This window comes from Mustela lutreola, chromosome 4 (genome assembly GCF_030435805.1).
Source record: "Mustela lutreola isolate mMusLut2 chromosome 4, mMusLut2.pri, whole genome shotgun sequence".
Taxonomy (NCBI): Eukaryota; Metazoa; Chordata; class Mammalia; order Carnivora; family Mustelidae; genus Mustela; species Mustela lutreola.
The window spans coordinates 57759963-58016034 of NC_081293.1; the positions used below are offsets into that span (position 1 = coordinate 57759963).

The 256072-nt window shown below is 37.2% G+C and overlaps 3 protein-coding genes, 1 long non-coding RNA gene and 1 pseudogene across 11 annotated transcripts; 4 read left to right on the forward strand and 1 right to left on the reverse strand.

Annotated features, from left to right (window-relative positions):
- Window positions 1-12336: 12336 nt before the first annotated feature.
- On the forward strand, window positions 12337-133846 carry HERC4 (HECT and RLD domain containing E3 ubiquitin protein ligase 4). Of its 5 annotated transcripts, none has more exons than XM_059170114.1 (25): window positions 12349-12744; window positions 14587-14892; window positions 39874-40033; window positions 46833-46909; window positions 50586-50807; window positions 51896-51987; window positions 61650-61780; window positions 67365-67525; window positions 82559-82635; window positions 82906-83030; window positions 84230-84289; window positions 84424-84535; window positions 85037-85226; window positions 86664-86836; window positions 95917-96036; window positions 103471-103494; window positions 105684-105782; window positions 107310-107477; window positions 107707-107850; window positions 118197-118363; window positions 118999-119065; window positions 121572-121654; window positions 126569-126752; window positions 131214-131316; window positions 133182-133846. In XM_059170114.1, the coding sequence occupies exons 2-25, from the start codon at window positions 14667-14669 to the stop codon at window positions 133388-133390; spliced, it is 3174 nt and encodes a 1057-aa protein (XP_059026097.1). In that variant the 5' UTR covers window positions 12349-12744; window positions 14587-14666; the 3' UTR covers window positions 133391-133846. The 5 variants fall into 5 exon arrangements, 4 of the variants coding, with proteins under 4 accessions (XP_059026097.1, XP_059026098.1, XP_059026099.1 ...); XM_059170116.1 differs by lacking the exon at window positions 12349-12744 and adding an exon at window positions 19328-19460 and having other exon boundaries at window positions 14754-14892; XM_059170118.1 differs by lacking the exons at window positions 12349-12744; window positions 14587-14892 and adding exons at window positions 19207-19223; window positions 19328-19460.
- Window positions 83869-83988, forward strand: LOC131830826 (5S ribosomal RNA; annotated as a pseudogene).
- A 10520-nt stretch (window positions 133847-144366) lies between the features above and the next one.
- On the reverse strand, window positions 144367-170617 carry SIRT1 (sirtuin 1). Of its 3 annotated transcripts, XM_059170119.1 has the most exons (9): window positions 170095-170617; window positions 168211-168327; window positions 165581-165822; window positions 164030-164182; window positions 155243-155390; window positions 154216-154295; window positions 152988-153174; window positions 150207-150770; window positions 144367-146471 (listed from the first exon to the last, which is right to left on the reverse strand). In XM_059170119.1, the coding sequence occupies exons 1-9, from the start codon at window positions 170516-170518 to the stop codon at window positions 146143-146145; spliced, it is 2244 nt and encodes a 747-aa protein (XP_059026102.1). In that variant the 5' UTR covers window positions 170519-170617; the 3' UTR covers window positions 144367-146142. The 3 variants fall into 3 exon arrangements, with proteins under 3 accessions (XP_059026102.1, XP_059026104.1, XP_059026103.1); XM_059170121.1 differs by lacking the exons at window positions 165581-165822; window positions 168211-168327; window positions 170095-170617 and adding an exon at window positions 155917-156038 and having other exon boundaries at window positions 164030-164166; XM_059170120.1 differs by lacking the exons at window positions 165581-165822; window positions 168211-168327; window positions 170095-170617 and adding an exon at window positions 155917-156041 and having other exon boundaries at window positions 164030-164164.
- A 35903-nt stretch (window positions 170618-206520) lies between these two features.
- LOC131830327 (uncharacterized) lies at window positions 206521-210896 on the forward strand. Its single transcript, XR_009353109.1, has 3 exons — window positions 206521-206599; window positions 207520-207568; window positions 210796-210896. It is a non-coding gene; the product is annotated as an uncharacterized LOC131830327 (long non-coding RNA).
- Window positions 210897-211687: 791 nt separating this feature from the next.
- Window positions 211688-247596, forward strand: DNAJC12 (DnaJ heat shock protein family (Hsp40) member C12). Of its 2 annotated transcripts, XM_059170122.1 has the most exons (5): window positions 211694-211944; window positions 223137-223215; window positions 234502-234641; window positions 238831-239035; window positions 247054-247596. In XM_059170122.1, the coding sequence occupies exons 1-5, from the start codon at window positions 211867-211869 to the stop codon at window positions 247146-247148; spliced, it is 597 nt and encodes a 198-aa protein (XP_059026105.1). In that variant the 5' UTR covers window positions 211694-211866; the 3' UTR covers window positions 247149-247596. The 2 variants fall into 2 exon arrangements, with proteins under 2 accessions (XP_059026106.1, XP_059026105.1); XM_059170123.1 differs by lacking the exon at window positions 238831-239035 and having other exon boundaries at window positions 211688-211944.
- Window positions 247597-256072: the final 8476 nt, after the last annotated feature.

Sequence of the window (256072 nt, forward strand, 5' to 3'; positions counted from 1 at the left end):
GGCAGAGAGGCAGGCAGAGAGAAAGGAGGAAGCAGGCTCCCCACTGAGCAGAGCACCCGATGCGGGGCTCAATCCCAGGACCCTGGGATCATGACCTGAGCTGAAGGCAGAGGCTTTAAGCCACTGAGCCACCCAGGCGCCCCTGTGAGACACCTCTTAATAGCACTGGAGGTTTTTTTTGTTGTTGTTGTTGTTGTTTTTTACCATTAATGAGTTGTAACTTCAAAAAGCAATAGATAATAAATCTACAGATAATACGAAATCTACAGAAACCAGGAACTTACAAAAACTGTGAAGAGTGACAGATGAATACCTTTACCGGGAATAACATATGTGCATCATAAAATAAGTCACTGACCTCTTGTTATGAAATAACAACACTGAGTTAATCCTGGCCCCCTCCAGAACTCTGTTGTCCTCAGCCAGCTCAACTACTCTGTATTTCATCTGTGAAAATGCACACTGTTGCCCACTGAATCCTATTTGTGTTATCTCTAACCTTTCTTTTTTGGCTCTACAGTATCACACCCTTTTTTTTTTTTTTTTTTTTAGAGGTTTCCTCTTCCACGTGGGTTTACAAAATTTTTAGGACAACCTCCTTCCTTTACTCCAATACTTAAACAACAACAACAACAATAACAACAACAAAAACCTGGCATCTACGTACACCAGAGAACCTCAATTCAACAAGTAAAAAGGGGTAGTTCACTTGTATACCTTATGTGAAGATGGGTATAACGAATACTTTTATTGCTGTCTTAATTATTAGATTCCTAGAGGCACCTCATTACTAAGCAATGGGAAATCTTTCATTTGTCTGGACATCCCCATAAGAAATCTCTTGCCTCATCTCCCAAGGTGAGTTCCAAGGGAGGGCCTTACCTGGCACGAAGTGCAGTGGAGCTCCACAGGCTAAGAGGCTTCCCCCAGGGCTCGGAGCCCTTCACCTCACTTATTAAGGGCAGGGAAAATTGCTTCGGCTTTCCCTTCCTGGGCTTGCCCATTCTGCTAATTTTAGGCTGCTTCCTCATGCGGCTGCCATGGGTATCAGAGCATGTGGCTCCCCTCCGGGGAGCTATTTTCTCCTTCTGAGTCTCACTTGTTTGTTTCCAACTTCTCTCCCTTCTCCACCTCCCCACCTCTGTAGGGTTGAGCTATTTCATAGTAAGAAGTAAAATATCTTTCAGAATTATGCTTATTCTAATCTGAATTTATTCCTGGACTCAAGGGAACATGGAAAACTTTTTTTAAAAGATTTTATTTGAGAGAGAGAGAGAGAGCAGGAGCAGGGGGAGAGGCAAGGGAAAAGCAGATTCCCCACTGAGCCATGGCTGAGGATCCCAGGATCCTAGGATAATGACCTGAGCCAAAGGCAGACGCTTAACTGACTGAGCCACCCAGGAGCCCTGAAAACTTTTTTTTTTTTTTTTTTAGATTTTATTTATTTGTCAGAGAGAGAGAGAGGGAGAGAGCGAGCACAAGCAGACAGAATGGCAGGCAGAGACAGAGGGAGAAGCAGGCTCCCTGCCGAGCAAGGAGCCCGATGTGGGACTCGATCCCAGGACGCTGGGATCATGACCTGAGCCGAAGGCAGCTGCTTAACCAACTGAGCCACCCAGGCGTCCCCTGAAAACTTTTTTATGTTAGATTTTAATTGTACCTTCCAATAGCCAGATTCCAAACATATTTATCTAAATAATATTTACTGGGTTTTTACTGTGGATAAGATGTTGCTTTAGGGATGGGTTGAAATAGATGAAGGTGATTAAGAGTACACTTACCTTGAGGAGCACAGAGTAATATATAGAATTATTATACACTATATTGTAATAATATGCTGCATGTTATTCTGGAATTAAAATTTTAAAAATAAAATTATTTAGAAAGAGATGTTGCCTTAGGTCACGGGGATACAATAATTAAGCAGATGTGTATTTCACTAATGTAATCTTGATAACAGGTTTATCAAACTTCTATTACATTCTGTGCTCTTGCTTAAGACCTAGGAGCATAGAAATCAATAAAGTAGAGCCCCTGTCTTCAAAGAACTTACAAGGTATTTCAATAGGCACAGAGATTCAAAGGGGCAGGGCTTACAAATTCCTGTTGAGATTTAGTTTGTTGTAACGAATGGATTCACTCATTTGGTTAACCAGTAAAAACAGATTTCAAATTATTCTATGTACATAGTACTCTGCCAGACAATGGAAGAAATAATAATAAAAAAAAAGAGCATACAACAGATTTCTCCCTTAGAGAGACTATAATCTAAACAAAGAACTGTTCAATTAACAAATATTTAATGTATATTAATTATATACATATTTTATTCTCTCCGTTGAGGCCTTCTTAATTATTGTTTTCCCCTGGAGACACTGTTTTGAAAGATTTTGTATAATAAATAACATTTTCTAACCATTTATTTCTCATGTTTTATTATTCAAAGATAAAAATTGTGCCTCCTAAAGCTTTTAATATGGAACATTTGTATTCATTGTTTTTAGGAATACAAGGGTGAAAAGATCCAAGTTCCTCACCTTGAGCCAGCAGTCTAGTGAGGGAGAAGATAGACAGTTGACTATGTTATAAGGTGTCAAGTTCTATGACAGAGGGTGGGGTTTTCCCAATCGTGATAGAGAGGGACAGTCTTCACAAGGAGAGTACCGCTTGAGCTGAATCTTGAAAAATGATAATTTTACTAGGTTAAAGAAACAACATGAAAATGTGGGAAGGTATGAGAGAGAATTTTTCATAGCTCAAAATATAAAGATAAGGTATGATTTAGAGGATGTGGTAGGGATAAGGTTGTAGAAGGGGTGAAGACTTGATTATAGAGGATACTAAATGTCTAGATGACAAAAAATTTTAAGGAGATATGATCAAATCTGCATTTTAGAAATATTACCCCAGTGGTTGGGGACCAAAGAACCAAGATGATAGGTACTCCACAAGCTATGGCAGAAGTCCGGGCTGGATAATTGGAACCAAGGTTGTGGTAGGAGGGGTAAAGGTTGAATAATTATGGCCACAGAGCAAAGCAACTACGTCTTCATATGTTATTGGTATAATCAAACACATTGCTTATCAACTTAAAGGATAGAAATATGTAAGTATAGTTGACAGGATGAATATAGGCTAAGTAGCATCTCAAGGCTCTCCTTTATATTCCCATAAACATTTTGCTATTCTATGGAGCCAGACTGGTTGAAGAACCTGAAGAAGCCAATTCTAGGTTATGAAAACACAGATGGTGACTATCAGTGCCACAAGACACATCTGGATATATTCAAGTTAATAAGATTTTCTTGATGTAAAGGAGGCATTAATTTTATTGTGGTAAGAATTTCATAATACATATGTATATCAAATCACTACATTGTACACCTTAAACTTACACAATGTTATATGCCAATTCTATTTCAATAACACTGGAAGAAAAGATTTTTTTCAACTTAAATAAAAGAATACTGAACATATCTATTATTTATTTATATCTGTAGATAACTGGCCCTGTAGTTTCATGGTCTGAGCATGTCTTCTACATGAACTTTAAGTCCCTCAACACTTGGAAAAAGGTCCTTAACACCCTATTGAATAAAAAGTAGGTTACAAAGCTCCAAGATCCGCTAGGGAAACTTACATTGACCTCTATGGATCTACAACATACTTTGGAGTAGGGAAAAAATATCATAATAAAGTTCAATAAAATGTTAGCCATGTGTATCTCCTAAGGTGGTATTTCTGATGGTTATTTTCTTCGTTCTTACTAAATTATTCGAATTATTAACAATAAGCATTAATATTTTAAAATAAAACCCATTTTAATTTTTAAATGAGAATTTCCCATACTAAACAAATTTAAATTTTAAACAGAAGAGCTTTTACATTAAATAAACCATCTTACCGAGTCTACTTGTAACCAAGTTAGAAAAGGATATTTTACCTTACCATAGATTTAGTGTGTAATTAGATTCTCTGATCATGCAGTACCTTAAGTTTTAAAAAGATGGTTTCCACACAAGAACAAGTTTAACATTCACCATTCCACAGGATTCCTATTTTATTGTCAACACTATCAGAACTTGCCAGTGGGAACAGTTGATTGAAACTGATTGAACAGATGAGGTTATTGTTTGCTGAAAGTGAACAGCACAACACTTCCACTTTTCAAATCCCTATGTTTACAAAGAGTAATTTCTCTCTCCCTTTTTAAAAAATAAAACAGAGGCTTGAACTGCATGACATTCTTCTTGGACAAACATTTCTGTCATTTTAATGTGGTTAAACTGTATTTAGGCAATGTGGAGGTGGCAACTATAATTTGTCTTCTAGGAACACTCTGTCCTTCCTAGTCACTAGGCTCAACTGTTCCTTCAGGCTATAAGATTTTACATTGAGACTATAAGAATACATTTTTAAACTCTATTGAAAAAAATCTGTCCATAAAAATGTCTGTTTTATTTATTTTTGGATCCCAGTTATTATATCTTTTTAATTTTCAAAAAAAAGATCCGTGAGTAGCAGTACACATTTTTTAAAAATTTGTAGTCAATAAGCATAAAATTTATCTGTATGCTGAAGGCAACTAATAGTTTGTTCTAGAGTACATGAGTTGTTATGCATGTGTTGAGGGGGAGTTTATTTATTTATTTATTTATTTATGTTTTTTTTGAGGGAGAGTTTAAAAAGCTTTTCTATCTCTTTAATTGTGCAGTCTTCTGTGCTGCCTTCATAAGATTTCTTTTTTTTAAAAGTATACCAAAGTGTGTGATTTTTTTTTTTTAATTTTATTTATTTGACGGAGAGGGATCACAAGTAGGCAGAAAGTCAGGCAGGTGGTGGGGGGGGGTGGGGAGCAGGCTCCCCACTGAGCAGAGAGCCCGATGCAGGGCTTGATCCCAGGATCCTGGGATCATGACCTGAGCCAAAGGCAGAGGTTTTAACCCGCTGAGCCACCCAGGCGCCCCCATAAGATTTTTTAATACTTATGTAAGAATCTGAGCTATGTTGTCAGTTCCCCTTGTAAAAAGTGTAATTGATTAGGATACACAGCAAGGCTATTTCTTTTATACCATTATTTTGGAAGTTATTAATACAGGATTCAATAGATGGAAGATATTCATGCTGTAGCTAATTTCTGTTCAAAGAAGTAGTACTGTTAATTTGACAGAGAACTGTAGTTATAGTTTTAGTCCTGATCCTGTTTGAGAGCAGTGAGACATGTCACTTAAAAATTTACACTTATTAAAAATATGTATGTATGGGGTGCCTGGGTGGCTCAGTGGCTTAAAGCCTCTGCCTTCAGCTCAGGTCATGATCCTAGAGTCCTGGGATGGAGCCCCATGTCAGGTGCTCTGCTCAGCAGGGGGCCTGCTTCCTCCTCTCTCTCTGCCTGCCTCTCTGCCTACTTGTGATCTCTGTCTGTCGAATAAATAAATAAAATCTTTAAAAAAAGAAAAAAATCTATATGCATGTATGTGCATACATATGTGTGTGTTTCTGTAAACATATATACAATCTCATTATTTGACTTAGTGATTATATTAATGATTTAGCTTGGTGTGGGAGCTGGGACAAGAGACAAAATAAACCAAATTTCCCAGATTACATATTTCTAAGAGCTAAATTGGAAATTTCCAACCTCAAACATCTTTATAAGACTATGAAATCAGTAGCAACAAAATACTTCAATTTGCTACCTAAAAGTTTGATTGTTAAGCTCTAACAGGAGATTCTTCCTCTTTATTGCTATTTTAATAGTTTTTTTAAAAATGAAAACACACACTTAAAAGATTCATAGAAGTACAGATCCTTTACTTCACACTTTGCTTTGTGTGAATAATGTTCATTATTAACTAGACTCACAGAATCCTCATCTTATGATTAATTTAAAATTAATTTTAAAGTAGTTTATCACACAGTTATGACTTTGTTTAACAATTTTTATTCTTTGCTGCCACAGACACTCAAAAAAAACTCGAGTGTTTTGAGAACTTTGTTTAGACAGTATAGTAACTAGAGTAATTGCACTGTAATTTCAAAGGCATGGACACATCCCCACATACTGGTCAAGGACCACATTACATGTGATTTTTCAGGCTTATGCCTATTTGAATGCCTGTTGAATTCCTGTAATTAGGGGATGAAAAGCAAATACAAAGAAATTATGGAGAGTTATAAAAAGAGAGCATTTAAAAATGTTTCGGGTATTCATAATAGGAAGATTGACTACTGTTTCACACTAGCATACTGAGGAAGAAATTGAAGCCAGAATGTACACTTGGAGCAGTAAAGGAGGTTAGCATAATTGCAAGAATGGCGCTGAGAAAGATTCTATAATAAAGATTCAGAATTATTACTCTTTATGTTGAGATTAAAAGGCATATATTGTAACATAATATTATTAATAAAATTGTTTTGCTTGCATCTATTAAAAATAAGGGACAACATTTTCTTCTGTGATTTTTCATTTATGTGGCAACAGAGAGTTTTTCTCCCATTTCACCCACTTTGGCTAGGTCCACACGCACCTAGAATAAGAGAAGAAAGACTTTTTATAATGCAATTCAAAAGAAAAAAAACTGTTATGGGCTGGTGTCCTCATTCATATGCTGAAGTACTAACCCCTAGTACCTCAGAATATGACCATATTTGGAGATAGGGCTTTAAAGAAGTAATTAAAGTAAACTGAGGGTAAATGGGTAAGCACCAACCCAATATGACCAGTGTCTTTATAAGGAGATTAGGACACAGAGAACACATGGCCCGAGGAATGGCCATGTAATCACCCAGGGAGAAGGAGGCCATCTGCAAACCATGGAGAGGCCTCAGAAGAAACCAAACTTGCCAACACCTTGATGTCTGACTTCTAGCCTCCAGAATTTAGAGAAAATAATTCTCTGTGGTTTATGCCACTAGTCTGTGATATTTTGTTATGGCTGCCCTACAAAATGAATACAGAAACACATACTTGATTTTTCAAACTTAAGGTTAAAACAAAACACAATTGCTCCTCGTGAAAATGTGTCATCCCTCTTCCCTCATCAGCCATCTTCAACCTTGTAAATGTCCTCAAGTCAGAAAACTACCAGTGATCACCTAGCATCCTCCCATTCTCTTATCCCCAACACACCAACCATCACACCTCTGTTAGTCCTATCCCAAAGTATATTTTGAATCTATCTACTTCACTTTACATCCCATCATAATCAACTTAGTCCCCACCACTATTAATCCACTTGGGTTATTGCAAAAGCCTCTTCAATAACTTTCTCCATTTTACCCGCCTTTACTTCAGCATCTTATTTAGTTCAGCAGCAAAAGTAATCTTTTTAATACTTATAACTGTTGCCCCCTCTCCTTGCTTAAACCCCTTGAGGAGTAATTGCAATAAAATCCCTTAATATGACCTATTTGCTCTAGCCTCTGGCCATCTACCACCAAACATATCTAGTGCCCCTAAACTCCATCTACACTAATTTTCTTTCCATTCCTGGAAAATGCCAAGCTCTTTCTTGGCTCAAAGGCTTCACTTTGCTTCCTTCACCTGGAAGATTTCTCATACCTCTCTTCCTACAGCTTGACCCTTCCCTTTGTTTTCAGTTTTAATAGCAAGTCCTCCATTGAGGCCTTCACTGTCCGTCTATTTCAAAGACTGACTCTTTTCTCCATTTCCACCTCTTCTTTATTTCCTTAGTATTTATTACAGTATGAAGTACTCTTATTTGAAGCCTACTTATTATTTTTATATAGATATATAGATATATGTATACATATAGGTATTATTAGAAGTGAGAAGACAGCGTTGAGTGGGTGTTCAGTAAAGATTTATTAAGGAATCTTATAGAAGATCTGCTTGGGACCCTGGGTGGCTCAGTCTATTAAGGATCTGCCTTTGGTTCAGGTCATGATCCCAGGGTCCTGGGATTGAGCCCCACATTGAGTTCCCAGTTCAGCGGGGAGCCTTCTTCTCCCTCTCCCTCTGCTGCTCCTCCTGCTTGTTCTCTCTTTCTCTCACTCTCTCTGTCAATACATAAATAAATAAAATCATAAAAAAAAGATCTGCCTGCCTTATGTTCATTTCAAGCTAAAGCTGTAATGCTAGGTCAAAGACCAAGGAGACGAGATAACCATTGGGCCTATAAGGCTGGATGAAAAGAGCAGAACTCTCCAGATGGAGGGACTCACTGAGGGACTGAAGTAAATGTGGGCCATGTACCTGCTTGACTGAAGACTCTAAGCTTGGAAAGCAGGAGTGGGGAAAAGAACTACAGGAGGCTTTTCCAGTTGTCCCCTTGAGGTAGAACCTATGATTTGGTGGCAGTTGGTGACAAATTCTATCAAAGTTAACAATAAAAAGATTAATCTTTCCATGTATTGGAATTTAGGTTGTTTTTAATTTTTGCTATTAGAAATCATATTACAATAAAATTCTTTGTTCATGATTTTATTTGATGCCTCTTTATTTTTTATCTATTTCTCCTATTATAATTGGGACCATGGCACAAAGTAGGTGCTCAAAATAAAGACTTGTCCACTGCATCTTGTATTTTCTTAGGACAGAGTTCAGGTGTGATATAATACAGGTAAATAGGTTAGTATGATGTCTCATAAGGAGGGGCACCTGGGTGGCTCAGTGGGTTAAGCCTCTGCCTTTGGGGGGCACCGGGGTGGCTCAGTGGGTTAAAGCCTCTGCCTTCGGCTCCGGTCATGATCCCAAGGTCCTGGGATTGAGCCCCACATCGGGCTGTCTGCTCAGCAGGGAGCCTGCTTCCTCCTCTCTCTCTCTGCCTGCCTCTCAGCCTACTTGTGATCTCTATCTGTCAAATAAATAAATAAAATCTTAAAAAAAAAAAAAAAGCCTCTGCCTTTGGCTCAGGTTGCGATCTCAGGGTCCTGGGATGGAACCCCACATCGGGTTCTTTGCTCGTGGGGAGGCTGCTTCCTTCTCTCTCTCTGTCTGCCTCTCTGCCTACTTGTGATCTCTCTCTGTCAAATAAATAGATAAATAAATCTTAAAAAAAAGAAATTATAAAAAACAATGTGTCATAAGGAATATTAACTATTGCTGACTGAAATGTATTGGCTCTTGAAACATGACAGCCAAGTTTGTTTATAAAAAGGTTGTGATAATTTACAATGCTGCCAGCACTATTAATAAATTAATTCAATAATTTTTTTGAGCACATGCTATAGGCCAAGAACTGTTCAAGATATATGGGATAGAGCACTGAGTAGAACAGACAAAACTTCTTCCTTTATGGAGTTTTCGTTGTAGTAGAGAAGACAAAAGTTATGTATCTATCCATATAATACAGCTGACACTTGAACAATGCAGGGATTGGGGGCTGATCACCTGCAGAGTTGAAAATCCATGTATAACTTTTGACTCCCCAAAAACTTAATTACTAATAGCCTACTGTTGACCAGAAGCCTTACCAATAACATCAACAGTTAACACATATTTTGTATCTTATATGTTTTATATACTGTATTTTTACAATAAAGTAAGCTAGTGAAAAGAAAATGCTATGTAAAAAGTCATAAGGAAAATATATTTACAGTACTTTACTATAAAAAATTCATATAAGTGGACCCATGGACCTGCTCTGTTCAAGGTCAGCTGTACATATAGATTGTAAAAGTTGTTGTAAAAGTTATTTTAAGAGTTATCAATATATGACATGCAATATAATAGTATCCATTTGTGTATTATACAATAAAATATCAGGTAGTGATAATGGATATGAAAGAAAATAAAGCATGGTAAGATTCTAGAGGCAGGGTAGTATTATGGACAGGGTGGTCAAGGAAGACTGGAAGGGTAAGAGATAGAGACACAAAGGAAGGAGGTGAGGTGAGATCCAGCACAAGCAGTATGGCTGGATGGAAAGTAGCAAGGGGTAGAGTGGGACAGGATGAATACCTATTTTAGTGGTCTTTCAACAGTGTGGGCACTATTTTTTTCTTTTAATGAAAATAACCCCATAGGTAAAAGTTATTTTATATATCTTCTAATTTAAAATTGTATAATTATTGATGAGATGAAGTGCTTTCCCAAATGTTTTATACTTTGTAGTTCAGGATAATATTAATAATAATAAAAGCTAGTATTTTCTAAATACTTGCCAGGTACAAGGTACTCTACGTGTTACCTTATTAAATCCTCACAACCCAGTGAAATAGGGATTATTAACATTCCCCATCTATAGAAATTATGATTGAGAAGTAATTTTCTGTAAAACAGACCATTAATAAATGTCTGTAGGTGTCTTTGGGAGTATAGAAGGACAGAAGTCTGAAATGGTCTATAGCCTCAGGCTCTGAATCCAGAGAAATGAGCACTAGAGACCACACACATCCATCTAATGCTGCTTTTATACAACAAATTTACATTATCCCAATAGCCTTCTGCATCTATACTTGTCTTAAAGATAATCACAGGTTATTTTCTAAGATCTCACAGTTTCATAGATTTATAAGGTTAAAACAAACATCTAGAAATGTTCTTTCCACTTTTTAATAAGCCTTAAAAATATTCCAGATAGCAATGCATTCATGTGGCAGAGATAGCTGTCCACTAATTCATGCTTTCTCTTCCATAGAGAAGTACCTGGAAACTCAGACAGGTAGTATGTTTCCCAGTCCCCCTGCACCTAAGTAGGTAGTTCTAGCGATTGTTATTGGTGTCAAGGTGTTATGTGGCACCTCCCTAACAAGGGTTTTAAGAGGCTCCCTTTGCCTCCATCACACAAGGTTCCTGGAAATCAGTTTCATCACTTAGTGGGGACACTCAATTGTGCTGTTAAAATATAAAAGAAAATATACTGTCATTATGTTAAGTAACTCAAATTTTAGTATTTATTTGTTGCAGTATCATGTATGTATCTTAAAGATCCCAGATCCCATAACTTCCCCTTTAATGATGCATTGAAACATCAAGTCCTTAAGGTTAAAAGACAACAAAAGTCCAGCGCAAGGAAGCGATCAAAATACGAATAAGGTCTGTTTTGTTAGTATCCCCACCACTCCCAAAATTGAAACTGTGCTTTCATTGCTTAAGTATCTTATCATTTTTATGCTTGTTTCTGTAACACACTGCTGTGAGTTGAACTGGATCTCCCAAAGAAATATGCCTAACTCTAAATTGTAGTACCTGAAAATGTGACCTTATTTGGAAAGCGGGTCTTTGCAGATATAACTCAGTTAAAAACAGGTCATAATGGATCAGGGTGGGCCTTAACCCAATGAATGGTGTCCTTATAAGAGGCAAATGTGGACACACACACACAGGAAGAACACAATATAGAGATGGAGGCAGAGATTACAGTGATGCATCTACAAACCAAGAAATATCAAGGATTGTCAGCAAACCCCAGACGTTAAACGTATGGAGGAGATTCTCTTTTGAGACCTCAAGAGAGAACCAATCCTGCTGCCACACTGATTTCCAATTTCTGGCCTCCATAACTGTGAGACAATAAATTTGTTTTAAGTTATCCAATTAATGACATTTTGTTATGGCAGCCCTAAGAAAATAATACACGTACGTATTTTAGCACAGGTATTTCCTAATCTGAGACAGATTTTTCAATGAGATAAAGAAACTTGGCTTATGTAGGAATTCTTCCTGAGTTCTCAATATTCACTCTGGAGTCACAGGTTCTAGCAAAGTCTAGCAAAATTTCAAGAGTGCCTCATTTCAAGTTTTCCTCCTCCTAAAGAGACTGCTATCAAGATTAATCTAGGAAAGCCAGATTTCGTTTTTGTGAAGCGGGGACTCCAGTCATATGCACTGCTTAATTTCCCTGAATGAAGGATGCCCTACACTAAATTTATCTTTCAGGCAGAGCGCAATGTGACGGCCGCCATCACGACAGGAGCCTTAACTGGTAGTGCTGATATATTTCATGCCAGTAGGTTCAGTCATTGCTATGAACGTACACCCTCAGTTTAGCTCCAGTTGAGGCTAAGGGTAAAATAAAAGACTTCACCCGTCTTTATATTCGTATTTTAATGTTTATCTGCCACTTCAAATTCTCCTCGGAAAAAGGCAGAAGGAAATAAGAGAGACTGAAACCTATGAGCAGAAAGACAACCAAACCAGAAAACGAAGGAGTCTTTTTCACTAAAATGCCAATCAGCGCGCCGAAACTTTGTTGCAAGACACGCCGAACACCTCTACTTGGCTTTCGCAAACTTCTGCATTTGACGTTTTCCTCTCAAAGCAACGCAAAGCCGACACTGCGCACGCGCGCCAGTCGAGGTGCCCTGGGAGGATTCCGGCGCAGGCGCGCGGGCCGGGAAGTGGGCGGGCTCGCGCGCGTGCTCTGTGGTTCACTTCCGGCCTGCCCCTCCCCCTCCCCGCGTAGCTACCTTCCCCCTTCTCCCTTCTCCTCCCCAGTCTCTTCCCCAACTCTCCCCACCCCTCGCGTTCTCCGCCCCGCTTGCCTCCAGTCCTTCCCCGCCCGCTCCATCCGGGTCGCTGACGGCTGTCTCTAGACTGGACAGCGGTGGCTGCTGTTCTTCTCTGGGTACCCGGTAAAGTTTCACAGGAGCCGGGGAAGGGAGCTGCGGAGCAGCGGAGCAGCGGCACCGACGCCGGAGGAGCCCTGGTGTTCGCCGCCACTGGCTGAAGAAGGAGGGTCCAGGAGCTGGAGACCTGCCTCAGCTGCCGCGCTGCCTCGTTCTCTGGGGAGGCGCCGCCCCCCGTCGCCCTGGGCTTCTCCTGCCTTGAGGGGCTGGGTGAGTCGTTGCCCCGGTGGGTTCGGGTGCGTGTGACGGCGTTAGGGAGGGGGCAGGCCGGGCTGGGCGGATTCAGGCCGGCCTGGCGCTGGGTGCTTTCTCAGCGCTTCCTCGGGGTGGGGGGCTGGGGACGAGGACTTTGTCGCTGCTCTCTGGCCGGGGGGCTGAAATGTCGCACGTCCTTGGGGAAGGGCCTCCCTGGGACTGAGGCGCGCCGAAGTGAGGACTCTTGTCGCCTGGCCTCTTCGGCTGCTGCGAGCGGGCGGCTGCCGTAGTTGAGTGATCGGCCCGCGGGGTTGGGTGTGTGCAGACGATTTCACTCCCCTGGTTCCCCTGGGCTGATCTGAGTGCACGTTCTGGGGATGATGGGAATAAAGTGCTTCTCATTCCCCTACCTGTTGCTGGTGAGAGGACGCCTTTCTCATACCTCTGACTTTTTTAAAGAAAAGGATGATAAACGATGGTTAAACCTTATGCGCTGAAATCAGGGGTATTTTTCAGTCCTCTATTCTTAAAAAAAAAAAAAAAATTACGGCTAGACAATGTAGAACTCTCGGGAACCATCGAGTTCCACTGTCCCAAAGAATAAAATCAAACTTCTCTGAATGGATAGGTCATGGAATGGACAGCTTTGGTAATTGCTAGCCCGAACGTAGGAAAGTTGGATTTTGAAACTTCGCAGGTTCTGTGTAAGGAATGTGGGTGACTGCAACGGGAATAAGGCTGACTTCCTGTAATTGTTATTTAGTAACGTGATGTGTTTAAAAGTCTGTGTGGGTTTACAAAAAGAGGACTCTTTGATAAGTGTCTTTACAAGGGAAGAAATAATGTACTGGAAAGTTCTACAGATTTCGCCACCAGACTATCAATGTCCCATCCCCCATTCCTGTTCTTGAAAAATCGGCAGCGCTAGGGTTGTTTGCAGTTTTTTCCCATTTTCAAATACTTGTTATAGAGGTATAGAGAGATATAGATTGCCCAGGGGAACTATTTTTCTGTCACGGTAGCCATTCGTAATAGAAAATGTTGAATTTGGGGGAACGTCTTGATGCTGAAACTCCATATTTTGTTTTGTGAGTATGTAATTATGTACATTGACTTAGTTTTAAAATTAAATAAGTGGTGAGGTCGGAGTGTTACTGTTTTGATATATAAAATACATTTTTATAAATAAAAATATTTATAAAAATAAATAATTTTTTATAAATAAAAATGTATTTTATAAAAAAATACATTAGACGAGTGTCTTAAGATTTGGCGAGAACTATACTTTTCTTTACGGCCTATTAGTGTGAATAATTGGAAGATCATTTAAATTGTGGGAAATTTAAAGTTTCCATTATTAGTTTTATTTCTCTTACGAATAAGAACTTCAGTTTGCTGATACAGAGGTAGGTATTAAAAGGTTTAATTATGTTGTGACTTGAAGATTGCAAGGTTTTATGTTTGTGTAGTTGGCAAAATTTTTCATTATGTGTATACTTGATTTTGGGGTTAGTGGATGTTTTATTTCTTGCTCAATAAAATGATTTAAAGTGAAGCAAAAATTAATTTCATCAAAGTACTTACTATTTCCATTAGTCACAAGATAGCAAAAAGTCAAAACTGGTCAATATGTTGTAAATTTTCCAGAGAATTACAGAGTGACATTTTCTGTAAATGTTTCTGTATATTTTTAAAAATTCCACTGCTTGGTTTTTGAAACTGGGTGATAGTTATGTGGCATATTATAAAATAGATTTCATGTTTACTCTGTAGTAATTATTGTAGCATAGCACTTGAAAGAACAATTATACATCATGTTTCCTTTGAAGTCATATTAACCTTTTTGTATCTCCTCAGACATAGGTATACCTCCAACTTTCCAGTGTTTCAGAAGGAAGTTTTTTTATTGAAACTGGAAGACCAAAAGAATTACAAACATGTTGTGCTGGGGAAATGCATCTTTTGGACAGCTAGGTTTGGGTGGAATTGATGAAGAAATTGTGCTAGAGCCCCGAAAAAGTGACTTTTTTATAAATAAAAAGGTCCGAGATGTGGGATGTGGACTCAGACATACTGTATTTGTTCTGGATGATGGAACAGTGTACACATGTGGATGTAATGATCTAGGACAGCTAGGTCATGAAAAATCCAGAAAGAAACCAGGTAAGTTGAAAATTTTTTTGTCTGCTCTTTCTAATATATCATGTAAGTTTGAAATGTCAAGTAATTTTCTCTATTCCTAAACTCATATTTTTTTTTTATCAAGCTTTAAAAGCAACTAGGAGTTAAATACATCCTTTACATTTGCATGTTTCTAAATACTTCATTATCTTGTGGTTTTATTATTTTAAACTACTGTTGTTATAAACCCTTATTGTATGAAGCTTTGGTTTCAGAATATAATTATGGGTGATGTAAAGCAATAGAGAAAACCAGCATGCCATGTGGATACCTTTTCTCTTGGACAGAGTATATAGGTATAGAGCATATAGAATGTAGGTCCTATGTAATAAGTACTAGTCAGCTACTTTGGCAGATTTTAAATGCATAACTTATTGTATTGTTTTCCATACATCAGAAAGAAAAGTAAATAAGATGGAAGCTTGCCTAAAATTTATTCTAATTTTTCTGTTGTTCTCCCTATGGTGTATGAAATACATTTTATTTGGTTTAGTTTGAAGTATCTTTTGTTCCCCTAATTTCCAACTTTCAGGTAGCAGCACTAGCTATTAAAAGTTTTGTGACTGTGATTATGTACTGATTTTGTAGTAGCGGTATAAGCCAAATGTAAATTTTAGTGTAATGAGAATTTTGAGGAATTTTTTCACGTGTCATGTTCTCTTTTCCTATATATAGACTTTAAAATATTATGACACTTAGAAATATTGTTATGTGACTTTTACTCTCAATTATGAATATTAAAAGTTAATTCTTAAGATGGTAAATTCAGATAAGACCATAGCTGTACTGATTTATAGTTTCTTCTTTTAACTAACAATAATGGCACTTAAATATTTTCTATGGGATTATTTTTCTTTACCACTTTATTATTTAAGTGGTTTAGGTTGTTAATCTACTTTTGAGAGAATAATGGAGATATAAAATAGTAAGATATTAAAGCATGTTATTCATCTTTCATATCATCTCACCACCATGCCAAACCTCACCTTTCTAACTTGTAAAAACTGTGTAGTTTTCATCCTTTCTTTGTTGTTAGGGTCTTAATCTTTTTCCTTCTGCTTTAATTTGTAATTTAAGTGTTTTGGATGAATGGTAGCAATCCTTAATACAATAGGTTTAATTATTGCAGAACTCAAGGTAAAGGGGCAGCTGTCTTGTACTCTACCTCACTAAGAATATTTTATGGAATCTTAACCGGAATTTCATAATCTCAGTGATTGAGGTTGTCATGTGTAGACACGAATCGTAATTTATTGATATGTATTTACTGTCACTGCTTCAGAGGCAGATATATCCTTTACCTTTATCGCTTAGCTTTTTGAATGCTACCTTATGTTGAAATTTTCATGGTTTTGCGGCTTTTTTTTTTTTTAAATACTTAACATGCACCACAGCAATAATTGAACAGATCTGTGTTTTGCTTTAGCAGTTTCTGAGAGGCTACAGGACAAATAAAAAGTACGAAGCCAGCGTGTATAAATTGCCAGTATAGTTTCTGAAATTTACTAAAGTTTAAATCTTTTACATCTTACCAAGTATCTGTTTTGTGTCCAGGACAAGGAAGAAATTGTGCATTAATAGTATGTGTGTTTAACAGCTTTTAATTTAGCGGGTAAGATTCTGAGAAACTTAACTAGCCATGAGAGGTTTTTTTGTGGTCATGTTGACATTGTGATGATTGCATTGTGACATTTATATCACTGTATTGATTCATCTTGGAAGCATTATTCGGTAATACAAAGTTGGAAGGGTGGGTTTACCTAATTTACAATACTTCTTCAGGATTGCCTTATTGTTCAGGATAAACTTACAGACTAGAAAAATGAAAAAGGCATGAACTTTGTCTTTGAAAAATTTGGAGCCTGGGTTGGGAGTTGAGGCATACATAAATGAAAATACCTAGAGAGGATTGAAGGTTGACATGACATGATCCATCCTTTGACACTGGGAAATTTAAATGATGGGAGGTGTCATTGTGGAGTAAATTAAAGATTTCTGGGAGAAAACGAAGTCTTAATTTTAACTCAACCCTTCATCACATAAATAGCCAGAAAATAAATCTGGAGCTGAAATAGTTTAGTTTTAAAGGAGAAGAGCCTGATCTTGAGAAAAGCTTTCTACTGGAAGTCCAGGTTCAATGACACATTGAAGTCTATCTGAGAGGTAGGAGAAAGTAAAAGTTCGAAAGGAGGTAGTTGCTCTGATAGGGACTTTTCTTTTAAACTCAGTTTTGATTTAAGGTTTTTGAGTGGATACTTTTAATGTTTTTAGCTAAAATTATTTCCTTTGGGAAGAATTCTTCAATGATTTAAATGTATTCCTTCCTCAACTGTTTTTTTAATTTGTGAGTTTGAGGACTGAATTAGAAGGTAAGGAGTTCTTATTTAATTGGTTTTAACGTTTTCTGTTCATTGAATGAATGAATGAATTGAATTGAATTTCTAAGACTGTAATAAACATAATTCATTTTATCAGGTTTTAAACTGACAGCATACAGAAAGGAGGGAGCTAGGAATTATTTCCTTGTAGATAATGGCTTTATAAGCATACTAAATATTCTATAATGAGGAGTAGAAGAGAAACAGGTGGCTTCATTCATTAAGGATAAGCTATTCTTCAGAGTTATCATAATGTACTGGAGGACTCAGGCTTACCGTGTAGTAAATAGATTCAGCCTATGGCCTATTGGGAGAGGTTTCCATTCTGAAAATTTTAGGAACCACATGGGAAAGATTCACTGATACCCTTTATTATATGCCAAGAGTACAGATTGTGTCCATGTTCATCTCCGTTCTCGTGTATATGTATGCCCCTTGATATCACTTCTAGCTCTTTCTGATTATTTCTAGAGGAGTGAACATCTGTTTCACTTCCATGTATGTATTTTTCCTTCATAAGAGTTTTTCAAAACATTTTTAGCTAGTGACTCTTAGTTTTCTTAATTCGTAGCTAAAGGTAAATATATTTGATCTTTAATATGCTAGACCAGTCCATCTAAATAGTTTTATTTTTGTATTTTCTTCCAAATTCACTTCTGAATTTTAAGATAATGTATAGGTGGTGTAGGTGGTGTACTTTTTTTTTTTTAAACAAGATCATTTATTCACTATATATTCAGTCATAGATATTACTTGATAACCATGGTCCTAATGTTTTGCACATCTACTTCCACTTATTTCATGTTAGAAATACTACTAAATATTTTATGACCATAAATTTGTAAAATAATGTGATATAGTCCTCTTAAAAATGATTGTTTTGATGGTCTTTTTGGTTTACAGAGTTCTTTCAGTTAGATTATCTCATTTAATCCTCACAAGTTCTGTGCGGTAGCTAGAGCAGGTGTTATAGTCCCCATTTTATAAATGAGGAAAACTGAAGTAAAGTAAGATTAAAACACTAACAATTAGTAGGCTAGCAAATGTTAAGGGAGCACTGTATATCCTGTGGCTTTACCTTTATCCCATGAAGGTTTTCCCATGCCATATTTAGTAGAGAATAGAATATTTATTCACCTAGAAGGAAATTAGTTTCCATCAGTATTTTAATGTACTTCCAAGGGTTAAAAAAAACTCTTAAAATTTTACTCTTTTATAACTGTTATACAAGGAGGATGTATTTTCTTATCTCTTTTGATGTATAAATTCAGAAGGAAATCATTTTAGGAACTGTATAAGAAGGTTGAGAGTTCTATTTTCAAGATGTAATATGCCAACATAATCTAAAAATTCAAATATATGTATTTCATTCCTGAACTGAAGACTAACTTGATTAGCAAAGTCAGCAGCAAAAAACGTTTTAAATGTATGATAAAATTAGTTATAGCTTATGCTCAACTCTTCTACAGAAGTTGTAAAAATCATGAGCATTGATTTTTTTTTTTTTTTTCCTGTATCCCAAAGTCGTGATTTCTACTGTTGGGTCAATCTAATGAAAGCACTTTGGTCACATAGCAGTAATTACTTGCTTGCCTTTTTGCTACATTATTTTCTGACTTGCTCTCTCTGTTCATAAAACACAAATCTATAAATGAACTTAAAATATAGTTGAAATTAAAAAATAATATAGGAAAATAAATGTATAAATACGTGAAATAAAATTGTTCATATAGATTAAAATTACCAAATTATCCCACATGTTTTCTTACTGAACCAAAGCATATAATACCAAAGAAGCTTATTATGTTTTATAACCCCCTAGTTTTCATAATACTTTCTAAGGATGAGAAAGATGTGGATGATACGAAGACTTGAAAAAAGTAATTACTTGGGTCAGGAGTGGAGACTTGCTTTGGACACTTTACTTTGAGGAAGGTTAGTGCCCAAGAATCACAGTGTCGAGGGTAGGGAAAAAAAATCATAATGCAAACAGATGACTACTGTTAGAGAGATGTATAATAATACTTTACTTTGTGTAGGACCCTACATCTGAGGAATTTCAAGAGCATTACACAATAACTCATGGTTCCTTTCAAAATGCTTGTGACACAATTTGCAAGAATTATCCTCATCTTAGGGGATAAATTTACGGAGAAATGGCAGCACAAGTTGGTAAGTAACTTGTCAAAACAGCAGGTGACTGGTGAACATCTATAAATTGAATCTGAAAATATAAGTCTACCAGTCTCCTACCGTATTCACTAAATTGTTCGTATGTTTAGAATTATTTAGAGTAATATCTTCTGTTTGAGGCAGATCAAATACTAATTTGTTTCTTTGCCATTTTATGTGATGGCCTGTTGAAATAAATCATTATTTTACCAAGATGCTTGCTTGTGTTACCACTTTGGTGTACTTCATTGTAACCTTGTGTGGTATGAGGAATACTTAAACAACTATGGTAACACCCAGTCTTTTCTCTTTCTTCTGTTATATATCATATTCTACTTCCCTTTGTTGTCTAATGCTTTGCTGTGCTGCTATCCAAGATCCATAGTAACTACCAGATGCGATTGATTTGGTGTCAGCATTGGAACTTGGATTAGTTGTATTAAGTGCCATGTAGCTCTTTGTAGGATGCATTGGTTTGATTAATGCTTTATAAAACCTTTAATCCACAAAGAAGACAATGAAAGAAGTAGATGTCTAACCTGAGCAGTTTGACAAATAGAGGCTTCTTTAGGAGATTTAGAACCAATGATTTTTTGGTTTGTGTTTGGTATATTGGTGGGGTTTTTTTTGTTTTTTGTTTTTTTTGATCTGCTTCCTAATGAACCCCTTTCCTTGAAAGGATAGGAGTATGGTATATTTCAGTTTCCCCGTTTGGGGAGTTACAGGGAATCCTTGTTGCAGGTGAAAGCTTAGGTGGTCTGGTTTCCATCATCTCCTTAGTAAGTGTTCTTGGGGTTCTGTGTTCCCAATATGTTATCCAAATGTGTAGTATTATTAAAGCTCATTTCTTACAGACCCCATGTACTTTTAAAATTGCTTTGAAGAAGTAAGTCTCAACTTCATAGATACTTAGTTTTCCTAGGATTCTAGAAAGCATATCGGGTACTTGGGTATTTATCAGGTACAGGTACATACATATTAAAGAAAACCTAATAGAGGACATGTATTCATGTATTGTTGCAAGGGCTTTTTGTGCTAGGATTGTGTTGGTGAAGAAGCACTAATGAAGTTAGTGGGAAGCATTAATGAAGACACCATATTAAAGGGCCCATGATTTATCCCCATTCAGCTTCTATGGATCTTTTTCATGCTGATGGAATTAAGAAGACAGTAGTTATAAAGATATATTATTATCTTAGTGAATTCTGATAGTTACTTTACATGCAGGAAAAACCTGTGCTGTGTATAAATGTGTTTTTGGAATTACTATTAATAAGGGAATTTTCTTAAATATTGGTGGCACAGTCTTCAAACTATAATATTTGCATGGAATTATGCTTTTTTCTTCAGTTCTGGGATGGCAGAAGTTTAGTTGAGCTTTCGTTGGCCTTATAGAAAATGTTCTAGAGTCCTTTTATGTGTTTTTGACATTATTTTAAAATATCCTAATTATTTTTTTATTAATATCCAAATTTAGTTTCATTTTCTTTCTTTTGCTAGGTGTCCTGCTATTCTGAAATAACACATTTTTAGTTGTTCATAGTTTTTTCTAATTGTAAAAGTATTATCATGTTCTTGGTAGAGAATTTGAAAAATACAGACAAGAAAAAAATCAACCATAATACCATCATATATGGAGAAATGCTATTGTTATTTAACACTTTTTCTGTACTCATACATGTTTGTGATCACAGACTGAGAGTATATTTTTATATCTCAATTTTTTGTTTCAGTAATAATTAAATAAATATTTCCTGATTGTTTAGGGATATTGTTAATGATAGTTTAGCACTTCATTTTAACATTTTAGAATTTACATTCTCCTGTTTTTTGGAATTTATTTCTAGATTTTTGCTATAAATTATGTTACCATGTGTTTATTTCAGTTCAGTCTTTATTTGCTTCTCTATTAATTTCTTTAGGAAAAAGAGTATCTTTAATTTTAACAAATCTAGAAGAAACTAACTGAATTTATTTAAGCAAAATTAAGCATAGTTGTGCCTCACCCTGCAAAGTTGATAAAGCTAAGAAGATATTTGTAAATGAAAATTTTAAAAATGTATTCATTTGGCAGGCTTTTGAGTATAATGTGATGAATATCATTTAAAGTACCAGAAAGGAAGATGAAACAAGTGCAGAAATAAATAGAAATGCATATAAAATGTGCTAAGTGTTATAAGATACGTAAACAGATTATTGTGTATAGAAGAATATTATATCCATTTGGAATGGAGTGGGTTGTCTATAGAGAAGATAGTATAGGAACTAGAAGGATACATAGTATTTCAAGGAGGAAAGAATGAAGAGCAGTACTTTATAGATAAAGCAGCTCAAATGACAGTTCGCAAATTGGAGGCCTATTAAGGGATGAGTAGTCCAGTTAACTAAAATGTCTGAGAATGTGAGCAAGAAGGTTAGAAAGGTAAAATTGAGCTCAGATTATAGAATTAATCAAATTAGAGAGCTTGAGTTTAATTTGGTGGATATCCACTGATAGTTTCTAATGAGAATGAACAGGTTTTATAAAGGAGGGGGAGAGAATTTAGAGGTAAAGAAATCAGGCTGTTAATGATGGCCCTTTAATACAAGGGAGCAGTTATATCAAGGAGAGATTAGGGAGGCAGAAAGAACTGACAGGCTTGGTAACCACTTACTTTGGTAATAGTAAGATAAAGGGGGAGCCAGGTGTGATCCAAGGTTGAATTAGTAATAAATATAAATGTGGATTCCAAGAAGAGAAGGAATGTTAGAGAAAAAATACAATGAGGTGAATTTTGTTTTAAACTTGGTAACAGTATTCAGTGATCAACAAATTCAGTACTGTAAGTTGGAGAAAGATCAGCGCTGAAGGCATGAGAGGTTTTATTTCCAGTTTTTTTTTTCTTCTCTTCAGTACAAAGTAGGCTAGCATCTCAACTCTAAATTTCTCCCTGATTCCAGCCCATTTACTTGAGTAATTAACAGTCTGTCAACAGTACTTAATTTTGTGTTTTGTGGGGACTATTTAAATCACCTGATGTAACGCCTTTGTAAGATTGAAATATTTATTTGCCAGGTACCATCTGATAGCTCACTCATTTGAATTTTATTGAGAGGTTCATTGCTTATTTTTGCTTAACTGACACAGACTTGCTAATTAATTATGCGTGACTTGTGTCCTTCCAGGTTTTACTGGAAACAAGTTTTTTTTTTTTTTTAAATCACAGGATCGCTACAAGTTATTTTTGATTCCAAGGAGAGCTGAAATAATTGTTAATATATATTGTATATGCACTGGCATGTAGGCAAGAGCTGCTAGGAAATGTGTCCTCAGATATGCTGTTGCGTCTGTGAAAGGGATAAGAGAATGGGGAAGGAACAGCATAAGGCTATAAGAGGAGCAGAATTAGGAACATCTGAAAATAATTGCATGAAAGTTTAGCTGCTTTACCTGTTTTGAAGAAGCTTGTGATTTTTTTAAAGTATGGCATGATGAAAGTAGAGCTTAGATTGCTTCCCATAGTTGGTCCCAAGTATTTATTAATTAATTAGCGCATGTATACTTTCTTATTTTTGATCCAGGTATTGCCTACCTATAGATTTTATAGCTAGGCATTCTAACAGAAACAGACATAATAGACCTAAACTTATCTTCTGGAGAGCAGTTAGTTAAAAGCCGGACAGGTTGGTGTTACCAACACCAACATAGTTTAGTGAACATAGGTCTGTTTCTACACTGAGTTGGGGAGTTGAGTAAGCCTTTGCTACTGGAAATATAGAGGAAAGGAGGGAACACATTAGAAGTTAGTATGACAGTGTAAAGGGAGAGGAAAGATAACAAACCTCATTAACTAGAGAGAAATTTAACAAATATTTTTGGAATATATTATTTAGATAAAGGAATGCTGATATTTAAAAATAATAATGGCAACCATCATTATGTGCCAGGCACTGAGCTAAATCCTTCGTACATTATCCCAGAATCACAAAATCACCCTGCAAAGTACATATTAGCTCAATCTTGCTAGTGAGGGAAATAAAACTTTAAGAGGCTAAAAATTTGCCCCAAATCAAAATTTAAATGTAATGAAAACAAGAACCAACTAGATGTTACCACCGAAAGAAAAGACACCATTTATCATAGCAAGAGAAAGATAAAATGACCCTGGAGTAACCTAAGAAGTGTGCAAGACCTGTATGAAGAAGACTTGAAAGCATTTCTGAGGGACACAGAAATGTTAGACAAATGGGAACCATGATTGTTAAGTAGGTATGCTAATCTAAGTAAATCTGTCGACATTTTCTCTAAAATTTATTTGTCATATTAAGGTGATCCTAATAAAAATACCAACATGGTTTTTTTTGTTTGTTTGTTTGTTTTTGAAGGCCCTAGTTCGAAATATGTAACATATGTAACATACTTTATTTCATTTATTTATTTGAGAGAGATGAGTAAGAGAGAGCACGAGTATGGTAAAGGGCAGAGGGAGAACCAGACTCCCCACTGAGCAGAGAGCCCAATGCAGGGCTTGATCCTGGGACTCTAGGATCATGACTTGAGCCAAAAAGATAGGCACTTAACTGACTAAGGCACCCAAGTGCCCCAATATATAAAATATTTTAGTCTTAATAGTTAAAACTGCCTCACAAATAGATGTATTAAACAGAATGTAAAGCCCGGACGTAGACCTAAATCACCTCAAATTAGTGGAGAAGAATTCAGTGGGGCTGTTAATAAATGATCTTGGATAAAAGTAGGAGCATCATCTAGGGAACAAAGAAAATTTGGATTATTCCCTCATGCCATGCATATATTTGGATAAATTCCAGATGAATCAAATACTTAAATGTAAAGACTAATCATAAATCTGCTCAAAGAAAACATGGACAAACTTGTTCATTAACTTGGAGTCAGGAAAGCCTTTCTGACAGTTGTGAAGAGGCATATCAAAGCAAATTACATGAAAAAAGTTGGTTAGGTAGAAACCACTGTAAAGTTAAAAGACAAATGGGAAAATATTTGATTCAATCAAAATGCTGATTTCTTGTATAGAAAGCACTCTTAGAGATTGACAAGATGAAAAGAAAATAGTCTAGGGGTGTCTGGGTGGCTCAGTGGGTTAAGCCGCTGTCTTTGACTCAGGTCATGGCCTCAGGGTCCTGGAATCAAGCCCTATATTGGGCTCTCTGCTCAGCACAGAGTCTGCTTCCCCCTCTCTCTCTGCCAGCTGCTCTGCCTACTTGTGATCTCTCTCTCTCTCTCTCTGTCAAATAAATAAAATCTTTAAAGAAAAGAAGTAAAGAAAATAGTCCAATAGCAACATGGTCACAGGATATGAACAGGCAGTTCACAAAAAGGGAAATATAAATGACTCTTAAATGAACACTCTTCAGCTTCATTCATATTAAGAGAAGACTACACTGAGGTACCTTTTTTTTTTTTTTTTTTACCTAACAGGTTAGCAAAAATCTTTAACTTTGATAATAGAATAGCTCCTTCAGCCCCAAACCAAGGTTTTAGTTTTTGAGGTTTTATTACTAATGGTCATCTGCAGGTCCAGGAGCAGATGGCCCTCCTGATATTGTCAGGAGGTCAGCAGTCATCTAATGTTACGTTACAGTGCCTACATCATTCACCTCACTTCATTTCATTGGTAGGCATTTTATCATCCTACATCCTCACAGAAGGGTGAGTACATTACAATAAGATGTTTTGAGAGAGTATGAGACCCTATAACTTTTATGACATTATGTTATAATTGTTCTATTTTATTATTGTTAGTCTCTTACTGTGCCTAATTTATAAATTAAATATTATGTATGTATAGAGAAAGCAGTATATACAGTATTGATTACTGTCCATGGTTTTAAAACGGAACCCACTGGGCCTCAGGATATGTCCCCTGGGAATAAGGGGAGGGGACTGCAATATCCTCTGTGGTGAGGCTGTCAGTGAAGAAGTGTTCATAGATTGTTAGTGTAAATTGATAAACACTAGAATGGTATTTTGCAAACATATGTTAGGATTAAAATGCACATGCCCTTTCTTCAAGAAGCACAAGAATATGGCTCTTGCTCTGATGGCTCCATTTGTACTTGTACAGGATGGCTCATTGACATATTAAACTGCAACATTGTTTATAATTGCAAAACAATAGAATCAACCTTGTGATTGTCTGTTGGGAACTGGTGAAATTGTCATTTCTTCAGTCAGTGTGATGTAATGCTATGACTGAGAAAAGAATAAAGGAGTTCTTTGTGTACTAATATGTGAAGATCTCTAAGATATATCATTAAAAAGAGCGAGGTATATAACATTTTATAGAAAACAATGTCTTAAATAAAATATGAAAAAAATATTTTTATTTGCCTATACATGCATTTAAAACACCTTGGAGGAATACATATATCTAATAATAGTGCTTACCTTGGTATAGAGGTAAGATAAGGGATGAGAACTAAGTTGAAAGAGGATGATGATTGGTAGACCTAGATTTTCACTGCATACCTTTTTTTAATTTTAATAATGTAAATATGCTATCATTATTTTTAAATAGGCTCTGGAATTAGAGTGCTTAGATACAGACTGACTTCTTAGCTGCGTTTTCTTGGGCACATTGTTTAGCCTGTTTGTGCCTAACTATTTATTTCTGTTAGGATAATCATGCCACATTCTTAGAATGGTTGTAACGATTAAGTAAGATAACACAGTGAAAAGAATAGTGCCTGGCATGTGGTGAGTGTTCTCAGTGTTTCTTAAAAGAAAACTGCCATTATGCCTGGGTGGCTCAGTTTGTTAATGACTGTCTTTAGCTCTGGTCATGATCCTGGAATCCCAGGATCCAGTCCCACATCAGGCTCACCACTCAGTGGGGAGTCTGCTTCTCCCTCTGACGCTCCACCTTCTCATGCTATCTCTCTCGCTTTTTCTCTCTCAAATATATAAAATCTTAAAAAAAAAAAATGCCATTAATATTAGAGTGGAAATTTAATTTTAAGTCTGCCTTACACTAAAAGTGGGCTATATGCTATTTCTGTTTTTGCCTTTAGATAGACAATGCACATCTTTTATTTTACAACTGAACTTAAGGCATTTATTCCACAAACATGTCTTCCTTCTGTGCCCCAAATATTGCATTGAGCATGAAAATACTTCTGTCTTCTGTTACCTTGTTGGAGCTCATACTATGATAAATTTTCAAAAGTATGCCAGAGGTTTTTAAAAAATTATGTTTGTGATGTTTAGAAGAAATGCTGTATGGGAACAAGATAGAAAATGAATTGGATTCCTTTACCATCAGACTTTAGAGATATAATGGATACAGAAAAATAAAAGAAGTAAAGATCCTTTTTTATTTCCTGTAAGACGCACATAAATGTTAGAAGTTAGATTTATCATTATTTTCAAAAGTTTATTCAGTGATGAATAATTAGAAGCTATCTTAGTTCATTCAGACTGCTGTAAATTAGTATGGTCTGGGTGGCTTAAATAGCAGATGTACATGTCTCATGGTTCTTCAGGCTGGGGAGTCCAAGATCAGGGTGCTAGCAGATCAGGTGTCTGGTAAAGCCCTGCTTCTTGGTTCATAGAGGGCCACTCTCTCCCTGTATCTTCACATGGCATGAGTGAGCTCTCTGGGAAAGGGTGCTAATCTCATTCATGAGGGTACCACCTTCATGCCTAATGACCTACCAAAATCCCTACCTCCTAATACCATGGCATTGTGGGTTAGGCTTTCAGTATATGAAGTTTGGGGAGATGCAAACGTTCAGTGTATAACAGAAAGTGTAGTTTGTGTACTTACATTTTGAGGAACATAGACACTTGAATAAATTCTGCATATTCACACTTTTAAATTCTGCTCCTCCTAGAATGATAAGCTGTTTAAAGTAAATGCATTTGGTTACACCTTTCTATTCTTACTTTGCATTTATAGTTACAACACCATTGTGCCTAAATAGGGTATCCATAGTTTATATGGTGACTGACTATAGGAAGGAGAAAATCAGGAAAGACAAATATACATATTTATGAAATTACAAAACTCATAAAAATGTGGAGAAAAAGGAACATTTTAAATGGAAATGGTTATACTGTAAGTTAACTATGTCTGTCTCTCCAAAACAAACTACAAAACAACTCTTCCTTGTTTATTAATGTTTCTTGAACTCACTTAGGTTCAAACCTGAGATTCACCTTAGGGTCTGCTTCCTAACCCATAACACCGACATTGACTGAGTTGTCAAATCTTACTGATTGTTTTTTAAATAACTCTCCCGTCTTTTCATTTTTTTGGTAACTGGCTAAATATTTGATGTTGAGCTAGTTATTTTAAACTCTCAGGCCCTTAGATTCCTCTTTTCTCAAGCTAAAATTCTTTTGTTTTCATTCTAGTTAGACTGTTACTGTCTATGCAGACTGTGGCAACAGCTTTCCTACTGATGTCCCTGCTCTAGTTCATCTTTGTAATTCTGGATGATTATTTCTATGGCATATTCTATTTCTGTCTCTTGAATATTGCCCAGCTGAAGAACTATCCTACATCTTTATGATCACTCTTATAAGGACTCAAGTCAAATATTTTGTGTGGTATCAAGCACAGTTACCTAGCATTCAGTAAATTAATAAGTTGCATTTCTGTCTTCCTATTGTATGGAATTATTTGGGTAAAGATCTTCTCTACGATGTCAATTCCTGAAGGATAGAAGCCTTTATATATCTTCATTACTATATTGACAACACTGGTACATACAGAAGGGACCCAGGAGTTTGTTGAATAAACACATGATCAGTGTATTTTATTGGATGTACCATAGGAAGAGAAGAAAACTATAGATTTTTTTTTTTTTTTTTAGGATTTTATTTATATATTTGACAGAGAAAGCACAAGCAGGGGAGCGGCAGAGGGAAAGAGAGAAGCAGGCTCTCCACCGAGCAGGGAGCCTGATGCAGGGCTTGATCTCAGGACCCTGGGATCATGATCTGAGCTGAAGGCTTAACCACCTGAGCCACCCAAGCACCCCGAAAATTATAGACTCTTAATGAACTTGAGGGCCATCAGTGATGTTATAACCAAAATTGTAAAATTTTAAATTTTAAGAATGTACATGTTGGGTATAATATGGTTAAAGTCAGTGTGGGCATAAGAGGAAACAAGAATGAAGTTGGAAGAAGTTTATTATATTCAGATCCAAGAGAAGGGGAGTCACATGCTGCACAGCCATAGGGGAAAACACTAGGGTAGTTAAGAGGCAGAAGACAAGAGCTCAGGGGAGATCTTAGATCATGGTCTTCATTGGGATTCCTCCCAGTTTGGTGAATTCCTCCAGGTTTGGGCTGTAGGGTTGGTTTTTAGTTTCCCGCTACCTGGCCCTGGGGTGATTTAGGGTAAAGGAAATATTGGCTTCGTGTGTGAGAGTTAGATAAGGAGATAGGGACTGGTTGGTATGCATATAAAAGGCATGCTTGTGGGCCAGTTGTTATCTTTAGGAATTAGCTAGCCTTGGGGAGGACCATTTCTTTTGAGGTCTCTAAGCCTCCTGCTCCCCAAATGTCAGCCTCAGGAATACAGAAAACAAGAAAATATAGTTAATGTGATTGGCCCTTTGATGAATGGATGTCAGATATACAAGAATCTAAAAAAATAGTAAAAAACTCTGATAGTATATTCTGAGGGTTCATTCTTGCTGGTCTTGAAAGCAAAGCAGCTATTTGATTGATACTATATTTATATTGGGGTCTTTATATATGAACTTCTTTTCTCCTCAAAGCAGTTAATTTCAGTGGTTGCCAGACATCCAGAAAGGACTTTTAATTTTTTTTTTTAAAGATTTTATTTATTTATTTGACAGACAGAGATCACAGGTAGGCAGAGAGGCAGGCAGAGAAGCAGGCTCCCTGCTGAGCAGAGAGCCCAAGGCGAGGCTCGATCCCAGGACCCTTTAACCCACTGAGCCACCCAGGTGCTCCCATAAAGATCCTGTTCATTTATTTATTTGAGGTAGGGGTGGAGAGCATAGAGGGAGAAGCCAACTCTCCACTGAGCAGGGAGCTCGATGTGAGACTCGATCCCAGGACCCTGAGATCCAGACCTGAGCTGAAGGCAAATGCTTAACTGCCTGAGCCACCCCGGTGTCAGGACTTTTAATTTTTTAAAGATTTTATTTATTTATTTTTTTAGTTATTTAGTTAGTTAGTGCAGGGTGGGGAGGGAAGGTCAGAGGGAAAGGGGGAGAGAGAATCTCAAGCACTCTCTACGCTGAGCATGAGCCTGTCGGGGGGACCCTGAAACCATGATCTGAGCCAGAATCAAGAGTTGGGCATTCAGCTGGCTGATCCACCCAGGTGCCCCCAGAAAGTACTTTTCTAAAGAAAAAAATGTTCAAAAAAAACCCTAGATACAAAATTTTAAGTATATTTTGAAAATAAATTCTTGAAACACGACCTTGTTATTTAATATTTAAATATTAACAAAGGGATGATAGCAGTTCAGTAAATAGGGAAATGTTTATATCTTACTGCTTTTATCTGTGAAGTAGGGATGATGATACACCTGTCTTACGGTATTATGAGGATTAAATGAGAGTAAATAAAGTGCTTAACACATTGCCAGGCACATAATAAACTATGTATGCTATCTGTACACCTGTATGTAATAGAATGTATAAAAGGGGTACAAATTTGTGAATATCTGTTAAAATGGATTTTATAATTTAATTAGTTCTGTCTCCATAAGAACATTATTTTATTGTGAGCTGTCAAATAAGGCATGTAAATTACTTTATGTTAACTTTAGCTTTTATCAGGGAGCTCGTTAAGATGTTTTGGTGACTGTGGGTTCTACCATTCCAGATTCCTATTGGTGGTGATTTTAGAGAAAAAACATTTTCATGTAATTTTTATTTTTGTTTTTATTTAGTTTAGATGTTTAGTTTTATTAATTTATCTTATTATCATTATATGCATTGTATTATAGTTCCTTTAAAAAGTGTCAATGAATGGTTATTTCACTGTAGGAGTAGAGTAGTACATGCCTTGAGTGAAGTAGCCTTTTGGTTATTATCTCTGTAATAAAAATTAGCACTATGGTTATTTAAAGGGGGAAAAAACACTCTAAATTATTTATCGGTGTCATTCCCTAATTCCAAGTAATTAATGTCTTCGTCTTTAAAAAGTCAAATCATAAAATGCATCAACTACACATATGGTTCTTTAAACAATTAAAGAATGGAAGAAGAAAAAGCCACTTGTAGATAACCAGTATTGACAATTTAGTATTTATTTTTTCAGTATTTTCTCTGCATATATATTGGGGCTGTGTGTGACATTTTTAAAAATAAGAATGAGGTTATACAAATTTCATACTAATGGTATTGCATAAACTTTAAATTTTTAGAGGTGGGTTTTAAGTGTACTTTCCATTGCTCTAGTTAAGAGTTTTGAGAAATTTGGAGAGAAGGGAAAGGAAACCCGTATTTATAGCAACTAATGAGGATTATTAGGACAAAATTTTGAAATTTAAGCTCTGGCAGAATTAAACTTTTAGTAAGAAGTTGAAATGGTGTTTTTTTTAAATTAGCTATTTAATAAAGTTTATTCCTTGAGACCTCAGTTTTTAGTTGTTACCGAATTACCATGCTTGTTGCTACCCATAACAGTATTGTTTTTTATTTTATTTCTTTTAAAATATTTTATTTATTCATTTGAGAGAGAGAGAGAGCACAAGCAGGGGGAGAGGCAGAGCGAGAGGGAAAAGCAGACTCTGAGCTGAGCAGGGAGCCAGAAGCAGGGTTTGATGCCAGGATCCTCAGCCTGAGCCAAAGGCAGACACTTAACCATCTGAGCCACCCAGGCGCTCCTAACAGTATTGTTTTTAGACACTGATAAACTTGAACAACATCAGCAAAGATTTTTGTTCTCTGTATAAAACACTGATAGTTATTCAGCCTTTGTTGGAATCAGTTTTTTTTTTTAAATTAAAAATATGTGTAGAACTTCATTAAACTTGTTGACAACATTAAGAATTAAGGTTAACTGTGGCCTGGGATCTTGGTTGGTAATTATACTTTCATACCAACTAGTCCCTGATATATGAATGAATTATGTAGGGCCCTCTCCTAGCTTTTGATGGTTTGCTGTCAGTCTTACGATTTCTTCATATGGTATTCTTCCTGTGTGACTATGACCAGAATTCCTCTTTTGAGGATTAGAGAGGCCTACCCTATTCCCATATGACCTAATCTTAACTAATTATATCCTCAGTGACCTTGTTTCCGAGAAAGGTTGCATTCTTATGTACTGAGGGTTAGGACTTAAACATACACATTTTGAGAGAACACATACCCTATAGCAAGATTTTGAGATCTGTAGGTGAAAGAGGATACAGAGTAACATGATAGTGTTCAAATTTTCTTCAAAGCTGTTTTAGGATTTTGAATAAGCAGCATTTAAGAGATGATAGTTATGAATGTTACTAATGTTGTTGATGTAGTATGTAGTACCTTGGGATCCAGGAGGCAATACATTTCCTTTTTGTTTTTTGAGAAGACAGTGCATTCTTTACTATTAGTATTTTTTGTTTATAAGATTCTCAGAGCATATTATTGGTTATATCTTTTTTTTTTTTTTAAACATTCATTTATTTGAGAGAGAAAGCTTGCACATGCAAGTGGGGTGGGGGCAGAGGGAGAGAATCTTCAACCTGACTTCCCGCTGAGCATGGACCTCATCCCTCAGGGCTTGATCTCAAGATCCTTGAGATCATGACTTGAGCTGAAACCAAGAGTCAGATGCTTAATGGACTGAGCCACCCTGGAACCCCTTGCTGGTTATATCCTTGTATCAGGTTTAAACACTGGTTAGCAAAAAGACTGCTAATAGACCATCTTGTGTATTTTGTGATTGGTTGTCTAAGGTGAAGTGTGTATGTTTACTGTTACTAAACCAGCCTTGGTCAGTCAGTAAATATTCACAGGGATTTTATGGTCATTCCTGGACACACATATATGCTGAACTGCGTAATAATTGAGTCTCCTGCTGTCCACACTCCCAGCTGAGGTTCAGCAAAACGGTGCTCTGCTTTCTGGTTTCAGCTCTCATAAACAAGTATCCTTTTTGCAGTATATTTAGTCCCACATATTTTACATTTTTATACTTTTTTGGTGATTTCACTGTTTAAAATGACCTCTTGAGTGTAGTACTGAAGCTCTATCTGGCGTTCTAAGCCCAAGAAGGCTGTGATATGCCCTACTAGATAAATACATTGAAGCATAAGTTATAGTGCTATTGGCTGTGAATTTAATGTTAGTGAATCAATATGTATTAATTATAAGATGTCTTTAAGCAGAAACACATATTAAACAGGTTGTGTGTTGATCAGTTCATGAAAATGTGATCAGAGGCTTGCAGGAGCCTAACCCTGTATTTTCCCTGGGGGTAGTGTTTCAGTATTTGGAAAATAAGTATTTGTGGTGAGTTTACAAACATAACTTTTGCCCTATAATGAGAATTGATTATATTCTCAGGTAGACTAAAATAAACAGACTAAAATTGTAAGTGGAACAGTGATGGGGTTTCCTAGAAGGATGGTGCCATGAAATAAATCATCAACATTTAACACTGTTTTTTCTTCATACATTGCGCAGAGTTTTTACTAGCTTTTAAGAAAATGAAAGGAGTCTCAAGTCACTGTCTTTGTAGCTTTTATTCCTCTTTTTTTATAGCTTTCATTGAGTACAAATGCAAAATTGAGAATGCAAGATTTTTTATTTCTGTTCATAATGACAAAATTGACAGAGGAAAATGTTTCACAATTACTGGACAAATCACAAGGTGAATGTAGACCATCACTGTATGATAATATGAAATTGATCATTTAAGTGTACTCTTAAACAGTGAGTCTGGAGATAGTATGCTACATGAACTCTTTTCACAAATTCAAGAATTGATGAATATATTTCTTAGGTCCTAAAGGAAATAGGATGTTTTTATCCTGTTAGTTATTCAGTAGGAAGGATTTTTATCATGTAACATTTTGCAACAAGAACCTAGATCTATCCTGTATTGCTAAAAGGATATGCAGCGGTATTCTTCTTTTACAGTATTTGTGCCACAAAATTTATTTGACACAATTTGTTTATGAACAAATGCTGAAGTCAGATATATTTCCAGAGGTAATTGGGAGGAAATAGATGATGTTGAAAAACGGTCATTAGGTTGAACATTTTAATTGGTTTTTAAGTCTAAAAGTGGCTGTATTTACATTTATGTAGTAAAGATGATGGTTTTTTCCTCCTTACTAAAATGATGTACCATTAGTTTTCCAGAAATACTGCATTTTTAAAGTGTAAGTATAAGGACAACCAGAAGTAATGATGACCTAGGACTTATTAGAGATGTATTTAGAATATATGTGCTATCAGTATTTACAAGGTAGATATGTTACATCTCTCTTGTTCTTTATATTTTGTTTTTGCTCCTGTCTCTGAATAACATATTTTTTCTTTTTCAAGGTACTCTCTACCACTTGTTTTCTTTGCCCTTTAGTGCCTCCCCAAACTAAATGTTCTTTGAGCCATAAATACTCATATGAATACAGTGTTACTCTTCTCAAACTTTATATGAGCATTTGAAGCAAGCATAAAAAAGGTGGAAAGAATAACACAATGACTAAGTTAACACTTACCACATATTTTATCTGTTTTATATTTTTTAGAGGGATAACTTCTTTTCTGAACTATAGTTGACTACAATAATTATGTGCCATTATTAAAACTTTAGCATGAATTTTAGCATCATACGTTCATAATTCCAACATTTTCTTGTAGCCTCTCTTTATCAAGGGAATCAGCTGTTTAATGGGCTTGCTTGGCAAGTTTTTCTTTTGCTTTCTGTCCTATAACTTACATATTCATACTAATTCTAATTGAAGTGAGTTTAATTCCCACTTACTTCTACTTTTTCTCTATTATTTGCTTTGAGAGTCAAATGTAGCTTAATGATTAAAATTTGGTAGCATAGTACCTGGTACATAGCAAATAATAAATGTTAGCTTATTGGGTTTGGTATGAATTCTGTTTTCTTTCTCAGAGATGGCATCACTGAGTTGGGCTTAGTGAATTTTTTTGTTTGTTTTACTGGGTTCTTTTATTCTGCCTTTATTCTTGCTTATTGTTGACTCTCTTTTCAGGCAATCTTGTTTTAAGCATTCAGCTATGTAGTTTCATTAGGTTTGAAGTGTCTTAGTATACCACTGATCTGACTTTCTAGTATACTAGTAATGGGGATATTGAGGATATTCGTTTTGATAAGCCATTGGGAAAAACAAGAGTTTTAAAGATTTGTACAGGGATGTTTTGAGTTTTGTTTGTTTGTTGTCTGAGAAGCCTATATTAAGTGCTATTTCTGGGACATACAACTGTTATTATGTTTCTTTAATCGTGTGTTTCTGAAGTAGCTATCCATTCTCAGAATAGGTATCTCAGTAATTTGATGGGACAAAAATTCTGAAAGAACCAAGACTATGTGTCTTGAATTTTTAGTACATAGAAAATAATTAGAGTTCATGTTGGTCTCAAAATGAAAACATTGGTTTTAGTACATGGCTTTAACTATTTTCTCTAATGTTGTATTTAATTAAGTTTTATTTTTTGTTTGGAATAGACACATATGTACATGGTTTAAAAATCAGGGTAATATAAATAAACATTGGGAAGTTTTGCTCTTACATTTACTACTGTATTTCCCCCTCTACCTGCATTACCTGTAAATATGTTTATTAGTTTTTTTGTACATCTTTTCAAAAGTTCTTTATGTAGATATAAGTAAGTATAAATATACTTATTCTTACCTCTTACACAAAAAGTAGCAAATCATTTAGTATTCCACATGTTGATATTTTTTTCTCTTTGCTTATATACTCTTGAGGTCTTTCTGTATCCATATGTAGAGCTTCCTTATTATTATATTATCTTGTTTGTGGAGCATAGTATTCTGGTGGGTAATTGGAATCATTTACTAATGGATATTTGGAATATTTCGAGTCTTTTTTTATTATATACAGTGCTGCAAATATAATACACATTTTCACACATGCAAACAGAAACACATGCACACATGTGTATTTGTACTCTACCTTTCTGGGTTCTCTAGCTGGGCCCTGTCTAGACAAAAGGCAGATTAACAAGAGAAAAGTAAACAAGTTTATTAACACATGCGTTGAACTTACACATGGGATCTCAACACATGTGTTAATAAACTTGTGACGAGTAACTCAAGTGATAGAGCATGGGCTTACACAGAACAAAAGAACAGGAAATTTTTAGAGAAGTAACAGCAAAAAGGATTGAGTTTCCGGTGGCAATTGTGGGAAGGTAAATAGGTGGGGAAACTAAGATAAGCGCTAGTTAGGAAAGTTTGCAATGTAGGTTTTCCTGGTGCTATTTGTGAGCTGATAAGAGTTTGGAGTTGTCTCTGGTGATTAACTTCTGTTCTTTCTAGTAGAGTGGTAGATACCTTCACATATTTATGTCATGCTTTTAGGCAGTAAGGAGAAGGCAGAGAGCTTTTCTTATATCTATTTATACTTAATGTCTTTGAGCTCAGAATGATCCTATGCCAACGTGGCATATTCTGCTGCCCTTTAGTACTTAGGTATATCTGTAGGATATTTTCGTGGAAATGGAATTTGTAGGTCCAGAAGGTAAATTGATATGTTTTGTTAGGTATTGCCACATTCCTTTCCATAAAGATTGTTCTGTTTCATACTTCTGTTATCAGTATATAAGCATGCTTTTTTCTCCAACAGGTTGTTAACAGGCTTTGGAATTTTTATGAAAAATAGTATCTTGGTGTGATTTTTATTATAATCATAAACTTTGTAAATTAATAAACTATTTTTTAGAGTGGTTTTAGGTTCACAGCAAAATTAAGCAGAAAATAGAGTTCCCATATACCCCATCCCCATATATACACAATCTCCCCCACTGTCCACAGCCTATCCACAGTGGTACATTACCACCATTAACAGACCTACATTGACATCATCCAAAGTCCATGGGTTCCTTAGGGTTCATTCTTTTCTTTGTGTTGTACAATCTATGGGTTTTGTCAAATGCATAATAACGTAGTATTATACAGAATAGTATTGGTATCATACAGAATAGTTTTTATTTACTACCCTAAAAAATACTCTGTGTTTTGTTCATCCCTCTCTTTCCCCTAACTTCTAGCAAACATTAAACTTTTTATTGTCTTCAAAGTTTTGCTTTTTCCAGAATGTCATGTATTGGAATCATACAGAATGTAGCCTTTTCAGATTGGCTTCTTTTACTTAGGAATGTGCATTTAAGTGTTCTCTGTGTCTCTTTTCATGGCTTGATATCCTATTCCTTCTTATTGCTGAATAATGCTCTATCATCTTGATGTACCATAGTTTATTCACTATTAAAGGATATCTTGGTTGCTTCCAAGTTTGAGCAATTATGAATAAAGTTGCTGCAAATGTCTTTGTGTAGATTTTTGTGTTGACATAAGTTTTCAGCTCTTTTTGGGTGACCATCAAGGAATGATTGCTTGATCATAAGGTCAGAGTATGTTTAGTTTTGTAAGAAACTACCACCCTGTCTTCAAAAGTGGCTGTACCCTTTTGCATGCTCACCAGCAGCGAATAAGAGTTTCTGTTGCTCTCTATCCTTTCCAGCAATTTGAGCCATTTTAATAAGGTGTATAGTGGTATCTCATTTTAATTTGAAATTCCCTGATATATAATGTAGGACATCCTTTCACAGGCTTACTTGTCATCTGTGTATCTTCCTTGGTGAGGTGTCTGCTCAGTTCTTTCGCCTATTTTTTCATTTGGCTTTTTATTTTTTTATTGAGTTTTTAGTTTTTGTATATTTTTGAATAATAGTCCTTTATTAGATCTATCTTTTACAGATATTTTATCCAATTTGGTGGCTTTTCTTCGCATTCTCCTGATAAATGTAAACGTTGATGCTTAAAGGTTAACCCATGTGGAAAAGTATAAACATTATAAAGTATAAAATTGTGAAGTTTTGTAAAATTGTAAAATTTTGTAAATTGTAAGTTTTATAAATTTTCTTTTTTTTTTTTTTAAAGATTTTATTTATTTATTTGACAGAGAGAGATCACAAGTAGGCAGAGAGGTAGGCAGAGAGAGAGAGAGGAGGAAGCAGGCTCCCTGCTGAGCAGAGAGCCCGATGCGGGGCTCGGTCCCAGGACCCCAAGATCATGACCTGAGCCAAAGGCAGTGGCTTAACCCACTGAGCCACCCAGGCGCCCGTGGTTTTATAAATTTTCTAAGTCAACATATTGGCTTCTAAATGTAGTTTGGATTTGCAGTTTTCTCATCAATGAGGTTGAGCATCTTTTCATATGATTAAGGGCCATTTCTGTTTCTTCTTCTCTGAACTATCAGTTGACATCTTTTGTCCATTTTTCATTGAATTAATGGTCTTTTTTTTCCAACTATGTAAAAATTGGGAAGATTATTTCTTCAAGGTATGAATAACATTTTTCCCCCTGTTTTTCTGTTAGTCTTTTCACTTTGTTTTTAGTTTGTTTTGCTATAAGAATTTTCTCAAATGGCTACATGGAATCTCTTCCTCTTTCCTTAGCTCAGGATTTAGTGTTAAGTGTTACTGTCTTCCAGAATTCTTGTATTTAACGTTTTAGTAAGTATCTCATGTTCCCTTGAGGCCTTTTGTGTATCTTTATCTTAGCATTTAATCACAGTTCTTACCTCACCTGTTTTTCTGTAGACTGAAAACTCTTTGAGGACTAGAAATGGTTTATTCTCTTTGTGTCTCCAGTGTTTGGAGCGTAAGGGTATACAGTAAATACTAGTGTTTGGTATGAATGATTATTGTTTCTTTGTTTCTTGGATTTTGGTGCCTTTGATTGTATAGCCATAGCTATCTAATTTAAGTACTCTTCATTTGCTGTTGAACTGACTGACCAGTCTTATTCATTTTCTTGTCATCTTGTCATTTTCTGCTCTTTACTGTATTTCCTTTGAGGATAGTCTTGGAGATACTATTGATTTAGTTCTGGGGCCTCTGTGAAAGAGAACAGATCTTTTGAGTGTTTTACTTCTTTCTTCAAAATTAAGATTTTTGGTACTGTTTTGATGTTAATAAATGATGTTATACTTTCAAATCCTTTTTCCTGATTTTTTTTTGTGGGGGGAGACTATGTGTTATATCTTGTTCTCTTTGCGTGTTTTGTATGTTCCTACAATATAATTTCATTAAAAAACATATGTACAAAATATCTACAAATAGTAAATGATTAGTATAATGAACTTCCACATACTGTTCACCAGCTTCATGAGTTAGTAACTCATAGTACTTTAAGGTGAGTACTTCAAATAATATCATTGAAGTTGTATAGATTCTTAGAGGCTATCTAGGGCTAACCTCCCACCCCAAAAGGCAGGGCAATAATCCAGATAGAATGGGAGTTTCTCTAACCGTAGGGATTTAAACTTTTCTGATGCAGTTGGTTTCTTTACTGAACAGCTGCATTTTTCTACATTGAGCTTAAGTGTGCTTCAGAAGAAATCCTGATTGATTTCAGTTTAACAACTCTTTAGCATGAGGATTTTATTGAAGACAGAAATTACAGTTTTCTTAGGCTGAAAAAAAAAGGTCCATTTTAAATGAAATGTTAAAGTAGTAGTAGTAGTACTAAAAAACTGATAGACATTACACATCTTAAGGAGACTAAGGAAACAATTTCACTTTCTTTTTTGGTTTGTCAGTAGCTACTGATAGTCTTATGAAGGACCAGTATTTTAAATTATTTTCTGATTTAAAACTTGAATATATTTTAACTACATATGGGGTTTTTATTTCTTTCATGTTAAAATGGCAGTTCATAAACTAAAACCTGTTTGTTATGGTTACATTGCCTTTCAGTTCCCTCAGCATATCTAGTAGATGCTTTATTTATGAGATCTATAAAGAATTTGCTTTTTTATCAGAAATTGCTAATTGAGATTATTTCATTAATTTCAGAATCACTCCATAGTAGTATATGTCAGTTATTTCATTATTAAATAATTTGGCCCAGGATATTTAAATGATTCCCTTTTCAGCTGGATTCTTCTGTTACTGGTTATGGCTTTGAATGAAGAGCCTTTCTGAGAGCAGCTTTATAAACCTTTAACTTCTTCCCCAAAATGTTCAAGTCTCTTAATACTTCGAGTTGCTTATGGCCTGGGATGTATATCGTATTTACCACAATGAGAATTTTATGGCACATACTTGTTGAATTTTTCACAGTAACTACTGTTATACTTAGTCTGTATTTTATCATTTTCTTAAGCTTTTTTTTTTTGTACAAGATGAAGACTTTTATTCTCATTGGTAGTTCAAAACTAGAATATAATGTCTCTCTTCTTGATTTCTGTAGAGCAGGTTGTTGCCCTGGATGCCCAAAATATCGTAGCTGTTTCATGTGGAGAAGCTCATACATTAGCACTAAATGACAAGGGCCAGGTGTATGCGTGGGGTCTCGATTCTGATGGACAGCTTGGCCTGCTAGGATCAGAGGAATGTATCAGAGTACCCAGGTAACAAAGGTGACCAAAAAGAGGTCTTTAACAGTCTTTTATAATAAATTTGTTATCTAAATTATTCTGCTTACTGTGGGCAAGTAAGAGTTGACATCTAATTACTTCTCCCTTTTGAGTTCTTAAGGAATTACTAGGTAGGTTCTGGCCTTTAATTTGGGCTGAGTGCTCTTTTTTAATGTATTACGTATTTTCCCCTAAATTGTTTATGTTTGTAAAGAAATGGGACGGGGAATATATACTTTACTATAACTATTTCATTACTAAAATTTTTAAGCGGTTTAGGCTAATTTAAACTACTGGTTCTATCTTGAGTACCCCAGCTGTTAAAATATTTATTAAATATTGGTTGGTTGCATATTTCTCTATCTTGTTTTGTATTGTTTTTATTGAATATAGAAGTCCCACATGCTTAATGTAAAAAGAATTCAGTCACTTTCCAAATTTTTAAAAAGCAATGGCCACAATTTAATTTGTTACTAATTCATCATAGAATTATTTCAAAATTAAATAAATGCCTAGTCAATGTTGCATAGTCTTAGAGATATACATAGGGCATAACCATTGTTTTAATGCTGAAAATTTTAAGAGCGTGAACATGTTTAGGTAAAAATACACAGATTTAAAGAAAATTATCCAATTTGTTTTAAATACATAAATAATACAGTAACTCACGCTTTGTTTTTTAAATTATACAAATTCTTGCTTCCTTAAACTCTTGTTCTTTCTTCCTAGTAATAGTTATAGGGACAAAAGAAAACTCTCCAGGGAAACAAAGGTATTAAACTAATTTTAGATATAAATCTCTAGGTAGCATTATTTTTACACACATTTAGATATTTTGTTTTTAACTTAACATTGATGAATGTTTGTTTTGGTTTAAGAAATAGGATGTAACTTACTAGGATAAGGAAGCGGAACTCAGGAACTAATAATATTTCAGAACAGAAACTCTTATTGTTAGAAATGAGTCTTTTTAAAACTAGGAAGGGTAGCTAGCTAGTTCCTTTAGTAAGCCTATGACTTTCCTTGTATATGTTTATTGAGAACTTAAAAGTATTTGTTTAAGTATTTGCTTTGTTTTAATTTATGAAAAGTTTTTTGGTCTTTAACATTTTATATTTGTTTTAGTAAAAATTGTTAGTTGGACTTCTGGCTATATCATACTCACATGTTTCCTTGATTGATCTTATAATTAAATTCCACAAAACTCCCCAAATTTCTTCCCCTTAATTTCTTTTGTTTATAACAATTTAATAACAAACACAACTCCCATTATGCTTTTAGTATCGCTTAATGATGGTGTTCTTGGGAGAAAATATTTTTTCCTTAAGCTAAGTAAATTGAATTTTTTAGTCATTTCAGTTTTGATTTATTTCAGAAAATGGTAATTTGCAACCATATAGCTATTGGTAGGTAATAATACAAAGCATTCATAGAAACATAGTGACCTCACATTTGTCATATCTTCTGCTGCTTTTATTTTGTCCCACAAATAGCTATTGTAGAATGGGATTTTTTAATACAAAATTCTTAAAATTTTATGTTTTTACAATTGAGAAGGGACCTTCCTATGAGATTTTTAAATCCCCAGTTCAGAACCATGATTTATGTCAAAACTTTCTAATTTCTTTTATATTTATTCCATTGATTTCCTAAAATCATACTGACATTTTTGTTGCTCTTCTGACATTTTGTTGCTCCTTATACTTCTAGTATAAGGGATTTCAGTCAGTAACCCATAGATATTTAGTAAATGGAAAGAAAGGTAGCTATAAGAGAATTTTACTATATGACAGTTTATTTGAACAATGCCCTTTAATAAATTATGCATTTGTGACTTTGCTGTTCATAAACCTGAAAAGAGATCTTATTTGAGTCACTCGGTTTAAACTTGGAAGGTTTTTATTTGCTAAATGTGTATTAACTTTTAAGCTCTGTGTTAAGGCATTTCTCCTGTTCAACCTACTCAATTTTCAGTGGACTGATCTGATTTGTTATGACATATACATAGTTTTTACTGATACTTTCATGTGTTAAAGGGCAATTTAGTATTTCAGTATATTTTGTTTGGGGCAAATCATGCTCAGAGACTGAGTTTGTCTTTGACCTCTGTTTAACACAGGTTTACTGAAGGGATTTCACAAGGCAGTAACATATGAGATAAATAACATACTTCAAACAAGTGATAGATAAATCGTACTGTTGTTTCAAGCAAGAGGTGATAGTAATAAAAATCAAATTTAGTTTAGGTATACCATTATATGACTTGATACTAGGGAGAAATGGCTTAGCCAACTGAGAACTGATTTTTTCCTGCCAGCACAAAAGTAAAAGTCCCCTGTTCTAGAGCATGTTGCTAAGGAAAGATAGATCTAGCAAGTATTGATGGGCAAGAGGATCTTTTCCCTAGGACTGCTGCTCAGTTTTTACCCCTGAAGGTTAAAGTCTCCTCTACTGTGGCGGGCACTGATTACCCTGTCTTTGGAGAGCTATTTAGATTAGCTAAGACCTAAGAGTCTGGGATAGTCCTCACAAACCCTCAGTATTCATAATCTAAATGTCCTCTAGCTAGAGTTTTTCTAAATGTGTTTTTATTGGTGAGACCCCAGTAGAGCCCCACAACAGCTGAGCCACTGAGTACATCCAACACATGACATTATGACATCCCGACACAACTTATATCCAAACAGTTTAACTCTTAAGAACAGTTCCATTTTGTCATAAACAAGTGTGTTTGAAATCAAATTGATACACGACATAGAAATACATTTTTATGAAACACTGCCAGTGATTTTTTTCTTTTTAAATTGTAGTACCAAACTATTTTTATTTTTATTTTATTTTATTTTTTAAGATTTTATTTATTTGACAGGGAGAGATCACAAGTAGGCAGAGAAGCAGGCGGGGTGTGGGGAGCAGGCTCCCTGCTGAGCAGAGAGCCCAATGCAGGGCTCGATCCTAGGACCCAAAGGCAAAGGCGCCCCCAAACTATTTTTAGATGCAAGGCTTTTTCTATATGCTTAGAGATGTGAGCCAGCTTTGAAATTTTTGCATTCATTTTGAATAAACCATGTAGAAGACAGGAGGAAGCTCAACTATATGGAAATAGATTTTTAAAAAATTAGTGTTTATGGGCGCCTGGGTGGCTCCTGGTTGGTTAAGCAACTGCCTTTGGGTCAGGTCATGATCCTGGAGACCTGGGATCGAGTCCTGCATCCGGCTTCCAGCTCCACAGGGAGTCTGCTTCTCCTTCTGACCTTCTCTCCTCTCAAGCTCTCTCTCTCTCTCAAATAAATCTTAAAAAAAAAAATTAGTGTTTATAGTTTTTGTAAGAATGATCAGAAAACTGAAGAGTCACGTTAGGCTTTACTTTTCTGGAAAACAAAATTCATTTTTATGCCAGTAGATAAGGGTATTGAAATTAAGTAACACTTGAAAATGAGAGAAGAATGTAAAATTAATAATAGGTTATATTTGAAACTGTTACTACTTTGTTAATCTTTTAAGTGGAAATACATACTTTCCCATGCAAACTTTAGATAACCAGTTATTGGTAATAAAGTTGTAGTTTTTTTTTTTTTAAAGAAATTCTGTTTCTTGGACCTGTGCAATAAAAACTATGAGAGGGTTGTATAACATTATCCTTGTGAGGACAGCTATTTCTTGATTATAGAAACTAATTATGTTTGACTTGTCAGCTTGGTCAAAAGTAAAATTTATTTTCTTGACTTCCTCAATTTTGAACATGTATTAAAATTTTAGATTAAAAAGAAAATGTATTTCTTAATGGTAGTGACTAGATTGTTAGCGTAAATCTTTCAAAATTAAAAGAAGAGTTGGTGCTAAGACTTTTTAGATCACTAAGGAAGTTGTGGCTTCACTGGGAAATAGAAAATTGTTAATTATGTTTAATTGGTAAAATATATTTTAAAACCACTTTATTGAGGTATAATTGACACACAGAAAGCTGTACTTAATGTAAATGCCGTGTTGGGTTTGAATTTCGCAAAATATTTAATGTTTTAGTTCTGAAATTTTTTATTATGTAGGGTAAACTTTTTACTAGTCTTTGTTAGCAGTTGTTGGAATTTTACCTTCACAAACAACTGTAAGTGCCTCGTTTATGCCTTTAATGCCCCTGTACGTTAAATTGTAAAGTATAACAGTACAGTAGCACACATATTCAACAATATATTTTGGCAGACTTCCCAGCGGAGGGGAGTACAAATCTTATTTCCAAGTTTATTAATACTGTTTTCTTACAGATTTCAAACATCTTTCAAAATGCAGTAAGGAAATGATTCAGTTCTTTACAGTGATTCATTTAATGATGTCATAGCCATTTAAAATGTTTGACATACTTTAAACTTTAGCAAGTTGTTTCAGATTTATAAGCAGTTAGAAAATGTTGACCCTAGATGTCTGAATTCTGATTTTCTCTTCATAGTTTTCATTAATTAGGAATCCTCATGTTGTGTATATGCATAAGTATGTATTTTTATTTACAAAATTTATTCTGGCTTATTTTTACTTCTTGACTGCATTTGAATCATTTAAAAAATTAGAGAATAATTAAATATTTACATTAGCTTTTTTACTTAAAAAGAATTATTTTTGATGAATTAAAAAAATTCTGTTTCATTAAGAATTTTCTAATTTGTTGTCCTTTAAGAAAAATGGAACATGGGCAACTAATATGGTAACTTATTACCGTTCAGTATTTTTCTTTATTTTATTCCTGAAAGCTAAAAAAAAAAAAAAAAAAAAGGAGAAAAACATATCCTCCTTCATCTCCCCAAATCTTCTGTACATTAATTTACATGGAGATGAAAGGAGATTTTTTTTTTTAAACAGTAATGCCATAGAAGAATACATTTCCATGTCACTGTAGCAGACATGGCTAAAGAAAGTAGTATTTATGTTGTATTCCAAGCCTTATGATAATTTTGGAAATGTGGAAGTCACCAAATATAAATTGCTATGCAAATTTAGAAGTTTTAGGGACAGATTTTATGAACAGTTTAATATTAAAGCTTTAAAGACTTTATAAACTCATCCTTTAACAGTGTATTTATTACATATTTTTTTACCAGGCACTGTGGTAAGTGCTGGGGAGCCTGTGAATATAAGACATGTAGTCTGCATTTATAGAGCTTATTGTTGAGCAGAGTACACTAGTAGTTAACAGTGATAAATCTATGAAGGAAAAAAATATAAGGTGCTATGAGAGTTTAGTATTTGAAATCTCTTATTTGGACTTGATACCTGGAACAAGTTTTAAAAAATAGTTAATATAGGGGCACCTGGGTGGCTCAGTGGGTTAAAGCCTCTGCCTTCGGCTCAGGTCATGATCCCAGGGTTCTGGGATCGAGCCCCGCATCAGGCTCTCTGCTCAGCAGGAAGCCTGCTTCCTCCTCTCTCTTCCCTGCCTACTTGTGATCTCTGTCTGTCAAATAAATAAATAAAATCTTTAAAAAAAATAGTTAATATAGTTAAAAAAATATTTAACATAATTCCGTAGTCAGTGTGTCATGTGCCTAATATGCATAAACAGTAACAGTGAATGTTCAGTAACTTCAGCACAGTTGCATATATCCATGTATTTTTTTATTCCCATTTTTGCATTGCTAGAGTTTGATTTTGCTAATTACAGAAAAAATGGCATTTTGCTACATTTGAAAATCTGAAGGTGCATTGGATCCTGTTAACTGGTTGGATTCTACGAAATTATAGCAGTGCAACTCTCAGGTTTTGTAGTTATAAACATAAATCCACTAAATAAAAATATTTTTAATACAACAATATGGAATTAGAGTAACTCTCCTTTCTCCTACTCAAAATTTGATTTGCTGAAGCTGCCTCCCGAAAATCATGGGTATCGACACTCTGGTCAGAACTTGCTCCGGACTCTCATATGGCAGAATCAGGTCAGGTGGCAGTATCAGGTAAAGGGAAATAAGAAACATATGTTTCCTCCCCCCTTCTTACCTTGAAAACACTCATTCAGGAAAAACAAAATGACCAGGAGAAGGGGAACTGCATAAGAAACACTTGGGATGATTGATGCAGAAAGATACTTGATTTTTGTAATGTTTTAAAAATTAGCTTTCAGAATTGTTTTACAGTTAAGGAAAAATCAGAAAGGGGGGAAGAAACTATAAAAATATAAGGAAAAAAATGCAAAGGGGCAGAAATATGACTGACTATATCAGGGATCATAATACATATGAATTGATTAAATTTCTCTAGCGAAGAATTAAGTTTAATATCACTGATTTAGATTTAAAGGAAAAGGAGAACTCAGAAGGAATAGGTTTCATAATGTGAATTGGGAGCACCATGTGGTAAGAATCCTTATTGGTTCTTAAGGAACCGGATAGAGAGCATGTATTAAACTAGGCCAAACGCCAATTTTAGACAAATTAGATCATGTACATTTTTTTTTTACAAATATATTGCCAGGTTTCACACTTTGAGCTAAAGATTTCTTTTGAAAAAAATATCTGAATTATAAAAGCACTGTGAGGAATACTTGAGGTGTGAACATAGTTTGCTTAAATTCTTTATTCAGAGTACTTTCTCATTACACCTCTTAATTTTTTTCACATTCAATTTTGTTTACTGATGTTAGCATAAATAGTTGGGTAAAATGGGCTTATATAAAAAAGCATGTACTGCTAGGTCAGTAGGAACCTATTTGCACATAATAGGTAGTCAGTAAATGGCATTAATAAATATTCAGGATCCGTTTATTAAATGGAATTAACTGATTTTGATTTCTTTTCTTATTTTCTAGAAATATTAAAAGTTTATCAGATATCCAGGTAGTACAGGTTGCTTGCGGTTACTATCATTCACTTGCACTTTCTAAAGGTAAGCATTATTTTTATTTTCTTACCCTTTTCAGTTTTATTGCTGGATACTTGAACAGAAAGTCCTCTAACTTTGTTCTTGAAATTCAAGATTGTCCTGGTTCCTTTTGATCCTTTTCATATTCACATACATTTTAGAATTAGCTTGTCAGTCTTCACAGACCCACAGACTACTGAGATTTTGATTGGGATTACATTGTTTCTATAAATCAATTTTAGGAAAATCTTTACAGTATTGATTCTTTCAATTCTTGAACATGTTATATCTATTTTAATCTCCATTTAATTTTTCTCAATAGTATTTTGTTGTTTTCTGTGGAGAGGTCTTATACATCTTTTATTAGATTTTCCCCTAGATATGAAATGATGTTTTTATTATTGAACCATTTCAAAGTTATTGCTAGTATATAGAGGTGGAATTGATTTTTGTGTGTCATTGTTCTATAGGGGGAAAGTTACAACTTGTCTGATCTCATTTGATCTCAGACTTTTTATGAATAAAAAAAAGTCTAAGCATCCTATTAGTTTTGTTTGTTGGGGATTTTTTGTTTTTTTTTTTTTAAAGATTTTTATTATTCATTAGAGAGAGCCAGAGGGACAGAGAGCACAGCAGGGGAGAGGGAGAAGCAGACTCCCTGCTGAGCTGAGAGCCCGATATGGGGCTCTATCTGAGAACCTGGAGATCATGACTTGAGTCGAAGGCAGATGCTTAACCATCTGAGCCACCCAGGTGCCCCTGTTTGCTTTTGTTTCTTTTGTTTCTTTTTTTTCTTTTTAAAGATTTTATTTATTTATTTGACACAGAGTGAGAGAGATCACAAGTAGGCAGAGAGGCAGGCAGAGAGAGAGAGAGGAGGAAGCAGGCTCCCCGTGGAGCAGAGAGCCCAATGTGGGGTTCAATCCCAGAATCCTGAGATCATGACCAGAGCCAAAAGCAGAGGCTTTAACCCACTGAACCATCCAGGCGCCCTCTTTTGTTTCTTACTCAGCTTCTTCACCTGCCTGCTGAGGATTGTAGCATGGGTTAGTTACTATGTTGGTTTTTACCATATAAAAAAAATAAGCTCCAGGAGCGCCTGGGTGGGTCAGTTGTTAATCGTCTACCTTCAGCTCAGGTCATGATCCCAGAGTCCTGGGATGGAGCCCTGGCTTGGGCTTCCCTGCTCAGTGGGAAGCCTGCTTCTCCCTCTCCCACTCTCTCTGCTTGTATTCCCTCTCTTGCTGTCTCTATCAAATAAATAAATAAAATCTTAAAAAATAATAATAAAAAATAAGCTCCAGAGGCGTCTGGGTGGCTCAGCTGGTCAAGTGTCTGCCTTCGGCTTAGTCATGGTGGGGGGGGGGGTCCTGGGATCAAGTCCCGGATCGGGCTCTCTGCTCAGCAGGGAGCCTGTTTCTCCCTCTCCCTCTGCCTGCTGCTCTGCCTACTTGTGATCTCACTGTGTCAAATAAATAAAATCTTTTTAAAAATAAATAAATAAAAAATAAGCTCCAGTGGCTTCATTATTACTATTATTTAATTCATTAAATGTCTAGGCCTCCTGTGAATACAGCACTAGGGTCTAGCTGTAGGGAAATACAGGTAAGATGATAGAATAATTTTAGGGCCTATAGCATCTGGGGGGGGGGCAGATACACAAATAACTGGTTTGAGACAAAAATACTGTTTTGGTCAAGGTCAAAGTGAAGTGCTACATGAATGAAGGAAAAAAGTGTAATTAGTTCAAATCAATAAAATTATTAATAATAAAGAGGGACTTGGTATTTAATGCAGTTTTAAAAGATGAATAAGGTATATTCAGAGTTAGAGAAATGTTGAGAAATAACTAGAAGTGTTGAAGATTGGCTAAGGTGATAGTACTAGTAAAGTCGTAGAATTAGGAAAGTATTTTGTGTATTTGAATGTTAGCATGTAGTTTTATGTAGGTATTGTGAGCGTGGGAGACCTAGTGATACTTCAGTTGAGGTAATATGTTACAAAGGCCTTAAATGCCTTATTAAGGCATTTGAATTTCTGTAGGCACTGGGGAGGCTGGCATCCCTGTATTCTTTGTTGTTACTTTGTCAGCTCTTCTTTTGATATTTGGTAGGTAGATCTAAGATCAGATTAAACCCAGATGTTTTACTGATGAGGAGGGCAATTTTCTGTCTGGACTTAGAGGGATTTTTTTGCCTTGTTTGGCATCATTCACATAATATATAGTGGTAAGCTGTATGCTGCTAGCCCTTATGTTATAGTCATATTCACACAAATAACAATATAATTACATAATATGAAAAAGGACTGTAAAGAAAAAATTAGGATATTTGGAATATATAACGGGGGACTGGACTTAAACGAGACCACCAGGGCAAGCTTGCTGCTGGGAAAGAGTAGAAATGAACTAGACAAAGATGGGGGGAAAGTCTGCACAAAAGGAATTGCAAGTGTGTGAGAAATGGACATTGGAGAATGTAAAGGAGGACAAGTATCAATAGAGTAAGGGAAGAGACGGGTATAAAATGAGCTTGGAAACATTATGTTTCCATAATGTAGAACGTTAACAGTCTTTGTTAAAAGTGCTTATCCCAATGTCAGTGGGAAGGCTCTGATATCTTTTTTCAGGTGAGTCACATTATCCAATCTGCATTTTAATAATATCTCTCTATATGTACAGATGTCTGCTAGTATATGCATAAAATATTTTTGGGAGTACATACCAGTAATTGGTAAGAGTGGTTGTCTCTTGGGAGAGGACCCAACATCTAATTTTAGAGGGAAACTTACTTTTAAGTGTGTACTATTTTATACTATGAATTTTAAAAACAATTATTAGTGTGTCAGTTGTTAGTGCCATTTAATAAAATAAAAAGATGTCTAAAGTTGCAAGACATGGTGATAGTTGAGGGAGCAAAAGTGACAAGCAGAAATGGTGAAGAGTGCATCTATTTGCCATATTTTTCTTTAGAAGCAAAACTGTATATTATGTGTTGATATAGAATAGAGTGATACCAGTCTGTGTATAAGGTGAAAGAAGAGAGAAGAGTATGTCTTCTTTAAGCATGTCTCTTTATGTTTATGGCTTGTGCTACTGAGTCAGTTACAGAATCATTTATTGAGATGGAGAACACTGAGCACAGGTCCAGATATGGGAGGTGAAGTTGGGGGTCATAAATTGTTTGAAACACACTGAGCTCGAGAGGTACCTTTGTAATTATCCACGTGTCGAGGTCAGGTAAACAATTAGATACATGGGATTATTGCTAATAAGAGAGGTCTGGTCTAGTGATAAAATTTTGAATGTGATCAATATATAATAACTGAGGTCTTGAGCCTGGTTGAGTGCCTTTTGAGATAAATCACAGAATGAAAGTGAGGCTTGAGGAATAGTTCTTTCTTAAGAAACATAAGGAAATGAGTTATGTGCCTTACCCATTCATTAGTAAAGTGAGTCAAACTTATTCTGTACTAATTAGTAAAGTGAGTAAAACTTATTCTGTACTAATACAAAATGTTGTTCTTGATGTTTCTTTGAATGTTCTTCTATTATGTTTCCAGATAAGAAATAAACTTAATAAAGGTGAATATGTACTTCCATTTGATGAGACGAAGAATGTCCCCAAGTAACTGATGATCTTCAAATGAAATTTTTGGGTGTGTAAGGAAAATAGTTAATTTTATAATTTTTCTTTTACAGCAAGTGAAGTCTTCAGTTGGGGACAAAATAAATATGGCCAGTTGGGTTTAGGCATTGACTGTAAAAAGCAAGCTTCGCCACAGCTGATTAAGTCTTTGCTTGGAATCCCTTTCATGCAAGTTGCAGCAGGAGGAGCCCATAGTTTTGTACTCACCCTTTCTGGAGCTATTTTTGGATGGGGACGCAACAAATTTGGTCAACTAGGTCTTAATGATGAAAATGGTAGGTTCTCATTATTTATAGATAAATGTACATTAAAAGAAATGATCTTTTGAGATGGATCAGTGATTCTTAATGTCAGAAAGAAATGTACCCAAGTCTTCCCTGATACGGAGAAGGGGATGAGAAGTTTATTTAAAAATTCCATTTAATAATATTTTGAAGGGATGGTGGGAGTGCCAATGAATACCATTTTATCACAAAATAAACTCTAGAAAGTATATCTGGAAAAATCTTTATTGTTAGATATTCATTAAAAGAAAGTTGTGAAAAACATTACTTCAATTGGTAATCACATTATTGGCTACCATTGGTGGAAAGAGGTGGTAAAATTATTGTGGAAAGTAACATGAAGCGTTAATGTATTTGAGTTTTTCAGGGAACTATTAAAATAATCAGAGTCATTAAAACTTTATTTTGAAGTTTCACTTTTAACATTGATTCTAGAGTTGAAAATAAACAATTTGAATTTTAAGCATTATAATTACTTGAAACAAGTCAGGATCTTGGAACTGATTTTTCATAACCACATTAATTCAGATGCCAGTATCTGAAATACAGGAACTAATTTCATAAAATTCAACATAATTGTCATGACTTAAGTAGACAAAAGTGAGTTGTTGGTCTAGTAACAACTGGTAATGATAAAGAAATAATACTCAGAACTTTAAAATATTTTGTTTTGCATAGAGAAAAATGTCAGATTAGGACATACTTCTTTTCTGCTACAAAATAGAAAGTATAATTTTCAAGTATTTAAATAGAATCCTGTGAGCTTAATTATCATGAGGTGAATATAAAGAATGATATTAGAAGCAAATAGCTTTGAAATTCCTTGATTTCTAGTTCTGTAAAGATCGGCGTTAAGGGAGTTTAACACTTAAATTACTATTTAAAACCCTCCTTTCTTATAGCAGCATGAATAGAAAGATCTGGGAACCCAATTAAGTAGGTTTGTACTAGTAAATCATTGAATCACAGTTAAAATTATTTATCACTGTCTACTGAGCTTGGGAAGCTGTAGAGGAAACACATTTTAGAAGAGTTTTAACTTAAAAAATACCGTTAACGTCTCTTGTTGGAATTTTCAGATAGGTATGTTCCTAATTTACTAAAGTCACTAAGAACTCAGAAAATAGTTTATGTTTGTTGTGGAGAAGATCATACTGCTGCACTAACCAAGGTATTGTATTCCTATAAAACTTCTTTATTATTACTCATGGTAGTAATTTATAATTATTGAATGTTTTCATGATATTTACATTAAAATTCGAGTGTTATTGATGTCTAAAAAGTAATTTCTTGAAGACAAGAACTAGATTATTATTGTCAAAAACAATTTACCTTAATTTTCAATTTTTATTGTTATGAAATGTGAGTTATGATCTATTAAATGTGATAATATGTATTAATGAATTTCTCAGCTTTATGTGAAATACTGTTTAATATTTTGAATGAAAAAATTCCTTTTTAGTTTGTCAGACTTGCCATCCTCTGTGTATCAATCCCATTTATATTGCGTAACTGCCTGATTTTAACTCCTGTTTGGCTTATAAATACTGTACAACAAGTAATGGAGGAGAATGAATCTGCCTGTTAACCACAGGCTAAGTATTACGCAAGTAGTTATAATGAGCTTTCATCACAGTCTTGTTAATGGTTTTAACTCTGTCCTGTAACTTTCTTGGGTATGTCCCATTTCATTACCAGGACTGTGTAGTCCTCTAGTGATTAGAAGTAGAATGAAAATAATCACGTTAAACTAACCTTTGCCAGGAATATTATTTATAGTCATGTTAAAGGAACTGACACATTTTTTATTAGCTGAATTAGAAATGAAATTTTTTGCTGCTTTATCTTTCTTCATTCTGCATAGTAGATAATATTAGCAAGAAAAAATTAACTTCTAATCAGACTTCTGCATACATAAAATTGTACACACTCCCACATTGGAAATTTTTTAATAAGAATTATTCTTAGTCCTTATCAAGTATAATGTTCTCAGAGTACTTTTAAAAATATGACTAATTATAAAAGTTGTTTTTTAAAAATTTATATTACTTGCCTTTTAGTAAGAAAGTTTTATCTGCTTATCTTTATTTTATTGATTTTTATCATTCAAATTACAAATTAGTCACTATAGTTTTAATAACTTATGTTGGCAAGTTAAAAATCGTCATTCTCTTCTGTCATGGGTGGTTAGAAGAAATAAGGCTATATTGAAATAATAGTAAAAAATATTTTACATATTATCCCTTAGGGCTATAATATATAATATTATATATTATTCCTTAGCTTTGTGGTAGAAAGACTTATAGTGTTAATGCTTATCAAATTCAGCCCTTCAAATAACCACTCAATCTTATTTTCCCAGGATATGTAACTGCTTACATCTGTTGATTTTTTTTTTTTAATTTTAATATTCTGTATTCCTCTTAAGATAGTAGCCGGTGGTACTTGTTCACTGGCATTTTTGGTATATATTATTTCTAGTATATGTGCTGCCGAAGCGAGCACTGGTATATATTATTTCTAACAAAATAAGATAGTTTTAAATATCCTAATAGAAAAATTGGGGCGCCTGGGTGGCTCAGTGGATTAAGCCGCTGCCTTCGGCTCAGGTCATGATCTCGGAGTCCTGGGATCGAGCCCCACATCGGGCTCTCTGCTCAGCAGGGAGCCTGCTTCCCCCTCTGTCTCTGCCTGCCTCTCTGCCTACTTGTGATCTCTCTGTCAAATAAAATAAATAAAATCTTTAAAAAAAAAAAAAAAAAAAAAAAAAAAAAAAAAAAAAGAAAAATATTTTATTTTCCCTTGATTTAAGTTAGAATACAGTTCTGTATCCATATATCTTTTGTTTTTCTGGAAGAACTTTTTGCAAATAAATTAGGATTGCTTTATGAAGCAGTTTCCTTATGCAAAACCTATCTTAGCAATTTAAAAACAGACTTTAAAAAAACAATAAATGTAAAGACATACATGTTAATGGGTGTGAACACACTATCATAAAGATGTCAGATTTTTTTCAAGTTCATTTACAAATTCATTATGCATATCACATATATTTTATATATTTTAATTATATTTTTATAATATATATTTTAACTTAGCATATATTTTATATATAATATATATTTATATATTTTATATATTTATTTTTACTTATATATATTATATATATTTACTTAGCACATATATATTTTATATATTATTTTATATATATTTTAACTTAGCATATATATTTTATGTTTTTTTTTACTTAGCATATATATATGCTATATATATTTTTTATATTTTAACTTAGCATATATATTTTTTTTAACTTATATATTTTAACTTAGCAACCCTACTTTTAAGAATCTGTCCCAAAGATAGGAAGTTGTATGTGCACAAAGCAGTTTAATTGCAGCATTATTTTAATAGCAAACGAATGAAAGAATGCAGATGTCTTTTCTGTAGGACTCTAGTTAAATAAACTGTAGTAACCACCCAGAACTTGTAAAACAGTATTTACAAGTCTTGTAAAATAGAATGAAGTAGATCTCTATATTATGCTGTGGAATATCTTTAGGATATATATTGTTAAGTAAAAAGGTACAGAATAGTTGACTTTTGTATAAGCAGGGATAAAAGGTGAACATGTTACATGGTATTTGTATTTTAAAAAATTTAATAGATGTACTTTGGTTTACAGTTTTGTTTTTAGAACCTAGAAACTATTACACATAATTAAAAAGCAAACATACTTTTTTTTTTTTTTAAGATTTTATTTATTTGACAGATAGAGATCACAAGTAGGCAGAGAGGCAGGCAGAGAGAGACAGGAGGAAGCAGGCTCCCTGCTGAGCAGAGAGTGCAGTGTGGGTCTCAATCCCAGGACCTGGGGAACATGACCTGAGCTGAAGGCAGAGGCTTTAATCCACTGAGCCACCCAGGCGCCCCTAACATAGATGTTTTTAAGTACTTGTTAAAAAGTACTTAAAAATAAAATATACTAGTGGCACAACTACAGAAGGAGAATTCTTTTAATCAAGTCCTTTTAAAATATAGTATTTTGTTGTATATCACTAGTAGGAAGTAGCCTAAACATAAACTGAATTTACCCCAAAATTTTAAACTGCCCTCTGTAGTCTTAATTGTTAGTAGTAAAATTGATACTTACTCTCAATATATTACGTACAGGATAGGATAAAGCAAATAAATACTTTACTATCATTAGAAACTATGACCTTCAGCTTAAAAGAGATAGAAAACAATAGGAATTAAATTAAGATCCTGTGATCTTTTAATCACCTCTAAGAGTATCATTACGAACTCTTATTGTTTTCCTTCTAAAAATTTTTTTGCCGTGATCACTGAATGGTCCTGGAAGTAATTAGCCATGTACAATCTGGAAACAGTGGGCATCCCATGATTATTGTAGACTCTATATGAACAATAACCAGGGCTTTTTGGAGAAGAGCCTGATTTCATATCTGGAGGTGGGGGAGGTGGGACATCTCAGAATAGCCTTGGCTATTAGGTGTTATAAGGTCATGTCAGAGGGACAGCATCCAGGAGTTTTCACAAAAAGAAATAATAATGGCAATAAATGGAAATACACCAAACATATAAAAACCCATGATTTCATTATGATATTTTTCATCCTCAAGTCAATACAAAGCAAACTTAATTGCTTATAACAGTATTATATTTTGAAGTTGCTAGGACAGCTCATGTTTTAAAAAATTAGTAAATAAGAAAGATGCATTTCCCCTGCCTCCTATTTGCAGATTGTATTTCAGAGTAATTTTAGTAGTTGATGAGTTAAGTTTTTTGTAGAATTCCAACTAATAAACCTAGAAGAAATAATAAGATTAGAAAAATCTCTAATCTAATCTAATCTCCCTAATAGTGGATAAAGACAAGGATTGAAACATTAAGCTTAATGTGGATAGATTAAGCTGTGAAACTTGTTAACCTACTTATTTTTTTTTTAAAGATTTTATTTATTTATTTCACAGAGAGAGATCACAAGTAGGCAGAGAGGCAGGCAGAGAGAGAGGAAGAAGCAGGCTTCCTGCTGAGCAGAGAGCCCAGTGTGGGGCTTGATCCCAGGACCCTGGGATCATGACCTGAGCCTAAGGCAGAGGCATTAAACCACTGAGCCGCCCAGGCGCCCCAACCTACTTATTATTTTTATTTTTTTTTGATGATTTTATTTATTTATTTGAGAGAGAGACAGAGAGAGAGCATGAGCAAGGAGAAGGTCAGAGGGAGAAGCAGACTCCCCATGGAGCCGGGAGCCTGATGTGGGACTCGATCCCGGGACTCAGGGATCATGACCTAAGCCGAAGGCAGTCGTCCAACCAACTGAGCCACCCAGGCGTCCCTACTTATTTTTAACATTACCAAGGAGACATGTACTTTGGTGTGATTTAATAAAGTAATCAGGAAAATTTTTAACATGGCCTCAGTATCCGATATTAAGATATTAAAATTAAAGGGGTCAGTTCATGAAGAGAATATAACAACTATACTTATATATGCACTCAACACGAGAGCATCTAAGTTTTATTAAACAAACAGTAACAGAGCTGGAGACACAGCAGTAATAGTAGGAGACTCCAATACCCCCACTTTAAACAACAGATAGGTCATCCATGTGGAAAGTCTATAAGGAAATAAAGGACTTGAACTACTTTATATCAAATGGACTTAACAGATACACAGAGCACTCCATCCAACAGCAGCACATACACATTCTCCTCAAGGACAAAACAGAATATTCTGCAGGAGAGATTATATGTTAGGTCATAAAACAAGTCTTAACAAATTTAAGAAGATTGAAATCGTATCAGGTATCTTTTCCAGTGACAGTGGTATAAATCAATAATAGGAGAGGCAGAAAATTTGCAGATATGTGGATATTTAAAAGCACCCTCCTGAACAATCAGTGGGTCAAGAAATAAGTAAAAGAGAAATTAAATATATTGAGACAAGTGAAAATGGAAACACACATACCGAAACTTACGGGATGCCACAAAAACAACTCTAAGAGGGATAGATAGTGATAATACTGTCACTGCATATCCAGTAAAGTATCTGTAGCAATAAATAGCTACATTAAGAAAGAAGAAAAAGCAAGCTCTCAAAGAGACAGTCTTTATACTTCCAGGAACTAGGGAAAAAGAAAACCAAACTGAGCCCAGAGTTAGCAGAAGGAAGAATATTAAAAAGGTCAGAGTAAAAATAGACAAAAAGTACATTACAAAAGATGACAAAACCAAGAACTGTTTTCCTGAAAAGAGGGGGGAAAAATCGACAGATCTTTAGGGAAACTAAAAAAAAAAAAAAAAAGACTCAAAGTCAAAAATGGAGAAGGGATATTACAACTGATACTGTACAAATAAAAGATTTTAAGAACCTATTGTGAACAATTACATGCCAACAAATTGGATAACGTAGATGAAATGGATAAATTCCTAGAAACATCCAAGCTACAAAGAGTGAATCATGAAGAAATAGCAAATCTAAACAGAGCTTTAATTAGTAAGGAAATTGAATCTGGGGAGAGAAACCCCAGGACCAGATGGCTTCACTGGTGAATTCTCCCATTTAATAATAATGCCAGTCCATCTCAAACTTTTCAAAAAAAATAGGAGGAAACACTTTCAAATGAGGCCACCATTATGCTCATACCAAAGCCAAACAAAGATAGTACAGAAAAAATAAAATTACAGGCCAATATCCTTGATGGGCATTGATGCAAAACTCCTTAAAAAATACCAGCAAACCAAATTTAATCACATACCATAATCAAGTGAGATTTATCCCTGGGAGGTAAGAATGGTTCAACATCTGCAAACCAGTCAATACACATTAGTTGTCATAAAAATCATATGATCATCCTAGTAGATGGAGGAAAAGCATTTGGTGAAATTCAACATCCTTTCATGATAAAAATTCTCAGTAAAGTATAGGAGGAATATGTAACATTGGCCATAAATGATAGGCCCACAGCTAATATATTTAGTGGTGAAAAGCTGAACGTTCTTCCTGTAAGATCAAAAATAAGATGAAGATGCCCACCCTCATCACCTCTGTTCAGTGTAGTACTGAATGTCTTAGCCAGAGTTATTTTAGTAGAGAAAAAGAAGTAAAAGGCATCCAAATTAGAAAGAAAAAAACTAAAGTTGTCTGTTTGCAGATGACATAATATTATATATACAAAACCCTATATACAGGACTCACCCAAAACTCTGTTTGAACCAAAAATTGAATTCAGTAAAGTTGCAGGATACAAAGTCAACATACAAAAATCAGTTGTATCTCTATACACTAAGCAAACTCTGAAAGAGAAATTAATAAAGTAGTCCGTCCCATCTACAGTATCATCAAAAACAATAAACTACTGAGGAATGAATTTTAACTAAGGAGTGAAAGACCTCTGCGCTGAAAACTATGTAAGGCATCAGTGAGAAAAATTGAAGATACAAATAAATCTAAAGATAGTACATGTTCTTGGATTAGAAGAATTGATTTTGTTAATATGTCTGTACTACTGAAAGTGATCCACAGATTCAGTGTAGCCCCTATCAAAATTCCAGTGGCATTTTTCACAGAAATAGAAAATCCTGAAATTCATATGGAACCACAAAAGACCAGGAATAACCAAGCAATCTTGAGAAAGAACAGCAAAGCTGGAGCATCAAGCTCCTGATTTCAAGCTAGATTACAAAGCTCTAGTAATCAGAACAGTATAGTACTGGCATAAACAGACACATAAACCAGTCAAACCATGGATAGCCCAGAAATAAACCCACATCTATACAGTTAACTAATCAGTGGTAAGGCACCAACAACACACAGTGGGAAAGTTTGGTCTCTTCAATAACCGGTGTGGGGAAAACTGGATGTCTATATGCAGAAGAAAGAAATTGAACCCCTGTTTTTGCCGTTAACAAAATGTAACTCAAAATGAACTAAAGACCTAATGTAAGGCTTGAAACTAAAACTCCTAGATGAAAACATGGGGTGAAAAACATTGGTCTTGGTCATCATTTTTGGATATGACACTAAAAGCACAAGTAACAAGAGCAAAAATAAATTAAGAACTACAAATGAAGATTTTGCACAGCAGAGGACACAGTCAGTGAAATGAAAAGGCAGCCCTATGGAATGAGAAAATATTAGCAGACCGTTTATCTGGTAAGGGCTTAATATTCAAAATATAAAAGGAACTCCTATAACTCAGTGGCTAAAAAAAATGAAGAATTTAGTTTAAAAATGGGCAAAGGACCTTGAATAGATGCTTTTCCAAAGAATATAACAAATGGCCAACAGGTTCGTGAAAAGGTGCTTAATGTTAACCTCACAGTCATCAGGGAAACACACATCAAAGACACAGTGAGATAACACCCTCCATCTGTTAGGATGATTATTACCAAAAAAAAAAAAAAGGACAGATACTGGTGAGGAAGTGAAGAAAAGGGGAATCCTTGTTCCCACTGCTGGTGGAAATGTAAACTGGTGCAAATAGAAAACAATATGGAGGGAGGTTCCTCAAAAAATTACAAATGGAGCTATATGGCCCAGCAAATTCCACTTCTGAGTATATACCTGAAGGAAACAACAGGTTGTTGAAGAGTTAACTGCACTCCCATGTTCATTGTAGCTTTTTTTTTTTTTTTTTTTTTAAGATTTTATTTATTTGACAGGGACAGCGAGAGAGGAACACAAGTAGGGGGAATGGGAGGGGGAGAAGCAGGCTTCCCACCAAGTAGGGAGCCCGATATGGGGTTGGATCCCAGGGGACCCTGGGATCATGACCTGAGCTGAAGGCAGATGCCCAACGACAGCCACCCAGGTGACCCTGTAGCATTTTTAACAATAGCCAAGAAAAAACCTAAGTGTCCATTACCAGATGAGAATATGTGTGATGTATATGTATATGCACACATACACACACACACACACGGAAGAACAATATTAAACCACAAAAAAGAGGGAAATACTTGCATTTGCAACAACATGGATGAACCTGGCGGAGGACATTATTCTAAGTGAAATAAGCCAGAGAAAGAGAAATACCATTATCATGTTATTTATGTGGGGAATCTTAAGAAAAGTCAAATTTGTAGAAATGGAGGATAGAATGTTCTTTCCTGGGGTCTCGAGTTGGGGTAGTGGAAATGGGGGGAAATTGGTCAGGGGTACAAACTTTCTGTTATAAGATGTACAGCATAGTGACTAGTTAACAATACTGTATTCTATGCCTGAAATTTGCCAGGAGAGTAGATCTGAAGCATTCTTAAAAAAAAAAAAAAAAAAAACAACATGTGAGACAATGGGTGTGTTTAACAACTTCTTTGTGGTCATTATTTCACAGTGTATTCGTATGCGAAATCACATTGTATACTTCAAATATATACAGTTTTATTCATCAATTCATCATACCTAAATAAAACTGGGAAAAAAAGATACCAGTTACAAAAACCATAAATAAAAAAATAAACACTTTGCCATTTCTGTCAAAAAAAGGAAATTAATATTAATTTTGTAAATATATTATTACTGTGTTTTGTATTTATATATGTGCAAAGTTTATGTCATTAAAGATATATACACATTCATAGGTGAAAGGATTTGATGTCCACCGTTTGCTTTAAAGTACTCTAGTACTTCTTTTTTCTTTTTTGCTTAAAAGCACCCTGAAGAAGAAAAATGGGAGGGGCATTGACGAAACAAGGTTATTTAACTTTTGCTCCTTGTTAAAGCCAAGTGATGGTTATATGATAGTGTGTGTATGTATATATATTTTTATTTATATATACATGTGTTTACTTTTGTGTAGTTTGGAATTTTCATGATAAAATGTTTTAAAAAGAAAAATCAATTTCCTTACATAGTCATATATACACTTACACTACTAAATGTTAAAAGCAGAATATAAAATTGTATATACAGCTATAATTCTGAAGAAAAGTAGTTAAACTGAAAAACCAATTGTGTTTGTGTTAAGCTGTTATGACAAATTACTTTTTTATATATTTAACCTAACCCAGTTTTATATTTTACCATAAATTTTTTAAAGACTATATATAGTTGACCCTTGAATAACACAGGTTTGAACTGAATGGGTCCACTTATACACAGATCTTTTAAAACAAATATATTGGTAAAGATTTTAGAGATTGCAACAATTTGAAAAAACTTATAGGTAAACTGTGTAGCCTAGAAATACCAAAAAAGTTAAGTTAGGTATTGTTTATGTAAACAGTAAGGTTTTTAGGCAGGAGTGTAGGCTTTAGTAAAGTTTGGCAGAGGCAAAAGTTGTATGTGGATTTTTGACTGCACAAGGGTTTGATGCCCCAACCCCTGCATTGTAGCAACTGTGTGTTAAAAAGAACTATATTTGTGCATTCTGGTTTAATTGCACTCTTTCTGCAGAGCTTTGTATAAAAGCATAACTAGTTTGAAAACTGAAGACGATAACCAGTTTTAGGTTTTGTGATACATTACAGGTTATGTACTTGGGATTCAATAAGATCATGAATATAATGACCATGAAAGGCAGTGCAGAAAATGATTAGTGTCTCTTTAATGATGGCTTCAACTAAATATAATGATAAGAACATAAGTGCTTTTAAAATATGTGAAAATAGCCTGCACTTCTCTTAGGTTTAAGGGATTCTACCCTGAAAAGTCAGCTGTTGTCTGTTAAATTGCAGAGACAATAGAAGAGAAAAATTGACTGCATATATTAAGATTAACCTGTTTTCTTAAAGATTATTTTCTTTGATAAGGCCTTCTAATGATAAAGGGTTTTGTCTTTTCTCTCTCTCTCTCTTTTTTTTTTTTTAGGAAGGTGGAGTGTTTACTTTTGGAGCTGGAGGGTATGGTCAATTGGGTCATAACTCTACCAGTCATGAAATAAACCCAAGGAAAGTTTTTGAACTTATGGGAAGCATTGTCACTCAGATTGCTTGTGGAAGGTAAACTGTTATATAAGAGAGTATCTTAGTCTCCATAACACAATTATTTAGGATTTTTTTTTTTTTAACAGTCCAGAGGTCTTTTATTTATTTTTTTTTTTTTACACTTACCTGGTCATAAATTTATAGGGAGCAGGTTCTAGTTTGGTTCTCACAAAGTGTACTTCTTTGGGTGGAGCAGGCTGGTACTTCAGTTGAATTTAGGTACTTTTTTCTTTGGCTTCCTTTTTGTCTGATCGTTTGCCTTTACATGTTTCAGGAAGCTCTGTCTTGGCTCTCAGAGCGTTTAATGTTTTCAGCATGCACAGAAATTTTCTTTTTTTTTTTTTTTTAAAGATTTTATTTATTTATTTGACAGACAGAGACCACAAGTAAGCAGAGAGGCAGGCAGAGAGAGAGGAGGAAGCAGGCTCCCCGCTGAGCAGAAAGCCCGACGTGGGGCTCGATCCCAGGACGCTGGGATCATGACCCGAGCCGAAGGCAGAGGCCCTAACCCACTGAGCCACCCAGGCGCCCCAGAAATTTTCTAGACAAAAAGAATCTTGCCTTAGTTTATTTACAGCAATGCCAGCAGCATGCTTGGTAACATTGTAGACTTCATTTTGCCATGGTAACAATTGCGGGGCATTCCTATTTGAATAGGGCCTGTCCCCTTGATGTCTACAGTTTAACCTTTCTTGTGGATTTGCATAAATATGGCCAAAGGAATAATTCCTTGTTTCCAGAAAGCCTGAAGAACATAATAGGGTGTCTTTCCTTTTTCCCTTTCTGTCGGTCATTTTTCAGATTACTGGAAGATAACTAGTTCCTAGCTGGAAGTAGGGATTTTTTTTTAATTGTTAGCAATTAAGGAATCTAAGATACAAACTTTCTTCTCTAAATGCCTAATTTGCTCCTGAGGAGTAATAGTTAACAAGAGAAATACCTTTTCTACTGATTATTTTACTTTTCTATATTTGAAACAAATTTAACTGGGTGGGGCAAGATATTAATAATGAATATATAGTAGTACATTGTATATAGCATCACACTTGAAGAGCAAGTACAGATCATCTTTTTTTTCTTTTTCTTTTTCTTTTCCATTTCTTTTTTTTTTTAAGATTTTCATTTATTTGACAGAGTGAGAGAGACAGCCAGAGAGGGAGCACGAGCAGGGGGAGTGGGAGACGGAGAAGTAGGCTTCCCGCAGAGCAGGGAGCCCAGTAGGGCTCGATCCTCAGGATCATGACCTGAGCTGAAGGCAGACGCTTAATCACTGAGCCACCCAGGTGTTCCATCCACCTATTTTTAGTGTAAAGAATGAGAAAATTGAGCAGTTAATTATTTAACACATAAAATTAGTTATTGGTAAAAATTGAATTGGAATACTGGTTCCCAGTTCTTGAGAGTAAATAGGAGTCACAATGTTGAAATTGAGCTTCACCTTTGGTGGACTAAATTAGATAGACTTCCAAAAAACAAAATGTACTTTGACTAAGTTTTGACCACTTAGCTTAGTTTTTTTTTTTTTCCATAGGAAAAAAATATTTTATTTTTTTAAGAACATATTCAGTTTGAAACAGACATGGAATGTGACCTCACGGGTTTCATTTCTGGGGGCTTAGTTTTTTCTATGTAGTAGATATCCCTATATAATATGCCCCCCCCAAAATTGTATGTATGTATGTGTGTGTGTGTGTGTATGTGTATGTGTATGTGTATATATATATATATATATATATGGTTCAGTTTTGCCAGCTGTTAACTTCAGATACTTGAAATCATACTGTAGGTAGTCTTCGGTGACTTTCTTATAACATGTTAACTTGTTTGATTGATTATCTGTATCTGTGAAGCTGTGGTTTGCCTTCATTAGATCTCATTGCTGTGTTTTATTCAGTTATGTGCATATATAATTATTTAACTCATCCTGTTACTGCCAGGTTTTTGGGTACTGATCTCCTGGGTAAATAGTGTTACTTAATCATGATTTGAATTTGTTTACATGATTTGAGACAGATTGAATTAAATCTGTAGATCACTTTGGGAAGTATTGACATCTTAACAATATTAAGTCTTCCAAGCCATAGAATAGGAGCTATCTTTTCATTTGTCTTTAATTTGTTTCAGTAATTTTTTTGTAGTTTTCATCATGTCTTTTAAATTTCTTTTTGGATTATTCATTATTAGTATATAGATAACCAACTCCCTTAGCTTTTGTTTATATATAAATCTTAATTATAAGTCTTAATTATAATAAAATCTTAATTCCTCCCTCACTTTGAAAGGATAGTTTGCCAGACATTCGATTCTTGGTTGATAGTTTATTTCTTTAAGCACTTTGATTGTGTTAGTCTAGTCCATTCTGACCTCCAGAGTTTCTGGTGAGAAATCTCATAATCTTATTAAGGATCCTTTAGGTGTGTGACAAGTCACTTCTCCCTTGATGCTATCAGATTTCTTTCTTTATCTTTGGACAGAGTGTAATATATCTAGGTGCAGGTCTCTTTAGTTCATCCTGTTGAAATTCATTGAGTTTCTTGGATGCTTATGTCTTTCTTCAAATTTGGGGGAAGTTTGGGGCCATTATATCTTTGATCTTTCCCTTTATTTTTTTTTTACATTTTGGCATTCCCACGGTACCTACCTGTATTGGTCCATTTGATATCCTGTAGGTCCCTTAGGTTCTCTTCAACTTTTCTTCAATCTTTTTTCTTTCTGAGACTTCTAATTCCCTCATTTCTTTTTCTGCCTGCTCAGATCTGCTTTTGAATCTCTCTAGTGAGTTTTTCATTTTAATTACTGTACTTTTCATCTCCACAGTTTCTCTTTGATTTGTTTTTAGGCTTTCTGTTCCTTTATTGATATTTCCGTTTTGTTTATATATTGTTTTCTTGACTTTCTTGTCTTCCTTTAGTTATTTGAACATTTTTAAGATAATTATTTTAGTTTTTACCTGTTAAGATTTTCCCTCTGGTCTTTCTTGGGGATAGTTTCTGTTGGTTTTTTGTTTTCGTTTTTCAAAGATTTTATTTATTTGAGAGAGAGAGTGGGAGCAGGGGCAGAGGGAGAAAGAGAATGTTAAGCAGACTCTGAGCTGAGCATAGAGCCCAACATGGCATTGATCTCACGACCCTGAGACCATAGCCTGAGCTAAAACCAAGAGTTGGATGCTTAACCGGTTGAGCCACCCAGGTGCCCAGTTTGGGTTTTTTTTTTTTAATAGACTTTATTTTTTATGGAAGTTTTAGGTTCACAGCAAAATTAAGTAGAAGATACAGAGATTTCCATTGTACTTGCACCTACATATGCATAGGCTCTTCTATTATCAACATTCTCCACCAAAGTGGTGTATTTGTTCCAGTTAATGAATTTACATTGTCAAATCATTATCAGATAAACATAGTTTACATTAGGGTTCACTCTTGGTGTTGTACATTCTGTGGGTTCAGAGAAATGTATAATGACATGTATCTACCATCATAGTATTACATAGAGTAATTTCATTGCTATAAAATTCCTCTGTGATCCTCCTGTTCATCCTTTCCACCTACCTAACCTATGGCTATCACTGATCTTTATACTCTTAGTTTTGCCTTCTCCAGAATACTATAAAGTTGGAATATCATAAAGTATGTAGCCTTTGCCGATTGGCTTCTTTTGCTTGGTAATTTGCACTTGTGGTCCCTTCATTTTTGATGGCTTAATCACTGATTTCTTTTTAGCACCGAATAGTATTTTATTGTCTGGATGAAAGCATTTCCCTTCTGAAGAATATGTTGTTTGTTTCCTAGGCTTGGCAATTATGAATAAAACAACTAAAAATGTCTGTGTGCAGTTTTTCGTGGGTCACAACTTTTTGACTTTTTGGATAAATAACAAGGAGCATGATTTGCAGATCTTATTGTAGGAGTATGTTTAGTTTTGTAAGAAACCATCAAATTGCCTTTTAAAGTGGCTGTATCATTTGTTTACCTGTGTTGGTTAATTTTGTTTTCCTTTAAATAAGCCAGACATCCCAATTTCTTTGTAAGTCCTATGATTTTTTTTTCTTTTAAACTGGACATTTGACTCTAATAATGTATAGCTCTGGACATCAGATACTTTTTCCAGGGTTGCTGATTTTCTTTTCCTGATTGTCATAGGTTATCTCTGTGGCAGGGACACATAAGCCTTTGAGGTGTAAACATAAGGTCTTCTTGGGTCTTTTCTTTTCTTTCTTTCTTTTTTTTTTTTTTAAGATTATTTATTTGATAAGGAGAAAGAGAGCATGCACAAGCAAGGGGAGCAGGAAAGGGAGAAGCAGGCTCCCTGCTGAGCAGGGAGCCCAATGAGGAGCTTGATTCCAGAGCCAAAGGCAAGACACTTAAACAACTAAGCCACCTAGGCACCTATCTTTTCTGAGCCCGCACCTCTTCTTGGGCATGCACAGTGACTTTTTAAATTCCTTTGTATATAGAATTACTTTTGAATATTCTAGATCTTAAATTTCTGACTCTCAGAAGGGGAAAAAAGACATTAAAAGGGGAAAAAGCATCAGCCCTTTAACCTCTGGAAATCTCTTTAGAGGGGACTTGGGACAGTTCTTAGATTCTACTTAGATTTTCAGTAACATGGCAGACTAGATAACTTAAAGACCCCTTTGACTCAAAACCCCTTTTAAATAACAGGTTAGTTTGCCAGGAACTGAAGGGAATGCCACAGGGAAAAGCAAAGAAATCTGAAAACTATTTGTTTTCAAAACTATTTGTATTTGTTTGAACTGACTTTGAAGGTGCCCTGAAAGAATTTGCCAGTGTAGGTAATACATTATCAAACCACCCTAAAACTTAGTGGCTTTAAACAGTTCCTTTAGAAAAAGGAAACACTGGGGACGCCTGGGTGGCTCAGTTGGTTAAGCGGCTGCCTTAGGCTCAGGTCATGATCCCGGCGTCCTGGGATCGAGTCCCACATCGGGCTCCTTGCTTGGCAGGGAGCCTGCTTCTCCTTCTGCCTCTGCCTGCCACTCTGTCTGCCTGTGCTTGCTCTCGCTTCTCTCTCTATGACAAATAAATAAATAAAATCTTTAAAAAAAAAAAGAAAAGAAAAGAAAAAGGAAACATTGTTTTATTTTATATATTTATGCATTGTTTTATTATATACACACACACCCCCCTCAGTCTTCTGATTGGTACTGGATTACTTGCCCACTTCTTACTATAAAACTTATGATTGGTGTCCAGAGGTGGATCCTTATAGATGCTTTAAGCTAGAATTTTATAGGGAAGGAAAGGGGAGAACTTGGACAATATAGTTAGATGCTACCCCTTGTACTGAATTATCTCTTATTAGGAATTCCACTATAGGTCTGAGCCTTTTTAAATTTGAACAGTTGTAGAAAATTTTGGGGTCATGCTTATGCAGCCTGCCTTTGTAGTAGAAAATTTATTCAGTGTAGAGTAAGACTTTTAATAACTAGTTTATACAGAAAATTTTAGAACTGTAAAGGTTTTGTTAATGTATTTTTGAAGAGAAAAAATTACATCAGTTAATTATTGTATGCTTTTCTAAATGTAAATTGTTTGGAAGGTAACATTAAGTCAGATTTTCTATCATTTTACTCTAGGCAGCACACTTCTGCTTTTGTTCCTTCATCAGGACGAATTTATTCTTTTGGACTTGGTGGTAATGGGCAGCTAGGAACTGGTTCAACAAGCAACAGGAAAAGTCCTTTCACTGTGAAAGGAAATTGGTTCCCTTATAATGGGCAGTGTCCACCAGATACTGGTAAGTTTTGTTATATTAAAGCTTTGCTGTACAAGTTAAAGTTAGTAAAATGTTGCTCTTAAATGATGAAGTTTTCTGTGTTTGACAGGAAACAGTTCCAAACTACATTGTTTAATGAAAATACCAAGATACAGAATAGTGTATGCATTTGCTTCATTTGTCTATACTTGCTTATTTATGCATAAGAAAACTCATGATAAAGTAGTAAAATTGGTTTCAGAGGGCTGGGCACATGGGAACTGGACTGTGGCTAGATGCCATTGGGCAGAAGTATTTTTGTCTTGTGTAGGATACACATAACATAAAATTTATGAACTTAACCATTTAAGGTGTATAGTTCAGTAGTGTTCAGAACATTCACATTGTTGAACAACCCTAGTCTCCAGAACTCTTTTCTTTTTTTTTTTTTTTTTTTTTTTTAAAGATTTTATTTATTTGACAGACAGAGATCACAAGTAGGCAGAGAGGCAGGCAGATAGAGAGTGAGAGAAGGAAGCAGGCTCCCTGCTGAGCAGAGAGCCCGATGTGGGACTCGATCCCAGGACCCTGAGATCATGACCTGAGCCGAAGGCAGCGGCTTAACCCACTGAGCCACCCAGGCGCCCCAGAACTCTTTTCATCTTACAAAACTAGAACTTTGTATTCATTAAACAGCAACTCTGCATTCACTCCTCCCACTGGCAGGCAAATACCATTCTACATTTGGTGTCTATGTATTTGACTTGGCTCTAGGTACCTCATGTAAGTGGAATCATACAGTATTTGTCTTTTTGTGACTGACTTCATAAATTTAGCATAATGTCCTTTCGGTTTATCCATTCTGTAGCATGTGTCAGGATTTCCTTTCTCTTTAAAAAAGGCTACATAACATTTTATTGTACTTATATACCATATTTTGTTTGTCTCCTAACTTCTTGTGGACATTGGATTGTTTTCACCTTTTGTGACTGTTGTGAATCATGTAAACATGGGCGTACAGATATCCCTTGAAGACCCTGCTTTCAATTTATTTGAGTATATACAGGACTTTAAGATACATGACAGTTTTTTTTTTTTTTTTTTTTTGAAATTTGAATCATGTGAATATATTCCCTACTTAAGGTATGAAATTTTTAAAATTTGTTTTCCTATCCCTACTGCTTTAGCCCCATCTGTGATTTATTTATTTTTATTTTCTATTATTTTCAGTAGATCTGGTTATTTTTTCATTGGTATTAATTTCCTAAAGAGTTTGAAACATTTGAATGTGGTTTTCTCATTTACTTTTTTAACAGGCTGCAATATAAGGGGGTAAGGGTGCCTGGGTGGCTTGGTCAGTTAAATGTCTGCCTTTGGCTCAGATCAGGATCCTGGAGTCCCAGGATTGAGCCCTGCAATGAGCTCCCTGCTTAGCAGAGAGCCTGCTTCTCCTTCTGCCCCTCACCCCGCTCGTGCTCTCTTTCACTGTCTCTCAAATAAGTAAAATATTTTTTAAAAAGATAAAATATGCTTTTAAGGGGCACCTGGGTGGCTCAGTGGGTTAAGCTGCTGCCTTCGGCTCAGGTCATGATCTCGGGGTCCTGGGATCGAGTCCCGCATCGGGCTCTCTGCTCAGCAGGGAGCCTGCTTCCCTCTCTCTCTCTGCCTGCCTCTCCATCTACTTGTGATTTCTCTCTGTCAAATAAATAAATAAAATCTTTAAAAAAAAAAAATATGCTTTTAAAAATACATATATTTCCAAATATGTATATTTCCTTTATCATCCTAAACTAATTCTCAGAATTTTCTTCCTGTTCATTTTACTATGTCTGATTTCCTTAGAGATTTTTCTTTGAATTGTGTATTCTGTCAAGATTTTATTTAGTGATAAGCATACAGTGAAGATTGATATTTGAAAAGATCCATAACTTTTTATGAATGACCTTGAAGATTTTTTTTTTTTTTTGTAACTAAAAGGCTATTTCAGTTCTGCTTTTATATAGCAAAGGTCAGCCTGTGATACTATTTTGTCTTGCTTTTGTTTCATTTTGTATTTAGTATATGCCTTCATTTTCTTCCAGTCACTCTTAACTTTAGAACATGCATTTATTTTAGTAATACTGTTCTTGTGTCCTTAGTGGCATGTTGGTGATTTATTATATTAGTTTCTTTCATATAGTTTCTTAAAGGAGCATGAATATTGTAGGGAATCATGTATTTTTGTTTGTGAAGTTTAGTCAGTTAGGGGTGCATTTTGTTACCCTTGAAACTGTACCTTGAGATTATTTGCATTCAAATGAGAAAGGAAATGGAATTTTTAAATTAACATATAGTGTGTTATTTGTTTCAGGAGTATAGGTCTGTGATTCAAAAGTCTTACACAGTATACAGTGTACACAACATACACCCTCCCCAGTGTTCATCACCCAGCTGCCCCATCCATCCCACCCTCCTCCACTCCAGGAACCCTCAGTTTGTTTCCTGACATTATTCCTCTCTTACGGTTTGTCTCCCTCTCTGGTTTCCTCTTGTTTCATTTAGGAAATGGAATTTTAAAATTAGTTGTGTTGCTGAAGTTTAGTTTCATCAGAAATTTGTAGATTCACAGTAGCCAAAAGTGTGAACAACTCAAGTGTCCATCAGCAGATGAGTAGATGGAAAAAAAATGTGGTATGTGCATGTAGTTGAAAATTAGCCATAAAAAGGAGTAAAATTTTGATATGTGATACAACATGGATGAACCTTGCAAATAATATGGTAAGTCAAAAGAGCTACTCACAAAAGGATAATATATCATATGACTGGTCTTATGTGAGGTACCTGGAACAGTCAAATGTATAGAGACAGAAAGTAGAATAGTGGTTACCAGGGCCTTGGCAGCGGAGGGGAGAACAGAGGGATTGTTTAATGGGAACAGAATTTCTGATTGCATCTTTAGGTCTAAAATGAGACTCTTATAGGCAGCATATAGATGGGTATTGGTTTTTTTAATGCATTCTGATACCCTGTGTCTTCTGATTAGAGCATTTAGTTATTTACATTCAGAGTCATTATTAAAAAATACAAATTTTGTGTCATTGTGTTACCTGTAATGTTGGTGTTTCTGATGATGATCTGTATTCCTTTCTTTTTTGTTGATTTTGGTGGTTTTTTTCCCCTGGAGAGTCCCCCTTAATATTTCTTTCTTTCTTTCTTTTTTTTTAAGATTTTTATTTATTTATTTGACAGACAGATCACAAGTAGGCAGAGAGGCAGGCAGAGAGAGAGAGGAGGAAGCAGGCTCCCCACTGAGCAGAGAGCTCGACGTGGGGCTTGATCCTAGGACCCTGGGATCATGACCTGAGCCGAAGGCAGAGGCTTTAACCCACTGAGCCAACCAGGCCTCCACCCCCACCTTAATATTCTTGCATGGTTAGTTAAGTGGTCATGAATTCCTTTAGTTTTTGTTTGTCTGGGAAACTCTTCATCTTTCATTCTTTTCTGAATGATATAACCTTTCAGGATAAAATATTCTTGGCTGCACTTTTTTTCCCTTTCAACACTTTAAATATATCCTGTTGGCTGCCTGCGTGGCTTATTTGTTGAGCCTTTGCCTTTGGCTCAGGTCATGATCCCAGGGTCCCAGTATGGAGTCCCACATGGGGCTCCCTGCTCAGTAGGGAGTCTGCTTCTCCCTCTCACCCTCTCCCCTCTCACGTTCTCTCTCACTCACTCTCTCTCTCAAATAAATAAATAAAAATTTAAAAATAAATAAATAAATAAATGAATAAATCCTGGCATTCTCTTCCGGCCTGCCAAGTTACTATGACAGATCTGTGATCCTGATCTGTCTTCCCTTGTAGCTTAAGGACTTTCTTTTCCCCCTAGCTGCTTTCAGAATTCTTTCCTTGTTTGTGTATTTTGTGAGTTTGATTATGGTACCCCTGGCGATGGCTGGCTTTTGTTGAATTTAATGGGATTTCTCCATGCTTCTTGGATTTTGAGGTCTGTGTCCTTCACCAGATTACTTAAGGGGAAGTGTTCAGCTGTAATTTGCTCAAATAAACTTTCTGCCCCTTCTATCTTTTCATCATTCTGGGACTCCTATGATATGAATGTTAACTATGTTTTAATAAGTCAGAGTTCCCTAAGTCTACCTTTGTGATCCATCATCTTTGTTTTTCCTCCTCAGCTTCATTGTTTTCTGTAATTTTATCTTCAGCATCACTGATTCATTCCTTTGCTTTATATATCTTCATTGTTATGGCATCCATTTGGGTTTGCTGTCAGCTATAGCATTTTTAATTTCAGCTTGACTAGGTTTTAGCTTTTTTATCTCTGTAGTAAGGGATTGTCTAGTGTCTTCTATGCTTTTTTCAAGTCCAGCTAGTATCCTTATAATTGTTTTAAATTCTGGTTCAGACATCTTACTTCTCTCTGTATTGCTTAAATCCCTGGCCATCACTTCTTCCTGTTTGTTCTTTTGGGATAAATAAATAAAATAAATAAAAATAGGGGCACCTGGGTGGCTCAGTGGGTTGGGCCCCTGCCTTCAGCTCAGGTCATGATCTCAGGGTCCTGGATCGGGCCCTGCATCAGGCGCTCTGCTAGGTAGGGAGCTGCTTCCCCCTTTCTCTCTGCCTGCCTCTCTGCCTACTTGTGATCTCTCTCTCTCTGTCAAATAGATAAATAAAATCTTTAAAAATAATAATAATAAATAAATAAATATAAATAAAGCAAAATAAGATAAAATTTTTTTAATTTAAAAAATAAAGGAAGGGGCACCTGGGTGGCTCAGTGGGTTAAAGCCTGTGCCTTCAGCTCAGGTTATGATCCCGGGGTCTTGGGATCGAGCCCCGCACTGGGCTCTCAGCTCGGCGTGGAGCCTGCTTCCTCCTCTCTCTCTGCCTGCTTCTCTGCCTACTTGTGATTTCTGCCAAATAAATAAATCTTTTAAAAAAAACAAAAACAACTGGCAGTATTGAAACTCTTTCCTTTTTTCCAGTCAGTGGTTTTGGGGAACAGTTTTCTTGTACAGTCCTATGTGTGTGTGTTCACTGCTCCCTCCCCCCCACCAACAAACTCTTTCCCTCTCCCCTTTTCTCTTACTACCCACTCCACCACTAGGGCTCCCTCCCCTGTGCAGTGCTGGTGCCTTTTTTCTCCCATGAATCAGCTCTCCACAGTTCTACCTTCCATTGGTCATTTTTTCTGTTTATAGATGTGCAGCTTTGTTCTCTAAGGCTTCTCATTGATTTCTTGGGTGTACGGAATGATTTGTACTTATCTAGCTGTATTTGAGGAAGGAGACAAACTTACCATCACCCTACCCCTCCACCATCTTAACCCCTCCCCAGAGTTTCTGATTGTGTCAATGAAAACTTTCTGGAGATGAATAATTGATAGATGGACATTTTGAATGTACTTAATGCCACTGAATTATACAATTTAAATGGTTAAAATGGGAAATTTTGTGTTTATTTTACCACAAATTACATATATGTGTATCATATATATAAGGGTTGATAATTATTTTGCACTATACTAAGGCTGTGTAGATTAAAAACTAGCTAAATGTGAATATATATATTTTTAAGATTTATTTCAGAGAGAGAGAGTGAGTGAGTGAGGTAGGAGGCAAAGGGAAAGAGTCTTCAAGCAGACTCCCCACTGAGGACAGAGCCTGACATGGGGCTTGATCTTGTAACTCATGAGATCATGACCTGAGCTGAAACCTAGAGAGTCATATGTTCAGCTGACTGAACCACCCAGGCAGCCCATTAAATATGAATTTCCTTGGTTCCTTCAGAGGTGAAGTCCATGGCCCCCACCATAAATCACATTGTTAGCATAATCTGTCTGTTGTGGCCTCAAGATCACAGGTGAACAAAAACATTCTTATTCCAGACTTTGGAATTATGCCCTTGGAGCTTGGCACAGAGCAGACCTTTCTTTAGAAGGTATAATGTTTGGACAGCTGTGTTAGTGTTCTAGGACAGCTGTAACAAAATACCACAGACTGGGTAACTTGAACAACACAAATTTATTGACTCAGTTCTGGAGGCTAGAAATCCAAGAAAAAGCAGGGCTGCTTCTTCTTTCTCTTTTTAATGATTTTATATACTTATTTGAGATAAAGCACGCAGGAGCACAGTTGGCGGGGGGTTGCATAGAGGGAGAGAGAGAAGCAGAGAGCCTGACATGAGATCATGATCTGAGCCAAAAACACTTAGGCACCTGAGCCATCCAGGCATCCCAGGGTTACTTTGTTGTGAGGGGTATAAGGGATCCTCTGTTCCATGTGTCTCTCCTAGCCTCTGGTGGTTTGCTGGCAGTCTTTGGCATTTCCTGGCAAGTAGATCACTGCCTTCATCTTCACATGGCATTCTCTTTCTGTGTGGATCTGTGTCCAGATGTATACCTTTTGACCCCCTACACCCATCTTGTCTACCCTACCACAAGCCTTACCTCTGGCAACCACTGATTTGTTCCCTATATCTATGAGCTTTTTTCACCCTTAAGATTCCACATAGAAGTAAATGAGATCATACAGTATTTGCCTATCTCTGAGTTATTTCACTTAAGCTAATACCCTCAAGGCTCATACATATTGTAACAAGTAGCAAGATTTCATTCTTTTTTATGACTAAATAATATTCCTGTGTGTGTGTGTGTGTGTGTGTGTGTGTGTGTGTGTGTCACATTTTCTTTAACCATTCATCTATCAGTGGATACTTAGGTTGCTTCCATGTCTTGGGTATTGGAAATAATGCTGCAAGAAATGTAGGGGTGCATATAGTCTCAAGTTTTTTTGTTTTGTTTTTCATTTTCTTTGGATAAATACACAGAAGTAGAATTGCTAGATCACATGGTAATTCTATTTTTAACTTTTTAAGGAATCTCCATCATATCATTTTCTGTAGTTGGCTATACTAATTTACATTCTCACCAACAGTGCACAAAGGTTCCCTTTACTCCACATTTTCACCAGCGCTTGTTATTTCTTGTGTTTTTAAGAGTAGCCAGTCTTACAGGTGATATCTCTGTGTGGTTTTGATTTGCTTTTCTCTAATGATGAGTGACTTTGAGCACGTTTTCATATTCCTGTTGGTCATCTGTATATCTTCCTTGGAGAAATGTTTATTCAGATTTTCTGTCCATTTTTAATCAGATTGCTTTTATGCATTCTGTATTTATTTTGGATATTTAACCCCTTATCACATACATTATTTGTAAATACTTTCTTCCATCCCTCAGGTTGCCTTTTCATTTTGTTGATGGTATCCTTTGCTATGCAGAAGAGTTTTAGTTTTTCTTGTCTTTCCTTTTGGTGTCAAACCCAAAAAATCATCTCTAAGACTGATGTCAACTACTGCTTTTGTTTTCTTCCAGGAGTTTTATGATTGAGGTCTTAATGTTCGAGTCTTTAATCCGTTTTGAGTTCGTTTGTGTTTATGGGGTAAGATAGTTGTCCAGTTTCATTCTTTCGCATGTGGCCTTCCAGTTTTCCAACACCATCTATTAAGAGATTGTCCTTTTCCCATTATATATTTGTGGCTCCTTTGTTATAAATTGGCCATGTATTTGTGGGTTTATTTCTGGTTTCTCTATTCTGTTTCATTGATCTAAGTGTCTGTTTTTATGCCAATACTATACTGTTTTGATTATTATAGCTTTGTAATATAGTTTAACTGCCCTAGGTTTTGGTTATTTCTCAAACCTTTGTGATTGTCCAAGAAGTCTTTTATTTTTTGTGGCTCCCAGTAATTGAGGGTGTGCCAAGGCCTATGGGAGTCCCAAATGGGAGGATCTCAGACAGCACTTAGATTCAGGTTGATTGGAAGCCAGACACTCAGGTAGCAGCTTTTAAGGTATGCAAATATATACAGTACTGTAGGACCACAAGTGAAAGTCCCACTAGCCACCAGAGAGCCTAGAGGGGTCCCCTGGGTGGTAGTCATGAAAATCAGGACATCAAATAATGGTCCAAGCTCCATTCCAGGAGATAGCAGTGACTTGTAGTAATGCAGAGGGACAGGGCAAAGATGACATCTGTTTGCCTTAGTCCCCAGAGATCACCTTAGTAAGTCGATAGATGTATGCTAAACCAGAATCCTGCCCCTAAGGTTGAAGCTCCAGGACATGCAAGTAGACCTTTTTCACAGAAAGAATGGGGGTATAATTCAGTCTCCTGTTTGTGCTGTGACTGGGGGGTGGTAGCCAGCCAAGAACTCTCTTGAATTGTTACAACCCATGAGACCCCTGTCCCAGGAATGCAAATCCTGCAGTCCATCAGAACCGGGCACTCAAGGGGTATCCACTGCTTGGCAGCCACAAAAACCAGGACACCAGAAGTGTATACGGTTCCTCTCTGGGAGGTAATTGTGCTCTAGATTGTGGCAGAGGGAAAGCACAGAGATAAGGCCCTCCCTCTGAGGTCTCTGGGGAGGATTACAGTAGGCCCTTAGCCCTGTGTTCAATTAGAAGCCTGCTTCGCAGACCAGAGCTACGGAACTAAGCTAATGGGACTTTTACAGAAAGATTGGACATCTTTATCGGTTGTCTCTTGCTATACCCTAGGGGTGGTAGCTGTTTAAGAACTCTTTCTGTTGAATAAAGTTCTGTGAGACCTGTGAGCATAAACCCCACTGGGTCCCAGAGCCAGGTGACCTTAGAGGGTGACCTAGAGGTGTTCCTAGGCAGCAGCCACAGAAACTGGGATGCCAGACCGGGATACAAACTCCTCTCCAGGAGATACTGACAAGCTGAAGTGAGGCAGAATATCAAGTAAAGAGATTTCACCTGACAAAAAAATCAGTATTTTTTATGACTTCATAGTAAGTCTGAAATACATCCCATTTGCAACCAAGAAGATACTAGATATGAATTAAAGCAGTAAGAATATACCATAAAACGTTTAAAATAACAGTTAATAACTGAAATTAGAACCAATTAGACTTTGATAAGTATAGGAAAATAAAAACAATTTCATAAGAGTATTGAATAGTGCTTTACTTCACATTTAAAAATATGAAAAACAAGGATATTGACAAATCTCCAGGGACTTATCATAAGACAGACAATTTTTGAAATGTTTGTATTAATTACATTTCACCATATACATTTAACTTAGGGAAGATTAAGTGTCTCTTCTGATTTGACAATTCTTCCCATGCAACTCTTGAAATAGTAACACATCAAACAAAGCTAATTATTCCTAGCATCTCTTCTTACATATTAAAAGAATAACTTTTATAATTATCCAAGCCTCTCTGGAAAATATCAAAGATATTTTCACAGATGCGTAAAAGGCATTTTAGAATTTTCGTTTTCCTATATTTAGGATATGATTTTGCGAATCATGTTGTTCATTTGCTAGAGCTGCCATAAAAAAATACCACAGACTGACTGCCTTTATACAACAGAAATTTATTTTCTCACCGTTCTAGAGGCTAGAAGTCCATGATAAAGGTGTCATGTTAGGAGTTTTGGTTTCTTCTGAGGCCTCTCTTTGGCTTGCGATGGTTGCCTTTTTCTGTGTTCTCACATGGCTTTTTCTTTGTGTGTTTGCATTGCTGATGTCTCTTCCTCTTATAATAAGGACACCACCAAGTACCCTAACAAGTTCATTCTACCTTCATCTCCTCTTTAAAGCCTGTCTCTAAATACAGTTATATTCTAAGTTATTGGGGATTAAGACTTCAACATGTGAATTTTGGGGAAACAATTGAAACCCATAATAGGAAGGCAAAAATCAAAGAAATCATGAGAGGAGATTTGAGCACTTTATTAAGATAAAACTATTGATGTTAGAAACAATACTTGGTTACTTATTTTACCAAAGTGACAGTGAAAGATTGCAGAATAAATGTGGAGGGTAGTAAGATTGAAAAGAACTTTTAGTTCTTCCAAAACTGAGGACCATTTGTTTTTTTTTTTTCCCTCCTTAAATAATGAAAACAAAGTCAACATAAAACATCAAAGATTATTCTAATAAGACACAGAATATTCTCTATCAGATTACATAAAAAAGTAAAGAATAATATTTTATCATAGGTGAAGGCATTAATCATTAAACCATGGAAGCACACTCTTCAAAATTGAATGACTTTGCTAAGATGTTAACACATTTTATAGCTTCTTTCAGAACAAAATATAAACCAAGACAAATAAAATTCACTTGCTACATTGTCTTCATTTATATTCTTTCATGTTCTAAAACAAACAGACTTCCATCAGGATAGTGGTGTTGTCTCAGAGGGTCCATGAAATCAAAATGACTTTCGTATTATTATGTTCTCTTTGTTAACATGTATTATGTTCATTATTGCTCATTTTTAAATTGAATCAGTATTTTAAATTTTTGAAAAAAAATTTTTTTAATTTTCGTAGTTTTAGAGGTGCTGGGTGGCTCAGTTGATCAAGTATCCAACTCTTGATTTTGGCTCAAGTCATGATCTCAGGGTCCTGGAATTGAGCCCTGCAATGGGTTCCATGCTTTAGAGGGGAATCTGCTTGAAGATTCACTCCTCTGCATCTCCCCCAGCTCTGTGTGCTTCCTCTCTCTCTAAAATAAATCTTTTTTAAAAGTGCGGGGGTGGGGAGTGGGGGTGGGGGGTGGGAACACCTGGGTGGCTCAGTTGGTTAAGTGTCTCCCTTCAGCTCAGGTCATGATCCCAGGGTTCTGGGATCAAGTCTCACATCAGGCTCCTTGCTCAGCAGAGAGCCTGCTTTTCCCTCTGACTGCTGCTACCCCTGCTTGCGTGCCCATAGTCTCTCTCGGCAGATAAAATCTTTAAAAAGATAAAAGAAAGCTTTTTTTTTTTTCCTTAACTTTAAATTCTAATATAGTATTGGTGCTTTTTAACCTCTTAAACTCTGTTTAAGAAGCTGTTTGGGGTCCTGAATGTCCTAAAAGTATAAAAGAATTCAGAGACCATCAAAAAGTACTCCTTTTTCCTTGTAAATCAAAAGCACATTCATGGGCACTTGGGTGGCTTAGTTGATTAAGTGTCTGCTTTCTGAGCCCATCATGATCTCAGGGTCCTGGGATTGAATGTATGTTGGGCTTCCTGCTCAGTGGGGAGCCTGCCTCCCTCTGCCATTCCCCCTGCTTGTATTCATGCTTTCTCTCAGGTAAGTAAATAAAATCTTAAAAAAAGAAAAGCACGTATATAGTTGTATCTTTCTGTTAGTACTGCTCCTAAATAGAAGTACAATTTACAGAATAGTAAATAGCTCAGTAATACCTTTCAGGTGGAGAGATTCCTAAAGGGTCCTCAGGGCTTAGTATTGGTGGGCAGGGAGACCTGTTTCAAAGTCTTAACAATTTTTTCTGACAATGTAAAAAGTATTTTGTAAAGAGCAAAGAAGAGTGTGAAATAGCCCTTCTAGATAGGACAGTATATACTACATAAAACTAAAAAATCAGATAATTGGTATATACATAGATATTCAGATCATTTGAATTTAATGGAAAGTCCAGGGAGAGGGGAATTCCATGTAGGTATTGTATGTAAGTTTTATTTCAAGTACAAACTCTAGTTGGTTGGTAATGGTTCTTGGAGATATATATTGAGAAGGACCTTGAGAGAACACTTTGTTGGAGAAGAGTGTCGGATTTTTAGCATTGTGGTTATGGGTGGAAGAGGTAGTGCCTTTTCATAACTTTTTAAAACAAGGCATCACTAATCTGAGAAGGGAGGAGAATTACTCAACACATGAAAATTGGGGAGAAAAGGTCAGTTTAAATGGTAACCTAATAGTGTATACTAAGTTATAAAGGGATTAAAGAATTAAATGTTAAAAAGTTCTGGGGCACCTGGGTGGCTCAGTCGTTAAGCATCTGCCTTGGGCTCACCTCTTGATCTCTGGGTCCTGGGATCCAGCCCTACATTAGGCTCCTTGCTTGGCAGGAAGCCTGCCTCTCTTTTTCCTCCTGCTTGTGTTCCCTCTCTTTCTGTGTCTCCTCTGTCAAATAAATAAATAAATAAATAAAATCTTAAAAAAAAAAAAATGTTAGAAAGTTCTTAAAATAATTCTCTGATTCAAACATAGGAAAAGCCTTGGGGTTCATCGCTGCCCCAGTCAAAAGAGTATGGGACTCTTGATATCAGGGCTGTGAATTGGAGCCCCATGTTGGGTGTATTGATTACTTAAAAACAAAAACACATGAAATGGGAAAGCCTTTCTCAGCATTATGGCAATGAAATACGTTTGATTAAATGGAGAAACAAATCTTGTGTGAATCAAAATTAAGTTATTATTTAAGAAAAATGGTTGTAGAGGTGACTGGGTGGCTAAGTGGGTTAAAGCATCTGCCTTTGGCTCAGGTCATGATCCCTGGGTCCTGGGATCAAGTGCTGCATCAGGCTTGCTTGGCAGGGAGCCTGCTTCTCTTCCTCTCTCTCTGCCTGCCTCTCTGCCTACTTGTGATCTCTGTCAAATAAATAAATAAAATCTTAAAGAAAAAAGAAAAATGGTTGTAGCAAATACAGCCTAAGATTAATTAGCCAGAATATCCAAAGTGCTCATACATATTGGTGAGGAAAACAGTGAGACACTTAATAAGTAAATAAATAAGACAAACATTAACACTCAATAGATAAAGGAAATTAATGGAAATGCCCAAAGAGGAAATTCTTGTTACTAAAACCCATGCAAAAATTATTACCCTCTTGGAGTGCCTGGGTGGCTCAGTCAGTTTAGTCTTGATTTTGGCTCAGGTCATGGTCTCAGGGTTGTGAGATCCCTCCACGCTCAGCAGGCAGTCTGCTCATGTACTCTTCTCTAAAATAAAGAAATCTTCAAGAAAAATTATTATCAGGGTGCCTGGGTGGCTCAGTGGGTTAAGTGTCTGCCTTTGGCTCAGGTTACGATCCAGGGTCCTGGGATTGAGCTCTGCATGGGGCTCCCTGCTCAGCGGAGAGCCTGCTTTTCCCTCTCCCTCTGCCTCCCACTTTGCCTACTTGTGCTCTCTCTGTCAAATAAATAAATAAAATCCTTAAAAAAAAAAAAGTTACCCTCCTTATTAGTAAAGAAATACAAGTTTAAAAAGCAAGAGATGAAAAAATAAATGGAAAAGATCAAGTTAACTTTTTTCTATTACAGGGTAACAACAAACTATGTAGGTAAGGAAGCTAATGGGCCAGTTACAAGAGGAGGAAGTAATGTTAGCATACCATCATTTTTCAAAACACAGTGAATTAATGGTCTAAGCATGGAGCATCATTGGCTCCTAACATTGCAGAAAGGAACCCAGCCACGTGTGCTTCCTGATGGAAGAACAGCTCCTGCTACCACCTTACAGTAGTTTTGTTGAAACATTCAGACTTTAATTAAAGCCTTTTTAGATCCAACCACCAATTTACAGGAGGTACAGAAGACCAAGAGAAATGTGAGGGGAAACCTTGAGGATACAGTTAGCAAAATTCAGTCTGTAAGAAGCTGTATAAGACAGATGACTAGATTTTATAAACTTTTTGGAGGAGTGATTACAAGGAAATTAAGAAAAATAATTTTTGGTACCTCCCTCATATCCCCAAGAAACTTATTCATGTTCTGTACTCATCTTTCTACTTGATTATAGAGAGCAGAATCACATTTTAGGGATAAATGAATAACATCCTGCTAAATATTTTAAGGAAGCTAACAGTTCCAAGTAGATTTGTGAAAATATGTAGAGAAAAGATTTTAAGTTGAATCATTGGTTTATTTAATATTTTAGATTTACCCTTTTAATCTGTTCTTAGAAGTTATTTTTGCCATAGAGCATTCTTGGTACTTGTGGAAAATTTAGTCATGTTGATGTTTTGAACTCAAGTTCTCAGTATGTTCTGAGCTAGGTAAATATTTCTTTGTATTATATATTAATGTTAACAAATATTTAGTGAGTTCTTTTGCAAATCAAACATTGTGCTTGATAGTAGGGAATAATCAAGGAAATTAAGATGTGGTCCTTAAGAATTTATAATTCTGTAGCAGCCATGGTTACAAATAATACAATGTAAAGAACTAGCAAACTAAAGGGTTAGTGGGGGTCAGGAGTAGGATGACAGAAATGTATTATATTTGGAAATAATGAGACTTAATTAGCCTAGTATCGGGCTTGATGTTTTGGTATGTGATACCGCTAAGTGCTAGCCCAGCAGTCCTTTTTTTTTTCTTCCCCCACAGTACTTTTGATAATAGATGCTCTTTCCATTTTGAGAAGCAAAAGAGAAGAAAGGATGAGGCATTAAATATCTTTTTGAAAAAGAACTTTATTGTCTTAATTTTACTGCTACTAAATTTGCTTATTAATTATTTTGGACTAGATTTGGTTTGTTGGGTTTTTTGTTTTAAGATATATATATATATATATATATATTTATATATATATATATTTTTTTTTTTTTTTTTTTTTTTTTTTTTTTGAGAGAGAGAGAGACTGCAGGTGAGGGAGGTGCAGAAGGGGGAGTCTTAAGGAGACTCCCACTGAGAGCAGCACGCAGCCTGGTAGGGCTGGATCTCAAAGCCCTGAGATCTCAACCTGAATGGAAACAAAGAGAGCTTAATCGACTGCCACCCAGGTGGTTGATTTGGGTTTTATTGATAAAAGGTTGCCAATGAAGAGCTGTGTGTGTCATCTTACTTTTATACAGCTATAGTAAAAGAAAATTTTGCATTATCAAGTATTTTACTCAAGAAGTTTTAACATTTACTTGTTTGTTGTCATTCTTTTTTAAAAATTAATATTTTTATTTTCTTCTGAGCTTTTACACCCTTCGTTCAATTTTTACATCATCTTCAGTTTAAACTAAAATATATTGAGATAAAAAAGGCATTGACTAGAAACACTGCTTTATTGTACAAGCTGGAAGAAAGACTTGCAGACTTACCAAGTGCTCGTTATACTTGTAGAATCATTCAGTGTGTGTCACTCGGTCAGTCTCTTTTCTACAATAATAAAAATATTTCAAGTCATTTTATACTGTTGAATGCTGAATAGGATGTCTAAATGAGTTAGATTATTAAGGGAAGAATCCGATAGCATATTTGATAGCCTGAAAATGTCATATAAATCTTGAATTTCTTTACATCTTATTTTTATTACAGATTCTGAAGAATATTTCTGTGTAAAAAGAATTTTCTCAGGGGGCGATCAAAGCTTTTCACATTACTCTAACCGCCAGGTAATAGTAGTCATACAATTATTGAACTCAGATAATTTTGAATAATTTTTAAAGCCCATATTAATGTTCTTTGTATGTTACAAAGTAGTTGCCTTAAACTTTTTTGCCCCCAAGTCTGTAGAATTTTTCTGATCCAGTTGATAAGTACTGTTTCTGGTATTTAGTAGAGATATACTCGGTTAAAAAAAATGAAATACATAGTGGAAACTAGTCTTGGTTTAAGTTATATATATATCTGCTCTCTGGCTAATCTACTTACTTTAAATTTAGAACTGTGGGCCACCAGATGACTTTAGATGTCCTGATCCTTCAAAACAAATCTGGACTGTGAATGAAGCTCTTATTCAAAAATGGCTGAGCTACCCCTCTGGAAGGTTGCCTGTGGAGATAGCCAAGTAAGAAAAACATTTTGCCCACCTAACACAAACACCTCTTACCTCCATGGTAGAAGAAGTTAGAAGTTTTGTACTTAGAAGTTTTTGTTTAGATAAGTATTTTATTAATATCACTCCCTAAAAAAAAATCGTTCACCAAATAGTTCACATAAGTTTAAATGTCTGGAATTTCTATAATATATTTTAAGAGCTCTCATTTGAATATATTTATATGTTTTAATTCTTTCATATATATATAATATTAAACGATAACTTGAAATATTAAACACAACCACTAGGATTGGATTTGAAATAATGTTACTTCTAGCTTCTTATTGTTCACTGTCTTAACTTTTATGCTTCTTAAAAGATTTAAGTATTAAATCTTTCTTGAATAGTCTTCTTATAGATGAACTTGTTTAGAGTTTTCTGTTGTTGCCGGTGTTGTTGGTTTTGGGGATGAGAGACTATATCTGATAAGCTGTTTTTATTTATTTATTTATTATTTATTTAAAGATTTTATTTATTCATAAGAGACAGAGGGAAAGAGAGAGGGGCAGAGGAAGAAGCAGGCTCCCCAGTGAGCAGGGAGCCTGATGGGGGACTCATTCCCAGGACCCCAGGATCATGACCTGAGCCGAAGGCAGATGCTTAACCATCTGAGCCACCCAGGAGCCCCGATAAGCTGTTTTAAATTATAGATTGTTTTCCTAAATTAAAATTTTTCTTAAAAGCCCCAAAAAGTGGATTTCAGAAAAAATAGTAACATCTGATATTAGAGTTACCATCCAGTATAATTAAGAAAATTAAATGTATATGTTTATGTAAAAAAAATATTTTTCTTCACAACATCGATTGTGTCTGTGATCATACCACCCTGAATGCACCTAATCTCATTTGATTTTGGAAGCTAAGCAGGATTGGGCCTGGTTAGTACTTGGATGGGAGACTGCCTTGGGAGTAGTGGGTGCTGTAGGCTTTAAAAAGAAAGAAAGAAAGAAATATCAGATCAGTTTGATGCATTTTAGAAAGTCTAGGATAAGCGGTATTACGTTAACCTTTAGTAATTTAGCAGTTTGTAAAATTCTGATTTATACTACTTGAATATTGGTTAGAGGAGTGCTCTGTGGCATTAAACGGTATATTAAATATTTTGATTAAAAAATGTGGACACTGGATTTCTCATTTTGTGATTTGGGGATTTTTTAACTTTCTTTTAGTGAAATAGATGGAACATTTTCTTCCTCTGGTTGTCTAAATGGAAGTTTTCTAGCTGTTAGGTAAGTGGTAATTCTTTGGTATGCACAATTTTTAAAATTTATTGTATTAAGTAATATATTAAATAAACGAAATAACTTTAAGGGTGTATTATTTTTTTCTCTCCCTCTCTTTTTTTTTTGTTTCTCTTTTGTAGCAATGATGATCACTATAGAACAGGCACCAAATTTTCAGGGGTTGATATGAATGCTGCTAGGCTTTTATTCCACAAACTTATACAACCTGATCATCCTCAGATATCTCAGCAGGTTTGTTCTTGAAGTATTTTACATTTTGTGATGTAGCCTGTTGAACTTTTTTTATTATTTTGTAAATTTATAGCCTAACCAACATTGTAGTTTTAGAGACTTCATTGTGATGTGCTGTTTATGATTGTATTATATAAGCCAATATAAGAATTAAATAAGGTTTTATTTTAAAGCATTTACAGCTTAGCTATCAAATATCTGTAAATCTCTCCAGATGTTTAAGTAGACCTTTAATACTTAACATTACCATGTTAAGTTTCTATATAGTTATAGCTATAGAGAGTTTAAATTGAAATTTACACACCAGAGTTTTAAAATGCTCTTAGTAATGCTTAGGCATTAATTTTCCCTGTGTTTCAAAGTACATTCAGTGATTCATTGTAAGATACATTTTTTTTTTTTTTACCATTTTATATTTGCTGTGTTTATGATTTTTCTCCTTCTTTTTGGAAAGTACATTCATTTTAAATAAAGTAGGTTTCACTTTTTGTCAAAATACAGGTGGCAGCTAGTTTGGAAAAGAATCTTATTCCTAAACTGACTAGCTCCTTACCTGATGTTGAAGCATTGAGGTTTTATCTTACACTACCAGAATGCCCCCTGATGAGTGATTCCAACAATTTTACAACAATAGCAATTCCCTTTGGTACAGCTCTTGTGAACCTAGAAAAGGCACCACTGAAAGTACTTGGTAAGAATTTTTTTCTTTTGTAATTTTTTCTCTTTAAAGGTGCTAATAAGTTTTTAATTTTTTTTGCTGTCTGAAATTTTGCTACCCTGCTTATTTGACACTGTCTTACATAAAAATAAACCTGTTTTTCCTTTCATTGCTTTTTTCTAGTCATGCTGGTTATTAGAGGCAAAGTATGTTAAATATTAAAATTTTAATCAAACAACAGCAGAGACAGTATCAGGGAAGAGAACCAACTATTTTCTGTATTTCCTCTCCCTTGTCCCTCTTGGTCTTGCTATTAAAGAAGTAAAAGTGGAGGAACAATTAAAACTGAACAAAGATGGGTATTAAATCCTTCTTGAACTCTGTTACAAACTCTTTGCCTTGTATATCTCTTACCTGCTAATTTCCCCATAGTTGATTTTATTTCTCTGTCTACTACTAATCTGATCTTGTTGTTCTGTCTCTATCTACTGTAAGTTTTTGCCTAAACTTTTCTCAACTTAATTTCTCAATTTGTGTAGATTTCCATCTGTCTCCTGGCCATTATAGTTTGCTTGCTACATTTAACCTAGTACTTCCTTTGCTGATAAAATTTATTGATTTATGAAGCTAAGATATATAGAAGTCATAAAATCAGTACAGAAAGTTTTAGGCTGAGAGTGAGCAGAGGAAGTAGTTAAGCAAAGTGTAGAATCCTCAGTAAGTGAAGCAAGGACTCACAAGAGTATTTCCTTCCATGTTGTCAAAAGTTTTTGTATTTCTGTCTGCCTCATAAGATTATGGTGTTTGTAATTAACAACTATAAACAAGTATGTGGGGAAGAACAAACATGTTAATACTTTACATAGTTCTCAGTATCCAATTTTCAGGATTACCTTGCATTTTAAAGGTGTGGTGCTTCACAATATTTCAACTTTATGTTAGGTTGAAAGATAAAACTTGAAAAGATCCCTAAATATTGGGTCTTTAGCATCTGATTTTCAAAGCACTTTTTTTTAAAGGTGTGGTGTGGGTTTTTTTTTAAGTTTATTATTTTTAGTGATCTGTACATCCAAAATGGGTCTCAAACTCCTGACCCTGAGATCAAGAGTCCCGTGCTCCTCCTGTTGAGCTAGCCAGGTACCCACCCTGAAAGCACTTTTTAATAACTGATTTTAATATTAGGTATAGTATTGAGTTTTTAATATAATTTAGGAAGCCACGAAATGAATTCAGAAGACATTTCATACTTTTTTTTGCTTCTGAGAGCTTTCAGAACAGTATTCTTTGAGAGTAGGATGATGTCTGTAAACTCTAGAAATGTTACATAAAATACTGTATTATATGGATCTTTCTGGGATTTTGAGAGGGTTAAGAGTACTGCTTTTAGAAGAAAAGTCTTGTATGATTTTGAAAATTGTGATTCTTTTTTAAAAAATTCATTTTCTTTGTATGTTCATCCTTTAATAACAGAAAACTGGTGGTCAGTACTTGAACCTCCGCTATTCCTCAAGATTGTAGAACTTTTTAAGGAAGTCGTGGTACATCTTTTGAAACTCTACAAGATCGGCATCCCCCCTTCTGAAAGAAGAATTTTCAACAATTTTCTTCATACTGCATTAAAGGTTTTAGAAATACTGCATAGGGTATGTCCAGTAGTTCTTTTATTTTCCTCTTTCCTCACTGCTGCCTAATAGATTGATGATGTTTATTTTAACATTAATATTATAGATTTAGGTTAGCTTAAGAGATATAGATTACAGATATTTAGAAAAGTTAACTAAGTTTTTCTTTAAAAAAATAATACATACTTTGGAGCTTTGGTCTTACTTGACTTTGTTAGGCATTTGTAGATAACTTCTCTGTAGTTGGGCAGAACAATAGCATACTAATGAATTAGAAATCTCCTTACACTTCTTTGTGAAGAACATAATTAGTTTAAATATGATTTTTGTCATTTATAAGTGGTTATTATATGAGAGATCGCATCCTGGTTGTGATTATGAATATTTAAACTCAAGTTCTTTTGTTATTGGGTACTAATGGTTTCAATCAAAGTAGAATATTCCATTTGAAACAAATGACTAACTTGAAATTGGAACCATATATAATTCATTAATTTGCCTATTGTTCTTTCCTGCCCTTCTTCCCAGTGTAAGAAATAGTACTCTTTACACTTGTAGCAGTTCAAAGTTACATGAAGAAGTAGAGTCTCAGCTGTTTGATTAAAGATGGATTTGAGACATCCCTGACAGCTGGTAGGTATATCTCTGTTATGCCATTTGGTATTCTTGAGAAGCTGTTTTGGGAGACATGACCTAAGGGAGAGAAGCATATGTTTCTTACCTCTAGAATGACTAAAAAACCCACTGGAACCTTTAATCTTTAGTTCCCTCTCCTTAATAGCTTCTTTAGCATTTTCAAACCCTTCTTGCCTAGTGTGAAGGTAAATATTAAGGGATAAAAGAGATAGTCCTTCTTACTCTTTTAGTGAAGTTCCTGGGTATTTCCTCAGTTAAACTTCTTGAATTCACTTTTTTCTTTGGTATTGAATATGTTCAGGATTCCTAGTAATTCTCTTACTATAACTGAAGAGATGATTGCCACTTCTTTCCATGGGAAAACAAGTCATTCTTTCTTTTGCGTTTCCCAGAATAAGGCTTTCTTGCAGCATTTTAGGGTTAATTGAATTCTGTCTTCATTGAATGAGTTTCTACTTTACTGTGTGCCTTTTGTCTAGGATTCAAGAGATTAATTAGATTTTTTTTTTCCTTTCCTCTGGACTCTGTTTTACTGTTAACTTCAGTGAATCATCCTTTGTCAGCTGGACCCTATTGCCAAATAATTATTCACTCTCTTCTTTATCTGTTTATTAATTACTCCTTTAAAAAAAAAAATGGCTTCCTTAGCTGTTTCCTTACCACAAGTTAAAGGGAAGGTGGGAGAAGGAGAAGAGCTTGAACTTTTTTTTTAATAATTGAGGACTTAACTTGAGCAAGTAACTTAAGTTCTTTGCCTAGTTTAGAAGCCTCAGCTTGTACTGAGGTAGAAGAACCCTATGGGACTCCATCTCCAGAGACTTTTTTGATGGAGCCATGCTAGAAACTAGGATCCTATGTTCTTGCTGGCTAAAAGGGAAGAGGAAATAATTTTAACACTGGCCAAGATTAGAACCTCCCTTCTACATTAATTCATGTGAGCACTTTACATATATTCTTCATTTAACTTTTTAAACTCTGTAGTTTATAAAACCCCTTAATCTAAATGTCAAAGGTCATAAACCAATAAATAAGAGAGTCGAAATACAAATGCAAATCTGCTTCCAAAGTCCCTGCTGTTTCTATACTTCTCTATTAGCAGGTATGGTAATAGAACATGTTTAGAAAGGGATTTGCTTTTATTTTTATGCCCCTACATTTAGAGGTTCATACTTACATAATCGCAGTTAGCATTTTATTGTTAAAAGACTGTTTTTGCTGCTTCCTTTTGGTGTGGTTTTGAACAAGCCTTTTCCTTTATCATATATGTAAATGGAGAATTATCTATAAAATAAGGATTAAAATACTAGCCTTGAAAGCTTCCCATGATTAATGTATTATTCAAATTATATAATATATGTAATTATTCTACTTTCATAAGGCACTGATTTTGTTACTACCACCACCACCACCACCATTTGGGAAACAGCTACTTTCAGTTTGATTTATTGGGTTATGAGGAAACTGGGTGGTTGTTAAGTTGTTACACTCAAAAGCAGAATGATAATGGTATTAATGTCTAAAACATCATGTCTGAAGCATTAATGTTTGAAGCAGCTCTTACTGGGAGTCCTTAGGGCAATCACTTATCTTTCTCCTCCTCCTCACTTTGAAGAAAACTTTGCTTGGTCCTAATTTGCCACAAATACATAGTTGTGGATATTATCATCAAGGATGATTCATTTTCATTTTTGGTGAAACCCAAGTTGCTTATCAGAAACTTGTATTTTCAAAAACACCTTCTGTCTGACAACTGTGTTTATATTCCTTCTCTTTGCTCCATGGTTGAAAATTAGAAGTTTCCTCAAATAGTTGCCTTCTTGACCTACTGGTCAAGGATTACGAATTAGATCGGGAACTAGAGAATTGGACTGTGTTTACTAATCATTTCAGGATATGTGGATGACTGGTTCCTCCCTTATGTCATGTCCTTTCAAAAGCTTTTAAGTTAAAAATCATTCCCAGTGTTCCAAATGGTATTATAAGAAAGATAGCTCTGGTACTTGCTGTCAGGAATGGATATAATTACCGGATAAATGAGTTTATTGGCAAGTCATTCCATTATTTAGTGGTTTTTGAGTTTTGACACAGTACATTGTAGAGATACTGATATACCTAAAGAGAAGACTGACTTGGCATTTCTAGCCTAATTGCTACATATCATGGTAATCTTCTAAATCAGTGATTTTCAAATTTTTATTTTTTTGTTAAGGAACACTTAAATAAACCGAACAGATAAGGCACACATATATACTTAACATATACCACCTCTGAACTGAGGTTAATGAACCAGAATACTAAACAGTAATGAAAAGTGAAATAGAAGTGTTATGATGAAACATACATAGATTTTATTTGGTATATTTTAGGCCATAATACTACTATATAGGTTGTTTTAAACTTGGGATTTCTTCTTTTTTATTCATTTCAAAAATGTTTATCGAGAACCTACTATGTTATCATTGTATTAGACATTAGGAATGCAGTTATAAAGAAAAGATGTGATTTCTGCCCTTGTTGAGATTATAAATATAGAACAGTATAGACATACAAATAAATAAACATTTGTTATAAAGCATGGTAAGTGCTAGATTGAGGAATATAAAGGGTGCTATGAAAACACATAAGAGGGCTCCTAACTCTGAAGAAAAAAGGAAGGCTTCCTGGAGAAAATAATGTCAATGTTATCTGCCATACAAATGTGTGTGTGTATGTGTATGTATGTATGTGTGTGTGTGTGTGTGTATTTTTTTTTTAAATTTATACTGTTGATTTTATACGTAAATATATGCAGGTCTTTTAGATAAGTCTTCTTGTTTAACTTCCCTGTTTTTTTTAAGAGCAATATTAACTGATTTTCTCTTTAGTTAAATCATTGTGACTGAATTAAGTACCAGCCATAATTTCGCCCAGTGTAAATTTGATATTTGTCTGTTTTGAGCCAAAACTGGTTTCTGAATTGTTTTTTATTCTATCATAGCATTTCTTTTCAAAAACATCTATCTGCAGGATATGCAAACTGCAAACATTGGTTGCTATTGGTGAAGGAAACTACAGTTTACCTTTTAAAATCTAAAATATTTAAGATAAAAATATATATTGGTCAGTGAGATGTGAGTCATTTTGTATAGGACTCACTAAATTTTAGGGTCCAATGTGATTAAAAGTTGGTGTGTATTTTTATAAACAAAAATATTGGAGAGGGAAAAGGCAGAGTTTTTTGTGTAAATATTGTGTATGTTTTATTTTTTAGTAGAAAGAGCTTCGCTAAAGATGCTAGGATGAGGGCCTGCAGATTTTACCTGTAGAGATAGTAGTGTTTTACGCCTTGCAAGCCATATGGTTTCTCTTGAAATTACTCAACTCTCAAAAAAAAAAAAAAACCCAGTTCTCAACTCTGCTGCAGATAGTATGTAAATGGAGGGACATGGCTCCTTTCCAGTAAAACTTTATTTCAAAAACAGCCTGAGGGCAGGATTTGGCTCACAGGCAATACATAGTTTGCTGACCCCTGCTCTAGGATGAGGGTTTTGATCACCATATATAAACTAAGTATCTTTATTTTGTTTGAAAAAGCCAGAAATAGCAGTTTTACTCTGGTCAGTTTTTCCCAAATGTGTATCCTAACCACAGATATAAATTTAATCAAACAGTGAAAAAAAGACTCAGAGTGCTTTTGTCACCAAATAGAGGGATTAAAAGTATCAACTTTGAAAATGACAGCAGCATTATTTTCTTTTAAAGATTTGTTTATTTATCTGAGAGAGTGCACATGCACGTGCTTGCACATGTCAGGGGCATGGGGAGCAAGAAAAAGAGAATCTCAGGCTGACTCCCCACTGAATATGGAGCCCAATGCAGGACTTGATGCCATGACCCTAAGATTATGACCTAAGCTGAAGTCAAGAGTTAGATGTGAATGCAGTATTATTAGCATATGCTTCTTAAACTGGGTTATTTGTTCCCTTAAGAGGAGGCCACAAGATCAAGCATTGGTTATATTTGGTGACTATTTATTTAAAAAATTTTTTAGTTTATTTATTGGGGTGCCTGGGTGGCTTAGTTGGTTAAGTGGCTGCCTTTGTCTGGTCATGATCCCAGGGTCCTGGGATTGAGCCCCATATTGGGCTTCCTACTCAGCGGGCGCCTGCTTCTCCCTCTGCCTGATACTGCCCCTGCTTGTGCTCTCCCCCCTGCCCCTTGTCAAATAAATAAATAAAATCTTAAGAAGAAAATAATAAAATAAAGTTTATTTATTTATTTTTCAAAATTTTATTTTTTTATTTGACGGATAGAGATCACAAGTAGGCAGAGAGGCAGGCAGAGAGAGAGAGAGGAGGAAGCGGGGCAGAGAGCCCGATGTGGGGCTCGATCCCAGGACCCTGGGATCATGACCTGAGCTGAAGGCAGAGGCTTTAAACCACTGAGCCACCCAGGCACCCGAAATTTATTTATTTTTAAGTAATCTCTACAACTGATGTGGGGCTCAGACTCATGACCTCAAGATCAAGAGTCATATGCTCTTCTGACTGAACCAGTCAGGCACCCCTTGATTACAATTTGAAACATTAATACAAAGTATGTTTTTGTATATATTCTAAATATATGATGCACACATTTATCTATGCAAGTAGTCATATATTCATATGTATTCATATATATATATGAACATAAATTGAGGAATAAAATTGTCATATAGTGAGTTAAGAAGGTGTTTTTTTGTTTGTTTGTTTTTAAGGTTTTATTAAAGAGAGAGAGTGTGCATGTGTGCACAGGGAGGGGCAAAGGAAGAGAATTTGAAGCAGACTACCCACTAACCATGGAGCATCACATGGGCTCCCATCTCACAACCTTGAGATCATGACCTGAGTTGAAATCAATGGTCAGTGCTTAACTGACTGAGCCACCTAGGTGCCCTCAAAATGCATGTGTATTAAAAAAATAAAGAGTACAGGGAAGTTGGTTAAGTGTATTCCTTTAGCTGAGGTCATGATTCCAGGGTTCTGGGATCAAGTCCCACATTGGGCTTCTTGTTCAGTGGGAAGCCTGTTTTTCCTACTGCCTGCTACTCCCCTGCTTGTGCACATGCACTCTCTCTCTTTCTCTCTCTCTGACAAATAAAAAAGTAAAATCTTAAAAAAAAAAAAAAGTGCATGTGTGTAACAGAGGTCTTTGTTAGATTTCTGGCTCTTAGCTGTGTGACCTTGGTTAAGATTCTTGAACTCTAAGCCTTAGTATATTCATCTATGTGATAATAATAGTGTCTGTGTCATAGGGTTGTTTTAAAGATTAAATGAGATGGGGCACCTGGGTGGCTCAGTGGGTTGGGCCGCTGCCTTCGGCTCAGGTCATGATCTCAGGGTCCTGGGATCGAGTCCCGCATCGGGCTCTCTGCTCAGCGGGGAGCCTGCTTCCCTCTCTCTCTCTGCCTGCCTCTCCATCTACTTGTGATTTCTCTCTGTCAAATAAATAGAATCTTTAAAAAAAAAAAAAAGATTAAATGAGATAATGTACATATTTCTTTTGATGTCTTATTTTCTTCTCCTAAATGTGCCATCTTTCCTAGTCATCTGTATTTGGCCCTTTTTGTTTTACTTTCTGCCTCTCTCTCATCTCTTGCCACAGTATTGTCTCCTTTAAGGAAAATGTTCTCAGTTAAGTGTTTTAGGCAAACTTTTCTCTTGCCATCATTTTAAAATGAAAAGTGACTTAATACCAAATTTCTTGTCCTTCCCAGCTATCCTCTCCTACCAAAACTGTCTTCTTTTCCTGACTTATATGTGTTTGTGTTGCCAGTTTGTGTTTTCAGTTCCTCATGCTTGAATTTTGAAGTTGGTTTTCACTCTTTTCGATATCAGTTAGCTACCACAGCCTCTGCATTCTTTACTATCTAGAAATCTTGAATTTTTAATATCTTGATTTATTTCCCTCCACCAGCCTCTGTACTTACTTGTGACTATATTTCACACCATTAACAGAAAATTTTAATAAAATACCATTCTGAGTCTATCATTTATTGACTCTAAAACCTAATTTCCCTATGAAATTTTTCCTTTTAGCTTGTGCTCTTTTCTTTGCCTAAAATTTTCTTCCTCAGCCTTTGTTTTGAAATCCTTTTCATTCACTTTATTCTTCAATGAAGAATATCCTGAATATCTTTGAATATCTTTATATACAAAGAAACATTGAAAGACAAATGAAATAGGTACATACCCTCCATTCTAGATTCAGTAATTATTAACATGCTGTCACATTTGCTTTTCCATATGTGTATGTATATACTTTTTTCTTGTTGTTTGAAAGTAAATCTGATGCCACCTCAGCATTCCTCTTCTTGGGCATTTTCCTATATAACAGCAATACTATTATTTTTCTAGTGGAAATTAACTGTAATTCTATAATATCATCTACCTGACTATCCAGGCATATTCAGATTTATTCTGTTGTGCCAAAAATTTTTTTGTATTGCTGCTTTTTAAAAAACTAGAGTTGAGTCAAATTTCTTTTTTAAAAAGCAGCAATACAAAAAAATGATGGCAAGAGAAACAAAGGTCGATGCTTATAATTAATATCTTAGTTACTGACTTTTCATTTAATTCCATTGTGGTCAGAGAATATACTTCGTTATACCTTGGATTCTTTTAAATGTATTTATTAAGACTTGTTTTGTGGCCCAGGGTATCTTATTTTACTATTTTAGTGAACATTCTATGTATAGTTGTTGGGTGGAAAATTCTATTATGGTGAAATTGTTCAGATCTTTGGTGCTTAGTGGTTTTTTCTTTTTCCTTTTTTTTTTTTTCCTATCAGTTACCAAGAGAGGGGTGTTAAAATTAGCAACAAATTCTGTCAGTTCTCCCTTCATGTATTTTCAAAGCACTGATAATTTGGAATTGTTATATGACTTCTTGATAAATCAGTCCTTTTATCATTATGCCTATCAAATGTGCATTTTTTTTCTCCAGAAATGTTTGTCTTGAAGTCTGCTTTAAGAGTAGCCTCCCAGTTGCTGCTTTCTGCAGGGTTGTATTCTCTGCCCCCCCCACACACACACCAAGTCTCAACCTTGTGCCCTCAGAGTTTGAGAGGTTAGCCAAAGTGGAGCGCCTGGGTGGCTCAGTCAGTTAAGCTACTGCCTTTGGCTGAAGTCATGATCTCAGGGTCTTGGGATCAAGTCCCAAGTGGAGTTGAGCTCCCTTTCCCTCTACCCCTCCTCCTGCTGGCACTTACTTGCTCACTTGCTGGGTCTCTCTCTCTCTCAAATAAATAAAAATGCATTTTTTAAAAAAAAGCGAAAGATGTGAGGGGTACTTTGCATGCTAATTTTATGGCTTCACCCTCTGGATTCCTTTCTGGGATTCTTCTTCCTCATTGGCTGCCTCACTTTGTGACATTTGCCTCTTCTGTCTGGTAAAACTGCTGCTTTGTGCTTGAGGTCTTACCCCCTTACCCCTTACTCTGATTTGGAAGTACTCCCTTGGGCCAAAATGTATATCACCCATGCTTCTTTCAAAGATTGTGTCCTTTCCTGTTCCTGCTTACTTTTGGTTGATCTCCAGTGTTTTCAGATTTTGGGGGTTATATATATTATCCAGAGTTTATAATTGTTGTCAGGAGGTTAGTCTGACATTAAGAGCTCTGCTGTATCCAGCACCAGAACCCCTGTATGTCTCTTAATTTACAACAACCCCCACTTTTTTATCGCATTCCCTTAACTGTTTGGAGATTCCTGGCCAGTCGTCTTATGAAAGTCCTACAATCAGAGTATTTTATTATTTCTTTATTGTGATGTTTAATTTGTTCTTCTATCTCTTGTATTACCTATGAACTGGAATTTAGATTGAGACTTGATTAGATTCAGGTTAAACGTTTTTCTGCTTCATATATGATGCCTGTATTTCTATTTTGCATTATCACCAGGAACATTATATTTGTATCAGTGGTGATTGATTTGATCACTTGGTTAAGATAGTGCTCTTCACTGCAAGGATTTTCTTTTTCCCCTTTGTAATTAGTAATTTCTAGGGTGGTAATTTGCCCTCTCTTCATTTTTTTTGTACCCTACCCAAATATCACCTCTTAGTTTTATTAAGATGTCAGTACAGAGTAACACTTAATAAGCATTAGCTATTCTTATTATTAATTCCTATTCCCCAAGAAGAAGTTCTTAGAGATTCTAGTTTTTATATACCATGTATACTTTAATGGTACATATCTCATGTGGTGGTTACAGAAGTATCTTTCTTTTTTTAGTAGATTTTGAGGTACTAAATGCATATATTCCATCTTAGACCTCTTTATGTTTCACATAGCACTTAACATTTTGCATATAGTAGATACTCAGTAAAATTTTTTTATAGAAAGACAAAATTAGCTAAGAAATCTCAAGACTTTTTCTGTTTAAACATTCTTTAATCTCTTTATTAGGTACTGGTTAAACTTAATTTTAATTATACTTTTTTTTGTAGGTAAATGAGAAATCGGGACAGATTATACAGTATGATAAATTTTACATACATGAAGTACAAGAATTAATAGACATAAGGAATGATTATATCAACTGGGTCCAACAGCAGGCCTATGGAATGGTATGTTTCCTATTGCATCTTGTAATTTCCTCTTTATGTATCATTCTCAGAAAAGAAACAATTGCTTGTTTTTGAAACATCAGAGTTTTTTCAGAGCTTTTATTCAAAGCTTATTTTTGAAATAAAAACACATTGGGAAGGAATAGCTTCTTACTCTGCAGTATTTATAAGTAGACATTCTGCTCTTATACCAAAGCCCAGCCAAATGGAAGAAAAACACAAATGTGACACTGATTCTTAACTTCCACTTATTTTTCTTGAGGTTGCCTCTAAATTCTCTCATGTTGAGAATATTGGAGTCCCTGATACTGGAACTCTAGGAATGTATTACTGTTGTGAAGTTAGTGCCTCAGAATTATCAGAAGAGAGTTGTAAGACCATTGGTTCCAGTTTCCCCACTTTCATTAAGTTTTTAATTTTTGGAGTTTTGACCTAAATCCCCATGTGTACATACTCCTTCCCATGTGGCTAAGTCTCTAATAACTAGATACTTAATGTCCCATTAAAATAATAGCAGTCTTATAAAGCTTCATTTAGATACACAGATCTTTAATACAGAAATGGGTAGGCAGTTAGATCTAAAACAGATTTGATGCTAACCATTATAGTATACTTGAGGCCAACTTTTTCCCCCATGAAGTAGGTAATTTAAGCAATGTGTCTGTAGCAGTTTTAGAAGGCTGAGTAGCCTTTCATTGCTTGCTGGGCACCAGCTGCAAGCTCCTTGTGGATAGGCACTCTATGATTTCACTCACCAGTACTTCTAATGGTATCTGGAATAAGTGTAGTAGGCACCAAACACATATAGTAGTTTTAGAATCTCAGTGTGATTAGTGCATGCTCATTTTGGAATACTCTAATCTGTAGAAATCAAGTCACTTCTAGAACATCTTTTGCTTCCCTAGGTATATGCATCTTGATTAGAGGAGAGACTTGTTGATCCCCCTCACCCCAAGAATCTTTGAGTTTAGGTCAAATTTGTAGCCTTTCGATAGATTTAGGTCTACTCATTTGCTCATTCAACAAATACTGAGAATATTGAGAACCTCCAGTGACAGGCATCAATTTAGGTATTGGAAATACATGAGAAACCAGACGGATAAGGGCCATGTTCTTATGTAGTTCATAATCTGGTGGGAAAGATGGACAGTAGTCCAGTAAAGTAAATACATTAGCTAATAATTTGTAGTCTATCGAGAACTAAAATAAAAGAATTAAAGAAAGACTGTGGTTGATTTCTTGCAATTGAGTAATCAGTCTGTCTGATGAAGTCCTGTCTGATGAAATATGAGCTATAATCTAAGTGACAAGGAGCAACCACATAAGATCAAACCAAAGAGGATTTCAAGAAAAAATGAATATCCAGTAAAAGACCTTAGGTGAGAACAAGCTTGACATGTTTGAAGGATAAGAAGAGGCCAGTATGTCTAAAATATGGAAGTTGGAAGAGTTCTGGGAAAGCATCAGAGAAATGGACAGGCACTAAATCATGGAGGGTTTAGTAAATTAGGATCAAGAACTTGGATTTTATCTGAAGTATTATGGTAAGCCATGGCATGGGGTGGGGTGTGGTGTCAGTATCCTGACTTTGCATATAAGCCCAGACAAAGCAATGTAGGATCAAAGACCCTAGGTCTTTGAGCAGTGTTTTTGAAACTGGAGTGATATATGGACCCCTTTTAAAGTAAAACAATTTCTAAGAAGTCCAGCATTCACTTACATTGTTATGATCTTCTTATTTAAATATATACAAACACTGTACTGGTACTAAACTCTGGCTGCTTAGATTTTAAAAGAACTCTGAAACCATAACAAATTTATATAAGTAATACTACAGATTTAAAAAATCAAGTTAATATTAGTGTGGAGGATAATTGTTTTGATGATCTGGAGTCTCACCTCACATCCTAAATATGATGAGAAAGTAGTGTATAACATAAGAGCACCTGGATTCAAATCCCAGCTTACAGAGAGTAAAAGCTTAGCATTTACTCTCTGTATGTCCTTGGAGAAATGATTAATTCTTTTTCTGTAAATTAGGGATAACAGTACCTACCTTTTATAGTTACTGAGAAGATTAATTGGTATGATCCATATAAAGTGCTTAGGGCATATAAAGTGCTTAGTGCACTTTATATGGATCATACCAATGATTGGCACATAGTTAAGTCTTGGTAAAATAATGGCTGTTGCTGGCTGCCTATACACAGGCTTTGTTTGGCAGTCATTTCTATTTTGAGGTGTCTAATGTTATCTTGCTGTCTTTCTTTATTTGAACTACAGCGAAACATTTGCTTTTAGAATGAGATGTCATATTCATTTGGCCCTCACTTACAAAGCACATCATTTCTTTCTTTTTTTTTTTTAAGATTTTATTTATTTATTTGACAGACAGAGATCACAAGTAGGCAGAGAGGCAGGCAGAGAGAGGGGAGGAAGCAGGCTTTCCACTGAGCAGAGAGCCCGATGCGGGGCTTGATCCCAGGACCCTGGGATCATAACCTGAGCCGAAGGCAGAGGCTTTAACCCACTGAGCCACCCAGGCACCCCAGCTATCATTTTTGTATGAAGTCCTAGACACAGAGATCCTTCCTGTTTGGCATCAGTGGGATTACATTTATTACCATTGCAACTCTTGGAGTTCATTGTAATACTGGGATTATAAATGGATTATCCTAATTTTAGAGTTTTTAAATCAATTTTTAAAAATACTGGTATTAAAAACACCAAAATTACAAATTCTCCCAGAGCACTCATAGACCCCTAAAATTTTATTCTTCAGGGATCTGCAAGCCTAGTTTGAGAAACATTGTCTTAGAGAGTCATATTGATCCTATATCACTATGAATTAGATAGTTTTGCCATCTGAATTTATATCTAATATGTAGGTCATAAACTACTTGTATTCTGAGCAAGTAGGAGAAATGCCAGTCTAATAGCATTTTTTAGTTTGTCGTAATCTTGGTGTTATGTGGAAAAGCTGTGGTTTGAATGTTTACTTTTAAGTTTGGCAGGCCTGTATCCAAGCTTCTTTTGGTATATAGCTGTGGTGATATCAAACTGAATTTCCTTAGGAGCTATTTCAGGGGGAGGCAGTAGAAGAGTACCTTCCAATTTCCGGGCTTTTCTTCTTTGCTTTTCATTCTCTCCAAATTATATGTTTGCTATACTTGATGATTGCCCTCTGGTAGTCTACTCTTTCAACAATATGCTTTTCTTTTCTCTTCATTTATAGACAGAATGAGTGAAAGCTTGTTCTTTATTTAATTTGCATAGTGGGTTTAATATCACATCTTAGAAATCAAAATGTAGAACCTGTGATTTGGGTTCTTCTAATCTACCTCTGGAAATAGAAAGTTGTCATTTACTTTGAAGAAGGTCTTTGTGCAACTCTTACATAGTTCATAAGTTTATGAACTTATAGTTCATAAGTTTATATTATAATATAAATATAAACTTACAAGTTTATATTTATATTATACATTGGATTTCACAAACTTCTTTCAGAGTTCATAGCACTTTCACATTTCACATTTACACATAACTCTAAGGACTTTTTTTCCTGGGTCTTTTTAATAAAATTCATGCTTATATTACTAGTCTTAATGCTAGGCTGAACTATCACATTAACACTCTAAGTTAAAAATTTTAAAGAATCTATCCTAAAAATAGTCACATGCTATTTTGTGATGATATGTATGTGTATATACATAAGTATACATATACATGTGTATATACACCTACATACACACATAAATGTATATGTACATACATGTATACCACTATTAAATAAGAGTTATAGTCTTGAAATCCATTGCTTCACTGTGGGAGCTTAAAATATTCTTTGATAAAATGTAATTACTATGAATTACAAGGAATATATGTCCTTAAGTATTATTTATTTACCCTGTTTTAAATACTGCAAGGAAATTATTTTACCTGTATTATATTTGTCTTCATACAATAATCTTTTGAGATATTTTTTTCCTCCATTTCTTTTCTTTCCCAGTCAAGGATTTTAAGAATCTAGCAGATATACACTTCCTTGATCCCTAAGCATTAAAAACTAATTCTGTAAAGTTCTTTGCTTTTCTTATAGAGTCCTTTTATACTGCTGATACTTCTGACTTTACTTCATCCCCTTTCATTTTCCCATCCTTTTTTACCTTTCTTTTTACTTGTTTTTATAAAGTTTTTGCTTGATCCTGTGTAAGTTTCTCTCTTTTTTGTTTTTCACAGTTCTGATTTTGGTGTATGAATCTTTTGAATTCCTTTTGCTTTTCTCTCTTTTTTTTTTTTTTTTTACCCCCTCTATAGTTGATTTCTTGGCAAAGTAAAATGGCACATGGGGGGCGCCTGTGTGGCTCAGTGGGTTAAAGCCTCTCCCTTCGGCTCAGGTTGTGATTCCGGGGTCCTGGGATCCAGCCCCGCGTCGGGGTCTCTGCTCCTTGGGGAGCCTGCTTCCTCCTCTCTCTCTCTCTCTGCCTGCCTCTCCGCCTACTTGTGATCTTTGTCTGTCAAATAAATAAATAAAATCTTTTTTTTAAAAATGGCACATGGATTTCTCTTTCTCTTCTGCTGTTTGATTTTTCTCCACTTTCTAGGTACTGTTCTTAGTTGTGTATTTCCTTACCCTCTTTTAACTTTGCTTAAGTTGAAAATACTTTAGTAGTTGCTCCTAAACTCTGCTCTTTTTTCTTCTCTTTCTTAAACTTCTAGTTACTGTACATAAATATCATCAATATTTATTAGAAGAAATTGACTGGTTTAGAATGAAGTATATAGAAAGGTATATGCTGGGTCTGCTAGTTTGAATTACTATATGTTTCATGTTACGCATTTTTAAAAATACATACTCATTTATTTCAAGAACCATATAGCTATGTAAGGCATGTCAGATATAAGTAGATACTAATGGAAATACTTGGTGAAGTTTTTAGTCTTTGATGCTACATTACATATAAAGTCACAAGTCTTATTTATTTGATATTAGCTGTGCTGTATCTATAAATCATCACTGTATTTGTTCTATGGTGTTAAAGTTGTACTTTACCGATGTTCAGTGCTGAGTTAGCAGGGTGACATGTTCACCAGCAAACTAGAAAGACTGATATGACAGTTGGGGAGAACCAGCTTGGGAAAGATACATCAGTACTTTCTGGATTTGAGTTTTTTTCTCATTTAATAAAAAGAAAAGTACATTTGTGCTCCCTTGCAACTGTAATACTTCCTACAAAAGGTCATCCTTGCTTGTTATTTTTAATGGCATTAATATTTTGCTGACTAAATGCTTCAATTAACTCCTTATGCACAGGATTACCAAATTATGTTTACATATTTCCTCTTCATTCGTGTTTTAGAAGTTACCCTATTTCTATCTAGTTACCAAGACCTTTCATTTTTACTGGAATTAATTTCATTAACTTCAGTATTCCCTCTTTATGCCCTCTTAGAGTAATCCTGTGTTATGTCATTATATCAAGATGACACCAGCAATGGTATAATGTTTTGCCATTAGTAATTTCTCAAAACTAGTATGTGCCAAGGAGCTCCATCTTCTTGTCTATAACAGGAACCATCATTAAACATTGGTATTAAAACCATCCTTAGTGAAGTCTGTTTCAGACCATGAGAACCTGACTTTTGAACATTGCTTCAAGCCTTTCTCCAGCTTCTAGGAGATTGAGTAACTAAAATTAGGCAAGCCTTGACCCATTTTTAGGACTCCCGTCTAAAAACAGCCAACAACTAGTGCTTGACGATGTAGATTTGGAGCCAATAGTAGGTCACACACTGAATGATATGTCGTATTTTTAGCAATAGACTTTTAATTGACCTCACATGTTTTATGATAGCCTATCTCCAACCCCCACTTGACTTTGTTTTCCTTTTAAAATTCTCTTTGAAATACTGCTTTTGACTGAATCAAGTTTGCAACTAATGTAACAACTACCTTGCAACTCCTATTTCCCAGAATAGTTCATACATTGCTCTTTGAAGCATTTACCTTTTTTCTTTTTGCATTTACCTTTTTAAAAATGTTTGAGCTTTTGTATAAAATTCTTAACCCTTAAATTAAAATTTTTAATAATGATCTTAATCTGTCTTACCCTTTGATGCTGCTTTCCTAGACAGTTATTCTACTTGATATCTAAAAGCCTCTCTTTTCTCCAGTTTTCCATATGTCTCATTATTTCCTATATCCTTTTCAGCTTACAGTCAAACTTGGGTTCTGCTTTAGTGTGGTTTAGTAACACCATAAATTCTAATAATCTTACTGACTTCTCCAGTGCATAATGATAGGCATAGCACCTTTATCTGTTTACGTGTAGCAATAAAAAAGTGCATATATATTGTTTTATTATTTACTTTAGAAAAAAATTAATCTCCCATGATATAAACTGTCTTGGTATCTAGTGTAGTTATCAAACAGGCTATAGGTAGTCAGAAAATATTGAAAGGTTTTTCTTTGCTTGTGTACACTTTCATAGTAATAATAGCACTGTTATAATGTCCTGCAAATAAACTATAATAGAATGTCAGATGTTCAAGTTGGTCTCAAATTAAACTGAGTGTAATCTAAAGGCTTTCTCTGCAGTACAGCTTCTAAGTATGTTCTTGTTAATGCTGCCACTAGGGGCACTTATCTAGTGATACCTTGGTACTCTGAATTTTTTGGAAGAAAATATTAATCAGTAATTACCTACTGCTTTTGTTTTATTTAGCACAATATAGTGAGAGAATACTAAGTCTTTGCTCATATCTTAAAGTCTCCAAAGGTACCCCCGAGGCATGTGAGCATTTAGCAAACTGCAAAGCTAGAAGGAATAGTCCACACTGCCCTCACTTCTGGCACCAATTGCAATTTGATGGGGGGAGGGTCCCAAAACCCATCCGTAGGTTCGATAATTGGCTGCAAGTTCTCACAGAGCTCACTGACAAATTTAAACCAAAGTTTACAGTTTATTATAGGGGAAGCACACAAACTAAAATGAATTAGTTGAAATAAGTTATGGCTTAATTTTCTTCACTTTGTTTACATGTAACATTTTAATCTACTAAGGACTTTTCAAACATTTTGTCAAAATTAATCAAGTTCTGAGGTCTCCATTTTCCAGGTGGAGTAACTGAGACATAAAATTACATCTTTAAGACCAAGTTTAGGTTTATTTTCCCTGTTCTACCTAAATTCTACAAATGGGTTTATGACCACAAGATATATGAAACAAAGTTCTTACTTTTATAGATAATAGATACATAAGGTGCACGTGCAAAGGGTAAGTTTTGTTGTAGGTGTATTTTATTCTACTTCGTTAATTTAGTATTCTGCTGTAGCAAAAATATATGAAATGCTACTTTGAATAGAAATAGTTAAATTTGGACACTAACATTGCTCTTTCCTCATTACTGTTATATTCTGCACTGCTGTCTTAGGATGTCAACCATGGATTAACTGAGGTAAGTTTGGTATAATGTAGTCTCATGTTCAGAGTAGGAAATACTATGTTTTGTCTTAAGTGATAGGAGAACGAAAGGTTCCTGTTTTGTGTGGCTTTTATTTTTTAGTAGGTATATAAGAATTGTCCTTATTAAACATTTCAGAGGAATTTCCTGAAGAAAAGTAAAACCTCTGTTTTAGTTAACATTACATCTCTATATGATGCATTTCAACAGTATTTGTGTAAAAATAGTTTCTACCCTCCTAAAGTCTTCCAGTATAAAATTAATATGTGTCCTTTGTAATAAGAAAAGCAGACTTTTAAATTCTGACGAATGCTTACCCAGTAAGATAGAAAATATTTTATATTACAGAACTAAAATGATTTTCAGTTTTTAAACTATAACTGATACTCAAAATGATTATAAAGTTAAATAAACCCATTATGGTCTTCTTCCTCACTTTGTATAACATACTATCTTAATATATAAAGTTCTAGCACTTTAGTTTACATTATCAACAAACCTTAACCACCTTTTTTTTTTTAACACTTTTATATTTCTATACTTTTTTTATACTTCTTTTATATACTTTTGTACTTTTATACTTCTGTTTTTATGTTTCTTTTATACTTTCATATGTCTGTGGGGGGGGGGGGTTGTTTTGTTTTTTTCCCAGCACTTGAACCAGTGAAACGTTTAGAATTAACTTTATATCATAGGCCTCATATTGTTTGCTTCCTCATCTTCACACAGAAGTAGCACATAAGATTATGAAATCATAGACTTGGAACCAGAAGGGATCTTAGAAATCATCTCAGTAGTTTTTAAGTTTCAGAGTAGTGAAATCACTTTCTGCCATAAGTAGGAAGTGACACAATACAGGATCAAGGTGAAAATGTCATGTGACAACCAGTGAAGAATGATGATTTAATGTTAATATAACTCAGCCTGCTGTCTTATATGTTGACAACAAAAAGCTGATAGTCTCATCATATTCTATACTGATTGGGGCCTATTGGATTATTTTGTTTGTTTTTGTTAAGAGAGACTTAGATAAAATACATTTTTAAAAAGGCATTTAGGAGAAGGGCTGGAAACCGTATTATTTTCAGAATAGGTTTGAAGACTAAAATACAAAAGGAAGTAATGCATAGTAATGTATAGAAATGTGAATTCAGAATAAAGAGAACTTCCTAAACACTTAAGAAGTGGGTTGTATCATGGTATGTTGTCTTCACAGAAACCTTACAGCAAGGGACTTTGTTTCAGGGCTGACACAAAATCATGGTCTTGTTGGGTACATGGTAGGAATACATCCTTCTCCAATTGTAAGAATCTGTGACTGGAAATTCATAGCTCTTTGTATTTTTCTGCATTGTTAAAATACTTAGCAGTCAGTCAATCACTGTATTACTTGCTAGGATGAATAATTGTAAAGTGATTAATGTGTGATAATGGCAATAATAGGTCAGTTTTCTTAACGTTAAAGGTTGAGAGAAAATAATGCTTGTGCTTTGTAGGTTGAATGAATGAAAGATTCTTGAACTTGTTGGCACACTAATGAAATACAGTAAATATCTGTTAAATGGACAATCAGATTGCTTATTACTGGCCTCAGTTGCTAGAGTAGACCTAAAATAGAAGAACTGGGTTAACATAGGAGCCCCTAATTTTATTTTATTTTTATTTTTAAGAGGGTGGAGGAGAGAGCGAGAGGAAAAGGAGGAGAGAGCGAATTTTAAGCAGGCTCCATACCAGCATGGAGCCTGAGAGGGGGCTGCATCTCAAAATCCTGAGGTCATGACCTGAGCTGAAATCAAGAGTCAGACATCTAACCAACTAACCCACCTAGATGCCCTAGAAGTCCCCAGTTTTAGAATATGTTTGTAACCTAACTCACTGAATCTCGGAGTTAATATATGCTAAACAGGAGATACTTGTAATTTACAATTGTATGGACTTTTAAGTATACAGTTCCCTCCTAAAATCAGGGTTATTGGTTGGGAATTGGGGTTATTCCAGTGCCTCATCTGATTATCAGTAAACTTTCCATATTTGGAAGTAAGAAGTATGTTTTATTTATAATTCCTGAGCAGCAATTAAGTGAATAAACCAAGAATGTGATCAGCTTTAAAAGAAATGACAGTACCTACAAAAAAATATATCACAAATCAGTTTGTACTAATATGTTAATTTTTTATTTCCAGTTGGCAGATATCCCTGTTACAATCTGCACATATCCATTTGTATTTGATGCCCAAGCAAAAACTACTCTGTTACAAACAGATGCAGTGTTACAGATGCAGGTAAAATATAGTTTAATACTGTATTTTGATTAGGAATGGTTTTTGAATTGTTTCTGTAAGATTTTTAAAAGTGAATATTTCAAGTTTGCCTACAGTCAGTAATCCTTGGGAACATTCTGTCTGGCTTTTTGCAAAGTACCTTTGGTACCTTCTAAAGAGGACTGTTGCATGTGATAGGAATATTCTTATGAGAGCTACTTCTTTATATTTAAATGAAAATAGAATAGTTTAGCCTTTAATCATTTTATATCTAAAAAGTATAAGTCTTTTTTGTTATAGAAATATGCAACCTTTGTAAACAGTTTTACTATTTTACTTGATAAACATTGACTTGTTTCAAATCTTGTTTCATTATATATTCCATATTTATATACTTGGTAAAAAAGATGGGAGTAACTAGAGGTGAGATGATGTAAAATAAAGGACATTTGATCACTTGTTAGGGGAGAATACAAAGTTTCCTTGAAGAAGTTTTTAGTAATAAATAAGGCATTTGCCTAAGATTGGTCATCTCCTGCTCCTCCTTCCCCTTTCTCCTCCCATGTGCTCTGTTTTATGTTGAACATTTTTTCATTTATAATGAGAATTTTTATAACTGATATATATATGACTTTGAGAGCTACAGTAGATTTGCTTTATCTTTTGAGCCTGTAAATTAAAAAGTTTTTGAGTTCTGTTTTCTGGTATAGAGTATCAGACTGTAGAAGCTAAGGACTAAGAGAAGATTGGGAAGAAACCTTGAGCACTTAATATTCTAAAAATGCTTTGAAAAATTATTCCCCTGCCCAATTTTGATAATTATTTTCATTCCTTAAAATAAATGCATTTAGTACTTTAAATGCCTCCAGATATTTAAATCGTAAATACTGGGGGAATTTTAGAGATGTGCTTGTCCATTTTCATCAACACAAGAAATAAATATTTTTGTAGGGTTTATACTAACAGCTGGCAAAGCAGTTTTTTGATGGTTATTGTTAAAACAATAATTGCTTCGTGCTTTTAATATATAGTATATTCCATGTTAGAACAAGAACACAGGAAAAAACATAGGGAAAAAAACAAAGGTTTTAGATGGTGAAGGCCAGATGCTTGGTTTGTGAGCACATGTGGCGGTCACTCTTCTAGATGAATCTCTGTAATACTACTTAGCCAAGCTATTCCTTAAAATCATTGGAGGTTGTTTTAATGCTGTTTTATTTTTCTTCTCACTCTTCATCCCAGTTATTTTTTGAGAAATAGCAGTGTTCAGATATACCATACTGTATTTCCGTGTTTGCTTAATGGTATCATTAGTTATACTTCAGTATAAACACATTCAAAAGGACACTTTATGCTGAGAATACAGTTTTATTAAGCTCTTATGCTTTACTAAGTAACTGTGTTAGGTGGTCTGTGAATTCAGTAGTGTAGCTACTATTGTAGGAATTATACATATAGGATTATAATCAATAGGTAGAAGTTAGCTTACCCAGTCACATTAGTTTCTTTGTAGCATCGCTATTAAAATTTTAATCTTTTGTTTTCTAGATGGCTATTGACCAGGCCCACAGACAGAATGTCTCCTCTCTTTTTCTCCCAGTGATTGAATCTGTGAATCCCTGCTTAATTCTGGTCGTGCGTAGAGAAAATATTGTAGGAGATGCAATGGAAGTCCTTAGGAAAACAAAGAATATAGACTACAAAAAGCCACTCAAGGTAATTTGACGTTTTCTACTACATATATATTACAATATATGCTCAGCAGTTAATAGTTTTAAAAAATTAAGTTTTATAAGTATCTTTGAAACTTAATAAAACTTCTAAATTTTTTAAAACTGTTAATTGCTGAGCATTTATTGTTAATAAATTACATGTTACGGTCTCTCAGCTCTTCAGAATATACTTCCATTTCTTTACATTCAGTGTTTACATTATGCTGTTTCAGGTTATATTTGTTGGAGAAGATGCTGTTGATGCAGGAGGAGTACGCAAAGAATTTTTCTTGCTCATCATGAGGGAATTGTTGGATCCTAAGTATGGCATGTTTAGATATTACGAAGATTCCAGGCTCATTTGGTTTTCTGATAAGGTGAGGTCTAACTGTCTAAATTATTTCTGTGTATATTCCTGTGTATGTATACCTACATGTGTCAAGTTGACTCAGTAAATAAAAATTACTAGATTCCTAACATTCAGAGATTTGCTTTATTACAGTTTGAAATATTACAAACTTTTGGACTCAGAGTCATCAGAACACCTTAATACTTCTGACACATTTCAGATTAGCAAAATAAGTTAAAGGAGTAGTCAGCCTGAGAGTGACAGTGACCTTTCCTTCTGCTGATTGAAATTTGAGGATTAAATAATAATTACCAGATAAACTTTTCTTCTGGGAAAAATTAATTTATTATTAGCAGTCATTGATTTCTCTACCTTATCATTTAGGGCAGAGGTAACTACTCAGCAAATTATAGTCCATAAGATAAGTTCTTCTCCATACATGTTCTTGTAGAGAAAGTCATTTCCACTCATTTGCCTGTTGTTCATGGCTGCTTTCTAGCTACAACTGGAAGAGGCAGAGTTGAATAGTTAAGACAAAGACCCTATGATCAACAGAGCCTAGAATATTTACCCTCTATTCCCTTATAGAGCAAATTTGCTACCCTTGGGAGATGGTTCATTTATAGAATGAGTTGAAAGAAATTTTAATAGAATATTTACTATTGGTTCTAAAAACCTTGTTGTGTTATTTATTGTTTCAGGAGGCTCACTGTCCTTTGTGATGTTAGCAGTCATTGATGATCAATGCTTACATTCATTAATTTATTAGGTTGTAAAAATGGTGCTACTCTTTAATTTCTTTTTATTTTATTGGCTTGGATACTTCTATATTGAGAAATATACCTGCATCTACTATTTGGTTCTTTAGTAGTGTAATTCATATGGGGAAGGATTCTCTTACTTGAGTTGCTAATTTTGCAGAAGAATAAATCTGTTCATTGGCATAATTCAGTGGTGACCATGTGTTTTTTAGTTTTGTTTTCAAATATTATTTATTCCCATGAATAAATTAATATTTTTGATGTTTTTAGTCCATTGTAGTTATTATCTTTATTGATGCTCATATTATCCCATCTTTGTCTAGGGAGAGCTCTATAGGTTGGAGTGTTTGTTTTGTTTTTATAAATTTTATTTATTTATTTGAGAGAGAGAGCACAAGCAGGGATTGGGGGGAGCAGCGCAGACAAAGGGAGAAGCAGACATCCCGCCGAGCAGGGAACCTGACATGGGGCTCAATCCCAGGACTCTGGGATCATGACCTGAGCCAAAGGCAGACACTTAACCGAGTAAGCCACCTAATTGTCCCAGTAGGTGGACAATCTGATTGAATTACAATCTCCTTGGCTTGGTCTCTTAGGGTAGTTTGTTAATGATATGGCAGATAGAACTTGAGAGGGTACATAAGTTGGAGGCCTGTCCTGGTAGGAACACAAAGAGTTCTGTGGGCCTTTATTCAGTTCTACAGAGGGATATTGTTTTGAAACCAGAGGAGCGGCAGTCTTAGCAAGCTTTATCACGGATCTTTGTGAGACTTTTCAGTTATATCTTGTTTTGACCAATGGAAGTCCTGTTGAACTGGTTCCTCTCTTGTGTACTTTTGACATGTCCCTATTTTTCCTTAATTAATTCTTTACATTTAGTACAACAAATGTTCCAAACTCTTGTGTTTACTCCAGCCTTAGTATACATTTCTCCTTAAAAGCCCTGACTTCTTCAGGTGGAAGTGGTATTTAGAAATCACGCTCTGGATGCTAAGTATACTCACTACTACCAGGGAGTCATTGCTTTCAGATTCTCAGCAGACAGAACTAGGAGCTGTAAATATGTATACACACATGTACATATCTCATGGTGTCCAACATATATATGGTTTTCAGACACAAGATCATAGTGATACCTCTAATTATTTTTTTTTATGATTTTATTTATTTGAGAGAAAGTGTGCATGAGTGAGGGGAGGAGCAGAGGGAGAGGGAGTAGGAGAAGCGACCCCCTGCTAAGCAGGGAGCCTGATGCAGGGCTCTATCCCAGGACCCTGAGATCATGACCAGAGCTGAACGCATGCGCTTAACTGACTGAGCCACCCACGCGCACCCCTTGATACTTCTAACTGTGCAAACGTCATTGAACTTACTCTAGCCTCCTTTTCTATTTTACGGGACTTAAAACAGAAAGTTCATAGCTAGCATCTTCAAGATATTTACTCAGTTGACCCTGCATAATAGTCAGTCTTCTTCCTAAACTGGCTAAAAGCTCAGCTCCTGGGCGCCTGGTGGCTCAGGGGGTTGAGCCTCTGCCTTCGGCTCAGGTCATGATCTCAGGGTCCTGGGATCGAGCCCTGCATCGGGCTCTCTGTTCGGCAGAGAGCCTGCTTCCCCCTCTCTCTCTGCCTGCCTCTCTGCCTACTTGTGATCTCCGTCTGTCAGATAAATAAATCTTTTAAAAGCTCAGTCCTGACTGACAAGGAGAGGGAGAATGCAGAGGGCCGTATGTTCTTATAAATATTTCTTAATGAGGTAAAACTCATAAAACAAAAATTGACCATTTTAGGAGTTTTTTTTAATGTACAATTCAGTGGCATTTAGTATATTCACACATTGTTGTGCAACTATCACCACAGATAGTTCCAGAACATTTCATCACCTCAACAGGAAACTTGTACACATTAAGTGATTACTCTCCATTTTGTCTCCCTCCAGCCCCTGACAACCACTACTCTACTATCTGTCTTATGGACTTGTCTATTCTTTTTTTTTTTTTTTTTTTTTTTTAAGATTTTATTTATTTATATGACAGGGGTCGGGGATGGATCACAAGACAGGCGGGATTGCGGGGGAAGCAGGCTCCCTACTGAGCAGAGAGCCCAATGCAGGGCTCGATCCCGGGATCCTGGGATCATGACCTGAGCCAACGGCAAAAGCTAAACCATTGAGCCACTGAGCCAATCAACTTACTGTTGATTTCTAGTTTTATTCTTGGGGTCTGAAAATACACCTTTTATGATTTTAGTCTCTTTAAATTTATTGAGACTTAGTTTTTGACCTAACATATGTTCTCTCCTGGAAAATGTTCCACATGCACTTAAGAAGCGAGTATTCTGTTGTGGAATGGAATGTTCTACAACAATTAGGTATGGTTGTTTTATAGTATTTTTCAAGTTCTCTATTTCCTTATTGATCATCTGTCTGATTGTCATATCTTTTATTGAAAGTGGGATATTGAAACTTCCATCTGTTATTTTAGAACTGTATTTTTCCTTTTAATTGTGTCAGTTTTTACTTCATATATTTTGAAGTTATTTTGTTAGGTATGTAGACGTTTTTAAATGTTATTATCTTCTTGAAAATTGACGCTTTTTTATTTTAGTCTATTTTTGTCTCATATTAGTATAGCCACTCAGCTCTGTTTTGGTTATTATTTACTAGGCATATCATTTCTTCAAACTTTCACTTTCAATCTAGTGTCTTTGGATTTGGAGTGAGGTTTATAGACAGCATATGCAGATCTTCCTAGACTTACAATGGGGTTGTGTTCCAGTAAACCCATTGTAAGTTGGAAATTTTATAGTTCAGCATGGCATTGAATACACCTAACCTGTTGAACATTGTATCTTAGCCTAGCCTACATTAAATATGCTCAGTACAGAGGCACTTGGGTGGCTCAGTTGGTTTATGTGTCTGCCTTTGGCTCAGGTCATGATCCCAGGGTCTTGGGATTGAGCCCTGCTTGGGCTCCCTGCTCAGTGGGGAGTCTGCTTCTCCCTCTCCTTCTGCCCCTTTCCTCCTAGTCATGCTCTCTCTGTCTCTCAAATAAATATAATCTTTAAAAAAATGCTTAGAACATTTATATTAGCCTACAATTGGGTAAAATCATCTAACACTAAGCCTATTTTATAACCAAGTGTTGAATATCACACCTAATTTATTGAATACTGTACTGAAAGTGAAAAAATAAAATGGTTGTATAAGCACAAGGATTTTAAGTGTATTATTTGTTTACCCTCATGATTGCATGGCTGACTGGGAGCTGTGGCTTACTGTCTCTGCTCAACATCACAAGATTATCATACTGCATATTGCTAGCCCAGGAGAAGAGCAAAATTTAAAACTTGAAGTATGATTTCTCCTGGTACAGATCTCTTTTGCACCGCTGTAAAACCAAAAAATCATGTCAAACATTGTAAATTAGGGACCAGCTATCATTGAACAGGGCTTTGTTTTTTAAAAATCCTTTCTGCCAGTCTCTGCCTTTTGATTATGGAATTTAATTCATTTACATTTCAAGCTGTTTGCTTGTTTTTGTGTTTGTTTTTAAAGATTTTCTTAATTTGAGGGGTGCCTGGGTGGCTCAGTAGGTTAAAGCCTCTGCCTTCGGCTCAGGTCATGTCTCAGGGTCCTGGGATCAAGCCCTACATTGGGCTCCCTGCTAAGCACCTCTCTGCCTACTTGTGATCTTTGTCTGTCAAATAAATAAAATATATTTTTTAAAATTTTATTTATTTGAGAGAGAGCAAGAGAGAGATCTATTATTTCCTTAGTTCTTGCCCTGAGGGTTACAGTTAACACCTTAAATTTACAACAGTCTAGTTTGAATTAATATCAACTTTAGTAGTGTACAGAAACTGTTCCTAGAACAGCTCTGTTCCTTTCTCTTTGTTATTGTCACACTTTACAGCTTTATACATTGTGTGCCCGTTAATGTAGATTTGTAATTATTTTATACATTTGAGTTTTGAACCTTATATAGGAAAAAAGTTATAAATCAAAAATACTGTAATTTTAACTTGTATATTTACCTGTGTAGCTACCTTTAGCAGAGTTCTTTATTTCTTTGTATGACTTTAAGTTACTGTGTAGCATCCTTTCCTTTCAGCTGATGGACTTGAGCATTTCTTGTAAGGAAGGTCTAGTAGCGACAAACTCAGTTTGTTTTTTTGTTTGTTTTTTTAATATGAGAGTTCCTGGATATAAAATTCTTGATTGGAAGTTTTCTCTTTCAGCCCTTTAAATATGTCATCCCCACTGCCTTTTGGCATGCATCGTTTCTAATTAGAAATCAGCTCTTGGGGTACCTGGGTGGCTCAGTGGGTTAAAGCCTCTGCCTTCGGCTCAGGTCATGATCTCAGGGTCCTGGGTTCGAGCCCCGCATCGGGCTCTCTGTTCAGCAGGGAGCCTGCTTCTTCCTCTCTCTCTGCCTGCCTCTCTGACTACTTGTGATCTCTCTGTCTCTGTCAAGTAAATAAATAAAATCTTTAAAAAAAAAAAAAGAAATCAGCTCTTAGTCTCATTGAAGAGCCCTACTGTGTAGTGAGTTGCTTCTCTTTGCCTGCTTTCAGTACTTGTCATAATTAACTTTCAACTCTTAGATTTAAATGTGTCTTAATGTGGATGTAAAGTTTGTCATAGTTGGAGTTTGTTGAGCTGCTTGGGTGTTAGACTTGTGTCTTTTATCAGAATTAGGAAGTTTTCAACCATTTCTTCAAAGATTCTTTCTGTCTCTTTTTTTCCCTCTCTTTGTGGCCCTTTGCTGCTTGTATAATGGTACACTTGGTGGTATCTCACAGGTATCATAGACTTTCTTCATATTTCTTCATTCCTTTTTCTTGCTGCTGTTCTACAAAGTAGATAATCTCAACTGACATATTTTCAAGTTTGTGGATTCTTTTTTCTGCCTGCTCAAATCTCTTAAACCCCTCCAGTGAATTGTTTCAGTTATTGTACTTTTCAGCTCCAGAATTTTTGCTTGCTTCTTTTCCATAATTTCTATCTCTTTATTATAGTCTCTATTTGATAAGACAGTACTGTTCTGTTCTCTTCCTCCACCCCCTGCCCCCGTGGTCTCCTTTAGCTATTTGAGTATATTTAAAAGAGTTGATTTAGGGGCACCTGGGTGGCTCAGTCAGTTAAGTGTCTGCCTTCCGCTCAGGTCATGATCTCAGGGTCCTGGGATCAAGCCCACCATCAGGACTCCCTGATCAGTGGGAGCCTGCTTTTCCTCTCTCTGTGGTTCCCCCTGCTTATGCTCTCTCCTTCTCTCTCAAATAAATAAAATCTTTTTTTAAAAAATGAAACAGTTTATTTAAAATCTTCATCTAGTAAATTCAATGTCTCAACATTTATGGGATTTCTTTTTTTCCTATGAATGGGCCGTGTATCTTTTTTTTTCATGCCTCATAAGTTTTGTTGAATTTGGGGCATATTTTTATTGTTGTTTGACAATTTTTTGGTTTTTTCCCCCCACCAAAACAATTATAGCCTCCAGGTTTCTTTTATTTCTTTTGTCTTTTACTTCTGACCCTTGATTTTTTTTTTTTTAAGATTTTATTTATTTATTTGACAGAGATCACAAGCAGGTAGAGAGAGGGGGAAGCAGACTTCCCGACAAGCAGAGAGCCCGATGTGGGGCTTGATCCCAGGACCCCAAGATTATGACCCAAGCCGAAGGCAGAGGCTTTAACTCACTGAGACACTCAGGCGCCCCTGACCCTTGACTTTTTATTCACATTTTTAAGAATGTGACACTGAAAAGCTACTTAGATGTGCATATATATTTTTTTCTTTTTTCCCCAAGTAGGCTCAGTGCCCAGCATGGAACCCCTCAATGCCCAGCATGGAACCCAACACCATGTTTGAACTCAAAACCCTGAGATCAAGAGTCACAGATGTTTAATTAACTGAGCCACCCAGTGCCTGTGGGCATACACATTATCATTTAAAGTCCCCATTCATAGAGTGATTAGATATGGGCATTTGAAGAGGGAACCCTCAAATGTCAACATACATAATTTTTCACTCTTTGTGTTTTTTACTCTTTGACTAGACTTTTTTTTACCAGTGTTCTGGTAGTGTTCTGAACACTGGAAAGGGAGGCTAGGATTCTCATTGTTAACTATACATACCTTCATTTGATCATCTTGTTTTTTGTGTGTGTATTTTACATTTTAATCTTTTAAATTACGTTTTTATTTTTTATTTTTTATTTTTTTAAGATTTTATTAATTTATTTGACAGGCAGAGATTACAAGTAGGCTGAGAGGCAGGCAAGAGAGAGAAGGCTGAGCAGAGAGCCTGATGCAGGGCTAAATCCTGATCAGGACCTGAGCTGAAGGCAGAGGCTTTAAAAACCACTGAGCCACCCAGGCGCCCCTAAATTACATTTTTAATTGAAGAATAGTTGACTTTAGTTTCAGGTATATAACATAGTGATTTAGCATGTATGTACAGTATGGAGTGCTCATTGTGGTAAGTGTAGTTATCATCTGTCACTATACAAAATTATTTTAAACATTATTGACTATGTTCTGTGTGCTGCAGTTTATATCCCTGTGACTTATTTTATAACTAGAGGTTTGTACCTCTTTATCCCCTTGAACCCTTTGATCCCTTTGTTTTAAAGGTATCACTTGTTTGAGAATCCAGAGCCACTTTGGCTCATCCTTTCCAGAAAAGCAAGTACCACTTGTACGAGTTTTCAGCCTACCTGAGTACCTCTGACTTTCAGAGTCTTGTGTTTTACCAGCTGAGCTAGCTTAGCTACTTGACTTTAAAGTTATTTCTTTGGTACTTCCAGTTCTTCAGCGTGAAGTACAAATTAGCTTCTCATTGGCTTTTCTCTTAGCAATCTACTGTTTAAGTTTCTTCTGCTTTACTGAATCAGGTACCAGCCATCTGTCTTACTTTTCATATTTTAAAATATTAACATCTCTTTAATGATATTAAAACCATCCCTATTCTTTTTTGCTTATGGGTGTATATCATTTTTATTCCTTTATTCTCATTTACAGGGATTTCAGGAGGAAGAGAGATTAACTAACACATTATTCAATCTGCCCTATTTAAAAAAAGGACTTTCTAAACTTAAACACAGTTATAGGACATCACAGAGGAAAAAGATTTGATCACTGGGGAAAAATGTGACAGTTATGCATAACAAAATCAAGATTATTAAAAGCATATAGCAGTCTGGAATATATTTAACAAATATGACATAGGGTAATATTAACTCCTGGTATATGAAGAATTCAAATATAAATATATATAAGAAAATACTAGCGACAGCAGCTCTTTCTGCCCACGGATCCGTGCTGTAATAAAATCGTCTTTTTTGCACCAAAGAAAGATAACACTGGCTCCTGAAAGGTAAATGGGCCAAGAATACAAAGAGGCATTTCACAATTACACACAAATCCCTCATTTTCAGTATCACTAGTAGACAAAAGTATATACTAAAACAAGTTTTTTTCTTTTTTTCTTTTTGGGGGGTGTTTGGGAAGGGACAGAGTGAGAGAAAGAATCTTCAGCAGTCTTCCCATCCAGCGTGGAGCCTGATGGAGGGGGGACTCACTATCAGAACCCTAAGATCTTGATCTGAACTGAAATCAGGAGTTGGATGCTTAAGTGACTGAGACACCCAGGCGCCCCAAGTTTTCATTTTTTTAACTCAAGTAGAAATGCGTGTTTGTTTGTATACAGATGAAAATGTGGAAAGATAGACATTTTCCTAGATTACAAATGTCAGAGTAAATTGGAATAGGTGTGAACAAAAAGTTTTGAGGCATGCTTAACTGTCATTTTACTTCTAAAATCTTCTTACAAAGCAGAATTTTTTTTTTTAAGATTTTATTTATTTATTTGACAGACAGAGATCACAAGTAGTCAGAGGGGCAGGCAGAGAAAGAGGAGGAAGCAGGCTCCTCGCGGAGCAGAGAGCCCGATGCGGGGCTCGATCCCAGGACCCTGGGATTATGACCTGAGCCGAAGGCAGAGGCTTTAACCCACTGAGCCACCCAGGCTCCCCCAAAGCAGAATTTTTCTTAAGCAAATATTCCAAACTGTGGACAAAGGGGGCGCCTGGGTGGCTTAGTCGGTTAAGCATCTGACTCTTGGTTATGGCTCAGGTCATGATCTCAGGGTTGTGAGCTCCATGCTTCGCACTGAGTCCACTTGAGATTCTCTGCCTCTTCCTCTGCCCCTCCCCCCCACTCTGCTCACACATGCCACCCCCTTGTGCACAGTCGCTCTCTCTAAAATAATAAAGTCTTAAAAATGTGTGTGTGTGTGTGTGTGTGTGTGTGTGCAGAAACGATACCATCTTATTTTGAATATTATGGGATAACTAACATTTATTATGCCTTTACCATGTGCTGCAGGAACTGAGTTGAAAGTATTTTGCATGCATTAATACCATTTCATCCTCACAACAACCTTATAAATATAAATACTGTTTTTTATCTGAGGCTAGATAACGAATGAGCTAAGTCGAGCTCCAAATCTCATAAAAAATGTTTTTCTCTTAACTGTCATGCTCACTGAATAAAGATTGGGGTAAATAATGATTCATTGATTTAAAAATCCAAATATCCAACTACAGTAAAATAGCTAATTTAGCAGACCTTGGTACTTTTGTAAGAGCAATATGCAGTCATTAAAAAATAATGTTCTAAAAAATAAATCATGTACTATGCGGGCTGCTGGGTGACTCAGTTGGGTGTTCAGCTCTTGATCTCACTTAGGTCATGAGTTCAAGCCCCACTCTGGGCTCCATGGCTGTGGCGCCTACTTTAAAAAATAATAAAATAAAAGTACAAAAGTAAAAATCATGTTCTAGAAGAATATTTAATGATACAAGAAAATACTTGTGATTAGACAAAGGAGAAAATTTCACTATATTTTTAATCTAGTTTTTAAACTTACAGTGAATGGAAATACATAATATTGTTTAAATTCTTGTTTCTAAGTGATTACAATTTCTTATGCTTTTTGTTTTCCAAATTTTAAAAGTGTGTAATTTAAATCAGATTAAATGTTCTAGTAGTCATTTCATTTATTAATTTAATGCTTAATGATGTGGAAATGCTTGTATTTCTGGGGAAAAGGCCACTTGTGAAGTTATACATGTAGTCTGGTTTTAGCTAGATCTTTATTTTGTGGAAATATATTGGGTTGGGGGGCACGTAGATGGCTCAGATGGTTAAGTGTCTGCCTTTGGCTCAGGTCACCATCTCAAGGTCCTGAGATCAAGCCTCAGGTTGGGCTCCTTGCTTAGCAGGGAATCTGCTTCTCCCTCTGCATCTGCTGCTCCCCTTGCTCCTGCTCTCTCTCTCTCTCTCTCTCTCTCTCCCTCCCTCTCAAGTGAATAAATAAAATATTTTTTAAAAAGGAAATATATTGGATGGAAATGTGCAGAAATGCTAATCGTGATACTATCCCATGGAGATGTGATTGAAAATGAGCTTTTCCCTTGTTATTATTCAGTACTTATTCCTATATCTTCAAATTTTTCTATTATAAATATATGTTTTTGTCATCAGAAGAATTTAGTATTTTAAAACTTGGAGAAAACACATCTTTCCCCTTTTTTTTCTGTTATCTTTAGACATTTGAAGACAGTGATTTGTTCCACTTGATTGGTGTTATCTGTGGATTAGCAATTTATAATTTTACTATTGTGGACCTCCATTTTCCTTTGGCTTTGTATAAGAAACTGCTAAAAAAGAAGCCATCCTTGGATGATTTGAAGGAACTAGTACCTGATGTTGGAAGGTTAGTTACAAAATGTGACAAGGGTTTTAATAGGGAACGGGAAATGTACAGAAAGCTTTCCTTTTAGGAATAATTGTATTTTGTTCTTGTTCAATTTCTAAAACAAACAAAAGCCCTTCTGATATTGGAGAACTCTTTGTGTTACCCAGATCCAAAATTTTCTACTGAAAGACTTGTATGTATAAAACCATTTGCTAAATTTTTAGTCATTGAACAGTGTTTTGCAAATATCAGATAATAAACTTAGGAAGGTAATGTTTGCTGAGAGTAGTTAAATGATTTATTTGGACTTTTGATTATCTTCATTCCTAGCTGGAATATGTAAATAAAAATATTTATTGCATAAAATGGAAAAAAATTGTATATAAGTAAGAACAAATGTTGAAAATGGGTGGATAAATGGCCTTTGTATTCAGAAGAAGAGATAAAGACCTTAGAGTGATTTTTTTTTTTTTTCTTTCGGAATTGTTCATTAGGTAGCCATTGTATATCTACCATCTGAATAAATATAAAAGTACAGATTAATAAAAGGATTTTATCAAGAATGAATGAGAAATATGTATTTATTCATAACCAAAGTAGTCAAAATACCCAATAATGTTTCACGTCAAAGAAACACGTGTATTATTTTGCAGAAGCATGCAGCAGTTACTGGATTACCCAGAAGATGATGTTGAGGAAACATTTTGTCTTAATTTTACGGTAAGATGGAAAGACAGAATAGCCTGATTATTCATCATCCCTTTTATTTAACAGCTGTGCCTTACAGGTTTTGGGTTGTCTTTTCTTTCTTTCTTTTTTTTTTTTTTCTTTGATGGGTGGAATTCTTAACGCATTTTAGCTAACATTTATTGAGCATTAACTATATGCTAGTCACAGTATGTACATTATTTCATTTAATCCTCATAACAGTCCTATGAGATTAGTAGTATTATCCTTATTTTACAGATGAAGAAAACTGAAAACAATCATTACATGTCAGAAATAATATTTATACCCAAGCCTGTGACTTCAGAGCCTAGTGCTCTATCATTACACTAAAGATCCTTTACAAATAAAAGAGGACCTCTTTATTCAAGTCATTTTTGAGTCTACAATTATAAGAGTGTTTAGAGAAGCAAAGGTTATTATATATAGAATATTCAGTAATAAACTTACCACTTAAAAGATGAATTCCTGCTCAGACATCCCTTTCTGCTTCACACTAGTATTTGTCCTTGACCATTTGTCTTACTTTTGAAATGACATACCACAGTAAAAATGCAAATATGTTGGAATGTTATTTGAAAAATGAAATTGCAAATCAAAGATATAGAATTTTGTTAATTCAGTGAAAGGGATGGTGAATAACTTACCCATCCAAATGCAAAGCCATTGACAAACAAGGATCTGGCAGATGTAGACAGTTGACAAAGAAGAAAAAATAAGCAAGGATTATGAGAAGGGACTTCAGAATGAAATGATCTGAATATTAAAATTAAACTCTTGGGAAAATGGTAAAACCTTTGGTTTTCTTTCTTTTTCTTTTCATTTTAAAAGCTTAGTATATTTGTTTTCTCCCCCAAATAGTCGTCTTTATGATATTGAGGTTCAGTCTGCCAGATACTGGATTCTGCTATCACACAATTTTACCAAAAATAATATGTGCCCCCTCAAAAAGTTTACCCATTTTTTCATCATTTTAAGAACTGACACATAGTACGGTTGGAAGAAAATTTGGTAAATTTAAGATGAAATAGGTGAATTTATTTTAAGAGTTTTTTTTCCCCAAGGATAAAGGTCCTCTTTGGACTTTTTCTGTTTACTATGAAATTTTTAGTTCCCCATTTCAACTGAATGGTTGGTTTTCCATTAGTTTACTTCTTCAACTCAGTTTCACTTATAGCAGTATCAATTACCTTTAAACCTTTTTTGATTATCTCAGTGGACTGATAGATTGGGTTCCAAACAATATAATTTATAATTTATCAGTCACCACGTTTGTGAATGGTTAATATATTCAAGAACTATGGTAATTTAAACATTTCTTCTCACTGCCATTTCTTCCCCAGAAATTTTTAGTGGCTCTTCATTGCTTGTATAGTAATAGCTCTGTAATGGGCTTCAAAAAAATTTGTAAATACGACTTTCTTTCTAACCTATGTTGTCCCTCTGTTCATGCTGAGTTTTTTCACATGACACATATTCTCTCACATCCCTTATCCTCCTATTTTTTAGGGCCATACATTTTCAGAACTTGATATTTACTTGTATCTTATCCAGTTTCTGTGCTCAGTCAGAAATCCTTTCCCCTCTCAATCTCTTGAGAGCTGACTCATCTTTCTAGGTTCTTTTCAGATGACATTTCCTCCTTGAGGTCTTTCATACTTCCTCCACCTAGAAGTGAGTGTGCTTTCTTCTGTGGTCTGATAGCGATTTGTTCATGTCTCTATTATGGCATTTATTTTATTATACAAAGTTGTTTACATAACACATTTCTACTCTTTAACTGGATAATATACTCCACAGCAGGGATTTGTTCATCTCTTTATCATCCCACTACCACCACAGTGTTTTCTAGATAGCAGGTACTTAAAAAAAAAATGTTCTAATAGAAGAGGGCAATATTTCAAAAAGAGGGACTAGAAAGAAAAAATGCAAAGGTGGGAATGGTAATATTAAAAGGAAAATTAGCAGACTAGTAAGGGAAATAAAAAGTTTCAAAATAATTGACTTTCTTTATAAATCCAATTAATAGCATACTAGAAAAATCACCTGTGATGAAGAATGCAAACAAGGTAGATATTAGGAATACATACATAGTAGTGGTTGTCATGTGAGAAGAATGCAAAGCTGGTCTGGGCTACATACATTTTGACACTTATATTCTGTCATGTGTACAAAGAAAACATCCTTTCTAATAATACAGTGATTGTTCTAAAAAAAGTTTTGCATATAATAAATACTCAGTTTTCTGTTGTTAACTTACCAAACACTTGGTAATTTGTAATTAATTAGTCACAGTAGGATTTCACACTACTACAGAGGATGAAAATTTCTAGTTACGACTTCATGCAGAATTCACAAATAAGCTTATGGTAGCAGCAGAATTTTACCTGAGCTTTATTCTTATATTTAATGAGAGAAAGGTAGAATATAATAATAGGTTATTAAAATCTAATAAGTTTTGAGTCTGACATTGACTTTTTTTAAAAATTTAAATTAATAGATCACAGTTGAAAACTTTGGTGCAACAGAAGTGAAAGAGCTGGTTCTAAATGGTGCAGACACAGCTGTTAACAAACAAAATCGGTAAGTGACTTATAGCAGCATCAGTGCTAGTAATAAGATTCCATAGGCATTTTTCTTCTGTATATAGAAACATGTCACAACCTTAAGTTTTTACTCAGATAAAACTTACTTTTTGAATGGTTAGTAAGGAAGTAATTGCCTTTTGCTTCTGAAATCCCTTTAAGACATTACTGAAGTTTGGGATAAAAAGATCATAAACAAGCAAAACAAAGAGAAGGGAGAGGGGACAACCACAAACTCATTTTTGAAATCTAGAAAACAGGGTAACTAACTTCAGCCAACCAGAGAAAGCTGCAACATAAGATGTACTGGGAGGAGCCAAGAAGACAGCCAGTTTATGTTGCCAAAGTCTTGGGCATTGAGAATAAAAGATGTTAGAAGGTATATGGAGTTTAGGGGAATGCTGGAGACAGAAAGATTGCTGTTGTAAAAAACAAAAAACAAAAATACAGTAGCCTGGCAACTTCACCTTTCCAGTCTGGGCAGATGGTTGACAATTTATCTTCTGGGGAGATTGAATTAAAGGGACTTTGGATATGCTGGTGGGTGGGCGGGGAGATGACTTTGGATTTGCGTACAGTTAGGCACAGGGTGGTTAAAAGACAGAACTGAAAACAAGTAGATTGATTTACACTCCCCCCTTGGCACTGTATATTGGAGGATTTTTTAAATAAACTGCCTCACTTTTAAATATGAATGAATAGCCAAAGATTGATAGCCCTTTAAGGAAAAACCAAAACAGTTGAGAAGAATGCCAAGGAAAGAGAAACAATGCAGGATGAAGAACAAAACTTCAAAAGAAACTGAAATCAGTATTCTTATCTATATGGATTAAAAATTATTCACCTTTAAGTATCAAAAATTCAATTAAAAATTGGAAAAAAGATCACTGAAAGAAATTTGTTGAAGAAATGGTATCAAAAAACTTGCAGAATCGAATGACATACCTTAAAAGACATGCCTTTAAAATTGAAAGCATCAAGGGGTGCCTGGGTAGCTCAGTGGGTTAATAAGTCTCTGCCTTCGGCTCAGGTCATGATTTCAGGATCCTGGGATTGAGCCCTGCATCGGGCTCTCTGCTTGGCAGGGAGTTTGCTTCCCCCACCCACCCACCCCCGCCAGCCTGTCTGCTTGCTTGTGATTCTTTTCTCTGTGTCAAATAAATAAAATCTTTTTTTTTTTTAAAGATTTTATTTATTTATTTGACAGAGAGAGATCACGAGTAGGCAGAGAGGCAGGCAGAGAGAGAGAGGAGGAAGTAGGCTCCCTGCTGAGCAGAGAGCCTGATGTGGGACTCGATCCCAGGACCCTGAGATCATGACCTGAGCTGAAGGCAGCAGCTTAACCCCCTGAGCCACCCAGGTGCCCCCATATAAATAAAATCTTAAAAAAAAATTGAAAGCATCAAAAGAGTTGGGGGGGAGACATACCAAGGCAAAATAGAATTTCAAAATCCCCAGGGGGAAAAAGGATCCTAAAATCTACCAGGAAAAAAAAAAAAGTATGCCATATACAAAGAATTAAGAATCAGAATAACAGGGGCACCTGGGTGGATCAGTGGGCTAAAGCCTCTGCCTTCAGCTCGGGTCATGATCTCAAGGTCCTGGGATTGAGCCCCGCATCGGGCTCTCTGCTCAGCAGGGAGCCTGCTTCCCCCCCCCTCTCTCTCTCTGCCTGCCTCTCCTCCTACTTGTGATCTCTGTCAAATAAATAAATAAAATCTTTAAAAAAAAAAAAAGAATCAGAATAACATCAAATGTCTAAAGAATGACACTGAAGCTAGGAGATCAAAATTCTGGGAAAAAATTACTTTTTAACTTCGAATTCTGTATCTGTTAAGTATGTCAGTGTATATTAAAACATCTTCCTGCATCCAGAGTCTCAGATACCTACTTCCAGTGCAGTTTTCACAAGAAGTTACAGGAGAATGTTCTACCAAACAAGGAATTAAACCAAGAAAGAGAAAGACAAATGATCAATCCCCCATACACACATAGGATCCAATATAGAAGAGAGGCAAAGAGGATTCCTTCTGCAGGAACAGCAATGTGTAGGTTTAGGAAGAGCAACCAAAGTTGGTGAAATCAAGAGGATGGAAGGCTCCAGAAGAAAAATAAAACTGATGCTTCCTTATGTGATGCTTCCTAGAGTTAAATGAGTCTAAGGGAGGTTAACATTTCTGTTGAAGTTAGAGATGAAGTAGCAAATTAGGGAAGCAGAAGTTCTTTTTAAGAAAAGGCAGGTAACCCTGCCTTTACTCTAGCTTAATTCTGAACAATATTTATAATCATAAAAATGTTAACTTTAGTGAATAATGAACCAAAATTGTTATAATGGGAGCTTTGGGGGAAACAAAGTGAGAATGGGCCAAGTAAATGTAAATCTTCACCTTCCAACAGTAGATAATCAGTTCATTAGGTTATATTTTAAATTGAAAATTAAGGAATAACAATAAAATTAGGTTGTTGAAGTTTGAAGGTAAATATCAGAAGGGATAGCAAAAAGTTAAGAACTTGCCTTCGAGTATCTGAAATTTCTAAATGTGCAGGACAAAATTGGTTCATTCTCTACTGTGTTACAATTCCTTAGAGCTAGCTTATTGGCTGTGCAAGGGACTTGATCCAAAGGGTGATAATCCTGGTTCTGCTACTTCGAAGCTGTCTTAACTATAGGAATGTCTCCATGCCTCAGTCTCCTTTTCTGTAGAATGTGATGTTAAACTGTACCTATTTCATGAGGCTATTTTGAGGATTAAATGAGGCAGTAATTCTAAGATGTTTAGAGTAGTGCCTAGCACATGTACGTGCTCAGTAAATGTTGGCTGTTAGGAGTATTACTATTTGAAATTTTAAACTGTGCATATGTCTTACTTTGATTAAAAATAAAGCTGTTTTTAAAATAATGTGAAAATTTTAGGTTTTTCTAACCTTTCTTTTTAAAAAATGGTTTTGAAAAACTTTGTGATTTAGATAGATTTATTCCTGATTTTAAAGATCTTGTTCAGTTTTTTAAATCTAGTTTAGAAACAATTTAAAGAATTTTATCTTTGTATTACCATTCCTACTTAGATAATAAAAGTGTTGAAGATAAAAATGTTAGCACATAAAATAATTTAGCCTTTTGTGTTTAAGGCCCTTAACTGGTACAGATAAATTTCACTTTCCAATTAGATGAATTATAAAATTATGCATTACAAAATTATCTGCTGCTTTTCATCAGAGCCAGATAACATATGCTATTGATTTTTCCTTAGGCCTGCCCAATTTTATATTACAGTGGCCTCCTTTAACTTTTTTTCCTCTTTTTAAATTCACTTTGGCGCACCTGGGTGTCTCAGTTGGTTAAGCAACTGCCTTCAGCTCAGGTCATGATTCTGGAATCCTGGGATCGAGTCCTGCATTCCCGCCAAGCAGGGAATCTGCTTTCTCCCTTTAACCCTCCCCTTCTCATGCTCTCTCTCTCTCAAATAAGTAAAAATAAATAAATAAATAAATAAATTCACTTTGGAACTATTTTATAATAATTTTATAACTTGCTAAGATAACTGAATTTGCCATTTGTAGAATTATCCTTTTTAATTTGGAAGACAGGAGTAAAAAATACTGAAATCATCTGGTACCCCTTCTCATTATTTGTTTGATTAGATAGTTGCTTAAATATTTGTGGCTAACAGAACAAATTGAATAAACTGCAGTGCTAATTATTAGGTAAAGAGGACTTTTTTTTTAATAGTTTCCTTGCAGGAAAAAGCATCAGAAGTGTTTATGTGTGTATGGGTACATGTATGTATATGCACATAGTTTTGAAGAGAAAACTGTGCTTGTAATCCTAAAAGAGTGCTTAATAACCCTTTTGGTATTTAGTTTTTAAAATAAATTTTATTGGGACATCTGGCTTGCCTAGTAAGGAGAGCACGTGACTCTTAGTCTCTGGCTCATGAATTTAAGCCCCACATCAGACATAGAGCCTACTTTAAAAAAAAAAAAAAAAAATTTGTTTTCAGATCCTTGAACCTTGAAGAAAAGCAGACTGTTGTTTGCTAATAGTCTGAATCCCAAAGCTCTCATTTTTTTAATCACCTGATACATTTTTTTTTTTTAAGATTTTATTTATTTATTTGTCAGAGAGAGAGTGAGTGAGAGCGAGCACAGGCAGACAGAGTGGAAGGAAGAGTCAGAGGGAGAAGCAGGCTCACTGCGGAGCAAGGAGCCCGATGCGGGACTCGATCCCAGGACGCTGGGATCATGACCTGAGCCTAAGGCAGCTGCTTAACCAACTGAGCCACCCAGGCGTCCCTCACCTGATATTTTTAACAGATGAATCTTTTTAGAGATACATGTGGAGTGGTGGCATATAAATCTCAACAGTTTGTGAGTACTGAAAAATTATTTTGGGGGCGCCTGGGTGGGTCAGTCATTAAGTGACTGCCTTTGGCTCAGGTCATGATCCCAGAGTCCTGGAATCAAGCCCCACATCAGGTTCCTTGCTCAGTGGGAAGCTTGCTTCCCCCTCTCAAACTCCCCTTGCTTGTGTTCCCTCTCTCACTTTGTCTCTTTCTGTCAAATAAATAAATAAATAAAATCTTAAAAATATATATATATTTTGATAGACATTTGTGTCATCATTTTTCCCATTAGGAAATAACATTTTACCTCGGAATAGCCTCATTTACATTAGGCTATGAATGATAGATTAAGTCTACATGCATCCTAGATACTACTGGATTTTTGTATAGAAAGAATAATTAACTCCTCTGCAAAGACTTTGTCCCCTTAGAATCCTAGTCATACTTTTTCAGTTTAAATATAAGTAACAACTGTATAGGAGCACGCAAACTTTTAATGAGACTACGTATCTATTCTCTATAAAAAAAGATTTTTATATTCTTTGCCATGTGTGCCTTTTCATTTCTAGGCAGGAGTTTGTTGATGCTTATGTGGATTACATATTCAATAAATCAGTGGCTTCCTTGTTTGATGCTTTTCATGCGGGCTTTCATAAGGTCTGTGGAGGAAAAGTTCTTCAACTCTTCCAGCCAAATGAACTACAAGCAATGGTTATTGGAAATACAAATTATGATTGGAAGGAACTGGAAAAGGTAGGGGAAAACAAATCAATGAATTGTTTTAACAGAAAAGCAAAAGGAAAATATGATCTATTGGTGGAAAAATCGCCCTCTCATTGTTTTCCATTTTACACTATTACTGTCCTGTTTACAGGAAAACACTGTACCCTTCTTCCTCCACAATTAATGAATTTTACTTGTAATTGAATTAGATAGCATTTTTGTATTTGGGGTAGTGATAGTTTTTGTATGGAAAAATGTCATTTATGACAGAGGTCAGATGGAAGTCCAGCTAAACTGAGTTTTCATTCTGCCCAGTCACAGGAAAACCATTTTGAAAAGCACTCACATTGCTTAAGATCGTTCTTTTTTTCCTGATTATTCTCAATGTTAAATTTTTTAGCAGAGAGTAAATAATATTCATGATCTTCATCACTAGTGTCTTAACCAGTAAAGGGATCTTTAGGAAGAAGATTAGGAATTTTTAAACAATATTTTTTCTTTTCCTTCTTTGTACGAAGAATTCTCAGATACTTCTTCAGATAAACATTGAATAAAAAGTGCTAGGCTAGATCAGCTTTGAGAAAGATGTATGCAATTTGACTTACAAGTTTTTCCATCTTTGTTCTGAACCCCTGAAGCAAATAATACATTATATGTGAATTTTTAAAAATTCAACACACACACAAAAATAATTTTTTTCTTATCTGTAATCTAGAAAACACCTGATACAGTTCTTAAGAGTTTGATATGGGGCACCTGGGTGGCTCAGTCAGTTAGGCTTCCCGCCTTTGGCTCAGGGTCATAATCCTGGGGTCCTGGGATTGATCCCCACATTGGGCTCCCTACTGCTTCTCCCACTCTCTCACCCTGTGCCCCTGCTCCTGTTCTGTCTCTTTCTCTCTCACTCACTCACTCTCTCAAATAATTTTTAAAAAGTTTGATACATAACAACACCTATTAAATTAGCTAACATCACAAAATACAGTAAGTCTAACAAGGATACAGAGCATTGGGAACTTTCATACATTGCTGGTGGGAATACAAATGGTATGGCCACTTTGGAAACAGTTTGGCATTTTTTTATAAAGTTAAATATGCACTTACCACATGAGCTAGCAGTTCTCTAAGGTATTATGTTATGTTCATACAAAATCTATAAACAAGAGGGTACGGAGCATTATTGTTTAATGGGTATTGAGTTTCAGTTTAGCCAGATGAAGAGTTCTGGAGATGGATGGTGGTGATGGTTGCATAACAGCGCGAATGTACTTACTACCACCAAACTGTACACTTAAAAAGGGTTAAGATGGTGAACTTCGTTACAGGTATTTTACCACAATTTTTTTTTTAATTGTGTTTTTAAAAATCTGCAAACATGTCAAAAACTGTAAACAACCTCAGATGTCCTTCAGTGGGTGAATGGATAAACCAGCCTAGGGTATATCCATACAGTAGAATACTAAGCAATAAATAGGGATACATTCCTGATACATGCGACATTTGGATGACTCAGAGTCCTTACGCAGTGTGAAGAAGGATTATATGCTGTATGATTCCATGTACATGACATTTGTGAAGAGACAAAAATATGGTGAAGTGGGCTGGCAGGAATGGGTATGTGACAGGAGAGGGTAGCACTAAAGAGTTCTTTGGGGTGATGAGTGTTCCGTGTCCTGATTGTGGTGATAGGTACACGAGTTACATGTGCTTAAAACTCACAGAACTAGACACACACCAGAAAAGGCCAGTTTTACCCTTTAATAATTCAGGGAATACATTTTTTAAATTCAAAAATAATTAGGACTTCTAGTTAGTTAAACATACTAGAATAAACATGTTTTTTCTCTGCTCCTTTCCAGAATCTCACTAGAATGACAATAAAGGAATAAAAGTAGAAATACACAGAGAAAATATAAAAATACCATTAACAAGAGAAAAAAAAGTTTTTGAAGACAGAAAATGCATGGATAATGAGTTGATGAGTGACTAGAGCAAAGAAAATTGAATTCTAAGCCTCTTGAGGGGCAGGGTTTTTAAGAGGCAACCCATTTCACACCCTAAAATTTCTAAAAGGCTCAGAAATTGGTACATCATGTTATTGTGGTGGCAGGATGAATGGTTAGGCTAAAAGTAGAATTACTTCCGAGCTAATTTAAGGGATTGTTAGACTACTCAGGTTCCCTCTCTTACACAGCAAAAGACAACTGTAGGGAGAGCCACAGAATCTGGGAAACCAGGAAGAACTGAGGAAAGCTGATAGGCAAGCTTAAATCCTCCAGGAAGGAGATTGAAGATTTCTTTTTTTGGTCAAATTGATCTGCTCACGAGAAGAAAGCTGTACTGACCTTAAGGAGACCCTAGTGGAAATGGATTCCACCTCCAGTCACCCTAAAATGAAAAATGATACAGTGGCCTCTCATCACACCTTACCTCCTACACAATTTGTCCTTTTTGCCTCCTCTCCTATTATTCTTTTTCTCACTTCCGCTACTTCAGCCTTAACAGCATCTTTGCTGAGCCAGTCTGGGACCTTTCTATTTCCCTATGCCTGGAACTCTTTTCACCTTGAAAAGTCTGAAAGGGCTCTTGCTTTTTACTTCCTTTTATGTCCTTACACCTTCTCAGAGACCTTTACTGGCTAACATCTAAACTTGAGCGTGTACACACACACACACACACACACACACACACACTCTCTCTCTCTCTCTCTCTCTCTCTCTCTCTCTCTGCTTTCCCTGCTTTATTTTCTCTTAGAATTTGACTTAACATAAATTTTACTCAATTGTCTTCACTGTCTGTTGCTTCTTCCTACCCGCCTCCCCCCCGCCAATGTAAGCATTATGAAGGCAGGATTTTGTCTCTTTCTTCACTGCTATATTCCCAGAGCCTAGAAGAGCACTCAGTAATTACTTAAAACCTCTCTTGAAGATATAATTGATAGAAATTGATAGTTTAGCATACTTTAGTGTACTTAGTATACTTTGGTTTCTTTCATTGTGTATGTGATGCATTATAATTTCAGTGATTATGATTTGTGACTTTTAAATGCTCTTTCTTTCATCAGGACTGTGTACACATTTCCCCAGAACTATTGAGAGGTTTTGAAAAAAAAGAAAAAAAACCTTAGTCATCCTCCTTTCATTCCCCACTAACATGCTCACAGACTATAATACATATTCATTAATTCCTTAATTGATAGAATTTCAGCCATTTTTCTCCAAAACTGTTTACAAATAGCAAGTATTTTGTAGATTTCAAGATATCAGTCATTGAGATAATCATGGCTATAGACAGAGCCCAAAATTTTAAGCAGCCCATTAGCAAATACTTATTGAGCCCCTGTGGATAGCGAGTACTGTGCAGGAGATTAGGGAGACATCAGTAAATAAGACTGAAACATGATCTTTGCCCTATAATAAGGAAGGTAGACATTAAATAATTTAACTCTGATGAATACAAAGAAAGAGTGTTTACTGAATAGTATGTCGAGAGGATCTTAACCTAGGCTACACAAATCTGGGAAAGCATCTCAGTAGATGGTAGTCTCTACAAGGTAAGGAAGGACTTGGTTGACTGCAGTTTACCCAGGGCTCCACATTTTGACTAAAACTTTCTGTGTATCTGTTGAATGAATCAGTGAATGAATTTGGTGACCTTTAGTCTGAGTCTTAAAGTATAAATAGAACTTGGCCTGACGAACAAAGGAAGGAGGAGGATGTGGCTAAGAGGTCTAGGCTGAGAGAACAGTGTGTCTAAAGGCCCTGATGTTGGAGGGTTCTTCTGAGAACTAAAATTTAAGGCCAACTGTACCTAGATTTTAAAGAATACTTTACAGTGTAAGATTTGCTCTCCCTCTCTCCTCTTTCCTCACCTTTTCTTAGTGCTGGCATTTTTTTAAAAGAGAAGTACGCTAGCTCCACTGCTGCAGGTTATCCCAAAATTTAGTGTTTAAAGTAAACAGTGAACATTTATTTTCCCACTTTTCTGCGGGCAAGCATTTCAGGAACAGCTTTAGCTGGGTGTTTTTAGCTTAGGGGTCTCTCATGAGATTGCAGTCAGGATACTGGTTGGTGCTTTAGTCATCTGAAGACTTCATTAAGGATAGATTACCTTCCAAGATGGCTCACTCAAAAGACTGTTGGCTAAAAGCCTAGTGTTTCACCAAGATGACCTCCCTATACAGTTCTTTTGAGTGTCCTCTTGAAATGGCACCTGGTTCTCCCCAGAGTGAATGATCAAAGAGGTTGAAGCCACAGAGTTTGTTATGAGTTAGCCTCAAAAGTCATGTATTTCTCAAACCTGCTCTATCCTGATGATTACAGAGTCAGGCCTATATGCTGTGGGAGGGGCTGCATAAGGAAGGGCATGAGCAATAATAGGAGGCAGAGATCATTAGGGGCCATTGTGGAAATTGACTACCACATAAAACTTGTCAGATTCAAGACAAAACTAGGATCACTTGATATTAATAAAAGATTATGTTGTTTTTAGAATACAGAATACAAAGGGGAGTATTGGGCAGAACATCCAACGATAAAAATTTTTTGGGAAGTATTTCATGAATTACCACTGGAAAAGAAAAAACAATTTCTGTGTAAGTATTTCTAACTAGTCCTGTATGTTTTATGGGAAATGGAATTAACTATTAAACTTATTTTCATAGATTAATTGACCACTTTGTTGGATAAGATGTTATCATTCCAAGGTACTGTTTCTAATTTTCAGTTAGAGTAAATCTTTTATCTGCATTCTTATTTTGAAAGCTGCATTCAGTTTGCCTCAAATAGAATTGGTTCTTTCAAATGAAAACAAACTCTAATATTGACTACAATCAACTAGAGTTGTAGTTTCTTTTAGAATTTCTAAAAAGATTTCTAGAGGATAGCTTTTTCTTTTTTTTTTTTTCTTTTGACTTTTTTTTTCTTTTTCCTTTTCATCAAAACTTGGGGAATTTCTGTGGAAGATAGAACTTTTGTAGGACTTTGTACTCATTTATAACCTAATTAGTGTGTCTTTAATCTGTTAAATGTATATTCTCATTGAAATGACACTCCCTATGTTTGTATTTTGTTACTTTTTTTAATTTAAATTTTGTTAACATAGAGCACAATATTGGTTTCTGGCATAGAATTCAGTGATTTTGTTAGTTAAATACAGCAGCCAGTGCTCGTAAGTGAGGTCCTTCATACCCTTCCCCCATCTAGTGCATCCCTCACCCACCTCCCTTCCACTTTTAGTTTGTTCTCTGTCATTTAAACTCACTGTGGCTTATTTCCCTCTCTCCTTTTTTTTTCTTTTCCCCCTTCCCATATGTCTATCTGTTTTCTTTCTTAAATTCCACGTACGTGTGGGATCATATGGTGTTTGTCTTTCTCTGACTGACTTACTTCGCTTAGCCTCATATACTCCAGCTCCATCCACATTTTTTGCAAATGGCAAGATTTCATTCTTTTTGATGGCTGAATAATATTCCATTGTGTGTGTGTCTGTCTCACATCTTACATATCCATTGATCAGAAAATGCCACTCCCTTTGATATTCCTCCTATTGTCAAGAATATTTTTGTTAATCTTTTTCTGACAGCTGAAATAAGCTTGGCTGAATTTGTATATTTTAAGGATGACAAGTCTTTTTTAAGTGATTTGAGTTTTAGCTGTCCATTATAAATTTGTATTCAGAAATGTTGGAAACTGGGGCACCTGGGTGGCTTAGTCGTTAAGCAGCTACCTTCAGCTCAGGTCCTGATCCCAGGGTTTTGGGATCGAGCCCCCACATTGGGCTGTCTGCTCGGCAGAAAGCCACCTTCTCCCTCTCCCACTCCCCCTGCTTGTGCTCCCTCTCTCGCTGTGTCTTTCTCTGTCAAATAAATAAATAGAATCTTTAAAAAAATGTTAGAAACATTGAAAAAGGAATCATAATCATAACTGCAGTTTGAAAAAACTGCATTTTATATTTGATGTATAGACTAAATGGCTATTCCCAAAAGAATGGCTTTCAAATGTTTTGTCAGGGATAGTCGTCACTTATTCATCAAATATTTATTAAGCATATTTTGTGTGCTAACATTAAGATTATACTTCTAAAGGAAAAATATTGTCTGGATTTATAATTAGTATGTCTCCAAAATCATGCTTCTGCATTAGAGTAAACGTTAATATAAAGGTTTGCCATGGTGACTGTACTAAATAACTTGGTACTCTATGGTTTTTGTTTTTTTGTTTTTAAGATTTTATTTATTTATTTGATAGAGATTACAAGTAGGCCGAGAAGCAGGCAGAGAGAGAGAGGAGGAAGCAGGGTCCCTGCTGAGCAGAGAGCCTGATGCGGGGCTCGATCCCAGAACCCTGGGACCATGACCTGAGCCGAAGGCAGAGGCTTTAACCCACTGAGCCACCCAGGCGCCCCGGTACTCTATGTTTTGATAAAAGTGGTTGGCTGAATGATTTTTTTTCTTGTTAGTATTTTTGACAGGTAGTGATCGCATTCCTATTCTTGGTATGAAGAGTCTAAAACTAGTCATCCAGTCAACAGGAGGTGGTGAGGAATATCTCCCAGTTTCTCATACCTGTTTTAATCTTCTGGATCTTCCAAAGTACAAAGATAAAGAAACTCTACGCTCTAAATTGATTCAAGCAATCGATCATAATGAAGGCTTCAGTTTAATATAACTTTGGAAATATTAACTAATCAGTTTATTGCAAAAGCATTAAACTAATTATTTGTGTTTTTCTTGTGGTGATGAATTCAGCAAGGTGACAGAGGTACTGTTATAATTCTTACTTGCAAAATGTTCAATGCTCTGAGTATTCATGAAAGCCAAAAAATATTAAAGGAAAATGAACAAACTGTGTTAATATTAAGCTTATTGTACAGAACCATGGATTTTTTTTTTGCCATCTTCCAATAAACATACAAGCATTGTGAATACATTGAAGTTTTACTAACATGAATTTTAAGAGTTTGCATATTTCACAAATGATCTGGTGTGTGAGTGCATGGAAATGTTGCTTAATTTTCAATCACTGAGTGAAAAACCTTTATCTTTGGCCTGCAATAGTCATTCGATTATTTTTTCATTTTGTAAATAATGTTAAGTTTTGTAATAAAATAGTTATGTTCTGATACCAGTGCAGTTTCTATGGTTGTAATTCAATTGAGCTAAAAGAATTAACAATTATGATTAAATCTTATTCTGAGAATCTATAAAAGCAAGAAATTAGCATGATGAAACACAGTCTTTGCTTTTTTACGAGAATAAATATCCTTGTGCAAATCTAAATTAGAGATAGGAATTACCTAAATAACTTGTGGTTCTTTCCTTTTGTGAACCTGGAGATGCTATCAGAAAGCTTAATATTCAGTACTGGAAGAACTTTGTCCTACAGCTGCCAGGAATAGAAACTGGCTACTATGAGCACCAACCACTGGCTTATAGCTTCCAAAAACTACTGATGCTGCAGGTTGGTATTTAGTCAGAATTTTCAGTGCTTTAGACTATTTCCTTGAATTTTTAGAAACAAATCTTAACACAGTTTTTATGGTGCTGATGCTTAGTTATCTCCTGTGATTAACTGTAACAGTGAGTTAATGCAACACATGTGACTTTCTGCTATAATGCAAATATTTATTTTTTAAATTTATTTTTTAAAATGCCGTGAAAATTGTTTAAGTAATAAAGATTTATTGGTTTAATATTTACCCTTTCAGTGATTCTCATATAAGATTCAAAATTCCTCAGTGTCTCAGGGAAGGTCTTTGAGATTTTGGATTATTACCTTTGCCATTCAAAACTGTTTTACAGAGGTCTCAAATTTTCTTAGCTATTATAGTTCCCAAATCTGAAACAACTCTGAAAAAATTTTGTCTTAACTCATTTTGCAGCAGAACTTGATTTGAATTGTTGAGGTTTTTATGGTATTAAATGGGACTATTTGTACATTTTACTGTGGCAGTGTTAATAGGTTTACTTTAGTGTGTTTGATCTTAAGTGCTGCCTCAGACCCCTTGGAGTGCTTTAAAAAATCTGTTAACATTCAGAATTCAAAAATGCAAATGAGCCCAAGGGTTTTGGAGAAGGGATTGTGGACCTCTATTTTCCAGTTTAACTTAAAAACTGCCACTGGTAAGCCATCTGTGTCTTTTTATATAGATGGAAGCACTTAAGCAGTATTCTCACATATAGTAATTCAGCTTTCAAAGTAGCACTCTCCCTCTGAAAATTCTTCACTTTGTATTGTTTCCCTGTGCATCCATTTCTTGAGGGTAGTGATTGTTCACATCAAAAACTCATGTGTATGTACCAGATTATTTTTTTTCTTTAGTAACCTTTATGCTATATGTAGCTGATCTGTGAAATATCAGTCACTTTGGATTAATACAGATGGATTTCATTGAACAAACATTTTTTTTTTTAAAGATTTTATTTATTCATTTGAGAAAGAGAGAATGAGAAGAGAGAGCATGAGACGGGGGAGGGCCGAAGCAGACTCCCTGCCAAGCAGGGAGCCTGATGTGGGACTCGATCCAGGGACTCCAGGATCTTGACCTGAGCCGAAGGCAGCTGCTTAACCAACTGAGCCATCCAGGCACCCTGAACAAATATTTTAACAAGGACATGGCACATCTTATCTAGGAGCACAACAGTACAAGGCTTAATTTGGGTGATTCTTATACTCTTCTCCCTCTGTTGCTGCTGACATACAGTAAGTAGCATTCACAGAAAAGAGATTAATAGTAGAAAATTAAAATGCCATTGAAGATTTTTCAAACTGCTGTTTGCTTTTTTTAAAAAATAGCGCCTGGGTGGTTCAGTCGCTGGTTAAGCATCTGACTCTTGATCTCAGCTCAGGTCTTGTTCTCAGGGTCATGAGTTTGAGCTGTGAATTGGGCTGTACACTGATTATGTAGCCTATTTTTTTTTAAAAAGGCAAGAAAAATATCTTGAGCTTTGTATATTAGTGTAGAAAGTAAGCAAATACTGAGTTCACTAAATTATAGACTGTGATTATGGAGTGGACTAAACTTGAAAATATTTGGCTTCTGTACAGATCTAGTAAGAGCAGTTAGCTGTTTGTAGCTCCTGTCTGGTTCAGTAGTGATTTTAATCAATAGCCATTGTTCAAACTGACTGAAATGGTAGAACCAGGACATACATTGCATGCAACAAAACCAGAATGCAGTTTTTTAAAACTAGAGAATTACAGTAAAGAGCCCTAGCCTTTCTTACATTTGGTTTTTACATTTAGTTTTTTGTTTAACAAAAAGTCCTCAAAGTGTAACACGGCAGTCTTCCCCTGAAGGAGCAGCAAAGCATATGGTGAGCTGAGAGCAAGGGCATGTATTCCTGTTAGCCACTTCTTTACTCCCCAGCGTTTTTTGTACTTTGGCCATCCATACTCTTTGTGGTAGTTTCCTTTACCAAGGAATTCTTCCTGGTGTAATAGCTCCCTATTTTCTTTTTCAAGATTTTATTTGACAACACAAGCAGGGTGAGTTGCAGAGAGAGATGGAGAAACCCCACTGAGCAGAGAGCTCGACTTGATCCCAGGACCGTGAGATCATGACCTGAGCCAAAGGCAGTCTCTTTTTTTTTTTTTTTTTTTTTTTGAAATAATAGTTTTATTTTTTTTTTTTTTTTTTTTATAATTTTTTATTTTTTATAAACATATATTTTTTATATACATATATTTTTATCCCCAGGTCTGTGAATCACCAGGTTTACACACTTCACAGCACTCACCAAATCACATACCCTCCCCAATGTCCATAATCCCACCCCCTTCTCCCCAACCCCCTCCCCCCGGCAACCCTCAGTTTGTTTTGTGAGATTAAGAGTCACTTATGGTTTGTCTCCCTCCCAATCCCATCTTGTTTCATTTATTCTTCTACCCACTTAAGCCTCCATGTTGCATCACCACTTCCTCATATCAGGGAGATCATATGATAGTTGTCTTTCTCTGCTTGACTTATTTCGCTAAGCATGATACGCTCTAGTTCCATCCATGTTGTTGCAAATGGCAAGATTTCATTTCTTTTGATGGCTGCATAGTATTCCATTGTGTATATATACCACATCTTCTTGATCCATTCATCTGTTGATGGACATCTAGGTTCTTTCCATAGTTTGGCTATTGTGGACATTGCTGCTATAAACATTCGGGTGCATGTGTCCCTTTGGATCACTACATTTGTATCTTTAGGGTAAATACCCAATAGTGCAATTGCTGGGTCATAGGGCAGTTCTATTTTCAACATTTTGAGGAACCTCCATGCTGTTTTCCAGAGTGGCTGCACCAGCTTGCATTCCCACCAACAGTGTAGGAGGGTTCCCCTTTCTCCGCATCCTCGCCAGCATCTGTCATTTCCTGACTTGTTGATTTTAGCCATTCTGACTGGTGTGAGGTGATATCTCATTGTGGTTTTGATTTGTATTTCCCTGATGCCGAGTGATATGGAGCACTTTTTCATGTGTCTGTTCGCCATCTGGATGTCTTCTTTGCAGAAATGTCTGTTCATGTCTTCTGCCCATTTCTTGATTGGATTATTTGTTCTTTGGGTGTTGAGTTTGCTAAGTTCTTTATAGATTCTGGACACTAGTCCTTTATCTGATATGTCGTTTGCAAATATCTTCTCCCATTCTGTCAGTTGTCTTTTGATTTTGTTAACTGTTTCCTTTGCTGTGCAAAAGCTTTTGATCTTGATGAAATCCCAGTAGTTCATTTTTTCCCTTGCTTCCCTTGCCTTTTGCGTTGTTCCTAGGAAGATGTTGCTGCGGCAGAGGTCGAAGAGGTTGCTGCCCGTGTTCTCCTCAAGGATTTTGATGGATTCCTTTCGTACATTGAGGTCCTTCATCCATTTTGAGTCTATTTTTGTGTGTGGTGTAAGGAAATGGTCCAATTTCATTTTTCTGCATGTGGCTGTCCAATTTTCCCAGCACCATTTATTGAAAAGGCTGTCTTTTTTCCAATGGACATTCTTTCCTGCTTTGTCGAAGATTAGTTGACCATAGAGTTGAGGGTCTATTTCTGGGCTCTCTATTCTGTTCCATTGATCTATGTGTCTGTTTTTGTGCCAGTACCATGCTGTCTTGATGATGACAGCTTTGTAATAGAGCTTGAAGTCCGGAATTGTGATGCCACCAACGTTGGCTTTCTTTTTCAATATCCCTTTGGCTATTCGAGGTCTTTTCTGGTTCCATATAAATTTTAGAATTATTTGTTCCATTTCTTTGAAAAAGATGGATGGTACTTTGATAGGAATTGCATTAAATGTGTAGATTGCTTTAGGTAGCATAGACATTTTCACAATATTTATTCTTCCAATCCAGGAGCATGGAACATTTTTCCATTTCTTTGTGTCTTCCTCAATTTCTTTCATGAGTACTTTATAGTTTTCTGAGTATAGATTCTGTGTCTCTTTGGTTAGGTTTATTCCTAGGTATCTTATGGTTTTGGATGCAATTGTAAATGGGATTGACTCCTTAATATCTCTTTCTTCTGTCTTGCTGTTGGTGTAGAGAAATGCAACTGATTTCTGTGCATTGATTTTATATCCTGACACTTTACTGAATTCCTGTATAAGTTCTAGCAGTTTTGGAGTGGAGTCTTTTGGGTTTTCCACATATAGTATCATATCATCTGCGAAGAGTGATAATTTGACTTCTTCTTTGCCGATTTGGATGCCTTTAATTTCCTTTTGTTGTCTGATTGCTGAGGCTAGGACCTCTAGTACGATGTTGAATAGCAGTGGTGATAATGGACATCCCTGCCGTGTTCCTGACCTTAGCGGAAAAGCTTTCAGTTTTTCTCCATTGAGAATGATATTTGCGGTGGGTTTTTCATAGATGGCTTTGATGATATTGAGGTATGTGCCCTCTATCCCTACACTTTGAAGAGTTTTGATCAGGAAGGGATGTTGTACTTTGTCAAATGCTTTTTCAGCATCTATTGAGAGTATCATATGGTTCTTGTTCTTACTTTTATTGATGTGTTGTATCACATTGACTGATTTGCGGATGTTGAACCAACCTTGCAGCCCTGGAATAAATCCCACTTGGTCGTGGTGAATAATCTTTTTAATGTACTGTTGAATCCGATTGGCTAGTATTTTGTTGAGTATTTTCGCATCTGTGTTCATCAAGGATATCGGTCTATAGCTCTCTTTTTTGGTGGGATCCTTGTCTGGTTTTGGGATCAAGGTGATGCTGGCCTCATAAAATGAGTTTGGAAGTTTTCCTTCCATTTCTATTTTTTGGAACAGTTTCAGGAGAATAGGAATTAGTTCTTCTTTAAATGTTTGGTAGAATTCCCCCGGGAAGCCGTCTGGCCCTGGGCTTTTGTTTGTTTGGAGATTTTTAATGACTGTTTCAATCTCCTTACTGGTTATGGGTCTGTTCAGGCTTTCTATTTCTTCATGGTTCAGTTGTGGTAGTTTATATGTTTCTAGGAATGCATCCATTTCTTCCAGATTGTCAAATTTGTTGGAGTAGAGTTGCTCATAGTATGTTCTTATAATAGTTTGTATTTCCTTGGTGTTAGTTGTGATCTCTCCTCTTTCATTCATGATTTTATTTATTTGGGTCCTTTCTCTTTTCTTTTTGATAAGTCGGGCCAGGGGTTTATCAATTTTATTAATTCTTTCAAAGAACCAGCTCCTAGTTTCGTTGATTTGTTCTATTGTTTTTTTGGTTTCTATTTCATTGATTTCTGCTCTGATCTTTATGATTTCTCTTCTCCTGCTGGGCTTAGGGTTTCTTTCTTGTTCTTTCTCCAGCTCCTTTAGGTGTAGGGTTAGGTTGTGTACCTGAGACCTTTCTTGTTTCTTGAGAAAGGCTTGTACCGCTATATATTTTCCTCTCAGGACTGCCTTTGTTGTGTCCCACAGATTTTGAACCGTTGTATTTTCATTATCATTTGTTTCCATGATTTTTTTCAATTCTTCTTTAATTTCCCGGTTGACCCATTCATTCTTTAGAAGGATACTGTTTAGTCTCCATGTATTTGGGTTCTTTCCAAACTTCCTTTTGTGGTTGAGTTCTAGCTTTAGAGCATTGTGGTCTGAAAATATGCAGGGAATGATCCCAATCTTTTGATACCGGTTGAGTCCTGATTTAGGACCGAGGATGTGATCTATTCTGGAGAATGTTCCATGTGCACTAGAGAAGAATGTGTATTCTGTTGCTTTGGGATGAAATATTCTGAATATATCTGTGATGTCCATCTGGTCCAGTGTGTCATTTAAGGCCTTTATTTCCTTGCTGATCTTTTGCTTGGATGACCTGTCCATTTCAGTGAGGGGAATGTTAAAGTCCCCTACTATTATTGTATTGTTGTTTATGTGTTTCTTTGATTTTGTTATTAATTGGTTTATATAGTTGGCTGCTCCCACGTTGGGGGCATAGATATTTAAAATTGTTAAATCTTCTTGTTGGACAGACCCTTTGAGTATGATATAGTGTCCTTCCTCATCTCTTATTACAGTCTTTGGCTTAAAATCTAATTGATCTGATATAAGGATTGCCACTCCTGCTTTCTTCTGATGTCCATTAGCATGGTAAATTCTTTTCCACCCCCTCACTTTAAATCTGGAGGTGTCTTCGGGCTTAAAATGTGTTTCTTGGAGGCAACATATAGATGGGTTTTGTTTTTTTATCCATTCTGATACCCTGTGTCTTTTGACAGGGGCATTTAGCCCATTCACATTCAGGGTAACTATTGAGAGATATGAATTTAGTGCCATTGTATTGCCTGTAAGGTGACTGTTACTGTATATGGTCTCTGTTCCTTTCTGATCTACCACTTGTAGGCTCTCTCTTTGCTTAGAGGACCCCTTTCAATATTTCCTGTAGAGCTGGTTTGGTATTTGCAAATTCTTTCAGTTGTTGTTTGTCCTGGAAGCTTTTAATCTCTCCTTCTATTTTCAATGATAGCCTAGCTGGATATAGTATTCTTGGCTGCATGTTTTTCTCGTTTAGTGCTCTGAAAATATCATGCCAGCTCTTTCTGGCCTGCCAGGTCTCTGTGGATAAGTCAGCTGCCAATCTAATATTTTTACCATTGTATGTTACAGACTTCTTTTCCCGGGCTGCTTTCAGGATTTTCTCTTTGTCATTGAGACTTGTAAATTTTACTATTATGTGACGGGGTGTGGGCCTATTCTTATTTATTTTGAGGGGCATTCTCTGAACCTCCTGAATTTTGATGCTTGTTCCCTTTGCCATATTGGGGAAATTCTCCCCAATAATTCTCTCCAGTATACCTTCTGCTCCCCTCTCACTTTCTTCTTCTTCTGGAATCCCAATTATTCTAATGTTGTTTCGTCTTATGGTGTCACTTATTTCTCGAATTCTCCCCTCATGGTCCAGTAGCTGTTTGTCCCTCTTTTGCTCAGCTTCTTTATTCTCTGTCATTTGGTCTTCTATATCACTAATTCTTTCTTCTGCCTCATTTATCCTAGCAGTGAGAGCCTCCATTTTTGATTGCACCTCATTAATAGCTTTTTTGATTTCAACTTGGTTAGATTTTAGTTCTTTTATTTCTCCAGAAAGGGCTTTTATATCTCTCGAGAGGGTTTCTCTAATATCTTCCATGCCTTTTTCGAGCCCGGCTAGAACCTTGAGAATTGTCATTCTGAACTCTAGATCTGACATATTACCGATGTCTGTATTGATTAGGTCCCTAGCCTTCGGTACTGCCTCTTGTTCTTTTTTTTGTGGTGAATTTTTACGTCTTGTCATTTTGTCCAGATAAGAGTAAATGAAGGGGCAAGTAAAATACTAAAAGGGTGGCAACAACCCCAGGAAAATATGTTTTAGCCAAATTAGAAGAGATCCAAAATCGTGAGTGGGGAGAAAGGGGATAAAAAGAGGTTCAAAAAGGAAGAAAGAAAAAAGAAAAAAAAAAAAAAGAAAAGAATTTTTTTTAAAAAAGAAAACACCTAAGAAAAATGTAAAAAAAAATATATATATATTAGATAAACTAGTAAAAAATCGTTAAAAAAGAAAAAGGTAACAGTTAAAAAAAAAAAAATTTTACCCGAAGGCGAGAAAAAAAAAAAAAAATGAAAAAGAAAAAATTAAATTAACTGCAAGACTAAAAAAAATCACAGGAAAAAAGCCATGAGTTCCGTGCTTGGCTTTCTCCTCCTCTGGAATTCTGCTGCTCTCCTTGGTATTGAAACCGCACTCCTTGGTAGGTGAACTTGGTCTCGGCTGGATTTCTTGTTGATCTTCTGGGGGAGGGGCCTGTTGTAGTGATTCTCAAGTGTCTTTGCCCCAGGCGGAATTACACCGCCCTTACCCGGGGCCGGGGTGAGTAATCCGCTCGGGTTTGCTTTCAGGAGCTTTTGTTCCCTGAGCGCTTTCCGTAGAGTTCCAGAGGACGGGAATACAAATGGCGGCCTCCTGGTCTCCGGCCCGGAGGAGCCGAGAGCCCAGAGCCCCACTCCTCAGTGCGCCCTCAGAGAATAGCGCCCAGTTACTCCCGTCTGCCTGACCTCCGGCCGCGCTCCGAGCTCACCGAGCCTGCGACCGGTTCAAGGTAACACGGAGCTGCGAGCTTACTGTCGGCTCTGTCTCTGTAGCCGGCTTTCCCGTTCCAATACCCGCAAGCTCTGCGACACTCAGACACCCCCGATCCTTCTGTGACCCTGCGGGACCTGAGGCCACGCTGACCCCGCATGGGCTTCGCCCCGGTTTAGCCTCTGGAGCGATGTCCCTCAGCGGAACAGACTTTTAAAAGTCCTGATTTTGTGCGTGGTTGCTCCGCCGCTTGCCGGGAGCCGGCCCCTCCCCCCGGGGTCTATCTTCCCGTCGCTTTGGATTCACTTCTCCGCCAGTCCTACCTTTCAGAAAGTGGTTGTTTTTCTGTTTCCAGAATTGCTGTTCTTCTTCTCTTCGATCTGCCGATGGATTTTCAGGTGTTTGCAATCTTTAGATAAGCTATCTAGCTGATCTCCGGCTAGCTGAAGCAGTCTCAGCTTGCTACTTCTCCGCCATCTTGACTCCTCCCCCCCAAAGGCAGTCTCTTAACCGACTGAGCCACCCAGGTGCCCCAATAACCCCCTATTTTTGCCAGTGTTTGCTAATTGCTGAACCACTCCTAGAGATAAATTGAGACTAGTCCCCTTGTTTCATGGAAGTCTGCCTTCCCTGTGAGACCAACCCCCTCTGGAATGGAGAGTCAAATGCAGAAGGGAACTCCCCTGTTCTTTTCCTTTCTCAAACCTCTGGAGGTACCTTCTTTAATACTATGGATGGGTCTCCTTATGCCAATTAAATGTTATCTCTAAGGAGTGATGCCCAAGTTATACTTTGTTTTAAAAAAAATTTCCCAGACAATTAAATAGAGTTGAGAGGCACTCAGAAGTGGGGAGGAGAGGTCATTAGACCATTTCTTCGTATTTCTGATCACATCCTAGCTTAAGGCTTCAGACTTTGTTATCGTGTACACTGCCTTTCTAGGTTACAAGTCTAGGAGTTGAGACTTCTTTCAAACGAAACTTACCAAATAGTTGCTTCATTGGTGGATGATGTAAACCCACCACTGATTGAAAGCACACTATTATTCCCAATACCACGAGGAGCAGTGCTAATGTATCGTTAATTAGGGTATTACAACCAGTGAAATATATACTGCATTAACCAAGGAGACTGTATACAAGGCTTAAAATTAGCTGTTGTCAGGGGCGGCTGAGTGGCTCAGTGGGTTAAAGCCTCTGCCTTCAGCTCAGGTCATGATCCCAGGGTCCTGGGATCGAGCCCCGCATCGGGCTCTCTGCTCAGCAGGGAGCCTGCTTCCTCCTCTCTCTCTGCCTGCATCTCTGCCTACTTGTGATCTCTGTCAAATAAATGAATAAAATCTTTAAAAAAACAAAACAAAAAATTAGCTGTTGTCAAAACATGTATTTCGTTTAACAACTTAAACTGACCACCACCTTTTAAGGTGTGAACCTTTCCATTTTGGTGCATATAGTGAATGCAGTCTCTGTTCTTTCTATAATACCTGAAGATGAAATTTTTACAGGTAATTTCTCTAGTGAAAACAGGACATACCAGGGCAGAGTACCGTTTTGTTTTTACATTTTATAAATAACCTAGATGTATAAGAGCACTGTTTTAAAATTCACTTCAAAAATTTGCTGGTGAGGAAGGCAAGGGGCATGTTCCTGGCTTCTTGAACAGTAGTATGTCACTCAAGAACTTGAAGGGACTTAAGGTTTGCAGGGCAACCTTCAAAAGTTCATACCAGATGTGGTCTGCAGTAATTTTTTGTCCAGACCTTCCTGTGTGTTCAGACTTGTGGTATCTGTGAGGCTCCAAATACTCCTGAGTTCACCATATTTCCACTACTTTTTTGTATTCTTACTACCAAAGTCCTGAACTTGTGTCAGGTCTTCTGTATATCAAGTTCTTGAGCCCTGCCTTGCCTCTCCCCACTTTTCACCTACAAAGGTTTCTGGGCCTAGAATTGAACTATTAGTTTTGAAACTTTTAGTGAAGCACCAACTGCTAAAACCAGTGTTTGCTTACTATTCTGTTTAGACTCAAGTTGAATGAAGAAATGTCAGAAGAAAGCATCTTACTAGGGCCCTCAAAGCTGTGCCAAGTTATCTTTAAGATTAAAATTTTATACCTTGAACAATGTAATTTAACAGGAAAAAAGTCAAATGACAATTTTAATAGACTTTAAAACAGTGTACAAGTATAAAACACTGGTTTTGTATTTCAAAAATTGGAGGAAGATATCCAGTCATTAAACAGTCTACAAAACATATGCCAGTAGATTACATAAAAGACTATGTACAATATAAAAAGAGCTGAAAACAGTCTTCACTGTAAAAATAATTTAAAACAAATTTTTCAATTTAAAATATCATCTATAGCACAAACACACATCATGCAAATGGAAAACTAAATAAACTGCATTCTTTAGTGTAGCCAAATTTAATTCAGATTTAAACATCTTTTAGGTAGGGAAGTGGCCATTCAACAAAATTTTTCTCTCTGGCAGTAATGGTCCTAGCTGGGTATTTAAAGAACAGCTATATTTCAAACCCTTTTTAAAAACTGTAATAAATACTAAAGCAACATAGGAATACTTTATAATTTGGGGGTAATGTGGGGTAAAGGTCTGGAAAATAAATTGCTCAGTGCAATTTTATAAAGTATGAACTTTTTTTGGAAAGGCTAAGAAGCTTCTGCAGCTGGAAAAGTTTGATCTCTAGTTTTAAGGCAGGCTAAGCTTTTTAAATAAAGGTGTTACAGAAACTAATTTCATTCATTAACTATTCTATTGCAAGTTACATCATGTTGATCTCTGCAATACTAGGCTAGCAGTTTGGTGTCTATTACACCAAATCCTCCCAACAGGAGACCTGTACTTACTGGCTGAGTTATAATTAACATCTTAGTACTTTGGAACCGTAATCAGGGGCCTGTTGCTCCCCTCATTAATGGAAAAGAAAAGCAGCGGTCCAAAATATTACACTCTCCCCAGATGAAGTACCATTATTATAGATTCATAAAGGCTTTGCATATTCACATCTTGGCAGTTTAATACTTGTGGGAAAGAACTGATGCACATTTTACCACAGTGACAGGTATTTAAACAAGGGCAAATATTCTTGAATCGAAGGGTACCCAGGCAGGCACTACTGTTTCTAAAGCAATTGAAAACATTTCCAAAGCATTTATTTTTTTCAGGTTAGTTTTAGGAGCCAATATAGACATTTCCTACATGTCCACAGGAAGTACAAAAGCCATCTTCATTTCAACAATACAATATTCCTGAAACTCCTAGCACCAAGTCTTACTTTAAAAAGCAAAGACAACAGAGTGCTCTCCCACATACTGTTGACTTCCTTCTACACACTGCATGTCATGAGATTTTTAAAAAGTTAGCTGCCACAAGTTTTGGAAAATGCCAGTGTTTAAAAATAGGTAATTATGCTAATAAAGAATCAAAAGTTTAGCAGAACAGACATTTAAGGAGTTCAAACCATTCAATGTTAGAAAGAAAAGTGTGAAAATACCGTTCTTTGGTCTAGATAAGCTGTTCCCTTTAATTTAACATTCCAATGGCTTTTGAAAACTTTAAAATGTTGAAACTCACTAGGCAAGAACAAAATTATATATACATACGGATGTATCATACAAATGAACCTTTAAAAGAAAGTTTTGACCAACAGGTGATTAAAGATACTTAGTACCCTTCTTTTAAAAAAAGTTAGTGTTGAGTGTACAAGTACAGAAATAAGAAGTTAAAAATTACCCATGGGAAAAAAAAAATCCATTTTACCAGTCTATAAATATTACACCTTTCTGGTTTCCTTGCTCTGTTGAATTCACAAGTAAACATTCATTTTGACATGCTAAAGTTCCTAATGCTGGTGGAACAATTCCTGTACCTGGACAATTATTACATTATGATTTGTTTGATGGATAGTTAATGTCTGTTGCTTCCTGTTTCATGGATAGAGCTTCACTGACTGCCTCTTGATCACCGCCACCAATTCCAAATCCAGTTCCTCCAGCTCTGTCATTAACATCAGCTTCATCTTCCAAACCATTGTAAAATTCTTCAATCTCACTTTCATCCTCCAAGTGTTCTTCTAAACTTGGACTCTGGCATGTTCCACTATCACTGTTACTGCCACAAGAACTAGAGGATAAGATGTCATCTTCAGAGTCTGAATATACCTCAGCGCCATGAAAAATATAACGGTTTGGTGGTAAGAACAGATATTGGTTACCTGAAATACAGTAATAAAAGAGAAGTTATTCCCAGTTTTCTAAGACTAATTTGGTCCGATTATAGATTCCAGCTCTGCCTTTTACCTGAATATCCATACTAGAGGCTATTACTATAGTGTTCTTCAAAAACTAAGCACTCACTCCCGGCTGCAAATCTTAGTTCTGTTTTGCATATTTGGGCAATCTCTCTGCCTCCATTTCCTCATCTGGAAAATTAATTTTCACAACTCTATCAACTAAGTATGAATAACTACACAGAACCATATTCAAAAAAGGTTACTTAACCAACTCCTTTGAACAAGAATTCATCACATGAAATATCCAGGCCTGCCGACATTCCTCAGTTCGTGTTCACTGAAAAGAACTTCTCTAAAGCACATGGTATGCCTTCAAAGCACCTTCATTATTTTCAAATACCTTTAATTCCATAATGGCCTCACCACCTATTCAGAAGTGTAGTTTGCAGGCAATGGCATCACCTGAGAGTTTATTAGAAAGTTTAGATTCTCAAGCCCCACTACCCACATACTGAATCAATTTTTACCTAAGTCCTAGACAAAGTATGAGAAACACTGATCTAGCATTGGACGTTAATCTTTCTTTTCCAACCTCCTCCCAAATTTGCATTCATAGTTTAAGATATGACCTGTGATGGTGAAGACAATTCCTCTCTCCCCTAAGTTATGGGTTCCAGGTTAATAGCACCCCTTGGTGTGAACCTGAAATTTTTTTTTAAAGATTTTATTTGAGGTGCCTGCGGGGCTCAGTGGATTGGGCCTTTGCCTTTGGCTCAGGTCATGATCCCAGCATCCTGGATCAAGCCCTAAATAAATCTCTGCTCCCTCCTCTCCCACTACCTCTGCTTGTGTGTTCCTGCTCTGGTTGTCTCTCTCTTGCTGTCAAATGAATAAATAAAACCTTAAAAAAAAAAAAAAGTTATACAAGATTGTTTCATTGAAGTTAGAATATATATATTTTTTTACTTTAGGATTTTTCACACTACTACTTGATAAAGAGGTCTTATGTGTCAAAACAGGACAGATATGTTATGTTTCTATGCACTAATAAAGTAGCAGAAAGGGAAATTAAGCAATCCTACTTAAAACTGCATCAAAGACTTAAAAGATCTAGAAATAAGTTTAACCAAGGAGGTAAAAGACCTACTATGTTCATGGATTGGTATTAGTATTATTAAAATGTCCACATTATCCAAAAAAATCTGATTTCAATCCAATTCCTATCAAAACACCAACAGCATTTTTCAGAACTGGAACAAATAATCCTAAAGTGTTTATGGAACTACAAAGACCCCGAATAGCCAAAGCAACCTTGACAAAGAAAAAACTGGAGGGGATCATGCTCCCTGATTTCAAACTGTACTATGAAGGTATACAGTAATCAAAACAGTACAAATTTAGCACAAAAATAAGACATGAATCTATGGAACAGAGTGTCCAGAAATAAGCCCAGATTTATATGGTCAATTAATCTGTGACAAAGAAGGCAAAAATATGCCATGGGGAAAAGACAGTCTATTCCATCAATGCTATTAGGAAAACTAGACAGCTACACAAAGAAATAAACTCAACCACTTTCCCACCCCACATACAAAAATAAACACAAAATGGATTAAAGACCTAAAAGTAATTGGGACTATATCAAACTAAAATTTTACATGTGAAGGAAACCAAAGGAATAAAAGGACAACCTATGGACTGAGAGAAGATACTTAGCAAATGAGGTGTCCCAAAAGGGTTAACATCCAGATTATACAAAAAACTCCTGTAACAGCAGCAGAAACACTGGATGAAAAAAACCAGCAGAGGTGCTAAATAGGGGTGCCTGGCTAGCTCAGTCCATGGAGAACATGACTCTTAAGCTCAGAGTTGTTAATCTGAGCCCCACACTGGGTGAAGGGATTACTTAAAAATAAAATTTAAAAAAAAAAAAAAAACATGGGTAGAGGCCCCAAGCAGACATTTTCCCAAAGACATGAAGTGCTAAACACATCACTAACCATCAGGAAAATACAAACTGAACCCTCAATGAGATTACCTAATACCTGTCAAAATGGCTATTATCAAAAAGAAGAAAACTGCTGGCACAAATATGAAGAAAAAGGAACTCACAAACTGCTAGTGGGAATGTAACTGGTGTAGCCACTACGGAACACAGTACAGAGGATCCTTAAAAAAAAAATAAACTAGATATAAAAATTTCTGAGTATTTTCCTTTAAAAAAGCAAAAACACTAATTTGAAAAGATATATGTACCCTTATATTCACTGCAATACTTACAATAGTCAAGATACAGGAGCAACCTAAATATCCATCAACAGATAAGTGGATAAACAGATAAAGAAAATGTGTTGTAGGGGTGCCTGGGTGGCTCAGTGGGTTAAAGCCTCTGCCTTTGGCTCAGGTCATGATCCCAGGGTCCTGGGATCGAGCTCAGCAGAGAGCCTGCTTCCTCCTCTCTCTCTGTCTGCCTCTCTGCCTACTTGTGATCTCTGTGTCAAATAAATAAATAAAACCTTAAAAAAAAAAAGAAAGAAAATGTGTTGTAGATGTTACAATGAAATATTACTCAGCCATAAAGAAGAATAAAATCCTGCCATTTGCGACACAGATGGACCTGGAAGACCTAAAGGGTATCGTGCAAAGTAAAGTATGTCAGAGAAAAGACAAATACCATACAGTTTCACTTACATGTGGAATCTAAAAAGCAAGACTCATAAAAACAGAACTTGTGGTTGCCAGAGAAGGGAGGGTGGAGTGTCATACTAACTTTGTATGGTGGCAGTTCTACACTTAATCATGGTAAGCATTTCCCAAGGTATATAATCACCATGTGAAACACCTGAAACGAATTATTTTGTGTCACCAATATAAAACAAAAAACTGGGTAGATGCTATTCCTAATATTCTGTGGAGAAGGATCAGATGTTTTGCAGATCTGAGACAATACAGCATAGTGATTCAGAGGACAGGCTCTGAGGACAGACCTGGAATCCAAACTGGCTCTTCCATGTCCTGTTATTGCACAAGGTCCTTACACCTCTATAGTCCTCAGTTTCCCCACCAAAAGCAGAGAAATAGTAATAGTTCCTGCCTCATGATATTAAAATCAAATAATGTATATAAATAAAGCAGCTGCCCTATGGTAACCACCTAAATCTGAGTCATCTGTTCTACCAGCTAAAGCTCACCAGACAATGGCAGAGTACAATTTATTTTCCAATTTTCTTCTCAATTCAATGCTTACCTTCTCATTCCCTGGAGGAACACAAGATACAGAGAACACTTTAATTAATACACTGTCTTCCTCTACTGTAAGATACCACTGTTTAAACCTTTTTCTAGGTTAAATTCTCAACTTTACAGTTTCTCTAAACACAACTGTTATATCCAGCTGCCTAAAGCTACCCTCTATCAACTAACCTGCCAAAATTGCTTATCTCTTGCAAATATTTTGTTAAAATAATTACACCTTCAAAATGGTAAAAATAAGGGGCGCCTAGGTGGCTCAGTGGGTTAAGCCTCTGCCTTCGGCTCAGGTCATGATCTCAGGGTCCTGGGATGGGGTCCCGCATCGGGCTCTCTGCTCAGCAGGGAGCCTGCTTCCCCCTCTCTCTGCCTGCCTCTCTGCCTTGTGGTATCTGTCAAATAAATAAATAAAATCTTAAAAAAAAAACGGTAAATAAAATAATTATACCTCCAACAGCATTTCCTTACCATCAAGCCGTTTGCTAATCTGCTCCTTTGCAAGTCTAGCTGGCCAGCACTTCCTCACCGAGTCAGCAACTAAAGTTCTTTCATTTTTCTCCCCAGTATTAGAGCCAACATTCCTCACATCTGGACTTTCCACCTGTTCAATAACGCTTTCAATGTTCTTAGTAGAATTCTGTCCTTCCTGTGATTTTTCTTCCATACAATCATTTGACTCGGACACACCAGGATCATCAACATTACTCTTAGATGCTTGGTCTAAAAGTTTAACAATCACTGAAGAATGTGGTGGTGAAGTTCTTTCTGGTGAACTTGAGTCTTCTGAAATATTAAGAGGTGTGGGTGGCAACTCTGACAAATGAGCCAATTCTTTCTGTGTTCGTGGAGGTTTTTCAGTAATTTCTGAAAGCTTTACAGGGTTGCAGCAAAGTTTGGCATATTCACCACCTAACCTATGACATAATTCATTTATTATGACATCACAGTCTCCAAGAAGCTCTACATCAAAATGCAGATGAGGCAAAGGTTCTCTATTTATTAATATCTGAGGCACTTCATGGGGTATGGAACCTAAAAATGAGATGAAAAATGCATTAGAAAAAGGGAAGGGAGCTAATAAAGCCACAATAAAAACACTATACAAAATCTAACATGCTCCCATTACCAAAAAAGAAACCAGCCACTACTATTTAGCCAAGCCATCACATTTCCTACCAAGCCATCAAATAAAGAGATGAGAAGTTAAGCATCTTCATAAAATTTCAGGTCCTGTTTCCCATCACCTGATTAACTTTGAGCAATCTTCTCAGGCTTTTCTACCTCAATTTCCTTGACTGTATAATGGGTAACAGTACTTGCTCACAAGGTTGTAGTCAGAATTTGTCAAGTGCATAGAAGAGCTCTCGGCACATAGTGATGGTTACTCTATCAAAACAGCTCCTGATACAACGTGTGGAAATTCATCCATATCCATTTTCCACCATTATATACCTGTGTTTTACATCGTTTAAAAATAACTTCTGGGTATCAGCAACACACTATTAATACTGCCCCACAGAAAGCTTTTAAGAATGTCTCTGCTTACCTTTAAAGAGAAAAAATAACTAAAAAATAAAGTAAGGTATTCATTAAATTTTATCCTATATTCTGGGCATCTGGGTGGCTCAGTGGGTTAAGCCGCTGCCTTCGGCTCAGGTCATGATCTCAGGGTCCTGGGATAGAGTCCCGCATTGGGCTCTCTGCTCAGCAGGGAGCCTGCTTCCCTCTCTCTCTCTCTCTGCCTGTCTCTCTGCCTGCTTGTGGTCTGTCTCTGTCAAATAAATAAATAAAATCTTTAAAAAAAAATTTTTTTTTTTATCCTATATTCTGTCAAAGAATTTCACAGCTATTTTGGGAAGACTGAAACTGATAAAGCCATCACATACAGGTAGGAAAAAAATGCAGAATTATAGAGCTGAACTCCTGTTCAGTGTCATGGTTCAGTGTCTTCCAACTGTTTGCTCTGGCTTGCCTATATGATTGCTCATGTAGAGTTCTAATTTAATTCTCTGAAAGAGTCTGATATTCTCGGGACGGTCGGGTTGCTCAGTCTGTTAAACATCCTCTTGGTTTCAGCTCAGGTCATGATCTCAGGGTCCTGAGATCAGCCTATGTTTGGGCTCCCCATTCAGTGTGGGAGTACAGTAGGGAGTCTTTTCCTCCTCCATCTTCCTTCCCCCTGCTGCTCCTTCTGCATGCATATACTCTAAAATAAATAAATAAAATCCTCTAAAAAAAAAAGTCTGGGGGCTTCTAGGGGGCTCAGTTGGTTAAACATCTGCCTTCGGCTAAGGTCATCATTCCAGGGTCCTAGGATTGAGGCCTGTGTTAGGTACCCCCGAGGAGACGTCCATGCATTTGCTCTCTCTCAAATAAATAAGTAATTTTTTAAAATCTTAAAAAAAAGTTTGATATTCTTTTCCCCTCACCTTTTAGGGCACACCTCATGCGACTGAATTTAGTCACTCTATCTTCCTCTCCCCTTGCTTCCTCGTTAGAGGGAGAAAAGAGATAATATGAGAGCAAATGTTAAATATTCCTGAGAGTAAAAGGGACTTAAATTATATTTGAGCTTTCTCAAACACACAAAATCCCTTATGGGTAAAGTTGATCCACATACAATGATTATGACAAGGCATGACTGTTACTTTTTTTTTTTTTTGAGAGAGAGGGAATCCCTAGCAGGCACCATGCCCAGCATAGGACCATATGACCCTGACATTAGGACCCCAGTTCAGACACCCAACTGACTGAGCCACTCCTATACCCCAAGGCATGACTGTTACTCTCATAAAAACAGACCAATAATATCGAGCCCCCAAATACTCTTAAGTGAGTATATTACACTTCTAGATTACATTTAATTCTAACTAAACATACAAACTTATTGGAACTAAAAATCAACTACATTTGAACGATCAACAACTATAATCAAATTAAGACTAGAAACACACAGATTAAGGACTGTTTCCTAAGTGTATGTAAATTAGCTGAAGCTAACTCCTATCATAATAGAAACACACTCCACTGAAAAAGCTATTTCCCCTTGTTTTAGTTTTTCCCTTTCCCAAACCCTGCAGCAAAAAATTAACCAATCTCCACAAATATGAACAACACCAAGAAATAAAGTTTGGCTCTTCACCACTCTTTAACCCACAGAGAGAATAAGATCATTGGGGTCCACTGTAGAGACCCACAACCTATGGCAGTCTGTACAGAAATATGCTGTAAAAGTCATCACCAACTTACTTGGAATTAGTGCTACTGGTCTTACTTTCAGGGAAGACCCAATAACAATGAGGAGATCAACTTCATCTTTGTCGTATTTCATGGCTCTATGAAACTGCTCTGGTAAATTTTCACCAAAAAAGACAATCTCTGGTTTCATGATAGCAAGTGGCTCATCTGCTGGGCATCTAGGACAACGAGGAACCACCTACAGGTTCCAGATTTTGGTTGAGACAGGAAAAGGAAAAGCACTCAAGTTAGAAATAATCTACACTTACACACTTCCCAAGAATGCATTTCCAAATTATCAAAGCTGAATCACTATATTGTAGTGAAACTAATATAAATACTATTAATTATACCAGAATTAAAATTTAAAACTTAAAGAATAAAATTCCCATTTTTATTTTCGAACTGAAGTGTAGAAGCATATGAAATAAGCCATGTGTTTAAGTCCGGGGGGGGGGGGGAATTATCAAAGAGGAAAAACTGGATAAATAGTAGGGAAAACTGAATACAACCCTCAATGGCAATGTCACCCATCAATGACTTTACCAACATACAATGAAATACAATGGTCTTACTGTGTAAGTATGTAGCTATTGTAATATCCTTGAAGACCTACATTTGATATTTAAGAGTCCACCACAGATTAAGAAAAACCAACACTTGTATATATGTACACATGACTTAATCCTCTCAAAAAATTTAAGACAGAGATTCCATTTTAATGTGCTCTTCTCCACTCATAATTATGTCTGATTAACTATATATGTGGCTAAGCACATAAAATTTGTCTGATGGTTTTCTCTGCCATTATTTTCCCGTACTTCTTTTTTGGAGGACAGCAATCATACATGAAATAGCTTGTAGAGTAACTTTTTAAATGTTTTAAAGGAATACCAAGAATTAATGAACTAATTTAAAATTCAAAATACGACAGGCACTAAAAGGGAAAGTAAGAGAAACTCTAATATAGCAACACCTCATGTATGATTTGGGTTTTTAATTTTAACTTGGATAATCAACCAATTTCATCATTTTAGAGACATTATAGAGCAGTGTTTTCAACTTAAGGGATTAAAAGGGTCTTATATATTTATTTCATCAGCATTTCCAATGGTGATATTATCTTCCTGGCATCTTTCTGTACTACACACTTTCAGAAAAAAAGAAAAAAATAATAATGTGGAGGCAAAAAAAGAGACCAAAGATATGCACAATTCCTAAAATATGGGTGATAAATTACCTGATTAAAAATATCTCCTCGTACAGCTTCACAGTCTACTTTGTATTTACAAATCAGACAAGATGCTGTTGCAAAGGATCCTAAAAACCAATACACACATGCATTAGTAAATTACATTTCTATTTATTTAAACATACCACAAAGATTATAAAGTCTGACCCCAGAAAAGAGAATTAAGATTCCACAGGGGACTCTCAGGGATGAATAATTAAAATACTTACACATAATAAATACAGACAATCCAGTCCTCAATTGAGATGCTGACATAGTAATACCTTCTAAAGCTATTCTTTTCAATAAAATAAACCAATTCCTCCAGAGCTAAAACTCTAGAGTTGGAAGGCTATAATTGTCTGACGTTAGCTTAATTAATAGTTATACATTAAAAACAAGTTTTTTGTTTTTGTTTTTTAAAGATTTTATTCATCCATTTGACAGAAAGAGGGAGAGAGCACAAGCAGGGAGAGAAATAGACTCCCCGCTGAGCAGGGAGCCCCATGCAGGGCTCCATCCTAGCACCCTGCTATCACAACCTGAGCTGAAAGCAGACACTTAACCGACTGAGCTACCCACGCACCCCAAAAACAGTTTAGATACATAAGAAAATGGACTGCGCCTACTTTAATTATCCCGCAATTAAATGAAAGTCTTCTAAATTTCTAAATTCTATACATCTGAACTAACCATTTGTTTAGTTTCATAAACTAAAGAGGTCATATTTTTCTTATATGTCAATATTACTTTTATAATCAAAGGAGGTTATTTAGAAGAATTTAATGGAATATAACTGCTACACCTTTTGAAACACATTAGGACATTAATCTGTACAATTAATTTGTACAATTAAGTATCAAGGCCAATAGTTCTGGTTAAATTTTTTTGTATTCTACTTTTTAAAATTTATCTAAACTGATAACATGACTAAATAAAAAAGCTTAATCTATTTCTGGATGGCAACCTACTTTCTAATCCTATTTTTTCCTATGAAACTAATTAAATAACAGAAAGCATTCTAAAGTTTACTAACCATGACACTGAATTATCCTCTGGATTCCCGCAACCTGTTCCAGTGTATCTATGTTCTGCGTATAGTTCCGAAGTAGTTTTCCTTCTTTATCTGACAAGGCTATGAATTTGTGACAGAGAGATGGTTGGAACTGTCCAGGATATATTTCCTATATAATGCAAAAGGCAAAAAAATGATTACAGTAAAGAAATAAGTATAACACCTGTCATGTTTAGGTTTAACCAAAAAACTACCAACGATAGTCCCCATGTATAAATAAATTTAAAAAATACATGAGCATCTCAAAGCATCTAGATGGTTGCAACACACACCAACAAAAGGATTGCTGCTGTAATATGTATAAAACTCAGCTATTAGTGAACTTTCCCCTTGAAGAAAAAAGTCAACCCATAAGCATCTCTAATAAATGTAAACAGATATCTTAATAAAAGTCAGAAGAAATACACACCTGAGAATTTATCTAATTTTTTGTTGGCTGCAAATTCAGGGTTTTGTTTTGTTTTTTTTTTTAAGGAAAAAGAAAAGTTTAAGTTGAAATTAAAGCTATCAAAGATATGGTGACTTCTTTTAAAAACTAAAAGGCACTGTCAACACAATATTAAAAGTTGTTTATTCATCATTCATTATAAATATCAACCTGTTGGAAGTTTAAAGCTAAAGTTTTAATTCCTTACCAAAATTGTTTTCCTTCCACTGCACAGGCACATACTGGTATAGTATAGAGTTGCTCATGAATGCTGAGTTGCTGGATTTTGTGTGTGTGTTTTTCCCCCCAAATAATGCTTCAATGCTGTTTCTTCTTTAAAAACAAAGAATTCAGATATACACATGGCAAAAAGATCAGAGAAAAAGTATCAATTTTGGTCCTCTCAACTTTTGACAGTGTTTTTATTAAATTTCATTTAGTAAGTGACTATGGCAAAGGAAGTTTCTTCTCTACTTTCTTCTTTAAAGTAGTAATGCTACCTACTTCCTTACCATTCATTACAGCCTCTAACCTATTACAATGCTAGCAAAAAATCAGACACAACCGTAGGTCTGTCAATAGGGGACCGGTTGTAGAAATATATTTCATCCATAATAGTGGAGTATGCAGCCATTAAAATGAATGTGAGAGGTCTAGATGTACTGACCTGGAAAATGGTCCAATGACATGTGAAAAAAAGCAAGTTAGTCACCAGTGTGTAGAGTTTTGGTTTTGTTGTTTTGTTATTAAGCAAAAATAGAAATTAATATGCACATGTCTATAGATACATTCACACAAACACCAAGTCAAGGATACAAAGAAGCTATTACCAGAGGTGGGGAAATGTTCAACTTCTGACGTTATACAAAAAACTTTAATAAGATTATAGATGACTTTACTTTTCACCTACTTAGTATTTCAAATCTTAAGAAACTCTCTACAGGGATACCTTTTAGGCAAAAATAATAAGCAAATCTCCTAACCACCGCCATATACATAATCATCATAATTATTTACTAAGCTCTCTGGAAATGGCTATTAAAAGTATTTTTTAAAAAAATATTTTTAGGAGGGCACCTGGGTGGCTCAGAGGGTTAAAGCTTCTGCCTTCAGCTCAGGTCATGATCCCAGGGTCCTGGGATAGAGCTCCGAATCCAGCTCTCTGCTCAGCAGAAGGCCTGCTTCCCCCCTCTCTCTGCCTGACTCTGCCTGCTTGTGATCTCAGTCTGTCAAATAAATAAGTAAAATCTTAAAATATATAGATATATATAGATATAGATATATAAAATATATAGATATATAGATATATAGTCATTAAGCATCTGCCTTCAGCTCAGGTCATGATCCCAGGCCAGGGTCCTGGGCTCAAGCCCCACATCAGGCTCCTTGCTTGGCAGGAAACCTACTTTCCCTCTCCCACTCCCTCTGCTCGTGTTCCTGGTCTCACTGTCTCTTGGTGTCAGATAAATAAGTAAAATCTTAAAAACTTATTTATATATACTTATATATATAAATATACATATTAATATATGTAATATATACTTTTTTACAACAAATATTACGATATGTGAGGCTACAGAAAAATGGATTCTAATAAGGAACATGAGAACATGCCAAACTCATAACATGAACAAATGACTACCTAGAGAGCAGGTTTGGGGAGCAAGAGTACCAAGACTTTACCCTCCTGGAATGAACTTTTCTGTGTCTTATCATCCCCTATTCCTCTATTTATATATATGTATGTATATGTGTGTGTGTATGTTTTCTTTTTTCTTTTTTTTTTTTTTTTTTTTTAAAGATTTTATTTATTTGTCAGAGAGAGGGAGAGAGAGAGCGAGCACAGGCAGACAGAATGGCAGGCAGAGGCAGAGGGAGAAGCAGGCTCCCTGCCGAGCAAGGAGCCCGATGTGGGACTCGATCCCAGGACGCTGGGATCATGACCTGAGCTGAAGGCAGCCGCTCAACCAACTGAGCCACCCAGGCGTCCCTCTTTTTTTTTTAAAGTAGGATCCATGCCCAACATGTGACTTGAATTCATCATGCTCTACTGACTAAGCCCGCCAGGTGCCCTCCCTATTCCCTTTTTAAAGAGGAAGGTAAGAAGCACAAAGATGTGCGGGACATCAGATTCAGTTCTACACTCCACAGTTTCCCTTCATGTCCAATCCACGAGAGTTCAGGGTAGTTTAGCCCTTAAAGTTACAAATCAATTTCTGTATTTGGGGATAACTTACGAATATTATAAGCCTACATTTTATTATGTGAGGACCTAAATGACTTGACTCTTAACTCTATTTTCTTCCGAATATACAGTGGACCATGTCTGAACCATAAGATTTAAATACTGTGTTCAGGGACGCCTGGGTGGCTCAGTGGGTTAAGCCTCTGCCTTTGGCTCAGGTCATGATCTCAGGGTCCTGGAGTCCTGCATCAGGTGCTCTGCTCAGCAGGGAGCCTGCTTCCCTTTCTCTCTCTCTGCCTGCCTCTGACTACTTGTGATCTCTGTCAAATATATAAAATCCTTAAAAAAAAAAAAAAAATTAAATACTGTGTTCGAACTAAAGGATATAATCTGAAATAATGAAAAAAAAAAAAATTACCATGGGAGGGCTTTTAATGGACACTACTCCTAGGACAAATTCTTAACATCAAGTCTGCTAAAAGCCAAATGGCTGAGGCTAAAACTTTCAGATAAAAGTACGGACTGGGAGGCCTTGGTGGCTAAATCAGTTACGCATGTGACTTCAGCTCAGGTCATTATCTTGGGGTCCTGGGCTCCCTGGTCAGTGGAGAGTCTGCTTTTCCTTCTCCCTCTGCTATCCCTCTCTCAAATATATAGATCTTAAAAAAAAAAAAAAAAAAAAAAAGTCACAAAAGTATGAATTGATCTTCTTTGTTGGAACTGTGAACTTTGTTGGAACTGTCTGTTCTCAGACAGACCATCCCAAATCTCAACATCCTGAAGCATTATTAGGAAAATAATCATGTGAACTAGGCCACTCTGTTACTGCCACAGGGGTACTTATAGATTAGAATGAAAGAACTGGGACCAAATGCTGAAATGCTATTAAAAAGATGCATTGCTTCCATGCAGATGTACCCAGTAACAAGCACAAGAGAATTTCAATCAGTTAAGCTATTAGTTACCACTTTATGAATTTTTAGCATGTACCAGGCATAACAGAAGTCCTTTATTTATTATAATGCTATAGAAGAGGTAAAAACCCACTGAAAAGGTGGGATGCCTAGGTAGCTCAGTCAGTTAAGCATCTGCCTTTGGCTCAGGTCATGATCCCAAGACATGGAACTGAGTCTGCCAGGGAGCCTGCTACTCCCTCCGCCTGCCACTCCCCCTACTTGTGAGCGTGGCCCCCTCTTTCTTTCTTCTCTCTCTCTCTCTCTCTCTCTCTCTCCAATAAATAAATAAATAAATAAAATCCTCAAAAAAAAAAATTTAACAGTTGAAAAGGCAAACGAAATACAGCAGCGTTTCTATATGGTCCACAAAGAAAAGCACATTTACTATCTGGCCCTATACTGAAAAGGTTTGCTGACTCTATTATAGACATATATATTCCCCATTTTGCAGATGAACAAACTAAAGCACACAAGTAACTTGCCAAAAGTCACAAGAACAAGTAGCAGAGCTGTCATTCAAATAAGTTCTGAAAACAAAGTGTGGTTCTTAATCATTATGCATGCTGCCTTTTCAATTTTGATCCCTCAACATCAAGCTTATTTCTCTTTTAGGCTAATAAGCACCACTACTAGGTACTGTATTTTGCATCTCTTCAAGGAACTGCTGCAAGCTTGAATTCCAATCACTATCTAACTTAAACACACGCTTCAAGAATGCATGACGTCTCCACAAGTATGAGAAAGAAAAGCATCCCAATGGAAAAAAACAGCTAAGAATAAATAGGCAATTCAAAGTTATACACATGGCCAAGAGTAAAAAGCAGTCATCCACACTAATACACAAAAACACTAGTATGAGAAGATGCTAATTTTTATCTACTGAGATTTTTAATTGCCTTAAAAACAACTCTAGATATCCATTAATAGGAGACTGATTAAGTATATTGTAGTACAATTATAATACTATGCAGCCTTTTCTTAAAAATGATGTATATCTGTTAAGTGCCATCATGAAACTATTTCCAAGAATATTAAGTAGGAAAAAAAGCAAGGTAGAGAAGAGGATGTGTGATTCTGTTAGTAATTACTGTTAGTAATTATTTTTAAAATATTGAAAACTTATCATAATGTCTTCTATATACACATCCAAGTTTACTCTTTTTTTCCTGGAAGGATACCCAAGAAAATATCTTACCATGGTAACTTTAAAGAGACTAGAGGTAGAGAAGACTGACTGGGGAAACCAACTAACATGTCTTATACAGTTAAAATTTTTTAAACCACATATACAACACACACACACAAACACACATGTGCATGTGATTTTTTTCAAGTATTTTAATACCAATAGTGCACTGTGGAGGGTTTCTTAGGTATGTAGGGGGCAGGGGCATGCTAAATCAGCCTTCTAATACACTTCTGATAGGAGTATATTTTATTCCACCTTTCCAGGTAGCAGTGAGAAAAAACATACCATGACTTTCAGCAATTGCAGTTTCAGGAATTTATCCTAGAAACACTGGGAACATACCAAGAAGGACAATCACAGCAACACTATTTACAATAAAAGAAAAATAGGAAACACCCAAAATGTACACTTGTGGAATTATAGTACACCAGTGGATGAACATTATGACCATTAGAAAGTATTCAAATATCTGAAAGAAAAAATTAAATGCAAAAGACTACAAATCCAGAGCAGCAGACAAAACAGCTCAGTTTTATAACAAAAATATGCATTCAATAAATAAATTTTTAAAAATACATTTGGGTATAAAACTATAGGTGCGTTTATACATAAGTGACCTACAAAAGCCTAAGTACTAACATTATCTTCAGATAAATGGCACTCTGGCTTTTTTTTTTTTTTTGGCTTACATTTTTTGATGCAAGGTGATGGGCTGGTTTTAAGAGATTAAGTTTCTAACTACAGAATCTGGTATGTTTGCACATTAACAAAGTGATCATTTTTTGAATATATACAAAGATGTTTGGAATTAAGTTCCTAAAAATTCAGTTCATATTTCCCCCTCTACTATTTGACTTTTAATCACTTTAGGGTAAAGGATATTCACTGAATTCAATATGGGGTAGCATCTACACCTGGGATAGCATCTACACCCTCTGAACAGTCTTTTCTGACAACAGAAAGTTATTTATAGATCCTCAGTTTCACCCTGACTCTTAATATAACCCCTCGTTTTTAAACAATTATCAGTCAATTATTTTAGACCCCTGAAAACCATGACCACAACTCATTATCAATCCTAACCTTTACTATGCACGAGGCTAATGGTTCAGAACACTGCTACACAGCTTTAATGTTGGGCTCTATTTTTCTTATATACAAGAATTCAAAGAGATACCTACAGGTAGGCACACTGTAATACAATGGTGCTCAAACAGGTAGCAATTTTACAGGCGACACTTGGTAATGTTTGCAGGCTTTCTGACTGCCATGACTGGGAGGGAGAGTGTTATTAATAGCATTTAGTGGGAGAAAGCCATGGATGCTGCTAGACAGCCTACAATGCATAGGACAGTTCCTGATAGCAAATAATTATCCACCCCAAAATGTCAACAGATTGAGAAACTTTTCTACTGAGCCAGTCAGAATTTCCCATCTAAATGAAATGTTTCCTTCTCAATAATTATATATAATCACTGCCTCAATTTATGTGTAGAAATTCCTTCCTTCCAAAATGTCTAAATTTCACCAGTAATATTTTTTGATGGTATCATATTAAATTTACTTTCTCGTAACAAACTAAAATCATCAGCCATCTTTATGAACTTTCTGGCCAGTTAGAGAAACTGATAAAAAACTTCAGGTTATGAATATTTTATTTATGTACTATTTTGAGAATCTAGTAAAATACTGTGTAAGTTTTACATATCCTTCCCACCCTCCATTTCTGTATATGATCTTTCATTCTTTGTCCTTATTTCCTGCTTAAGCTTTTTCCTATTCATTTTTTAGACCAAAATTAACTCAGTCTATTACCATTACTATCAATTTTAAGTGCTACTTCAGCAACTAAAAGCATTCATTTAGGCAGTGTGAGAATTAAAGTATAATAATCCTATACAAGTAGCAGTTACAAAGATTAATGTATTTGGCTCTTACCGTAACTTAAATGAAAACTCAAAGCAATCATGCAGAATTAAATTTATATAAACAAAACTGCGAAAGGATGCACTTTATAAATGACTAAACTTAATTTTTTTCACTTTATTAACTAAAAAAATATAAAATCTTAAAACTTTTATAGAAGAAAAAAATGCTGCCCCTCAAAACTTTTCTTCTCCCAGGGGCACCTGGGTGGCTCAGTGGGTTAAGCCTCTGCCTTCGGCTCAGGACATGATCTCAGGGTTCTGGGATCGAGACCCACATCAGGCTCTCAGCTCAGCAGGGAGTCTGCTTCTCCCTCTCTGCCTGCCTCTCTGCCTACTTGGGATCTCTCTCTCTCTCTGTCAAATAAATAAATAAAATCTTTAAAAAAAAAAAAAAACAACTTTTCTTCTCCCAGGGGTATGAAAGATGTACACAAGTGATTAAAAACATTATAACACATTAACAGCTGCCATTTTTACCATAACTCACTTACTTTCTCTTATGCATGGTCTAGATTTCTGTTAAGCTCATTTTTAAAAATTCCTATAATTTGTCCTTAGTAGAGTAATTCTGAATTGCTTCTACAGATTCTTACCTATCAAAGCTAGTTTAAGCTTAAACTGAGTATCCAGTCTGTACATCAGACAACTAAAGTTTCTTACCCTTGCTATTTCAATTCTCAGTTACCACATTTTTCCAAGTGTCAGGTTACTACTTTACTAGGCCATTTAATATATACTTAAGTTAGTTTGGGCAACGTGTTTCTTCTCAGAACACAGAATTTACAGCAAAAATCTAGTGAGCATTATATAAATGTACCAGTCAATCAACTTTTATCATAAAATATAAGATAATTTCTATTTACTTGCTGGCCCTCTAAGTGTTAATCTCTTAATAACTAGAGCTATTATAATGTGAGTGTCTAAGTCCAACTCAAGAAGCCTATAATTAAATGATACTTCACTTCTTCAAAAATCATGTAGTACCTACTACTAGCAGTGGAATATAAGAGCTTTTCTGAGTTATATAAATAGTCCTTGAAAGTCTGAAAGAAGTGCTCTTTAATTAAAAATCAGGTTCATTTAATTTCTAGATTTATGAAAAACTAGTCAATAATACAAAAGACCCTTATCAAATATACTGAAGTTTAGAAATATTCTAAATTCTAAATTTAGAATATTTATTCTAAATTCTAAATATTCTAAAATTTCTTTCCATAAAACCACTATCGAATAAAAAATAAAAATTTTCTACAGACTAAAATCTCCTGAACATGGTATAACTTAAACTTAAACTTTACAGGACAGCTCCCCAATAGAAATACGTGAGCCATGTATAAAATTTAAAATTTCCTAGTAACCATATTAAAAACATGAAATTATAATGTTTGACCCAATATCAAAAGCATTATCATTTCTACATATAATCAGTGTATATAAATATATATTATTTTCTATTTTTTTCCACGTATTTCCAAAATCTGGTACATCTTCCACACTTACATCACATCTCAGTACACTTGTGTACTCAACAACCCCATACAGATGAAGGATTCTGAATTAGTGCAGCTCTAGAGACTCTAGAGCAAAATAAAACAAACTTGACTAAAATGCAACCTAAGAATCTTCATCCCTAAAAAGAGACTTTTGAGGCACATCCTCATGTGTTAAACTCTGGCTACCATAAAAATACAAGAGATTACAATCTTTATAACCCATAAAAAAATATTAAAAATCAAAACAGTGATTTTACTTTCATAGGTCTACTCTACTGACCTCTAAAATTAGCCTGAACAATGTAAAGGCCATTACTAAAACACAAACTTGAAAAATATGAAATAGTCTCTTTAAAAATAAGCTCAATCCTAAAATGAATAGTAAACGATAGTCCCTCCTTCTGGGAAGAAGAAAATTCTGATTGAAATGATTTTATTTCAGTGACCTTACTCTACACCAGTCCTAGGACCCAATTTACTAGACAATGAATGGTAAACTTAAGAAGCCTAAATGTGAATAAAATACATTTTCATGAGAAAAGGTCAAAGAACTAGAAAACTTCATAGTACCTTTGCAAACTTGAAGAATGGTCTTGGATCTTTTCTGAAATATTCAATATCAAACATTGCTTGAGGATCTGGAAGGTCTGGGAAGTCTATTGCAAGGCGAGCATAAATACCATCTCTTGACCTGAAGTCAGGTATTCCACAAGAAACAGAAACCTGGAATATGCATGGCATAATTTGCACAATTCAATCTTCTATCTTTATGTTTATAATTGCTAGTTCATCATATAATTAGGGAAGAGCTGAAAAATATTTTACTTTAAAATTTATTTTGGGGAACAATTTCAAATTCAAATAAAACAAACACCAAAAAAACCAGTATAATGAAATCCATCACATTTTCCATTCATAATGGGGTAAGGAATTTTAAATCAGGCTAATTTTTTTTTTCAGGCTAAATTTTAAACTTAAAGGTTTATGTTTAAAGACATAAAGCAACTGCAATTTGAGGACAGAGTAAACCATTTCAAATTATTTTAACTACAAAGCAGGCATGATTTTCTATCACAGTCAGGTATTTGAAAAAATAAAAATTGTCATCTGGTCAAGGTTCTACTATTTCAATATTAAATTCCTATATTTTCTTTAAAAATTCGGTCATATATTTTAAATCTTAACTGACATTTCAAATTGGAATTTCAAAAGTTAATTTTTTGTTTCACAATTTTATCAATTGACCCCACTCTAGCCTCAGAGTAAAATAAGCTTGTCTAAATCACATCTGGGAACAAAGTAGAACTATTCTTGATAATTATTTATGATTAAATAGCACTCTGCCTTAACTCAAAATGGCAAAAAGACTAAATCTTACTCCAACAGTTAGTTGCTTGCCCTAGGTCATGTAAGATATTCCGTTCTCAACACACACTAGCCTTAGGTAGCTAGTTAAGTGTGAACCCAAAGTGGGGCTAATGCCACCACAATCATATCTCCTTAAATTAAAATGAAGGGGGGCGCCTGGGTGGCTCAGTGGGTTAAGACTCTGCCTTCTGCTCAGGTCATGATCTCAGGATCCTGGGATCGAGTCCCACATAGGGCTCTCTGCTCAGCAGGGAGCCTGCTTCCCCCCCTCTCTCTGCCTGTCTGTCTACTTGTGATCTCTCTCTCTGTGTCTAATAAATAAATAAAATCTTTTAAAATAATAAATTAAAATGAAGGGGAGGTAGAAACCTGTTGCCTTCCCAACACTAAGTTACTTATTTATGGATACCAATTTGGTTCCTAATTTCCCCATAAAGATGGAACAAAAGCCCCAATTTTTCCATCAGACAGAGGCTAACACACTGCAACGCAAAAGTATTCCCTGCCTCTCCTTTAGGAGCTGTAGTATAATAATAAGTAAAAACCTTGCCTTAACTCCACTTACTGTATTAACAAACAGAAGTCTTTTCTATGGTTGCTGGAGGTTTTTAAAGAAATGAACCAGTTTAACAACTGTTATAACATTTTTTTATATTTCTTCTACACAAAAAAATGTTTCTTACAATTGAAAAAAGCCTAAGAAAAAAATCACACATCCCTCTTTTACTAGTGTTTTTTATACATCTTACATACCCCAGCTCCTGTCAGAACTATTATTTTTTTGCACTCTTGCAGTAATTTCACAGCATCTTCAATTGTATTAATATCTTTTCTTTTTTTTCTTTTTGGTGGTTCTGAAAGGATATTAATAACAATCTGCCACAGTGTCATATCATCCAGTTCAGGTGGAGGAATTGTTTCTGGTAGCAAATCTTTAAGAATTGTACGAGGATCTGTGCCAATCATGAGATGTTGCTGAACGAAAGTATATGGACCTACATCAAGAAGGAAAAGAATTAGAAATAATCCACCGCCAAGTAATTCAAAAATCTCATTTTCTAAAATAATGAATTAGCAACCTTCAAAGTTTTTTTCAAGATAAGAAAAGAAAGCAACATATAGGTATTCATTCTTTAGAGCTAGTGCTCTCTCCCAATGAGAATTAAGGAGATCAAATTAAAAGATGTGCCAGCTCCTACAGCTCTTAAATCCAAACTCTCTTCTCCTATTTAAAAATAAAACCAAAATTCACTCTTCAGATCATTATGTTCTTTCAAATAAATATCTGTCATGTAAGACTTAAAAATTATGTTAAGCTGATTTGGGTCAAAAAACTTTCAGAATTATTCAAATGCTGATAATAATTACCTTCATTTACTGAGTAGTTATTTAATGTCAGGAACTGTCAGTTACTAAATCACATAAGTCTTCCTTAAAATATGTTTAATAGAGGGACGCCTGGGTGGCTCAGTGGGTTAAGCCTCTGCCTTCGGCTCAGGTCATGATCTCAGGGTCCTGGGATGGAGCCCAGCATCAGAGCTCTGTTCAGCGGGTAGCCCGCTTCCTACTCTGTCTCTTCCTGCCTCTCTGCCTACTTGTGATCTCTGTCTGTCAAATAAATAAATAAAATCTTTTTTAAAAATAAAATTAATTAAGAAGACATTAAAAATCACAGTTTGATAAGATATAAAAAGAGATGACTGGCATTTCCAATAAATTTGCCAATTCTACCTCAAAATTTAATTTTAAAACAACTTTTTCTCTATTTCTTTATTACTATCATCCTGGTTTAACCTAAAATCATGTCTTATACCGTAAATACTATAATCATCTCCAATGAACCTTTGCCCCTTTGAAGTCAACCTATATACACAGTACAGATTTTTTTTAAATGATCTTTTAAGAGAAAAAGTGATTTTAAGAGAAAAAGAAGGTCATTATATGATAAGAGGGTCAATGATATCAACTTTTAAATTTCAAATTCTGATTGTTGCTAATATAAAGAAATACAGTTGAGTTTTAAATGATCACGTAACCTATAACTTCGGTCTAATCATTTAATTCTGGTAAGCTTTTTTTTGACATTTCCATCCAATTTTTACTTAGATGATCTTGTCTACTGCAAACAGTAACAGCTTTTATCTGTCTTTCTAATACAGAGTCCTTTATTTTTCTTATCTATTATAGTGGCTAGAACCTCTAGGACAATATGGAATTTAAAAAAAAAAAAAACTACCAGGATTAAATGTCTATGGCTAAGATCTAGAAGAATACACAATAATTAATAACAGAAGTACAAAAGAGTTCTACAACTCAATAAAGGAAAGGCACCAATCCTGTAAGCCCACAGGAAATCCATAGGTAATTACAATCTCTTTAAAATTTTCCAGTAATAATCTTCAATTCGATCTTAATCAATCTCCCAAAATGACACAATACTGATGCTTTGGATAGTAATAATTTTTACCCTGTAATTTCTTAGATCAGTTTTCCAGTTTGAAAAAAAACAAAAATAGAGTGAGTATTACAGATACTAAAGAGGAACTAAGTACCACCATTTAAAGAGTCAAGACACTTTTTCAAAGACTGAGAGCATATTAAGATGGTCATGTTATATTTTGGTATAAAAATCTGATACTGTAGGGGCGCCTGGGTGGCTCAGTAGATTAGGCCTCTGCCTTCTGCTCCTCGGGTCCTGGGATTGAGACCTGCATTGGGCTCTCTGCTCAGCAAGGAGCCTGCTTCCCCCTCTCTACCTGCCTCTCTGCCTACTTGTGATCTCCGTCAAATAAATAAATAAATAAAATCTTTAAAAAAAAAAAAAAGTTAAAAAAAATCTTGATAATGTTCTCTCCATCAAAATACCTTCCTATTTTATCCATACTTAACATTTACTGAGCACAAACTGTGTGCCAGGTACTTTTCTAGACAGCAACAAAATGCTATACCATACAGTCAAAAATCTCTGCTCCCACGGAGCTTATACTCTATATACAGGAACTAAAACAAAAAAGTTAGATACAGAGCTTATTAAGAAGTGGTAAGTACTAATGAAAAAAAGAAAAAAGGACAGTTTGAATTGAGAAAGAGCAAGATACTCTAACTGGAGAAAAACACCCCACACAGAGCGGGTACAAGTGAAGAACTGGAGGAGAGCGAAGAACCTGAGAAATACCAGATGCCAGCTTTCATGGGCTTATTTAGCTGTTCAAAAACAAAAACGGAACAAAGCACTAGACTTTTCCCCGGAAACATAAGCGGACACTAAATCTCAGGAAACACCTAAAAACCTCATCACCAGGTTTTAAGGGTACAGAAAACTTTATTTTTAGTTGACTTTAAAAAATACACAGAGTACATTCTCTAAAGCTCTGAAACCATACCTATCCGTGGCCTTGGAGTCCAGTCACTAGAGCTTGCATGTGAGGCTCTATCATCCTCATCACTTTCACAGGAATGAAAACCATTGGTGATTATTTCATCATCAAAAAGAAGGTCATCTGCAAAAGAACCCAAAGTAACTCGAGGTTGCTGAAACAAGCTGCATCTAAAATGTATGAAGATCTGTAACAGTTATGATGCAGTGATTGAATAAACCACTGAACATTCATTCATAGTGCCTAGGTTAAAAAATGCCTCCTGGGTCAGCCTGCACCATTCAAAGGAGCAGTATATACACATCTTTACAGATTCTGTGCACAATCATAAAACTTTAAGTTCATCAAAATCTAGAAATAATTATACTTAATCAAAACACAAAAGTTGGGGCGCCTGGGTGGCTCAGTGGGTTGAGCCGCTGCCTTCCGCTCGGGTCATGATCTCAGGGTCCTGGGATCGAGTCCCGCATCGGGCTCTCTGCTCAGCAGGGAGCCTGCTTCCTCCTCTCTCTCTGCCTGCCTCTCTGCCTACTTGTGATCTCTGTCTGTCAAATAAATAAATAAAATCTTTAAAAAAAAAAAAACAAAAAACCACAAAAGTTCTTGGGGTCCCTGGGTGGTTCAGTGGGTTAAAGCCTCTAACTTTTGGCTCAGGTCATGGTCTCAGGGTCCTGGGATCAAGCCCCACATCGGGCTCTCTGCTCACTTGTGATCTCTGTCAAATAAATAAATAAAATCATTTTAAAAAATAAATAAATAATTTTTTTTTTAACAAAAAACACAAAAGTTCTAGTTACACTGAATTTACTGATCAAAACAGGAATTCATGAAACTTGTCAAAAACTTCACAAGTCATTCAAACCTATGACTATGCCCTTCTCATATAATACTAGATGTACAAAGATATTTTTGTGTGGTTTCCCATATTAAACTGTTTACTGAAATCAAGGATCGATTTACTAACCTAGACCTTAATGCACACGTATAGTCAAATGGCCTGCTGACTGGATTTATTGATAAAGACGAACACCCATCCAGGACAGAAACTCCTCAGACTGAAAATATGAAAACCCTCAAAGATGACAGGACATGACATACACAACTAACACATGTTTTAGCATACCAGAAAAATGTCAACTCATGTTTCGGGGTTACGGATATACATGAACATACAAAATTACACCTAATCTAAAAAATTCTAAGTATATAATCAGGGGGAAAAGTACTATTTATATTAAATAGTCTTAAAGTACCATCATGCTCCAAACCCAGCATTAACTGCACCAAAGAACGGTAATGTCTTTTAGAAAAAGCTATGCTTTTCAAATTTTGCAGACTATGACTTTAGAAACAGCTCTGCTCCCTAAAATTTAAACCAAGTTTAAAAATAAAGATCCTAAAAAACAAAAGAAAAAAAAAACAAAAACAAAAAAACGAACTGCACAGGTGTGTCAGTTTGCAAAGACAACTAAGGCTGCTGCAAAGGACCAGCAAAAGTTGCAGATTTAACAGTGCAGGTAGGGGTGTGGAAAAGCGAAAGATGTTAAACAAAGGCAATATGCTAAAGAGAGTAGGAGGAGAGGGAAACTTACTTTAAAACCAACTGCGGGAGCTTAGCCGCCCGGCGGCTGCGCAAAGCGCGAGGCCGCCCAGGCGGGCCGCGGAGGGAGGGAAAGAAGGAGCAGAGGGAGGGAGTACTCGAGCCGCTCGAGCAGCCCGGCCATCAGCCGGAGAGGTGCACAGTCGAGGCCAGTGATGGGGAAAGGGACGCCACAGAACCAGACCTGAGCCCCCAGCCCGCCTCAGAGAACGCCCCCAACCCCATACCAGAAGGGGCCCCAAGAGAGGGAGGAGGGGATGCGCAGTCCCTGCCGCCCGCGCCCTGCGCACCTCGGTACCCAATCGCTGCCGCCGCCGCCTCTTCCTCCTCTTCGCCCTCGTCGTCGTCGTCGTCGTCGTAGAAGTCGTCGGCCGGCGGCGGCTCCCGGGATAGGCCCTGTAGGCCCGGCCCATTGTCTCCTTCTCCGGCCGTCGCCGCCTGGGCCTCCCGCTCCCCGCCCGCCGCCGCCGCCGACGCCGCCGCCTCCCGCCACAGAGCCGCCGCCGCCGCGGGGCAGCCCCCGGTCGCCGCCGGCACCTCACGTTCAGGGGCCGCCCCACCGGGCTCGCCCGGGCTCCGCCCCAGGCCGGGACAGTCTTTCCGTGGTCTCTTGCGAAGTGGCTCCCCGACGGGCGGCGACGCGGCCTCCCTCTCGGCCGCCACCGCCGAGGGGGAGCCGCCGGGCTGAAGGGCGAGCGCCGCCTCGTCCGCCATCTTCCAACTGCCTCTCTGGCCCTCCTCCCTCGCCTCCTCTGCTCCCGCTCGACTCGCGGCAGTGGCGCCCCCGCGGCTCCGGCTGCGGGAGATTTAAACCCCGTCACGTGACCCGGTCCTCTTCGCCCCCGCCCTCCCGCCGCTCCCGCCACCCACGCGGGCCGGACCACAACACGGCGGGTCACGTGGCGGGCGGAGGCGGCGTGGGCTGGGAGGAAACGCGGCCCCACCCCTCTGCGGCAGGCGCGTCTGGCAGCCAAACCCGCCCATTTCCCCAACTTCTTTTCAAAACTGGCGTCAAATCGCTGTCGCCCGGATGGCTTAAGTTTTGGTTCACACTGTGAGTCTCCACTGAAGTCGGAAGTGCACACCTTGCTTGCCTTAGGCTTTTCCAGGTTTAAACTAAGAGGTTAAAACAGTTCCTGAGAGGCGATGAGGACTGAAGCTGGCCAAGGATTAGCTTCGTGAAATAACGCTGGATAGTCTTGTTAACAGCATGAGTAGAGAATAAAAGACACAGTTCACTCCTCACCCTCTTCACGCGGTTCTGACAGCTCCTCTTTGCTCCTTTTTTCCTCATGCTCCAGTTTTTAGCTGACTGCTCCCCACCCCCATCACTTGCAGGGTGGTGTAAATGGTCGAAGCCTTAAAGGCCTGTATCCGCGCTGAAAAACCTCTGACTGGGGTTGGAGATCAGCCTATCGGCTTTCTGGCCCCACCTTGGCTCCAAAGGTGTGTGAATTACCTTCTCTGAGTGTATTGGGTCAAGAGGGCGATACGCGAAGAAGCAGAATGAACCTGACTTCGCCCGTATATATACTTCTTCTGACTTTGGCCTGGGATTTGAGATTCTTGCCTGCAAACTTGAGCAGTTTAGCCTTTCTAAATGCAATATTCTCATCTCTAAAATGGTCATGTTTTTAGCGTTGTAAGAATTGAATGAGATACATGTAAAGTGAGGAGTGAGGAGTACCTAGTAGCTCAAAATAGCAGTCCCATAAATAAATGAATAAAAAAATAGAGTAATTCCTTGCATACTAGAAACCCCTCTGCTTTACACTTTACCTGAAATTCCAGAACACTGTCACTCCGTATCTAGCCGTAACTTAGGACTCCTGTAACACATGACTGATCTAGAGCCAATGTTTGGTAGAACTGCCTCTGCGTGCAGCATGAGAATGGCTTCAAGGACTTCTCCAAGCTTATAGTAAACCGTACCTTAACCATGGGGGCCTGCCTATACTGAGCCAACTGTGAAAGTTTTGGCAAGCAACTTGTTGGTTTTTTTTTTTGTTTATTTTGTTTTTTTTAATTTTATTTATTTGAGAGAGAGAGAGAGCATGAGCAGGGGGAGCTGTGAACGGAGAAGGGGTAGCATGGGGCTCAATCCCAGGACCCTGGGATCATGATGTGAGCTGAGGGCAGATGCTTAAGAACTGAGCCCCCCAGGACCCCTGTTTCTTCATTCTTTTTTTTAAAAAAAAAAAAGGTTGAAAATGTATCTCTAAAACCAAAGTTGGGGGTGCCTGGGTGGCTCAGTTGGTTAAGCCTCTGGCTCTTGGTTTCTGCTCAGTCATGATCTCAGGGTCATGAGACCGAGCCCTGCCTGGGGTTCCCCACTAAACTGGAGTCTGCCTGAGATTATCTTCCTCTGGCCCTCCGTAGTTCACTGGCACTGGTTCTCACTGGCCCCTGGTGCACTCTCTCTTCCCATTCCCCTCCCTCTCTGTCTCCCTCTCTCTCCCCACTCTCCTCCCCCAAATTAAATGAATCTTAAAAATTAAATAAATAAAAATAAAAATAAATCTTTAGATCCAAAAGTTGTTGCATTTCAGATTAAACTGAGAAACTTTCCTTCCTAGTCACTTTTCATATCTGAAAACTATCTCTTTTGTTCTTGAAGCCTTGGAATCATATTTGAGATGTTCCTTCAGACTGAGGCCTTCTAACCATTTGGTACCTGAATCCTGGTCATTCCTTCCCTCCTACACTCTCCCCAATTCCTAATCACATAGGCACCTCACCTTTCCTGGCTGACAATCTTGCCCCTATTCTCTCCCCCACTTTCTCTTCCTTAACCAACAAAATATTTCATATATTGATTCTCAACCACACTGGTGGGAGTAATATATGAAATGTTGAGAGTCACTATCCCATCAAAATTGAGAAAAAATTTTCGGGACCTGAGTGGTTCAGTCAACAAAGCATGTGACTTTTTTTTTTTTTAAGATTTGTATTATTTATTTGTTAGAGAGAGAGAGACAGAGAGCACAGGCATGAGGAAGCAGCCGGCAGAGGGAGAAGCAGGCTCCCCACTGAGCAAGGAGTCCAATATGGGGACTGGATCCCAGGACTCTGGGATCATGACCTGAACTGAAGGCAGCAGCTTAACGAAGGGAGCCACCGAGCCCCATCTTGGGTGTAGAGATTACTTAACAATGACAACAACAACAAAACCCTACAAAATAAAGAGAACAGTTTACCTTTAAACAAAATAGAGAAAAAATTCCTAGCCTTTTTTGAGAAAGACATTTATAAGCTTATGGGCTATCTGTTACTTATTGATTCATTTACATATATTGTTCATCAAGGACACTTGCTGGTATTTATGAAATGCTATGTGATCAATATGATCACTGGTGTGTTGAAAAATTAGAGAGGCTGGGCGCCTGGGTGGCTCAGTGAGTTAAGCCATTGCCTTCGGCTCAGGTCATGATCTCAGGGTCCTGGGATTGAGCCCCACGTTGGTCTCTCTGCTCAGCAGGGAGCCTGCTTCCCGCCCTCTCTCTGCCTGTCTCTCTGCCTACTTGTGATCTTGGTCTGTCAAATAAATAAATAAACTCTTAAAAAAAAAAAAAAAGAAAGAAAGAAAAGAACTCTGAAAGCACTTAAGTGCATAAATGTCTGCCACATATGTCATACATTTTTGCATGTGCCTCCTTCCCTAGAACAAGTCCTCTCTACTCCTTATTTAATACATTATAAAGCACATTCCTCTATTTCTTTGTTAGCTTATTTTTCTCTATGTTTTATAGATGGTTTCCCCCAGCTAGAGCAGGAATTTTATTCATTCAGTTCACTCTGTATCATCAACTTTCTATGAGAGTAACTAGCACACATATTTATTGAATGAAAGAATAAACTAAGAATGTAAATAAATATTATTTCCATATAGGCAACGAAAAGAAAAAAAAACGGCAAAGAAACAAGGCAAGAAAATTCAGTTTGTCCCCAGCATAGTTCAGGTGAGAAAGTTTGTGGAACATGACATGAGGTTGATGGCTCCTGGTCTGACAGGAAGGACACAGATGCACTGGCCTGTGGGGTGTTTTCCAGCACCAACAACCAGTTCTCTGATTCCTCAGGCACCACATGGGTGTTCAGTAATTCAACTCAATCCTGACACTAACTATCCAGAGTTAGTAAAGACCTCACAGCTTCGGGAGTCAGTCTCACAGGACTGCCCCCCAATCAGATGCCAAACACAAGTCTTAGAAGTCCTGTACTTCTGACTGACTGACTGTAAGTGGGGAGTTCATATGGTACCCTCCTAAAGTTCAAGAATTTGCTAGAATGGCTCACAGAACTGGGGAAGACACATTACTTACATTTACAAAGTACACATTTTCTCTGTATCCTTACAAAGAATATCAGTGAACAGCCAGGTGAAGAGATACTTAAGGTAGGGTGAGGAAAGGTCCTGAGCACCAGAGGTCCTGCCCCTATGGAACTGAAGGACACCACCCTCTCAGGATGTGAATCTGGTCACCAATTCAGCAGTCTCCTAATTGTTCAAGAGGGTTTTGTTTTTGTTTTTGTTTTTGTTTTAAAGATTTATTTATTTGACAGAGAGAGATCACAAGTAGACAGAGAGGCAGGCAGAGAGAGAGAGAGAGGGGGAAGCAGGCTCCCTGTTGGGCAGAGAACCCAATGCGGGACTCCATCCCAGGACCCCAAGATCATTACCTGAGTCAAAGGCAACAGCTTAACCCACTGAGCCACCCAGGTGCCCTGTTCAAGAGTTTTTATAGAGCTCAATCCCCAGCACACCCAGACCCAGTCTTCGGAGGCCTAAAGTGGCGCTGAAATTTCCCACAGGCTAATCACTCGTATCTGTGGTGACAAGCCCCATCTTGAGGCTATCTGTCCCATCCCCCCAGAACTGCCCTGCCCCCCCAAGAGCTACCTCATTAGAATGAACTCAGAAGTTACAGAAAGGGGCTTATTATGAATAATAAAAGAAGCTCCTATCACTCAGGCAATTACAAGGGTGTTCTGCGTCAGGAATAGGGGACAAAGACAAAACATTGTTTATTTTACCAAAGGCTGTCATAGACTTCTAGTGCTAGTCACTAAGATTCTTTACTTGCTTTCTAGTGCTAAGCCCCCTAAGCGGCCTTCAACAGTAACTTCATTTCCAATATAGGATTTCCTACTAGGGAAAAAAATGTTTGAAGAGTTCAGTTCTATTTATATAAATAAATAAATTGGCTTTATAGCCTTAATATCAATCTCATATGACTACAATTTGTTAGAGGAGTTCGTACCAACTCTGTGTCTTCTAAAAAGATGGTATTGACAGGGGCGCATAAGTGGCTCAGTTATTAAGTGTCTACCTTTGGCTCATGTCATGATCCCAGGGTCCTGGGATCCAATCCCCCATCGGGCTCCCTCTCCCTCCTCAGCGGGAAACCTGTTTCACCTTCTCCCACTCCCCCTGCTTGTGTTCCCCCCCACCTCTCTGTCAATTAAATAAATAAAATCTTTTTTTTTTAAAAGAGCCTTTTTAAAATATTTTTTTTTTAAAGATTTTATTTATTCATTTGACAGATAGAGATCACAAGTAGGCAGAGAGAGAGGTAGAAGCAGGCTTCCCGCTGAGCAGAGAACCCGATACGGGGCTCGATCCCAGGACCCTGAGATCATGACCTGAGCCGAAGGCAGAGGCTTAACCCACTGAGCCACCCAGGCGCCCCTTTAAAATATTTTTGAAAAATGATTTTATTTATTTATTTGACAGACAGAGATCACAAGCAGGCAGAGAGGCAGGCAGAGAAAGCGGGTGGCGGGGGAAGCAGGCTCCCTACTGAACAGGGAGCCCAAGGTGGGGCTCGATCCCAGGACCCTGAAATCACGACCCAAGCCGAGGGCAGAGGCTCAACCCACTTGTGCAACTGGCATCCCCCAAAAATAGTATTGACAAAACTATTTATTAATGTGGAAAAATACAGAATCCTGCCTCACAGTGAATTAAAAAATAAATTATAGGTGGACTGAGGATCCAAATTAAAAATACAATAAGAGTGGCCCCTGGGTGGTTCAGTTGGTTAAGCATCTAACTCTTGATTTTGGCTTAGATCACGATCTTAGGGCCCTGAGATTGAGCCCTGAGTCAGGCTCCTTACTCAGTGAGGACTCTGCTTAAAGTTTCTCTATCCCTCTTCCTCTGCCCCTCCTCCCACTCACACTTCCTCTCTCTAAAATAAATAAATAGATCTTTAAAAAAAATAATAAATAAAGTATATATTTCCCTGAATGAGCCACCAAAAAAATTAAGTAAAAAAACAAAATTGGGGCACCTGGGTGGCTCAGTCGGATAAGCATCTGCCTTGGGCTTAGGTCATGATCTGGCATCCTAGGATTAAGTCCCATTTCAGGCTCCCTGCTCAGCAGTGAGCCTGCTTCTCCCTCTCCAGCTTCCCCCTGCTTGTGTTCCCTCTCTCACTGCCTCTCTTTGTCAAATAAATAAATAAAACCTTAAAAAAAATTTTTTATATAAAATTAAATTAAAAAAGAAAAAAATTGGGGTGCTTGGGTAGCTCAGTGGGTTAAAGCCTCTGGCTTTGACTTGGTCATGATCCCAGGGTTCTGGGATCGAGCCCCACATTGGGCTCTCTGCTCAGCAGGGAGCCTGCTTCCCCTCCCCTTTCTCTGCCTGCCTCTTTGCCTACTTGTGATCTCTGTCAAATAAACAAAATCTTTAAATATATATATATATATATATATACATTTGACTACCTAAAAATTTAAATATATTCAAATTTATCAGTTGTCAGAGATATGCATGTAAAACAATGAGGTACCATTTTCCACCTCTTAGTAGGTAAACACAGAATATATTTTATTGTTACCATCTATTGCTTACCACCCTATAGGAAAACTGATAAACTCTCATACACATGCATTGCTATCATAGTTTTGAAAAGTAATCTGGATTATTTATTAAAATTATAAATACACACATACATTTTTTTAAAGATTTTATTTATTTATTTGAGACAGAGAGAGAGAGAGCTGGAGGGAGAGGGAGAAAGAATCTGAAGTAGATGAGCACAGAGCCAGATGCAGGGCTTGATCTCATGACCTGAGCAGAAACCAAGAGTAAAATGCTCAACTGGCTGAGCCATCCAGGTGCTCCAACATATACATTTCAATCCAAAATCCCATTTATCTTAATGAAATAAAAGTATAAGACTATGAATGCTAGAATGTTTATTATGTTACTGATGTTGCAGGAAAAAAAGTAAAAAACAATCCAGATGTCTTCATTAGGAAAACTGTTGATCAAATTATGTTGTATACCTAGTATGGCATATTATGCAATCATTGAAGAGATCTATAACTGATCTTGAGAAATGTTTATGACATGCTATGACAAAACCAGTTGCACAGAAATGTGTACATTATGATCTTTTTATTGTTTAATAAAGATCCCTTATTTATTAGTTTTAAAACCCCTATATTTCTATATACAAATTATAGATAAATAGGGCTATAGAGGCTTGGAAAAGGTATAGAAAGTTACATGTCAAAATGTTAACAATTTAACATCCCTGATAGAGAGGGTAGGCATAGATGGAAGGGTTGAGGACGCATCAATAAATATCTTTTGCTAAAATTTCATGTATTAAAATGAGCATTTTTGGCTCCTGGGTGGCTTAGTCAGGTAAACATCTGCCTTCGGCTCAGGTCATGATCTCGGGGTGCCTGAGTTGGGCTCCCTGCTCAGCAGGGAATCTGCTTCTGTCTCTGACCCTCCCCCTTCTTGTGCTCTTGCTCTCAAATAAATAAATAAAATCTTTTTTTAAAAAAAGATGAGCATTGGGGGGCGCCTGGGTGGCTCAGTGGGTTAAGCCTCTGCCTTCAGCTCGGGTCATGATCTCAGGGTTCTGGGATCGAGTCCCGCATTGGGCTCTCTACTCGGCAGGGAGCCTGCTGCCTCCTTCCTCTCTCTCTGCTTGCCTCTCTGCCTACTTGTGATCTCTCTCTGGCAAATAAATAAAATCTTTAAAAAAAAAAAAAAAAAGATGAGCATTGGGGCACCTGGATGGCTCAGTGGATTAAAGCCTCTGCCTACAGCTCAGGTCATGATCCCAGGGTCCTGGGATCCATCCCTGCATCTCATCTCATCGGGCTCTCTGCTCAGCAGGGAGCCTGCTTCTCTTCCTCTCTCTCTGCCTGACTCTCTGCCTACTTGTAATCTCTGTCTGTCAAATAAATAAATAAAATCCTTAAAAAAAGAAAAAAGAAAAAGATGAGCATTTATATGTATTAATTAATTAAAAGGAAATAATTTAATTTAATAAGTATAATATATAAAACAGTAATATATAGTAATAAACATATAACATATAATAATATATGTAATATATAATAATAATTATAGAATATATACTAATAAATGTAATAATGATGATTTAAAATTAATAATAATAATAATAATTTTAAAAGGTAAGAGGAATCATTTTTTGAAACTGCAACCTGAGTGCTACACTCTGGGTTCTGGAGATCTCATCAAGCTCCTGCCACCCTGTGAGGCCTAAGTGGTGGCCATCTTTCCTGCCATACATTGCTTCTTTTTAAAAAAATGTCCTAGGTATAACCATAAGTTTAGTAGATGTTATTCTTTCATGGTTTCATGCATTTTTTTTTTGTCTTTTTGGTTAGTTTATCACACAAGTGTTGTATTTCCATACAAACATAGTGTTCTATACATTATCAAACACCATGGGGGTGGATGTGTCGGATGTCCAGACTAAAGCAAATAGTAATGGCAGTAAGACTGCCTTCCACCAGCAATATAAAGACCTAGACCAGAGGATCTCAACTGGGGCAATTTTGCTGCCTATCCTCCAGAGGATTTTTGACAATCTGAATATATCTTTTGGTTGTCATAACCCAGTGGAGGCGGGAGGGTGGACTACTGACATTCAGCAGATAGAGGCCCGTGATGCGGCTAAACATTCTATAATATAGAGGGCAGCCCCCAACAACAAAGAATTTTCCAGCCAAACTGTCAGCAGTGCCACAGTTGAGAAACTCTGTCCTAGAGTTTCAACCACAAGTACTGGTTGGGACTCTAAGTGACAAAGATTCCCAAGGGGATGAGGGGGCAAGCTTATATTAGCAAAGCCAGGTTAAAAAGTAGGCCACCTGGCTGGCACAGTTGATACAACATATAACTCTCGGTCTTGGGGTTGTGAGTTCAAAGCTCCATGTTGGCTGTAGAGATTTAAAAATAAAATCTTTAAACAAAAAAAAAGTAGCATAGTGATTTTCAAATTTTGGTTTCTAGCAGCAGAATTTATCTATTGAATGATCTTAACTCTATTACATAATATAGATACATTTCCTTTAATATTTAAAGGATTCCCACTAATCAACAACAAAAAGACTGATAGTCCAGTTGAAAATGAAGAGTTCAGTTCACTGAAAAAAGAAAGCAAATAGCTTTTAAACATGTGAAAGAGAAAGGAAGAAAGAAAAAAAACCGTGAAATATGTAAAACCTCATTCGTGAATTTACAATGAAATGCTATTTTTCACATATCAAGGTAGTAAGGAACTAAAATTTGACCATATGTTACATTGGAAAGGATCCGAAAAGCCAGGCCCATTTGTATAGTAATAGTAAAAATGTAAGTTGGTACAACTCCATGGAAGGTGGTTGGGCCCTATTTATCAAAATGTAAAATACGTATGCCTTCTAATCTGGCAATTCCAGTTCTAGAAATCCATTTTGTAGATATACTTGCTTATTATAAATTGATAAAAGGTTGGAAATGCACCAATTTTCCATTAATGAGGAATTGGTTAAACATTTTACCAGTACATATGTTTATATGTATTTAAATTATCACTTACACTCAGGAAATAGATAACAGAAATTGCTCCTAGGGAGGGCAAATGGGAGACTGAAAGACAAAGTTATAAAGGATTTTTTTTTTAACTATAAAATCTCTTGTGCCCTTTGAAATCTTCATCATGTGTGTTACATATCATATAATGTGTGTGTTAGTATGTCATACATTACATATCTTAAATATATAAAAGGAAGGCTGTTCTCATTGAAGTAGACTCCCCAAGTTTCCACAACAGCATCCCTCAAGACAACACTAAGAAGATTTAAGGTCCTAAAAGAACACAGTAAAAAAGTCACTGTCAGAGTTGTGTTAGGGTAGACTAACTACTGTAATAGTAATCTGTAGATCTCAACAGCCAAATGCAACAAAACTTACTTTTCATTCTATGTGTCTGCTCTTCATCAGATGGATTTTGGGATCAGCTTTCCTTCTGTCCCTCATTCCTTCTGTCTTGTAGCTCTGCTTTTGGACACCAAAGGAAATTAGGTAACATTTATTGAAAGTTTTTAGAGGCCAGTCCTGGAAATGACACTACTATTTCTCCCATTCAACTGTCTAGACACAGACAAGTGGCTACACACCTGGAAACCTGGGAAATTTTATTCAAGGTGACAGAATGGAGTGGAGGGCAAACAGAAGACAATGACCAGCATCCAGTCATAATAACCTCTTTTCCCCCCTCATTTAAAAAATGAAATACTTTATTCAAACTCATCAGAGAAACGGACAGCTTGGGTCTGTAATAAAGCGTTATATTTTAAAGCACGGTCAGTATTTGTATCAGAGTATATACTACTACATACAAATTAACTTATCAGAGCACAACTTTTTTTTTTTTTTTAAGATTTTATTTATTTATTTGACAGAGAGATTACAAGTAGGCAGAGAGGCAGGCAGAGAGAGAGAGGAGGAAGCAGGCTCGCTGCTGAGCAGAGAGCCCGATGCGGGACTCGATCCCAGGACCCTGAGATCATGACCTGAGCCAAGGCAGCAGCTTAACCCACTGAGCCACCCAGGCGCCCAACTTCTTTTTTTTTTTTTAAAGATTTTATTTATTTATTTGATTAAGAGAGGGAGAGCACAAGCAGGCTCCCCGCCAAGGAGGGAGCCCCATATGGGGCTCAATCCTAGGACCCCGGGATCATGACCTGAGCTAAAGGCAGCCGCTCAACTAACTGAGCCACCCAGGTGCCCCTAAGTGTCTGACTCGATTTCAACTCAGGTCATGATCTTGATTGGGAGATGAAGGCCTGCACTGGCTCTACCCTCAGCAGGAAGTCTGTTCAAGGTTCTGCCTCTCTCTCTCCTTCTGCCCAAGCCCCCCGAACCCACCACCAACTCTCTCTTTCAAAATGAATAAATAAATCTTAAAAAAAAAAAAAAAAAAAGAGGGCACATGGGTGGCTCAGTGGGTTAAGCCTCTGCCTTCGGCTCAGGTCATGATCTCAGGGTCCTGGAGTCGAGTCCCGCATCGGGCTCTCTGCTCAGCAGCGAGCCTGCTTCCTCCTTTCTCTCTCTCTCTCTCTGCCTGCCTCTCTGCCTACTTGTGATCTCTCTCTGTCAAATAAACAAATAAAATCTTAAAAAAAAAAAAAGTTTCCAACTAGTCTTTCACAGAATGTGTCCACCTCTTTTACAGTGTCTTTTGATAAACCATTAATGAATCTTTAATTTTAATGTAGACTAATTTATCAGTCTTGTTCTTTGTATTGGGTTGTTTTCTTCCCTTTTTTTCTACTGAGCTACAATTGACATATAACATTGTATCAGTTTTAGGTGTTCAACATAAGGATTTGATATATGCATATATTGCAAAATGATTACCAGAATAAGTTAACATTTCACCACATATAGTTATAAAATTTCTCATGATGTGTGATGAGTTATTAGATTTACTTTCCTAGCAATTTTCAAATATATAATACAGTTTTTTTTATAATACAGTTTTTTTTTAAAACTATAGTCACTATGCTGTATATTACATCCCCAGAACTCATAACTTATAGCTGAAAGTTTATGCCTTTTGATTACCTACCCCCTGCTTCTGGCAACCATGAATCAGTTCCCTGTTTTTATGGGTTTCGTTGGATTTTAGATTCTACATATAAGTGAAATCATACAATATTAATCTTTTTTATGTGACTTATTTCATTTAGCACAATGGCCTCAAAGTCCAGCCATGTTGTTGCAAATGGCAGAATTTCTTTCCTTTTTATAGCTGAGTAATAGTCCACATACATGATATATTCACATTTTATTCATCCATTCACCCCTTGATGGACACTTAGGTTGTTTCCATGTCTTGGCTGCTGTAAATAATGATGTAATGAATACAGGTGTGCAGATATCTTTCAAAAAAGTGATTTCATTTTCTGGGATAAATATCCAGAAGTAGAATTGCTGGATTATTTGTTAGTTCTACTTTTACTTTTTTGAGGAACATCCATTATGTGTTCCATTATAGCTGCATTTCCACAATGTACACAAAGGTTCCTTTTCTCCACATTTTTTTTTAAAGATTGTATTTATTTATTTGTCAGAGAGAGAGTACAAGCAGGGGGAGCACCAGGCAAAAGGAGGAGCAGTCTGAGCAAGGAGCCCAATGCAGAACTGATCTCAGGACCTTGAGATCATGACCAGAGCAGAAGGCAGACCGTTAACTGACTGAGCCAACCAGGCATTCCTTTTCTCCACATTCTTGTCGACAATTTTTATGGCTTATCTTTTTGATGACTGTCATTCTAACAGGTATGAGGTAATATTTCATTGCAGTTTTGATTTGCATTTCCCTGTTGATTAGTGGTGTTGAACACCTTTTCATGTACCTCTTGGCCACCTGTATGTCTTTTTTGGAAAAATGTCTATTCAGATCCTCTTCCCAGTTTTTTTTTTTTTTAAGATTTTATGTATTTATTTTACAGAGATTATAAGTAGTCATAGAGGCAGGCAGAGAGAGAGAGAGGGGGAAGCAGGCTCCCTGCCGAGCAGAGAGCCTGATTCAGGGCTCGATCCCAGGACCCTGAGATCATGACCTAAGCCGAAGGCAGAGGCTTAACCCACTGAGCCACCCAGTTGCCCGTCTGCCCAGTTTTTAATTGGGTTGTTTTCTTTTGAATTGTATCATTTTTTTATTTTTTAAAATACATATTTCAGATACTAAACTCTTATCAGATTATGTGATTTGCAAATACTTTTTCCTATTCCACAGATTACCTTTTCATCTCATTGATGGTTTTCTTTGCTATACAGAAGGTTTTTAGCTTGATATAGTCCTACTTGCTTATTTTTGCTTTAGTTGCGTTAGCTTTTGGTGTCAAATCTAAAAAATCGTCTCTAAGACTGATGTCTAGGAGCTTACTCCCTATGTTTTCTTCTAGGGAGTTTATGGTTTTATGTTTTACGTTTAAGTCGTTAATCTATTTTGAATTGATAATTGTATATGGTAAAAAATAGTGGTCCACTTTTATTTTTTTATTTTATTTTATTTTTTTAAAGATTTTATTTATTTATTTGACAGAGAGAGATCACAAATAGGCAGAGAGACAGACAGAGAGAGAGATGAGGAGAAGCAGGCTCCCTGCTGAGCAGAGAGCCCTATGCGGGACTCGATCCCAGGCCCCTGGGATCATGACCTGAGCTGAAGGCAGAGGCTTAACCCACTGAGCCACCCAGGCGCCCCAGTGGTCCACTTTTATTCTTTTGCATGTGGCTGTCCAGTTTTCCCAACACCATTTATTATTCCCAACACCATCCGTGCTATATATTCTTGTTTTTTTTGTTGTTGTTTTTTGGGTTTTTCTTTGTTTTTTTTTGTCACAGTGTTTTGCTGTATCTTGTAAGTTCCCTATATATTTTGGATTAAAGGCGTTTGTTGGATATGTGATTTGCAAATATTTCTCCCAGTCTGCAGCTTGTCTTTCATTCTCTTAACTGGATCCCTTTATGGAGCAAAACTTTTTAATGTTACTAAAGATCAATTTATCATTTTCTTCTTTTATGGATTTTGTTGTTGGTATTATATCTAAGAAATCTTTGCTTAACCTGAGGCCACAAATATTTTCTTACATTTTTTTCCTGAAGATTTTTAGTTGTACACTTTAAATTTAAGTGTACACTAAATCCACTTCATTTGCACTAGCTTTTGTATAAAAGTATATGAAGTATGGGTCAAGGTGCTTTTTGTTTTTCTTTTGCTATTTTTTGGCCTATGGATATCTATTTGTTCCATCACCACATTTTTTTTTTAAGATTTTATTTATTTACTTGACAGACAGAGATCACAAGTAGGCAGAGAGGCAGGCAGAGAGAGAGGAGGATGCAGGCTCCCTGCTGAGCAGAGAGCCCATGTGGGGCTCGATCCCAAGACTCTAGGATTATGACCTGAGCCAAAGGCAGAGGCTTAACCCACTGAGCCACCCAGGAACCCCTACATCACCACTTTATTTATTTATTTATTTGAGAAAGAGAACATGTGCATGGGGTGGGGGCACAGGCAGAGGGAGAAGCAGACTCCCTGCTGAGTAGGAAGCCTGATGTGGAGCTTAATCTTGGGCTTCATCGCTGGCTTCATCGCCAGCTCAATCCCAGGACCCCGAAGTCATGACCTGAGTTGAAGGCAGACACTTTACCAACTGCACCACCCAGGTGCCCCCATCACCACTTCTTGAAAATACTATCTTGGGGCGCCTGGGTGACTCGTCTTTAAGCGTCTGCCTTCAGGTCAGGTCATGATCCCAGGGTCCTGGGATGGAGCCCCACATTGGGCTCCCTGCTGGTGGGAAGACTGATTCTCCTTCTCTCACTGTCCCTGCTTGTGTTCCCTCTCTCTCTGTCAAATAAATAAATAAAATCTTTTAAAAATATTCTCTTTCTCTGTTAATTAATTCATCACTTTTGTCAAAAATCAATTGTGGGTTTTGTGTGGGTTACTTTCAGGACTCTATTCTGTTCCATGGATGTATATGTCTCTCACCAATACTATGGAATATTATTGTGTAATTTTATAGTAAATTTTAAAATCGTGGTAGCAGTCCTCCAGCTTTGTTCTTATTGAAAACTGCTTGGGCTATTTTCTTTCTTTCTTTTTTTTTTTTTTTTTTAAATTTTAGTTTTATTTATTTATTTATTTGACAGAGAAAGAGAGAGAGATCACAAGTAGGCAGAGAGGCAGACAGAGAGAGGGGAGGAAGCAGGCTCCCTGCTGAGCAGAGAGCCTGATTCGGGGCTCGATTCCAGGACCCTGAGATCAAGACCTAAGCCCAAGGCAGAGGCTTAACCCACTGAGCCACCCAGGTGCCCCTGGGCTATTTTCTTTTAAGATTTTTTAATTTATTTATTTGACAGAAAGAGAAGGAACACAAGCAGGGGGAATGAGAGAGGGAGAAGCAGGCTGCAGAGCATGGAGACAGATGTGGGACTCAATTCCAAGACCCTGGGATCATGACCTGATCTGGAGGCAGATCCTTAACGACTGAGCCATCCAGGTGCCCTTGGGCTATTTTTTTTTTTTTTAAGATTTTATTTATATCTTTGACTGACAGAGATCACAAGTAGGCAGAGAGGCAGGCAGAAAGAGAGAGGGGGAGATGCAGGCTCCCCGCTGAGCAGAGAGCCCAATGCGGGGCTCGATCCTAGAATTCTGGGATCACGACCTGAGCCGAAGGTGGAGGCTTTAACCCACTGAGCCACCCAGGTGCCCCGGGCTATTTTTTTTTTTAAATGAACCACTGTATAACTTCATATAGCCAAGTAAGTCATGGTACTAGTGCCTCAAAGGAAGAGGCAGAAACCCAACAGGGGAGACTAAGATGAGTAATATTCTCTTCTGTTATTCCCAATTCCTAATGATGGGAAGCCTCTTGACTGGTATTTATTCACTCAACTATTAGCCCATACTTGAGAGATAATGGTATAGATCAAAATGATCTGCTTTTGTCTAATGATGTGTCCTGGGCTTCATGTGGCAGAAAGTTCTTAGGGGTTAGGTGGTAAATAAAACAAGCTAACTTCAGACTAGTAAGTGAGGTTCTATGCTAATAGCATAAACCCTTTGAGGAAGAACTGGTGAAGGAGTTTTGTACTTGCCTTATAGGTTTCCAAAGAGGGCACAGGCTCACCTCAAAGACATAGAAAAGTCCTCCAGGTAAAATCAAGGGATGCCATAATTATTAGGCCAGCTCCTGAAGAACTGAGAAATGGACAGAAATCCAGGTGATCTTTTTTGGAAATATCTTTACCACTTACACCTCTTGTATGGAGCCCTCTGATATTTCTACCTAATTTTATTAGTTCATGTGATATCAAATATGTCTGATGTGAAACTTTGTTGGACCCTATTTTTTTTTAAAGATTTTATTTATTTATTTGACAGAGAGAAATCACAAGTAGGCAGAGAGGCAGGAAGGGAAGCAGGCCCCCTGCTGAGCAGAGAACCCGATGTGGGACTCGATCCCAGGACCCTGGAATCATGACCTGAGCCGAAGGCAGCGGCTTAACCCACTGAGCCACCCAGGCGTCCCTGTTGGACCCTATTTTTAAAATCTACTTTGCCACTAATACTAGTTCATTTTATTATTATTATTATAGTTTGTTAAATTTTTAAATTTTTTTTTAAATTTTATTTATTTCTTTGACAGAGACAGATCACAAGTAGGCAGAGAAACAGGCAGAGAGAGGAGGAAGCAGGCTCCCTGCTGAGCAGAGAGCCCGATGCGGGACTCGATCCCAGGACCCTGAGATCATGACCTGAGCCGAAGGCAGAGGCTTTAACCCACTGAGCCACCCAGGCGCCCAGTTTGTTAAATTTTTAAATTTATTTTTACTATTAATTTGTTATTAACATATAATGTATTATTTGATTCAGGGGTACAGGTCTGTGATTCATCAGTCTTATATAATTCACAGTGCTCACCACAACACATACCCTCCCCATTATCCATCACCCAGTCACACCAATCCTTCACTCTCCTCCACTCCAGCAACCTTGTTTGTTTCCTGGGATTAAGAGTCTCTTATGGTTTGTCTCCCTCTCTGGATTCATCTTATTTCATTTTTTCCTCTCTTCCGCTATGATCCTCTGCCTGGTTTCTCAAATTCCACATATTAGTGAGATCATATGATAATTGTCTTTTTCTGACTGACTTATTTTGCTTAGCATAATACCCTCTAGTTCTTTCCACATCATTGCAAATGGCAAGATTTCAATTTTTGATGGCTACATAATATTCATATATATGTGTGTATATATATATATATATATATATATATATATATATACACACACACACACACTACACCTTCTTTATCCATTCATCTGTCAGTGGACATCTGGGCTCTTTCCAATAGTTTGTGTATTGTGGTCATTGCTGCTATAAACATTGGGGTGCAGGTGTCTCTTTGTATTACTACATTTGTATCTTTGGGGTAAATACCCAGTAGTACAATTGCTAAGTACTAGGGTTGGTCTATATTCAACTCTTTGAGGAACCTCCACACTGTTTTCTGGAGTGGCTGCACCAGCTTGCATTCCCACCAACAGTGTAGAAGCATTCCCCTATCATTTTTTGATGTAGTGTTCAATGATTCATTAGTTGCATATAACACCTAGGCTCAGCACAAAAACGTGCTCTCCCTATTACCCATCACCCAGCTACTCCATCCCCTCTGAAAGCACTAATATTAATTCTACCTTGAAATATTCACTTAGGGATTTTCAATTAAGTGTCTGCCTTCAGCTCAGGTCATGATCCCAATGTCCTGGTATCAAATCCTGCATCGGAGTCCTTGCTCAGTAGGGAGCCTGCTGCTCCCCCTGCTTATGTTCTCTCTCTCTCTCTGACAAATAAATAAATAAAATATTTTTTTAAATCTTCATTTATTTTCATTTTTGAATATTTCTCTTTCTATAGAAATGGTGCAATATTTTATATTTTACACATCCAACATTATAATAGTTACTCATGCATTTGTATTTTCTCACCTATTTGGTGATAAGCTTTTTAAGGATGTTAAGGTTATTTTTGTATTAGGTCTTCAGTTAATCATTTCATTAAGATTATAAAGTATCTACTATACACATAATGTGACACAGAATGCCTGGCTGTCTCAGTTGGTAGAGCATGTGACTTTTGATCTTGGGGTCCTGAGTTCAGGCCTCACATTGGGCATAGAACTTACTTTAAAAAAGATGGGGTGAGGGGTGCCTGGCTGACTCAGTGGGCTAAAGCCTCTGCCTTGGGCTCAGGTCATGATCCCAGGGTCCTGGAATCGAGCCCCGCATCGGATTCTCTTAAAAAAAAAAAAAAAAAGATGGGGTGGGCGCCTGGATGACTCAGTTGGTTAAGCGTTTGACTCTTTTTTTTTTTTTTTTAAAGATTTTATTTATTTATTTGACAGACAGAGATCACAAGCAGGCAGAGAAGCAGGCAGAGAGAGAGGGAAGCAGGTTCCCTGCTGAGCAGAGAGCCCAATGCAGGACTCAATCCCAGGACCCTGAGATCATGACCTGAGCCGAAGGCAGCGGCTTAACCCACTGAGCCACCCAGGCACCCAAGTATTTGACTCTTGATCTCAGCTCAGGTCTTGATTTCAGGGTCATGAGTTCAAACCCTGGATTGGGCTCCATTCTGGGCATGGAGCCTTCCTTAAATAAATAAATAAAAATAAAAGCAACCAAGTACATAATGATACATAATAGGATGTGAACATGGACAAGAAATACTTAATTCCTGATCACAGAGAACATGGGGAATATATCACTTATCCATCAAATAGAAGACATTCAATAAATATATGTGGAAAGCATGAGAAAACTTTTTGTGGTAGGTGGGATTTTGAAATCTAGCATTGTTGCAGGATTTCTCTGCCTTTAATGCTCCTGGTTGTCAGGCAGCTTCGGAGTTTGAAGAGATAGACCAGGTGAAGGATGGTGGGCAGCAAAGCAAAGTTTATTGAGCAATAGTATAAAGCTCCCAGAGAGGGAGGGGGGCCTGAGACAGTTGCCCCTGAAGTTTCTAAGTTTAGGGTTTTTTATGAGCTCTTTTGCAGAACTATCTTAAGCAATTGGGGTGTGCAGAGACCTGTCAATCAGGGCTTTGGTCACATATCTGCCTACCTATTAGGTTAATGTCAACAGGCTCTCGGTCTTTTTTTTTGGCTGACATTTAGGGTCTTAGGGAGCAAGGGGGCAGGTGCCCCTTTCTCATGATATTGGAAATGCTTTGTAATTAATTGCCTTATTTTAGGACATTTTGCAGAAGTCATTTCTGCAAAGCCTACAAAGCAGAATGCTAGAGCTGTCCTGTCTAAGCTGCAAAACAGGATATTAGTGCTGTTTTATTTTCGCTGTCCTGACTCCATATTTTCTCGTCGGGAACCCTGGCTCTGACTACCTAATCATCTGACTAACTCTTAACAGCATCTGTTGGAATTATAATTAAAATATAAGCTAGTTTGGGGCACCTGACTAGCTCAGTCACAAGAGCATTGAGACTCGATCTCTTGGTCTGAGTTCAAGCTTCACATTGGGTGTAGCAATTACTTAAAAATATGTGTGTATATAAAAAAAATATATATGTGTGTGTGTGTGTATATACAGGGACACCTGGGAGGCTCAGTGAGTTAAGCTTCTGGCTCTTGGTTTTGGCCCAAGTTGAATTCTCAAGGTCCTGGGATCAAACCCGGCACTGAGCTCCCTAGTCAGCCAGGAGTCTTGTTGAGGATTCTCTTCCTTTCCCTCCCTCCCCTAAAATAAATAAATAAATCTTAAAATATATAAACTAGTTGGACTGCAAGTTCACTAAATAATTAAATTAACAAGTCACTTAAATTTCGATGATAACGGTAAAGGAAAGAAATAAGGTAGATAATTAAAATTGCAGTTGATCTACCATATTCTAACAAAAGGAGAATTAACATGAAGATTAAATTTCATCTGCAGGTAACTGGCAAAATACCTAGGTGGCCAAAATCTGTTCTAGGACACACATCACTCTCTGAAAGAGGATATTCTCCCTTGAACTTTGTGGGTTTAAGTCAGATGTTGAGTCAGAAATGATAAATTTGATCAAGAAAAATATTTTCTAAGGATGTATCATTTAAATAGGTTATTAAAAGCAAGCAAATAATACTAAATCAGGGGCGCCTGGGTGGCTCAGTGGGTTGAAGCCTCTGCCTTTGGCTCAGGTCATGATTTCAGGGTCCTCGGATCAAGCCCCACATCAGTCTCTCTGCTCAGCAGGGAGCCTGCTTCCCTTCCTCTCTCTCTCTGTCTGCTTCTCTGCCTGCTTGTGATCTCTGTCAAATAAATAAATAAAATCTTAAAAAAGAAAAAAAAAAGAATAAACTTAAAAAAAAAGACTAAATCAACTTTGATGTAATGCAAATTAATCTATTTTTATTATAATGGTAAAACATGATCTTAATTTAAGGATTTTATTACTTAATTTACAATAATGCAATATGTACAGCTAAATTATGTTATATATAAGATTTTATTTTTATTTATTTGTCAGAGAGAGAGAGCAGAAGCAGGGGGCGCAGCAGGCAGAGGGAGAAGCAGGCTAACCAGCTAAGCAAGGAGCTCGGCGTGGGACTTGATCTTAGGACCCAGGGATCATGGACCTAAGCCAAAGGCAGACGCTTAACTAATTGAGCCACCTAGGCATCCCCTAAAATCATATTATTTATCAAGACGTGGCATTCCTCAGCAAATCTATGTGTACATCTTGATTTCTGATATTGTTTTTAAGGAATAGTTAAGTAAGGATTGTGAAACAATTCCATTAATTACAGATGGGTGGATACATCATTTCTGGACACATCATCACGTTTTCCCTGTGTATTTTAGCAAAAAGAGGAAGTGATAAATATTAGAAATTAATCAGCTGCTCTAGCCAGTAAAACATAATTTTGTTTTTTGGTAATAGAAGGCAGAAAATTTAAACATTTAGAAAATGGTGATGAGATAAAGATGGTGGGGTGGGCAGAACATTCTAAGATATCCCCTACTATTCCTGCCCTGCTGTATCTGTCATCCCTACCCCCCCACCTGCCTGTGAACACAATGCAATAATTGCTTATTTGATTAGTCACCTTCTATAAGCTGGTTTAGCCCACTGGAGAGATTCTCTTGAGGTGAGGGAGTTTGTGAGCTTGTCCCCTGACGGGGAACTGCAGGGGTCTTTAGGAGCAGCTGACATCGGCAAGAAAGCTAGGACCTCTGTCCTACAAAGGCCAAACTCAATTCTGCCAACAATCAGCAAGCTTGGAATAGGACCCCAAGCCTCAAATGAGATCAACGCCCCTAATTACACCTTGACTGCCAGCTGTAAGACCCTGAGTAGCAGACTCAGTTAACCCCTTCCAGGACTCCTGACCCATAGAAACTGCAATAATGAATGTGTGCTGTTTAGAGCTATGAAGTTCATGGTTCACAGTGACTTTTTATGCAACACAGGAAACTTAGACAGATGATCTGTAGTAAGGGAAGAAATATTTTTAATTTGATTTAATAAAACATGTGGTAACTATGGCATTTAATAATCCACATGGAATTGCAAATAAATTACATAAAATGTTCGTCTATGGATTTTACCTAGCGTCAAAAACCTGAAAAATTTGGCATTCCAGGGGCACCTGTCTGGTTCAGTCAATAAAACATGTGACTCTTGATCTCTGGGTTATTGGGTGGAGTATTTACATAAAAAAGAAAATCAGTACTTCAAAGAAACTTCCTAGTTTTATATTTAAAAGAATCAGCCTGGGGCACCTGGGTGGCTCAGCAGGTTAAACGGCTGCCTTGGTTCAGGTCAAGATCCCCAGGTCTTGAGATCGAGCCCTACAGGTGGACTCCTAGCTCAGTGGGGAGTCTGCTTCTCCCTCTGCCTCTTCCCCTGCTCATGCTCTCTCAAATGAGTAAATAAAATCTTAAAAAAAATAAAAGAAAAGAATCGGCCTTAATAATCTATACTACTCAGTGGTATTTTCTTTCCAGGTAATGACTCTTCCTGGGGATTAATGCTTTAATAGGCGAAGATAATTTTTAAAACTTAAATTCAGGTGCACTTGGATGGCTCAGTTGATTAAGCATCTGATTCTAGATGGTTAAGCATCTGATTCTAGATTTCCCCTTAGGTCCTGATCTCAGGCTTGTAAGATCAAGCCCCACTTCTCAGGCTCTGCTTAAGATTCTCACTCTCTGCCCCTTCCCCCACCTCTCTCTCCCTCTTTTAAAGAAAAGCCCCCCAAAACAAAACAAAACTTAAATTCATAATAAAAGCTATTTTAAGCCTTTCAATAGTTCTAGAGTATTCTAGAACTGAAGTTCTCTTTGCTTTTCCCAGACTTTCCTTCATGAACAGTACATTCTTGGACAACAGTTGAAGGATGAAAGAAATTAGGTTAAACAAGGATTGCCACTGCTCCCATTGTCCACGCTGATTTCAGAAAATCCCAAGGCCAGGACACCCCACTTAAAAATCAGTGTTCCACTCTTAACGGAAATATGTTTAAGTCTGGGAAAGGCAGGAGGCTAAGAAGGGCTTATGGCATCCTGGTTAAACATTAAATTGGGTCATTTCTCATTGTTCATTTCTGTGTCATTTTAGAAGCTATACACTGGGAACATTGTTACAGGGCAGTAGTACCAGGACAGAGGTGGGCAGTGACTTTTCTTTGTAAGGTAAGAGAAATGCAGTCATGAAAGGGAAACAGGTAAGGATAGCCTGAATTAGGCTACCGAAGGTTATAGTTGAGGGTATGGAATACAATTTCCTTAGATCATATGGATCTACATATCCCCTGACAAATCTTCTAGTCCTCCAGTTTGAAGACCTTGGCCCTAGAATATTAATATTATAGAATATTATATTATATTGTAGAATATTAATATTATCTAATATTATAATTCTTTTAATTATAATAAGTATAATATATAAATATATGTCACATATAATATATAATTATATAGTTATAGTAAATATAATTTATTATATAATATTAAATATAATAATTATTCTATAATATAACATTATAGAATATTAATCCTGGTCAGTGACTGTATATTATGATCTTTATTCCCTCCAGGCCTCCCCTCCCTTAGCACTGGGCGAGGCAAGTAATAGAAAAGGGGACAATTGGGGTGCCTGGGTGGCTCAGTGGGTTAAAGCCTCTGCCTTCGGCTCAGGTCATGATCTCAGGGTCCTGGGATCCAGCCCCGCATCCGGCTCTCTGCTCAGCGGAAAGCGTGCTTCCTCCTCTCTCTGCCTGCCCCTCTGCCTACTTGTGATCTCTTTCTCTGTGAAATAAATAAATAACATCTTTAAAAAAAGAAAGAAAGAAAGAAAGAAAGAAAGAAAGAAAGAAAGAAAGAAAGAAAGAAAGAAAAGAGGACAATGGCCTCTCATTGGGCACAGGGGACCCCGGTCTGCCAGAAATAGTGTCCCTCCGCCTAGAGCAGGCAGCATAACCAGTTTGATTCTCGCTTCATAATTTTCCCTTACATATATTTCCCAGAGGCCCTCTTTTAACCACCGCATGACTTCATAAATTTCCATGTGAAGTGAACCAGTCTCCTCTAAGCACTATAAATCCAACACAGGTTTGTTGAACATGGACCTCGTAAAAGGTCTGTGCTGCGATGGGAGGGGAAGAGGGTGCTGAGAGGCAGGTTCCAGAGTTTCAGGTCCTCACTGTTCAGTTGGGGAAGTGGACGCACGTACAGAAAATTCAAACGTAGGCTCATTTTGTTTTAAACAGTATCTATGCTCCTGAAGCTCTCACATCAATTCAAACATCACGTTTTTCAAGACTAATTAGAACGAAGGCCTGCGGTGAAGTGATTTTTGTTTAGCTGCTAAAGTATCAACTATATTTGCAATTGACTCAGCTCCCCAGCTCTGAAATCATGTAATTCTTGAATTTTTTAATTTAGGAAGTTTGCATTATCTCCATATTTACACATTCAAAAGAACATTTAATATTCCTATGTCGCAGGAATATTAAAAAGATTTTGAGAGAGAGAACAAGCGGAGAAGGGACAAGGGAGGGAAAGAAGCAGACCCCCGCTGAGCAAGGAACCCGACTTCCGGCTCCATCCCAGGACCCCAAAATCATGACCTGAGGTGAAGGCAGATGCTTAATGGACTGAGCCACCCAGGTGCCCCAGGATCTCACCATTTTATAATACAAATTCTCAAACTATCCAGTGAAGAAAAGTACTGTTGCACAGTTGAACGTGTTTTACAGAGAGCACTTTGCTCTAAATTAAACATCTGGACTTGGAGATGTTTCACCTGGCACTTAGTAGGTGATCAAAAAATGAGTTTTGCAATGACACTGTGCATACACGGTGGAAAGGAGGCAATTTCAGAAATCCTGAACAAGTTGAGGGAGATTGGGGTGGGGGATGGAACGTAGGGGCAAACATTAATGTACCTTAAAACACCAAACACACACACACACACACACACACACACACACTCCCACGCACGCCAGGAAGAAAGGAGGTGATTTTGCTTTGCCTGAGGGTGGAATGTGATTGGTCTATACTGCCTCCATTGGGATTTGCAGTTCCCCTACCCTGCCGTCCAGCTTTCCAGGTCAGAAGGGGGGGAGGAGGAAGGGTTTGTTCTTCCCTCACTAATTCCTTCCCTCTTAGACCTAAGAGAGATGGAAAAGGGAGACAAAAAACTTTAACCTAGCAAGCTGGAAGCGGGGAATAGGGTCCATATTCCAAGGGGAATAGGGTCCTGAACCATAGAGGATTGTATCCAGAGATGGTAGATGTAATCTTGGTCTCAGGGCTCCAAGACTGGGGGTGGATGGCTGGAGAGCTGGCCCCGCCTAGGTCAGCACTGAAACAATTTGAGACTTGGGGATTGGGAAGGTACCAAAATCTAAATCTTAATGTTAGGTCTTAAAGTTTTCTTTACATAATCCAATACATGGCAATGGCAGTTTCTAGAGCCCTTGTTATGCAAAAACGCTCAGTCAGTTTTTGATGGGAGTCATTTTAAAGATAGAAGGTTGGAACTGGGAAGGCACTGGTTTCCAACCTTGGTTACCTTCCAGCCTTGCAGTGGTTACAAATCTGAATGCTGAGGCTGAACCTCAGACTAATTACATTGGAATCTCTGGGGTTGGGGGTGGGATCCAGATGTTAATATTTGTTTGTTTGTTTTTTAAAGATTTTATTTATTTATTTGACAGAGAGAGATCACAAGTAGGCAGAGAGGCAGGCAGAGAGAGAGAGTGAGGAGGAAGCAAGCTCCCTGCTGAGCAGAGAGCCCGACTTGGGGCTCGATCCCAGGATTCCGGGATCATGACCTGAGCTGAAGGCAGAGGCTTTAACCCACTGAGCCATCTAGGCGCCCCCCAGATGTTAATATTTGTAAAGCTGCCCAGCTGATTCTAATGTGCTGTGAAGCCCCACTGATGGGCACTTTGGTAGAGAGCTGGGAAGCCCAGCCCTTACCCTCCAGGCGGGCGCTCATTGAATTTACCTTAACATATTCTGTTTAGAAGCCAAAATGTTTGATTTAGTCTGCAATAAAATCTCAAGAGTACATATGATACTAGGGCATACCTGATAATTGAGCAAATATTCCACAGGAACCATGTAGAAGGCATTTCTTTATACTTATTAGTTGACTTACCCCTCTTCCTTTTTGCTTTTCAAGCACAGTAGTGTTAAAAGAACTAAATGGTACTTTGAGGCCTGGGAGACTCTAATTTATCAATCTTTCTGGGCCTCAGTTTTTATTTTTTTAAAGATTTATTTATTTGACAGAGGAGACGGTGAGAGAGACAGCACATAAGCAGGGGGGAGGGGCAGAGCAAGAGGAAGAAGCGGTTTCCCCCATGAGCAGGGAGCTCCATGTGGGGCTCAGTCCCAGGACCCTGGAATCATAACTTGAACTGAAGGCAGATGCTTAAGGACTGAGCCACCGAGACGCCCCAGGGCCTCAGGTTTAAAAAAAAAAATGTCTGTAACCTCAATTTTATGTAGTTTGGACCCCGACAGTGACACAGTAGGCAATTAGATGTAGGCAGGGAACAAGTGCTATCCCACTGATAAAAGGACAGAAACCAAGTTCCAAACAGCTGGCACAGACCCCAGGGGATATGTATACAGTCTTCCCTAGGACCAGTGTTCTGACAGTAACCTATAGCTTCATTATAATATGTTTACATTGTTGTTTTGACCCCTTCACAGTGAGGTGGAGGGGAAGGCTTCTGAGGAGGATCATATAAGGGCCCAAAACTACCACTTCTGAGTGGTAGGAGGAGTCCCTTAGATGACTGGCTGCAACCTTGGTCAGGAATTGCCCTAGCTATGACATATGTATTTAAACATAAAAAGAAGTGTGCCTGGCGGGCTGAGTCTGTAGAGAATAAGACTCTTGATATTGATATTGAGAGATTGTGAGGTCAAGGCCAGGTTGGGCATAGAGAGATTGCTTTAAAAAAAGGAAAGACAATCTGGACCCCCCACTTAGTGAACCCCCCCCACCGTCCTGCCGCTCCTCTGGGCCTGCTGCTCTTCCATCTCCAGAGGGCACCTTCCTTTAAACTGCTATTAAACGCTTGCTTAAGAGTTTGGCTCTGAATTCTTTCTTGGTTGAATTCAAGAACCGAGGCCAGGGAAGGGACTTGCCCTTGACCCAACTGCTTCACTTAAGCAACTGCAACCAGAATGATCTTTATTTTTTTAATCAAGGTAAAATGTACATGCAGTGAAATACACAAATACTAACATTCTGGTGAGGGTTTTTTTTGTGTGTGTGTGTGTGTGTGTGTGTTTTTTCCAAAGATTTTATTTATTTGACAAAGAGAGAGAAATCACAAGTAGGCAGAGAGGCAGACAGAGAAAGGAGGAAGGCGGCTCCCCGCGGAGCAGAGAGCCCAACATGGGGCTCGATCCCAGGACCCTGGGATCATGCCCTGAGCTGAAGGCAGAGGCTTTAACCCACTGAGCCACCCAGATGCCCCTCTGGTGAGTTTTGATAAATGAATACACCTGTGCAGCCACGACCCCAGAAGTTTATGCCCCTCACAGTCTTACTACTCTCCCCATAAGGAACAGCCCTTCTGACTTTTATTATCCTAGATCAGTTTCCCCTGTTCTTGAACTTCACTGAAATGGAATCTCACATCATGTACCCTTTCACAGTGATCTTTTAAATTTTATTTGTTTTTAAACTTTATTTATTTATTTAAGTATTCACTACAGGCAATGTGGGGCTAGAACAGCTGACCCTGAGATCCAGAGCCGCATGCTCTTCTAACTGAGCCATCTAGGCACCCCAGATTTTGAAAAATTTAAAAATTGATTGATTGATGAGAGAGAGCGTGCACGTGTGCATGTCACACACACACACATACACGCAAGCAGTGGGAGGGACAGCAGGAGAGGGAGAGAGAATTCTCAAGCAGACTCCCCCTTGATTTCTGAGCTAGAGCAGAGCCCATCTCAGGACCTTGAGATCATGACCTGAATTGAAACTAGGAGTCAGCTGCTTAACTGACAGAGCCACCCAGGTGCCCCGATCTTTAAAAATTTAAAACACAGAGGCACCTGGGTGGCTCAGTGGGTTGAGACCTCTGCCTTCGGCTCAGGTCATGATCCCAGGGTCCTGGGATCGAGCCCTGAGTCGGGTTCTCTTCTCCGCAGGGAGTCTGCTTCCTCCTCTCTCTCTGCCTGCCTGTCTGCCTGCTTGTGATCTCTGTCAAATAAATAAATAAAATCTTTAAAAAAAAATTTAAAACACAAATTAGATCATGTTAATTCTCTGCTCAAAATCTTTCGTGGTTCCCTATTACTTTTGGAATAAAATCCAGACTCCTTCCTGTGGCCAGCAAGACCTTGTATCCCTCTCAGTCATCAAGCATTGTCTCTAAACTACTCTGTGCTCATTATTATGTGATGGTATTCTCTCCACACAGGTCTTTCCCAGTGCTTCCTACTTCGGGTCTTTGTTCAGCTGTATTCCTCTTCACTCTTAGTGGCCTTTAGGCACCATCTTAAATGTTACTTCCTCTCAGAGGTATTCCCTGGTGCCCCAATTCTAAATTACGTTCTCCTTTGTTCTTTTCATTTCTGCCACTGTTGCAGTTAGTAATTACCTGTATGTGTGTATTCTACTTTAAAACTGTTCATCTCCCTCGCCCATGAGGGTGGCGGCCCTGCCTATTTTGTTCACCACTGTGCTTCTAGACCCTAGCCCAGACCCTAGGTGTCCAATGAATACGTGTTAAAATAAATGGATGAAATTGTTTCATTGGACTCTTGAGCCTCTTGTTTTGCAAAATGAGAAAAAAAGGGATAGAAAAGAAAGGCAGGAAAGATGTGGGCAAGTAAGGGTAGGATTCCAAGGGAGACCAGCTCCTTCTTAACCTTGACTAGTGAGAGTGAGGAGCAACAATGGAGAGAACACTTGGGAAGAAGTCAGATCACCTGGCTTAGATCACCTGCCCCACCCCCTTCACGCGGTGAAACATCCCTGCCCAGTGTGATGGTATTTGGAGGTGGAGCCTTTGGGAAGTAACTAGATTTAGATGAGGTCTTTTTTTGTTTTCTTTGTTTTGTTTTTATCTTTCTTTTTTTAAAATTTTTTAATTTTTTATAAACATATAATATATTTTTATCCCCAGGGGATAAATCTGTGAATCACCAGGTTTACACACTTCACAGTAGATGAGGTCTTAAGGGTGAAGCCTACATGGTGGAAGTAACATCTTCAGAGGAAGCCTTCTAAGAGACAGAGAGACCAGAGCTCTTTCTCACCACCACGTGAGGACCATGAGTAGGTGGCCATCTGCAAGGCAACGAGAAGCTCTTCACCAAGGAACCAGATTGGCCATCCCTTTGATCTGAGACTAATTTTAGCCTCCAGAACTGAGAAGTAAATTTCTGTTGTTTAAGCCACTCAGTGTATGGTAGTTTGTTAGGGTAGAGCTAAGACACAAACTAAGGCTCGAAGAAGAGAAACATTAAAATTACACAGAGAACTCTCCTGTGGCAAAGTTGCTATTTTTAGTGTTGTGTTTCCTAGAGTAGCATTTTACCCACCAGAGATGACTCTTCGGTTATAGTAATTAAGGAGGCTACTTGCTAAATGTAGTCTCATCTTCACAATTCTAAGGTCCTTGACTGCTCTAAAATTCTATGTTGCTAAAAAAAAAAAAAAAAAATGTAGTGGAAACAACACAAATGTCCATCAATGACAACTGAATTAAAAAAATGTATATCCATACACGGGAATATTATTTGACCACAAAAAGGAATGAAATACTATGCATGCCACAACATGGAGGAGTCTTAAAAACATTACGCTAGGTGGAAGAAGCCAGTCACAAAAAAGCAAATATGCTTTCATTTATATGCAATATCCAGAAAAGGCAAATGTATAGAGACAGAAAAGAGATTAGTGGTTTCTTAGGACTGGGGGCAATAGGAAGAAAAGGAAGGGATAGCTAAAGGGTATAGGTTTTGGGGCTGGCTTAGTCAGTGGAGCATGCAACTCTTGATCTCAGGGTCATGAATTTGAGCCCCACCGTGGGCATAGAGCTTGCTAAAATATATATATATATATATATATATTTACACACACACACACATATATATATAGGTTTCTAGTTGAGGTGATGCAAATGTTCTAAAATTGACTATGGTGATGGTTGTGAATATGCTAAATACATACTTTTTAAAAAAGATTTTATTTGAGATATAAATAGTGAGAGACAGAGAGTGCATGCACACAAATGGGGGTGGGGAGGTAAGGGCAGGGGGAGAGAGAGAAACAGGCTCCCCACCGAGCAGGGAACCTAATATGAATATGCTAAATATACTTTAGATAGGTGAAGTATATGATATGTGAAATGTACATCAATAAAGCTCTTTTTAAAACATGAAAAGGTATTCAACTTCATTCATAATTAAAGAAATGAGAATCAAAACAATGGTGAGTAACCATTTTTCATTCATCAGACTGGCAAACATTTTTAAGTCAATAGGTATCATGGGCGAGAGTGGGAGGTTAGTGCTCCTGCACATTGTTGGTGGGAGTATAAATTGAGGCAATCTTCCTAGAAGGAGGTTGGATAAGATCATTCATGATTCAGTATACACACACCTTTTGATTCAGTCATCCCACTTTCAGGGATTTATTCTGCAATACATTTATTGAGAATTAAAATAATTATCACAATACTGATTACAACTGAAAAATTATTAAAAATTGAAAGTCCATCCATAGACTACTAAGTAAATTATATTATAAATTCATATAAATTACGGGTTTATGCATGGTTAAATGAATGAAGGTATAGAATATACTATTTTGTGTGAAAAGGGAAGAAAATAAGAATAAGAATATATATGTATTTGCATAAAGAAGGATACACAGTACATGAATATAAACTATTATCTGGTTAAATGGGAACTAAGTAGATGGTAGCTAGATTACCATCTACTTGGTGAGACTAAGAATACCTTTTTATATTGTTCTATTTTTTTTTTTTTTTTTTTTTTTTTTTTTTTTTAAAGATTTTATTTATTTATTTGACAGAGAGAAATTACAAGTAAGCAGAGAGGCAGGCAGAGAGAGGAGGAAGCAGGCTCCCTGCTGAGCAGAGAGCCCGATGCGGGACTCGATCCCAGGACCCTGAGATCATGACCTGAGCCGAAGGCAGCGGCCTAACCCACTGAGCCACCCAGGCGCCCTATATTGTTCTATTTTTGAGCCATATGAATATCTAACCTAAAAAAATCATTAAAATTAATAATATAACTGAAAGAATAAAGTAAAAAATAAAAGTAAACAAAGAAAAAGTAAAATACAATTTATACAAGATACAGTAAGTGAAAAAACAAGTTGCAGAATAGTATGGATAACACTTTCTTATTTATTCAGCTAACAGATACTTTTAAGTCCTTAATATATGTCCTAGAATCTAAGGATATAGAAATAAACAGGCAGAGCCAAGGATCTGGCTATCATAAAGTTTACATTTTAGTAGGAAGTAGGTATGCAAGCACATAAATAAACAAAGGTAAAAGATACTGACATGGGTTGGGGTATAGTTGTTTGTTGGATGACACAAAAAGCCCGAGGAAGTGACAAATGTGCTGACACCTGAATGAGGAGGATGTGGGAAAAGAGTGGTGTAGGAAAATAATGTAGTGAGTGCAAAGGTCCTGAGGCTGGGACAATTCAATGAGTTTGAAAATCTGGAATACAGGCTGCATTACAGGGAAAGTGGTAGGGGATGAAATCAGAGTAGTAGTCAGGGGACAAATAATGGGTTTAAATAAAAGAATAATACATGTGTTTACACATCAACTGCAAATACTTGAAGAACACACAAGAACCTTAACATTATTAAGTGGCTGTTTTGTAGATGGGTATTGGAGACTCTTTAAACTTTCTACCTTCAAGAGAAGTCTGGATTTATTAAAGTATTTAAACATGCATAAAATAAGAAAATATGCTTCACGCACAAAAAAGGGTTGTTGTTGTTTTTTAATGTAGAATATTGAGTAGGAATCTAGGAAAGTGAATATGGTCCCTAGAAGCTCGATGATTCCTTTGGTTCTGGTCCCTCTAGTGGCCATTATGGGGTAGTGCTGGTGCCTGTGTCCAAGAACAAGCAACCCATGGTGAGAGCTTAAAAAAACCACAACTTTATTTATTTATTTATTCACTCATTTTTTTAAAAGAACTTTTTTTTAAAAAAAGGTTTTATGTGTTTATTTGTCAGAGACACAGCTAGAGAGGGAAGACAAGCAGAGGGAGTATGAGAGGGAGAAGCATGCTTCCCACTGAGCACAGATCCTGATGTGGGGCTCGATTCCAGGACTCTGGGACCATGACCTGAATCGAAGGCCCACCCTTAATGACTGAGCCACCCAGGTGCCCCAAGAGAGCTAAAAAATCTTTAATGGAACTCTGACGCACTCAGAAGTTTAAATTCTTGAAATTGTTTAATCCTTGCCAAATGGTGGGTGAAGAAAACCCTCAAATTGCTACAGTGATTGTTACAATCACCTATTTACATCATGAAGCAGGGGGCAGCAAAATCTTCAGATTTTAAAATTAAAACATTAGGAAAGTGTTGCAGTTCAGGAAGCTGCCCTGCAATTTTATGACTTAACTACCCACGCCCTGGTCACTATCTCTTCTGAACCTTTGCTCAGACCTATACTGTCTTGTCTTCTCTCCATCTGGATAAGTTACGTCTCTCTCCCATCTTTGGACAGCTCACCTCTTCTGCACAACTTCCCCAACCCCTAAGTTCTTCCTGACCAGGATAAAAATAGCTGACATTTAGGGAGCTGTCACTGGGTACCAGACACCATGTTAAATCATGTTACCTTGTTCAGTCCTCAAATCAACCCAGTGAGGTACTTGCTATTATCGCTACTCTTATACAAATGGAGAAGGGCAACCTATGGCATAGGCCCCTACAGTAGGATCAAGGCTGGTAAATGGTAGCTTGGAATTGAATCCCTAACTAGACCACACACATTTAACCAGTTACCTGTACTTAAATATATGGCTTTTAAAAAATTTATTTATTTATTTGTGGGTGCAAGGCAAGATTTATTAAATGCACTCTCCCGCGAAGTTTCAGGGCTCAGAAGAAGAGGAGCCAGGAAAGTTGCGCCGGGAGGAGGTGGGCACCCTCGGGCACCCATTCCTCCGGAAAGGGGAGTGGGGGAAGTTGCACAGGGAGGGATATGGCTTCTTTTTTAAAAAATCTTTTTGTTATTTGTTTATTTTTTGAATATATGGCTTCTTATCTAGATAGATATTGCATATATATTTTAATCAGTGTAGATCATGGATCATAAACTCAGGTGTGTATAGGGACTAGGATGTGAGTGCAGAGAACTTGATATTACATTCTGTATTTTCTTAAAGGAATATGTCCTCTTGTTTTTCTTGAAACATAGGGCCTTTTTGCTCTGTCTTTGGATAAAACTAGGGATCAAGAAATATTTCACTTTTAACTCTATGATAAAAATGTAAGTGATAATGCCTGACAACTGATACTTGGCCTCAGTGTCAGAGAACAGCAGGGAATCAGGAGACCGTGACATGACTGTGACATGACAGCACAGACCCCATCTAAATGGTTCCACTTTGGTTCCAGGCAAATGTTGCCACTAGGAATGGCAAGTGAACCCCAACAGATATGCCAATGTTTCAAAAGGAAATAGAAGCCTGGAATATTATGTAAGTTTTCCCAACTTTAAAATGTTGGCAACTAATTCATATCTAGGAACATGGCTTGGTAGGCCTGATTTGATCTGTGCATCACAAGTTCAATCTTATCTCTTATTGTCATGCAAGTTCCTTGTGAGGAACCACTAAACAGATTCCTTTAGCTCTCTCACAGTGCTGGGTGCATACCACTTACTCAGAGAATTTGTGCTGAGCCACAAAGCTGCTCATGAGTATTTCTCTATATTTAGATTTCAGTTCCTTTTGGCAAATGTTCTGTGAAAGCTTGGGCTTTCACAGAATCATAATTATCTATCTGTCAATTTACCACAAAATCAAATGGATTCTCTGAATTTGTCAAAGAGGATGGGGACCAAGACATAGAAAATATTAATGAAAATTTCTTGTTTTGGGGGGATACCTGGGGGGCTCAGTTGGTGAAGTGTCTGTATCATCCCACATTGGGTTCCCTGCTTAGAGTGGAGTCAGCTTCTCCCCCGCCCCGCGTCATATCCTCTCTCATTTTCTCACCCTCAAGTAAATAAAATCTTAAAAATAAATAAATAAATAAAATTTCTTGTTTTTGAGATACTGGTCTGGCTCAGTCAGTAGAACATGCAACTCTTAAACTTGGAAGTTGTGAGTTCGACCCCACTTTGGGTTAGAGATTACTTAAAAAAATAAATAAAAATATAAAAAAACAGTAAGTTTCTTCTTTTTTTTTTTTTTAAAGATTTTATTTATTTATTTGACAGAGAGAAATCACAAGTAGATGGAGAGGCAGGCAGAGAGAGAGAGAGGGAAGCAGGCTCCCTGCTGAGCAGAGAGCCCAATGCGGGACTCAATCCCAGGACCCTGAGATCATGACCTGAGCCGAAGGCAGCGGCTTAACCCACTGAGCCACCCAGGCGCCCCAAGTTTCTTGTTTTTATTCCACTAATTTGTCTGAGTGATAATAATCAAATCAATGTCCTCAGTCTCAGTTATACCTTGATGCACATTAGAATTGCTGGGAAAAACTTTTTTTACAAAATACTCATGCCACATCCATAGAGACTCTTTTTTTTTTTTTTTTAAGATTTTATTTATTTGACAGAGAGACAGCTAGAGAGGGAACATAAGCAGGGGGAGTGGGAGAGGGAGAAGCAGGCTTCCTGCTAAGCAGAGAGCCCTACACAGGACTTGGTCTTAGGACCCCAGGATCATGACCTGAACCCAAGGCGGACACTTAACTGACTGAGCCACTCAGGCACCCTGAGACTCCTTTTTTTTTTTTTTTTTTTAAAGATTTTATTTATTTATTTGACAGAGAGAGATCACAGTAGGAGAGAGGAAGGGAAGAGATCACAGAGAGAGGAAGGGAAGCAAGCCCCCTGCTGAGCAGAGAGCCTGATGTGGGACTCGATCCCAGGACCCTGAGATCATGACCTGAGCGGCTTAACCCACTGAGCCACCCAGGCGCCCCCTGAGACTCCTTTTTAATTAGTCTATAGGATGGGCCTTGCATTGGTGTGTGTGTGTGTATTCACCAAGTGATTTTAATATGTAGCTGCACTAGAGATTACTTGTCTAGGTTCTGGGAGTCAGGACTCATAGGACCAGAGAATCACAGATCTTACTGCCAGGAGTTATCTCATGAATGATTTGGTCCAGTTTTACACCCTCAAGTCATTATTTTCTTAAAATTACCATCATATCTGATTTGATTACCGTATTACTGATATACTCCACTGCAATTCTATTTGAGAAGGGAGTGTGAAGCTGAAATGTCAGGGACTTATTTATTTAAAAGATTTTTAATTTGTTTTTTAATTTCTAAAGTTTTTTTTTTTTTTTTTTTTTTTTTGATAGAGAGTGCACAAGCAGGGGGAGCAGCAGGCAGAGGGAGAGGGAGAAGCAGACTTCCCACTAAGCAGGGAGCCCAATTTATGTTCAATCCCAGGACCCTGGGATCATGACCTGAGCTAGGCCAACACTTAACCAACTATGCCACCCAGGTGCCCCAAAATATTTTTTATTTTTAAGTAATCTCTATACCCAATGCAGGGCTAAAATTCACAACCCCGAGATCGAAAGTTGCATGCTTCACTGACTGAGCCGGCCAGGCACCCCGTCAGGAACATATTTAATATTTGCTTCCCAAACATAATCAAGTGACTATTTAAGGAATTTCATTGTTTAAAATAAATGTTCTAGTAGTAGACACAAACAAGTAAGTTGGTGGCTTCTTTGTTTACCAACAAATGGCATATTAACCGCTTTTTTATGATCATTAAAATGAGTAATTTTTTAAAAATTAGAAATACACACACACTCCACACACTTAATAAAAGTTCCAAAGGTATAAAAGTATAAAGTTTACCTACCATTCCTATACTTGGGCCTTCTAGTCCCCTCTCTGAAGGCAAGTACTCATGGGTTTCTTGTGTATCTTGCCAGGGACATTATTACTATACTTCAAATAGCTATTTTTTTTTTTTTTTTTTTTTTTTTTTTTTGCCTTGAGATAGGAATTTTTAGTCACTGTTCTTTTCGACAAATCTTTTAATTAAACTGCTGGAGAGTAAAGGTGCTAAGGTATCAATAGCCTTTAAAGAATCTTTCACCGGGTGTCTGGGTGGCTCAGTGGGTTGGGCCTCTGCCTTCGGCTTGGTCATGGTCTCAGGGTCCTGGGATTGATCCCAGCATCGGGCTCTCTGCTCAGCAGGGAGCTTGCTTCCCTTCCTCTCTCTCCATCTGCCTCTCTGCCTACTTGTGATCTCTGTCAAATAAATAAATAAAAAATCTTAAAAAAAAAAAAAAAGAATCTTTCACAAATTCTACTCTAATGTCTGACTTAGCAGCAAGACTCCTTTTTGACACCCTGTGTGGGTCTCAAAATGCTGTTCTGCTCTTGCAGCCAGGGAGGGATTTTATTAGCTTGTTTTACAAACTGATGACAGTCACACACGTGGAGACTAAGGTCCTGGCAGGCTCCGTTTTCTTTGCATGGGTCTCATGCTGGACCAGAGCAGTAGCGTCTGAGGAGCAGGCATTGGGAGCTAGGAGCTAGGTCAGAGATGGAGGCCTTTTCATCACATCGCGCAAGTGGTGTCCGCATTATCCCAGTCTGAGCAGGGGGCGGGGGCCCGCGTTGCGGGAAATCAGGACGATTGGTTGAAGGCAGTTTCTGCAACTATTGGGTTTGGCGCCTTGAAAGCTCGGGATGCGAAAAGCTGCAAGGGAAAAGTGCCGATTTTATCTATCACGACAGAAATTTAGCGCCAGACTTGAAGGAAAAGAGAGGGAGGACAGCAGCCAGTCCGAGAACGACCCTGGGGGCTGCGCAGAGCCCTCCTGTAGGCTGCCTAATTTTTTTTCTCGCTCGGCCCTTCTGAAGCTTGTTAGTCTTCAACGTCTAGCTCGTCTCCTTTTTGTTTCCACCTTGAGCTGTTTTTCTCCTTCTCCCTTAAAGACTACCACACTTGATGAGAAGGGGGAAAATTTAAAAAAAAGCCAAACCCAGTAACACCTAAACCAAAAACACTTCCGGTGGGTGGTTCCTGGACACGACGTAATTGGGACTTCCCGCCATGCCTCTTTCATGCTAATCTCGCGATGCCTGGTGGGAGTTGTAGTCCCGGGGTGGGAACCCGCTCCGGCCCGGGGGGACTGGGGCTTTTTTTCTGATCTGGATTGGCCTGGGCTTGGACATCTAACTCCGCGACTCTTGAGGTGCAAAGAATTTTAACTCATAAAAAGTTCTACATGATTCCTATTATATATATTTTGCAGTATGTATTTTTTCAAGTTTTTTTTTTCAACGACCATATGTAAATAAGACGAATGGTAGTTGCTCCTTGACTTGATACAAACAGTTCAGAAAGGCATAGATTGAAACTAAAAGCCTCTCTTCTGTGCCTGCCCAGCTCCCTCCCTAAGAAGAAAAATACCAGCCTTTTAAGGAAATAATTATAGGCGCAAATGTACATATTATTTTAAAAGTACACAAAAGTGTTAGTGCTAGGGCGCCTGGGTGGCTCAGTGGGTTAAGTCTCTGCCTTTGGCTTAGGTCATGACGTCAGGGTCCTGGGATTGAGCCCCACATCAGGCTCTCTGCTCAGCGAGGAGCCTGCTTCATCCATGCCCCCGCCCCGCCTCCTTGTGATGTCTGTCTGTCAAATAAATAAATAAAATCTTTAAAAAAGTGATTGTGCTATAATACTTTTTTTCCTAGTGCTATATACTCTTTTTTTTCTTTTTTAAAGATTTTATTTATTTGTTTGACAGAGATCACATGTAGGCAGAGAGGCAGGCAGAGAGAGAGGCGGAAGCAGGCTCCCAGCTGAGCAGAGAGCCCGCTGTGGGGCTCCATCCCAGGACCCTGGAATCATGACCTGAGCCAAAGGCAGAGGCTTAACCCACTGAGCCACACAGGTGCCCCAGTGCTATAATACTCTTATCAAACTACCTTTTTCATTTGATAATCCATCTTAGAGATCTTTTCATACTTGCGGAGAAAGAGCTATCTTACTCTCTTTTTAATGACTGTATAGTAGTTTCTTCCACAAATATCATAATTTAGTCATCTGCTATCTTCTCTGTTGCAGTGAGGGACTTTTTGGTTGTTTCTGATTTTTCTTTTTCTGTTGCAGAGAATGTTGAAATGATCGCCTTGAACATATTTTGGTGTAAATCCACCGGGTAAACTCACAGAGACAAAACTGCCCAGTTAAGGAGATAATAACTTTATAAAAATTAATGAATACTACCAAATTGTGCCAATTTACAGTCTTATCCAAAAATGTATAAAGGTGTTTATTTCCCCACTTCTGCTCTAGTGTTGGTATTATCAAACTTAAGAAATTCCACTTCTTTGAAAGATGAACAATTTGTTTTCTTTTGATTAGCAGTTTCATAGTAAAAAAGTGAGGTTGCATGCCTATGTGTTTTGACCATCTATATTTCTGAAAGTAGCCATGTTGTCTGCCTAATTTTCTACAGGGTTGTTAATTTTTTTCTTACTGATTTGTCTGTACTTTTTGTAAATTAAAGAAGTTGGTCTTTTGTCTATTATGGGAATTATGAAAATGTTCTCTTTGTACATTATACCTTCTGATTTTGATTTTTTTTTTTTTTTGCCACACAAATGCACTTAATATTGATATACTCATGGGGGCCCTGGGTGGCTCAGTTGGCAAAAGTCCTCAGACTCTTGATCCCAGCTTGGGTATTGATCTCATGGTCTAAGGACAAGCCCCACATTGGGCTCCATGCTGGTTGTGGAGCCTATTTAAAAAGAAAATTATATACTCATGATTATTAATTTTTTCTATGGCTTCTGAGTAATTTGGTTATATGTAATTTATTTTGGCACAAGGAGGAATGGTTCTAACTTTATCATTTATCATTTATAAATAGTAGCCAGAGGACCCAACGTGATTTTTGTTACATTTATTGAGGAAAAAAGCCCCAATGAACATTAAAAATATACCCTTCAATGAGATGCCACAGCAGGTTTGGAAGTTTATTTTGGGGGAAGAATAGAAATAAATAAGTGGCACACCAACTTTTCTCAAAGCATCTGTTTGTCTTGTATTATTGCCTTTTCTGAACAATATCCCATAAAGGCTGCATCTATTTATTAAATACGTAATGAGGGGTGGCTGGGTGGCTCAAGGTCCTGGGATTGAGCTCTGAGTCGGGCTCTCTGCTCAGCGGGGAGTCTGCTTCTCCCTCTCTCTCTGCCTGCATGTGATCTCCCTCTGTCAAATAAATAAAATCTTAAAAAAAAAAAAAGAATAAAAGATAGATGCCTTCTTCTTATAAACTCACAATACATTTTTCATAATATATGATTTGAAACATGTAGGTTAAAGTAAATCTTAAAAGTTAAATATTGTGAAGTCGTTTGATCATTTTGTATATTAGCAAATAATGAAAGTGTTACATTTAGGCATTTGATTAATTTATATATAATATATATACTCTAATTGCATGTTATATATACATATATGGACCCAAACTTATTTTTATCATTTTGGATTGTCATTTGGTGAAATTTAGGGTTGGTTTTTGTTCAGGCCTATGGTATATGATATATTCTATACAGTATATGGCATATTCTTGCCATTTTTCTATTTTTGATCACAACTTTAGTGTAGATAAAGCAATGCAATACTTTACCCTTAAAAGAAGTTCTGAAGTATTAAAAAAAAAAAAAGAAGTTCTGAAGTATAAACATCATTTAGGAACAAAAAACAGGGTTTGGCGTTGTTTACCTTGCATTATGATTCTTGTAACTTACCAATCAGAAAAGATAGTAGCTGAGACACCTGTGAGAGGGGAAGCCCTGTGATGGGTGCATTCATTTTATTCTTCTTTGTCAACTGTACAGCACAGTGTTAGCTTCCCAGGATGAGTAAACTGGTTAATTACACAGCAGCACTAGGATGTACAACAAACCAAACTAAACCAAACAAAGAATAAACCTTCCGAGTTATCATCTCTATTAAGGCCATAAATAGCTGTGTGCTGTTTGTCATTTTGCAGTTTTTACTGACTTGTTTTTTATTGCTCCTTTTTTTTATTACAAGAATAATACCTGTTTATCTTAGCAAATGTAGATGAGTAAAAAGAATAAAATGTAAACCACTTGTGACCCTATTATCTAGTGATAACTGGTCTGTTTTGGTATATATGCATTTTCATATTTTGTAAATACACATAACATATATTTATAAAACTGACATTGTACCATATATATTTTTAAAATTTTACATGTTTTTAGGTTTTAAATTGAGATATAACTTTGACCCAGTGACATGTACAGTCTTCATGCTCAGTGAATTTTGACATAGTACATACTGGTTTCTAACTGTTTTATCACGAAAAATTAGATGGTGAACATCACTCAGGCATTATTGATGTTTCTACATCATTTTGTTTTTTATTTTATTTTATTTTTTTAAGATTTTATATATTTATTTGACAGACAGAGATCACAAGTAGGCAAAGAGGCAGGAAGAGAGAGAGGAGGGGAAGCTCTCTTGCTGAGCAGAGAGCCGGATGTGGGGCTCGATCCCAGGACCCTGAGATCACGATCTGAGTCGAAGGCAGAGGCTTTAACCCACTGAGCCACCCAGGTGCCCCCATTTTGTTTTTTAAAGAATTTTATTTATTTATTTGACAGAGAGAGGGAGGGAGAGAGAGAGAGCGTGCCCACATGCTTGCACAAGTAGGGGAGGGGGAGGGAGAAGCAAACTCACTGCTGAGTAGGGATCCTAATGCAGGGCTTGATGCCAGGATTCTAGGATCATGACCTGAGCTGAAGGCAGACACATAAATGACTGAGCCACCCAGGTGCCGCTATACTGCATTTTATTTTTTCCTGTGTCAAACACTCGGGCTGCTTCTACCTTTTCGCTGTTGTGAATAACGATGTTATGAACATGGGTGTACAAATATCTGTTCAAGTCCTTGCTTTCTGTTCTTTTGGGTCTATCCCTAGAAGTGGAATTGTTGGATCATATGGTAATTCTATATTTAATTTTTTGAGGACTTGCCACCCTATTTTCCATAGCAGCAACTTCCCATGATTTTAAGGCCATTTGTCAGTTCTTCTGGTCAGTATTTTGTGATACCCAAGTAGGCCTCCGAATACCCCAAGGGATGTAAATTCCCCAGAACAAAAATAACTACACTTTTTAAAAACAAATTCCATACAGAAACGTAGTAAGAGAGGATATATAATGAAGACTTTGTAAAAATGGTGCTTCGGCATTTTATTTATTTTCCGAAATAAACCTTAAAGAAGATGTATATAGGTGAGCTCAAATAAACCATTTCTTTTTTTAGGTGATAATGTTTAAAGGGGTAAGGTGGTTAAAATGTTGCATCTGTGACCATTCACCTTCTTCTCTAAATCCTAGACCTGATCTGCAAATCATCCTAGGGCCAGATCGAGCTGAAACAAGTTCCCTAAACCCACCTTGGGCCGGACGCATGAGCCTGGAGAGAGCTCAGGAGGAAGGCTACAGTGAGACAAACCTCGTCAGCATACAGTTCTTCTCTCCCTGTCCTGTTTTATTTCCTGCAGAATATAAATCACTATTTTAATTGATCTTGTTTGTCTGCATGTTTCTTGTCTGTCTCCCTCCATCAGAATGTAAGCTCCTGAAGAAGTGACTGGTGTGTCTGAGTGGCTCAGTTGCTTAAGCATCTGCCTTCAGACGCTGATGTCAGGGTCCTGGGATCGAGACTCTCAGTGAGGAGCCTGCTTCTCCCTCACCCTCTGCCTGATGCTCTCCCTGTTTGTGCTCTTTCTCTGTCAAATAAATAAAATCTTTTAAAAAAGTAAAAGAACTGACTGACTAACTTATCACATCTTTTCCCATAGTCACACTGGGCACAAATCACATTCTCAATAAATACTTGTTGAATGAATAAATTACCAAGTGATTGAAAATTTGCTCTCCTAGTCTATTTCCTTTTACTCCCAAACTATTTAAAAGATTATGAAATATTTTAAACACTCAAAAAATGCCCCCTAATCAGATTTAACAATTCTAGGAGTTTGATTATATTGCTTCAAATTTTCTTCTATCTCTTAAAACAAAAGGAAAAAAGATAAAAATACATAGGGAATGGAGAAATGGGTAATTTGGGGAGTACGTAAAAATAGTCAGTCTTTGTCAACCCATAAAATGAATGGTTCAAGTGCATTACTTACTGTAAACTCAAACTACAGATCCCAGGCAGCTTTGCAACAAACAGCTTGGCACGTGGCCTATTCTTTTCTCTTCCACAAACAGCCAATGAAAGGTAGAGTTTACAAAGGTCTAGGGTGACATCTGGTGTACTGACTGTGACCAGCCTTAAATCTCATTATTGCCATTTGGAACGTGCGGCTGAAAACAAGATCTAAAAAGGCTTTTCCGATTAATTCACAGCTTATTCTGTCTCTTGTTTCAGAGGGAAAAGAAGCTGATTTAGTAATTGAAATGGATGCAATACTAAATTACAGTTCAGAAGACACTGAAGATTTCTACATGCTGCTGGGATGTGATGAACTGTCTTCGGTAAGACTGTGGATAATGCTCTTCTTTTTCAAGTTTTTATTTAAGGTGGTAACTTTGAACTTTTAGTCAAATTGCCTTAAAACCTAATCTTATATTCTTTTAAAGCACATTTGACTTAGAGAAAGTTAAGGATTTAAATCTTGGGTCCTTAGTGGGGTAGTGTCCTTTTGTGATTTTTAGAGGTTTCTGACCAAATTTGTGTATTCTGGCACATGGCCATAGACTCTATTTCAAATACACTAAAAATATGTATTTGAAATTTTATTGTAATGCTCTTGGCAGTGTTTAACAGAATACCTAAGTTGTATCTTCATTATGGTAATTTATACTAAAATTTAGATGAAATGTAATTTTCTAGTAATTAGTGTTTTTAAAATGTTTTATTAAAATATGTACTTTTACACGAGCAGTTAAATTATATAAACCAAGAAACATTCTTTTATATTAACATTATAAATCATGTGTGAGAAATTACTTAAAAGGGTGGCTTCTGAAACAAAACATGTGAAAAGCTCTGTAGTTATTCACTGGATCTATAATAAAATAATATTTTTAAAGGACATAAAAAATGTTTTGAAGGCAGTAAAAGTTTTTTAAATTATGGAAAACTCATTTATAATTCTATTTCCCAGGAATAATGCTATTAATATGTGATTTATTAATCTTTAGTCTTTTTCTTATGTATATTTTTGGAGATATGTTTGGGAAGATACTATATATTTACTTGTTGATTCCTGCTTTTTACCCACTCAGGGATTTCTCCATATTATTGAACACTCTTCATACATATTTTAATGTTGCACATTTCATTTTATTGTTGTATCACAATTGATTGTTCCCTTATTGTTAAATATTTCATTTATTCCTAGTTTTTCAATGTTTTAAATACCATTGAGATGAATAGGAAGTACCTTTCAACATATTATTAAATATATTATATTTTATATAATAATTATTTAAAAATTTTTGCTAAAATATAGCTATTAATATCAAAATATTTTAAGGCAAAATTCTTTTCTATTTATCTTTGTTTCATAAGGCTGGAGTTTAGTAATAAAATATGCTTAATTTTGTTTGGAAAATAAAATGTGATGTTGGACTAAAGGATTAAAATCTCTATCTTCATCACACTGAGGGAGTTACCTTATGTATCTTGTAGTTAAACACACACACACACACACACACATGCACACACCAGGTTATAATACTCCTTTAGCTGTATATTTCTTCTTTAGGGTAATATGTCACTCTTGTTTACTTTAGTGGTGGTTTACTTAATAGCTATTGAGAAAGCTTATTGACATTTTTACCACCTGTGTTATGAGTTATGCTATTGCCAAATAGTTTTTGAAGGAGCTTTTTAAAATCAAAGGAACATAATTTAACTTGATAAGCTTCACAAATTGGATTTAAAGAAATATTGTTATTCTAAGTTATGAAGTAAAGGTGATTATATCCCCATAATAAATATCTACACCCTTTTAGTCAGTCTTTTGTAGGTATGTTATTGTTTCCTCAGTCTACAAAGAAGGAAAAGGAGGATAAGTTTTGAATAGACTGAAAAAAATGATCCTATTGTTTATTTATAATGTTTATGACAGTCTCTTTCATTATGGCTAGCAAGTTTGTTACCAGTTATAGTCAAACTTCCCTGTATGTACTGTAGCATATATTAAAAGGAGAATAAAAGCATTGTCTTGCCATTCCTTCTTTACTGATTCTGCAAATGACATACCATGTTTAGATTACAATCATTTATCTAAAATGATCTCTCACAATTTTGTCAATTCTTTTTATATGTATCTTTCCCCTGTTTTCATATATATCTTTCCCATTAAAAATATTTAATTTTTCTTATTTGTAAGTAATCTCCACACCCAGTGTGGGGCTTGAACTCACAACCCCAAGATCAAGACTCACATGCTCTACTGACTGAGCCAGCCAGGCACCTCTGAAAATATTTTAATTCCATTTTTTGAGTATTAAGTGTGACGTTTCTTTTAGTTGATTTGTAGTGGATGGATTTCTTTTACTTTAGATATTCCTTGATATGATACTTTAAAAAGTTGACCAGAACTATTCATACTCAAAAGCAATTTACCAATTATCATTTCAAAGCAACTTATACAACTTATATTTTGATTCTATTTATAACAACTGTGTTGACACACACACATATAATTCTTTTGCTTTAGTATATAATTCTTAAAATTTAAAGCTTCCATTGAAAATTAATGAAATGACATATATAAACCCTGGGACGATTTCCACAGTGTTGAGTGGAAAACAACATACCCTCATTTCAAAAACATTTACTGAAGGTTGATTCCAAGTTAGCTTTTTTGCCTTGAATCAGATTTTACACAAAAGACACATGTTATGAAATCTTCTAAAGTCCTTATTAATATACACACCACTAGTGTGTAAGGCATCCTCTGTGGTTTATACCTTACTTGATTTTTTGATATTTGGTTACCATTTCAGTAGTATTGATAAGAAGACATCCTGATTTCAAGATTTCACAGACTTGAAAATTGAGCATAAACTTGATAGAAAAATGGAGACACCTATTTTTTTCTTACCATTTACTAGCTATGTGATCTTGGGAAATGGTTTAGCTTTTCTCTGCCTTTGTTTCCTAATCTTCAAATGGAGATAATAATAGTACCCACCTCATAGAGTTGTTGTGGGGATTAAATGAGACATGATAAATAAAGTCCTTAGAATAGTGCCTGGCACATTGTGGGTGTGGGCGTGGGTATGAGCATTGCTTTGGCCTCGCAGTAATACTCTACACTTGGAACTTTGTAAGTTAGACTACTCCATAATTGACATTTTAAAAAATGTTTTATTTTGAAAAAGTTTTTCCTTTTTAAAAAAATTTTTTGAGTAAGTTCTATGCCCAATCTGGGACTTGAACTTAGGACCCCAAGATCAAGAGTCATATGCTCTACCAACTGAGCTAGTCAGCCAAAATGATCTCTTTTTAAAAAAATTTTTTATTTTTAAGTAATATTTACACACAATGTGGGAGAGTCCCACATTCCACTGACTGAACCAGCCAGGCACCCTCCAAAATGATTTTTTCTTTTTAAAAAAATTTTTTTAAAAGATTTTATTTATTTGTCAGGGAGAGAGATAGCACAAGCAGGGGGGAGCAGCAGACAGAGGGAGAAGCAGGCTCCCTGCTGAGCAGGGAAGCAGATGTGGGCTTTAATCCCAGGGTATGGGGTTTGATCCCAGGACTGTGGGATCATGACCAGAGCCAAAAGTAGATGCTTAACTGACTGAGCCACCCAGTCATGCCCTAAAGATATTATTTCTTTATTTGAGAGAGAGAGAGAGAGAGAGAGAAGGAGAGAACACAAGGAGGAGTAGGGGAAAGGCAGTGGGAGAGTGAGACGCAGACTCCCCACTGAGCAGGGAGCTGGATATGGGGCTCCCTCCCTCCCAGGACCCCAAGATCACCACCTGAGCTGAAGGCACTTAACCAACTGAGACACCCAGGCATCCTCCCATCCCCCAAATGATTTTTAATACTCTTTAAGAACAGTTTTAGATTCATAGCAAAATTGAGGGGAAGGTATAGAGCTTTCCCCTATACTTTCTTCCCTCCCTTCATGCATAGATGCCCCTCTCCACTTGTTATCAATATCTCCACTAGAATAGTTCACTTGTTACAATGATGAACCTACATTGACATGTTGCTATCATCCAAAGTCCAGTTTGTATTATGGTCCACCCTTGGGTTTGTACATTCTATAGGTTTTTTTTTTTTTTTTTAAAGATTTTATTTATTTATTTGACAGAGAGAGATCACAAGTAGGCAGAGAGGCAGGCAGAGAGAGAGGAGGAAGCAGGCTCCCCGCCGAGCAGAGAGCCTGATGTGGGACTCGATCCCAGGACCCTGAGATCACGACCCGAGCTGAAGGCAGCGGCCTAACCCACTGAGCCACCCAGGTGCCCCTGTACATTCTATAAGTTTGGACAACGTATAATACCATTTATCTTACAGAGTAGTTTCACTGCTCTAACAGTCCTCTGTGCTCCACATATTTGAATAATTTTTGATTTACAGAAAAGTTGCAAAAATAACATAGAATTTCTATATACACTGAATCTGGCTTCCCTTGGTGTAAACATTATATTTACAATTATTGTGCACAGTAAAATTATGCAAATCAGAAAATTAACATTGGTACAAAAGTATTAACCAGGGACCAACAGGCTTTTTTTTTTTTTTTTTTTTTTTTTAAAGAATGGACAGACAGTCAGGAATGGAGTGAAGAAAGAAGGGCACTTAGGACACAAATTTTTTTTCAAGGTTTTTTTTTTCCCCCCAAAGATTTTATTTATTTATTTGCCGGAGAAAGAGAAAGAAAGAGGGGGTGGGCAGCAAAAGCAGAGGGAGTGGCAGGCAGAGCAGGCAGAGGGAGAAGCAGGTTACCTACTAAGCAGGAACCTGGGATCAGGACCTGAGCTGAAGGCAGCTCTTAATCAACTGAGCCACCCACGATACAAAATTTAAGGATGCACTCTCACGGTCATAAAAGTGCAGAAACCTAAGAGAGAGAGAGAGAGAACCTCCTTAAACCTAAGCATCCTGCTTGTCTCACCCTGGTGCTGTCCCTGAGATAGCAAACATTTTACTTTATTTTATTTTATTTTATTATTTTTGAAAAGTAGGCTCCATGCCCAGTGTGGAGCCCAATGTAGGGCTTGAACTCATGACCTCGAGATCAAGACTTGAGCAGAGATCAAGAGAATGATACTCAACTGACTGAGCCACCCAGACACCTGAGCCACCCAGACACCTCCCCCCTCTTTTGAGCTAGCAAATATTTTAGAGACTTATGGTCTCTGTCACAGCTACTCAGCTTTGCCAGTGCAAGAAAGTAACCATGGGTAATATGTGAAATGAATGACTATGGCTATCTTCCAATAAAACTGTATTTAAATAACAGGTGACAGGCCAAATTTGGCCTTTGGGCCAGAGTTAGTCAACCGCTGATCTAAGGATAGTTCCCATTCTAATTTCATCAGTTTTTCTACTAATGGCTTTTTTTCTTCCAAGATCCAAGCCAAAATTCTTTATTACAGTCAGTTGTCTTGTTCCCTTGGTTTCCTCCACAGTGACAGTTTCTCATACCTTTCTTATCTTTCATGACCTCGACATTTTGAAAAGTAATGTTATTTTGTAGAATGTCTCTCAATTTTGTTTTGTTTTAGATTTTCTCTTTATTAGACTGAGGTTATGTGTTTTTGCAAAGAACACTGCTGAAGCCATATTATACTTTTTTCAGTGTATCACATCAGGACTACATGATGCTGTTATGCCTTATTGACCTGAATACATGGTTAAGGTGGTATCTGTCAGTTTTTTTCTACCAGGATCTTGCATTGTAGAGGCACTGGTTCCCCTTTTGTAATTAAAAAATATTTTTGGTGATGATTTTTTGAGACTATAGTGTGTCTCTCAGGCTTTTAGCATTGTTTGCTGGATTTTTTAAAAAAGATTTTATTTATTTATTTAAGAAAGAGAGAACAAGAGAGCACAAGCAGGGGGAACAGCAGACAGAGAGGGAGCAGGGAGCCCGATGTGGGATTCGATTCCAGAACCCCAGGATCATGACCCAAGCGGAAGGCAGATGCCCAGCTATGTGAGCCACTCAGGTGCCCCTTGTGGATCTTCCCTGTAACAATTACTTACCACTATGGTGTTTGCCTATGGTGACTTTCTATTTTCCTCATTCATTTTACATTTATTACTAAGAATTCTTCCATAAAGAAAAGTTATCCTTTTCCCCATATTTATTTATCAGCTTTGTCCCTATGAATTAATAGTTATTGAATTTTTCTGGATTATAACACAATACTACCATTATATATTTTGTGGCTCAAATTGTTTCTCTGGCTTACGTTTTAATTGTCATTTGATTAGAATGATGTAGGATCATCTCATAGGATTTATTTCAGGGATATCATTAATATTTGGAGTTTTATGGGAAAAATCCAGTGTCACATAAGTGAACTGAAATGATGGATACTAATTAACTCACTTATTAAAATGAGCCTTCTCTTTTCTATAGCATATCAATTCCCATCACTAGAATCAATTCATTCTTTTAATGACTAAATCACAATTGCCAGAAGCTCCTCTTATGCTATAATCATATTATTGAAAGAACTTCTGTCAGTCAATAATCAAGTATTTATTCAACACTTGGCATCTTGCCAGTACTGGAAGTGATGGGGGTAAAACAAAACAAAACGAAAAGGTGAGAAATAGTGCACGTGTGTAAGACACTTGGCAGCCAGCCGAGGAGGCAAAGCTAATACAAAGGAAACAATTTGAGAAAAAATAAATACTGTGCTGTGTGGTACTATAAGTGCAACAGGAATTAAAGGAAGACTACCTGAAAAAATTTCGGAGAAGAGATGAGGGTTGAAGTGATCTTCCTAGGTCAAAATTTAGACACATGGTGGGAGAGATGGAGGGCATTTGTGTGGCCAGGGAAATGTGGAGAAGATCCATTCAAGCGGGAATCAGATTAGTGCCTATTGCACAATAGAGTATTTCCTGACACAGATCCAAAGATTGTGCTAATATGCTATGGAAAAGGTACATTTTTTAAGTTTTGAAACTTCATTTCTAAAACTAATCTATTTTCTTCTTTTTTAAATTTTTTATTTTTTTAAAGGTTTTATTTATTTATTTGACAGATCACATGCAGGCAGAGAGGCAGGCAGAGAGAGAGAGAGAGAGAGAGGAGGAAGCAGGCTGCCCGCGGAGCAGAGAGCTTGACGCTTGACGCGGGACTGGATCCCAGGACTCTAAGATCATGATCTGAGCCGAAGGCAGCGGCTTAACCCACTGAGCCACCCAGGCGTCCCAAAACTAATCTATTTTCAATAAAGAAATGTGCAGTAGGAAGACAATGGAGAAAAATGTTAACCTAATGCTTAAAATCTGGGAGTATGCCATATGCATGTGTGCACATGCGCTGTATTTATGTTTTTTTAAAAGATCTATTTATTTATTTTAGAGAGAGAGGAAGGGAGGAAGGGCAGAGGGAGAAGGAGAGAGAAAAACTCAAGCAGACTACATGCTGCGCATGGACCCCGAGGTGGGGCTTGATCTCATCACCCCGAGATCATGACCTGAGCAGAAACCAAGAGTCATACACTTAACTGACTGAACCACCCAGGTGCCCCTATTTATGTGTTATGTAAGTTATATTTTAAAAGATTTATTTACTTGAGAGAGAGAGAGGAAGAGGGAGAGAGAGGGAGAGAACATGCACATGAGTTGGGGGAGGAGCACAGGGAGAGTGGGAGAGAAGTAGACTTCTTGCTGAGCATGGGGTCAAAACAATGACCCTGAGATCCGGACCTGAGCTGAAATCAAGGGTTGGATGCTTAACTGACCCAGCCCTCTAGGTTTCCCATGTGTGCATATTTGTAAGAGCATTTCCATACATATTTAGTGTCAGACTACCTTCATTCAAATACTGGCTGTGCTACTATGTGTATGGCCTTGGGACAGTTACTTAACTTTTCTATTTCTTGGTTTTCTAATCTGTAAAATGGGAAAAATAAAATAAAATATAATAATAAAATAAAATAGGGGCACCTGGGTGGCTCAGTGGGTTAAGCCTCTGCCTTCAGCCCAGGTCATGATCTCAGGGTCCTGGGATCGAGTCCCACATCGGGCTCTCTGCTCTGCAGGGAGCCTGCTTCCTCCTCTCTCTCTCTCTGCTTGCCTCTCTGCCCACTTGTGATCTCTCTCTGTCAAATAAATAAAATCTTTAAAAATATATATATGTATATAATATAATAAATAAAATAAAAAATAGTACTCCCTTCATTGAGTGATTGTGGGAATTAAATAAGATATTATATACATAGTGCTTAGAGTAGTGTCTGGCATATAAGTCTCAATAAATCTTAGCTTGAGGTACTTGGGTGGCTCAGTCAGTTAAGCTTCTGCCTTCAGCTTAGGTCACAATCCCAGCCTCCTGGAATTAAGCCCTGCATTGAGCCCCTTGCTCAGCAGGGAGCTGCTTCTCCCTCTGTCTGCTGCTCCCCCTGCTTGTGCTCTCTCTCCCTTTCTCTCTCTGTCATATAAATGTATCTACACACACACACACACACACACACACACACACACAACATAATCCCTTTTAAGGTAAAACACTATGGTTTTGTGCTGCATATAATGCTTTGTAGTTTACATTTCCTCATAGAAATACGTTACATAATTTTTCTCAGATTATTGAAAGTCTTCTACTACAAGATGATTTTTTAATGACTGCAACATATTTCAGCCTATAACAATATTTTAATTAATTTTAATCTTTTACTACTGGACACATAAGGTTTTGTTTGAAATTTATAATATTTTATTCATTGAACCTTCTTATAACTAAATAATTTTCCCAACTCTATCTCCTTAGACAAATTCCTAGAATTGGAATTGTTATATCAAACAGTGAAAAAATTATAGGCTTTTCATATATAGATATACATATATATGTATATATTTTTATTATACATGTATTAAATATTTATTTATTTATTTATTTCTCGGAAGTCTGCATCCTTACTGGGAGAGCAGGAAAGTGTTAATTTCTTTGCAGCCTGAGTGACACAGGTCATTATTATGCCCTGGATGTTTTGATTTATTTGATTTTGAGTAAAGTTGAACATTGTTTGTATGTTTATTGGCCAGCATAATCGGCAGTTTTCCAGACCATTGAGCATTGGGTCAGGAAGGCAGGACTCAGTGGACCTTGAAATGAGAGCCTCACTGGTCCAGGGGCTGTGGTTGGCACATGGGGTGGGGATGCTAGGAGATAGATAGAACATTCTCAAGACAAACTGACCCGCTGTACTCATTAGTTTACTCAGAACCAGCCCTACATAGGTGGCTTTGATAAATTTTGTGACACTAAAACTATAAAGAGTAATGAAAGACAGATATAGAGTATTCTTAATTTTTTAAAATATAAAATTGGCAAAGTAAAAAAAATATAAAGAAGAAACTAATAATCACGTACATTAGCACTTTTAAGAATTAAACATTTTTATTCATTTGCTTCCATGGGCTGTTACTAGAATGTTTTCTAATGGGATAGGAAGGAAAAAATAAAACAATAACAACAACACTCCCCACCCCAATTTTCTACCTTTGATACATAGGTATAATTTCATCTATTTAGCTTATTAAAATCCTCCAATATATATACATAAATATGTGTATAAGTATGCAAAAAAAAAAGTCTTGAAGGGGGGATGTTATTCTGGGGGGATGAAGAGTAAAGGGACTTTTACTTTTTGGTCTGTATTGATATAAATTTTTTCAAAGAGAGATTGTGAATATTTATAAGTAACCTAATTAAAAATGCTTACTCTCTTAGAATCTTTTGAGTTTTTAATATTTTAAAATTTAAAAACAAACTTCATTCTCACTTTTCTTTGTTATACGAGCAGTTTATGGTAACTGCTTTATGGTTAAAGGGAGTACCCAAGGAGAGGAAACACAATTAACTAATTAAGAGATAATTTACTTTCATTGATTAGTGGATAGTAAATATGGAACTTATAATAGGTCCCTAAATCTGAAGAATTTGACTATATAAAACAGTAGTTAAGATTATTGGATTTGAGGGGTGCCTGGGTGGCTCAGTGGGTTAAAGCCTCTGCCTTCAGCTCAGGTCATGATCCCAGGGTCCTGGAATCGAGCCCCACATCTGGCTTTCTGCCCAGCGGGGAGCCCGCTTCCCTTTCTCTCTCTGTCTGCCTCTCTGTCCACTTGTAATCTCTGTCAAATAAACAAAATCTTTATTAAAAAAAAAAAAAGATTATTGGATTTGAATCCAATAAGTCCAACTAAGTCCAGCTGCTTAGTTAACAAAAAATTCAGCTTTTTTAGCAACTAGCTAAATGATTTCAGGCTAGTTACCTAGCCACTGACCTTTGGTTTTAGGTATCATTGAGCTCTTACTATGATCAGGCTTTGTGTTAAAGGCCCTAATTCAATCCATAAGGAAACTGAGGCACATGGAAGTTACAAACTTGCCTCAAGTCTGGGCAGAAATGAGGTTTAAAAGAAAGCGATCAGGGGTGCCTGGGTGGCTCAGTCAGTTAAGCTTCTGTCTTCCACTGGGGCCATGATCACAGGGTCCTGGGATGGAGCCTGCATCAAGCCCTGCATGAAAGCCCCTCATGGAGCCCTTCATGGAGCCCCTCACCTGGTCCTGTATTGGGCCTCCCTGCTCAGTGGGGGGTCTTTTTCTCCTTCTCCCTCTGCCCCTCTCCACCTCTTGTGTTCTTTCTCTCATTCTTTCTCTCTCAAATAAATAAATAAAATCTTAATAAAAAGAATAAAATGAAGCAATCAGATTGCTGAGCCATATAACCATTGTTGTCTCCTGCTGCTATCACTGGAATTACAATGAACAAAGACAAGTCTTGCTGATGCATGGTAACAAGGATTAGAGGGCTGAGTGAAAGCAAATCAAAGAAAAACACCTCTCCAGCCTCATGTTAGTTTGGGATGAAGTTTCTCTTTTCCCAAGGCTTCTAGCCACACTGTTAATTGGTAACAAAATTAACAGGTTTGAATTCTGTCCTTTTTTTAAAAATTGCAAAATCCTCTCCCTCTCTCTCTCTCTCTCTTTTTTTTTTTTTTTTTGCAAAGTTCTTAATAAAGAAAAAAGAGGGGCAAAGGCAGAAAGAGGGAACTTATAATGGATAATTTATAAACTAGACAGTCATCCTTGAGTAATGAATGATGGCTAAGCATATTCTAAAGAGCTCAGATGATGAAAAAAAAAAAGAACTCAGATGAGTGAACACATCTAAATTTATATATTCTTAGGATAGACATATCTGACCATTTTTGACATTTAAGTATATATTAGAGTCACAGGTGCCTTGGGCCATCATCTAAATGCAGTAGAAAGTTCAATTGTTATCACGGACTACTATTTGGATAGAAGTTTTCATTGGATGCTTTCTGAGTTTCATTATAGAGGAAATTACTTCTTAGAGTAAAAAAAATACAAATATAAAGATCAAAAGGAAAATTTGGGTGGAATATGGCTGTTTTGCGAAGGAATGATGCCCAGCTTCTTCCTTTATGCCATTTAAATTGGATTCCTTATTTTAAACATCGATTTTTATTTTAGGTTGAACAAATTATGGCAGAATTTAAAGTCAGAGCCTTGGAATGTCACCCTGACAAGCATCCTGAAAACTCCAAAGCTGGTAAGTATTTATTAATGCCTATTCCCCATGAAAATGAATAGCATCTAGAACTAAAAAGCTATTGAATAATAATTTAATTTCTTCTTGTATGTTATGCTCACACTTACTCTTTCATTCAATGCCCAAGAATGTTTTTGCACCATTGGATGGGAGGAGGGGAGCACCTGTGTAGGGTTTTTTTTTCCCCCTAATAATATGGAACTTTTGTCTTTCTTTAGCTATCATGTGCTGCTTCCTGGTTTAAAATTTGACTATTTTATGCTTTATTTACTAGCTCTTGAGTGTTAACATGTCTTAAATATGTTTGTAACCAGGTGATTGCCTTGATGAGAACCTGGCTGTATTTCCTTCATTTGGGGGAACTGAATAATATGTCTCTATACAACATATGATAATACATTCATACTTTTGTTTTTTCTTTATCATAATTTAAATTCCATCATCATAAATTTTGACATAAATGCTTATGTGTATTTCAGCTTGAAAAAATACAAACCAATTATCTTTCCTTGACCCATCTCTCTCCTGTTCCTCTTCTGTTTCTCTTCTTCCTTTTAGAGCCAAACTTCCTGAAAAAGTTCACAGTTGATATTTCTACTTTCCTTCACCAATTTTCAATTTATCCCAATCTGACTTTCCCCTCACCTTTCTTGGGAATGACTCTTGGAATAGCCGCCAAGTCCTCTGGGCTGGCAATTCAACAGTTACTTTTTTAGCTCTTATCTTCCCTGTGTTTGCATCAGAAATTGGCACTGTTGACCGTGCCTCCTAGAAACATTCTTTTCTCTTAGATACCAAAATACACACTCCTGCTTTTCCTCCAACCTCTTGGGCTGATCTTTCTGTCTCTGTTGTGACTCCTTCCCTCTTTCCTAAGGTTCCCCCTAAACTCTATTCTAGGCTTACTCCCCGCTTTCTCTCTGCAGTCTTGTCCTGTTGGGTCCGTAATCAAAGGAGCGAGACTGATACAAAGCGAAGGTCAAGCAAAGCTTTATTTCACTCCAAGCATTGAGAATCAAGCCGACCAGTTGGGGCTGCTGCTGACAGAGAAGGCGACCCCTCCCTGCCTTGCCAACTAACTTTTAAAGGTCAAGGGCCATGTGGTTGAGCCTGGCCACACACAGGTGGCAAATGAGGTTGCAACACACAGAGAAAGCTGCACAGTCATGCTAGATCACATGTGACCAACTGAATCACAATTTACTGTATAGTAGATATTTGAACTAGCCTATCACCTTGGTCAGAATTGGCCCCCAAAAGGCGGGGCCCACACTCCTTGGTAGCTAGGGAGAGCGTATGCACGCCCCACTGATCGGATGTCTCCACCTGGCCTGACCCACCCTTGTATTTGGGCTTTGTTACCTGGGACTGATTTCCCCGACTTGCTTTTAAGTAAGTCGCCTTGAGGGGGGCAGGGTTAGTTTAAGTTTTACTACAAAATCAACAAAATCACTGTTTAACTGGATGGAATTGCTCTGGCTAAATAGACCCTTACAGTCCAAATCTGTGATTTCAATTATCAGCTCTTTGTTGACGGCTCCCAAGTCAATCCTTAACTCTAGTTTTCACTGCTTCTTAGAATCCATTTGGAGACATTTCAGTCATCCTGTCAGAAACTGAACTCGTTTTCCTCTCACCCTCTCTAAAATCTTGCTCATTTTTCTGTGTTTCCCCATCTTAGTAAATGGCACCACCATCCATTTAGTTGGTCAAGCAGAAACCTATCACCCTCCTCTTCCCTATTCTACCACTGGTTAATTACTCAATCCTAGTGATTTACCTTCCACATTTCTCTCCTGGAGGTCCTCTTCCCTCCACCTTCACAGACCTTAGAGTAATAAGTCACCATCATTTCATGCCTGATCCCCATAGCACTCCTTTAATTGCTTCACACCACAGGTAGTGGATTTCTTTTTAATTATGAAAAAAATATATAATATGTACAAAAAGGTCTAAGAATACTATAGCAAATACTCATATATGTATACCTAGCTTAAAACTTGACCAAAAAGCAGGGGTGCCTGGGTGGCTCAGTTGCTTAAATGTCTGACTCTTGGCTTCAGGTCACGATCCCAGGGTCATGATCTCAGTGTCATGGGGCTGAACCTTGTGTTGGGCTCTGTGCTGAGTGTGGAGCCTGCTTGCGATTCTACTTCTCCCTCTGTACCTCCCCACTTGTGTGCACTCACTTTCATTCTCTCTCTAAGAAAACAAAGAAACAAAAACTTTACTAATGCATTTGAAGTCTTTTGTGTTTTTCTACCCTGATTTTATCCTCAGGGTAGGTAATACTATCTTAAATTAGGTGATTATATTTACTATATGTGCATACTACAGGTTTATGTGTAGTATGCATATGTATATGACTTTTCTATAAGGAAAATATTATGATTAATCCACATGCCTGTCTTAATCCACATTACACAATGATAAAATTCAAACCCCTCTCCATTAAAAACATTTTCCCTTATATTATAGCTTCTTATTAATTTTCTCTAGAAGTTGTTGACCTGTATAACCAGGTCATTTTCCAATATATGAAGTCATTTCTTTGTTAGAGTTAACTATTATTTTCAGGCATTTGATTTTTACCCTACTTATTAAGGCATAATTTGCTTAAGGTAGTGTGAATGAATCGTAAGTATAAACTTGATAAATTCATCTATGCATAACCAGTTTAACCACTCAGAGGAAGATGTAGAACATTTCTGGTACCCCAGAAGTCCCTTTTCACATCCTGTTTGTTTATTTATTTATTTATTTAAAAGATTTTATTTATTTATTTGACACAGAGAGAGAGATAACAGTTAGGCAGAGAGGCAGGCGGAGGCGGGGGGAAGCAGGCTCCCTGCTGTTTAAAGTCAGCATCCTCTCCGATTTTTAGCTCTCTATTATCATTGATTAGTTCTTCGTGGCTTTGAATTTCACATAAATGGAATCAGACAGTCCTCTTTTGTGTGCGGTTTCTTTGCTTTGCATTAAGTTTGATATTTGCCCATTTTGTACAGGTACCAATAGTTCATTTCTTGTGATTGCTGGGCCTTTATGTACAAGCCCCTTCATGTGCTCTCCGTCTCTCCATTTTCATCTTCTCTCCACCACCATGCCCACTATTCCATGTTTCTGCCACACAGGACTACCTTGGCTCCTTAATGTGCCCTGTTTTCAGCTCTTCATTTTTTTTTTTTTTTAAGAGAGAGAGGAGCAGGCAGGGGTAGGGGAGGGACAGAGAGGGAGAGCAGGGCTTTATCCCACGACCTAGATCATGACCTAAGCTGAAATCAAGAGTTGGATGCTTAACCAACCAACTGAACCACCCAGTTGCCCTTCCACTTCAGACCTTTATGCCTGCTGCTTCCTCTGTCTGGCTCCCTATGATGTCTGTACACTTCTCTGCTTTGCTTTGATTGGTTAGGTCACTCCTGTGTCAGGTTTCAGCTTAGCCATCACTCCCTCTGTTAAGTCATGTGAGCCCTATATACTCAGAGCACCCTATATATCATGCAGAAAACTGTGTATCACACTGTCTCCTTGTTGCGTATTTGCTTGTCAGTCATACTGAAAGCTCAGTGAGGCAGGTTTCCTGCCATCTTGTTCACAGTACTGTGTCCCATACCTCACATTGTACCTACCATGGAGGACACTTAATTTGTGCAAATCATTTATTGAATGACTGAGTGAATAAATTCATGAGCATTTCTTTAGGAGACATATTAATTACCTCTTTGAACTGGAGTTACTATTAAAATAGATGTCCTAGGACTCCTGGGTGGCTCAACTCTTGATTTTGGCTCAGGTCATGATCTCAGAGTCCTGGGATTGAGTCCGCATGGGGTTCTGAGCTCAGGTTGGGAGTCTGCTTAAGGATTCTCTCTCTCCCTTGCCCTCAGCCTCCCCCACCCCCAGCTTGCACTCAGTCTCCCAGTTAAATAAATAAATTTTTAAAAAAAAGTTAGATCTCCTAACATAAAAGTATAAAAATTTAATAAACACTTAAAAACAACCACAACCCCAGGTTATTCTTTAACTGGGTTCTTTTCCAATAAAGCGTGGCTTTGAGTTCTTTCTTTGTCCCTGGTAAGCAATTTCTATTTGGGATACATGATGAATCACTGTGCAATCATTGCCATTTTTGGTTGCCATAGTGATGGGTGTTTTCACGTATGGGCTATCTCAAGGCTTCTTGTTCAGAGGAACACTGAACTGTAAATATTGTTTAAAATGAAAGGTACACAGACATCAGTATCTTCCCCTGTCAGGCTTGCACTTGATAGATGAGTCAACCTGTAGTAGAAATTGTTTTCAAATCTGTTTAAGCATCCATTTACTCAATTTGGATTGATACGACTTTCTGAAAATTTAAGTGGGTCTTTATACACTTGGAAAACAATTATAGGTACTGATAAAAGTATTTTAAAATATCAAATGGGGGGGTGCCTGGGTGGCTCAGTGGGTTAAGCCGCTGCCTTCAGCTCAGGTCATGATCTCAGGGTCCTGGAATCGAGTCTTGCATCGGGCTCTCTGCTCAGCAGGGAGCCTGCTTCCCTCTCTCTCTCTCTCTGCCTGCCTCTCCGTCTACTTGTGATCTGTCTCTGTCAAATAAATAAATAAAATCTTAAAAAAAATATTAAATGGGGCACTTGGTTGGTTAAGTGTCCAACTCTTGGTTTTAACTCAGGTCGTGATCTCAGGGTTAAGAGATTAAGCCCCACATTGGGCTCTGCTCAGTGGGGAGTCTGCTTGAAATTGTCTCCCTTTCCCTCTGCCCCACCCCTACTCCCATGCATGCATATACTGTCTCTTTAATAAATAAATAAATCTTAAAAAAATAAATAAAATATTGGGGCACCTGGGTGGCTCAGTGTTCAGGAAGCCTGCTTCTCCCTCTCCCACCCTCCCTGCTTGTGTTCCCTCTCTTGCTGTGTCTCTCTGTCAAATAAATAAATAAACTCTTTTAATAAATAAATAAAATACTAAAAATATTTATATATTTTTTAAAGAATTCACCCAGATGCCAAATTTTAGTTTGGCAGAAATCCAGAATACATTAGGTAGATTTTGAAATCATTTCATCAAAGTGAAAGCTTATAGAGCAACTGCCGTAGGAGAAATTAAACTTGTATGTATACCTTTTTGGTTCATTAAGTGTAGTCTCAACCATTTCCACTGAAATTACTAATCTGTTAGCATGATGGAATAGTAGATATGGAGAACAATCTTGTCTGTCCAGATTGCTCCTCAATCCCACTGATGAGCTAGTTGACCTTGGGCAATCTCTTGAGTGTCAGCATTCTCATAGGAAACCTGGGTAGACTCATAGTATATTGCTTCATGTATCTCCTATGAAGACTAAATGAGGTAGCTTGTATGCAGGAATAGCTCAATGAATGTTGGCAGTTATGATTCATTGGACTTTCTTTTCTTGTTTTTATGCAGCATTCCAAGATAAGTTTTTTTTTTTTTTAATTTTAGAAAGAAAGTGTGCATGCATTTGTGCATGAGAGTGGGTTAGGAGGTGAGGCAGAGAGAGAATCTTTTTTGTTTGTTTGTTTTTTTTAAGATTTTATTAGAGAATCTTAAGCAGGTTCCATACCCAGTGTGCTGCAGAAATTGTGCCACAGAGCACAAGAGCTCCTGGCTGGTTCTCATACCAGTCCTGTGTATCTGCATGGCAGGAGCTATTTCAGACCAATGCTTCGTATGTTTCTCTCTGACCCTGAAGAAAGGGATTGCAGACTAAATTAAAGATCTGTGAAATGGCATTTTTGTTATTGATATGTAGGCTGCAAAAACATTTGGATATTTGAGGGAGAGCTCCTTGTCCTTGCTAACGTATCTTTCCAAGTCTCCATGCTTTCTTACTTTAAAAACCCTTTATTGCATTTCCCCCTATGAATAAAAATAACATAACATGTTGAAAGTGAAAGTCTGCTCTTATCACTTCCTGCCAGGGAACCACTATTAATAGTGGTATATTTTCCTCCAGATTTTTTCGAAGTATGGTCTGACATCATATTTTTATTATTATTTTTAAAGTAAGTGTAAGTAGCCTACATTAAAAATATGACTATAACAATACAAATTCAATTGTGAAATATGCATTTAAAAGAACCTCTGTATTTTCAGAGTAGATCTAGGAGTTAAAATGGAATGTCTCTCAAAGGTCCCAGCATCATTTGCTCTTATAAGCTTGTAAAATGAGATCTCTCTTCCCAGAACGGGTAAATGTTTATCTTGTTGTGACTCATTTGATTAGCTGGTATATTAAAGGACAAATATAAACCCAAACTCATTTTTAATAAATGTGGCGGAGAGGATGGAACAAGGAAAGGCCAGCTATCAGGAAAGATAAAGTATCTTTAGCTTTCTGCTTATCAGTTGTCGAGGGATTGAGAGCACAATAGTCCCAGGCAGGCTTCTTTCATTTTGCAGACTCTGGAAACCGGCTAACGGTAATGTGCAAAGAGCAGGTGACTCATAGATAAATATGTAAATCTTTATAAACACTGCTGTAGTAGGAACTGGAATGTGCATCTGTGGTGATAATTTAATGAGCTTTTTATTCCCTTTGGAAAAAGTGACATCTTATTTGTACAGTGGGATATTTAAGTTGTCCTCAGCAGTAGAAAGGATTACTCACTACAGCGAGCTGCTATGGCAAGATGCTTTTTATTAGCTTGTTTATTCTCCTGTAATTTCCAATAGCCCCAACTTTAGGGTCTTCCCTTTAACCCACTAATTGCTATACCTCCAGCAGCGATATTAGTTAATGGCTTATTAGGTTTTGTGCTGTCCAGCTTTGGGACAGGTCTTGGAGGGACCCTGCCACGGCAGGGAGCATCTCTGATTGTTGGGGGAACACTTAAAGTGGTGGTGTTTGGAGGAGGGGGGCTCAGGAAAAGCAATTATTTACCACCTGGGTACAGAAGAGTTTCAGTATTTTCAATTCTGTCAGTATAATTTTTTTAAGATTTTATTTATTTATTTGACAGAGAGAGAGATCACAAGTAGCCAGAGAGGCAGGCATAGAGGAGGGAAGCAGGCTCCCCGCCAAGCAGAGAGCCTGATGCGAGGCTGGATCCCAGGACCATGAGACCATGACCTGAGCCAAAGGTGGAGGCTTAACCCACTGAGCCACCCAGGCACCCCAATACTGTCAGTATTGATTGTACATTTGCCTCAACGCCTGTTTGAGAGACTCTTGATTACTTCCCATTTTAAAAAAATATTTTATTTATTTATTTATTTTTAGAGAGAGAGAGAGAGAGAGAGTGCATGTGAGCAGGGGGAGGAACGAAGGGAGAGGGAGAGAGAGAATCGCAAGCAGATTTGCACTGAGCATGTAGTGCAGTGTAGGGCTAGACCCCATGACCATGCAATCATGACCTGAGTGGAAATCAAGAGTCAAAAGTTTAACCGACTGAGTCACCCAGGTAACCCCCCACCACGAGGTATTTTTAAACACTATCAGGGCAATTTAAATTAGTTTCCTCACTGACAGTATTAAAATATTCCTAATTCACAAAATGTTTTAATGATATGTGTCATTTTTTTGGTGATTGGAGCTCAGGGAATAGCACTATATATTATCTTTCTCACACTCAAAATAGGAAGCATTCACTCATTGGTTCATTGAACAGACAGCTCTTGAGCACCTGCTATGCTGTTTCAGTGCAAAGGATATAGCAGAGACCAAAAATGATAAAGTCTCTGTTTTCACAGAGTTTATATTGTGGTAGAGGAGATAGATCATAAACAAAAAACTACATAATGGCTGATAAAAGCGTGGTGCTGGTGGGCAGTCATTTTATACAGCATAGTCAGGGAAGACCCCCTCTACAAGACAGGATCTGAGATGACATATGAGTGCCTGGTGTAAAAGTATTCTTTGCAGAAAGGATAGTAAGTGCCAAGGTCCTGGGGCTGGGGTGTCCTTGGTGTACTTAAGATGCATCAGGGAAGCTCCTATGGCTGTAGCAAGGGGAGATGGGGAGAATAGAATAAAATGAGGTCAGAGAAGGAAGAGATGGTAAAAGGCAGGCAGAACATATCAGACCTACTAGCCATGCCACTGGTGGTAAGAAATTGCAGTTTTACTGTAAGACAACTGGGAAGTCATTAAAAGTCATTTTGAGCAGAGGAGTGATATTATGCCACTTATTTTTTAAAAGATCTCTCTAACTGTTTTGTAGAAAACGGACTGAGACAAAGGCAGGGAGACCAGCTGAGAAGCTAGTATAATACTCGAACCAAGAGAAGACAGTGGCTTGAACCAGAGTGGGGGTAGTGGAAGTGGCAACAAGGGGTCAGATCTTAGATATATTTTAAAAGTAGAGCCAGTAGGGTTTGCTAAGGGATTAGAAGTGAGACGTAAGAGAAAAAGTCAAGGATGATCCAAGTATAGAGAAAACTAATGAAATATTTTCTGACTCCCCAAGCGGAGAAGTCTTGCTTCTATATTTCTATCACATTAAATTTGAAATGATTTGCTTATATATCTGCTTCCTTATTAGACTCTGAGGTTCTCAAGGGCACAATTAGGATCTTACTGGTGAATGGTGTCATTTTATTTTCTCTGGAGGTGGAGGAGAAGCTGTGGATTGGAGAGTAACATCCATTGCAAGAAAATGGAAGAAGCAGAAAGGCAGTCAGTGGAGCGCGGCAGCTGGGAAGCCTAGCAGGCTTGGGTTTGATTTGTGGCTCCATCACTTGAAGTTTTGGGACTTTGGATAAGTTACATTGACTCCTTTAGGCTTAGGTTCTGTAAAATGGGAATAATATTAATAATGGTAATAATATCCACATCATAAGGTTGTTGTGAAGAAGAAAGAAACCCTGTACTCAATAGCAATCATTTCCCATTTCCCCATGCCCAGCCCCTGGTAACCATGAATCTACTTACTCTCGCTACAGATTTTTCTATTTTTTAAAAAAGATTTTATTTATTTATTTTTAAATTTTATTTAATGGAGAGAGAGAGAGGTGGAGATTGTGAGAGCGGAGGGGAGGAGGAAGGAGAGGGAGAAGCAGACTACCCACTGAGCAGGGTGCCTGATGAGGGACTTGATGATAGGACCCCGGGATCATGACCTGAGCTGAAGGCAGTCGCTTAACCAACTGAGCCACCCAGGTGCCCAGATTTTATTTATTTATTTATTTGAGAGAGAGAAAGAGAGCATGAGCTGGGCATGGAGGGGTAGAGGGAGAGGGAGAAACAGACTCCCCACTTATGAGGAAGCCTGATGTGGGCTCGATCCCAGGACCCTGAGATCATGACCTGAGACGAAGGCAGATGGCTAATCGACTGAGCCACCCAGGCGCCCCTCATCCACTTTTTAAAAATATTTAATTTATTTATTTGACAGAGAGAGACACAGTGAGAAAGGGATCACAAGCCGGGAGAGTGGGAGAAGGAGAAGCCGGCTTTCCGCGAGCAGGGAGCCCAGTGTGGGGCTCGATCCCAGGACCCTGGAATCATGACCTGAGCCGAAGGCAGACACTTAACGCCTGAGACACCGAGGCGCCCCTAAAAGAAAGAAAACCAATTGACTGCAAATTTTGAGGGTTTATTTTTAGATTCATAATATCCCATTTATTTATGTTTACTCTAATGCTAATACCATACTGTTTCATTACTGTAGCTTTGTAGAAAGTTTTAAATTGGAAAGTGTGAGTTCTTCCAACTTTGTTTTTGTTTTTCAAGATTGTTTTGGCTATTCTGAGTCCCTTACATGTACATACGGATTTTTAGGATCAACTTGTCAATTTCTGCTAAAAAAGGCACCTGGGATTTTGATAGAGATCGCATTAAATCTAAAGAGCAGTTTGGAGAATATTACCATCTTAGCAATGTTAGGTCTTCTGATCCTTGAACATGCATATTTATTTATTTAGATATTTAATTTCTTCCAACAGTGTTTTATAGTTTTCAATATATAAATCTTGCATTTCTTTTGTTCAACATTTTTTTCTAAGTATTTTATTCTTTTTGATGCTATTGTAAATGGGATTCCTTCCCAGATTTCATTTTCAGATTGCTCACTGCTACGGTATAAAAACACAATTGATTTTTGCGTATTGTTCTATAGAAAGTTTGAACTTCATTGGGGAGCAGAAGGGACACTGGAAGTGTTTACAGAAGGGACACGGATGGTTTCTATTGTATGCCATTTGGTCAAATAGATCAGTGACAAAGTTACCATTTATCAACTGCCCACCATGTTACTTCCTGTGCTTAAACCCTCCCAATAGCTTCTTACTGTTCTTACAGTAAGAAGAACAAAAAACAGACCAGAATCCTTAGGGCTCTAAGTTCCTGGATGACTGGGTCCTTGTCTACTCGACAGCCCCGTTCCTCATTTCCTTGTCATCCTTTCCCAGCCCTGTGTCCTCCAGCCACATGGTCCTTTTATATTTTTTTTTAAAGAAATATACATATATATATTTTAAAGATTTATTTACTTGACAGAGATCACAAGTAGGCAGAGAGGCAGGCAGAGAGAGAGGAAGGGAAGCAGGCTCCCTGCTGAGCAGAGAGCCCAATGTGGGGCTCGATCCCAGAACCCTAGGATCATGACCTGAGTTGAAGGCAGAGGCCACTGAGCCACCCAGACGCTCCCACTAGGGCCCTTTCTATTTTCTCTAAATCACTGTGCTCCTTCCTGCCTCAGGATCTTCCTTTCCACTCTTCCTCTAGCCCGATTACTACCCTTCCTCACAACTACCAGTAGCAAAGGTAGTCGTCTTCCGAGTAGACAAAACTGTAATTTTTTTTAAAAAATATTTTATTTATTTATTTGACAGAGATCACAAGTAGGCAGAAAGGCAGGCAGAGAGAGAAGTGGAAGCAGGCTCCCTGCTGAGCAGAGAGCCCAATGTGGGGCTCGATCCCAGGACCCTGGGATCATGACCTGAGCCGAAAGCAGAGGCTTTAACCCACTGAGCCACCCAGGCGCCCCAAAACTGTAATTTTTTTTGATGTTTCTAAATGTCAATCCCACTAAATAGTTCGTGTCTATGCTTCCCACCTGTGTCATCAACACCCGGAATAGCACTGGCGCTCAGTAAAGAGAGTGGATAAACTGTGCGCCAGGAGCTGTACATACATGACCTCACTTGTCCTTGTGATTCATTCTACACATGAGGAAATGAAAGCTTGAAGAGGTGAACTGGCCCAAGGTCACATAGCCGGTAAATAACAGACCTGTTCCAGTGAGATCCCTTTGCTTGGGAGTTTAAAATAACTCCTTCAAGAGAGAAGTGCTCAACTTTTGATCTGTTTTCCAGTGGAGACTTTTCAGAAACTGCAGAAGGCAAAGGATGTTCTGACAAATACGGAGAGTCGTGCCCGTTATGACCACTGGCGCAGGAGCCAGATGTCGATGCCATTCCAGCAGTGGGAAGCTTTGAGTGACTCGGTGAAAACGGTGGGTTTCTCTTTGAGCCTGAAGCTCAGGCTGCCCGTGGATTAGACTCACGTAGTAGCTTAAAAAGTCAATAGGCAGTAGGAGGGAGAAGACCAAGAAGCTGATAGAATACGGATATGACTCCGTGTCCACAAACCCTATGGAGGGGAATTCAATGGATCAGTGCCAGAAGAGCTGATGACTGTGATTGTCACTCTGCTTGGCTGTTTGATTCCATATCTATACTCCTCACTGGCATTTATTGTTTTATACATTCTTTTTTTTTTTTTTTTTAAGAATTTATTTATTTGACAGAGAGAGAGACAGAGACCACAAGTAGGCAGAGAGGCAGGCAGAGAGAGAGAGGGGGAAGCAGACTCCCCACCAAGCAGAGAGCCCGATGTAGGGCTCGATCCCAGGACCCCTAGATCATGACCTGGGCCGAAGGCAGAGGCTTAACCCACTGAGCCACCCAGGTGTCCTGTTTTATACGTTCTGACAACTGTGCTTCTCAAGTGGTTCATATAATACTCCTGAATTTTGAACTGGTGCAAATTCATCTCTTCCATCCTTTTAGTTCTTTTCGTAAGGCTTATAAATTCTATAAAAAACAGAGCCTGATTAGTTAAAGAAAGCTGTAAATTATTTTAAATTTATTCTTGTTACAAATTCTGGTGAAAGAGTCATTGTATTGATGTAGAGAGACTTTAAATCATTGCGTTCTCTTTCTTCATGCTATTAAAAAAACTAAATATAAAAGTCATCACCATAATTGCTGAGTTAGACACTTACTTTGTTCTTACATTTGCATTTATATATATATTTCAATATATAAAAATTATATTTATTTAAATATATGTTTAGGAGGGGAGGGGCAGAGGGAGAGAGAAAGAATCTTAAGCAGGCTCCATGCCTAGCGTAGAGCCGAAGGGGGGCTTGATGTCACAACCATGAGATCATGACCTGAGCTAAAATCAAGTCACACACTGACTGAGCCACCCAGGCGCCCCAACAGAGAAACTATGACTTGGGCTTGCTGCATGATCTCAGAGTCCTGATGCTGAGCCTGGCCATGAACCCTGAGCCCCAGGTGGAACCCTGGGTGGAGCCCCCACATCAGACTCAGCACTCAGTGGGGAGTCTGCTTCTCCCTTTCTTTCTGCTCGTCCTCTTGCTCATGCTCTCTCTCTCTCAAATAAACAAAACCTTTAGAAAAAAGAGTTAATAGGCACACATTTTTGGTGAATTGATTGTTTGACAAATTGATCCCTTCTGGGAAGGCTCTTTGGGCTCTTTGGTTATCCTCACGTGGATCTGTTTGTCCACTGATTGTTCTTGGGTTCCTGGGCTTGGTGAGGTGTCCTTGGGGTGAGTCCAGTTGGCTACAAATGAAAGGGGAAGCTTCCTACTATGCCCGTTTGGTTACCCTTTCCCCAGGAAACAGTGTGTAATTCAGTACCTTCTGGGCCTGTTCAGAAAACAGTCTGTCCTAAATGAATGTTATCCAAGAGCTTGTCAAAGATCACCTAGGCAAGTAAAAAATTTACTCATGTTGATCCAGAATAAAAACAGCTAGTCAATATTGAATAGCTATTTAGCTTATCCATGGCTCACGTAAATCAATTAATTTTTTTCTATTTGTCTATTTCTTTTCTTTTCTTTTTTAAAGATTTTATTTATTTATTTTTTGTCAGAGAGAGAGAGGGAGAGAGAGAGAGAGCGAGAAAGCACAGGCAGACAGAGTGGCAGCCAGAGGCAGAGGGAGAAGCAGGCTCCCTGCCGAGCAAGGAGCCAGATATGGGACTTGATCCTAGATGCTGGGATCATGACCTGAGCCGAAGGCAGCTGCTTAGCCACCTGAGCCATCCAGGCGTCCCTCTGTTTGTCTATTTAATATTTACTGGCATATAGGCACAATTTTTTATTATTAAACAAGGTATAGAATTAAATGAAATTACTTACTTTATTTATTTTAAAGATTTTATTTATTTGAGAGAGAGAGAGAGAGAGAGTGCACGAGCCAGGGGGAGGGGCAGAGGGAAGAGGAAGAAGCAGGCTCCCCGAGGAGCAGGGAGCCGGATTTGGGACTGGATAACAGGACCCTGGAATCAAGACTGGAGCTGAGGGCAGATGTTTAAGCCACCCTGGTGCCCGAAAGTCCAGAATTTTAAAAATGACTTCCTAGGGGAAAAAAACACATTAAAGAAAGCTGATAAACAAGTTAATGGAGAAGGTAAGAATAAACAACATACCAATTTCATAGACTATAGGACAGTGGCCTTTGCACCCAGGCTTGGTGTCTGTTTAGCATTGGTTCACCCACTGCACACAGTGAGTTTTTTTGTCTGGTGCATTTCATTATTTTGCTGCACAGACTGTCCTTTTCCTAATGTCCCTCTTAGTCTCTATCAACGACTATCATTTGATATTTATGCTGATGATCCTTCTATTGAACTGAGTCATTCCACACTAGTATCCTTGATGTTAAATGTTGTTCTGCCCAGTTAATATCTTAGGGGAGCTGAGAAATACGCTCTGTGAGCACAGAAATGAGGCCTAATTGTGTCCCAGCAAACCAGGCTGCCTAGCATCGCTCTTACATTAGTCCTTTGATTGAAGTGCAAAATATGAGAGGCACCCGAATTTGTGGTTAGATACCGTTTGGATTTTTCCCCTGTTTATTTCTTTAATTGGGATCAGCAAATACAGGGGCCTGATGTTAAAATATTTTATTCTTATAAAGTGGATGGATGAACAAAACTATTATCTCAGGATATCTTTGGCATCCATCAAAGCATTTACTGTAGGTAAGTCATTAATCCTCAATGCCATCTAAGGGAAATAGACACTTTTATCCTGAGAAGGAAGTACTGAGGCCTGGAGTAAATTCACTGTACAGGACACTTAACAGACTTGTGATGTTGAAGGACCACATTTTCAGCTCTCTGGGCCCTGAATTCTTGAATTTCTTATTTTCTATTTTTCACTAACCTTCCTGATATCCCTTCCCTGATGGATAAAACCACTGGAAAGCCTCTTCCACTCTGTGCACCTGCAGAAAAAGGAAGAAACCAAACTAAGCAACAACAGACCCAAACCAACCAAAACAAAAGCAGATTTTTTGCACCAGCTAAGGCCACTGTCCCTTTTAAAAATTAACATTGAAAAAATATTTTATTTATTTATTTGAGAGAAAGAGCATGAGCTGGGGGGAAGGACAGAAGAAGAGGGATAAGCAGGCTCTCCACTGAGCAGAGTCAACTCAAGTGACTCAAGGCTCGATCCCAGGACCCCGAGATCATGATCTGAGCTGAAGCCAGTTGCTTAATGGACTGAGCCACCCAGGTGCCCCTAAAATTAATATTTTAAGAAAAGATTTCTTTTTTTTTTTTTTAAATTTATCTATTTTATTTTGCTTATTTATTTTTAAACGATTTTATTTATTTATTTGACAGAGAAAGAGAGTTCACAAGTAGGCAGAGAGGTAGGCAGAGAGAGAGGAGGAAGCAGGCTCCATTCTGAGCAGAGAGCCCCATGCAAGGGTCGATCCCAGGACCCTGAGATCACGACCTGAGCCGAAGGCAGAGGCTTAACCCACTGAGCCACCCAAGCATCCCTATTTATTTTAGAAAGAGAGATGGGGTAGGGTCAGAGAGAGAGAGAATCCTCAGCAGGTTTCCACTAAGTGCAGAGCTGTATGCAGGACGCAGTCTCACGACCTTGAGATCTGAGATCATGACTTGAGCTGAAACCAGGAGTCAGACACCCAACCTACTGAGCCAACCAGGTGCCCCTTAAAGATTTTTTATTTTTAGGTAATCTCTTCACCACATTGGGGCTCAAACTTATAACCCCTAGGTCAAGAGTTGCATGCTCTACTGTCTGAGCCAGCCAAGTTTCTCATCTTTTTCGGTTCCTCCCTTCTTTTCTTCCTTCCTTCCCTCCTTTCTTCCACCTTCCTCCCTCCCCCCCCCCTTTCTCTTTAAGTAAGCTCTGGGCCAACCTGGGGCTCAAATCCACCACCCTGAGATAGTCACCTGTTCCACTGACTGAACCAGTCAGGTACCCCAAAATTTACATTTTTATTTTGAAATAAAAAATACAGAAAAATTCTTAATATTAGGTCAAGTTTTACCACACATTGAACTTTAAATACAGAATACTATATAATACTGATTTTATGTTTTGTGTCTACTTTTAATTAATGTAGTCAATGCACTGGGCTGTCAGAGGTAAAAAAGATCTGATGCTGGAAGAATCTGACCAGCCTCATACTGACAAGATTGAAAATGAGGAATGGAACAAGCAAAGAGAAATAAAGAAAGAGGAACTGGGTTCAACCACAGAGAAAATGGAGCAAAAAGAATCCCAGTCCTTGGAGAAGTCATTCTGGCCACAAAATCCCGATTCTCCAAGTAAGTCAAGTTATGTAGCTTTGCAGAACAAAGAAGATCTGAAATTAAAGGGCTTGGTTTGGGACACCTGGCTGGCTTAGTGGGTTAAAGCCTCTGCCTTTGGCTCAGGTCCTGATCTCAGGGTCCTGGGATCGAGCCTCGCATCAGGCTTCCTGCTCATCAGGGCTCTGGCTTCCCCCTTTCTCTCTGCATGCCTGTCTGCCTACTTGTGATCTGTCTGTCAATAAGTAAATAAAATCTTTAAAGGGCTTGGTTTATACTGCGTTTATTCTCAACCTCTTCCAACTAAACAGTAGTGCCAAATTGAAGGATTACTTTATCACCTTAAAAGATACTTACTTAGCACTGACACAGACACTGGAAGACACATTCCCCAATACATTCCTTGCAAGGGAAATTTGGGGCATTTCTGGGAGTGTCTTGTGCTAGACTGAAATAACACTGCCATTTATTGGGTGTTTACTGTGTATAGAAATGTTCTTTATGTGCATTACTTTACATGGATTATCTTGTCTTATGTTTAATTCATAGACAATTTATTTACTCCTCACTACAAACTTGTGAGGCGGGCACCATATTGCTCATTTTACAGATGAGAAACCTGACGTCCAGGGAGGTTGAGTGATTTTCCCAAAGCTCTCCAGCTTGTGTGTATCAAGTGGGGGGCTGAACGAAGGCAACTTGGCTTCAGAGTCTGTGTGTAAGGCAAGGCATTGCACTACCTTGAGAAGGTACATCTGGAAGTAGCTCTGGAGACATTCTGTATGATAGACAGCTCCACTGAAGCAGGGCATTATAGAGATTAAGTTCCCAAGCTACACTACCTAGCTTTACCACTTGTGATCTGTATTACTTGGTAAAAGTGACTTAACTTCTCTAGATTTCAGTTTCCTCCTCTATAAAATCAAGATCTTGACGGTACCTTCTCATAGAATTATCATGAGGTTTAAATGAGATCCATGCAAAATGCTTATCAGTGATTCGCCTACCCAGCCGGTCTTGGGTTAATGTCAGCTATTGTGATCATTTCTTTGTGTTTCCAGCCATTCCACTGTGTTGATCTTGTATAGGTGTGTTTTGTACACACACCGTCATTGTCCTTCAGAGTCTTGCTAGGCTCTCAGGGTTGTGATTCAGCATATCTTTAGAATTTAACCTTTAAACCAAAGGCTCCTGAAAGTCCTTGAATCCTTGAATATTTACTGAAGGAAAGAAGATAATTAGTTTGTGGTGAATTACAGTCTTTCTAGAAATAGTCACTTGAAATCTCCCTTTGGGGAGAACTTCTACATGCTCATTACCTGAAAGAATAAAGATTTTTAGGGTGCAATTCAGGTGTCTGTGCTGGTTACTCAAGATATCCTTTTGTGGAGTCCACATATCGATTGCATCAGCCTCATATCTGGGCATGGTTATAATGTAACAAGCTGATCAAAGCAGAAGACCCAATTTCAGAAAAAACAGTGTTTTAGGTAAATACACACATACCAATAGAGACCTACGCACAGGCACACACAGGTAAACATACAAATGTTTCTTTACTCAGCCCAGAATATTCAGATCTGTGCTTCCTGAACCCCTGGGTCCTCCGTCTGCCACTCTGTTTAAGATTCAGACCTAGTCTGAATTCACTGGGGCCCGCGAGGGGGGCGGGGAATGGTGGGGGAGGGACATCTGATCACTTCAGAGCCTCAGGCTTGAGGCTGGAATCCCTTGCATCAGATTCTAGGAAATTTTCTCTTCCTTTAAAAAACTACTTATTTGTGGGGCACCTGGGTGGCTCAGAGGGTTAAGCCTCTGCCTTCGGCTCAGGTCATGATCTGGGGAGCCTGCTTCCCCCTCTCTCTCTGCCTGCTGCTCTGCCTTCTTGGGATCACTCAAGAATTAAATAAATAAAATCTTTGAAAAAAAATCACTTATTTAGATATTTTTTAAATACCCCAAATTAATAGGAGTATTTTTTATTAGAGAATTCAAAGAAGCACATATAGATAGTGACTTGGTATCTTACCCCAGGTTCCCATCATTCTCTGCTTCTGTTTCCTGAAGTAAATGCCCAGGTGTGTCTCCTTTCATATTGTCCTCTATGCTAATACAAGCCTGAAGAAATACATGTTCACTTGTGAGTGCTTTAAAAATAATGGTGTTATACTGCTACACAGTGCCTAGAGCACAAAGTCTGGAATCAGATCCTTGCTTTTCCACAGATGAGTTGCATGACCTTGTTCAAGCAAGTTAATAACCCCTCTGTATCTGTGTTTTCTTATTATATGGCCAGAACGTTAGTGTCTATGTCATATGGTTTTCTTGAATAATAAATAAATTATGTAAAATATTTAGAGGTACCTGGTAGGTGCTTTTTTTGGTGTTAGCTTTTATTATTATGGGGCTTCTCCTTAGACTCTTACATTTAGAATTAACTCATCCTTTTACTTTTTTTTTTATTATGTCCTTTTAAACAGCAGATAAGGATTCCACATGATAGATATATTATAATTTACTCAGAATAAATTGTGATGTCAGGTTTTTTTTTGTAATCCTATTTTATTATTATTAATTTTCAAATTCCAGTGTAATTAATATACAGTGTTATGTTAGTCCCGGGTATGTAGTACAGTCTGATGTCAGTTTTGATGCCTTCCCATGGTAAAGTATATTCTCTTATGATGATGGAGGGATGAAAGGTGGGGGGAGCAGTGAGAGGAGGGTCACTGTTCTGAGAAGCTGTTGTTAGAGAATAAGAATTACGAAATTTTACTCAAGGCCACATTTACCATTTCTTAATGCTTTTTAAGAGATTATTGGCTGTAGGGGTGCCTGGGTGGCTCAGTGGGTTAAGCCTCTGCCTTCGGCTCAGGTCATGATCTCAGGGTCCTGGGATCGAGCCCCACATCGGGCTCTCTGCTCAGCAGGGAGCCTGTTTCTGCCTCTCTTTCTGCCTGCCTCTCTGCCTACTTATGATCTCCCTGGCAGAGAAATAAATTAAAAAAAAAAAAAAATAAGAGAGAGAGAGAGATTATTGGCTGTAAAGAGTAGCACCGTAAAATTGGAGTTTGATATACCAAAGTGCAGTTGTATGATTATTTGTACCTTTATTTTACTGCAGCATAAATTTCTGTAACATCCACACTTAAGAAATATTATTCATGTCTGTTTTACCGAGTCCAGAGTCACTTCTCACCTACTTTTTCAGCATATTCATTAATTCCTTCAAGCAGTGGTTCATATTTACTTCGGAGTTTGCCTTTTGATGCCTCTTCTGTGATGGCCATCTGTCAAATAGTCCCCATCTTGTTCTGACTCTTCACTGCAACCAGGAAATATGGAGCACAGCCCCCGAAAACTGGTGTGTGAGACAGTCTCACTTTTCCTTTCTTCCACTTAAATATGCAATAAATATGGCTTCTGATCAATGCCATTCTCGAATAAAATGGTTTATGTAATGTTCTGGAATTAAAGAAAAAAGATCTTATGTAGCCGATGTGTGCTGCTCTGGACATCTCTGGACATCTGCCTGCCCACTGCTCACTCTGTGGTTTCTACCAGAGGGTATTCTCTGGCAGTTGAGCCAGCGTGGCAATAAGTGTTTATACCTTTGGATTAGCCATGGATATTGATGAATGTGAGTGGGAGGCTCCTTTACTTCTCAAACTGAGAGAACTCTGTGGGGGTTTTTATACTGTCTTCCAGGGCTCTCTAGTGCAATCAAGCCCTGGTTGCCCAGGGTAGCAATCTGCCTGATAACGTACCTGATAACTTGGTTCCTTTCCCTATTTTCTTACCAGGACCTCCCTGAATCAGCTTTCAGATTAACCACTTATTGACCCTGGTGCAATCAGAAGAGCATGCAACTCTTTTTTTTTTTTTTTTTAAAGATTTTATTTATTTATTTGAGAGAGGGAGAGCTTGAACATGTGAATGTGAGCAGGGGGGAAGGGCAGACTGAGAGAGAGAAGCAGACTCCCCACTGAGCAGGGAGCCTAACTTGATCCCAGAACCCTGGGATCATGACCTGAGCCAAAGGCAGATGCTTAACCAACTGAGCCACCCAGGTGCCCCAGCATGCAGCTCTTAATCTTGGGGTGTGGAGCCTACTCAAAAACAAACAACAAATGAGCTACTTACATTGGAATTCTTGTTTGGGGCTCTATTTCTATTGAAACCCAAGCTAGAAAACACCTTTTTCAAACTGTAAAATAACAAGTATATTTATAGTAGAAATGTGAGAAATGTGGTCAAGCAAAAGGTAGAAAACACAAACTTGTAATCTTAGCACCTAGAAACGTATCTATTATTGATCTTTTGGTGTATTTATATATATGTTAGTATACCTAAAATTAAGAGGACCATACTGTACATGTTGTGTGTGTGTGTGTGTGTGTGTGTGTATTTCAATCACAGGTTGTCAGAAATTTCCTTTTGCTTTTTCCTGAAAAGAAAATTCTTAAATTTGTTTTCTCTGATAATTCTAAAGAGAGTACAAACAGATCGTTTTCTTAAACGACCACTGTCAACTGTTCTGTGTGTATTTTTCTGATTAAATATTTAGATAATATTTTAAGATATCAATGGAAGCATATTTTGTATATTATTCTGTAAGCTTTTTTTTTTTTTTTTTAAGATTTTATTTGTCAGAGAGAGAGAGAGAGAGAGAGGGAGCAGCAGGCAGAGGGAGAAGCAGACTGCCCACTGAACAAGGACCCCTATGTGGGACTCCATCCCAGGGCCTAAGCTGAAGGCAGACATTTATTGATTGAGCCACCCAGGCATCCCTATAAACTGTTTTTTTTTAATTGTTTTTAATTTATTTAACAGAGAGAGATCACAAGTAGGCAGAGAGGCAGGCAGAGAGAGAGGGGAAGCAGGCTCCCTAATGAGCAAAGAGCCCGATGCGGGGCTCGATTCCAGGACCCTGAGACCATGACCTGAGCTGAAGGCAGAGGCTTAACCCACTGAGCCACACAGGCACCCCTATAAACTGTTTTCTAACTATCTGTCAGTGATATGAGAATTTTTCTATGACCATAAATATTAAAAAATTGTTAATGACTATATCAAACACTTTTAAAAATATTTTATTTATTTATCTGACAAAGATCACAAGTAGGCAGAGAGGCAGGCAGAGAGAGAGGAGGAAGCAGGCTCCCCACTGAGCAGAGAGCCCGATGCAGGGCTTGATCCCAGGACCCTGGGATCATGACCCAAGCCAAAGGCAGAGGCTTTAACCCACTGAGTCAGGCGCCCCAATATATCAAACACTTTTAACCAACTTTCCATTGCTGAAGATTTAGATTGTTTCTTGATTTTTAAAAACATTTATAAATCATGATAAATATCCTTATGGTTAAATCCTTGAGAACATCTGCGATTATTTCCTTAGGATAAATTTCTAGAAGTAGAATTATTGAGTTAAAATTTACACATTTTAATGAGTTTGATAAATTTTGCCAAATTGCCTATGGCAGATTTTTTGCCAATTTACCTTCCTTCTAGTAGAGAAGGAAAATGACCTTTTATGTAATTTTTAACAAAGTTGTTTAGAATTAAAGAAATCTTATTATTGTGGAATAAATTATTTGTTTTTCCAGAGATTCTTTACCATTGACCTTTTACTTTGGCAGCTATTTGAAAGTTGTTTCCAATTTCTTTGCAAATTAACTCCCAAATTCCCACCACTGGAGATATCTATAAATATTCTTTTATTGTTAATCATTTAAGCACAGAATGTCCTTTCATCCATGTAAACTAATTCTTGTTGATAAGAAGTCAAAAGTTGGCTCTACAAATCAAGAAGAGAAAGATCAATATTCCAAAAGTAAAAGGGCGGGAAACTTTATAAATAGGCAGTTTAAGGCAGAAAATATAGCAGCTTTTAAACATATAAAAATATTTCATCTCATTGTAATTAGTGAAATGATAACTTCTCTTAATGTATGCTTCTGTGAATCAGTGAGGATCAACCACTCGGTAAAAAAAAAATGAGCAGATAATTCATAGAACCGAAAATACACAAATAGCCTTGGAACATATGAAGAGATGCTTTAACTCACTCATACCAAGAGAAAGGCAAATTAGAACTGCACCGTTTGGTACTCATCTGCCTGGCAAAGCTTACTAAGTTTGTTAACGTGGTGTTAATGATGGTGTAGGAAAATCAGCTGCTGCTGGGTCAAGCTTTATGGAGAACTGTCTGGCAGTGTCTGTTAAGAACAAACTGCAAATGCACAATGACTTTGACCCAGCCATCCCACTTCCACAAATTTTATCCTACAGATCACCCATGTGCAAAATGACATGTGTGCCATGTTGTTCACTGCAGAATAGCAAATAAATGCATTGTGTTTTTGTTTATCATACAATAGAATACTCATCCACTGTAAGAGAGAACGGGAAAGCTCTTTATATATAAAGAGCAACCATACATTAATGCCTGGATGGCTCATTGGGTTAAACCGCTGCCTTCGGCTCAGGTCATGATCCTGGGATTGAGAAAGGAAGGGTTCCTTGCTCACCAGGGAGCCTGCTTCTCTCTCTGCCTCTGCCTGCCACTCCCTTTGCTTGTGCTCTCTTTCTCTCTGATAAATTAAAAAAAAAAAAAGAAGAAGAGCAACCACCAAGGTATATTAGAAACAGAAAGTCAAAAGGAGACTAGTGGGCCATCTGTTAGCATTTAGGATAAAGAAGGGGTGGGAAGGTGGGTTGGAGGATGTATGCATGTATTTGCTTGTATATACGTGGACTATCTCTGGAAGGATAGGCGGCAGCTGGTAACAAATTTGTCTACTGGGAACATCAGAGGAGAGGAAGGAGAAGACTTTTGGAGTAAATCTTTGTGCCTTTTGAATTTTAGCCATGTGAATATACTGCCTACTTGAAAAATAAATAACAATTTTAAATAGACAAAAATCAAAATAGATAAAGAGAAAAAGAAATTTGGGATCTATACCTCATTTTACTGTTTTGTGACCACACAGAAGTCCCCCCTTTTCTTTCGGAGTGGGGTCTCCCCATATATAATATATAAATAAATGAATATTTAATATCAAATATTCACAAGGGCTTTATAGAAAAATTAGCTGGGTAAGGAGACAGGGAAGGATGGAGGTTGGGGCTGGGTACTATTTGCATCAAGTGGTCAGGTAAGGAAGCTGCTTAGAAATCCAGAATCGGGGTGCCTAGGTTTCTCAGTCATTAATGGTCTGCCTTAAGCTCAGGTCATGATCCCAGGGTGCTGGGATCCAGTCCTGCATCAGGCTCCCTGCTCAGTGGGAAGTCTGCTTTTCCCTCTCCCACTACCCTTGCTTGTGTTCCCTTTCTCCTGTATCTCTCTCTGTCAAATAAAGAAATAAAATCTTAAAAAAAAAAAATACAGAATCTCAGTCTCTACTCCAGACATCCAGAATCAGAATCTCCAGAATCAGAATCTCCAGTATAACAAGATCTCTAGATAATGACTATGCATATGGAAGTTTGAGACACCCTGGTCTAGCTAATTCCTACTCATGGTCACTTTGAATGTGACTTCCTTCTAGAAGTCTTTTCTCACTTTACCTCCTTTATTCTGCCAAGTCCACACTGAATGACTTTCTCTGGTCTCCCATTCTCCTATGTGTTTCCCTCCATATATATATATATATATATATATATATTTTTTTTTTTTTTTTCCACATCAATAGTTTTCTGGATTCTTATGTGACCCCCATCAGGAGACAGGCACTGCTGTCTCATGGTACTCAGCACAGAGGCTGGCAATATGTAATAGTTGCTCAAAAAATGTTTCTTTACAAATGAATAAATGAATGGGTGCAACACGCCAAATCAAAGTGTGTGTGTATGGAAAAAAGAACTCGAATGTCTACTTAAGATAATCAGTTTCTATAAGATATTGGTAATCCATATTAAAGACTTACTTACATTTCATTTATTGCAGTGAAATCTTATCAGCAAGCCATTTTGCCATGACACTGAGTTTTCTTTTGCTACCTCTCTGATTTTAAAAACTCTTCTGTGCTTTAAAGGTTTTTCAGATGGGAACTCTTGGCACCTTCGTTTCCGCTGGTCTGGGGATGCTCCATCAGAACTCCTGAGGAAATTCAGAAACTACGAAATATGAAAAGTTCCTGCTCAATTGGAGAAAGAGAAAGCAAGACCATTTCCTGTGTTGCCAACAAGGCTTTGTTTAAATCTTATAAATGTTACGTTTCTCTGTCATTTTTGTGAATCGCTCAGTACTGATTGGTTCCTCCATCCTTTAAACCCATTCAATCACAATGTGTTTTTTAAATGAGAAAAGCTTCAGACTAGTTTCTTTCAATATTTGAATACATTAAAGCTCTTAGATCCAAAGTTAGCTTGTATGGTGTGTATTTTCCTGTTAATGTTTCTTGTAGAACTCTGTTTTAAAAAGCTATCTCTGTATTTAAATAATTCATTGATATACCATAATCTCTCTTAGTGCTGGTTGTATAAGAAATGTTTTCTGACTCTTGACTTAAAATGAAATGTGAAATTACTTGTCTAAACCCCATAGAGTGAAATAAATCACTTCCCAAAATTCACAATGAATTTGTAATTTAATTGTATTTTGAAAATCATTTGATTATCTATTTCTTTCTTTTTTTTTTTTTTTTTGGAGATTTTGTTTATTTATTTTAAAGAGAGAGAAATCATAAATAGGCAGAGAGGCTCCCTGTTGAGCATAGAGCCCGATGCGGGGCTTGATCCCAGGACCCTGAGACCACAACCTGCACCAAAGGCAGAGGCTTAACCCACTGAGCCACCCAGGCACCCCTGATTAGCTATTTCTATTTTAATGTTTATAAAATTAAAATGTTATTTATTTGAGAAGATATGTTTTGGGAGGAGAGGCAAGATGGCAGAGAAGTAGGAGACCCTGTTTCAGCTGGTCTTCTAAAGTGAGCTAATTAGCTACCAGAACACTCTCAACACCCATGAAACCAGCCTGAGATGTAGGATTATACACTTCTGGATCTCTATGGGGGCAGAAGATGCCAGTGGAGAGGTAAAGCAGATTGGGAACCATTGGACTGACATCAGAGGATAAATGGAAGAGGGAGGGAGCCACCAGAAGCAACCCACTGGAAAGTAATACCCCAACACGAAAGTGCCCTGTGGTTGGGAACCAGCATTAAAATGGAGTCTGGGGGCTCCTGGGTGGCTCAGTTGGTTAAGCGGCTGCCTTCGGCTCAGGTCATGATCCCAGTCTCCTGGGATCTAGTCCCACATCGGGCTCCTTGCTCGGCAGGGAACCTGCTTCTCCCTCTGCCTCTTCCTACCACTCTGTCTCTCTCTCTAACAAATAAATAAATAAATAAAATCTTTAAAACAAAGTGGAGTCTGGTTAAAAGCACTCAAAAAGAGCAAAAGATCTTCACGGGCAGCTGGTGGAATGAGGCAGTCACAGGCATGGGCCTAAGCCCACGGACCCAGGTTGGTCACTACAAGCGACCACCCATGCCAGAGAGAGTGCTGCGGTGGAGCCTCTAGTTCCTGGTCCCAGACCCCTCAGCGTTGTGCGGCTTGCACCGCCACTCGGCTGGGGTGCACTCCTGCCCCCGTGAGGGAGTCTGGTGGGCGCTCTCTAGAACCACAGCTTTTTTGCACTCTGTGCTCCCTGCGAGACTGTGGTCTGAACTGTGCTCCCCACCCGCACCGGCGAGTGCTCTGGGTGCTAGTCCTAGCCCAGACTTGAAGGAACTACCCCAGAGAACTGTCCTGGCAAAGGCAGCCACCTGAAGTGGGGCTCCCTGAACCAATATCGCTAGTGGTTTTAGTGGCATGAAGGTGCGGAGACAAGTGGGCGCTTTGGACAACCCCTGAGACTGTGGCTGGGAACGGGCCCTGCCTGTGGGAGATTGCATGGCTCCGCAGAGTTTGTAGAGGAGGAGCTGGTATGTTCTGCACCATCCAGAGGGGAGCAGACTGAAGCTACTCTCTGAGGCAGAGGTCTAGGTACAGTTTGCTTTCCACTAAACCTCCAATAAGCCTCAAAAAGTCAGCAAAGAACAAAAACTTCCAGAGAACAAAAGCCTATAAAACTGGTTTCCATAGAGCCCAGCCCCTTGATAGGGAGCAGAAGGACTCAACCCAAGCAAGACTGACTGAAAAACAATGCAGCAGGCCCCTCTCCCAGAAGCCAGTCAAAAGAATGAGAGGACACCACCACAGGGTCCCCATAAAACTGTAAAATCCCAGTATCAGAGGAAAACAATATATTAAGCTTCCGGTATTGCCCTAAAACCTGTACATTTCATAGATACAACTTTTATTTTTCATATTTTCTCACTATTCTTGTTCTTTAAAATTTTTTTTAAACCTATTTACCATTACAACTAGAAGTTAATACAACATATTCCATAATAACTTTTTAACTTAATTTTTTTCATACATATACCTGTATTTTTCTTTTTCTTTTCTTTTTTTTTTTTAATATACATATAGATACAAGTTTCAAGGCAATCTTCCTATATACAATACTACCCCTATATATTAACCAGTTTTACTCTCCCTTTATCTCTGGAAATTTGAGTCCTTTAACAAAGATATCAAGATACATCTAGGAAGAATCAAATGTCCTTGCCCACATTGAGGATTTATAACCACTCTCCCATCTTTTTCTTCTGTCCATGTTTCTGTGTATTTGTTTTTATTCTGGTATTATATGAATCTCATCCTTGAGGTCCATTTTGGCTGGGTTCTTTTTTTTTTCTTGTCATTTACTTTTGTCAGTCTTTTTGTTTGCCTGTTTGTGTTTGTATACCTTATAAATCTTACCTTGGGGGGCTATTCTGGCTGGGTCTTCTCTTTTTTTTCTGTCTCTCTTTTTCTCTCTCTCTCTTTTTCTTTTTTCTTTCTTTTTGGTGGTGACTTCCAATTGCTCAGAAGTGTTTCAGAGTGCACCTTGCCTCGATTGCAGTTGATATATTCAGCTACACATCCCCTCAATGACTTCTTACCAAAATGACTAGAAGGAGGAACACCCAATGAGGAAAAATTCAGAGAGTGTGCCATCTCCATCAGAGCTACTGGGTATGGACATAAACAGTATGTTAGAAAGGGAATTCAGGGGCACCTGGGTTGCTCAGTGGGTTAAGCCTCTGCCTTTGGCTCAGGTCATGGTCTCAGGGTCCTGGGATTGAGCCCCACATCGGGCTGTCTGCTCAGCAAGGAGCCTGATTCCTCCTCTCTCTCTCTGCCTACTTGTGATCTGTCAAATAAATAAATAAAAAAAGAAAAAGAAAGATAATTCAGGGTAACAATTATCCAGGCAATGACTAGGTTGGAGAAAACCATTAGTGACAACATGGAATTGATTAGGATAGAAGTGAAAGCTGCCTGGGAAGAAGTTAAAAATGCTATCAATGAGATTGAGTCTAATATAAATACTCTAACATCTAGGGTAACCGAGGCAGAAGATAGAATTAGTGATCTAGAGGACAAATTGATGGAGAAAAAGGATCAGGAGGGAGACTGGAACAAACAGCTTAGAAGCCATAAAAACAGAATTAGGGAAATAAATGATGCCATGAAATGTTCCAACACCAGAATTATTGGGATCCCTGAGGAGGAGAAAGAAAAAAGGCTAAAAAATATAGTTGAACAAATTCTCCATGAAAATTTTCCCAATCTGGGGAATGGAACCAGTGTTCATGTCCTAGATGTAGAAAGAACACCCCCTAAGATGAACAAATCTAGAAAGACATCAAGGCACTTGATTGAAAGACTGACAAATCATAATTTTAGGCAAGAGCTTTTGAGAGCAGCTGGGGGAAGAGATTCCTTATGTACAGTGGAAGGTCCATCAGAATAATGTCAGACCTGTCCACAGAAACCTGGCAGCCCAGAAAGGGCTGGCAAGACATATTCAGGGCACTAAATGAGAAGAACATGCATCCAAGAATACTTTATCCAACAAGGTTGACATTCAAAATGGATGGAGAGAGAAAGAGCTTCCAAGACTGGCAAGGTTTAAAAGAGTATGTGACCACCAAGTCGACACTACAAAAAATATTAAGGGGTGTTCTATAAAAGAAGAAAGAACCCAAGAGTGTCAGAACAGAAATTTACAGAGACAATCTATAGAGACAAGGACTTCACAGATAACATGATGTCAATAAAAACGTATCTTTCAGTAATCACTCTCAACATGAATGGCCTAAGCACTCCCATAAAATGGCACAGGGTCACAGATTGGATAAAGCAACAGGACCTGACCATATATTGTCTACAAGAGACCAATTTGGAACCCAAGGATACATCCAGACTGAAAGTGAAGGGATGGAGAAGCATCTTTCATGCCAATGGGCCTCAAAAGAAAGCTGGGGTAGCAATTTGCCTATCAGATAAATTAGATTTTAAACTGAAGACTGTAGTCAGAGATAAAGAAAGACACTACATCACTCTTAAAGGATCTATCCATCAAGAAGATCTAACAATTGTAAATATTTGTGCCTCAATACGGGAGCAGCCAACTACATAAGACAACTGTTAATCAAGATAAAGAGTCATACTGATATGAATACATTAATAGTAGGGAATCTTAACATGGAACTCTTAGTAACAGACAGATCATCCAAGCAGAAAATCAATAAAGAAACAAGACCATTGAGTGACACATTGGACCAGATGGACCTCATAGATATATATAGAACCTTCCACCCTAAAGCAACAGAATACTCATTCTTTTTGAGCACACATGGAACTTTCTCCAGAATAGACAACTATTGGGTCACAAATCAGGGCTCAACTGATACGAAAAGATTGAGATTATTCCCTGCATATTCTCAGACCACAATGCTTTGAAACTGGAACTCAAGCACAAGGAAAAGTTTGGAAGGAATTCAAACACTTGGAAGCTAAAGACCATCTTGCTTAAGAATGTTTGGATTAACCAGAAAATCAAAGAAGAACTTCAACAATTCATGGAAACCAATGAGAATGAAGACATTTTGGTTCAAAACCTAAGTGATACAGCAAAGGTGGTCCTAAGGGGGACATACATAGCTATCCAAGCCTCACTCATAAAAACTGAAAAATCCAGAATACACCAGCTCTCTTTACACCTTAAAGAACTGGAGAATCAACAACAAATTAAGCCAACCCCAGACACAAGGAGGGAAATAATTAAGATTAGAACAGAGATCAATGAGATAGAACTAAGGATGCAATAGAACACATCAACAAAACTGGAAGCTGATTTTTTGAAAGAATCAATAAGATTGATAAACTATTGGCCAAACTAATCCAAAAGAAAAGAGATAGAACCCAAATTAATAAAAGTATGAATGAAAAAGGAGAGATCACAACTATCACCAAGGAAATAGAAACAATCATCAGAAATTATTATCCACAGTTATATGCCAATAAGTTAAACAACCTAGATAAAATGGATGCATTCCCGGAAACCAAAAACTTACAAAACTGAATCAGGAAGAAATTGATAACCTGAATGGACCAATATCTAGTAACAAGATTGAACCAATGATCAAAAACCTCCCAAAAAACAAGAGCCCAGAACCTGATGGATTCCCTGGAGAATTCTACCAAACATTCAAAGAAGAAATAATACCTATTCTCCTGAAGCTGTTTCAAAAAATAGAAACAGAAGGAAAACTTCCAGACTCTTTTTATGAAGCCAGCATTAACCTGATCCCCAAATCAGGCAAAGACCCCACCAAAAAGGAGAATTTCAGACCAATATCCCTGAGGAATATGGATGCCAAGATTCTCAACAAGATCCTAGCTAATAGGATCCACCAGTACATTAAAAAGATTATCCACCATGACCAGGTGGGATTTATCCATGGGATGCAAGGGTGGTTCAACATTCACAAATCAATCAATGTGATAGAACAAATCAATAAGAGAAGAGAGAAGAACCACATCGTTCTCTCAATTGTTGCAGAAAAAGTATTTGACAAGATACAGCATCTGTTCCTGATTAAAACCCTTCAAAGTACAGGGAGAGAGGGAATATTCCTCAACTTCATAAAATCTATGAAAAACCCACAGCAAATATCATCCTCAATGGGGAAAAGCTGACAGCCTTTCCTCTGAGATCAGGAACATGACAAGAATGTCCACTCTCGCCACTGTTATTCAACATAGTACTAGAAGTCCTAACAACAGCAATCAAACAACAAAAAGAAATAAAAGGTATTCAAATTTGCAATGAAGAAGTCAAACTCTCTCTCTTCACAGATGATATGATACTTTATATGGAAAACCCAAAAGACTCCACCCCCAAACTACTAGAACTCATGCAGCAATTCAGTAATGTGGCAGGATACAAAATCAATGTACGGAAATCAGTTGCTTTCTTATACACTAACAATGAAAATATAGAAAGGGAAATGAAAGAATTGATTCCATTTACTATAGCACCAAGAACCATAAGATATCTGGGAATAAACCTAACCAAAGAGAACTTGAAGAACTACAGAACACTCGTGAAAGAAATTGAAGAAGACACGGAAAGATGGAAGAGCATTCCATGCTCATGGATGGGAAGAATAAACATTGTTAAAATGTCTATACTGCCTAGGGCCATCAATACTTTCAATGCCATCCCAATCAAAATTCCACTGGCATTTTTCAAAGAGCTGGAGCAAACAATCCTAAAATTTATATGGAACCAAAAGAGACCCCAAATTGCTAAGGAAATGTTGAAAAAGAAAAACAAAACTCGGAGCATCACGTTGCTTGATTTCAAGCTTTACTACAAACAGTGATCACCAAGACAGCATGGTACTGGCACGAAAACAGACATATAGACTAGTGGAACAGAGTAGAGAGCCTAGATATGGACTCTCAACTCTATTGAGGACTCTGTGGTCAAATATTGACTCTATGGTCAAATAATCTTTGACAAAGCAGGAAAAAATATATAGTGGAAAAAGAAATTTCCTTCAATAAATGGTGGTGGGAAAATCAAACAGCTATGTGTAGAAGAATGAAACTCGACTATTCTACACCATACACAAAGATAAACTCAAAATAAAAGATCTCAATGTGAGGCAGGAATCTATCAAAATCCTAAAGGAGAACATAGGCAGTAACCACTTCAACATCGGCCACAGCAACTTCTTTCAAGATATGTCTCCAAAGGCAAAGGAAACAAAAACGAAAACGAACTTTTGGGACTTCATCAAGATCAAAAGCTTCTGCACAGCAAAGGAAACAGTCAACAAAACAAAGAGGCAACCCACGGAATGGGAGAAGATATTTGCAAATGACACTAGAGATAAAGGGCTGATATCCAAGATCTATAAAGATATCCTCAAACTCAACACACACAAAACAGATAATCATTTCAAAAAATAGGCAGAAGACATGAACAGACACTTCCCCAAAGAAGACATACAAATGGCTAACAGACACCTGAAAAAATGTTCATCATCATTAGCCATCAGGGAGATTCAAACCCAAACCACATTGAGATACCACCTTACACCAGTTAGAATGGCCAAAATTAACAAGACAGTAAACAACAAATGTTGGAGAGGATGTGGAGAAAATGGAACCCTCTTACACTATTGGTGGGAATCTAAGTTGGTGCAGCCACTTTGGAAAACAGTGTGGAGATTCCTTAAGAAATTAAAAATAGAGCTACTCTATGACCCTGCAATTGCACTACTGGGTATTTACCCCAAAGATACAGATATAGTGAAAAGAAGGGCCATCTGTACCCCAATGTTCATAGCAACAATGGCCACAGTTGCCAAACTGTGGAAAGAACCAAGATGCCCTTCAATAGATGAATGGATAAAGAAGATATGGTCCATACCTCCAACAGAAAGGATGAATACCCAACTTTTGTATCAACATGGACAGGACTGGAAGAGATTATGCTGAGTGAAATAAGTTAAGCAGAGAGAGTCAATTATCATATAGTTTCCTTTACTTGTGGAGCATAAGGAATAACATGGAGGACATTGGGAGATGGAGAGGAGAAGTGAGTTGGGGGAAATCAGAGAGGGAGACAAACCATGAGTGACTGTGGACTCTGAGGGTTTTGGAGGGGGAGGGTGGGGTGAACCTGGTGTTGGGTATTATGGAGGGCACGTATTGCAATGGAGCACTGGGTGTCGTGCATAAACAATGAATTTTGGAACACTGAAAAAACAAAATTAAATTTAAAAAAAGGATGAAAAGAAAAAAGAAGACGTTTTTACAGGATTTCTTTTGTTATATATAGTAAGTTATATATTTATAAACTATGTTCTCACAATGAGAATAGGCCTGTTAGGTTGGAGTTATTGATGATCATGTATAGTCTGTGATTATTTTTTAGTTTGTAAACAAGTGAATGAAAAATTAAGAAGAAAAACATTCTACTTTATTTATTTTTAAAGATTTTATTTATTTATTCATTTATTTATTTATTTATTTGAGAGAGAGAGAGAGAGAATGTACACACAAGCATGGGGAGGGTTGGGGAAGAGGAAGAAGCAAGCTCCGTGAGGCAGGGCTTATCCCAAGACTCTAGGATCACAACCTGAACCAAAGGCAGACAACCAATTGAGCCACCCAAGAGCCCCAAAGAAAAACAATTTTAGAGCAGGGGTTCCTTAGTCAATGACAGAGTTTTCACTAGTCAGTTACAGAGTTTTCACTGGTGTTCATAGCAAAATGAGAGAAAAAAGAATATAGAAAGTTTTTCAATTTTAATTTATTTATTTTTAAAGATTTCATTTATTTATTTGAGAGAGAGAGAGAGACAGATAGCAAGAGAGAGCATGAGGGGGAGGTGGAGAGAGGGAGAGGGAGATACAGACTCCCCACCGAGCAAGGAGCCCAAAGGGGGTATAATCCCAGGACCCTGGGATCATGACCTGAGCCAAAGGTAGACACTTAACTGATTGAGCCATGCAGGCAGTCTAGTTTTGTTTTTGTTTTTCAAGCTACATTATTTAGAAATTATGTCCTTTGTGGTTTAAAATGTGCTTCCTTTTATGAAATAATATCATAGTAGATTGTGTTAGTTTGCAAGGGCTGCCATAACAAAATACTACAGAC

Coding starts and splice junctions, on each gene's coding strand:
- HERC4 (XM_059170114.1), top strand. CDS start 14,667: ATGTTGTGCTGGGGAAATGCATCTTTTGGACAGCTAGGTTTGGGTGGA. Junction 84,290..84,423: donor GGAAGTTTTCTAGCTGTTAG/GTAAGTGGTAAT, acceptor TCTCTTTTGTAG/CAATGATGATCACTATAGAA. Junction 105,783..107,309: donor ATGCAGTGTTACAGATGCAG/GTAAAATATAGT, acceptor TTTGTTTTCTAG/ATGGCTATTGACCAGGCCCA.
- SIRT1 (XM_059170119.1), bottom strand. CDS start 170,518: ATGGCGGACGAGGCGGCGCTCGCCCTTCAGCCCGGCGGCTCCCCCTCG. Junction 164,183..165,580: donor TAGTTCTGACAGGAGCTGGG/GTATGTAAGATG, acceptor TGCATATTCCAG/GTTTCTGTTTCTTGTGGAAT. Junction 146,472..150,206: donor GATTAGCAAACGGCTTGATG/GTAAGGAAATGC, acceptor ACTGTATTTCAG/GTAACCAATATCTGTTCTTA.
- DNAJC12 (XM_059170122.1), top strand. CDS start 211,867: ATGGATGCAATACTAAATTACAGTTCAGAAGACACTGAAGATTTCTAC. Junction 223,216..234,501: donor TCCTGAAAACTCCAAAGCTG/GTAAGTATTTAT, acceptor TCTGTTTTCCAG/TGGAGACTTTTCAGAAACTG. Junction 239,036..247,053: donor ACAAAATCCCGATTCTCCAA/GTAAGTCAAGTT, acceptor TGTGCTTTAAAG/GTTTTTCAGATGGGAACTCT.